Consider the following 288,358-nt stretch of genomic DNA (forward strand, 5'->3'; position numbering starts at 1 on the left):
TCGTAGCGATGTTAATTTTTAAAGCTAGCCTCGAGTTATTTGTAATAGTTTTAGAAATAAAGTATTCTATGGCCTTTTGTGTGAGGTTTAATTAAAATTTATGATGTGCTGTATGGTAGTCCACGATGCAGCCGAGGGTAGACAATAGATGGCTCAAGATAGTTTCGCTCCAATTACAAATTTTGATATCAGTCAAACTTACATACTTACTTACTTACTTACATAACTTTATACGTGAAGCAAACACTTTTACTCATTTTTACGAAAATTAGCAGACGGAGAAGTATGAAATTTTCCACGCTTATAGTTAATTTTTTTTTTAAATATGCGTAAATATACATAAAATCAATAAAAAAGTACATACACTATCATGTATTTGACACAACACATATTATTGTCAATCTTTTGTTATTGCTTAAAGTCTGTGATCAAATTGAGAATAGATTAAATAAGTTATAAGCGAATTTCGATTACCAGGCGATCACTAGTATACATTAATGTACATTAGCCGGCTTGTTGCTTAAGGCACTCTCTACCAGACAATCAAGAATGATGTAGAAAATAACATGGTAGGTGTATTGGTTGAATAATTCGTATTTTGCGATGCACCCGTGTTCGAATCCCGCCGTCAGGTACCATTTTTTCTAATGAAATATAATACGTACTTAATAAATGTTCACGATTGACTTCCACGGTGAAGGAAGAACATCGTGTACTAAAAATCAAACCCGAAAAATAATAATTTGCGTAATTAAGTACCTACTGGTGGTAGGACGTCTTGTGAGCTCGCACGGGTAGGTACCACCATCCTTCCTATTTCTGCCGTGAAGCAGTAATGCGTTTCGGTTTGAAGGATGGAACAACCATTGCACTGTAAAAATTAAGACCTTAGAACTCATATCTCAAGATAGGTGGCGACATTTACATTGTAGATATATATGGGCTCCGGTGACTACTTAAAATCAGTTGGGCCGTGAGCTCCATTGTTGGGCCGGAGTAGAGTTCATCCATACTACCTGGAGCCACTGCGGTCATCCACAGTGTGTTTCCAGAGGTTTTTTGCCACGTACCATCCGGCTATGGAATGAGCTCCCCTCCACGGTGTTTCGACAGTATTAAGCGGTAGGCAGCGGCTTGGCTCTGCCCCTGGAATTGCTGAAGTCCATGGGCGACGGTAACCACTCACCATCAGGTGGGCCGTATGCTCGTCTGCCTACAAGGGCAAAGGGCAATAAAAAAAAAGCTCGTCCATCTACTTTAGCAATAAAAAATAGTTTTCGGATCAAGCAGCGTAATTTTTACTGTTACCAAAGTATGGTTTTTATATCGAACCGGAATTATTTATTAGAACAATATCCATTAGGCGATGCAATATCCGTCAGGTTTTTGCCTACATCATTGTCTCAGTCGATAAAGCTCCCTTACGCCTAAACTTTTTTTAATTCTCTAAGTAGACTTGCTTGGTCGTTATTAGTATATCCGTCGTCTTCTATCGTACAGCATTTAATGCTAGTGTAAGCAAGACAGTTATATGTGCAAAGATTAAAATTGATCGTGTGGACATTGCCCCTTATCAGAGGACGTCTTGATTGATTCTTCATCAATCTTGGTTTGCGAACTTTTGTTTTTCGTGGAATCATGTACCTACTTTATTATTTAGAACTCTTAACTTGTTTTTAAATATATAGTTTTCGATATAGATCGTTATCGATAATTAGATTATGGTATAAAATATTATGTAGAATATAGTTAATAAATTATTCGCAGTCAGCAGCTTGCTCTTTTTTATTGCTTAGATGTGTGGACAAGCTAACATTCCACCTGGTGTTGAGTAGTTGCTGGAGCCCATAGACATCTACAACGTAAAGGTCGCCACCCAATTCGAAACATGATTCCTAAGGTCTCAATATAATTACAGCGGCTACCCCACCCATCAAACCGAAACGCATTACGGTTTCAGGGCAGAAGTAGGCAGTATTGTGGTACCTACCCGTGTGAACTCACAAGGTGTCCTACCCCCAGTAAAATATAATAACCCGTTAAAGTCCACTTATTTATGAAAAAAAAAAGTTGTGATGGATTTAGGTCTACTGGTGCTATCGCGTAGCATGAGCTTGACAAGGTACCTACTATTGTCCTTTCTATTTCTGCCACGAAGCATCCATGCGTACAGGGGAGGAACTGTTGTTACTGAACATCAATTTTAATTTCGACCTCTTGCCTCAAGATGGATGCATTTGCGTCTTGTTTATAAACTTACGATAACGTAAAAGTCAGCTTGTTCATCCAATTAGGGCAATTAAAAAGAGGGACAAACTTAGGTATAAGTCGATATTTTAATAAGTGTATTGGTGGTAGGACCACTTGTGGTTCCTAGCGAGTAGGTGCCACCGCCCGCCTATTCCTGCCGTGAAGCAATAATGCGTTTCAGTTTGAAGGGTGAGGTAGCCGTTATAGCTATACTGAGACCTTAGAACTTGTAGCTTAAGGTGGGTGGCGCATTTACGTTATAGATGTCTATGGGCTCCAGTAGCCACTTAATACCAGGTGGGTTGTGAGCTCGTCCACCCATCTCAGCAATAAAAAAATAATAAAAAAATGCACTACAAATTTCCACCATAAACATAAAAATGCTCAGTGTTCCTAAGTTTAAAATTAATACAAATAAATCTCCAAAAAAAGGAAATGTTCTACAAACGACATTTACAAGACACGACAAATCGTTACAAGACAAAAATAATCTATGACATGCTTGGTGTCGTGTCGTATGTAAATACATGTTGTACACAGCTTAGATTAAGAGAGAGATGACGATCTTCACATTATTTTTAAATGTGAAAGTTCGACTACGTATTTTTTTATTTCAAGTAAGTTCATTATCCAGAATGTTTAGACGGGTTTACACGGCAACGACGGTACGTAGTAGGGACGTATTACTTTATTATTGAAATAATTGAATCCAGGTATAATGGCATCCCAAAGATAAAGATACATACCATCCAAAGATAAAGTCGATATATCGACGTCTTATTCATCAGGCCTTCTTAAAATAAAAAAAATAAAAACAATCCATCGAATTGGCAGAGCCCCTCGCGTTGTTTACGTTTCTAAGTCTTGCCTTTTATAAATATACTGTTGATAATAAAAAAAAATGTGTGCGTGTACTAGTGTACACACGTAAGAAGTGAAACTTCTTTATGGCCTTATTTTTCGAAAAATGATCTACATGCAACTTTCTAGAAATTGGTTAAATAAAGTTAAATTAGATAAAGTTTAAACAAAAGGATTTTATTATCATAGACATGAATACAAAAAAGTTAAATTAGATAAAGTTTAAACAAAAGGATTTTATTATCATAGACATGAATACAAAAAAGATGGCGCGTAACGGAAAAATGTGACGCGTAACCGAAAAATGTGACGGTAAATTTTTTTCCAACGCCGATAAGGAAGTTTCACTTCAAAAACATATTAGTGAACGTAAAATGACTTTAGAAAAACCTAATAATATACATATCGGATATTCTAATTATAATATAACCTTGAAATTTAGCACATCTATAAAATTATTTGATTGAAAAGTCACTATGATTTTTGAAATGAATTTAAGTGATCATACTAATTCAGTCGCAACTGTGGCGATTGCCCAAACAAACGGAAGGTGTTATGCATGTTTCATTATAACCAACCAAGTGTAGCACATTCAAATGAATATCGTCACATTATTTTAAATTTCTCATACATATTTTAACGGTGCAATGAGAAAGTCACGTTTTTAATATACATTCTATTTGGTCGCTCAGTATTTATTTACATTTTATTCGACCTGTCCGCTCTTTGAAACTGTTCTAGAAAAAAGAGTTACACAATAAATAAAATCCATCGGACACTTTAAATTGATAACAGATAACAGGACGGAGTGAATGGAATCGTTACCAAATCTCATAATTATTTAATTTAGCCTTTGATTCTTCAAAGATAATCCGCGTATCTCATTATTTTTTATATATCTTATATTTTAATAAACCTTACTTCGAATTTTAGGATCACAGCTCTTCATCATGAGCTCCTTTATATTTATTGCCCGTGTAGGCAAACGAGCATACGACTCACCTGATGGTAAGCGGTTACCGTCGCTCATTGTACCGCAACTATTTGTACCGTATGTTCCATGGGGAGTGCTCTGAGGAATTGTTTGAGATGATATCGTCATCTAGTTTTTACCATCGCACCGCCCGCCACCGGAGTAGAGTTAATCCATACTACCTGGAGCCACTGCGGTCATCCAAAGTGTGTTTCCAGAGGTATTTTATGCCACGTACCATCCAGCTATGGAATGAGCTTCCCTTTACGGTTTTTCTCGAGCGCTATGACATGTCCTTCTTCAAACGCGGCTTGTGGAGAGTATTAAGTGGTAGGTAGCGGCTTGGCTCTGCCCCTGGCATTGCTGAAATCCATGGGCGACGGTACCCCCTCACCATCAGGTGGACCGTGTGCTCGTCTGCCTACAAGAGTATTAAAAAAAATGTACGTCAGGAATGCCAGGGGCAGAGCCAAGCCATATATTATTCCCAACATCTTCACGTCTTCCTTAGGACACTGGAGCGCTGGTAATAAAATGTATTGTGAGCTCGCAAAGGCTGTTACAGGTTTGTCTCCAGGCAATCAGGCGTTCAGTTTCAAGAACAGAGTAGTCATTTTCATTTACATTCGAAATTTAATCGAAGAATTTATATTAAGTGGTCTTAGGATTCAGAAATCACATAATCCCATATAAACTATGAGGGATTCAGATTTAGAAAAAAAAAAAACTTTTCGACAGTTAGATTAATACGTTAATCTAAAATCAATTACAGTTTAACCAATTCGTATCTAGATATCGTTAAGTTTTGTATTTTTTTTTTTGTGTAAGCGGCTTACGTTTGTTCGTATGATGTAAAATTTTATGGACTCGAGGTAGCGGTTTTGGTACTCAAGAGAAAGCGTGTTTAATAATTTTAGGTGGGAGCGTTAAAAGAAATAATCAGATTTTTTTTATGTGATTATTGTTTGTTCAAATTGTGCGTGATATGAGTGATTTTGTTAGCGGACCTTATATTAGTTTGACGTTCGAATCGGTATATGACAATTTGCTCATCAGACCACATGTCAAATTTGCTTCCATGACATAATTAGTGGAAGGACGGGTTTTTCATGACAATAATTTGTTTCGAAGATCACAAAATCGACTTAAAATTAGTAGGTACATACTTAGTAATGAGAATTCCCCTGCTGGCTGAGCCTTTGCTCGCCCACTTGTCCTGGTGAAACTGGAAAGGCCTCCGGGCCACCAGTAATCCTTCAATCATAAAAAAACCAACTATGAGGTGCTTTGTTGCGGCCCTGGCTATTGGGGTCGTGGGTTCGATTCCCACATCGGGCAAATATTATGTGGTGAACAGGTTTGGTTTCTCTTTGTTTATGTTTTTATTATCTAAGTAGCCGGGCCATAAATACTGTTACATAAAAACTTTTCGTTTTTTCAACTTCATAATTATTTTGCATTTGAAACATGTATACTATTTTAAAAATTTCTTTCGATTTTACGCCATTTCACATATTTTTGCGTGTTCATTATCAAATTATAATATGGAAGAGAAGATACAATATCAAATCCATCTTGTGTTTTTTTAATACCTGCTCTCAAAGTCTCGATTCTCAAGTGTAATTGTTATTCCATCCTTCCCATAAGTGCTTCCCGGAAGAGTTAGGCACGACACTGGCTCCAACCTGATTTATAAAATACTCTGAATATAACCAATTTATGAATATAACTCGCTCCCGTTAAAGCGCAAACACAATGATAGCAACCTATACAGTTACTACTAAATTGGGTTGAATATTACATTCGTCACGGGTAATAATTCTTATTATTTAACGCTTTAAGCTCATTATGCCGTGACGGCACCCAGCTTTTGTCGAAGCACATCAAACGAAAAGAGCCTAAAATCTTAGATTCAATATATCCATTTCTATGAAGTATTAATCATTGAAATATAAGCTGTATTCGTATCGCAAAAAGTGTCCACATTTGATTGGTAAAGAAATGTTAGTTAAGACTGTTTTCGTAATATCAAAGGCTACCGATAAATGACCACTTTTGAAATTGTTCCTTTTTCGGTTCGACTTTAACACGCCCGTTTCTACATTGTTTCTGGGTGGGTTTTAGCAATACTTATTTTTTTTCTTGCCTGCTTTATTAAATTGTAATTATCTTTGGATATTTAAGGTTTTAATTATGAAAGCTATAATTAATAAAGTGGAAAAGAAATTTTGTATTTTCGTTGTAGTTTATATGTAATTTAGTTGTTTTGTTTTATTTATCTCATACGTAGATTGTGTTTGAACCAACACGAAGGGGTTACTGTGGCTTAGGGTCATCAGTAATGTCAGGGGTGCAGGCCGCCTCCTACCTAATCGATCTGCTATTAAAACACGTGAATTTCACATTGATGCGAGTGCTCGAATAATAATTACATTACGGCCTAGACAGGAACGTATGATTTCTTCCATAATTCTTGTCTTAACTGGGCTGTTATCTTCTATAGCGTCAGCGCGCTGAGTTTCTTGTAGTAGATGCTCTAGCAAAGCACTTTCGCTTGAGCTGTTAGACATTTTTTTTTTATAGATTGGTGGGCGAGCTCACAGCCCACCTGGTGTTAAGTGGTTACCGGAGCCCATAGACATCTACAACGTAAAGGCGCCACCTACCTTGAGATATAAGTTCTAAAGTTTCAGTATAGTCTTTTCTTCCGAGGGCGCTCCCTTATCACCTCCCGTTTCCCTTATGGCTGAACTTTGGATTTCGTACATCAGTCTAAGGAGCAAGCACCGCGATTGGTCCTTTCTAAAAAATAAAGCATGTGCATAGCATGCCTGTATCATATAACAATAGTTCAATTCTGTAGACGTCACGACCTTTTGATGTAAAGTAATAACAAGAGTCTATAGACAAGGAGATTGCCACTCTTGAGACATAAAAAATTGGTTATTCGATTATTATTTGGATGTAATTATTTATTATTTGGATGTATTATTATTTGGATTAGCAATGAATTTACAATCTAACAGGCTTATTCTAGACTCAAATTTCTCTATTCCAGCCTTAACGAAACACATTTTTTTTTTTCACTTCGTGGAATCTCTTCAATCTATGACCAGTCGTGAATCTGTGACCTATCATGCAGACAGACAGGTGTAATTAATACCTTTAATAAACAACGTGATAAGATCTCTCGCTGTGTTTGGCATAAAACTTTACAGTTGCAATTACTCAACAATGCCGTAAATGGCATCATAACAATAACTTCCACGCACTGAATGTCGTTTAAGCGGAACGAAATGCTTGAATTTGTGTTAAGAGATAAATCTCGTGTTAGAAATTGGCCAACGAATGTCGGTGTCAAGTTTTCCTTTGAAATACGTGATCATTAAAATATTTAGTCTTTATACCTTCTCTTTATCACGGATCGTTTGGAACCTCTGGGTCTGCGGAGGGACTTCGGTTCCCTCTGTATTTTATACCGTATGTTCCATGGGGAGGGCTCTGAGGAATTATTCGAGATGATGCCATCATCTCGTTTTTACCATCGCGCCGCTCGCCACCGGAGTAGAGCTCATCCATACTGCATGGAGCCACTGCGTTCATAGACAGTGCGTTTCCAGAGGTCTTTTTTGCCACGTACCATCCGGCTATGGAATGAGCTCCCCTCCACGGTGTTTCCCGAGCGCTATGACATGTCCTTCTTCAAACGAGGCTTGTGGAGAGTATTAAACGGTAGGCAGCGGCTTGGCTCTGCCCCTGGCATTGCTGAAGTCCATGGGCGACGGTAACCACTCACCATCAGGTGGGCCGTATGCTTGTCTGCCTACAAGGGCAATAAAAAAAAACCTAATTAAAAAAATGTATATTAATGTGGTCACTGATCAAGAGAAAACTTTGAACTCGTACAAAAATATTAAATTACATAAAAATAACGGTCAACGGTATCGTTACTAGAAGATTTTTGAACGCAGTAGTTAGCGGCTCTGACGCTGCGCTAAGGGTCGTGGGTTCGATTCCCACATCGCGCATACATTCGTGTGATGAACAGGTATGTAAAAACATATAAGTATGTAATGCGTTTCGGTTTGAAGGGTGGGACCGACGTTGTAACTATACAGAAAGCTTTGAATTTATATCTCAAGGTGGGTGGCGCATTTATGTTTTAGATGTCTATAGGCTTCGGTAACCACTTAACACCAGGTGGACTGTGAGGTCACCAAATATATAAGCAATAAATAAATAAAAAAATAAATAGTTTTCCATTTCTATGAACGTTTAATTAAAGCACTAATTAATATTTGAAGTAATACATTGTTTACATCACACACAACGCCGCCGGCGACCCGACGTCCGGAACGGAGGTCTTTCCACACAAACTCGGTGTGGTCCTTCCGCCCATAGCGATAGCGGTCGTGTGAGGTCACTGTATAATCTTTGTGTACTTGTTATATTCAATTTTATTAACAATAAATCTGTTAGCCGTCGCAAAATAGTCAGATTTCATCTTCAAAACTAAATATCTTCTTCTTCTTCTTCTCCATCTTATCCCACTAGCAGGGGTCGGCACAGCTATTTTTTCTCTTCCATTCTCTTTTATCAGCCCTTATCTCAAGATTAACTTCTCTCTCTCTCTCATATGGTCATTCACACACTCCATCCATGTCTTCTTCGGTCCACTTCTTCCCCCATCTACCTTGCACTACCATTTCCAAACATTGAAATTGACATTGAAACTGAGTGATAACCGACTGGCAACTAAGTCAGCTATCGCCGATCAAACTATTGGACTCCTGATACTGATTGAACCGGACTACTAATTAAAATTTAGGCATTAGGCGCTTGAACTTCGAGCAACATTTAAGCAAAGAACTGCGATTAAATAAATGTATAGTCGAAGTACCTAAATGTGGCCCTTATGATTGAAGCCTGACACAAGGAGCATAAGTGAATCCTAATTGAAATCAATAACAGTCTAACATGTCAAAGCCAAACGAACATTACGAATTTTATTAGTAGGTACATATTTTCATGATCCTGTAGTCTACAGTAAGGAAATATTTTGTTGGAATACAGCTCTTGGATTTATTAAGCTCTTAATCATTGATTCTTCTATCGATTTCTTATAAAAATAACGAAGAAACTGACAACTTCCGTGTATTCAGACATTGCCCATATTGATACAAATACCATAAGTAGCTCACAACTTAAGCCCCAATCCATGCTGTTAAATAATCTAATGTATATATGTACACAGTTTCTAGCTAAATTCCGAAATCAGACATTAACTGTCATCCAAAAATTACCATTTAAATCCTTAGGTATATAATGTAAGTTAGATTTGCATTGGGTAACTTACACTTCCTTCAAAGCGCCTGTATGGCCTTTAGCTACATAAAAGTTGCAATAGTAGTAATCAGTGATGACACGAATGACGAGAAAAATCAGTGGCTTACCTGAGCGTCAACCGAAAAGGATTAAATACTCCGATGTAATTATTATTTCGTTACATAACTAAACTTGAGACCTTAGAACTTATATTTCAAGGTGGGTGGCGCATTTACGTTGTGGATGTCTATGGGCTCCAGTAACCACTTAACATCAGGTGGTCTGTGAGCTCGTCCACCCATCTAAGCAATAAAAAAAAAACATTGATTGCCGTGCAAGAATTAATAATATTAATATAATCTGTCTTGGTTTTCGACAACGGCACCCATCACTTCCATACATCACTAGGCCAACAACCCTCAAGACTAGAACAAACATTGGAGATCGGTTCCAAGCAATTAATCCTATGCAACATTACTTAACTAAGTTCGTAACGCAAATACTGCTTGTGAAACTGGACCAACATTGGTGAACTCAAACAGCACAATCCAAATCAAATCAAATCAAAATCAAAAAAAATTTTATTCAACATAAATGAAAGTACATACTTGTTGAACGTCAAAAGAACTACCGCCAATTCACAAGAACTAGCCTCCGTCCTGAGAAGAATTGGCAAGAAACTCAGCGGGCATGTCTTTTTTTTTACATATAAAATTATTATTTATTTATTTTTAATATTATTATTTTTTTAAATATGAATTTTTTACACTGAGTATTATAACGTAACAATTACTACAATATTGAAATGCCTGGAGCGAGCAACTCATTCCCACTTTGTGCAATCTTCTAGATAATCATTGACTTTATAGTAAGCTTTATTGCACAGATGTTCTTTAATAGTTTTCTTAAACCTATGTATATGTAGGTTCTGAACATCATGTGGGATTTTGTTGTACAGGCGCACAGACAAACACCCGAATGAATTTCGTATCTTATGTAACCTACTCATCGGCACAACAAGCTTGTGTTTGTTCCTAGTATTTCTATTATGTATGTCCGACTGTTTAGGAAACTCCTCAATATGTTTACGAACATACATCAAATTTTCAAAAATGTACTGGGATGGCATAGTGAGAACTTTAATTTCTTTAAATTTCTCCCTCAGGGATTCCCTTGAGTGCATGTTATAAATAGCACGTATAGCTCTTTTCTGCAGAATAAATATCATTTCTACATCGGCCGCATTGCCCCATAGCAAAATGCCATAGGACATGACACTGTGGAAGTAACTAAAGTAAACTAAACGAGCCGTGTCCGCGTTTGTTAACATTCTAATTTTTTTTACTGCGTACGCTGCAGAGCTGAGCTTACTCGCCAATTTATGAATATGAGGTCCCCACTGCAGTTTGGAGTCCACTGTTATACCAAGAAATACGGTTGACTCAACAAGCTCCAATGATTCCTCAGAAACAATTACATCACTATCCACTTGTCTCACATTTAAAGATGGTTTAATACATTTTAAAGTAAATTTAATACATTTAGTTTTCTTACTATTCAATAATAGGTTATTGATACGGAACCAATGAACCACACACGAAATCGCATCATTCACTTCGTCATAGACTTGTAGTTGTCGTTTAATTTTAAATAATAAAGATGTATCATCTGCGAATAATACGACCTCGTGTCGGGACTCAATAAAACTAGGTAAATCGTTTATATATATTAGAAATAAAAAAGGACCCAAAATGGAACCCTGAGGTACACCCATTTTCAACAAGGTGCCTGAAGATCTATTACCTTTCACATCTACTGTTTGTATCCGTCCTGATAAATAGGAAGTAATAAGTTCCAATGCACCATCCCTAATACCATAGTGATGTAGTTTCCTCACCAATGTTTCATGTTCAACACAGTCAAATGCTTTGGATAAGTCACAGAAAATTCCAAGACAATCATGCGATTCCTCCCAAGATTTAAAAATATTTTTGACTAGATAAGCACCTGCATCAGTTGTAGAGCGACCCCTGGTAAACCCGAATTGTTTATTATGAAGCAGGTTATTTGAATTAAAATGTTCTAAAAGTTGGGTCAAAATAATTTTTTCAAAAATTTTACTCAACGTAGGGAGTACTGAAATAGGTCTATAGTTAGAGGGGTCATCAGTACTACCAGATTTAAAAAGAGGAATCACTTTACTATGTTTCATTAAGTCAGGAAATACACCACACCTAATACAGTCATTAAAAATACTAACAAGATGAGGAGCAATAATGTCTATTACAGACTTCAAAATCTTTACTGATATTCCCCACAAGTCAGCTGTATTTTTTACATTAAGGCTATTAAAACTTTTTATTATACTGCTTGAATTAATTTCCTTAAATTTAAAAATTTCATTACATTTGTTGACATGTTTATGCAATAATATTTCAGCTGCTGTGGGGGATGAATTTAGAGAAGTGGTAGTTGAAACTGGAATGTCAGAGAAAAACTTTTCAAAAGCATTAGCCACATCTTCATGACTAGTTACCAATTTATCATCTATTTTTAATGAGAATTCTTGGTGGCTATTTCTGACTTTTCCACTTTCTCTACCAATGATGTTCCAAGTCATCTTTATCTTGTCAGGGGCATTTTTTATTAAATCACTTAAATGTAAAGATTTTGCCGCTAAACAAACTTTTCTAAATAGTTTTGAATAGTTCCTGACATATTGATGAAATGTTTCATCATTATTATAAGCTTTTTCAGAGTACAGATCATATAACTTTTTTCTACTCTTGTACACTCCGGTGGTGGCCCACTCGCTGAACACGGTTTTGTTTTTTAATGTTACAGTTTTAGGAATAAATATATCAGTAAAGACCAAATTAATTCTCTGAAACATATTCTGGTATGACAAATTTGGGTTTTTGTTATAAATAATTTCTGAATGTTCTTGCTTAATATTATTTCTAAACTTCTCAATTCGTTTTTTATTAATAGGAACAATCACAAGAGTATTTTTATCTTTAGGATTCATATTAGATTCAAAAGACAGAAATTGTCCACTATGGTCTGATGTTAACTGATTAATAATTTTTTTGTTAGTCGGTGTTACATTTGTAAATATGTTATCTAAACATGTTGCCGATGTGGTCGTTGTCCTAGTAGGCTCTAAAAATAAGTTTGGGAGGTTATATGACTTTAACAGTGTTCTGAATCTAATAGTGGTATTTGTGTTTTCTAAAAGATTAATATTAAAATCACCACATACCAAAATTTGTTTATTAGAGACAGAAAGCTTTAGCAATACATTTTCCAAAATATTTTCAAAAGAATCATATAACGCATCAGGAGGTCTGTAGACGCAGACAACGATGAGGTGCTCAAGCTCAACACAGGAAATTTCAATAATTCTCTCAACAGAGAGGGCCACTACATCCTTTCGTTCCTTACATTTCAAACATTTACTAACGAGAATCAGTGAGCCACCGCGAATAGCGTTCTCTCTGCAGAAGGAACTTGACAACTGGTGATCATTAAAATTAAACAATAATTCATAGTTTCTAAACCAGTGCTCAGTGACACAGAATACATTAATATTATGCATATTTAAAAACATTTCAATTTCTAGCTCTTTACCCATCATCCCTTGTAAATTTTGATGCACCAAATTGAATATGTTAATAATTGAAACGTTAACGTCTTTTGATGGGTATAATCTAGTTGGTGTATTAATTGATTTGTAATTGCAAGAGTGTGACTCCTTTGTCTTACTAATTAATTTAAATTGGAAGCAGATTCCAAAGTCTTATAACATGTCATATCTTTTTCCTGCTCAATAGAAGCAGGTATTTTTTTAGCTAAATTTATAGCTAGGAAATTGTGTATAAAATAGTGTAGCGATGTTGCTACTTGTCTAAAAAACATTCGATTCTAATCGCGACAACAATCATCGTCTTGATCGTTCTCTTTGTCAATATTTGAATGGATTTAACAACCGAAATTAAGTCTATACAAATAGAAGATAATGACATATTACATATCATATGGATATGTGTGTATGTTTTCAATAGACTCTAAAACGGCAGGATCAATTTCGATGAAATTTTTAAGAAATCTTCAGACTGACCTGGCGGGTGACCCTACATATAATACGGTATTGGTCGAATTAAAGTCAAATCACTACGTGCCCGTGTTTGATTAGTATACTATATTTAATTTTATGGGTACAACTTTGTTAATTGCATGGCGCGAATTGAATCATTAATAAAAAATAAACATGCTGTGTAAGGAATATCGATTATTCTGAGGTTATTTTATGGAACCGCATTTAAATACGGGTATGCTCTAGAATGTACTTGTCTAAATATATGAAAATCAATTATTGCGTGTTAATCTTTGAATATACTTGAGAATAGCTGAATTCATTTGAATATTTTTTGGGTTGTCTACTTTAATAAGGTTGAGAAATATTTTAATTTAGGATAACCACAAGGGGTAAATGGCATTTGTAGCGTTTCATTTAACAGTGACGACTGGCATAACTGATGTTCATTTCGCGTTTTTTATAAAATACAAGCGGCCCGCTCCGGCTCCGCTCGGATCTTTAACAAAAATTTCAACGATATTTAACGTTGTTTTATTTAAAAAAATAAAAGAGCACTTATTCCGGAATAACTATAGTAGTTAGACATATGCTGTTGCGACACTTTTTGTAACTAATAATGTGTTCCATAAAGTCGTAGTATGTGATTTTATTCTACGAGTATCATCAATAGTTTTCACAGGGCACGCGATGTAAAGATTAGTTTAAGTAATTTTTTTACACCTTGGGTTACATTATTGGAGTTTTAGTAAGGATCCCAATTTTTTTCAAAAAAGATTATAGCCTATGTCACTCGGGAATAGTGTAGCTTCCAAACAGTAAAATAAATTTTCAAATCGGTTCAGTAGTTTCGGAGCCTATTCAATACAAACAAACAAATATTTCCCCTTTATGTTATTAGTATAGATACAATTATTTTATTGTAAACACAGCGTTTTCTATTGTTCTCTCTACGTATTTGATAATATCTGAGAATATATTTTATAATCGATCTCAAATGGTACGAGTTAAACATAGCACATTACCATTAGCATTTACATTATCGAAATAAAAATCCTGAAAAACTACGCAATTTTAGTGGTAGCCCTGGCATCCTTGAAGTAACGACAATTAACACATTGAACACACATTAAGGTGTGTGGCTTTAGGACAGGACCGTCCTCTGCAAATGTTGGTATAATATACTGCGCACCCTTCGCGAAATATTGTGTTAGGACACCTGCTCTATTCAACAATTAGAATTTGAGTTCTGATGGTTAATGGAGTTTAAATGGGACAGTCTCTTTGTTGTTTGTTAACATGTTTTGTTTTATTTTTAGAATACTCTCTAGTTTATATTCCACTCATTTAACTAGCGTACCACCAATAGGTCTATACTGAGTATTTATCGGATTCAGTTTTAGGCCACGGTCATAATCATGTCATAATTTTTTTGTGAATACTCGACATTCAAATGAAATTGAACTAATTTTAATTTTAACCTACCCATTCGCCGGTATCTTAAGAGGCTATTTCAGCTACGCCTCGACAAGTAGGTGAGCTCACGAGCTAAACCTGAGAGGATTTGCTAACACTAGCCCTAGCAAGAGCAGTGCTTCGCACCACCACCGGAATCTACCACCAGATCTGAATCGCGACCCATTGAGAAAATCCGGCGAGAAACTGAGTGAGCTGTGTCTATGGGCTAGGGCCGAATTAATTATAATTTGTATAACTCATCTTCAGCATCGACTTTGCGCTCTTTCACTATCTTTAGGGCTGTGTTCATCACAGCTGCATCCTAACTGATTAAATTGCCAAAACACAAGGTAACAGTTCTATAGTACGATTTTAATAATTACATTATTAGTATTTCTTTGTGTAAAGTAATTAAACTGTTTGTCATAAGCGACAATCCAACGAAACGACTGGTCGCTTCCGTCACGTCTGACACGACTGAGGTGGCCCCACTCAAAGAACAAAAATGTAGAGTGGTAAATAAAATTACAAATAATTGCTCAGCACAAATTGGTTTACGGCAATAATTCAGAAAATTGCCTTAGTTTTTATATTTTTAATATGTAGATGGGTTTTCAAGGTCCCTTCTCAACTGATCTTAAGTGATTATCGGAGCTGATGTTACCATCTATCCCTGAGCGATTAGAAATCGTGAATGTGGCTGTGCAGCTTTATTTGAAGCATAAAGCGCGGTTTTTGATTGCATTTAATTAGATGTTTAAATGTTTTTGTTTAGATAAATTATTCATTGGAAGCTTATAATATGAAGGTTCAAGGTTTCTCAGGTCATAACTAATTAGCACACTATATTTTACAGTACCTTGACCGCTTTGTATTATCCAATTATTTGCTTTCTATAAGTGGTTGATATGCTCATGTCCTTATTAGTAGATAACGATTTGTACCTATGGTACTTAGTACTATTGGTACTTCACTAAATGAAGGAAACCAACAAACAAGCTCAGAGAATTATGGCATGCGTCCGGACTAAATTAGTCAGAAGTATAAGACGGTATATGAAAAAATATATACGTGAAGCAAAAACTTTGTACCCCTTTTTACGAAAATTGTGCGATGGAGAAGTATGAAATTTCCCACACTTATAGAGAATATAGAGAAGGAGTGCAGAATGTTAATTTTTTGTTAAGTATGCATAAAAAATACATTAAATCAATAAAATAAAACATTACCATGTATTTGACGTGTGTGTCGCCTGCATACTATTTGTTTATTGTCAAACTTTTCTTATTGCTTATAATCTGTGGTCAAATTGAGAATAGATTCAATATTGTTTGTCTTTATTAATATTTGTTTACAGTGTAGTCTTCGCGAAATCTGGGATTATAGAAGTATATTGACAATAGAATCTTAATAGTATACAAACTTATAATTTCGGTTCATTATAGTCGAATTTCGACTACCGGGGGACCACTAGTACATATAGTTGTGGTAAAGCACGGCAAATATCACTATAGTGTCTAACAAAATTAGGAGACGAAGAAAATGACTGTCTATTGTCAACACGTTTTGTCTAAAGTACCAGCTATCGCTTGTCGGGTTTCTAGGGGTATAAATCTGTCATCTGATATAAAACGTCACATCTACTGATAGCATACTCTATCCAAACACCCGCCTTCTCGCCGCCAGTGCTGAATGTCGGCGCATTTGATGTGAACGCGGCGCGTGCGCACGGAAACCTATTACAAAACGTCAACTTTACGATTTATTAGAATTTCGAATGCGTGGTTCTTTTTTATAAACACTCGACAACAATAGCAGTAAAGTTATTGGTTTTGAAATTCGAACTGGTCACTTCTTAATCCCTAGCGCCTCCGTTATTATTTAGTTCTCTCTTTAAGATTGCTTTGCTTGTGTGAAACCTCTCATAAAGTCTAAGTAGGCCAGTGGTCCAACTTCTCTAAACGAGGTAATTTTCCAATTCGAGGCACCTTGACTGCGAATTGGAATTAAATTTTGACTCTAATGCGGTCGCTTTGGAACACAAAATTAGCGTTAGCGCTTTCAAATAATAATTACAGGGTAGGTGTTTTGGACATAAAGGAGACGGAAAATCTTGGGCCAAAAATGTAATAACTTGGAATGTAGTCTAAAAAATTTGTCATATTTTTTTATCTAAGAATATAAAAAATCACCTCAATCCTCTTTCTGGGACCGGAGAAAAATGAGAAAGTTAGTTTTTGTCGGTATAACGGTGTGATCGATTTAATTAATCGATTACAGGATTATAAAAAGAAAAACATTGCACTAGGTAATTAATGAAAAGTAATTAAATAAGCGATTTATACTTGTTGTATACAAGTGCGGTATACGCCGGATTTAATTGCGATTATATACATAAATGAAGAAAAAGTCTATTATTACTTAGCAAAGTAATATGATTATCGATTTCAAATCGATTAAAATCGATTGTATTTTTGATAACAGCTTTGACAGTAAGCTGACATGACGTTTGTTCATAGATTATACAATTATTTTTTGGCGCTTGTTGGTTTTTTCTGCTCTACTCGTTTTGTATCTTTGACGCATTTTGAGTGTGCATCTATCGGGCTGTTTTTATATTTTCAACGATCACTGCTTTATTATTACGGATTCCAACTCTGCCAGCCTTGTATAATTGCTTCTACACACTACACTGGACACCGAAGATCGCTCACACGGTTGACTTGAAATTGTTGCATTGGATACTGTTGGAATTATGGATCGCTGTGTGAATTGTGGGATAGCAATTCCATATTCCATACCTGATATATATCATTGATATTCATTCATAATATGACATTTAAAAGATTATCCAATGGATATAATAAACATTTACTTATGCTTAAATAAGTTATTATTCAGCTCTTTTAAAGAGATTGTAACATAACCTAACTTTTACTAAATCTTTACTAACTCGGCTCTCAGATTGAGAAAACTTTTATAATTTTCAGCAAGGTACTGATAAATCTGAATCTATTAATTCATATTAGTTTCATCACGTTACATTCGGGCCCAAAAATGTATGTAATCGTTTCAGTCTCCTTTCATCCCAAACTACAAATCTTGCCGCGTAAACTCCAACATTATCTACATAGTCTTACTTCATCATTCATATTCACTCCAAAAACTAGACTAATAGTTGTTCCAACATAAATAGAGCTGAACATATCAATTCTCAGGAATATGCATTACGCCCTACTGAATTAGATTGGGCAACTTCATTCACTTAATTGACAAACAGCGCTAATGGCCGATGACAATAGTAATTGCGCATGCACGCCCCCATGCGGGCCAGATATATTGGGTGAGAACATAATTAAGAATTTTTTAAAGCTGCTTAGAGTTCTTTTGACGTAGTGGTAATCAGAAAATTGAAACCAAAAAGAAGATAATGTTTTGAGTTTTTCTGAGGAAAGTAAAGTTTTTACAAACCAACTCCTCTTGTTAATGATTCATATTAACTAGCTATAGTTCAATACATTTTTTGGCCTGTCTAGTCGCTAATAGCCAAAGGGGATACTCCAGCTTAGCGTAGACGGGTACATGAGCTCACGGGCTCAACCTGAGAGAATTTGCTAACACTAGCCCTAGCAAGAGCAGTGCTTCGCAGAATCTACATTCGGATTGGAATCGCGACCTGAGAAAAAGGTCTACCGAAAAACTTGGTCGACTGTGTCAATGAGTTAGTTTTCTAGCCGAACTCTTCGTCATAATCGACGAGTACGAGGAAATTGGTTGGTTTGGTAGCGGTGTTTTTTTTTTTTTTCGGGTTGAGGGCCGAACCTCCTACGAGGTCCCCGCGCAAGAGGGCGCGCGGGGTATGTGAGATAGAGTCCACGATTGGAACTTTCTCTCCCAGTTTGAGATGTCACATCAAATTTTCAATTGAATTTATTTTCCTTTATTAGATTTCTTTTCTGGCTAAATCCTAGTACGATGACGGTCTCTTTACTAATGTTATTCCAAAATATACATTTCTCGAAATAAAATCCCGAAAGAAAAATCTGTGACGGTTTTATAGGCTCATTACGCACACGCGGGGTATATCATTTACCATTTACACAATAACAGCCACTCGATTACTGTCATTGTCATTTTGACGTCCATGCGTATTTTTTATTATCAGACGATTTAAAGCAATCCTCTAGAATCACGCTGATGTGATTGATCGATCGGGTGACATTGCAAAGATGAATAATGGTATTGAAGTGGCCGATTTGTGTTTTAAACTTTATTACCAACGAGCTTCTGACTATAATTTCATAAAAGCAAATAAACAAAATCTACCTTGCATTTTTGTAATAAGTAGTGGTCGCCCGGTAGTCGAAATTTGACTAGAATTAATTGAAATTAGAAGTTTGTACACTATTGAGATTCTATTTTCAAATACTATTATACTTCTATAATCACAAATTTCGCCAAGACTACACTATAGAAAAATATTAATAAAAACAAACAATATTTAATCAATTTTCAATTTGACTACAGACGTCAAGAACAAAAGTTTGACAATAAATAAATAGTATGAATGAGTGTGTGCGTCAAATACATGGTAGTGTGTGTAATGTTTTCATTACTGATTTAATGTATTATTAATGCATTTTTTTTTTGTCAGGAGGAAATCGCCGGACTTCCGCCCTCCACTGGGGATAGAGGGCGGAGCATGTCAGAGTCGAACTGACTAAAACCTCCTGTCGCTCAACAACCAACGTCCAAACCTCGCATGAGACAGAACTCATGAAGAGGCAAAGGGGGGAAAGTGAAGTGTTTAGTGCGGAGCACATCTCTCCCATCACCCTCCCCCTCGGGACGCCGGACCGGCGGACGTCGGCGCCACGACCACCAGCCCTCTCGGTCGGCAGGCTATCCGAAACCCGCCTAGACGGCGCCGGTTAGAGTGAGCTATCCTACGGAATACCCCGCTGGACCAGAGCGTGGGTCGAGGACAGCCGGCCTTCCATCACCCGGATGCTCTTGCGTAAAACGCGTGCAGAGCAGCTTGCACGTCGTCTTCTTAGGCCCCCCTCGCCGGTCCGCAGACCGACATGTGAGGGGGGACCCGAAACACTTAGAGGGCCAGGGCTTGGCCGAGATCCGCCTCCCTGGCCCCCGCTCGACGGTGGCGGGATTGTGCGTCTCTCACGCGCCCCGCCGCCTCCTTCTGCGAGATGGTGCACACGCAGAAGTCGAGCATCGCCTTCCACGACTCGTCGTCGCCGAGCATCGATGCCACAACACTCGGCAACGACAAGTCGTTTCCTACTTTTGCGACGAGGACACGGCGCCACCCCTCCCATGCGGGGCAGGCGACGAGCGTATGCTCTGCCGTGTCCAAGTCGCAATCAAAATGGTATTATTAATGCATAACTTAAAAAAAATATTAGCATTGTGCACTTCTTCTCTATATTCTTTAAAAGTGTGGAAAATTTCATATTACTCCTTCGTCTGCGCAATTTTCGTAAAAAGGGATACAAAGTTTTTGCTTCACGTATTAATATATAGATGGACAATGTTTCTGTCTCGTGTATCCAATAGTCGGCAAATAAATAATATTATTGTCTATTAAGGTATCATAGTCAAATGAATGTAGTACCCTTAACCCAAAAATATGTAATTTAATCTTTGCTTCATTGATCTGTTCGAATATCACAGTATTTTATTGTGGAGACTAGTTGTCGCTAGAAAGACAAAACGCATAAAGTTTTATAATGGAGCAAGTCCGTAGCAAATACACAAAAATAATAGAACTGTATTGTAGCTGAAGGGAGCAGGTTAAAAAAGTTCTACTACACCAAACCTGTAGGGTAATTTTTTTACCACTTCTTCTTTGTCTCCACCTTATCCCACTAGGTGGGGTCGGCATTACGATTTTTTCTATTCCATTGCCTTCTATCAGCCGCCATCTCAACATTCACTCCTCTCTCTCCTAACGTCATTCACACCTTCCATCCATTTCTTCTTCAGTCGACCTCTTCCCCTACCCACCCACCTTGGTTTGTTACCACTATAAGCGATTACGCAACCATGATTATGCAACCTGCCTGGTGATGGCTGCTCACTGTCACTTAGCCGCTCTTTTTTTTTTCTACCTAATCTGAGGGTCTAGAGGCCATGTCAGCGTCGCCGGGCTAGTACGTGACCTAACGGGGCCCAAGCCTGATGAACCCTAGCAAGAGCAGTACTTCGCAGAATCTACCACCGGATCGGAAACGCGACCCACTGAGAAGATCCGGCGAGAAACTCAGTGGGCTGTGTCTATGAGTGTTAATTTACTCGCCGAGCGCTTGCGAGCAACGGGTTCGACGAGAACGATGACCGGTAGTCCCTCAGCAATGTCTGGAGTATAGCTAAACCACTGTCTAACACCAAGTATCCTCAGATATCTTCACAATTGATATAAAGGTTTCCCGCTTGGTTTTTATTTGAGTGAATAGTGACGTGACGCATTAGTGTGACTTGATTTTAAATTAAAATAAAATTAAAAAAAAAAATTATTCATTTAGAAAATTATCTGCGGAGACAGTAGCAGCGTAATAATTACTATTCGAATATTACTGGTGATTTGACTTATGTAACAATTTTATCTTTTGTGGCACCACCTTCGATCAACAATAGTAGCTTGTTCTATAGTATAGTAAATAGTTACTATTGTTAATTGAAGGGCATCACCAAAGAAGCCATTGAATGCATTAAAGAGGTACCTTTTAAGTTTTGAGCGCATTAATGTCTGTTTGTCTGTTTAGTCTTGTAGTTAATTCTTATTTATTGATGTTAGAATAAACTAGACAATAACTAAGAGTGCTTAGCGAGGCTAAACAAAGTACATCGCTAAGCCATCGTGCCCGCCCTCATAAACTATAAGCTGGACAAAAACAAATCATCGCGCGACAGATACAAGATAACCGATTTCGAATGCATCGTAAATCTGAGCGTGTTACAATTAAACGAATGTCACGTTAAGGACGAGAAGCACCAGGAATTTAATTCAATTGGCCGCTATTTATGGTCATGCTTTATTAACTGTTTAGCAATCTGTGAAAGTGCACAGATGAGAGTACATGAAATAAGCGCTAAGCGGACTAAGCTTCTCGTGCCTTTCAAAATGTCCACTGAAAAAGTAAGTAAACAACCACCATTTTACTAAGAAAATCAACCATCCAATCGCATCTAGTTTCATTTCATTTCATTCTAATCCATTAGTCTTTAATTAATCAGTTTCATGTCGTTTTACTTCATTTGATTTTCCATATCAGAATGTAAGAAGGAAATATAAGGCTTAAAGGTCTCGTTGCCAGGTCTCGATTTAAAAAAAATCATTTTATCTAAAACGAGGGCACATTGTATTGATGTAGTTCATCTGAATCTGTAAGATTTACGTAGAATATTTGTCAGATAATTACTAGGTCGTTTCGGTTTGTTATTATAATAAGAAAAATATCCTTATATGCGAGGGGGGGGTAGAATTCCAAAAGCATCATTACATAGCGAATAAATTTCACGAATATCCAAAACGGCATCTGAATTCAAACGACGAAAACAATAACACGTTTGATTGATTGCACGATATATTTTAAACAGATTCATAATAATATTCTCTTTGTTCGGTTCAAAAAGAAAGCAAGCTGTAAAAATAAGATCAAAAGTGACGCGAATAAACATTGTCGCCGATGCTAATAATTCTTATCCGTGTTTCCTGTCTTAATCATCATCTTGAGAACAGAAACAGTATATTTGTTTGAAGTTTTCTTTTTCTGCGAATTTTTTATCGCCAGAATTCGCTTTGATAAATAATGGGCTTCAACTAAATCATTTCTGATAATTGGAATGTAATTCGAAATACAGTTTTATTGGGACACTATATCAAATTTAAAAACAACCAGAGACTATCTTATTTGCTTAGAGTTCTATTGAACCGGTTCGGATTGTGTGTGGTTAGTTCTAAGTTGTGAGTTTACCTGGTATCCGAAACAAAATAAAATTTTAGTTTAGAGAAAGTGGAACTTATGTTAAAGAAAACTGTTGTCATGTATTGTCATGTTCAGTTTTGATAATAGAATGACACGTTCTATTTTTAAGAGAGTTGAATTACCAAGAAGGCAAGCTCTCAATTGCGGAATCCATAGACTAGCCTAGGCCATCGTAGACTATAAACAAAATGTCGCCACCTACTTATGACATTTAATTGGAATCACAATTGTATTTTACCTTAAGGATCTCGCTATCAAACCAGAAATATGTGATTAAAAATGAAACACTACATTGGTATCAACTTTTGAGAATTCAGAATAAGTTACACCATCAATAATTACTCCAACTCCTCAATTCTTATAGGTTTCATGTTCGTTCCAACACATTCGATACCAACAGTTATCTTATTATTACTATAATAATTTATATTGTCCTTAAATTAACACCTTGGTATCAATAGATAAAGTATTCACAAAATAAACAGAAAAAGCAGAACTCGCTGTGCTTATTTTAAGTCTGAATTGCGTTTTACATTTATCAATCAAACTAGACATTTACTAAATATTATTACTAGTGGTCCTGCAGTAGTCGAAATTCGACTATAATTAATTGAAATTATAAGTTTGAGCATTACTATGATTCTATTGTCAAAATCTATAATCACAGGAAAATATTAATAACGAAAAACAATATTTAATCTATTTTCAATTTGACCACAGACTATATAAGCAATAAGAAAAGTTTGACAATAAACAAACAGTATGCATGGTAGTGTGTGTAATGTTTTCTTTACTGATTTAATATATTATTAATGCATAATTTTAAAAAAGTATTAGCATTGTGTCAAAATTAAATACATGGTAGTGTGTGTTATGTTTTTTTTATTGATTTACTGTATTTTTATGCATTAATTTATTATGCAAAAAAAATATGAGCAATCTGCACTTCTTCTCTATATTCTCTATAAGTGTGAGAAATTCCATACTGCTCCGTCCGCGCAATTTTCGTAAAAAAGGGTCCAAAGTTTTTGCTTCACGTATTAATATATAGATATAGTTCCAAACTTACATTACTATATAAAAATTAAAGTATATAGTACATACAAGCTAATGATTAAATAACGTACTATTTAAAAATCGATTCTTCCGTGCGAGTACAGTGAGACCTTAACAGAATCGATAGACTTTACGAGTTGTTCAATGTAATTGGAACGTCAGTCGATATTGATCGATTTAAATCGATTGTACCAATATTATCGATATGTATCCAGTTACTGTACTCGGGTACAAGCATCGGCTTTACATATTAATTCATTTCGTTTGACGTTTTACAAGTTTATTTGTTGAGTTAGGTTTCTTGTGCACGTTTGTTTTGACGTCATAAAATTTAGAGATGAAGTGTTCACGATTAACGAAAAAGATCGTGTCGTGTGATGTAAAAAGTACGCCAAAATTTTTACTAGTTATTAGTCTCGACGTGGATAGTGGCGCTCAATTTGTGATATCTACGGATAATAATGTAGCCTTTGATACCAGATTAACTACGGGACTACGCGTTAAAAAAAAGAGAGACAAAGTCTAAGAAAGAAATAAAAAGCCAAGAATTCATACTTCAATCACAGCACCTTTAGATATTTTTTTACAAATCGTGACGCTGTTCACCCTCACTGGTTTTTGTAAAACTATTATATTTATATCGGATTCAACCTATTCATTGACAAGTATGCTTGCAGACAAAAAAAAAAATCAATTTTATCTTCTTCTTTTTGGAACGAAGTGCCTTAGGGGACGATGCGGAGGGGTACCCTACCAGGAAAAAACGTCCGTAACGTAAGATTTTCACTAGTAATGCACACAGTGTACGACTTAACTTTCTAATAACGTACAAATTAGTAATGCACACTGTGTACGACTTAACTTTGTAATAACGTACAAAAAATAACATAATAATATTTTTATATCATTCATTGACCACGATCTCAGAGCAATACACTAACTCTTATGCAAACAACCATGAATGAAGTGTACCACAATAAGTTCGCACGTTACCGAATGACCGTGGGTTGTTGCGAAATCTCCAGTTTTATTTTATTTATATCTCGAATAGAACTTAAAATTCATACTTTTATAATAAGGAACTTCGTTCCTATCCGGTGTCCCACGACACCACACATTTTTTTTATGACAATTAATTCGGACGCGACCATGCATTTTATTCCCAGGTTAACCCAATATTTATTTCAATCAAACAGATTTTGAGAAAATGTTGGCCGCTCCCCACTGATGTCTACTCCGCTTAACATCGACTGCACTATTATTAAAGTTTTAGAAGTAAACTTGAAGTTGGGCGGTGAACAGATAGCTTTAAGGGCTTCACTTAACTTTTTATCCAACTGCGCAACTACACGTTTTTCGGACTGATTCTGTGGCTTCAATATAATGCTCACTAAGTTACAATGGTACCGCATTTTTTGCATACAATGAAAGTCACGATTCCAACTGACAACAACGACAGACCAATAGATATTCAGATAGTTTCGATGAAAAAAGAAACAAACAAATATCGGAATAGAAATGTGGCCTCAAAAATTTCAATCTGTGACATGGTAATCGTCTTTTCATCTATCTATCAATGTCACTTATTCACTCAATAAATATTCCAAGGACTTTGTTCAATGTCTGTGAAGACACTTCGGTTCTCTACTTCCGATCTATATATCTATCTATCTATACATCGAATGCCTAGATGAGACGTTAAGTTTTTAAAATGGTCAAGTCTTACTACTTTCTTGTTTTTTCTTCATCTAATCCTAACTAACACTGTCATTAGACGCCTTCAGCTCTAGCACTAGGAGCAAGCTTAGGGACCCCGGTAACTGTACTCGTCGAACTCAGCAAAAAGCTCGACGCGAAACCTAATAGATCAGCCCGCTGAGTTTTTCGCTCGAAATTAGGAATACTTTTTGAGATTACTACCAAGCTAATGACAAAACTAACATTTGAATCTCACATAGAGTATTTAAAAATATCGTCTAAAGTAACTCTTTGAATAAAAGCTCTTATTTTATTGGAGTCCTGCGACGTTACTGCCTGTGGCGTTAGTTAAAAGTGTTTATTTTATTATTACAAACAGACAATCCAATTTTATTTATTTGTATAGATTAAGGCTTCCGAGTTCCGCTTAATATACAAAAGGGTCTGTTTTAAAGTGCAAAGGAAAAGTTACCTTTTTGCTGGTCACAAATTTACTAATATTTTCTTTTTAATCTCCGATGATTTTTCTCGTCAAACAACCAACGATCAACTTTTGAAGTCGTCGTGGCCTAAAGGATAAGACGTCCGGTGCATTCGTATGTAGCGATGCACCGATGTTCGAATTCCGCAGGCGGGTACCAATTTTTCTAATGAAATACGTACTCAACAAATGTTCACGATTGACTTCCGCGGTGAAGGAATAACATCGTATAGTAAAAATCAAACCCGCAAAATTATAATTTGCGTAATCACTGGTACATTGTAGATGTCTATGGGCTCCAGTAACCACTTAGCACCAGGTGGGCTGTGAGCTCGTCCACCCATTTAAGCAATTTTTTTTTTTACGTAAAATGCACCGAAATGATCTTACTCTAAAAGCGATTGCTTAAAAACCCCGTTATCTCCGTCTGCTATCAGCCTGCACGGGCTATCAGTACTTTAATACTGGCGCGGAGTAATTAAGCAATCTAGTTTGAATCATAGTGCAGTTTTTTCGTTTTTTTTGTGACGCCTCATGATATCTTGTAAGTCTTATTGCAATGTAGTTAAGGCTATTCCACGCTCAAGCTGAAAAGCGAGATTACTTTTTGACGGACATATATTAAATGCGCACTACCGACACTCATGACAATAATTAACGGGATAGATATTATTAATAATAAAAAATAAATTTATTATAAAATAAATTAAATTGTCTGCAGACAGCTACAGCGTCAACTGTTAATGTCCAAACTGCAAATTAAGGAAGCGTCAAAATTTCAAGTTGCAGCCGCGCTGGTATGAAGCACATTGAACTGGACCAGAAATATTGTATGTGTATCATCTTCAAGTATGTTTAATGATGTTCATGGAAATCAGTGCAATGCGAGTAGCTCTCTACCAATATTGGTACTCATGGAACACCATAATAATAATAAAGCCCGTTTATTTCCAATCCATAATAATAATCGTTATTACACGCGATTTTATATATACTAGGTAATTTCTTTCATTTTCTTTTACTCGCTATCGTTACTTTCTTCAGTACGATTAATCGGAACCCCTTCTTGGGTAAAGGCCTCCTCCAGCCAGAACCCTCCACAAATACCACAATCCTCCTGGAACACCACAGAAAGGAGTAAAGTCAGAACCAGTGACAATAATGATGCTTCATAGCGCACCATGTGTATATGAGCACAGTAGCTTCACTTAGCAAGTATGGCTTCTCATGGCTTATATAGCATATTGAATAGTTTCCGCTTGACATAACTCCACAACTAAATACGCTAGAAGGTAACATTTCCAAGAGCACTTTATACATCTGTTGACAAAAAAAAAAAACAATTTCCCTCAAAAGGTACAATTTTATTTTATTTTTACACGCCATTCGAACCCTTCTTTGAGAACTGGCAACAACTGGCATCCTACGGGAGCACAGGACTCTTTTGAAAGCGTCGGAGCATTAAATAAGTAGGAGAAAGCGAGCTATTCATGCAGCGATTAAGTATGAAGTTACTTAAGAGTACTTTAGCTAGACTCTTCTGGATAGGGATGTCAAGATATTTAATACTAAGAGCCATTTTCAGTTACAAACAAACTAATTTAATGGTTTAGTCTTCTTTTATTATTGGTTAGGTGGGGATTGAGCTTACGACCCAACCGGTATTTAGTGGTTACCGGAGCCCTTAGATATCTACAACGTAAATGCCGGCACCCACCTTAAAGCATGAGTTCTAAGGTCTTAGTTTTTACAGTACAACGGCTGCGTCACCATTCCTAACCGAAACGCATTACTGCTTCACGGCAGAAATAGGCAGGGTGGTACCTACCTGTGCCGGCTCACAAGACGGCCTACCACCAGTAATTACGCAAATTATAATTTTGCGGATTTGATTTTCATTACACGATACTATTTCTTCACCATTGAAAGAATTTGTGAACATATTATTATGCTTAGTACGTATCATATTAGAAAAAATTGCATTTGCCTGCGGGATTCGACCACCGTTGTATCGCTTGATACGAATGCACCGAACATCTTATCCTTTAAACTATAACGACTTAGTCTTATGATTATTATTTCATTTGTGGACGTTTACCTTTTGGTTTGACAGTTGCTCGACTGGGAACTTCATCTTCGTGTACTATAAGGCGGCAAACATTTCGTTTCTTCATCATCTCTTACTCTTCTCGATCTTCTATAAAACTTCTTTATCGCACTTTGAATGGGACACTTTATTGTCCAAGAGCTGGTCTATTCACCTCTGACATCAGTGTTTATTTCTACGCTTAGATGAATGAAAGAGAATAAAAGTCTTTAGAAGACAGTAGCTGCATGGAATGCGCGAAGTGTCTATACATTATACACAGACGCTGTAGAAGAGCGTATTTAAGGTTGAACGAATTAATTGTTTTTTTTTTAAATATGACATGCCAGTCCAGTAGTAGTTTGAATTCCGCTTATGAGAGGGCGAGTTCATGATTGTCACTTAACATAGGGGAATATATATTTTCACAATAAAGGTTTATCTATGTGTAAATAAAACGAGCCTATTTTTTGCAATCAATGGCAGGACACTCTGTAAGCTCGCGCCGTGATTGATTTTTTTGGTTATATAGATGGGTGAGCTCGCGGCCAATCTAGTGTTAAGTGGTTATCGGAGCCCATAGAAAGAAGAGTTCTAAGATCTAAGGTCTAGTACTAAGTTATGCGCACTATTTTTACTAGGTCCAGTATTGGTAAAAACAGTGCGTACTCACTGTGTTTGAAAAAAACAGTTGATACTACATGTCTATATTGTGGGGACGAGTGATTTAGTTCTAGCGATGACACTCAAAAAATTACTAGAAGGACGAAAGACAGAATTGTCTGATTCTATGGTCCTAACCGCAGTCTTCAGTCTACCGGTGATCCTTATAGCCCTTGCAACAATCCTAAATATTGGGAATTCAAAGATAGATATCGTATTAAGAAGCAATTAGACAGTAGCGTAGTACAAATTAACACTGATGACTAATACATTTCTCGAGGTTTGTTGTAGTGTTAATTGCACTTCTTTCTTCAATCTTCACACTGCCAGAGTCTCTGACCTTGGATGAAGATCAAATTTTTTATATATATTTTATTGGTTATATGGGTGGACGAGCTCACAGCCCACCTGGTGTGAAGTGGTTACTGGAGCCTATAGACATCCACAACGTAAATGCGTCACCGACCTTAAGATATAAGTTCTAAGGTCTCAAGTATAGTTACAACGGCTGCCCCACCCTTCAAACCGAAACGCATTACTGCTTCACGGCAGAAATAGGCAGGGTGGTGGTAACCACCCACGCGGACTCACACGAGGTCCTACTACCAGTAAAATGTCGGATGAGACAGCTCCAACGGAGTCATTGATGGGCAGAGTCCAAAAAAACAGCTATGGGCTTGCAATCTGCTCCCAGCATCAGCGCCTCTTAAGCGGGAAAACCTCGCATAAGGCTTCCAGCCCTCCTCGCACCCATAAAAAAATCGCTGTCCACTAGACCTTAAGAGTGAAAGTAGGAATCGAGCGCATGAAATTTCTTGATTGCAATTAAATTGATCTTCATGGAATTTTGGCAGAACTGTGATACGGTGCGTGTGGCGGGTAGCCATCATACAACACAAGATATTTGACGGATGCCTGAATCTCGCTTACGATATTTTCAAGGTAAGCTTGCTTAAATACTAGTTCCGATCAACAACATTTGGTACAAGAGTTCGACGTGCAACCTAACCCATGAATCAGCTCGCTGAGTTTCTCGCCGGATCTTCTCAGCGGGTCGCGTTTCCGGTCCGGTAGTGGATTCATTCGTGAAGCAGCTTGAGTTGTTGGATCTACTTCGGAGGTGCCGGGTAACTGTCCCACCCCTCCTGTCTGGCCTTTGTTCACTCACCTGTCCTGGTGAAATTGGAAAGGCCTCCGGGCCACCGGTAATCCATCAATTCAAAAAAATAAACAAAAAAATACATTAGGACCGTCGGTCTACCGAGCAATATCACCCGCTCGGTAGAAGATCTTCCTTTCGTCATAAACCACAGCGCGGACTCATAGTGCCTTACCACGAATTCTTATAGGACACGTCTATACACTAACCCAGTCCTTGACGAGCGCCCGCTAACAATACCCGTGACCTCACGAGCAAATACTTACTAGCGTTGTTTTACTTGCGCGCGTGTTCGATTCAACTGGTATAAAAGAGACGGCTTTATAGCTAGTGTATTATTCTGTGCTGTGTTTTCCAAATGAAGTTTTGTAAGTGTTTTTTTAATTTCCTTTTCATTTGTATTTTAAAAGGACAATCCTTGCAAGTACATAGCGTAGATTAAAATATCCATCACAAGCGGAGGCTTAAATATGTAAATCCATATATATAAAAATAAATTGCTGTCCGTTAGTCTCGCTAAAAATCGAGAACGGCTGGACCGATTTGGTTAATTTTGGTATTGAATTATTTGTATAAGTCCAGAGATGGTTTTAAAGGTAGATAAATATGAAAATTCTCGGAATTAAATAAAAATAATAATTTTGTTTTTCCTTTGATGTGTCCCCCGTCGGACGGATTCCTTTTCTTTGTTTTAAGTTTATTTTATTCAAAAGTTTAGGTCTTTTATTTATCGCTTTATCGAGTCTGCCGGCTCAACTAGTAATATATAAAAAAGGTGTTCTGATTTATTTACCAAAGAGTTACAGGGCTCCGTGCGCTGTCTTCGTGATATTACAATAAGCATTTTTTCTCCTTATCACATTAAGCAATTAATCAACGTAAAAACTAACCATATCTATCGACGTGATAAAAAAAAATGTTAATTACATCTCGTAATCTTTGTGCGCAGAATATGCAAGTCACACAGATTTGATTGTTCCGTAATTTATCTGATGCCTTCAAAAGACGTGAAGGTATTTTAAAGATTAATTACGAATATGTATTGGCCCATTGTGTTTTGGAGTTTTTTTTTGTGCTTGGATTTTACGGTAAAGGTCATCTAAGATAGTTTAGAAACGTACATAAGTTCATTAGGGGTTTGCGAAGGGGCGTATTGACAGTCTTAGCGAAGAGATTTTGGCTGGTGAAGTGTTGTGAACCAGCCTGGTCATGGTATTTAGCTGCGATTCCACGTATTTCTGCCACGAAGTTGTGCGTTTTACGGCTTGAAGTATCGAAAACCGGAAAATAACTATATAAAAACTGGTAACAAATCACCCACGATCACCTGCTCCAAATTAAGATTCCCTGTGTTATGGATACCAGATACAGACATACAAATCTATATACGTTTAAATATATACATATATAGATAATACATACCCAGACAAAGAGCAAACAAACCTGTTCATCACGCGAATGTTTACCCGATATGGGAATCGAAACCACGACCCTCAGTGCTAAAATCATGGCCGCTAATTACTGCACCACCACATTTGGGATCTTGACGTCACATCTGCTAGTGTGTCACATTCACGCTCCTCTGTAAATAGCTCGTCTGCTATAAAAGAAACCATCGTCCTCTGAACCTTTAGTTCTCATTGAACACAACTGGATATCTTCGTGAGAAATATAAAAATCTACGAAGCACAACACTATTTTGTTCCCCAGCTGGTGGTAGGACGTCTTGAGAGTCCGCACGGGTAAGTACCACCACCCAGTCTATATCTGCCGTGAAGCAGTAATGCGTTTCGGTTTGAAGGCTGGGGCAGCCGTTGTAACTATATTGAGATGTTAGAACTCATATCTCAAGGTGGGTGGTGACATTTACGTTGTAGATGTCTATGAGCTCAGGTAACCACTTAACACCAGGTGGGTCGTGAGCCCGTCCACCCATATAAGCAATAAAAAAAAGTGTGTGTGTCCGCTCCGACGCACGACTGGAGTTTACTGGATATAAAAAATTAAACGAAACAATACGAGAAATTATAATTGTCGATGTTACAATTAATTGACTTAATAAAGATCGTAGTAAAATCCGGCAAGCAATTTTGAATTAAACAAAATTATGTTCTATTAACATCGTTACGTGTAACTCGATATTGAATCTAAATTTTGGGTTCCAATTAATATCAGAATAATCGGCTGATCATTTAATACAAGGAAACTATAACGATTGAATTTGATGAGTGCTTCTCATAAAGTAAGATTTACTTTTAGTGTGGTTTCGTGCTTTAAGGTTTTTTTTGGAGTTTACTCCTTTAGAATCGATTTACATATATAGGCCCGGGGTATGAAAATTATGGGGACCAAAATCGTACTAGCATGTCACACGAAATGCGTTATGCGCCTGATTGGCTCCTGATTGCGTGATGCGTGCGCGCGCCAATCAGGAGCCAACGCGCGGCCGCGTTATCGCAGGTGACGCCGGGCTGCTGCGCCGGCAGTCCGCCACAAAGCCTCGTACTGATCGCGCGTTTCTCTCATTATTGTATTTTCATATATTTGTTAGTCGTTTGTTTTGTGTCTCGTTAATTTGTTAATAATCTGTAGTGTATCGTGTTGTCGTAATATAGAACTATTTCTCGTATTGTTTCGTTTAATTTTTTATATCCAGTAAACTCCAGTCGTGCGTCGGAGCGGACACACACACTTTTTTATTTAATTCCGAGCATTTTCCGAGACTTCCACAAATAATTCAAGACCAAATTTAGCCAAATCGTTCCAGCCGTTTTCGAGTTTTAGCGAGACTAACGAACAGCAATTCATTTTTATATATATAGATAGATGGTAAGAGGATATTTTATGTACTCTGTATAATTGCTTTGTAACTCCATTTTGTAAACGTGATAAGGACTGCTTGCTGCAATATTCGGTATCACCTCCATCTCTATGTATCTCTGCTCTATCTGTCTCTGCAGGGTTGAACACATCAAGTGTACTCGTATCGATTCCATTATGTAGACGTTTGCAGCCCGTAAGTGTAAGTACCGATTTTTGCAATCCTTCCTATCAGCCCATGGACGTCCACTGCTCGACATAGGCCTCCCCAAAGCCTCGCCACAAAGACCGGTCCTGCGCTGCCTGCATCCAGCGGATCCCCGCGAACCTCAATAGGTCGTCGGCCCACCTTGTGGGAGGCCTAACCACGCTACGATTTTTGCAATACTTCACACATATTCACAATAAACCGTTAACATCGTCCAATAAAACCAAAAGAAAAGCAAAAATTATAATATATCTAATAACTGGTAGTAAGTCAACTTATAAGCCTGTAATAACCGTGGCGGTTAGGCCCAGCCTATATGAAGGTCTTGTCTATCACGGTACCATACAATTAAAATTGCGACGGATTCAAGATGGATGGGTAACCACTTTGCATTAGGTAGGCCGTGAGCTGGTAACACCCGATTCTACAGCGAATTAATTTTACACTTCGATTTGAATACTGCTAGAGTCAATATACTACCAACGCATTAGAGATTTGAATCTTGCCTCCCAAGGTACTTACCGCCATTCGCGATGCAGTATCAATGGGATTTAATAGTCGCTTAATATCAGATGGGCTTTGTGATTGTCTGCCGATAAAAACCAGCGATCACAAGATTGTAATGAAACAATATTACATAGGGCCTTCATATTTCCAAGCAGTACGTATATAGGTTACTTTGCATAGTAATTAACACGGTCGTGTGGCCTTCCATATCCCATTGTGTTAACCGCGTTAATTGTATCACGGAGTCGAAGCTCGGGTTCATATGCAATGATCGTAAACAATTTAATAATGAAACTATTAATGGTAAGTTCCTTCGTGACTTGGTATTGTTTAATATTACTAGCTTTGCACGGGCGATTTTGTCCGCTAGATAATACATTATCTACAAAGTACTTTGAGATGTTTCCATTGTGATTAAGCCATTTTTGAGACGAAATTTCTTATGGGACGATACGAAGGGCTACCCTAACCAGGAAAAACGTCCGTAACGTAATATTTTTATTAGTAATGCACACAGTGTATGACTTAACTTAGTAATAACGTACAAAAAATAAGATATTTTTTTATCATTCATTGACCACGATCTCAGAGCGTTCGTTTGCGCAATACACTAACTCTTATGCAAACAACCGTGAATGAAGTGTACCACAATAAGTTCGCACGTTACCGAATGACTGTGGGTTGTTGCGAAACCTCCAGTTTTATTTTCTATATACCTCGAATAGAACTTAAAATTAATATTTTTATAATAAGGAACTTCGTTCTTATCCGGTGTCCCACGACACCACACATTAAGTTTTTTTTATATTTACAAGAGATAATTAGAGTATAGCTTCTTCGTTACCTGCTCTTTATAATAGTGATCTAAGCCGGTGTGTGATTTAGATGAAACAGGCGGCAAAACCGAGAGAGCTAGATTATATTAAATACATGGCATTTAAAGGTTGGGTTATTTTGTCCCTGTTCTACTTATGACGTTATTGTTCTAATAACGACGACAGACTATTAATTGCAAACTATATAATTGATATTATATCTAAATCTATAAGGCGGCATCGTGGCTTTTTTAATTTAATTTCGATAAATTAGCTTAAAAAAAGGTTGAACACTAAAAAAATAGCTTTTCTTCAAAACAACATGACAACATTACCCGTGTGCGGGTAATGTGGAAGCAACCGAAGGAGGACCAGATTGCATTGTCATGACTTTTGATCAACAACTTTTTTATAACATAAAAAAAATACTTTTATTTCGAGACATCATATTCTCATACTGTGTTAGTACTACAAATAACTTACGGAGTATGTTATTATTTAAGTAAATCTAGATACATGCAACTTGATGAACCTACCCAGGGTCGTTTCATCCAGCCATTCTATCTACTATCAATATACACATTTGTTATGTCCATACATATTCTAGAATCATGATATCTTTCAGTTTTTCGGTTGTAAGCTTCGTAAAAGGTTATTTAGACCAACGCCGGTGGCCTAGCCCAAATATTTTTACATCAGATAAAAAAGGTCAAGTAGTGTATAAATCATTCGAAACTGTAATTCAATTATAATAAATTGAACAATTTATAGAACGACCAATAAAGATAATATCTCTCGTAGCCCTATCATTAAGCTATCGACGTTAAACACAGCAGCAAAAAGTCAGCAAATCGTTACAGTATCGAAAAATATAGTTATTATATTTAGCGTACATAAATAAAAAGGATACTATTTTTTTATGAATTTCAAAGAACGTTTACGAAACCGTGTTTAATTAATTTGACTTTTAATTCGATTGTTTTAATTTAATAATTACTGGAGTGTGTAGGCATAACAACGCCAAAGCTACCACCCACGTTAAGACAATTCCAAATGGCCCAATTCCAATTGAAGTTACAATTCTAAGTGATATTAAAATAACGCCTATTACGAACTTATTTCTGAAAACCAACTAGGCTTTAAATTATGCAGACAGATGTAGCTCATTGCTTATCTGGTGTTAAGTAATTACGCAAAACACAATTATTGCGCATTTGATTTTTTATTACACGTTGTTAATCCTTAATCGTGGAAGCCAATCGTGAACATAAGTTTACATTCGTATTTTAGCTATTTTTATGTATAAGAAAAAATTGTACTTACATGCGAAATTTCAACAATATTGTCGCGTCATTTCATGCACCGGACGTTTTATTTTTTAGGGTACGATGACTGCCAATTTCTACTGCTTGCAGCAAAAGAATATCTACCAAGTCAGTTCCACGTGACATAATCGCCCCCCTAATTTCAGCTGTGCACTAATTATGCATTTTAAGGTTTTATTGTGTGAGACTTTACTGATGGTAGGATCTCTTGTGAGTCCGCATAGATAGGTACTACCATCCTGCCTGTTTCTGCCGTGAAACAGTAATGCGTTTCGGTTTGAAAGGTGGAGCAGTCGTTGTAACTATACTCGCGACCTTAGAACTTATATCTCAGAGTTGGTGACGCATTTACGTTGTAGATGTCTATGGGCTCCAGTAACTTCTTAACACCAGGTGGGCTGTGAGCTCGTTCATCCATCTAAGCAATAAAAAAAAATTAAAAACCTTTGACCTCGCATGTCAAGGTGGGTGGCGATATTCATGACCTGGAATAAGACGACGGCTAGAGTGCCATCTTTGTTTTACTGCAGAAAAGGGCTGAATGATGCTACGAATTCCTTACTTGGATATCTTCATGTTACTTACTCTGCCAATAGTAATCCTTATAAGTCAAACAAAAGAGGCTTTATGAAATCGTTTCACGGCAACTAAGTGGCAATAGCTAATATAAATAAACTTAAGTTCCGTACATTGTTAGTTTGTAATAATTTTGATCACTGACTGAAGCCATTGTTGGAAAGTAATGAGAAAGGTGCAAGGGATAGCAATACTGTAATAAAGCCACCACAAGCCACCAATGTCAATATAGCCACCAATGTCAATATAGCCACCAATGTCAATATAGCCACCGATGTCAATATAGCCACCAATGTCAATATAGCCACCAATGTCAATATAGCCACCAATGTCAATATAGCCACAAATGTCAATATAGCCACCAATGTCAATATAGCCACCAATGTCAATATAGCCACCAATGTCAATATAGCCACCAATGTCAATATAGCCACCAATGTTCAATATAGCCACCAATGTCAATATAGCCACCAATGTTCAATATAGCCACCAATGTCAATATAGCCACCAATGTCAATATAGCCACCGATGTCAATATAGCCACCGATGTCAATATAGCCACCGATGTCAATATAGCCACCAATGTCAAGGCAGCCTCGAGAAAGCAAGAAACTTAACGGATACTCGCAGCAATGAATCCGGAATTAATTGTGATTTTTAGCTTTGATGGGCAATTGTTCTTTATAACCGATAAATAGCACTGACACAGACGGAGACTTAGGACTCATATCACAAAGTGCGTGACGGAATTTGCGTGCGTTGTCGATGTCCATGGACTCCGATAGCTAATTAACACCGAGTGGGCTGTTAACTCGTCCACCTATCTAAGTAATAAATAAAAAAAGATGGATTAAGTAAATCATGATATTTGTGGTTTTCTCACTCCCATCATTTATTACCTTGCCAAGTTTTTAACATAGTAATTCTGAAAAATTATCCCAAAAAATTTATGGCAAATCCCGCCATTAACGAGTTATTCCTGGACATAAACAAATTCATGTACCTAAGGTGTCAATTATTGGTATGAAAATATTTTCTTTTATTTCATAAAATGATTAGCTTATTAATTAATAGCACTTAACCTATTTACTTACCTATTTAATTCAATGAATGATTTTACTAAATTCAAATAAAAGACATTTACAGAAAATAAAACCTAACTGACTACAAAACATAAATAGACTTTCAAAACTATATCACGTCCGTCAAATACTTCATATGAGTGAACAATATTCCTACCCTAATTTATTCCCCTCACGGAGCATTCGCCCTTGGACCACTGAACCCTAAAACAGTTGGCATGCAGACCACATGCAGACATTGAACTCTGATCAATCGTTACTGAATTACATTGTACTTTTTCTATATAATTATATCGATTTTATTAATCGAGTGAGCTAATTTTTACCTTAAACTTAGTCCAACACAATACAAATCTACTTAAGCGCGGTGAATGTTCGAGCACGCTAATTAATATATCCAATTCATTTCACATCTAGATAAAATATAAATTTATTTTTTTATTGCTTAGTAGGGTGGACGAGCTCACAGCCCACCTGGTGTTAAGTGGTTACTGAAGTATAAACATCTACAACGTGCCACCCATCCTGAGATATCAGTTCTAAGATCTCAGTATATTTATTACGGCTGCCCCGCCCTTCAAACCGAAACGCATTATTGCTTCACGGTAGAAATAAGCAGGGTGGTGGTACCTACCCGCCCTGACTCACAATAGGTCCTATTATCAGTAAACATGAGTGTTATGAGGACTATAAGCCTGACACGAAGGTACTAGGCTTCGAGCATGACCCCCTATATTAAAGTCGTCACCACTGATCGCTGAATTAGGCAGCCAAAATTTAGATCAGAGATTCAATGAAACGTGTGATTGAAAAGGTGTATTTTGTATTGCAAACATAATTATTGCATTAAGATTTGTTTTTTTATCAGAATACGGTGCTTCCTATTTCTGGCGTAAAGCAGTCAGCGTTTAGGTTTAAATGATGATGTGGCTGGTATTTATCTCAACTGAGACTTCCACTTCTCTCGAGATGAGTGGCGGGTTTTACTGTATGATATCTGAGGCTTTCGATAACCAGGTGTACCGTGAATTTCTTTCAACATAAACAAATCCTCATCATCGTGAATATCATCGTTACAAAGAATTTAATTACTACAGAATACATTGATAACATAAACTTTTAATTCAATAAGCTAATTTTTTAAAGCTTTACTGGTGGTAGGACCTCTTGTGAGTCCTCACGGGTGGGTACCACCGCCCCGCCTATTTCTGCCGTGAAGTATTAATGTGTTTCGGTTTGAAGGGTGGGGTAGCCGTTCTCGAAGTGGGTGGGGCATTTACGTTGTAGATGTCTATGGGCTCCAGTAACCACTTAACACCAGGTGTGCTGTGAGCTCGTCCATCATCATCATCATCATCATTTCAGCCTGTCTGCTGTCCACTGCTGAACATAGGCCTCTCCAACTGATGTCCAGTGCGGCCGGTCCGTTGCCACCTGCATCCAACGTGACCCAGCAATTTTCACCAGGTCGTCGGTCCATCTGGTAGGTGGCCGTCCCACACTGCGTTTGCCAGTACGTGGTCTCCACTCGAGGATCTTTCTGCCCCATCGGCCGTCCGATCTTCGCGCTATGTGGCCAGCCCACTGCCACTTCAGCTTGCTAATCCTACGGGCTATGTCAGCAACTTTGGTTCTTCTACGGATCTCCTCATTTCTGATTCGATCTCGTAGAGAAATACCAAGCATAGCCCTCTCCATAGCTCGCTGCGCGACACTAAGCTTCCTGAAAAGATCCCTTGTGAAGCACCACGTCTCGGAACCGTAAGTCATCACTGGCAACACACATTGGTTGTACACCTTTGTTTTTAGGCACTGAGGGATTTTGGACGAGAACACATTTCTTAATTTACCGAACGCTGCCCAGCCGAGTTGGATCCGCCTACTGACCTCTCTCTCAAAGTTGGACTTACCTAATCGGACTACCTGTCCCAGGTATATATAGTCGTCTACAACTTCAAGAGTAGAGTTCCCAACGGTAACTGCGGTGGGCTTAATATGGACATTGAACATGATTTTCGTTTTATCCATATTCATTTTAAGGCCCACTCGTTGAGAAACTCTATTGAGGTCTCCGAGCATCTGTCCCAAATCTTCCAGCGACTCAGCCATGACTACTATATCGTCAGCAAATCGAAGGTGTGTGATGTATTCGCCGTTTATATTGATGCCAAATCCTTGCCATTCCAGAAGCTTGAAGGAATCCTCTAAGGCAGCGGTAAACAGTTTCGGGGATATGACATCTCCCTGTCTAACTCCTCTTTTAAGCGTGATTTCCTTCGTGCAATGCTCCTGTACTCGGACTGACATTGTGGCGTTATTATACAAGTACTTCAACACCTCGACATACCGATAGTCAATACGGCATCGCTGGAGAGATCTAAAGACCGCCCAAGTTTCGACAGAATCAAAGGCCTTTTCATAGTCCACAAACGCCAAGCATATGGGCCGATTATACTCTTCGGTCTTTTGTATAATCTGCCGCAGCGTATGTATGTGGTTTATGGTGCTAAAGCCTTTTCGGAAACCGGCTTGTTCGATAGGCTGAAAGTCATCGAGCCTGCGTTCGAGACGGTTCGTGATGACTCTCGAGAACAGCTTATAGACATGGCTCAGCAGTGTTATGGGCCTGTAGTTCTTCAATAAGGATTTGTCGCCTTTTTTGAAAAACAAAACCACAACACCCCTGTTCCATGCCTCCGGCGTTTTCCCTTTGAGCAAGGAGGAATTAAATAGCTTCTGAAGGACTTTCAGTACCGGCGTCCCGCCCGCTTTCAAAAGCTCTGTGGTGATTCCATCCTCGCCCGGCGCCTTGTTGTTCTTGAGCTGTTTGAGGGCCATCCTAATCTCGTACAGGCTGATGTCCGGGATATCCTCGGTATAGTGTCGGGTTAACTTGGCTCTAGGGTCTGTAACCGAGCTTGCAGGCTCATTGGATATCGAGGTGTATAACTGCCCATAAAATCTTTCTATCTCCCGTAGTACCTCGGCCTCATTCGACGTTACACGTCCATCTTCGGTTTTCAAATTTGTCAAGTGGCTCTGCCCAATAGACACGTCTCTTGCAAAGACTCTGGAGCCTTGGTTCCGCTCAATAGTTTCCTTAATACGTTGTGTATTAAAGGAGCGTAGGTCGTGTCGCATGGACTTCGTGATTTGTCTATTGAGCTGCCTATATGACTCAGCTTCCTCAGAAGTTTGGAGTGTCATAGAACGTCGGCTAGCCATGAGGTTCCGGGTGTAGTCAGATAATTTTTGAGGTCTATTTTTGCGGTGGGCTTTAAAATTCTTAGACCCTACCATATGGACAGTTTCCACCAGCCTGCTGTAGATATCATCCACTGATAACTTGCTGTCTAGTCCTTCGAAGCGATTAGATACTTCGAGTTGAAAACTCTCGGGGTTTTGAATATGTGCATTTGGTGGTCGGAGCGTGGACTTCATCAGACGCGATCTTTCCAATCTGACATTAATACTCAATATGGCCCTTACAATTCGGTGATCGCTTCCGGTTTTTACTCTATGGATCACAGAGACATCGTTGAATATCTGTCTACTGGTGCTCATGATGAAATCGATCTCATTTTTGGTTACACCGTCGGGACTCATCCAGGTCCATTTCCTGTGAGGCGGCTTCTGGAAGAAAGAATTCATCATATAGAGTCCTTCTTTCTCCAGAAAGTCGGCCAACCTCTGTCCTCTGGAGTTCCGCTGCCCATATCCAAACTGACCCACTTTCAACTCATCATTGCTTCTACAACCCAGCTTTGCATTAAAGTCTCCCATAACAACAGTAAAATGTGTTTTGGAGCTATGTATGGCCCTACTGACGTCCTCATACAAAGCTTCTACCTCATCGTCTGGGTGTGTCTGAGTAGGAGCGTAAACCTGTATGACCTTCAATGAATATCGTTTCGATATTCTGAGTATCAGGCACGCTACCCTATTCGAGACGCTCCCGACGGATACAATGTTGTTCACGAGAGACTTGTGGACGATAAAACCAACACCACCTTGGGACTTCTGCTCTCCCTCTCGGTAAAAGAACAAGTGGCCGGACTGCAAGGTTATCGTATCCTCTCCCTGTCTTCGGATTTCTGATAAACCAATGACGTCCCAGCGCAACTTGTCCATCTCTTCTTCCAACTCGACAAGCTTCTCGTCCAGCCTCAGAGTGCGCACGTTGTGTGTTACCAGGGCCAGTGGTCGTCGTTTTTGGGGGTGGTAGCCGTGTCTCTGCCGGGGATTCTTAGCACCCCCTACCCCGCCGTTACCGTGACCGCTACCGTAGACAGGAATAGCGGGGCCGCCGGGGACTAGGGGCCTGGTTTCTCTGTTACTATTCATGGAGGTATTTAGCCTACTGTACCACGCTGGCTAGACGGGTTGGTACAGGGTTTAATTTCGAGTTTTCCTTCTCTTGCACTGATGTCTTGTGCATATTCCCATAGTCGGTTCTTACGACTCCCTAGGATAGTATAGGGGTGGTGACACATTGTATTCTTACTCCGTCACCACACGGATCCTCCACGGAGCTCGTCCATCCATCTATGCAATAAAAAAAAATAAAGAAATAAGTCCAGTATTTGTAAAAACAGTGCGTTCTCAATGTATTTGAAAAAAGCCGGCAGCCGTTGTAATTATACTGAGACCTTAGAACTTATATCTCAAGGTGGGTGGCGTATTTACGTTGTAGATGTCTATGGGCTCCAGTAACCACTTAATATCAGGTGGGCTGTGAGCTCGTCCACCCATCTAAGCAATAAAAAAAAATCTATTACAAATTAAAACACGTGAATTGAAACTACACAGTTGATATAATAAATAATAATAAATAAATAAATATTTACTAACAATCACGCCACGTTAACTGGTCCCGTGGTAAGTTCGTAAAGAACTTGTGTTACAGGTACCAGATAACGGAAATAAATGTAAGATTTTTTATTATACACATACATATATTTAATATACATCCATAACCCTGGAAAAGACATTTATATTTATCATACAAATATCTTCCCTTGGCGGGATTCAAACCCGCGACCCCCTTGTGTAGTGACCATGTCACTTACTACTACACCAGACGGCCGTTGTTATTAATAACAACGAGTCAACGCCCTGCTACCGATATCTGAGCTATGTTAATCTTGTCACCACTTTATTCGCATTCCATCTCGATTTATTGAACATTGCCACTGTTTAGGTGCAGTTTAAGAACAACAATTTATTGTATTTAATAAATACTCATTTATTATTAAGGCGTTGACGAAGCTGTATTATGCGATTCTTTCTTTCTTAGATTTCGCAAGTTTAATTTGTAATTTAGGACGAGACGGGGAAATTAGATAAATTTGGTAGGCAGTGGCTTGGCTGGTAGGCAGCGGCTTGGCTCTGCCCCTAGCATTGCTGACGTCCATGAGCGACGGTGACCACTTACCATCAGGTGGGCCGTATGCTCGTCTGCCTACTTTTTTCTTTCTTCTCTCTTTTCGTAAGGGAAAACACACGCCTCAAAAAGGGTCGAATACTCCAATAAACTCTTCGTTTTTTTGAAGCCTGACGAACGAACACAGGGCCCTCCTGTTGGTGAGCGGTCAACGGTGCTTACAACATTCATATTGTATACTCATTAATTAATATATTCGATAGGTACAACGAGACACGAACATTACTTGTTACTCGTCTTCTAAATTACTGCCAAGACAAAAGAAGAATATTCTGTAATAAAAATCAAAATTAATGATATTAATTATAATGGGTACAATTACCAGTTGTAGGTAGGCTTATTTGCCACGTACCACGTACCTTCAAACGAGACTTGTGGAGAGCATTAAGCGGTAGGCAGCGGCTTGGCTCTGCCCTTGACATTGCTGAAGTTCATGGGCGACGGTAACCACTCACCATCAGGTGGGCCGTATGCTCGTCTGCCTACAAGGGCAATAAAAAAAAGGTTATATAGTAAACACAAATGAACAGGCACCTCATCTTCCTCCTTGCGTCATATTCCTCAATGCAGGGTCGTAAACACCCTTCTATATCAATTTCTCTCGCACGATTTTTCTCCATTTACTTCTATTTCTGGCGACGTGAAGCGCGTGGTGTAATCTGGAATCAAGAGCAGTGCGGATCTGGTCTGACCAACGTATTGGGTCGCACCCTCGAGGCCTTTTCCAATCTAATTTACCAGTATCACGGCTTTTTCTGTCACGAAGCAGTCACGTGTTCTTACTGGTGGTAAGACCTCTTATGAGTCCACACGGGTAGGTACCACCGCCCTGCCTATTTCAGCCGTGACGCAGTAATGCGTTTCGGTTTGAAGGGTGGGGCAGCCGTTGTAACTGTACTGAAACCTTAGAACTCATATCTCAAGGTGGGTGGCGGAATTTACGTTGTAGATGTCTATGGGTTCCAGTACCCACTTAACATCCGGTGGGCTGTGAGCTCGTCCACCCATCTATGGAATAAAAATAAAAAAGACGTATCCCATTTTGTAGTAGGGGACACTACAAATAAGATTTTTTTTTTTTTTTAATTTTTTTATTGCTTAGATGGGTGGACGAGCTCACAGCCCACCTGGTGTTAAGTGGTTACTGGAGCCCATAGACATCTACAACGTAGACGCGCCACCCACCTTGAGATACAAGTTCTAAAGTCTCAGTATAGTTACAACGGCTGCCCCGCCCTTCAAACCGAAACGCATTACTGCTTCACGGCAGAAATAGGCAGGGCGGTGGTACCTACCCGCGCGGACTCACAAGTGGTCCTACCACCAGTAATTTAGACATGAAAGTGGATTGTGATGTTCATTGTAACATGAATGTCTCAAAATGATTTACATTTTTACCCTGGGGATACCGTAACCACTTAAAACAAGATTAATAACACGCAATATAAAGAACAGTATTCTTCATTTGATTATTAAAGAACAAAAATACTTATTTACCGCACATTTCCAAACGCGTTCCCGACTCCATTAATATTGCCCAACAACAACGTTACGCCTCTACCGATACCCGCTTTATCTTCACACGTTCGACATTTGACTCCTGTTATCCAACTAGAAGTGTCAGACACGTCATTATTCTTATATCTTAATGTAGAAGTCGCAATTAATGCCAGGTTGTTTGTCAAGAATGTGTGAATTTAATAGCGTCGGAACATTCGTCCGAATGTATCACGTGCATCTTTTTCCAATCGTTTCTTGTTTGACGAGCATACCTTGTTTTTAGGTCATCACTTTAAATTTATATCGGTAGCTATTAGAGATAGAGAGTTAGAGATAGAGAGAGAGGGAGAATTCTTTATTGTACACCAAAAAAATAAATAAACAATGCGATACAAAAAAAGTACAATTGGCGGTCTTATCGCTAAGAGCTTATATATTATCGGTATCAATAACATTTCCAGGGCTTGTTTTTAGGCAAGTTTTGAGCAAAACCTTTCGGAATTCTGGTCTACCGAGCAATAATACCTGCTTGGTAGAAGATATCTTCCTTTTGTCGTTTCCTTGTGCGTAAATCGCTTCTTATTCAATCCCCATTATTGATGTAGTATTTGTTTCGGTTTTCGCGAGTTCTAGATATAATTAAAACATCACTTACGATTTTACGACGCGTCCTTTTTTGAAATTGTCATTTTTAAAATTTCTGTTGCTTAGAATACCTTTTAATTTACATGATCACGGAGATTAGGCCGCAAAAGTACTTCATAGGGACGTCTTATGTTACTTGCCAATTTTAGAATTAGGAGGTAAATATAGATAGATCTTTTTGGGCGTATTATTTCTAGTATTTTTGGTCCTCAACCTCCCATTAAGTTTCTCACCGGATCTTCTCAATGGGTCACAATTTCCATCCGGTGGTAGGGTCTGCGAAGCACTACTCTTTCAAGGGCTAGTGTTAGCAAATTCTGTCAGGATGAGCCCGTATCCCAGGACTATTCCATGGATCCATGCAATGGAATAGCCCCTTAGGTTATCAACGAATAGATAGGAAAAAAATCATCAACGTTAATAGTTATTAGAAATATCAGAGGCACAGCCAAACTACCGCCGATCACTACTTTGCCACTGGTCATTAATTAATTAGACACATTCCTACAAGGAAACAACTTTATCAATATTCTACGCACAATTCTACAATCGCAATGGTTACATTTGCACTACAACATTTCCACATAATTAACTAATTAATCCTTTAAATAGACACTTCACAGCTGCCGATGATGTCAACAAATCATTATGTAGCTTGGTAAGTGAAATGGCGCCAATACATTTCTATTGAATCAATAATTCATAATTCTAGATTGATTTTTGTTCCCTTTCTGTCAGCGCTAATTAAATGAGCGTCGCGTTTATTCGACTTTGATTTAATGTGATTTTGAAATGTCTTTTGTAAAGGATCTGTTTAGCGTGTTCAAGATTTATTATTTGATAAAGGTCAACTTTTTTCCTTGAAGCAAGAATTATCAAAGCAAAGTTTTATTTTTATTCTCTTGCCTGGACGTCTAGCAAGTCTATTTAGAGAACTTAAAAAAGTTGCGGCGTAAGAGGCCTTATCGATGAAGACAATGGTGTAGGAAAAAACCTGATGGATGGATATTGCATCGCTTAATGGCTATTGTTCTAATAAATAATTTCGGTTCGATATAAAAAGTACGCTTTGGTAACTGTAAAAAATTAAACGGTTTGATCGGGATTAAGCCTTTTGTGGTCCATAGCTGAGCGAACGAGCTAATGTCCTATCTGGTATTAAGTGGTTACCGGAGTTCATGGACATCTGGTGGTAGGACCTCTTGGGAGTCCGCACGGGTAGGTACCACCACCCCGCCTATTTCCGCCGTGAAGCAGTAATGCGTTTCGGTTCGAGGGGTAGCCGTTGTAACTATACTGAGATCTTAGAACTTATATCTAGAGGTGGGTGACGCATTTACATTGCAGATGTCTATGGGCTCCAGTAACTACTTAACACCAGGTGGGCTGTGAGCTCGTCCATCCACCTAAGCAATAAAAAAAAAAAATAGAAAACATCATAAAGCTATTGCCGTCAACCACCTTGATAATGTATAAGATCGGTAGGTACTTCAATAAAAAAAAAATCTGCCAGACTGCAGGATTTGAACACTGGCATATCAATACGAGTACCCAGACGTCTTATCTCTTAGGCCACGAGATACGTCGTCCAGCTGTCGTGCAGCTGGATGGGAAGGGTTGCTCCGTATTGTGAAATTTGTTACTAAAAGCATGACGGCCACGATTACTCTGCCAAGAGTGTAGCGACGAAGAAGAAGAAGGTATACTTAAGGTGAGATAAGATCATAGTGCGACACTTGAATGTATGTCGTCACTTGCTGATATGTCCCCATGGCTTGGGGCCATCATCTTGTTGCGAAGAAATCGTTTAATAAACTATAACTCTTTTCCCGAGGGCTGTGACAGAGTAACTTTTGATAATTTATCTAGATATCCCAACAAAACGACACCAAAGATATTCTAATAAAATTATTCCCCGGAAACGAATTGTTTCTTCGTAATAAGCCGAGCAATAAATTCTCAATCTTCGAGATGATCAAAACAACAGAAAGGCAAAGTTTTGTCTGACGTAAAATTGTTGTGGGCCCGTCAAACGACTGAATTGTCGACTCGGCCGGTATTGTACTAAGTTCGCTAACTTGAAAACTTGACTGGAGTTAAGTAGGGCGCTTAGCTTTCGAGCTATTTACCGAAGCTTTGAATGTTCGTACCTCGGATTAAGTCGTTATTACTTTCTGCAGGTTTGCATACAATAAACAAGATAGTCCGGCCATCTTTTCATTTTCTTAAAGTCTAATGGCCGTAAATAAACTTATTTTGTAATTAATAACATATTCTAGAGAAGAGAAACGTATATTAGAGTTTAAATTTAAATGCACCTTAAAGATAACACGCGGTTTTGGAAAGATGTAAATAGCCACTGTACAGATTTTATAAATGTATGAGATATGTTCACGAAAAAGGGTGATTAGGTAGATCTATTCATTTATACATTTTTGAGACGATTCATTCTTTTCAAAGATTTAAGTTGACAGACATTTTTTATGGCGCCTTAAGCAGATGTTTTTTTTAAGGAAATTACCAAATACAAGAGGAGTTATTGTGAAATTTACCGAAGATCTTTAAGTGGGCAAATAAGGTAAGCTGTTTTACGCATTCAAAACCAAAAGTCGTCGTGTTTTAACCAAATCAGGAACGACATACGAAAACGCTATCTCATTATGCGGACAGTGTGAGACGGCCCTTAGACAAGGCCAGTTTGTTACGTAGTTAGCCACGACGCCGAGGGAGCGCTAATCTGACAAGTAACAAAGCAAAACAAGGTACTGTCCGAATGAGATCGATTGGCTAACAAAAACATAATGCTGCAATATCACTTTGCATTCTATTTTTTTTTTATAGCTTAGATTGGTGGACGAATTCACAGCCCACCTGGTGTCACTGGTTACTGGAGCCTATAGACATCTACGACGTAAATGCGCCACCCTCCTTGAGGTTTGAGTTCTAAGGTCACAAGTGTAGTTACAACGGCTGCCCCACCGTTCAAACCGAAACGCATTACTGCTTCACGGCAGAAACAGGCAGGGTGGTGGTACCCACCCGCGCGGACTCACAAGAGGTCCTACCACTAGTAATTACGCAAATTATAATTTTGCGGGTTTTATTTTTATTGTAAGATGTTATTCCTTCACCGTGGAAGTCAATCGTGAACAATTGTTAAGTACGTATTTCATTAGAAAAATTGATACCCGCCTGAGATTCGAACACCGGTGCATCACTCAACACGAATGCGCCGGACGTCTTATCCGTTAGGCCACGACGACTTCATGAAAATAAGTCAATACAAAATCAATAGGATTCTTCATACTGATTGAAATTGCTTATATTACTTTTTTTAAACGAAGTAAAACAATTTTAGCTATCGTGGTTACATATGACACATGATGACTACAAAAGCTATAATAAAATAAAATAAACTTAGCATATTATGTAGATAATACGAAAAAAAAGTATAGTGTTGGTATAATCATTAGACAAGTTTTTTTAATGATCGACGAGCGATTTATTTGAAATTAAAGCAAAAGACCTAACTATAATTATTAATTATGTTAAAAAAAGGGTGCGTGTACTTATATACGCGCGTAAGAAGTTATACTTTATTTTTATTAAATTTATTTCTTTTTTTATTTATTTAAATTTTAATCAATTTGAAAAAAAATCGATTAAACAACATCCTCAAACACGCATATTGGACATCCCTTTTCTTGATATCGTATATTCTGTTAATTTTGTGTCACGGTGCACGCTCATCGTAAAATTTCATTCTCATCAATTTTTCATAACGCGCCTAAAGAAGTATAACTTCAAAAAGTGTTTTTAAATCAAACTAACGAGCCACGCAAAGCTACGATTATATTGCTGGTCAGCGGATGCAGAACAATTTCACACCAATGCTACAAAAATATCTGATAGCTACCTAATTAACATGACGTCTATTCTTGGGCTAGTTACACAAACGACCTCCCGTCATTTGGCCGAGTAAGTTTCAATTAGGACTTCCCTGAGCTAAGACCGCAAAGGATAAAATCTTGTGCAGTTCAAGTAACTTGGCAAATGAGACCTCGCCCTTTCCTCTGTTAATGCCTAATGGTTAATGTTGTTTACAATATTAATCGTAAATTTTTTTTTTTTTTTTTTATTGCTGAGATGTGTGGACGAGCCCACAGCCCACCTGGTGTAAATATTTAAATAATACTATTACATCATAGCCCGCGACGTAATTACTTAGGAAGTTTGTAGGAAAAAGCAATGTCCCATCTACTATATTTACGAGTAGCCAAACTAGAATTTTGTTTTAGTCTATGATTAAAAAAAGGTCTCTCGGACTCACTGGTTACCTGTGGTTTGTGTTGATGTCCGTGTGCCACTATATGTAAAGGAAAAAAAAGTACATACCTAATGAGCGGAAAGGTTTATTTTAATGATACCAAAAAAAGACCTTTGTCAACAAAGTTTATATTTATATTTTATTGACATTAAAATAAGCGATGAAAATTAGCGCAAGTGTGAACACTTCATAATATCAACTTCAAGAACATTGTTAGCATAATTTTCCCTGCATATTTGAATCTTTTTGGTGATAGTGATGTGCTCGAATCGATATGAACTTTTCAATGAGTAATATTATTGTGAAGGTCTCACTAAATTTTTAATAATTAGAGATCATTGTAATAGATCCAAATATTAATTATTAGCCTAATCCTAAAAAAATTTACAAAGATAAACTGTACGTAGACATTTCCGAAAAGCTTAAAAATATACGTAGTATGGATCCTAAAATTGAACTTGCGACCCCTTTATTAAAAAGCGTTGTTTGTAAAACCCACATGGAAGACAGCGTATCGATACTAGTTTCTATAACAATGATCGTTTACAAATTTGAATAAACCAGGGTCTCCCTAACCTTTGCTTAGATGGTTCTCCGGCCTAACATTATTTCCATGCAATACCTTTTTATTTTGTTGTTATCGCGAAGGTTCATACGCGAATAATTTCAGTTAATGTTTATGATACTGTTACCTAAATAAAAGATGTTTTCGGTCCAGTGTTATGTTTTTTTTTATTGCTTAGTTGCGTGGACGAGCTCACTACCCACCTGATGTTAAGTGGTTACCGGAGTCCATAGACATCTACAACGTAAATGCCGCCACCTACCTTTGAGATATAAGTTCTAAGGTCTCAGTTTTTAAAGTACAATGGCGGCCCCACCCTTCAAGCCGAAACGCATTAGACTTGGTCGGAATTGATAAAAGTCGTGTATATTTTTTGTTGTATAGTTCTTTTCGTTGCTTATCGTATATTTCTCTTATTTAAGTTATGAGGAATCTGTGTAGTAATTTAGAAATAATATATCTTGTAATTTTCTTATTTGCACTTTATTATATATTTAGAAAATATTCTCTGTTTATCTCCTGTGTTGAAACTGCATTCCGAATAAGAGTTCGAAGTCATAACGATTTAAAAACGCTGTGAATATGTACATACTTACTTGAACAAACAACATTGCAATTTTATAATGTACAAACTGATATAACCTAAATTATACCAATTCTTATCAAAAGAACTTCCTTCATTATTTCGAGTTATCAATTTTATAATTGCATCAAGCTCGTGAAATGGTCGAAATCAGATATTTTTGAAGTTATACTTCTTTAGGCGCATTATCAAAAATTGATGAGAGTGAAATTTTACGATGCGCGCACACCGTGACACAAAATTAACAGAATGAAGTTGCCCACTAAATCGCTCATTACAATACGATCGACGTAACTTGGTGTGTCTGAATATAGCCGCAGGTGAACTTTCGCGCATGTACACTCGTAAAAAAATGTGTTATTAGCATTCATTTTTCATAACATAATTAATGACAAAATTATTATTTAATATAATTCGTACTAAATATTATTAAATTATTAACGTTAAATATTTATTATTCATTATTAAATATTGAAAAAAAAAGAAATAAATTTAATAAAAATAAAGTATAACTTCTTACGCGCGTACATAAGATTTCAAAATAATTTTTAAATTGAAATTTCTATAAGCGGACATTTTCTACATGAGCATCTGATTTAGACTAAAAGTAACGGCTAAAACCGATCTCAAGACGATATAAAACAATAGTTAGCGAGCAGGAAGTAGTAACAGCGGAGTTATCGTAATGAAATGAAATGAGTCACACGACCCATTTAGTAGTTCGCAGAGTCGCCCACGAGTCTTGTGGCATTGTTTAATTGCTTTCAGAACTTTATCTTGTCCTGTTGTGTGTTCGTTATGAGCGAAATATGTTTCGAAATTTAATAAGTGATAGATTATTGTCTATTTACTTGATGTGAATTGCCAAAGTTATACCCTAATGTCCTATAATTTAAGATTAATGTAATTAATAGTTTAAGAGATACTGTTGCTTAATATAATTATTTGCAAAAAACCGTATCATCAATAATTAGGAAATGAATGGATTACATTTCACAAATAGCATTTATATTTTCTCAAATGTTATAATTATTAAATGTGTATTATAAACTATATTTTCAGAAACTTCATGTTAAATTATTTTGATTTGTTATATTATAAAATTAAAGTGGCAAAAAAATGACATTAAAAAAAACTATATTTTCAAAAACTTCTAATTTGATTTCTATTATAATTTCCAGATAAGACCTTCAATTTTAAGCTGTGAGAAGAAATTAAATTAAATGTTCATCTCGACTGGTCTTGTTGATAACAGAGAATAAGACTTCTTGATAAAATTGTCGGAACACTTACGCTGAATTTTAGATCCTACAAATATTTATATTGTTGAATAATACTTTTGTCCAAACATTTGTGTTTGCCGAAGACCGCTGTAGTCGTGTAGATAATCCACAGGGTCGGAAGTAACCGCTTCACCGAAAGGTGAAATATTTGACACCAAGTGAATAAAGCATCCGATAATAGAGTTTTTGAAGGCCTCTATCGAAAGCTTTCGCCACAAAACGTTATCAATGCTGTGAGACATGTTAACGGAATAGTGTGACAATTTATTTTTATATTAAAGATAGACATATTTGGTTTCTCTGGAATTTATTTTTAAAATGTCTACGTATTCTACAAAGTTTATGGTTATCATGTACATATTAATGCTTAGTGTTATGAAAAATAAATTGATTGTAATTTGACTATTTAATTCAAGTATATGTATATCGACGCTTGAAAGGCAAACGTGACTAAGCGACAATGCGTGAACTTTACAGTAGACTAATTTAAAGTTGAAATACCTGAAAATAAAATTTATTTTAACGAATCTAGCTGTAGGATTGAAATTATTTTAGTAGACAGAGAAAAATTTTTTTTTTGCGCATCGAATATGGTTATTGCCTATCATTTATGTACAAAGCTGTTATTGTCGCTTAGTCACTTTTGCCTTTCAAGCGTCGATATGGATGGAGAATATATCGAGTTGTACCAGTACTGCTAGTAGTAGTCTAAAAGTCTCAGATCCTCTTAACACTACGAAAGACGAAAACTGTATTGGCTTCATTACAGTGAGAAGAAATAAAATGCGTGAACAAAACTTTTTGACAAATAGGCAGCGTTTAGTTCAATACAAACATCGAAGTAAATAGGACAAAGAAATTAATCGCTACAAATAAATATTGTACAAGAACATTCTCGATAAATAACTCAATCATCTGTCCTCTTAACATCCCATCATGACGACAAATGATAACTGACGTTTCGGTATTAAGTTGACCAGTTTATTTAGAGTTCGGGCAATTGTTAATTTCCTTCAATGAGCTAATGGACCAAATCCTCGTCGTTGAGTTTATAATTGGTTGATTGGACGTGCATTTTGAATAATCTCGCATTCGCTTTCGCTTTGACCTACACTTAAATTACTCGGTTAAATTTAAATCGTTTAGAGTGATGACTATTTTAGTTAAAATCTGTCCAAATGTGAGGTAGTTATAAATTAGTAGGTTTCTAAAATAAACATTGTCTATAAATTCGGCCCACGGCTGGTAAAATATGATTCGTGTTTAATTCGCTGCGTTGAATTGTTCAGATCTACAAATCCAACCTTACTCCCTGACAAAAATTGAAGACAAACTTAGAATTTTTAACCTCTCCTCAGTTTCATCATGTCAATGTACTATGAAACCAGTGAAGATACTACGTTATTTGATCATTTCGTCCTGTATATAGAAAAGTGTCTACTGACAGTAAGGGCCAAATCAAACAATAACACAATATGAGGTCACGGAGGACTAGTTAATAAACTAACGTGATCATTTTAACATTATAATTGAATACTGGGCGATAATTAGTGTAATCCAATACTTAATTAGTGTATTCGTATAATAACAAAAGCTGATAATATAAAGATATAAAGTAAGCTGAGAGCTGAAAGCTGAGAGCTGAAAACTATGAAGGATTATTTTGCTTACCAACTATTTGACCTGTTTAACATTACAGAAAAAACGCATAGAAGGTGTGTTTTATTAACTGATATTATTACTACTCATAGGCATGATAATAGATCTACCTATATATTAGTGGTAGAGCCGGAAACTCTTATTACGATTACAACTAACTACTTAGGTACCTTTGTAAAAAGCAGTTGTATATGAATAGAACTAAATACGTGGTTCTTGAGCTTGAGCAAGCAGGATCAGATCAGTCCGTGTCCTTTGCTATAGATTACAGGTTCACAATTGCATTTCAGTCACAGAATACAATTTGTTTTATCTTTCAAATCGAAACTTATGACTGCCTCGCAGCCAAAACAGGCAGGATTTACCGGTGTGAGCCTTTGATGCTATGCAAAAATTAAATGTAATCACCCTCTCAGCTCTTCAAAGGTTTTTGTTTATACTACCATCCAACATTATATTGTCATACATGTTTTAAGTACATTTACATATTTTTTTAACATAGTAACAACATTCTAATCAAAGAGAATACCGATATAAAACTATTAGTAATATGGCGTCCATTACCATTTAACGGCACTGACCGACTGACCTTTAAGCACTGATATTAACAGCTTCAAAACCGGCCCTTGTACGCTTCGGAAATTCCTTTTTCTCATCAGACCTTTTACTGCCTTTTAGGGCACCGATAATGCCCCGGAACCCTCTCATTAGTCTGATGGATAACTATCGTAAATGTTTTCATTCGAAACCGATTTTAATTTATTAGTATTGCATGTCGTTTGAGAATAATTAATGACTAAACAAGTTAATATCTAAAATTTAACTGTTCTATTATTTTCTATACCAAACGCTATGAATATGTCATGCTTTCAAATCATGCCATAACTTCGGTTGTTCTCTTTCCGGGCTATTTCGTTGGTAGTATAAGGAGATATCCTAATTACGTTCAGACTGTTAGGTGAGTTTCAACCTGAAAGGACTTGCTAACATTAACTCTAGCAAGAGCAGTGCTTAGCTGAATCTACCACCGAATCGAAATCGAGACCCATTGAAAAGATCCGGCTAGAACCTCACTGAATTGTATCTATGTGCTAGATTGCATATCGAACCCTTCATCCTATAGACCAGTGCTTGGCGAGCCTAAAAGCACCTAGACTGGATCTGGAAGATTCGATTAGATGTACTTAGGAAGACGGCCGCTTTGTAATGTCCTATCGTCTGGGTCGGTCATATAAGTAGAGGCGGCCACGATAAGGTTATGGTGTTGCGCCGCTTTTTCGAAGAAGCGTTCGGACGCTGTCTCCAGATACATCGATTCTAATTGGAGGTCGTCGTGAAGATCTACATTCGTGATATACCACGGTCCTCCTACAGATAACAAGTGTATAAAATACTACTTAGGACATATACACCACTATACTTTAGGACATTCCTAAACGTAAAATGTTATATAATTGTTTTGAAATTTAAGAACACACTAATAAGTATGGCAACACAGTTAGTTGCAGTTGCACAAAAAATCTGGTCATACGTGCACGTGTACATCAAGTACATCAAGAAATAAAAATCCTTCGCTCTGAATCTAGTTTCTATTAAAGCTAGCACACGAAAATACAGTCCACACTCTAAACACCCCCAATCGTAAATTACGAGCATATTCAGTACAATACTGATGTAAATAAATAGAGCCACAACTTTAGTTCACAGCAAAACACATAAAATATATTGCTAAATCGGATATTACGTGAACAAGTCGCCTCGTCAAACGTTGCCTATATTCATGAAAGGGGTCGGGACCGGGGTCTCGTCCGTAACCCGGCCCCCTAAGAGTTTCGGGCTCCACCCGTTTTGTGCGGGAGGGAGCCTAGGCGTGGGGCGGCGTGGTAAGCCGCGTTCCCCCGACCGCTCCAGGGGAAGGTGTAGCGCGGCGCCATCAATGCGGGCTCTTGGCCCGTCGACCGAGGGAACCGGCGGTCGTGTCGCTGGTGGCCGCCGATCCGGCATCTGGGGGACGGCGGGATGTATGTAATATGCTCTGCGTAAACCCTGTCCCACCGTCTCAATAGCTCCGACTGGGTTCCCACCCGGTCCGGGGTAGGGCGCCGGCTGTGAGCGGCAGGAGTTTTTAGTGAGGTTCAACTCCCACATACCCCAACCGCCGTGCGGGTGGGGATCCGGCGATTTTCTCCTGTGGAAAAAAAAAATATTCATGAAAAGCAGCTTATTTTCTCGGTTGAAAGCGAAGGTCAATGATGGTAATAGTCAAGGTATAGCTGGAACGTATCAAATTGAATATGGGTAGAATGCTTAACTGGGAGATGGATTAACGAAGAAAATTAAATTTTAATATTTTATTTACCACATTTTTATGGAAAACAGAAAACACAATATTATAGACAGTAATACTTAACTCTATAGATACTTACAGAACAAAATCATAATAGGGATAAATTAAATATCAGTCTTGTGGCCAAATACAAAAGGTTTAAATTCGTTCTAGAGCTAAACTATAGATCAACAAGATTTATGAAAATTACGTAGTTTGATTAACATCAAACAAGTTTATACTGTACTAGATTTTATAACAAAAAAAAACGGAATTTCATACAAAAATAAACTACTTCAATTTCTAAACAATCATATGAATGCAATGAATTGAATTAGAATTGAGTGAATTTAAACAAATGAATTCTTTATATTAAAAAAAAATTTTTGTGCTATGAATACAGAAATCACATACCCATTTAAGAACAGCAAAAATATTGGCAAAGTAATGCTGATGCCTAGCAAGAGCACCAACCTTCAAACCAAGTGACCTAAAAATCATCAAACACCACAATCACAAATACCTGCCACGTTTCTCCGCAACGACAAACGTTGAATTGCCTTATATTTGCATACTGTATTTTATTCTCTTCCACAACGTACTGCAATAAAACGAGACATGAAAATCTATACTAATATTAGAAAGAGGAAAGTTTGTTTGTTCGTTTGAATCGAATAGGCTCTGAAACTAATGAACCGATTTGAAAAATTCTTTCACTGCTTGGAAGCTACACTATTCCCGGGTGACATAGGCTATAATCTTTTTTGAAAAAAATTACAAAATCCTTACTAAAACTCCAATAATGTAACCCAAGGTGTAAAAAAATAACCTAAAATATTCTTTACATCGCGTGCCTTGCGAAAGCTATTGATGATAGAATAAAATTTGTTGTTTGTTGTTTAAAATGTACTACGACTTTGTAGAACACATTATTATTTACAAAAAGTGTCGCAATATCATATGTCTAACTGTTATAGTTATGCCACAATAAGTGTTCTTTTATTTAAAAAAAAAATAATAACGTCAAAATTAAATATCGTTGAAATTTTTGTAAAAGACCCGAGCGGAGCCGGAGCGGGCCGCTAGTAAAAAAATGAAGACAAGAAACCATCTTTCGCGTTCATTTCGACGTCACGGTCTGTATGTAGGTGTACGGTATTACGTACGTGAATATTCTCTTGCCGCGAAATAAACTCGAAATTTCCATGTAAATCGCCGAGAGGATGATTCCAGTCTGTCAAAACTATGTGGACTGGTAGTCCAGGCGTAGGGTTGGCAATACTGTTATATTATGCCTCTCAAATTAATAGCTCCTAATTCAATGGCATTATGAATTTGCCGTTAATTACTTTTTTCCTTTTTTCATTTGATCATTTATTGAATTAATTTTGGTACTTAAAGGTGACTTCTGAATAGCAATTCGTAATACTATTAACGTTAATTGTACGAGGGTCCGTAAAATCTCCGATGAACTTATCCAACAGAGCACAAAAGAAACAAACAGCCTGACGATTTGAATTCATTGAAACATTTTGTTATTAAATTACAATTGAAGAAATCGTAGCTTTTATAATGAAAACAAGCATGAGACATGAAACGTTAAAACAGGCCATAAAAACTGGTCTGTGGAAGGCCTAGCCAAGATAAAGTTAGATATTTTTCTACTCGAAAGTTATAGTGATTTTCGGTCAAGGTTGATTAACTTCAGACCTCAGGAAGAAATGAAACGGATAATTCAAGACATATACATATAGAAAAATACATTAGTACCCAACTGAAACATATTAATTAGGCTTCAGTGACCACTGACTCTCTAAACTACTCTAAAATATTCGAAACATTAAAAAAGTCAATAAAATGTGAGATGAAACCTGAAAATCGATTTTAATTAGTCGCAGACGACTCGCAGAATCTGAAGGATATAGTAAAAATATGATGTTAAATTATAAATCAAAATATTTGGCTTGGGTGTTATCGTTTTCAGGTTTTCAGTGAAAGCCCTCGGGCCTGAGTGAGTTTCGGCAGCCCTGTGGCATGCATGGCGAGACACAATTGCCTTCTCACATATTCAGCGACCTCCGAACGTAAGGTCCTATGTATTATGCATGCCAACTGTATATTTGAATCAATCTATATCCGGTATGATACTATCCAAAAAACTACTTGCATAATAAGGGTCATGGATGTTACGCCCTTCGTTGATCGTTTGAAACTCAGTTCTTTTTACACGCTTTATATTAGCTTCACTTGTATGAATGTTTGTATGTTTGTAACTTAGAAGTTTGTAACTGACTCCTTTAGACGCGGTTTTGACCCACTTTAAACGGCCAGATTTCATTCAAACACTGTAAATTTATCGAGGATCGACGACAATACAATATTAAAAAAATAATTGTAAAAAAAATAATTGAAAAAAAATATTGAAAAAATTAAGATTCAACAAAAAGAGATAATTAAAATTAAATAATAGTTTAAAAAACATAAAAAAAGCTTTATATAAAATTCAACTAAAAATGGAAAATAAATTTTCATAAATTTAGTTATTTAGTTTAATAAAAATAGTGTAAAAAAAATATATTTTATTGTAAAAAAGCGCTCTATTTTTTAGTTGTATTTTATATAAAGCGTGTTTTTTAGTTTTTTTAAACTATTATTTATTAAAGGATCAACATGTATTCCTTTTAGCAGGTTAGCTAAATATTAGGTTGAATTACTTGAATTGTTTTTTATTTCTTTTTAAATAGTGTCTCCATTGAGAGTCATTCAAAACAAATTATTCCAGCACTTCTATTCTGTAATTTCCATTAACTGGAGAAATTTGATACATTTTAGCTAATCTATGATTATGTTAATAATGCGGGTTATGAGGGTAACAAGTATCATTTCCTAAATCATGTTTTGGGGATGCTTAAAAGACAAAGGGAAAATCTTCCACCGAGCGGGGTGATAATGCTCGGTAGACCGACAGTCCGAATGTTGTTGTTCGGAACTTGTATATATGCAAGCTTATCTTGAAAATGTCATAAGTGAGATTCAGGCATCTGTCAAATATCTTGTGTTCTGTGATGGCTACCGCCACAATGTTGTAATCAACGAAAAAAATGATGATGACGTCACACTTTTTGAACGTCACCTAGGTAACCCTCTGAGATTCGTCCTTAGAAATGTCCAATTACAAATTGTCTATTGATGACATCGTTACAACGTTACATAACAATAAAGCACGATGCCAATACTCTTGAGCATCAGTCAATATACTGTACCGTAATATAAAATAGGGTCCTACCAAGAAAATCCTGTTTAAGCCACGTATGGTAAATTATGTTTAATCTGGCCCTCCCTCCGGATCCGCCATAAAACCCTTGTCCTATAATCGTGCTATCATCTAGAGGGAGTAAAGCGAGTCGGCGATTAACAAATGCTTGCTAGAGCGTACATAAGCGGCAGATAAAATGGCGATAAGAGTATGTTTCCATTGCTTGTGCTAAAAAAAATTTTGAAATAATTTCGTAACTGAAAAGATTCAAGTTTGGGCAATGATTTTGATGGTTAACATGAGACGGTCGCAGAAAATGCAATCTATCCAACTAAAATCGGCTAAAAGTTAGTGCAAATTTTCATACAAACCTAAAAGTTTTTCGTGTAATAAAAAACAAACCAGCAAAATTATAATTTGCGTAATTACTGGTGGCAGGACCTCTTGTGAGTCCGCGCGGGTAGGTACCACCACCCCGCCTATTTCTGCCGTGAAGCAGTAATGCGTTTCGGTTTGAAGGGTGGGGCAGCCGTTGTAACTATACTGAGACCTTAGAACTTATATCTCAAAGTGGGTGGCGCATTTACGTTGTAGATGTCTATGGGCTCCAGTAACCACTTAATATCAGGTGGCCTGTGAGCTCGTCCACCCATCTAAGCAATAAATATATATATATATATATATATATATATATAGATTCTCACGGTTAAACAGCAGCGTATATAAAAATAAAACATAATGCATCCGGTGTACTCGACTGCGTTAACGTTGTGATATTCGCGAATATCACCTAATAAAATGCTAAATAAACGGATACAATAAGAAAACAGCCGTAGAATATCGTTACCATCCTCGTCCGCTGTGTATACGGGAATATGAATTCAAAAACAAGTTTCGAATATAAAATTGTAATATAACCGACCGTGTGCATGTTCCATTTACATTCAACGACTTTTTAATATCATTTCGTTCTCAGCAAAACTAGTTGGAGACTCATTGCGAATTCACAATTTATATGCAAAACTTAAACGGTAATTATTATTTATTAAGCTGCCCTGAAGTTCAAACAATCAAAGGTTGGTAAAGGTTTCTGGAACGTATTTGATGCTGACCGCTACCATTAACTACCAAACCTGACTCAGCTATGCCTGTGGTATTTTTGATGTCCATAAGCATTGATCATCACTCACCTTCCGTGGCATAGACAGGCAAGCGTCTATTAAGGTACCATAATAACTAAATGTTCAGGGTTTTTTATTTATTGCGTAGACTATACTGAGATCTTAGAACTTATATCTCAAGGTGGGTGGCGCATTTACGTTGTAGATGTCCATGGGCTCCAGTAACCACTTAACACCAGGTGGGCTGTGAGCTTGTCCACCCAACCAAGCAATAAAAATAATAATTAGGTATAGTCAATAAGTCACGATTCCTATGATAAGTACCGACAAATTTGCGCAATCTTGTTAAAATACCTAATATTATTGTATACATATTTACAAAAATTGGATGATATTGGTCTGCGAAATGAAAGTACATATTTTTACGACATGTGAAACCGCACATAATCACTTTAGCACTTTTCAAATATCGCACACAAATAATAAGAATTATCGTTTAAGTTTCCGTGAACAAGTGAAACCAGATAGCTTGTTGGCCCTTAAAGTATTTGTTTGGACAACGATGCAACTGTTCGATGTATAATCGTTGGCGCTAAAACAAATTTCGTATGCAGCTGTGTTGTTATTAAGTAAAAGCAACTAAATCAATGCAATAAATTAAATCACTACATAGTATAAAACAAAGTCGCTTTCTCTGTCCCTTTATCCCTATGTATGCTGAAATCTTTAAAACTACGCAGCGGATTTTGATGCGGTTTTTTTAATAGATAGAGTGATTGAAGATAAAGGTTTATATGTATACTAACATCCATTAAATAGTGGAGAAAACAATAATAAATTACAGTTTCCGAAGCGAAGCGAGGGCGGGTCGCTAGTTAAAAATATAATAGAATTCATTTTGCGTTTTATTTGGTAGATGAGTCGACAGTCTGGTTGTAAGTGGTTTCATGTTAACGGCAGTGGCATATGTGATATTTTAGAACAAGCTATGGCCCGTAGACAGCTTGTGACAACCGAGTTTACCGGTGGTAGGACGTCTTATGAGTCCGCACGGGTAGGTACCACCGCCCTGCCTATTTCTGCTGTGAAGCAGTAACGCGTTTCGGTTTGAAGGGTGGGGCAGCCGTTGTAGCTATACTGAGACCTTATTATTCATCTCAAGGTGGATCGTCCACCCATCAATGCAATAAAAAAAAAGTTTAAGGCATGAGCTAAAAATTTTAATTGTAGAGTAATACGCTTACAGCTACCATTTGAAATTAATAAGTAAGTAAGAAGTTTATTTATCCCTTAACAGGCATATAATTTTTATTTGAGTTTAGCCAAATTCATTTATATTAGGTTTCCAGTAATTTTAGACATATCAACTTTGGATCTAGTCATAAAAATTTGAGTCCACAATGAGCTGAAACATTTTACACATCCGACCAATGAAAATAAAATCTTTGGAAAACCTACATTCACACAAACTTCTATTCGAATTGAAAAACAACAAATTGCCAATGGCGATACCAATTGTTATTAACTGTAACGACTCGCAATTGTACAATCGATCGTCGCAGTTATAATTTATGTAATAACCATTAATGTTCCGAGACATGTTTGTAAACGTTGTGCAAGTTTCTTATTGAGGCTTACATATTTATGATACGACTGTTATCTGTTTATGTGCGTTGTATTACAATTACGTACTATTATCTATGTAGAATAGGGATCGGAGCGCATAATATAAAACTTTCACTGTTCCAAAATCTTATGTAATAATAATTAAAAATTAATTAGCACTTTTATTACGCCTATCTCATTTTTTAACCGTCTTCGCCATCTTCTTTCTTCTGTCATTCTGTTTGTCATTCTCTTTTCCCATCTTTTCCCGTTCCACCCACCTGGTGTTTAGTGGTTACTGGAACCCATATACATCTACAATGTAAATGTGCCACCCACCTTGAGATATAAGCTCTGAGGTCTCAAATAGAGTTACATCGACTGCCTCACCCTTCAGACCAAAACGCATTACTGCTTCACGGCAGAAATAAGCAGGGCGGTGGTACCTACCCGCGCGGACTCACAAGAGGTCCTACCACCAGTAATTACGCAAATTATAATTTTGCGGGTTTGATTTTTATTACACGATGTTATTCCTTCACCGTGGAAGTCAATCGTGAACATTTGGTAAGTACATATTTCATTAGAAAAATTGGTACCCGCCTGCGAGATTCAAGCACCAGACGTCTTATCCTTTAGGCCACGACGACTCATATCTGGATCTGTTTCAAAACCTGTAAGACGATTATTTATCCAACACCACTTAACCTCAGGAAGCTGTGAGCTTGCTCACCTACCTAATAAAAAAAAAAAGAAAAAAAACAAACAGTTTGTGTTTCACTAACAAAATGACAGTCATCACATCTTTTTTTTTTTTTTTTTTTTTTTTTTTTATTGCCCTTGTAGGCAGACGAGCATACGGCCCACCTGATGGTGAGTGGTTACCGTCGCCCATGGACTTCAGCAATGCCAGGGGCAGAGCCAAGCCGCTGCCTACCGTTTAATACTCTCCACAAGCCTCGTTTGAAGAAGGACATGTCATAGCGCTCGGGAAACACCGTGGAGGGGAGCTCATTCCATAGCCGGATGGTACGTGGCAAAAAAGACCTCTGGAAACGCACTGTGGATGACCGCAGTGGCTCCAGGTAGTATGGATGAACTCTACTCCGGTGGCGGGCGGTGCGATGGTAAAAACGAGATGCCGGTATCATCTCGAACAATTCCTCAGAGCACTCCCCATGGAACATACGGTACAAAATGCAGAGGGAACCGAAGTCCCTCCGCAGACCCAGAGGCTCCAAACGATCCGTGAGAATGGGATTATCGACAATCCGAACGGCCCTCCTCTGTATGGAGTCAAATGGAAGAAGCTGGTATTTGGGAGCCCCGGCCCAGAGATGGGAGCAGTACTCCACGCGAGGCCGGACTTGTGCTTTATAAAGCAAAAGCCTTTGTCCAGGCGTGAAGTACCGCTTCGCTCTGTTGAGGACTCCCAGCATTTTGGACGCCAACTTGGCTTTGCCTTCCAGATGACTCCGAAACTGGACATCGCTCGAAATCTCGACCCCAAGTATCCCAATACTCTCGGAAGGTTGCAGGGATACTCCTTGGAATTGCGGCGCCATGACAAAGGGGTCCTTCTTCGCAGTGAACGCGCAAACTTGTGTCTTTATCGGGTTGAATTGAACCAAGTTCAATTCACCCCATTCGGAGACTCGCCTCAGAGAGTTCTCCACTTCAGACACAAGTTTAGATCGTCTCTCTTGCACCGCGCTCCGAGAGAGACTCTGATGGCCGATATATCGCGCATCCCCCGTGCTGTCATCCGCATAGCAATGCATGCCATCAATAGACAGCATGTCATTGATATACAGGATGAAAAGCGTGGGGGAGAGCACCGAACCTTGTGGAACGCCAGCGTTAATGGTCATGGTATCAGAGCAGTCACCGTCTACAACGACCATGATGCTCCGCCCATCCAAAAAGCTAGCGATCCACTTGCAGAGACCCTCGGGGATTCCGTAAGATGGTAGCTTCGACAGAAGTGCCCTATGCCAGACCATGTCGAAGGCCTTCGCGATATCAAGGCTCACAGCAAGAGCCTCGCCCTTGCTCTCCAAGGCTTCAGCCCACCTGTGAGTAAGGTATACGAGAAGATCGCCAGCTGAGCGACCGTGACGGAAACCGTACTGTCGGTCACTGATCAGCTGGCGATCTTCAAGATACTTCAGGAGTTGTATATTTATTATTCGCTCCATCACCTTGGAAAGCAAGGAAGTTATCGCGATAGGCCTATAGCTCGATGGGTCCGACCGGTCACCCTTCTTGGGGATAGGGTGGACGTGGGCGGTCTTCCATGAAGACGGAACCCTGTTAGCGCAATAAGAGAGGCGATACAGACGCGTTAGCGCAGGCGTCAGCTCAGGGGCGCACGTTTTCAGAACCACTGCGGGGATGCCGTCTGGCCCACTCGACTTATGGACGTCCAGGAGTCGGAGTTCCCGCCTGACTGCACACTGTGTAAAGCAGATCTCCGGCAGGGAACTATCACACCGGGGGATGTTCGGTGGTGTGGCACCCCCGTCGTCCACGGTCGAGTTCGAGGCGAAGAGTTTGACCAGAAGGTCAGCCTTCTCTTTCGCACTATGGGCCAGACTGTCATCGGACTTTCGCAGTGGTGGGAGACTAGACCTGCAAAAGTTTCCTTCTGCGGCTTTGGCGAGCGACCAAAAAGCACGGCTCCCAGAGGGATAGCTCTTTAGTCGCTCGCCAACTCTAGCAACGTGCTCCGACTTCGCCTTGGCAATAGCCTTCTTGTAGGACCTGGAAGCGGCGTTATATTTCCGCCTTTCCTCTGAGATGTTAGGGTCCTGACGTCTCCTGGCATTATCCCATGCCACGTATGCGGACCGCTTGAGGTGTGCAGCATCCCTGCTGGCATTGTTATACCAGGGTCTGCTGCGACCCCCAACGGGCACTTCAGAGGAGGGAATAAACAATTCCATCCCCTGGAGCACCACGTCTTTAAGACGGTCCGCACAGACGTCAGGATCAGCAGAGGAAAAGCAGAACCGCCCCCATGGGTAGGATGCGTAAAATTCACGCAATCCATCCCAATCTGCTGACAAATACTGCCAAACTCTTCGATACCTGGTCGTCGTTCGACGACTAGGACGAGAGAGTGGTGTGGCAGCACGGATAAGGCAGTGATCAGACGATCCAAGCGGAGCGTCGACCACTACACTGTATCCGGCTGGATCGGTGGTCAGCAGAAGGTCCAACAGAGAAGGCTCGTGCCCCTCAATATCTGGGACACGGGTGGGCTGTGTCACCAGCTGGGAGAGGCCGTAGGCCAGGGCGAAATCGTAAGCAGCCCGACCCGGTAGGTCAGTGGTTCTGGACCCCAACCACTCTTGGTGGTGAGCGTTAAAATCTCCAAGAACCACCACCTCCGCAGATGGGTACTGCTCAAGCACGCGGCTAGTCCCCTCTTGCACATGCTCTATCAGAGCTGAACCTGCATCACTGCTCTGGGACCTGTACAGGCACGCGTAGACTCGGGTACAACCCCCATGGTCTACGCGCAGCCACAAGAGGGACAGGTCCCGTTGTTCGAGGCCTCGTAGACGGCGACAACAGACATCAGCCCGGACGAATACACACACCCCGGCTTTACGCAGGAAGTTGTGCTCCAATACGTAGCCGGGGTATTCAAGGTACGAAGTATCATCCGGAGCAGATATCTGCGTCTCCGTCAGAAAAAGGAGGGCAGGCTGCGCCGTCTCAAGATGGTGGTGTACGGCGTCGAGGTTGCTGTGTAGGCCCCTTACATTGCTGAAATCCACATTAAATGTGGAATGGGGCATCGCCGACAAAACCCTTTTCCTTTTTTGTACTGTCATGTTTGATTTTTTTTTGTTTGGAGAGTGGGAATGGGTGGGGTAGGAAGTTCGAAGCGAAATCATGACGATACCTGAATAAAGCGCGGAACACAGTACGTGCTCGACCACGGGTTGCGTGAGAGACTGACGCAGGGCATGGAAGGGCCCCCAGTCCACCCTGCGTGCGATCGCCGGGATCCACTCCGGTCTCCGACTCCGGCACGACGACCGCACGGCAGGATTTTACACCGGTTGGCGGGACAGCTTCCCGGGGCGGAGTTTAGTAGAGACACCCGGGTTCAGGTCCCCAACTGACCGGCGGGCGGCGGCGAACACCGTTTCACTGGGTCTCCCTATACCCCCGTCAAACAATCACGTCCCGCGAGCTCGCACGCACGTCTGCTCCGCATGTTCCAGGCATCATCAAGATTCACCCCGAACAAGGAAGAGGAAAGGGAAGGAATAAATAATTGGTTGGCATTACACCCTGGGAGTATAACTTTTGCGGTATAAGAGTGCTGTGTGACCCATTTAGTATTAAGTGGTGCAAATTTTCATTGCAATTCGATTAGCTTTGGAAATCATAGAGGATAAAACGCATAATTATTATTTTTATTTAAACATACAGAATTCTTAATGGCGTGATTACCTGGACTCAAACCACCACTTCTTCTTCTTGCTTCGGTTTCCTCAATACTGAGGGTCGTGACCACCTCCTTGCAACAAGAGTTTATTCCCGATAATTCCAAGCCATTTACTTCTATCTGCCGCCGAAACCACCACAAATCACCACAACGTAAATCAATTCAAATATAAGTTTAAAACCTCATTTGTTGTTTAAACCCACCCTTTAAACTATAACTCATGGTCACTTCATGACAACATAGGTATGGTGGCGGTACCTAGTCGAGCAAGCTGACAATTACAAATCGAATACGAACCTAAATATTATAATATATTCTTAGAGAAATGAGTGAACACCTTCACACCACATTTGTCTACATGTACCTACTATTTTTGTTTCATGTTTTAGCCGGGAAGTAGTCGTGCATTTGTTTTTTTATCAGAGGAATTGAGAAAGTAGCCCCGGTAATCAACAAATTAAAGAGCGGGCCGTTAGCGTGGTATCGACATGTGATGCGTAGAGAGAAGATACATGTGACTAGGAGTGTATGGAAAGGGTGGTGCCAGGTAGAGGGGGAAAAGGTCGACCGAAGAAGATATGGATGGAGTTTGTGAATGACGATGAGAGGAGTGAGTGTTGAGATAACGACTGATAGAAGAGAATGAAAGGGAAAAATTAGCTTTACCGACCCCGCCTGGTGGGATAAGGTGGAGAAAAAGAAGAACAGGATTGAGAGATTACTGGTGGCCCGAAGGCCTTTCCAATTTCACCACGACAGGTGAGTGAGCACGGGCTCAGTCAGGTGAGTTGGGATTTGCTAACAGCAGCCCAAGCGTCGTCGAAGGGACTTAACAACTCTAGAGCAGCTGCTTCGTGAATGAATCTACTACCGGATCGGAATCATGATCCCCTGAGAAGATCCCGCGAGAAACTCAGCGGGCTCTTGCGTTTGTCTAAAATGCTCAGCACTTGAGACCTCCACCTGAGTTTCGTGAGCACCGGAAGTCGCTGTATGTTGTTTATAAGACACCTTTTCTCACTAGGTGGAATGTTAGCTCATCTAATCATCTATTGCAATGTATAATAAAAATAGTATATAAAATCCATTAGCTTTCATCCACTTAAGCACACTTAGTGATGCTCTGGAAGTGTGTTTATAAATAATAAAACACTACGAACGTGTGTTAATACCTTTATTTTTTTTTTTAAGCTAAGTACATATACCTTTGTTAGAGCGAATAGCAGCAATATCCAATTTTGTGTTTGAGACAAACAGTAAGATATGGCGTTTTGTATTTTACTTAGAGTCTTATTAACCTTTTCCTGGTAGAAACAGTAAATAGGTGCATTTATTAATTTTTTATTTATTTTCTTTAGACTTCTCAAAGTCCTCATCTTAGAATGATCGGTGGATTGTAAACAAAGAAGTACATAAACATTCAATTCGTAGTGACGGTTGTTTACCGACTTTAGAATATTGAGGTTAATGTCGTCTAATTTTGTTGGAAAAATGTTTATTGGCTTTTATTCAGTCAGAAAGTTTAAGTCTTATCTATTTCAATTTAATATGCGTACATTTAAATTTATGTCACATTTTTTTGTGTACCTTTTAATTTTCTGTATCTTTCTATGATATTCTTCTTTAAAGAATAAGTAAAGATAAGAATAAGTATTATATGTATGTATGTATGTATGTATGTGTGTATGTATGTATGTATATGTGCTTGTGTATATATGTATGTATATACTTTTTTGTGTATGTATTTGTAACTTAATATAAATTTCATTGCACCTACCACTATTCGCTCTGCACTACCTTTGGTTGACTGGTAGAGAAAGCCTTAGGCATTAAGTCCGCCAATGTAAATCTTACATGAAGTGTAATAAATAAAAAATAAAATAAAGAGATGATGTTGCCAATTTCTACAAAACGTTTCGTCATGAAACTTATCACTTACCATCAGGTGACCCGTCTGGCTCGTTTGCCACTCGTTGCTATAAAAAAAAAAATGTTTAAACTATTGAGCAGCTGCTATGGTAAACAGTAAAATAGCAAATACACAAAATTCGGTATCAAGGATTAAAATCTGCCATACTTGAACTCCAAATACCTCACCTTTATTACATATTATGAACTATATTTTTGTATTAAGCTCAATCTCTTATTACTTGGATCGCGTTAGGTGTATTGTTTGCGATACTCATTGTTATCGATTCAATGAACGTAGTTTTTTTCATCGAATTCTTTTTCAAGTGTTGAGTATGAATGATTTATTTTTATCATATCCCTATTTGTTGTTTGTTGAGAGTCTAAAGTTGTGTTGTATTTAAGTCTTTGACTTCATCTTTATAATCGTCGATTGACATGTCAGATCAGTGGCTATACATTAAAAAAATATTTTTTAATTAAGTGAATTAAATGCTTACGAATGCTTAAAGTGGCTATTAGAACTTTATTTTTATACTAGTGACCCGTCCTCGCTTCGCTTAGGAAACATTAAACTTTTTCTCCTACCTACGCCGAAAGTTCGATTTTCCTCCCGCTGTACAGGAAAGAAAGTGTGACTTTTCCTCCTGGGTACTGACAAGTGCGCATGCGCGTTATTGTCTACGTCTGCTCTCACGCACCTAAATTTCTCCCTTGATGCACAATATACTATTACTAGAGGACCCGCAGTAGTCGAAATTCGACTATAATTAATTGGAATTGTAAGTTTGTACACTATTATGATTGTATTTTATACTTCTATAATCACAAATTTCGCCAAGACTACACTATAGAAAAATATTAATAAAGACAAACAATATTTAATCTATTCTCAATTTGACAACAGACGTCAAGAACAAAAGTTTGACAATAAATAGTATGCATGCGTGTGTGCGTCAAATACACGGTATGTAGTGTGTGTAATGTTTTCTTTATTGATTTAATGTATCTTTTATGCATTATTTTAAAAAAATATTAGCATTGTGCACTTCTTCTCTATATTCTCTATAAGTGTGGAAAATTTCATACTCCTCCGTCCGCGCAATTTTCGTAAAAAGGGATACAAAGTTTTTGCTTCACGTATTAGGTAATATATAGATTATTGATAGCAGAGTCCCGCGACTAGCCGCTAGTTCATTTCTATTTATTTAAACTTTCACTAAGCAAAAGTCAGTACGTCAAAATGTATTCAGATGTTATTAATGTGCATTTGATCACAAATATATTTACGGTTTAAGGGACCGAATAAATCTAGATTTGTCATGTCACGTCTCATTGTATGAACGATTGGTCGTGTTTGCTATAATTTCATTGCGCTGATTATTTCTTGGGTTTTAGATTAAATATTAGTTTCTATTGTTGTATATGAGCAGACCACTCAGTAGTGAGACATTAGGTCGAGCTGTCTTTTTTATATGAATATATCGTCTTTTCGCATTAAAAGTGCACAATTCCCAAAAATATTCGAAACTGAGTGCGGAATAATTTGGTATCACCAGTATTTTTCTCATAAATACTGTCAAAAGAGCGTTGTTTAGTTTTAGTTTTTTTTTAAGTATATTATTTTATATTTTTAGTATATAGTATATTTATATATTTTTAGTATTTAGTATAGTATTTTTAGTATATATATTTTGACTACTATTAACAAAATTTATACATAATTTTATCTTACTTTAAAAGACAGATAATGTAATTGGTAAAAAATAAAAAAAATGTTGCGAAGATATATATTTTTGTTATTGTTTAGGTTTGTGGACGAGCTCACGGCCCACCTGATGTTAAGTGGTTACTGGAGCCCATAGACATGAACAACATTTATGCCGCTACCCACCTTGGCATATGAGTTCCAAGGTCTCGTATAGTTATAACGGCTGCTCCACCCTTTCAACCGAAACGCATTACTGCTTCACGGCAGAAATAGGCAGGGCGGTGGTACTAACCCGTACTAAGCAATAAGCTTCGATCATTCTTATTAATCGAACAAGATAAACGTAGACAATGCGAAAAGCTCAGATGTACATCACAATTACAGAACTGTCTACCCTAAAGCAATAGCTATTATCGCGCTACTAATCGATTTGAACCCCTCCGATAGTACGAGATCGGTTGATCGTCCGTTTTATTTTATTGTTGTAACCCACACGACTCGATTTGACCCCATCTTTAACACTATAACGACAATTTTAAATATTCACTCGTACGATCCTTATTGACAGGCGACAGATGCGTTTTTCGCGAGAAACTTGCTAGTTAACTTAGCATGTTTTCTGAAAAGGGGTTAGTTCGTGTCATGTTTGTTAATTTTGAGAAACGACTACATTGATGTTAGTGTTGTGTAATAAAATTTATTTTATTAAAACGATTTCGTATTATTATTTAATAAAAAACCTTATATATGTATTTATGTTTTTAATTCGAAATACGTTAGTCGGGTAAACGTAAGTAAACTCATTTAAGAATTACGCTGCTTCATTAAATGCTCATTTAAAATTGAATATTTCATCTAAAGCTATATGATTTTAATTTTCTCTGATTTTGTATAGTAAAAAAGCTTCAATCCTAATTCATACTGCAGCTTTTAAGTCTAAGCTGCTTGCAATTTTTTTTCCTTAGATGGGTTGACGAGCTCACAGCCCACCTGGTGTTAAGTGGTTACTGGAGCCCCTAGACATCTAGAACGTAAATGCGCCACCCATCTTGAGATATAAGTTCTAAGGTCTCAAGTTACAACGGCTGCCCTACCCTTCAAACCGTAACACATTACCTACTGCTTCACGGCAGAAATAAGCAGGGTGGTGGTACCTACCCGCGCGGACTCACAAGTGGTCCTACCACCTGTAATTTTTTTGGAATTTAGCTATACATATTTCGCAAAACAAACCGCAATACTGCGAAAAAAACCAGCAATTATGCAGAGCCATTCACTGCAATGACAACGGCATCCCACTGAAAGCGCGATACTACATCAAAGCGAAATTCATTCTATTAACTTTATTTCAATGAAGCCACGTCACGGTCGCGCGTAAAAAACCACCAATAATAAAATTATCGGCGAACCACCGGGCTATTAAACGCAGGCCGCCCGTGAAATATACGTGCTGCTCCCGACTAGTTACGTAGTGCTCCGAAAGCTGCTATATTACACAAGAATAGCGGACGCTGAAGCGATTTGCAACAAAATTAAGAAAATTAAAATTTTCGGGCAATGAGTTTTGTGAGCTCCAACACTGCAGTATTTATCATCAGATTCTTCATACTACTTACGTAAACTTAAACTTAGAAACGGGTTTATTTCGGTAGCTCCACTTTTTTTTTCTACCTATGCTGATAGCTTTGAAAGGCTATTTCAGCTAGAATCTAACACCGGATCGGAAACGCGACCCACTGAGAAAATCTGGCGAGAAACTCAGTGGGCTGTGTCTGTTGGTTAATGCTCTCGCCAACCCCTTCGTCGCAAGCAACGGGTTCGACGACGACGGTGACCAGTGCTTGTGGTACCTAAAAGCACCGTTAGTGAATCGGGAGGATCCGTAATGACGTGTTTTGGGCGACATCAACTGTTTACCATTCGGTCTACAGGGTCGGGTATGTAATTTCCAGCGGCCACGACAAGAGGTTCTCAAGTCGTGCCGCCTTCTCAAAGTGATAGATAGCTCCACGACGGCACATCTTTGTTTTATTTAGCATTTGGAGTCCTGTCTCCCGAGCTCATGCATGAAAGTCTCGCCTGAAGCAGCATGAACATAGCCAATTTTGAGGTATCATTTACAAGCAAGAACGTTATAAACTATAGTACCTTATTTAAAAGAAATGTATAATTCATTTGGAAATTTATCAAAACGTTTCTCGAATTTTGATAAAAAAGTCATTTTATTCTATTCATTTTATTCCTAATACCAGAACCTGATCCTTCAATCGTTACACTGCAGCTTTTTTTATTGCCCTTGTTGACGAGCATACGGCCCATCTGATGGTGAGTAGTTACCGTCGCCCATGGACTTCAGCAATGCCACTGCCTAGCGTTGCCAAGTTGCTGTTTCAACTTATTCAATACGACAGCTACCTTATCGATAGAGCTCTTGATATTTATGCTTACTTTATGCATAGTGCCTGCGGAACATTCTCAGCCACGGCGACCACCAAGCTTAATTCATTTAGTATGTAAAAATGTTTGGGCCACGTACGTATCTACGTTCAAATTAAATTTACATCTAGTTTGTTTGTTTCAGGTATAAAATAATTTTAGATTAATGAACGTAATACAATATTTCGGCTACCGTTTTCAAGTAAAAACAAATTTCGGGGTCTGCAATTATTTAACATTGTGGTTTCGTCGGTCAAAAGTAGGTTCACTGTAACAAATTAATATTTTTCGGTAGCTCGTACCGTTAGGACGGTTAGCGTGGTACGGACGTGTGATGCGTAGAGAGAAGATGCAGGTGACTAGGAGATGTATGGAAATGGGAATGCAAGGTAGAGGGGGAAGAGGTCCACCAAAAAAGACATGGATGGAGTGTGTGAATGACGATATGAGAGAGAGAGAGAGGAGTGACTGTTGAGATGACGGCTGATAGAAGAGAATGGAAGAGAAAAACTCGCTGTGCAGACCCCACCTAGTGGGATAAGATGGAGAAAAAGGAGAGGAGTTCGTACCTCTATTTTTTTATAAAAATAGAAGCACTAATATTGTTTGTTTTCAATTAATTGGCGTATAAGTTTGAACCCGTCACGAATTTTCTTTTTTTTGGGGGTCAGCGTTGGTTATCACGCAACGGAAAGAGCCTGGTTAAAATATCTGACACGCGCTAACGATATTTCTAGAAGTTTACATACATTATATGTATTCAAATTCCCAAAAAACGATATTCGGAGAGTCTCGCCGATTTGTTTTTTTTTTGTTCCTTAGATGGGTTGATGAGCTCACAGCCCACCTGATGTTAAGTGGTAAGAGTAACGTGAATACCATTTACCTTGAGATTTCAAGTTATTCTTCGTGACAGGATGGACATAGCAAAACTTACAAACGAAATTCGCAATTTAACTTTTATATAACCTATTAATATTCCAAATTAATTTCAAACAAACACCCACGTACACACTCGAACAAAAAAAATACTCCCAATTAAAAAAGCATTTAGCACTTGGCGCACGCGACAAACAATTAAAACTATGAGCTCAAATAAAACATAAAAATCCACGTACGTACAGGGAGTCGCCCCTTCCCCCCGCGGCGGGGCACGCTTCGTTCAATCGACAAATGAAAAGTCGCCTTCAATTAATTAGCGACGGAACCCTTGCATTCGACCGTGAGAAACCCGTTCGGCCTGGTCCAAATGAAAATTGGTTGATCATTGCAAAATACACAGGACTTTAACAATCAAGGGGTCTAAAAACTGATGACTTTGACTACAGCATAAGCGAATGATTATCGAAGGACCGATATTGATGACTTTTGATCTCAAATCCAGTCACCTGGGCGGTAAATTGTCCACGTGTCGGAATCAAAAATCTTAGAAAATCTGGTTACTGTTTCTCTACCTCAAATATCTCCCATTTTTGTCTTAGAACAGCCCAATTTTGTTGTATAGAATTGTGAGGCTCTTGTGTTATTTCCTTGTTGATTCCTTGAGGTCTATCTAATTATTCTAGTCTTGTAAGGGCATGGGAGGCACACGACAGAAGAATATCCGGAGCTGTCATCGACCTTCGCTATTAATCCTCGTCTGTCAATGTAAACGTATTTACTATAAAATGTAAAAAGAGATCAGATAAAAATACAATTTCATGGTATCAATTTAATGAATGATTTAGTACGCTAGTGTGTTAGCGTGTAATATTGGCGTGGTCACTTTAAGTCAAAAGAGGAGATAATTGTTCGGGCTTTAGGAGACAAAATATTATTATAAAAAATACATCATGCACTGGTCCAAGGTTTCCGGTAGCCACAAAAACCTACGCTCCTTAAGTGTTATTACATACTTCGTACCTTGAAGCATGAGCCCAATTTCAATTGCATCATTTAATTGCTCATCCACTCATCCAACTAGAAAGCCTGATTCTTTTGAGATAAAAATCTGCTCTCTCAAAACACTCAACCCATCTAACCCATCTAAAAGTATAAAAATAAAAAGCTCTTTCGTTGACCGCTATATTTTATGACTTACAACACACCGTATTATCGACTTTACCAACTTTATAATGAGTTCGTCAAGCCTTTAAGAGACGCGTTGAAAAGATAGTAACGAACACAAGAACGTTATTGATTTAACTTGAAACAGGATAATTGTGTGAATTCAATTTGCTGAACTTACTTTTTGTTAAGTTTAATAATGGTGACGTCACTTCAGATGAACATGCAGATAATGTGCCTTAACCAAAATATGATTTTGAAGCTTATAACTTTTTCAACCCATCAGTTGAAGTTAAGTTTTAGTCAGCCCGCGATGCTAATAAAGTTGAAGTCATTGTGTAGCCCAATGAATAAAAAGGGTATGTTGTGAGATAGCACAAGCAGGTACCACTCTATCCGGCTTGTTTCTACTGCGGAGCGGAGAGAATCAATTCGAATTTGACGGATGATACAGCCGCTATCTAATAAAATAGAAACTTTGTGCTTTTGTTTTAAGGTAGATTTTTGCAATCATCTTCTGTCACCACCAACTCCACCTGATGCCAGATTTTGGGCTCGATGATTATTTATGTTGGTAATTTAAAAAAAACCGGTTGACTATTACGTTAATGAGGCCAGATTAAAAAGATAAATCATACATCATCAAACCAGTCTAAGATTCTCTTGGACTATTCGCCATGCAGATCGTGCAAGAGAAAGCGATACAGAAGATTGGCCACGACCTTCAGCATTGAGGAATACGATTCAAGGAAGAGACTGCGCATAAAATAAACTTACGAGCCGAACAGAGACTTGAATATAGTTTTCTAATATCACTTGTACCCTATATTGAGATGCCAGTTTGATTTATTCCTGAGTACATAATCTTTCTACAAACCGCAGCGTTATTAACATATACTCGTAGAAGGGCCATAAGTGTAATATGGCTCGTGGACGTTAAAGTACTGAATTATAAATAATGTATTTTTTTTAATAAATTGAAAATGAGTCATTTGGTGAAATAGACTTGGAGATCACTACAGTTTTTTTTTAATCTCTTGTTTCAATAAGATAAAGCATGACAATGGAATGGTTTCTGCATAAATCCCGGTAAATGAAAAAAATTATCTACAAGCAAGCTATTGTAACTAGAACTTATATTAAATTATTCCACTGAATATGAAAAAATATGCGAACCACTTCATATTCAGGTTATCGACATATTTTGAACACGAGCCCAAAAATTATTAATACTTAACGACAACAGTAGCGAACGGATTATCTAATACTTTCGCATGTGTTCCTAACTGATATCTGATATCAGGAGTGGTAATTTATCGATACGGCTGATATTACATTTGTACAGTGATATCGAATGCAGATACAGGCTTAATTGAATTTCGACCAAATTACCGAGGGAAGGGGAAATTGCAAAGTACATTCAATTTGGTTATAAGCAACTACTTGATTCTCGAAATTAAAGCAAACAGAACGAAATACCCGGTAAAATATATTACACAAATAACTTTAAACGTAGCATTTACACATAAAGTAGGAAGATTAGACATCAAGAGAACATTCGAAGAGAGAACGTCCCCCCCCTTTCAAACTGGAATGCGGCATTTCGCGGCAGAAATAGTCAGGGTATGATACCTATTTTTTATTGCTTTGGCGTGTCGATGAGCTCACAGCCTACCTGGTGTTAAGTGATTACTGAAGCCTATAGACAAAACGCATTACTGCTTCACGACAGAAATAGGCAGGGTGGTGGTACCTACCCGTGCGGACTCACAAGAGGTCAGACCACTAGTAATTACGCAAACTATAATTTTGCGGGTTTGATTTTTATTACACGATTTTATTCCTTCACCGTAGAAGTCAATCGTGAACATTGATTGGGTATGTACGTATTTCATTATTACGCATTAGTAATCTGGGATTTCAACACCGGTGCATCGCTCAACACAAATGCACCGGACGTCTTATCCACTTAGTCCACGACGACTTCAAGTCGTGTGAGCTTTCAATGTATTCTTCCACCAGTTATTCTGAAAAATTAGCTTTTTTTCCAGATAAATTTTTATAACGCGTTGTTATTGTGGAGTTCGTTTGTGAAGATGTGGTAAAGAAGTAAGGGAGAATCGACATTCCCAAGATGAGTTTACATACATTTATATACAAGTTCAGTTATAACAACAATGAACAATACCACGATGGACCGTCGGTCCACAGACCAATATCACCCGCCCAGTGGGTGAATTTCTTTTTGTCGCTACCTCTGAAAACTAAACATTTTAAACCATTTGAAATTTGGATAGATAATCTTCAGAGGAATCGAAATTAATTTGATCCTTCCTCCAAACAAGATTATCTCTTTTGTGAGACAAAGAAAGTATATTCCATGAAACTGAATTATCATTCCGAGCACTCGCGAGCTAGTTACAGATATGACGTGTTGGTAATCAACAAGCTGTCACGTAACAGTACACGTCACGTCATGCGAGCAACAGCAATTTGCGGCAGCAATATGAAGCATTTTCGTTTTTCCTAATTGAAATATTTTAACTTGTATCTTGTAAAGCTTATCACCGCTTGAACGTTACTAAATTAATCACTCGTTACGTTGTGTCACTATTGGGTCTTTCATGCGGTGAGACACAAATAATCTAGGTCGTTGTTTACGATAATCTCATCTCCTTTTACTATCGCACCGTCCACAATCCGAGCAGAGCTTACCCATACTACATAGTATGGATGCTCTAACTCTGCTACTACTCCTTCATCCCGATGTGTTTCCAGAGATATTTTTGTCAGGTATCATCCACTCTCCAATTGTGTAATCTAAACGCTAAGATATGTCTTTCTTCAAACAAGCCTTAAGAAGAGCCCTCAAAAAAAAAATTCAGTGGTTTGACTGTGTCCCTGACTGACCGTCAGATAGGTCGTATGCTAGTTTTCCTATCGATTTCGATCGATCCGATAGTAGACTCATTCTCCTTTAGAGGCACCCGGGCCGCTGTTAGCAAATCCCACCTCTCCTGGCTAAGCCTTTGCTCGCCCACCTGTCCTGGTGAAACTGGAAAGACCTCTGGGGAACGAGTAATCCCTCATTAATAAAAAAGTTTGCCTGTATGTGTATAACAGTAATAACATTTTATAACAATTAAAAAAACTTTCTAGTTATTAGGAAACTACTAACAAGCTAAATCTATCACATGTGTAATGTCACCTCGTCGTTAGGGCGAACGAGTAATTTTCTTCAATTAAAACACATCACTGAAAAAATAACTTTTTTTTCTGAAGTTGTTGTAATTCTACGTAAATAATACATTAAATATTATTTAATCTTACTGTTTTGCATCGAACAGTAAAATTCAGAAGCATTAACAATGGGCTATCACGCGTCATGTAACGCCATGTCACGTCATTTCATTTAGGCGGAAATTTGCGGTAAACTTCCTCATGCTTTTTCTGATATTGAATCATAACGTGCACTGACATCTTGGCTGTGCAGTTGACAAGTACCTTAGAAACCCTTTCTGACACGCCGTGAAAATGGAGCGTGAATAATCCTATTAGATGAGGTGGATATTCTTCGTTTACCTTTCAATTTAGTAAGGGTTTTGGGACTAATGTAAGCACCCAAAATTCTTATTTAGTTTTTTTTACTGATACTTCTTAATTAGATTATTTAATTGCTTCCAACCTTAAAATATTTATAAACTTTAATGGCTACGTTCTTTTTATCGACCCTATTATTGAGCCTCGGCTTGGCATAAAATTTGTGGTAGAACGACAGTTTTTTTTTCCTACCTATGCTGATAGCCTTGAGAGGTTATGTCAGCGTGTAGGTGAGCTCTCAGGGCTCAAACCGGAGGTGTCGCTAAAACTGTCCCTAGAAAAAGCAGTGCTTCGCAGTATCTACCATCGAAACGCGACGCACTAGGAAGATCTGGCGAGAAGCTTAGTGGGCTGTGTCTGTGGGTTAATTTTCTCGCCAAGCCCTTTGTCGCAAGTGATGGGTTCGGCGAGGACGGTGACCGGTGCTTGAGGTACCTAGCCAACGACCTAACATAAAATACAGTCCGCTATACCCGACAACTAGGGGTGCGCCATACCCGACAACGCAGGGTGCGCCATACCCGACAACTCAGGGTCTACCATACCCGGGTGCTCAGAGTGCGCCATACCCAGTTGCTCAGAGTGCGCCATATCCCGTTGCTCAGAGTGCGCCATACCCGACAACGCAGGGTCACTACCCGAAACATTCACGGTTTAAAAGTTCGAAAAACAAAATCTTGTTCTCGCTAAAACTAATCTTCAGAGTACAAAATCGAACGCTACGTAACTACGTGACGCCGGTACGTAACGTAAACGTAAATTGCGTTGTCACGCGTATCGGAGTGACGTGAGTTTTGATACCGCGACATGCCGGTTAAGCTCGACGCGGTTCTAATACACTTCCGAATATGTTGGCCGGTTCCGTGTTACGGACGCGGAATTCCGGTTGATGGCTCGTCATATGCATCGGTTGAAATTAATCGAGTTGACTAATGTTTTGGAATCGCAGTTGGAGTGTCAATTAATTGGATAATTGGCAGTTTATCATTAGTTAAAAGCTTAGATTTAATAGACACGACAAAATAGTTTTCGTATAATTGTTTATCTATAATATGATCTACCAATTTTTTTTAATCCTTTATTTGGAGCGTGTAGCGGAATAAAATTATTGTTTATTTTTTATCTCGAAATATAGACTAACTATACACACATCAGGTCTCCCATAGATACAACACAGTGAGTTTGTCTCAGGATCTTCTCAGTGGGTCGCGGTTTTGATCCAGTGGTAGATTCTGCAAAACACTGCTCATGCTAAGGCTGGTGTTAGCAAGTTCTCTCTGGTTGAGTTAAATGAGTTCACCTATCCACGCGCGCGTAGTTGGAATAGAAGAAGTTGGAAGCTTAGAAGAAGCTATCAACGATTAGGTACTGAAAAAAAACTAAAACGACTTTTCTGCTACCTTCTTTGCCTTTGATTTGTGCATAACAAAATGCTAGCATTATTTTCCGCCGAAGAATATCAATATGTTTCATTTTCGATTCTGAATAGTAACTATGTGTTCCCATGAATATACACATCCAATTCAGACGACAGCAACACCCGTCCACTGGCCATGATTAAAAATGAAATGTAATTTACCACCCTCACCGTGGCCGGACATAAATCAGCGCGAATGTATGCCAAGATTCGGGCTACCAAAACAAACACATAAAAAAACGGAGGGGGGGGGAATGCAATTTGCATATGGAAACGGCAACATATGTGACTCGCGTCTATAGACGTAGCGTGCCGGCCATACCTATGTCAGTATAAACACGTGTTTTATTAGTGCACCGAACATGACACCGCACAAAAAGTTGTTCAGTGATAAAAACTTGATTTTCGCGTTCGTTTAGAAGTCAGACGTTGACGACCATACTGTCTGCTTGATAGTAAATGGTTACCGACAAATACCTAATTTGAATAATAAAATACCACAGCGTTAAGCAAAAATCGAAGGGAGAAGTTCATTTCATAGAAATTTGAAGAAAATAGAAATTTTAATAGAAATTTTAAAAATTTTAAGAAGGTGTTTCCCGAGCGCTATAACATGTCTTTCTTCAAACGAGGCTTGTGGAGAGTATTAAGCCGTAGGCAGTGGCTTGGCTCTGTCCTTGGCATTGCTGAAGTCCATGGGCGACGGTAACCACTCACCATCAGGTGGACCGTATGTTCATTGCGTGATTGTTAGTAAATATTTATTTATTTATTTATCTCCCTACAAGGGCAATAAAAAAAAATCTAATATATCGTAAAGTAATTGTTATGAATGCTTTCACATATTTCATGGCTCAGTCAAGGAAAGCTACTAATTCTTTTAAGCTATTCATAATACATATATGATTGCTACACCACGTAAGACATCAACGATGAAGGAAAAATATCTTGTCCGTAAAGTAAGATAATAACGACAAAATTGAAACATCGACCTCCATTTTTTATTTATTATTGCATAGATGAGTGAACTCACGGCCAACTTGATGTTAAAGAATTACATTACAATGCGAATGCCGCTACCTACTACCGCTAATAATTTTAATAATTTATTATTTATTAATATTTAAATGCAGCGGCTAGCTTCCTATAAATCAAAACTTGATGATAAAGAAGAAATTTGTCTTGATATAATTATATATCAATACTTCATAATTATATTATATTTTCCTACCAAACCTATAATAACAGTCGTGGGATGTAAACAAATAAACCCAACATCCTATTACATCAAATCGAAACATGCAATTTCTAGAATAATAATATATTGTATAATCACTAAAAACTATGCACAATTCGTTATACCGAAGTCAAATTCATCTGGGGTCGGAATAAAAGCAACACTTCATATTTGTTATTACGAGTGTGGCTCGCGGGAGGGAGCCATTCATATTCAAATCACTTTCAAATCTACAACTATTATTATGCCAGGCCCATTGTACCGGTCCTTAGGGACCTATATCATTATTCCTTAGCGTCCTTCGAATCACTCCCAAAGTATTGTGCGCCGCGGCTGGACGCAGCGCGTGGGCCAAATCGTCACGAGGGTGATTCGAAATCGCTTTGTATCAATTTACAAGGCATTCCCCATTCACACTGTCACAATTTAAGTATATTTTACGGTATTACAAAGCACTTAAAATTATAGTTTGATTTACGTTTGAGCGGAATACGTTTACAGCGAAGTCGTATCGTTGTGTTACGAAATAAAAAAAAGAGTTATAGAAATCTGAAGGTCCACGAGTAATAAAATTCGTAGTGGATAAACGTGAATTCATCGGCTCCTTTATGCTGTTATTTATGTGATGCTAAAACATTTTAATGTTTCGTTAATGTTTTGGATTCGATGCTGGTATCGGACGGTCTAATGCGTGAGGCGCCTAGATACCGGAGTGCCGCCATCCGTCCCCGGCCATAAACTTGGCCCGGACAAACACCCTCCCCCATGCAGTTTTTTTGTTTTTTTAAATAACCTTGCTCTGTTTTGTCAGGATTCGGGGTTTTATGTTTCAAAATATTGACACGATCCGTGTTATTTGCGGACGCGATGTTTATATTACCGAAACGCGTTGAGGCGGAATTGTCATCGAGGTCGTCCAATTGATGGTTGGGTCTATTATGGTTGACACGTGTTATTGACATGGACAGTCGAAGGTATGGCTGTCTGATGTTAAGCGGTTTTAGAAATCCATGTAAAGCATGCTAATGTTGCCGCTTGTCTTGAGAAGTGACCAATTGATGAACCAACCGGCTTTTTACACGTCTTTATAAAACTTATTGAAAAATATATTAGTATATAGTTCAGGTGAATGCTACTTTATCTACATACGAAATAAAAGGACTCGATGTTCAAATCCCGAAAATATTTTTCAATATTTGTAAGGAGATATATATGATCGACTTCCACTATGAAGGAATATAATCGTTTAATAAATATCTAAGCTCTAAAATATAATTTTGTCAAAGGTTCCCTGATAGGGCGTCAGCATGGGTATCACTATTACTGCCGCGAATCATGTCAATCAAGATTTCCGTTTTGAAGAGTGAGGTCAGTTTTTGGACAATACAAATGAGGCTTCGATCTCATGCCAAAATTTTTATTAATATTTGTGGTAACGACTTATCAAACGGTTGGTCGTTAGCTTGTTCTTCTATCTATGTAATAAATAAATTTTAATAAATTTGATTTAAAAATATTGTAAGAAAAATGATTTTATTGTAAAAAATGCGTGGGGTGCATGGTATCAGTGGTTATAAATATTTTATGAACAGATATAGGTAGAAGGGTTATTTTGATAATATCCTCAAAAGCACCCCACGCCTTTTTACAATAAAATATATTTTTCTAACAAATTTAATACAAATTTATTAAAGTTTATTTTCTATCTTTTAGTTGGATTTTCTATAACAGCGTATTTTTTTAGTTTTTTTAAACGATATATTATTTATTTCTCATTTTTAGTTGAATTTCAATTTTTTAAATTTTTTTTAAATATTGAATTTTCATCGATCTTTAATAAGTATGCCAAATTTCGAGTTAATCCGACGTTTTGAAGGGGGTCAAAATCATGTTCAAAGATTCCGTTACATACTAACATACATCTGAAGCTAATAAAAGCGTATTAAAAATTATGAAATCGTGCACAATTTCGAGTTATATTTTTGTTGCCTTGGTATACGAACGAGATACGCACCTGATGGTCACCGTCGCTCAGCCATACCAGAGACATAGGCAAGCCGCTGCCTACCACTCAGGACTCTCCTCAGATTCGATTGAAGAAGAGTATGTCGTAGCGCTCAGAAAATACCACGAAGGAAAGTTCAACCCAAAACCAGATGTAAATTAGCCAAAAAAAAAATTATCTCTGGAACTCACTTTGCTTGAATGCAGTAGTTCTGGGTAGTGTGGATGAACTTCGCTTTGGTGTCTAGTGCTGTTATAAAAATTAATAGTTGATTGGATCATGTCAAATATTTCAATCAGAGTACTAATAACTGTACAACGTTTTTAAGTACCTCATTTTATTGGAACAAATGCGCGAATATAATCCACATTATTTCGATATTCATTGCACTTCGGATATATAAATCAAGCAAAAGTGACGCTTATAAAGAAGAATGTTTAACTAAACAAAACAAAATATTTCAAAGAACGATTGATCTTTAGCAATGCGCATCACGTGTAACTGGCACTACATAGCTGATACCAACATTTATAGTTCTAAAAGCCCATGATTCTACATTATAAACGCATATCGCTCTTCCGTTTATGGTGTTAGAATGATAAATCCAGGATATGACAATGCCAAGACCATTGTCTCCGAACTAACAATGATGAGACGAAACAAAAAAGAGAAACGGCTGAGGGGAATAAATCTAAATCGCATTTGGCCCGCGTTCTTTTTGTACATGTAGCTTTTTGTTTGTGAATTCGTTCACAGAACTGGTTTGAAGATTACGGTCGTGCAGGGTGTTGGAAACGCTGTGAGACTGGTAATTTCTAACACCATAATAGTTATGATTTAGGTACTGATGAGATATGGTGGATATTGTAAGCCCGATCAGTTGAACGTTACCATCCCGCCTATTTCGGAAACAATTTTTACAGCAAGGCTAGGATAAGCATAATCTTCAATTCAATTGAGACGTCGACCTCATATCTCAAGGTGGGTGGGGTCAATCACGTAATGACGTTCATTCCATTATTTACCATCAGGTGAGTAGAGAGCTCGTTCGCTCTACCTTGCAACAAAAAAAAACCTTTTTGAATGTTTAACTCGGTTAATGTTTTTGGGAATCACAAAAAATCTCATAAACAACGAAAGGTTAATGTCGCCAGCCGCCTAAGCCCTAAGCTGGGAGCCTTGAGAAGCTATGCCAGCGTAACCGAGCAAGTAGTAAATAAAGCCTAATTTATGGATTAACAAGTTTTCTTTAGTATTAAACTACATGTTATGAAAGCTGAGCTGAGTTGAAACTGAGAATGATCTGAATATCAAAAAGTGGTGAGGATTGTCACAATCATATATGTATTAGTATTTATGCAAATCTTGAATGTTGATTTTGACTGAATAGGTTTGTACGTATAGAATTGTGCAACCACAAAAAAAAAAAAAAAAAAAAAAAAAAAAAAAAAAAAAAAAAAAAAAAAAAAAAAAAAAAAAAAAAAAAAAAAACAATATGAATGATGTAATTAAGTTTCAATTTAGTTTGCGTACTATCCGTAAAGAAAAACTGTGTGTGGTTGCAACGACATTTATTGTGCGACTGACTTCACTTTTGACAAGTAAAAATATAGTAATTAGCAAAGAGTATAAGGTTAGTAACAACATACCGCCCACCAAAGGACTACTAAGTTCTTTCTAAATCTATTGCACTAATTACAACGTCAAGGTGACTTCAAAACAATATTCTACAAAACGAAATAAAGGTTGCTTAAATACTAGACATCATAATACAATATGCTTAACTTGCGACTTAGTATAATATTGCTACAGTGACATTGGTAGAGAATCTTGACAAAATTACAAGATGACTTTTCACCGAGTGGAATCCACCGGCAAACGACATAATTTTGTTATTGATCTTGCCCTTAAGATCCAATATTTTGATCTGAGATAACATAGCATTAACTGAATCCCTCCATGTAGTGTCTTGATATGGGCGTCAGCAACGATCAAGTGTACTAGGGTGTTGTCATTTCCAAGAATAATTAGGTGTTTTCGGTCATCAGGTAAGTTAGTATGTTTAAGGCGACCGCCCACCCTGATGATATGATTCTCATCCAGGTATGGGTTTAGCGATCGTAATTTACTTTTTCTTCTAACTTGTTTCTTATCTCTTATCCAATATATTTCTTCTTTGAATTCTTGTTGTACTAACTTAATGCATGTGATAAGCGCCTCTTCAAATTCTTGTGTAGTTATTTCCTTGCTCGTACTTAAATTACTTTTGTATCTTAGAAATCTTTTACAGTAAATAATAGTTTTTAGTAATTCTGGTAACGTATCAAAATCTTCAAGCTGAGCGGTTAAAGGTTTTAATTCTTCTGCATTGTGGTAAATATTTAATTTTATTGGTTTCATTTCTAATTCTGTTTCCGTTATTCCTGGCTTACTGTATATTATTTCTTTTTTGAATAACCACTTGGGCCCTGTCCACCACAACTCTCTCTGTTTCAAGTTCACCAGCAGCATGCCTCGCGACCCGATGTCTGCAGGATTCTCTTCGGAAGCTACATGGAACCATCGATGTGTGTTTACATTCTCTACAATTTCTACGACCCGGTTCGCCACGAATGTCTTCCATCTATGAGGATCACCAGATAGCCATGCAAGAACAATTGATGAGTCTGTCCATGCATAGATGTTAGAAGTGGGTATACGCATTGCATTTTCTATTTGCTTAAGTAACTTTGCTAATAACAGCGCCCCACATAACTCCAGGCGTGGTAGAGACACGGTACGGAGTGGTGCCACTCTAGTACGGGCAGCTAATAGATTGGTGAATACTGAACCATCTTCCCTCTTCACACGAATGTAAGCTACCGCAGCATAGGCTTTCATGGAAGCATCGCTGAAACCATGAACCTCGATGTTTTCCATCTGTGTGCTTACTGTGTTTAGCCATCTTGGAATACCTATCTCTTTTACATGTTCAAAGTCTTCTCTAATTGTCAACCAATCGTGTAACAGCGATTGGTTAATCTCGTCATCCCAGCCAATCGGTTCTAGCCATAGCCTTTGTATGAGTATCTTAGCCAAAATTAAGCTAGGGGCGATCCATCCCAGTGGGTCAAAAAGTCTTTGAATATCAGATAGTATGCCTCTCTTTGTAATACTGCTTGACCTTGCTGGTAAGTTAACTTTGTACTGAAACTGATCTGTGCCCAGGTTCCAGATCAAACCTAGGGCTTGTACATTTCCATCCAATTTAAAATCCAATTGTGCTCGAGATGTACGGTTGTTTGGTTCTATAGATTTCAAAAATTCAGCAGAATTGGATGACCATTTTGATAATACAAATCCACCTTTCTGTAGAATATTATCTACTTCTTGTGCTCTCTTTATGGCTTCAGGAGCACTGCTCTCCCCCGACATTAGATCGTCCATGTAAAAATCTTCTTTAATAATTCGAACAGCCATTGGATGATTTCGACCCTCATCGTCAGCTACCTGGTGAAGCGTTCTTACAGCCAGGTGAGGAGCCGCCGCTGTACCAAATGTAACACGAAGCATACGATATTCTTTAATAGGGTCTGTATCATTCTCTCTCCACAAAAGGCGTTGATATCGATCGGCGTCTTCTTCATAAAGTAATATTTGCAGGTACATCTTTTGTATATCACTTGCATAGCAAACACGATGTAATCTCGATCTCATAAGTATGTTCCTTAAGTCCTCTTGCAGTTGCGGACCTACAAGCAATTCATCGTTTAGAGAAACGCAGTTAGAGCCCTTCGCTGAAGCATCAAATACTACGCGTGTCTTAGAAGTTTCTCTGTCTGCGTGTACCACGGCGTGATGAGGTAAGTATACTGATTTTCTCTCATTTATTTCATTCTTAGGTATTTCTTCCATGTAGTTAGCTTTTATGTATTCTTGCATGACCTTTGTATAATCTTCTTTCAGTTTAATTTCTTTCTTAAATCTTCTTTCTAGATGAAGTAACCTCTTTCTAGCTATTTCTTTCGTATTTCCTTCAGTCGAAATTGGATTCTTTGTATTAAATGGCAGCCTTACTAGATATCTTCCTTCACTATTTCTCGTATGTGTGCTTTCATATATTGTTTCACATAGCTTTTCTTCCTTTGTTAATATTCTCTTTTTATCATTGTCAATTTCCCAGAGGGATTTCAACATATGATCTATATGGACTTGATGATGAAGGACCAGAAATGATTCATTTTCACGGTTATTATCGATTTCTCCGAAGAGGATCCACCCCAGGTTGGTTTCTTGGGCACATGGAGAACCTGGAGGGCCCTTAATAAGTGTTGGTTGCACAATCTGTGCATACTCTTTAACACCAAGAAGTAAGTCTATCGAACCTGGTTGGAAGTAGTCTGGATCTGCCAGGTTGAGTCCTTCTAGATGTGTCCAATGTGTGACTGTTACAGCTTTGGAGGGGATCTTCGTGGTCAACTGCTTACTCATAACATATGCTTTTATATTGATTTCGAAACTTGGATTCCAGCGGGAGCCAATCTTAAGTTGAACCACGGGATCAACATTAGTCCTAGTAGATCCTACCCCGATGATACTTCCTCTCGCTGATTGCCTGGTAAGTTTGAGCATTTGAGCCGCCTTCTCGCTTAAAAATGAAGCCTGCGAACCTTGGTCTACTAGCGCACGAAGAACAACGGTTTGGTTATGTTCGTTCCTCGCTAAAACCATCGCTGTGGCTAGTAGTGCTGTGCTTTGTTTAGTACAGTGATGTGACGCCACCATGCTATTTATAACCTCTTCTTTCTCTTCTACCCCGTGGTGAGATGCACTCGGTTGATTTCTTTCCTCAGTTTGTGCCGAGTCTTGATGGCGGTGGAGAAGAGTGTGATGCCGTCTTCTACATAAGCGACAGGACATTTGTAACTTACACTGGTAAGCAGAATGCCCAGGCACCAAACAGTTAAAACACAGATTGTTGGTCTTGACATAATCAGATCTTTCTTTAGGTTGCAGTTTGGTAAAATTCTTACAATGACATAATGTATGTTTTTCTTTACAGAGCACGCAAGTTCTTTCATTTGGCTGTGACGTGGTAGCTGTGGCAGTGACTAAATGTGAACGTTCTCTTACAGGTTTGTCACGGCTGCTACAAGTCCCTGACACGGACAATACAAGTTCTAAGGTACGGTATCTTGACTGCAGGAAATCTTTTAAATTCTCCCAAGTTGGTAGTTCGTCCTCTGATTTTGAATAAGCTGTCTGCTCCCATTCTTTGTGGGACTCCGGGTCCAACTTCTGTATCACAAGGAATATAATTATAGGATCCCAGGAGGTCGTAGCTATATTTAAATTTTCTAAATTATTCAAACAATCTGTCGTGACGTCTAATAAATTTTTTAATTGATTTGCAGACTGAGAACTAATTTTCTTCTGATTAAATAATTTCTTCAAAACTGAGTTAATTATTAATCTTTTATTTCCATACCTTGACTTCAAAATATTCCATGCTTTTTTATAATTGTTTTCCGTGACTTGAACAGGTTTCAATAATGTTTCTGCCTCGCAGCTGACTGTACTCTTAAGATAATGTAACTTTTGTACGTCACTTAAAGCCGGGTTCTTATCCACTAAGGAAGTAAATAGGTCTTGAAACGTAGGCCAATCTTCATAGTTTCCAGTGAATTTAGGTAATTCGATTCTCGGTAACCGAACAACGTTTTCGGTATCCGCAATAATCTTAGAATTATTTGATGAGGACGTTAAAGTACTCGGCGCGGCTGCTTGTGTGAAAGATTGCAAAAGATCTTTTAAATCGGCTAACAAGACGAGATACAAATCTTCGAACACAAGGTAATCTTCATTTTGAAAATATGGTAACTTTTGTCTTTGTTCTTTCGGTGTTATTTTTACCAATTGTAGATGCGTTTGCTTAAATGTAGTCCAATATTCTTCGATACATTTGATTCTTGCTTCTACATAACCTCTTGTCAATCTAGCCTTTGGACATTTCTTTAAATTAATTTGAGTTTTGTTTAAGAGCGCAGCGGTATCTTCTAAAACATTCAAAAGTTCATCCATAGTACCGTCCAACCAGAAAACGGAATAAAATTGTAATATTTATAAATTATGTATAAATTATTTGTCTTTAAATCACTGGAATGTGGTTTACGGCTTACTGGAAAACAATATTTTCACTGACCGGCGTCCATTTTCGATAGCTTGTATGTTCAAAAAAATCCGCTCGAATTTGACCAATATGAATGATGTAATTAAGTTTCAATTTAGTTTGCGTACTATCCGTAAAGAAAAACTGTGTGTGGTTGCAACGACATTTATTGTGCGACTGACTTCACTTTTGACAAGTAAAAATATAGTAATTAGCAAAGAGTATAAGGTTAGTAACAACACACGGGGCTTTAACCTGAGGACGTTGCTAACACTAGCCCTAGCAAAAGCTTCGTAGAATCTATCACCGGATCGGAAACGCTACCCATTGAGAAGATCCTGCGAGAAACTCAGTGGACTGTGTTTGTCGGTTAGTTTACTCGCCGAACCTTTCATCGCAAGCGACGGGAGTGACGAGAACGTTGATCGGTGCTTGAGGTACGGAGGTTAGTGAATCGGGAAGATCCGAAATGATGAGTTTAGGACGACGCCGACTGCTTACAATTCGGTCCGCAGGATCGGTTATAATTAGGTTGAAATCTCATGTGTTAATAAGAGGCTGACTTGTCCTTAAAATTGTAACCCATGTTTGCTGCGTGGCATAAATAAGCCGGGTAGTTGTACCCACACGTATGGACTTACACTACGTCCCACCACCAGTTAAAATTCTAACCCGGTAACGCTGACATGGTATCTCTGAACTATCAGCCAAAGTAGAAAAAAAAAGTTAATTTTTTTTTGATAAAAATATCGTACTTCTTTCTTTAATTGAAATTGATTGCACTGTTCGTATGTGTTACTTTAGCAAATGTTTATTTATCGACGTTTTATATAAACTGTTATATAAAATACCTAGATACGGAAGAGCGATATGTAAATGAAAATTTAATTAAAACTAGCGGACCCGAAAGACGTTGTCCTGCAAAAACTTATTCAAGCGGCCGTTTAGTTTTAGTATAGATAAATAACCTAGATGCCAACTGCAGCGCTATCTGCCGGGATGATTTGTGAATCTAAGCCATCCAGAGTACCACTCAAACGAATACAAAAAAAATCATTCAAATCGGTCCAGCCGTTTAGGAGGAGTTCAGTGACAAACACACAAACAGAAGAAATTTATATATGTATTAGCTGATCCGGCAGACTTCGTAGTGCCTCAATCGATAAATAAAAGACCTAAACTTTCGTATAAAATAAACATAAAACAAACAAAAGGAATCCGTCCGACGGGGGACACATCAAAGGAAAAACAAAATTGTTATTTTTGTTTAATTCCGAGCATTTTCATATTTATTTAACTTTTAAACCTTCTCTGGACTTCTACGAATAATTCAAGACCAAAATTAGCCAAATCGGTCCAGCCGTTCTCGAGTTTTAGCGAGACTAACGAACAGCAATTCATTTTTATATAGATAAAAAGATACCCCAAGTTCAAGATAGAGTAAGATTGCTTAATAATATAAAATATTAATACAGTGACTTCGAAGCATGAGATAAAAGTATTTAATTTCAATTAAGTTTCGCTGTCGTGTTTATTTCACCGCCCTGTTAGCGAGGTACGTTATCAGAGGAAATGTCAAGAGTGACAGTATCTGAAAGGCGGTATGCCGTGATTACCCCCATTATGAGGCATCACGCGTCAAATATTGCCGCCATGGTATATATTTATTTTCTTAATTCCGAAGAAAATTTGAAATTCAATAAATTACGATGAAGTTTTATTATAACATATTTTTTGGCTTATTACAATATGCAAAAAATCTTTGCATAATATTATTATGATGAAAGATATTTTTTTAAATACACTCTCCACACTACACGTGTTAAAGCCATTCAAAATTATAATGGATAACTGAAATAAAATAAAATGCGTTTATTTCAGGCAACTTAAGCCTACGAATAAATAATAAGTATTCGTAGACTTAAGCCCATAATTTCACATACAATTACATAATATTTAAATCAAAATACAATAAAATAAAAATTACAATTTATCAGATTGATTAAAAATTAAAATAAACAAAAATGAAATCAAATCAAATGATACCGAATCAAATTTATTAAAATTAAAAATTTCAACTACTAATATAAAATTAAAAATTAAATTAATTAATTAAATAAAATTAAAACCGTACGCAGAAATATCTAGAGGAAGTATTTTACTCGTATCTTCTGAAAAACAGACGCATATATCGTCATGTACAATCCTCTAAACAAAATATGAATTGTAGCTCCGAAGATACCACGAATAGTTACTTAAACTATAAAAAAACAGACAAACAAATCGTCCAGATATATCAAAAGATATGTATCGTAATTATTTATAAGGGGACCACCCATGGATTAGAGAGAATCGTCTCCGACGGACGTAAAAGCCCTGATAAATTATTTATGTTAGTGTTCTTCATTAAATTCATCTAAATTCTACTATTCACAAATAAGATTATGTTAAATTTACTTACACGTACTATTTAGTTACAAATAAACATCCTAGAAGATCTTTTACTTCGATTATTATCGCTTGATATAAACTAATCTTACTGTTTAATATGATGTCATTTTACAATTTTGCCAATGCTCATTTTACAATTTTCGAAGATAGAAATGTCTGAAGCTTTGGTGGTTTGTTGGCTTGGAGCCTGTTCCATCTCAGCGACTTTGTTTCCCTCACGCTTTTACTACCTTGGTCTGCTCTTAATGTCTATGTTGGTGATGGTGCTCACCATTCAGCACTGAGTGAACCAAGAGCTATGTAGTAGTTATAATCCAATTAGTACAATTGGTGTTTTTTTAGGTCACAGTATGAACTGTCTTCGTAATCGGGGACGATTCTTATTTAAATAAACTAGATAGAAGATTAACAAAATTTCATATCAGAAACCTTACCAATTTCCATATCAGACAATGAACGAAATCACTATATAGCTATAGAGCCATCTAATGTTAAATGGTTATCCGTAGATAAATCATGACGTAAGCGCTGTTACCCACCAAGACATGAGGTGGTTATTACTGACGGTAGAACCTCTTGTGAGTCCGCGCGGGTAGGTACCACTACCCTGCTTATTTCTGCCGTGAAGCAGTAGGTAATGCGTTTCGGTTTGATCGGTGGGGCAGCCGTCGTAACTACACTTGAGGCCTGAGAGATTGATATCTCAAGGTGGGTGACGCATTTACGTTATAGAAGTCTATGGGCTCCAGTAACCACTTCACTCCAGATGGGCTGTGAGCTACAAAACTAAGCAATAAAAAAAAACGGTCGAAGTTGCAATTGTATTAAACCACCCACCACCTTTCAAACCGCATGACTAATCCGCAGCAGAATTAGTTTTAACAAGCACCCACGAGATATTGCGAAATGCATCTAAATAAAGGTTTTCCGAAAATACAGTCAAAAGCGTGACTTTATAATTACTCATTTTTTTCATATTTGTGAAACAAGGGAAACCAAAGCTATCTTCAAAACAGATTTCCCTTTGCGCGTTTTATAACTCATTTCCTGATGACATCGCCGCTAAAATTTTATGATTCATTCGACCTGACCTACTTTCTTCACTTGTACTACAACCGGGTCATTAAATGTGTATCACAACAGAGCGACAATGTTTTCGAAAATTATATTTTTAAAAATTAAAACAAAAAGGCCAAAAATCAGTATCAGTATAGATGTTATAATCGTAGAGTAAAACAGAATTGAAAGCCCTAAATGACAAATTTCACATTGAAACTCTGTTCTGATATTCACTCATTGAGAGGTCGTATTCGATGTCTGTAGACATTTCATATGTTTGATTAGGGTTACCTTCGTAGGAAGTGTACCAGGAGGAATATTGACAATAAATTGACCGAAATTGCTTTGGGGCTCTACTTTTTTTGGTTTTGTACGGAAAGACACACAATATAATGCATACTAATCTTATGTTTTTTAGATCTAGTAATAAAACATTTAATAACAATCTTAGTGGCTCACAGAACTCAACAAAAAGCCAAAAATTGATAACCTAACAATGAATGTTTTTAATTAAAACCTAATGGCTCTACGAATAAAAAACATATTTCCCAAATATTGAATTCATTTAATTATGTACCAAATCTCTATCAAATGTAAAAAAACATATTGATGTTGGGTAGATAGGATTAAAAATATTAAAAGGAGCGGCGCCCACTGCGATCTATGATAAGAAAATTATAGGATTGTCTACCAAATTCATTGTTGGAGTTTCATGCTCACGTATTGTGATGTCAGTGCTTCCTTAATTTTGTTTGTTATTTTTTTAGGTGCCTTTTTTATTCACGAACAAATCAGTTCACGGCAAGTTAGATGCTAAGTAGTACCCAGAATCTTTTTTAGGTGTTTTTTTTTATACAGACTATCCTATGCAGTAATCGAAGTATTTAACCATAGCAACGCGAATTCTGCTGCCCTCCATGAGATAAGCGATCGAAATTGATTCTAGGGGAATGACGGCTCTTGGACATAATTGCTTTAAAAACTTGGTACAAACTTCTGCGAGCTTTAAGTAGTTCTATAGATCAGCACGAAGCCATCGCACCATTCATGACTTTTGTTATAAAATTAACGTTTTTACATCAAGTATATGATTGGCAGAAATCAAATGTTTATACCATTAAAATGGAAGTAAAAATGTGGCGTTGGTAATAATATTTTTAACTCGCTAACAATTTTTCGCTCACTCCCCTCTTACACACATCGTCTTTCACGCAATCCATTCATTTCAGGTCTGCCTCTTCTTCTATATCCTTCCACATTCATAGTTAGCACTCTCTTACCAACCTCATTTTCATTTCCTCTCATCATATGTCTATACCATCCCAAACGCGCATTTCTCTGTCACAGGTGCCACTTTCAGACTTCCTCTAACATATTCATTTCGTACTCTGGTAGCTGTAGCCATCATCAAATAAAATAAATACGGCAAAAAACCTCAAGATGCTATCATCTACATCTATCCATGAAGATTTATTATAAGGCTTACCATCGCCAGTTTGCGATTGCACTACGCTGGTATAATACTTAGAGAATCCTGCTACACATTCTCCGGTATATCTCTAATCGGCTTTTATGTAACTCAAGGTGTGGTGGTTCTATTCTAGAAATCACACAGCTACAATATCATTACAGAGTTTATTTCGTTTCAAGTAACAGTAGTTTGGATATTTTTATAATACTCTTGGTATTTTAGTCAAAAAACATACAAGGCATGAAAGCATCAATATAATGATGCCTCGAAATCTTTCATTGTCGTTTTCGTCTGAATTCTCAAATTTAAAAGTATAATCCAAAAACTCCATCCGTATATGGACAGTGAGGTTCACGGTGATCCGAATTTATACGTCTAATGAAATCGAAGTTCGTGCCCATCTTTTTTATCGAAATTCCGTGTACCTAAACAGGTATCGGCGGGAGACAATAAAAATGGGGTATGGTTATGAATATTCATGTCTGGGCTCTGCAGGCTTGCGGTGTTCGGTTTCTCATCTATTTCTGTTTTTTTTTCCAAATACAATCTTTACAGAAACAATAGTACATTTGCACACTACCTTGTTTAATAAATTTGGTTAATTAAGATTACCTGGCAGCTAATCAATTTATTGTACAAAAATTTTTGAAAGGAAAAAATAAAAGAATTTCGAAATTTATTCTTAAAGAGATTTTTAGGGATATGTCCCTTCATGAAGAATATTCTAGATTGTTTTATTGCTATTTAAAGTAGACTATTATATGGCCAGCCTGATGATGAGCGGCTACTGTCGCTCAAGGACGTTAACAATGCCAATGCCATGCCAGGAGGCCGCTGACTACTGTTAATTTAAGCTTTAGATCAATATAACAGAAACTTTATCGATTGATGAACAAACATTCTCAAACCGACGTAAACATTTATTCCCGTCATTTTTTCTCTATATCGCTTACAAAACCCTTAAAAGATATGGAAGTTAGAAATATGGGGGTTGTCAAGGGGAGGGGCAATCATAATTTTCACTGAGAGCTCCTGACCGAGGAAATTCGTATAAATTTCACTCGAGGCTGATGTATTCGTCGGTGAATGAATTAGATGTACGCAGGATAAATTATATGCAAAATTTCACTCCCGTATTTTATCTCTTTGTGATGCTTCGTATATTTTCATGGGGGTTGTTTGCAAAATGAAATGTTTTCTTAAATTACTGAAGCAATGCTTTTACTGCACTAATACCGACCATCGAATTATAACTATAAAAGTATTAATGTTTTTCTGATTTCCGTTTTGTGTTCTAAGATATAAAATTTTACCAAAATTACGCACGATTTATTTTAAAATGTACTTATTTGCTTTTACCACGATACTACGGTGTAGTAAACGCTCTCATAGATGATTACCAATCCAGCAATAGTATCAGTATGGATAACATACAGATTAAATATTTTACATCAGGTAAATCATCAGCGAAATCCTGTCAATCTCTGGGTATTTTTCGTTACATGACTTCTAAGTCTCAGTTACAACGGCTTTATCAGTCAAACAGAAACGCATTACTGCTTCACGGTAGAAATAGATAGGACTGTAGTCCACACTAGTATGGACTCACAAGAAGCCCTACCATCATGGAGTAGCTATAAATATATACCCTGACACAGCTTAACCAGGCATCTTAAAATCAAGCTACGTACTGTATGGTTTTAAAACACGGTCCATTGGGTACAAAAATCGTAAAGTAATCGTAAAGGGCTCATGATAGTTAAAGCTAAAAAGAACGTTATACTTTTAAAGGCCCCAGCAAGGATTATCTTCTTTGTCGTAGATGCTGAAAAATCTACGAACCAAGTACCTCGAATACCAAATACATTCCATAAAGCAATGAAGCACAGTCAAGGCGACTGTTCACGCAAATAATATACTTACGCTATTGATAGTCTAATGTCACTCGATTTTCTGACATTTATGACAGAAAGAAAAAGAAAGCACAGAGGTCGCATAGAGGGCAAGCGCGCTGTGGGCAGAACACCAGTCAGATGGTCAGATCTGGTTTTGGAATTAGTGGTAGTCTATACCATGCGGTCCATGCCACCCATGACCGAACACTGTGGAGGAAAGTCACATGTAGTCGTGATGCAAAGCAGTGAGGAAACGATGATGAAGAAGAAGAAAGCACAGCCATTCACTTCATATAATCAAAAGTAAGTTTTTTACTACGATCATAGATTGGTGTCCCGCATATGATTTTTTTTTTCTCAGCATGAGCATTAGTTTCCATTTCCCTCTCTGTACACGCCACTTTTGGATTTCCAAGGTAGGAAATACTTTTTAAAGGTTTGGGCAGTAATTATAAAAGCCTCGAAAGCAACGAAATTTTGATTTAGGATTATTAATTAAACGAAAACCACAAAATTGAAAACAGAAACTTACAAACTTAAGCTCTCTACAATTCCAAGTTCGGGTGGAACAAAAAATAAATAAACGCCAAAGTTTTTTTTCGATTCCCGAACTTAACGTGGGTCGCGTTTGCCGCCCTTTTTTATTTTTAGGGACATTGATTGATTGAACCTTATGGCACTATGAGAAACTCAGTATTGTTTTTTGTAATATAACCGTATTTTTTGTTTTGGTTTTTCTAAAATCGTATCTTAGTTTATTGTATCTTCATTTAGATATTTTTTGGGTTTTGGCTGAGTTGGGTCGTGGTTTGATTGACTTTTAATTTTATTGTTATTTAGCGTATTTTTCTGGTATTTTTAATTATCTTTATCGTTGGTGCAACTGATTATATTATTATGTTTTTACTTGCTGTGGGTGAGCAAAGTAATTCAGGAATAAAAAATTAAATCTGATATAGTAAAGGTGCGATAGTACCTAAAAATGAGATGACGTAATCATCTTTAGTATTTTTTACTGAGTATTCCATATTGATATTTTTTTTATTGCTCAGAGCTCACAGCCCACCTGGTGTTAAGTGATTACCGGAGCCTATAGACATCTACAACGCAAGTGCTGCCACCCACCTTAAGACATGAGTTCTACGTGGTCTCAGTATAGTTGTAACGGCTGCCCCGCCCTTCAAACCGAAACTCATTACTGCGTCACGGCAGAAATAGGCAGGGTGGTGGTACCTACCCGTGCGGATTCACTAGACGTAATTATTATCGTTATAACGAACACAATACATAAATTATCTTAATTATTTTAATTTATGTATTGTGTTCGTCGAAGTAACGACTAAGGATGTCCGGATCTTTAAATATACATATTCCAATATCAGTAAAGTAATACCAATAAAGTAACACTAGTAAAGTAGATATTCTAAATAATTTCTCTATGGTATTTTGATTTACTATAATCTCAATTTTCATTTTTCTGTTTTACGAGTAATTCAGAGCTTCAAAGCTTTTGTAGATTTTAAAACGATTTTTATTGATGTATGGTTAAAGAAAATTTAAACGGGAGACCAATGTATTTAGTGCCATTTTTCTTAATATTACTTCTGAGTTATAGCCGAATGAACTTAAAGTATTGAAATACAGTATGCTGAAAAGAATTAAAAAAAACTGTATATATTTTAATTATGTTCAGGCTCTATGATTATAAGCTGTCAAATATCTGTCCGGATAGTCAGTAGCGGTTACAGGTGCGTGACCCTCGCAACTGAAATAACTGTGACTTCTTTATCCTATTTTCAGTACTACCGTCTTCTTGATAATCATCTCCGTTTCTACTGGTCTTCTCTTAAACGGATGATATGGTAAGCTAGATCAAACGGTTAGTACCTATTTACTAGTTTTAGCAATACCGATTTTGATATTTTCATTACCGTTCAGTCCTCATGTCTCAAGCTGGGTGGGATATTCATGTTGCGATAATGGACTTGGCACGAGTTGGACCTCTCCTGCTTATTCATAAATAAAAGTTAATAAAAATGTCTCAAATCTGAGAAACTATTTCTAAAACTCACCCAACCGACCCGAAAGAGCAACCCCTTGGAGACTTAACACGCTGTGATGAAGACAGTTACGACCAAAAAATAAATTATAAGGACGCGGTTTTATTTTAACAATCACATTCCTTCATCGCGGGAGTCATTAATAAAAAAAACCATGTAGTGTTGAAATTTAAGTAAAATCCTAGTTTTCACCGTTGGTAGCTATTTAAGTGTAATTTTTTTTTAAATAACCTAGCCAGTTATCGTGTTGTCGATAAGTGTTGTTTGGTGATCATGGGTTGTAGGATAAGACGCTCGGTCTACTGTTATTGAGTGATACTAATTTGACAGTATTCAAATTTCTTAGGCTGACACAGATTTTCTTATAAAATATTCATTATTTCAAACACGAACGACTTCCACGATGAAAGAATAACGTCATGTGATAAAAATGCAACTGGAAAAATATATAAATTCTATAAAATTAATACATTTCATAAACGTTATTACTTAACGGATCGTTACGGATGTTTTTAGCCTTTATGTACCTACACTTATAGTTCAAATACGCTTCGATAACGTAATGTTTAATACTAAATCTAATATTGTGTACCTTGAAAAGCTGTCGATACCGTAAGTGTGTATTGTCAGTGCGAATCACCATGTTACAGCCGAACACCAAAAACAGCCAAGACAAGAGTCGACAGACGTCAAGAGACAGATTTAATCAGGAAAGTTTTTGATGTGAACCATCTATAGCCGCATGTAAAACCGATTTCTGGCGTGGCGACGCATGCTGTGGCGACGCGTCGCCACGCTATATTATGGTATATAATAATATATACAGTCTATATGCAGTAGTGTGTACGATGTGGCAACGCGTCGCCATGCGCAATCGACTGTGCGATTCTCTCCTACTCGATCCGGCGTTAAGCCATCTCTCTCGCTACACTGAGCTCGGATACCTATAGTGTATACTCCGTAGTGTATACAGTGTTGTTTACTACAGTACACATAACCTGTGTTTTACTTGAAAACAAATTATTTTTTCGTAATATTTTATTTTATCATTATGACATATGTATTTAGTTCCTATCACAATCTGTTCTTTTCTGCATATTACTTTTACAAAATAATGTCGATGTTTCACATCTGCCAAGCGTCCCGTGACGGCACATTTTTTTTAAAATATTACTTTATTATACTGTAAAAATGGGTATGTACTATAAACCTGCATATTTTTGTCGCAAATCAGATGCGTTTCGATTTGAATTGCCAGTAATTGTGATGCTCGTATTCTCCGGTAATCACATAAAATCAAACGGGCCGTGATCTCGTTCATCCAACTACACGCTTAAAAAGTGTCCGATACTGACCAACTAATTAAAATTTAAAACGTCCCATTAATAAACATTACAAGCTTACCCATGAGAATTGTCTTAATTAAGTGACTCTAGTTATTTGATTGCCACCCAAAGTCATTTGATAGAAATACGGAAAGTTGGTCAAGTTAAAAAAAGTAATTAACTCGGGTTTTTTTTAAAGAAGATTTACTGTGTGATTAGAATGATTTTGTAAATTATTACTTGATTTCTTTAAAGTTAAAATGTGTTAATTTTAGTCATTACCATTATGCTAGAGGATAGTGGGAAGCATTCTGAGATACCACCATCGTGCCTGTGTCTACTGCGAACCCATCAAACGTTCCGATTTCAACAACCAGAATACCATTGTACAAGACTCTTGAGATGGAGCTCACGCGATGTACCTGGACTTCAGTAACCACTGGTGGTAGGACGTCTTGTGAGGCTGCACGGGTAGGTACCACCACAATGCCTATTTCCATCGTGAAGCAGAAATGCGTTCCGGTGTGAGACCTTGGAACTCATGTTTCGAGACGTGTGGCGGCATTTACATTGTAGATGTCTATGGGCTCTGGTAACTACTTAACACCAAGCGGGCCGTGAGTTTTTCCACCCATCTAATGAAATTAAAAAAAAAAGTCGTGGTTCTACCCTCAATTCCAAATAAAAAATACTTGAACACAAACGTAAATATAACAAGGGCATGAAGCATATCACACCTTTTCAACTTTTCGCGCGGCCCGGGGGCAACAAGACCGAATACACGTAAAACAATATTACCTGCTTCTTAAAAAATTCAGAGAAAGCTACAAAAAACAAATCATTCTTGCCCTGGGCCACTCGTAAACACGACCCTCACCATCCAGGGGGTACGTTAGATATGTTTGTCGTTTCTATTGCCACACTTTGAATAATAATGCGCCGTGTATTAGCGTTGTTTTCGAACACAGGTGACCCTTAACACGACAAACTCAAGAGTTATTCTCGAAAAAGCCGGTATAGCCACAACGAAGTGCCCTAATTCTCAAGAGTTAGCATTTAATTACAAATTGGTGTTTGAACATAATTTTAATCAGCTTTTATTTTTGATCGCAGTTAAGTGTTTTTTCTATACCATATATGAACTGTAAGGATGTCTCAAAGCGCGTGACTCTGTTTTAGGGTAACAGGAGCCGCGTCTACCTGGAAGCGACTGGTTATATTGAGAGTTACGAGTACTTAATTAACAGGCTAGGCAGCGGCTTGGCTTAGGCAATGGCTTGGCTCTATTGGCATTGCTGACGTCCATGAATTTACTGGTGCTAGGACTTCTTGTGAGTCCGCACGGGAAGGTACCACCGCTCTGCTTATTTCTGCCGTGCAGCAGTAATGCATTTCGGTTTGAAGGGTGGGGCAGCCGTTTTAACTATACTTGAGATCTTAGAACTTAAATCTCAAGGTGGGTAGCGCATTTACGATGTAGATGTCTATGGGCTCCAGTAAGCACTAAACACCAGGTGGGCTGTGAGCTCGTCCAACCATCTAGGCAATAAAAAATATATAAAAAAATGAATGACGGTAACCACTCACCATCAGGTGGGTCATGTGCTTGTCTGCCTACAAGGGCAAAATAAATAAATAAAGTTGGTAGAGTACCTATACCCCATATTGAATTGTGTACCAGCATGGTTAGCAACTATCACTCTGCCTATTCCAGTCGAAGCAATAATACTTTAAGGGCTTGAAATTTAAGAGCCTTATCAAAACTGAAGTTTCCACCTCACGTTTCATGGTGAATGACGGTATGTACATTCACGTTGTAATGTCTAGGAACTTCCCTCATTACTTAACACCAGGTTCGCCGTCAGCTCATTTATTCATGTAATTCAAGACAGAGAGAACGATTCCTTAACCAAGGCTTACAAGTATTATTGTCCATAATGATGAATGTGTTATCGAGGTCAGAGAGGTCAAGTTTTGCTTCAAATAAAAATTTATTGACATTACTGATGTCTCTTACCACTTTATTTACTACTAGCGACCCGCCCTCGCTTCGCTTCGGAAACATTAAAACACAAAAGAAACGAAAAAAATAAATAAAAAAAATACAATTTCAAATCGGTCCAGTAGTTTCAGAGCCTATTCGAAACAAACAAACAAACAAATCTTTCCTCTTTATAATATTAGTATAGATTAATTTCATCATCAAAGTGAACCTCTCACCAATTACACTGACCCTCTCCGTGATACAGCACGATGAATAAAAAACAACTTTAAACACCAAGGTACGAAAAACATTCTCATGTCATTCAATTCCGAGTAACATTTTGTTTATATCTAAGTGATATTTCGAATGGAGATGTTACGATTTGACCTCGAAAGTTCAGAGCTTTTTGATGGAAAGCTCGATAGCGACGAAATAGCTGTTGTGTTAAGGCTGCGAGTACATGGAATTACTCTGCAACAATTGCTATTATTTTACTTCGTATTCAATAGTTAGATTAATTAGGCAATTTAATGTTTCCCGTTTTTATATAGACAGACAGTTTTTAACAGGTATTTTTAGTATTATATTAGTATTAGTATTATAGATACTAAAGTAAATTTAATGAGTTTCACAAATAGTATTCAGAAATATTAAATAAAATTAATTAACTAAAAAAAAAACAGGTCTTGCGATGTTATCTTGGTAAAAGTTTTGTTACCCACTTAGTTAAAACATCCAATAATCTTTAACGCCATATATTATTTTCATTACAAATACTGTACACAATGGCCAAGCTACTTTTTGATACAACACTACTACACACATGGCGGACTAATGTTAAAGGTTAATTTATTTATTATAAAAAAAAGAACACAATAATCCTAACCTAAAAGTACATGTTATTATCCGCAAAGTGTAACAATATATCGACTGTAAATGTTTTAAAGAGTAAATTCTCAACAGAGAATAATATTGAAGTTCCGCTGTGTACACAGTCCGTATACAACGGGCGCGTTCCAAACATCAAATGTGACAACATCGTTATGGGCGCCCGTATGAGGTCAACTGTACAGTCATTCCGTTTCCTAGAAACATATCTAAGAAACAATGCGCTTTGAGGTCTCAATATTTCATCGAAAAATGTTCTGAGGGAAAAAAATAATCGGCAGGATGATCTTTTTATTTTTATTGCTTAGATGGGTGGACGAGCTCATATCCCAGCTGGTGTTAAGTGGTTACTGGAGCCCATAGATATCTATGACGTAAATATGCCACCCACCTTGAGATATAAATTCTAAGGTCTCAGTATAGTTACAACGGCTACTCCACCCTTCAAACCGAAACGCATTACTGCTTCACGACAGAAATAGGCAGGGTAGTGGTACCTACCCGCGCGGACTCACAGGAGGTCCTACCACCAGTGACCATCTAAGCTCTAGTAGTGATTTGCTGAAGCTAGCAGAGAATGACATTCACGACCCACTCAGTAAATTCGACTTGAAACTCGGTGGGCTGTGTCTATGGCAGCCATCAGGGCTCACAATATGCCCAAATCAGTTATTGTGCACTTATAAATTTTGTGTATTGAGTATCGCTACATACAAAGTAAAATCATAATATATATCATATATATGTATATATCATATAGCGGCTTGGCTCTGCCCCTGGCATTGTTGAAGTCCACGGGCGACGGTAACCACTCACCATCAGGTGGGCTGTATGCTCGTCTGCCTACAAGGGCAATAAAAAAAATTATAACATATTATTATAATATTTTTAACATTTAACATTATAAATTATTTTAATTTATTTTATTAAAAGAGGTAAAATTTTGTCAGTAAAAAAAAAACATCTTATATAAATTCATACCTATAAATTTGACTCCTTCAGTTGGGTCTCAGCACTTGTCTTGTATCTATAGAGAAGTTACTTAAGATAATTTCTGATATGGAGCATATCTAGAGCAAAACATATATATCGATCTTTGACTAATTTTACCTTATATAACCACATATTCCTTGCTACGACTCTATATTGCTTCAACAAATAAGGCATTAAATCATTTTATCTCTAAATCGTAGTGTACTTCTAGCACTGAGTTCCCTAAAGCCATAAATCCATTACAAGACCTGTTTACAAAACCAACTTTTGTACAGAATCGAATAAATAACAGCTTTTACGTCCAATGTTCGAGTTATCGGTAGCTTTAGCAATCCGAGCTTTTGACATTTAAGCTGTTAGTAACGAAACGTGCTAAAGCTCTGTGTTTTCTGGTATTTTCAAGCAAAGGATTTTTTTAAGATAAAGCCTCAAAATTTTTGAAAAATTATTTTGGAATAATATAATTTAATTTGAAAATTATTTAACTTTTGTGCATTTCATAATACTCGTAATTATTAGCTTAATAATAAATATTAATAATTATTATTAATAATAGCCTATTATATATTAACTTTCTTTTTAATTGGTAATTCATGGTAGTAGGTCTAACAATTGTATGTTATCCACAGATATACATTTTACTTATTTTATTGTTGTCAAAGTCAGTCGATTGGACGGCCCACTTGTAACAAAACAAGTAAACTGTAAATCACTATTGATAAGTTTTATTTGAAGGTTGTTGATTTCATTGAACGTACTATTGGAAATCTGCGTCTAAGGGTTTTTAAGTACAGGATAGAGCTGAGCTATGGAAATTTAGGATTAAGAGTTCAAAATCAAAAGTCATCCTCTATTTCCAATGTTTCGAATATTTTACTATTCTATCTTTCGACATTTGAATATTGTGATATTTACCGTATATTTTTCAATAAAAAGTATTTCTAGACTTTTAGGTTTCATTTCACGTAGAAGGAACTAATAACATCTTGACGTGTAGCAGAATATCTTGAGTTTTGATCTTCACCAAAATAGGTCTCCATGTGTTAGATAAGCGCCATGCATCTTCACTATTAAAGTAAGTGGTTCTTTTTTATTTCAATGGCCTCTTGGACCATACATAGAATTGGTTTGTTTTCTTAGAGGTCATTTGGATTTTGTCAAATCTTATAAAATGGTCGACATGATTGCTTAACGCATTTTGCACAAACTGCAACGTATGCTCTCGAGTATTCTCCGGAAATGAGATAATGGCAATAAAAAACGCAAGATTAAGCCGTATAGTATTGTTTTCATTTAACTTACCGCTAACGGAAACCGAAAAAAGATTTGAATGCAAGGGCTTTTAAGTCTTGTTGGCTTTAGCACTGTGGGCAACTAGTGCTTTCAGATGACTACCGACCCTTTTCAGCATCAAGCTTTAACAGCTTAACCATTAACTCCATTACTAGTTTATCCATTATAACCAAAAAAAAATATTTCTAGAGGCGAATTGAAATGAATCAACACAAAAACCGTCCAACAAACAAGCGAAAGCCGACAAATCCGCTAGTTTGTGTAAAAAATCACAACTGTCGGTACAAAAAATTGGGGCATAACGGTGTCCTACGTGACTGAGCGAGCCCTTGGGCCAGCGAGGCTTGCCCTTTCACGGAGTAATGGGATATTCTGTCATGATGCGCTTCAGCACGCTTGATATACGAGTATGGTATGATATTGTTTTATTAGAGATATAAAGTCTTTCGACTAACGGCTAAGCTTAAAGATATTAATTAGCAGAAAAATAACTCTAATACCTTAAATTAGTTAGTGTTTTTTATTCCAGTAATATGAAATATTGGAATTCCAGACACGATTTTTAGCACCACCTGACTCTGAAATAAAATGCCTGCATGGTATTTTCTGAGCCTATGAGAAATATTATTTTAATAGAAGTCAGAATGATAGGCAGTGGTTTAACTATATACACCCAGCATAGCTGATATTTATCAACCACAGTGACTATTGGCCATCAAGTGAACCGTATATTAATCTGCCTTCGGAGGCAAGTCATCAAAGTTACAAAACCTATTGACGACGTGTATGTGAATGCTCAAACATGAATCGCAGTCTCAATTGAACCTTTCTTCGTAGGAACAACATTTGGTTCTATTATAGCAACAAAAATGTTATATTAATAAAATTGAAACAGCTCAAACGTGCGAATTTTTAAAATTAAATTGGTAACTTTTGCTGTGCCAAAATTTTCATCAAAATTCTTGGCGAGTCCCTCCATTGTTGTTATTTATTTGTCTCTATATGTCAATTCACCGTCATTATAGATTTAGAACTATATGCATCTTATGTTTAAAGTGAATTTCATGACTTTTAATTATTCAAAAGTTTTTAAGCCCGTTCCAAATAACTCATGACCGACATGAATCGCTGCGATGAAGCTAAGTCGAATCCTTTTAACCCAGACCGCGGCAACGTTTACGTAAGGATCAACAATTCAAAACATGTTACAGTTCAGAAAACACCACTAACGTTATTGTATGAAAAATGAACGCTCACCTGTCAAATAAGGCATCGCTCTCAATCCCCTCGGACTGGTGGCGCTTGGCAAACATTATGATTTATTTACATGAAAGTCTTTTGTGGAGAGATAATACGAACTCGCGTTAATTTTCACGGGCTATTTACGTTTACTAGTTTGAATTTTATAAGTCTATACACCTTAAATACTTAACGAAAGGATTTCAGATTTTGGAAAATGTGAGGGAAATTAAAGTTATTTGCTCAGGTCGACCGCTATATATTTGTAAATGGTTAGGCTGGGTTCACACGGCATTATCCTGCACGTTTTCTGTGTATACGCTATTTTAACATACGATCACCCGGTTGTTCATACGGTAGATATTCATTAGTGTAAAAATGAATCGCCGTAGTCTTCACACAGTTGTCACACATGAGACATTTTGTTTTTTTCCTACCTATGCTGATAGCCTTGAGAGGTTATTTCAGCTTCGCCCTAACGTGTAGGTGAGCTCACGGGACGCAAACCGGAGTGTTGCTAACACTGGCCCTAGCAAGAGCAGTGCTTCGCAGAATCTACCACCGGATCGGAAACGCGACTCAATGAGAAGATCCGGCGAGAAACTCAGTGGGCTGTATCTGTGGGTTAATATAAGACAGAGCTATACTATGCGCCATTGTAAGCCGAATACGTTGAAAGGTCATTCGATTTGCTTGGCAAGTCTGTTAAGTATCCGTTTAAGCGCATAAGCGATATACGATTTTTTGCAGTACAACCGACATGTGAATGGACAATGTATGTGCCACTATTCATTCGTTAAGACGTATATTGCAAATAAACGTGCAAGATAAAACCGTGTGACCTAGCCTTACTGTCATGGAATCAACAGGAGTATAGCCAATCCGCTTCCTACACAAACATATTGTCACGACGTATACAGATTTTCATATAACCACTGCTATGACGGAAGAGGTGATGTGTTTAAATAATCTATTTCAATAACAGTCTTACATGACCGGGTGCTTTAATTAGCAATGTAATTTTAATGCGTACATTGCACAGTATAATTATTATTTATATAAATAAAATTTGATGTCTGTATGTACGTACGTACCTTATAGACTGTTGATGAAAGTTTTAAAAGATATATTTAGTTCGTTTTATTTTATTTGCCCTGGTAGGCAGACGAGTGTACGGTCCCAACTGATGGTGAGTGTTTACCATCGCCCATGGAAGTCAGCAATGCCAGGGGCAGAGCCAAGCCGCTGCCTACCGTACCGTTTGTCCAGGTTTGTGATCATTAATGTTTGATAGCGACTAGATCAAAGATCGGCCAGCAAAGCGAGTCTGGATTCAATTAAAGTTTTTTTAACATCTTCCATACCGTTGTCGTCACTCACCAAAACTGACAGAATTTATCTCTCTGGTCTATCATAGGCTACTGAGGGATCAGATGTTTTTTTATATAAAATATACTAGCTAAGTCCCGGGATGTTAGTCTAAAAAAGCCTAAGTTACTCCTTGCGTCATCAGATACCTATCAGTGAAAATCTCGTCAAAACCGGTCTAGCCATTCCAGGGATTAGCCGGAACAAACAGACAGACAAAAAAATAGATTTCTAGTTTTATTTATTTCCAATTTTATTTATTTGTATAGATAAATAATGAGATTGATTCGAGCCATCTTCTTTCCAAGATTTAATTGAAATGTAGTCGTATTTCCGCGCGTTCTAAACAGACCTTCCACATGTCCACGGCTAGAACGAAATATGCTTCTAACTCTTTTGTCCGTAGAACTTTTAGGTTGTATGATACTAAGTTCTCTAATGCTGACATGTTTTGTTTTCCACTTGTACCATATACAAAGACTATTTTGGAATATTTATAAGGTGATTTAATCCGATGAGTATTATTAAGTTTTATAGTCTAAGTTGATATACATAACGTATTGTGTTGCTTTTGTTTTTTTTTTTGTGTAAACTTAAATTTCCATCTTTTTTTCGTTTGTTCACTCTCTGCTTATATGTGATTTTTTTTTTTTTTTTTTTTTTTTTTTTTTTTTTTTTTTTTTTTTTTTTTTTTTTTTTTTTTTTCGGGGGGAAATCCTCATGGACTACCTCCGCCTGGGGAAAAGCGAAGGGGCGTGCCGGACTCCTACCGGCTAAAACCACCCCGGTGTCCACCCACACAAGCGCGCAGGGCCGCGGGAATCCACATTCTTCCGCAGCCCCACACCAGTGCTGGCCCGGTCTATCCAGGCCTCGTCTCCTGCACGGAGTAGTGAGGCGTTCAGCTACTCCGTGCATCGCCTCAGAGGCACGCGCCGACACCCGCATGCACCTCCGTCTCAGGTCCATCGAATAGGGGGCGAGGGCTTTCCCAAGTCCCTCGCCCCTGGACCCATTCATGGGGGGCGGAAAAGGGCGTTGTCCGCCCTTGTCCTGCGCCCGGTGCGCCTTCTGCGGCCGGGAAAGGGAGTCGAGATCTCCCTCTCCCGTTCTGCAGTTTCCTTCTGCGACATCACGTCCTCGCAGAAGGACACCACCGCGTCCCACGACTCTGCGCTGCCGACCATCCTCCGCACTACGGCCGGCAGCGACAGATCGCTTCCTACTTCATTTGTGAGGACACGGCGCTGCTCCTCCCAAGCTACACACTCGGCGAGCGTGTGTTGCGCCGTGTCCTCCCCGCAGTGGACGCAGTGGTGGCACCGAGCGTCCGGCTCCCTGTCTATGCGGCACAGGTACTTGCCGAAGCAACCGTGCCCCGACAGCACCTGTGTCACCCTAAACGACAGGGATCCGTGCCTTCTCCCGAGCCAGTCGTCGAGTACTGGCCGGATCGCCTCGACGGTTGCGAGGCCGGCGGTAGGGCGCAGAAGCCTTTGCCGCCATTCCGCCACCAAGGCCAGACGGAGCTCCTCTCGGCGCAGCGTGATCTGCCGCTGCACCAGCCTCGAGCCCCGTGCCCGCTCTTCCTCGCGCCATCGATATAATGACGCGAGTACTTTCGCCTCTAGGTCCCAGGGCGGGGATCCGGCCAGGACGCAAGCCGCCTCGTAGGAAATCGTGCGGTACCCGCGGATGACTCTGACGGCCATCACCCTCTGCGGCTTACGCAGAATGGCGAGTGTGCTGGCCGTCATGTCCATCGCCCACACAGGGGCCCCATACAGGGCCATGGACCGCACGATTACCACGTACAACCGCCTACAGGCGGCGCTCGGGCCCCCCAAATTGGGAAGCAACGTTGAAAGCGCGCCCGCTGCACCCATCAGCTTGGGCACCAGCCGCCGGAAGTGGGGCCCGAATTCCCATCGGCTGTCGAGCACCAATCCCAGATACTTCATGGTGGACTCGACAGCTATCCGGGTCCCACTTACCACGATGTGTGATCCCGGCGCTGGCGCACGTCGGGGGCCATGAAACACCATAGCCTCCGACTTGTTTAGGGCCACCTCCAGGCCCAGACGCCGGATGCGGTTCACCACCAGTGACACCGCAGCCGCGGCTATCAACGTCGCTTCCCTGTGCGAGCTCCCCCGGGCAGTGACAAGCGTGTCGTCCGCATAACACGTCAAGTTGGCGCCCGACGGGAGCTCGCCTCTCAGCACCCAGTCGTAGCCGATGTTCCACAGGAGCGGTCCCAAGACCGATCCCTGTGGAACACCGCACGACATGAGGTGCCGACCGGCACCGTCACGTCCCCGATAAGTGACGCATCTACCCTCCAGATAAGCCCCTACCGTGCGGCGGAGGTAGGGAGGCACGCGATGGTATTTCAGAGCCTCCCGAATACAACTCCAGGGTAGGGTGTTGAAAGCGTTGGAGATGTCTAAAGACACCGCCAGTACCACCCCACCCCGGGACACCGTCTCCTCCGCCAGGGCTCTCACGCGCATGATGGCGTCTATGGTGGAGCGCCCCCGACGAAAACCAAATTGGTTGTCATCCAGGTTCGGCCCCTCCCTGCACAAGTGACTGACGAGGCGATCTGCGATAATGCGCTCAAAAAGTTTGCCCGCCTCATCGAGCAGCACTATGGGCCGATACGCGGACGGCGAGTCCGCGGGGCGCCCCTCCTTCTTGAGCAGGACCAGCTTCCCCTCCTTCCATACACTAGGAAACTGACCCTGCTCGAGACATGCCGTGAAGAGCCCCCTCAGCTGGGGCTCTAGCTCCTTCAGAGCCAGGACGAGTGCTCGACCAGGAACTCCGTCGGGTCCCGGGGCCGTGTTCTTAGACCGGAGTCGCGACACGGCCGCTCTCATCTCTGCTTGCGTCACCTCGGGGACATCGGTGCTTTCCTCTTCTCGAGAGTCTGTGGCTGAGGGTGAAGCCATCGCCGGGGAAACGTATTCCGCTCGCTCAGGGAAGAGGGCCGATACAACCGCTTCTAGCAACTGGGGTTGCATGCTTTGCGCCAGTGGAGGCGCCCAGGCACGCAACTTGCCCCGTACCCAACGGTAGGGGCGCCCCCACGGATCCCGATCTAGGGACCCCAGCAGCTCCTCCCTGGCACGCGACTTAGAGTCGCCGATGGCCAGCCACAGAGTCTCCTTAGACGCGCGGTACGCCTCATACAGCGCGTCTTCCTCGACGGAATCCCGTCGACGTCGTCTCCGGTATCGCGTGTACCGGCGGCGAGCCGCGACGCACTCAACGCGCAGCCGCGCGATCTCGTCGGTCCACCAGTACACCTGGCGCCTTGCGGACTGTTGGTGGACACGGGGCATGGACGCGTCGCAGATCTGCGTCATCGCCCCTCGAAACCACAGCGCCACCGCTTCGACGTCGACGGGACCGTTCATTGTCGACTCCCAAATCCAGGACTGGACTAAGGCAGCTTCCTCGAGTAGCTCCTTGTCGATGCGCTTAAGTGCCCAGCGTGGGCCGTCGTTAATCGGGGCTGTTGGCTGGCGGCCGCTCGCGGTCTGGGCAGAGACGTCGAACCGGATATACCGATGGTCCGACAGCGTCTCCACCTCCACGGCGACACGCCAGTCGCGGACTCGGCTGGCGACAGAGGGGCTAGCAAACGAGACGTCCACTATTGAGCCGCCCCGCTGCCGCACGCACGTGTATTCCGAACCCCGATTCAGGACGACCAGACCAGTTGTCACCGCCCACTCTTCTAGCACCTCGCCCCGATGGTCAGTGACCGGAGATCCCCACGCCGATGACTTGGCGTTGAGATCCCCGAGCACCAGAACGGGACGAGGGTGATAGCGGCCTACGACGGCGCCCAACTCGACGAGGAACCCCTCAAAGTCGGCGAGACTCTTGTTGGGAGAAAAATACGCCCCTACAATGCCGATACCGTCCGAGACCGCAGCAACCCAGCCGCGGCCCCGAGACGGGTTGATTAGAGTCTGGCCGATAATGGCCACCAAGCCGTCAATGCTCCCCAGCCAGTTGTCACGGGCGGGGACAAAGTACGGTTCGGCGACCACAGCCACGTGGATCGACCACTCTGCCATGCTCTGGAGTAAAATATCCTGAGCTCTGGCACAGTGATTGATATTGCCCTGGAGGAAATGGAATTGTGCCATTATTGACATTCCATTCCCTCGGCAACGGTCCTGGGCCGGGAGTCGGCTACGGAGCTACTAGCCTGCGGGGGTGGCGAGGTTTCCCCGGCAGGTTTTGAGTTCCTCTTCTTCTTCTTGGCCTTGCTGGCTGGTGCGCCACAGGCTCCTCCACCCAGCCTGTGTCCCGCTGGCTTCCCTGCAGCTGAACACAAGCTGCAGTTGAGCGCCGCGGAACACTGAGCCGCCTTGTGGCCGGGCTGACCGCAGCGATAACAAAGGTCACTGCGGTCAACTTCAGCGGTGCACTTTGCCCGGACGTGCCCCTTATCCAGGCACCGGAAACACCGCAAAGCCCGGGGCTGCAGAAGTTTCACCCTCGCTGCAACCCAGCCAACCAGCAATCTGCCGCTTAAGGCGATCTTTTTCGCCGACGCTACAGGGCACCGAACCCAGACCACGCCGAGTCCGGTGGCGTCGGTGCGTATATCGCCGGCCCGCACCTTGTCCGATGGACACTCTCCACTTCGGGCAACGGCCGCTACCACCTCCTCAGAGGTCACGGAGTCATCCAGGCCAGCAATCCGCACCTCTGCGGTTTTCATTGGCCTGGAGACCCGGACGTCCTCGGGGCTGAGGACCTCCCTCATCTTGGCGGCCAGAGCGTCCGCCTTTTCGGCACTGCCACTCGTAGTACCAGCCACCTCGAACAACCGTGCACCCGTGGCAGCCTGCCTGTGGGTGACGGCCTGGAGACCAAGATCTGATAATTTGATCTTGGCCTTTGCTTCGGCGATGACCGACTGGTACGTTACGCCGCGCTCCGCAGCTCCGGGCTGTAGCGTGAGCGTCACAGCTTCGGAACGCGGAGCACGTATCGCCGGTCCTTTGCGACCGCCTTTGGCAGCCCGCCGCGCAGGCTGCGCAACCGCCTTTGCGGTTTGGCCGGGGGCATGCGTTGCTGCTGAGGCCGCCTTGGCGACCCTGCGTGCCTTCTTGCGGCCCACGACTGTAACCCAGGTCTCACCCTTAGACCCAGCAGTCATGGGCTGATCGCTCGATGGGGCTCCCTCGACGGGCTTTTTAACACCCTCGGCGGGCTTCCCCTCCCTAGGCTTAGGTCTCGGCGGCTCCTCAGCCCTCCGCCGTGTATCGGCCGCTAGTGGCGGACGGAGGATTTCCGCAGGGAGGCGCCGAGAAATTGCCTCCATACGAGCATTGACCATGCTCCCGCACTGGAGCATACAGAGCCGGACAATGCGCTCGACCTCGTCGTCGGTATGAGTGCTTGTCGGTCTCGGTGCGGGAGCCGGGGCCACTACCGATGCGGCATCAGTGGACGTACGCCGCTGCTGCTGCTCGCTCAACGCAGTGACTCGTCGACGGAGGTCCTCCATATCATTTCGGAGACGGCTGTTTTCCTCCTGCAACTTCGCAACCTCGTCAGAGGCCGTTCTGTTGAGGAGGATGCCAATCGCCTCCTTAATGTCCGCGGCAGCTTCTTTCAGACCGCGGGTAAACGTGCCCTTCAGGCTGCCGGATTTGGTGGCAACCTTCAGGACTAAGTCCACCCCGTCCAAGGCAAGCTGACTTAGGGCCACCGCAGATGGTTCCCCCCCTTCCGCCGCTAGAGTAGCGCGTCGCTCGCGTGCGCGTCGGGCCATTTCCGACACTTCGTCGGCCGCGACAGCTTTGCGCTGCTCTCTTCGGGCGGTGTTGATCTCCGCCTTTGAGCTCCCTAGCGAGGCACAGCTCTCGCCACCAGGGTCCTCGGTAGTGACCCCCATGTCACTATCTGCTTTGCTGGCAGCCGGAGTATTGGAGCACACGAACCTACCCTGTGCGTTCCTCCGCGGCCGTGAAGCACTCACTCCTCTCGAAGCCTGCCGACCTCTCCTCGTGGTCGGTAATTTCTTGGGGGGCAGCAAGCCTTCCTCATCTGAGGACAGATCCACCGACCCATCTCCCACTGGAGCATTGTCGCGTGAGCGTTTTCTAACGGAAGACGACCCACGCGGTCCTCCGTCAATATTTTCAAAATAACTGCTTCCAGTAATATTATCAGCAACAGGGGCCTGGTCGCCTACTCCTGCGCGTCCATCGGTAACCAATTTATCACTCGCAGGCCCGGGTACCTGCGAGCGCCGGGCGTCAGCCGGGTCGCATGACAAATCTCTCTCATAGTTAGCCATTTTCATATTAAAGAAGTGGGTGGTACGCACATAACTTCCCCAAGGCGATGTGGCCGCTCTTTTTGGGAGGGTGTTTGATCCTCCCGAGGCCCGCAGATGCCTCCGGTGCAGGATATACCGCCCGCTGGTCGGTATCTACAAGCAAATATGATCTAGCTAAACTAAACGACACTAAACTAACTTAAACTAGCCACCACCCGGCACCGTGGTTTAAACACCTCGCCACGGATGCCCCTAGGCCGCAGGTTGAGGAGCAACCCACGGTCTTCTCCACCTCGATCACCGCGACGTACACGTAGCGGAGACCCCTAGGCCACGAACTGTAAAACAGCCCGTGGTCTACCCCTCCTTGCTCCCTAGTCGTGTACTCTGCAGCTGCAGAGCGCAGATAGAGAGCCCTCGGGAGCGACTCCTCCGCCCCGGCAGAAATTCGCCGTGGGCAACAATCTCCTCTTTCTCACCCCTCACGAGGAGATTGTTGCCCACGCCCAGGGTGCACCGGCCCAGCGCCTGCTCGTCCTCTCAAGAAAACAAAAGGACCAGCAGCCACTGAACACTCGGGGAGGTTTTCTGCCAGGCACCCCTAGTTACAACGGCTGCCCCAACCTTCAAACCGAAACGCATTACTGCTTCACGGCAGAAATAGGCAGGACGGTGGTACCTACCCGTGGGGACTTACAAGTGGTCCTACCACCAGTAATTACGCAAATTATATTTTTGCGGGTTTGTTTTTTATTACACGATGTTATTCCTTCACCGTGGAAGTCAATCGTGAACATTTTGTTGAGTACGTATTTCATTAGAAAAATTGGTACCCGCCTGCGGGATTCGAACACCGGTGCATCGCTTCAACACGAATGCACCGGACGACTTATCCTTTAGGCCACGACGACTTCAAATAAATAAATAATTAATACTATAGAACATTTTTATATTTAGATAAAATGCAAATAACATTCATATGCGACGTCATAGCGTTCGTTTTAGCGCTACGAAGTTAAAGCTAAATAAATTATCATAGAAAAGACAGGAAATGACCGAGACATCCATTACGCTTGTAAATTACAAATCGAAATACTCACTTTCTTTAAAATTATGAATAAAAAATGAGTCATAATAAATGAATATATTATTACACAATTATTTTACTATATATTATATATATTTACTATAATTACGTTATAATACTCATAGTAAAAATGAATATTAAAAAAATATATATATATAAAAAATCTTATACTTAAATAAAAATAAAAAAAAGTCATGCCCGCTGAGTTTCTTGCCAGTTCTTCTCAAGACGGAGGCTAGTTTTTGTGAAATGGCGGTAGTTCTTTTGACGTTCAGCAAGTATGTACTTTCATTTATGTTGAATTTTTTTTTTGATTTGATTAGATTTGATTTGATTTAAACAGATATTAAGAAATAAAAAAATTAGATCGCTTAAATTTTAACCTTTTAAAATGTAGAAAGATACCACAAGAATATGCATTTATTAAAGAAATTCGAAATATAATTTATCTCAGTTAATTTCTTCTCAAAATTACCATTAACTAGTGGTCCCGCAGTAGTCGAGATTCGACTATAATTAATTGGAATTGTAAGTTTGTACACTATTATGATTCTATTTTATACTTCTATACTCACAAATTTTGCCAAGGCTACACTATAAAAAAATATTAATAAAGACAAACAATATTTAATCTATTCTCAATTTAGCCACAGACGTCAAGAACAAAAGTTTGACAATAAATAGTATGCATGCGTGTGTGCGTCAAATACATGGTATGTAGTGTGTGTAGTGTTTTCTTTATTGATTTAAAGTTTCTATTATGCATTATTTAAAATAAAAAAAATGAACATTGTGCACTTCTCTATATTCTCTATAAGTGTGGAAAATTTCATACTCCTCCGTCCGCGCAATTTTCTTAAAAAGGGATACAAAGTTTTTGCTTCACATATTAGTATATAGATTACGACATTGACCTACAAATCAATCAAGACTTACCTTAAAAAAGCAGTATACTGCAGACAGCTTCATTCTATACTTCATAATGCTACATGAAATATAATACAATCCGTAATTTTATTTATGTTAATACATTCATTTCGTGTCCATGATTCCTTGTAGCATATTGCAGTCGTCGACTTGTGTTTTATTGTTCGTTTATTACAATTTATAGTTACATTATCGATTCTTAATGTACATAGTTCTAAAACAATGGCTGCATGCAAACTCATCTCATCGTTTAGTGAAAGGACTTGAGTTTGAATCTTAACTAAAATAGAACCAGGCAGTTTGCATCAACAAAAGCGGTTCTAACTTTGTGATTTCAGAATCAAGGATTGTTCATCTTCTTTATGTTTGGACTAAAGCAAATTCCTTATGCTTAGGTGGAAAAACGTTTAGTCCGTGCATGGTTTGGGCTGGTTGCCTATTCTTGTCAATTAAAGTTTGGAATGAAGCAATTCCGCTATACTTATCGTATCGTATCGTATGTCGTATCACTCTTGTCAGTGATATTATTTATTATATTATATTTATTATATTATTTATTCTACGATATAGTCTTCTACTATATTCTATGATATAAGTATAGATTTATATCGTAGAATAAAAATGAGTGCGTGCAAGGTGTGTTTGGGCTGGTTGCCTATTCATGTCCGTGGTGAGTTTGAACTAAATCAATTCCGTTGTACTTACGTCATAGAATATAATTTAGTTCGTGCATCGTGTATTTGGGCTGGTTGCCTATTCTTATCGGTGGTGAAATTTTATTCTGAACCAGTAATAGTTAAAAACAAATCGAAACCAAATTGACTTAATGAACTAATATTAAAATCACATTTAAATCTATGGTATACAAAACTAAATGTAAATTTAATACATTTATTTAAATTTAATTCAAATTGAAAACAGTTATGATTTCAATAGTTGACTGTGAATATTGATCCAGTTGTTTATTCTAAACAAAAAATTATGAACATTGTTACATCAAGTTTACCAATATCTATCTATCGAATTGATTTGTCTTGTTAGCAACTTAAAAACATAATAGGCCGCAAAATACAATATAAAGGGAAAGGTAATCAAATGCTGAAGATAGTTTTAGAACAATAGCTCGGAAGCGGAGGCGTGATCCGCCGATGCAAATTGCACGGACGGAGCCCGCGGGCCTAGAGGAATGGATTCGCGAGCCACCGGTAGCACATTTAGCCTCGAGCTTTACGCGGTAGGACTAGAACCAGAAATAGTCATGTTTAAATTAAAAACTAATAACAATGAATTAGAAGATCGTTTTGAGATTTTTTTAAGTAAAAATAAATGTTACGGCTTACTAGCCGTATTGTAGATAATTTAACAAGTTAGTAATTAGTAACTAGTTAGTGACTAACTTTAACAGATTTCACTTTGAATAAATATAGCCCTCACTATTTGCCTGTTACTAGTAAATTTCATACGTAATGCGTGATGTGTAGTCAAGACACATATAAAGATTATGAAAAAATCTTTTTTTTTAAGTCTTCATAATAATTTAAAAATTTAATAATTAAACATCATCATTTCCATTGAAACGTTTTTACGACTAGATGCATTGTGAGTTCATTTTACATAAAAAATGAGCGAATCTCTAATATCTCTTCACTAAAGACATAAAAGTAAACTAGTTTCAGCATAAGAAATTTAAGCCTTGTTTAAGCATATAATCGCATTCTGTTACAAATAATATGTAACAAACTTTTTTTTTGTAAATGTATAATAATATTTTGATTTTTTTTTTCCGTAGTCTTCATGTGTCTTGACTACACATCACGCATTACGTATGAAATTTACTAGTAATAGGCGAATAATAACGGCTATTTTTATTCAAAGTTTTTTTTAAATTGCTTAGATGGATGGACGAGCTCACAGCCCACCTGATGTTAAGTGGTTACTGGAACCCATAGACATCTACAACGTAAATGCGCCAGCCCCCATGAAATATATTAACTAAAAGCTAGTCACTGACTAGTTACTAGTTACTAACTTCTTACAAACATATCTACATGACATCATTGTAATCATTTAAAAAGAAACCCAATGAGTCAGATCATCTCAAAACAAAACAAAACTTAAAACATCTAAAATCATTTTCATTGTGCAAGACATTTCCATTACAAAATCCAATGCAAAAATTAAATTATTAAAGGAATCATGTACCTAATGTTACATGCAAATTGTGCAAGCCGCAAGACAAATTACATCGTGAGCCAGCCCCAACGGTAGCTCACGATCTTAACAACCGAGCTTATAATTCAAAGCTCCGTCTTGAAGCTCAGGAGATTTTATTAGCAACAACAAAAGCTTGTTCCTTGACGGTTTTGTTTCTAGAACGTCACTAATTTAATCATATTTGTAAGCTTTGTGTGTTTCTTATTTTTTTGTGTATTCCAAATGTTTTTAGGAAAATCAAATTTTAACCCCTAACTCGAATAAGTAACCTCTTTTTTTAAATTCCATTACGTTGTTTCAAAATTAATTGATAGTAGTATCTTTTTTCTTTCAATGTGTATAATTTAATTGTATTTTGTGACAATTGTATTTTTATTTGCTCACATATATAAGTATAAGCTCACAGTCTAAGATTGATCTTGATGATTTAGTCTTTAAAGAAGCCTATAGATATGACAACGTAAATACGGCCCGGCCACCCATCTTAAAACATAAGATCAAGTCGCAATCAAGCCGGAACGTATTACTGCTTCACGGCAGAAATAGGCAGGGTGGTGGAACCTACCCGTACGGACTCACAAGAGGTCTTACCACCAGTAAAAAGTTTCAAATTATGTACTGAACGATCAAAGAGCCAAGACGTATTAAACATATTATTATAAATTCATAGCGTTGATCTAGTAATTAATCACCCTGACTATTCTATCATGATTGAAGTTTTACTTCTCGTTCGATCTCGGTATATGGGTCGTTGAACCTGGTATGGTCGAATAAAAAGTCACGCTTCTCATTATCTTAAAAAATTCAGATATATTCACGATATTTTGCATAACAGAATCAATCTCTCTCGCCGACCCGTAATCAGGGAGGAAACTTGGAAAAGCGTGACCGTCTCGAACGATTTCATCTCAACAATAGAACAAGGCACACGACAGTCTATAAAAACGTAAAAAGCTAATGGAATCCACAGATAAAGTACTGTGGTACAGTCACGTAGTATATTAGCCCTTTTATTCGAGATATCGTTGTAAACAAAATATCGATGTTGGAAATCGTATAATCGATAACGATGGTAACCCTTTAGGCTTTCTAAATAGCTATTTGTTGTGCTTTTTGAGCTATTGCATAGCTTATATCACGGGCTTAGAGCGCGGCGAGCGAATCTAGAAATTCCGTAACGAAAATAAAACCTAACACCCCAATCTGCCTACCATGTAGCTCGCGTTCAACACATTCACATGTTGCGCTTGTGTAGTGTTTGTGAATAAGCGCACGGCGTGACGTCGCACTGTATGCGCATCATGAAAAGTCTACCCATCTCTCTCGCGCGGTCTAGTTTATGTATGTGAAGGGAACAGTTAATGTTTTGCTGTTGTTAATGTTTATAAATATAGCATGGTCTTATTTTATTATTGTTCTAATATTCAATTATTATTGTCTTATTATAATTGCATAAGTTGATAAAAAATGCTATGCAATAGCCATACCGCGGCAGTCCCCGAGTGCCACACATGTTTTCTTTTTCAGTTTCTATACATCTTATACGTTGATCGGTTTATTTTGTTCAATGAGTAATATATTAGTGGATACTTGATTACCTGATGGGGAATGCAATCGATGGTTGGTTTCAAATTTAAAACTAGTAAGTTTGCAATACTTTTCTATATTTATTGTTAACAAGTCTACTCATTCCTTAGAGAGAGAGAGAGAGAATACACTTTATTGCACATCAACACAATTTACATTTTTAAAAAAACAAACAGTCAAAAAGCACATATGTACAATAGGCGGTCTTATCGCTAAAAGCGATCTCTTCCAGACAACCGTTTAATTTACAGAAATTCTGTAAAATATAAAAAATATAGCAGGTTTCTTCATTCCTTATTAAGTAATTCCGGAATTCCATAATGACTATCATGTGAATACCCTTTGCATTTCACTATACTTTTCCACTACGTCACAGATATAGCTTCGAAACCCGGTCGGAATCAATATTTTACTAAAGATATTTGATTTTCAGAATCTCGGTGTTCATACAATTTTTTTTATTATAAACAATGGTTTGGATACCTATGACTAAGTGACTAACGTTAGAGGTTGTTGCATGTGAAGTTTTTGTTACTTTAGAAGAAGAAAAAATACTTAAAATTGACGGAGGCCCGGTGGATTATAATTTGTTTTCGTTTTTGAGACTTTAATTATAATTAACAAAATCATTCGCCAATTAAAAAAATACACGCGGTTTTTCAAAGGCATAATCACATAGTTACAAGCTCACCTTGCAACTTGCACGTTGGACCGTTTGGTCACATTTAAATACCGTAAGCAAATCAATATTTGAACGAGTCAACTAGATTGCCAAGCGAGAATCCGGGGAACAATCAAAAACTGAACGATCGACTTTAAGCCTCATCACTAACCCGTAATTCGAAATGAGCGAAACGAGAAAAACAAACAGAACTTTAAGCTAACGAAGTGAACAGGGGATTAATTTACTGTATGTTTGTGTTTCGTGATGAACGATGGACTAGCCGCGGGGGAGTCGAAACTGTCTTGCTTTACTGTTTGTCTTGACTATATTGCTTTATAATTTTTGGTGTATTTATTCGTTAAGGTAAAGTAAACGCAAGAATAATTGAGCTTTAGCTTCGTTTACACAAAGTCTTGTTTACTGCGTTCAAAACACAAATTTAATTGTTAAGTAAGAACATCGGTCACCCCTTTTACGAAAATTTCATTACCATGACACATAGGTATTCTCCAATTCCTTCCAATCTTATTTTATACTAGGTTTTGCCCGCGACTCCATACGCGTGGAATAGTTACTTTGACATAACGCTAAATATTACTCCCCACTTCATTTACGTAGAAAGTGACAATATTTTTGAATTGTAGAATGTTAAGGAGCTATTTAAACCCTTATTTTGAAACATTCTTCATTGGTTCTCCACTTGTATATTAGTCTTAGCGTGATGTTATAGCCTATAGCCTTCCTCAATAAATGGGCTATCTAACACTGAAAGATTTTTTTAAATCGGACCAGTAGTTTCTGAGATTAGCGCGTTCAAACAAACAAACTCTTCAGCTTTATAATATTAATATAGATACAACACCCAGATTACATCTCCGACTTTAAATTTTTTAGATTTGACTTGTGTCCGTCCTTTTCTTTTTCCGTGTCATGGCCCATCACTGTGTTGTAAGTTTTATTTTCCATTTTTCTTTTCATGTGAATTTTCTAATTACATTTGGTTTACTTGATATGGTAAATCTTAATCCACTGTTACTTGCTTTATTTTCCCAACGCAGCGAACAACTCACACTCCTTTTCGTTTCTCTTGGACATGCTTAGAGTTTTATATTTCTTATAGCTATTTACTTCTTTTTTCGATTCTGTTACCTTATCGTTACAATAGGTCTGTCTGTCTTCGTTATTGCGCATGTTTCTATTAAATCCGAGATTAATTCGTTCGAAATGTTATCTTAAAACTAATTTTTATTTTGACTAACTTAAGCACATTTTAATTTAAAAAAATCGGCTTAAAAACTAGAAAAATAAAAAATAAACCCGGTTCAGCCCTGAAACGAAAACCGCAAATAAAAACAAATCGCTCCATTCTTCACCAGTGAATAATTAACATTGATAATTAAGAATCTCCGTTGATTACGATTCCTTCCCTACTGATTAATCTTTACAAATAGCTGAAGGGCCCGACCGCATTTGATTGCAAGTCGCTACATACAGCTTTATTATTCTAAGATCGTCGCTACGTACTGTTTTCTAAGAGATGGAGTATATAAATAACATTATTATTTCGTCCACGATAGCAGAATAGGAATTTTTATTATATACCCCTTCCTACTCTTCAAGCCGATTCGCTTTACGGCAGAAATAGGCAGGATAATAATAACAACCGGTGCCATATTATAGCTTGTTAAGGCATCTACATATTATCTATCTCATATTCTGATGACTTACTTATTATATGGCTCCTATATAAAATAGGTTTTCGGAATCAAGCTTAAGCTAGAAAAATAGATGGCGATACTACAGACAGAAGATAATAGTATCTTATAATAGTTATAATCTGACACCAGTGTCTTCCGATTAATAGCAGGATAGGCTTATTTTAGTGAAGAAAACTATGGCTCATGGCAGCTTACCTTTATAGTGGAGAGATCAGATGAATAGGCACCCCACTACATCAATATACTAAAACCAATGTAAAACGAGGGAGATGGTACGGCACGCCATATCTGCCGATAGCAATGCATTATGGTAACAACGATGATTTATTCAAAAGTAAAACAAGAAAGAATTATAATTTAAGATTTTCTATCCCGCTTCTTACGAATTTTAATTCCCATGGAATTCAACTCATTCAAGAATTTTAAGATACTTAATTCTTCTTTAAGTTAATGTAAATAAATTGCGTTCTATGAAATGGGAGCATCGAGAATCTAGATATAAAACGTCAAAGCCGCTGCTTTGATCATTGTTAGTCATTAACTATGCAGTAAGTGTTATTGAGTGGCAAAGTTATAAATAGCACAAAGGAACCGCTTTAGTACATGTCCAAGTCGACAGCGATACTGTGGTAGCTAGCAATTTCCCGATTAATATTTATTGAACGATTTTCTGTATATTTGACTTTTGTGGCTTCAATAATTTCTCTGAGAAGCAGAATACCGTAACGTCATTCGGATGCCCAGAGCAAACTGTACGCCACATTGTCATGGAATGCCCACTAACGAAATTCGCAGGCCAAGTGGAAGATCTCAAAAATGTAACAAAAGAAGCTATCGATTATTTCACAAACTGTAAATTTAAATTATAACCAGGCAGTGTAAACGAATACCTTACGATAAATAAATAAATAAAAGTCTGGCCTAGTCTTAAAAATCTCACTTACATCATAATCTACGAAACACTAAATACTTAAGTGTCATCTTTTCGTCGTTCAATAATCTTTCGAGCTTTTAAGGACACATCCTTTTCGTATTTCACACTTTTTCTAGACACTTGAGTCTCTCGAGTGAACATTAGAGCCATTACAGGAGAGACGCGATGCGCGACGACAGAGGACGGCTGAACTGCGGGGCGTTTTGACTGATATAACCATATCTTTGAAGTCGCGCTGGACAAAAAATATAATGCAACTATAGACACTCCGATTGTACGAATATTTTTGGATTTGGGAAAAAAAATTCAAATTCAAAAATAATTGTTTGTACCAAAAAAAAATTTCAAACTAACAGCAATTCATAAATTCAACTCCCTATTTTTCAAGCAAAGAATCCACGACTAATGAATTGCAATGTTTGCCCGACTTAGCTATTATCTGAACAATACTTACTTTTTGTAAATGCATTATTATTTTTAACTAGCTGACCCAGCAGAATTCGTAGTGCCTCAATTGATAAATAAAAGACCTAAACTTTTGTGTAAAATAAACTTAAAACAAACAAAAGGAATTCGTCCGACGGGGGACACATCAAAGGAATAACAAAATTGTTATTTTTATTTAATTCCGAGGATTTTCATATCTATCTACCTTTTAAACCTTTTTTGGACTTCCACAAATAATTTAAGACCAAAATTAACCAAATCGGTCCAGCCGTTCTCGAGTTTTAGCGAGACTAACGAACAGCAATTCATTTTTATATAAGTATAGATAGAAGATAGATTTTATAAACTGAATATCAGTAGCGCATAACATGAGCTAGATTCAGTTGAGCTGTTTTACTCTTCAGACTTTGACCTTCATCATCACAAAGAGCAACCCACATGCCACTGAGGGTCCTTCGATGGTACGTTTCGTTTTTTTTTTAAGTGAAATGTTTCTTAGCAGCTTTGTGATTCGAAAGGCGATGAAACGAAAAAGCGACAGTAAAAAGAGACAAACGCATAAATTCACAAGGTTTAACGTACGAGAAAATGAGATAGGAAGCAATAGACAGTGTTTCTTATATTCGTGATTCTCTTTGTGATCTGCATCGTACCTAATATTCTTACTTAATATGTTCTGAATAAAGCTATGTAATATATACGAATAAAATATAAGATAATTATCAAACTTTGTATCACTATGATCATTACTAAAACCCACAATTATCCTCTTCCCGAAATTTTACATTCGTCTCATTATCTTGAAGCCAAATATTTTGAGGTTTCACATATGAATTGCACATGTGTTTTTTGTACGCCAAATACACATTTACGTTTGAGATTATTTTTATTATTAGTACCAAATTGAAATAATTACGATGGTCACAAGACTGTTGAGTAATGATCACACCCTCATCAGTCAACAGCAGAATAACTCGTATGGAATGGTTCCTTATATTTTGTGGCTCTATAACAATACTATTTACGTTACTATTTATAATTATATATTTCGCTATATTTAAGCGAGAATTAGTTTGAAAGATTGTCTTTGTCCAAACCTAACAGGGTTTCGGTTTTCTCAGTGATTTGTACTGTATGTTCTAAGTGGGTATCCTGGTGAAAAGTCTGCTGTTTACTATCACACCACCCGTACCAAGCACGCATCAGGTTAACTATGTGGAACCACTATAATATGTTCATCTACATTGCGTCTCCAAGGATATTTTTGTCCTGAACCATCCTTATTGATGTGCTCTGAGCGCCGTGTTCTTCCCCAAACGATGCTTAACAATTCAGAGAATGTATAACTAGCATTTGATATACTCTATTATCTCTTTAAAGTAAATTTCACTGGCACTTTAGAATTATAAATTTAGATTTTTTTATTTTTTTACCCAAAATTAAGATCTGTTAGGCTTCAAATTAATTAAGGTCATATTAGTTTAATTATTATTACTACCCTTCTAATGTAACTAGCTAACAGTTATATTACATAATTATTTGAAACAATTGCCAAAGTCAATCATGCTGCAAATTTAGAGTACAATTTCAGATAATATTAGTCATGAAAATTTTAGTGATTTTAGAACAAACAGTAAGGCTTAATTGTTGTCATAATCAATTGAAAGTTAGAGTTAAATCGAATTATTAAATATCAAACAATTATAACACGATCATAACTTATACCTACTAAGTACTCAAAACAATTTGATCATAAGCAATATAATGTCAAATAGCTCAATATTTAAAGTCGTAGTTCGTAATTAGTAAGTAATTCGTAGTTCATAGTAAAATTCAACGTTCAGATTTTGTTTAATTTTTTAGGATTTCACAGAGAGCTACCATGGTCACAATACTGTTGAATAATGATCGTTCGTCCATTACTCATTACCAGCAGTGACTCGTGTGTAAAGAGCTTTATCCCAACGTGCTACCGTCGCGTCTCTCGGTGGATGATTTATGTGCCATCTTGTTTTCGATGTGCAACGTTTTTGTTGTTACAAAGATGTCTCTGTCAAAGGTCTTGTTATTTTATTGTCGTGTGTGTGTGTGTGTTTTTTAATGTTTTTGCACAAACAATTTATTATAAGATTGAAAAGGTTTTAACACGTTTACAGCCGTGTAAGTTACCAGTGCCCTATACGTGGCGCACTGAAGTAATTATTTCGCTTTTTGTTACAAAGGCGTCTGGATTGCTTTTTTTTTTTTTTTTTCGGTAGAGGCCCGAACCTCCTACGAGGTCCCCGCGCAAAAGGGGCGCGCGGGGTATGTGAGACTCAACGATCTGCATGGTGTTGTGAGCAGACCGCGGGCCCAAGGCGTCTGGATTGCCTAGCTTTGCCTTCTTTTGTTTTCAATGTTTAAGTTTTTTAGATCTGTTAGATATACGGCCGTCTGGTGTAGTGGTAAGTGACATGGTCACTACACAAGGGGGTCGCGGGTTCGAATCCCGCCAAGCGAAGATATTTGTATGATAAATATAAATGTCTTTTCCAGGGTTATGGATGTATATTAAATGTATGTATGTGTATAATAAAAATCTTATATTTATTTACGTTATCTGGTACCTGTAACACCTGATCCATCAGATCCAATAACCTTTGCACTAGACGCCTTCAGCTCTAGGAGCAGGCTTAGGGACCTCGGTAACCGTACTCGTCGAACTCGACAAAGAGTTCGCCGTGCAACCTAACCCATGAATCAGCTCGCTGAGTTTCTCGCTGGATCTTCTCAGCGGGTCGCGATTCCGATCCGGTAGTAGATTCATTCGCGAAGCAGCTACTCTTGAGTTGTTAGGTCTCCTTCGGAGGCGCTCGGGCAGCTGTTAGCAAATCCCACCCCTCCTGGCTGAGTCTTTGCTCGCCCACTTGTCCTGGTGAAAATGGAAAGGCCTCCGGGCCACCAGTAATCCTTCAATCATAAAAAAAAAAAAAAAAAAATGGAATCATTCTCAGTATCTTAGGATTCCGGTGCCTTAGTACGAAGATCGAAGAGAGAAATCGACATAATCACTTCTGTGCGCCGCGTAGGACACCGGTGACCTACACGGCAATCAACGTGTTAATGTATTTAACCTATCATTCCCGATCCTGCGGACAGAATGGAAAGCAGTCGACGTCGCCCAAAACACGTCATCTCGGATCCTCCCGATCCACTAACGGTGCTTTTAGGTACTTCAAGCACCGGTTACCGTTCTCGTCGAACCCGACGCTTGCGTCGAAGGGCTCGACGAGTAAATTAACTCTCAGACACAGCCCACTGAGTTTCTCGCCGGATCTTCTCAGTGGGTCGCGTTTCCGATCCGGTGGTAGATTCTGCGAAGCACGGCTCTTGCTAGGGTTCGTGTTAGCAACATCGTCAGGTTTGAGCTCACCTACTAAAGTTAGGGTTACGCTGACATAGCCTCTCAAGGCTATCAGCTTAGGTAGGAAAAAAAAAAAAAAAAAGTATTTAACCAAGATAAATATGTCGGGAGTTTTAATGTTAATCACTTAAAATTTACTTCACATATTTGCGTTCTAATAATGATTTTTTATTAATCAAAATCTAATTTACAATTGCGTACCTACAAAACGGTAGGTTTTAACGGTAGGCAGCGGCTTGGCTCTGCCCCTGGCATTGCTGAAGTCCATGGGCGACGGTAACCACTCACCATCAGGTGGGCCGTATGCTCGTCTGCCTACAAGGGCAATAAAAAAAAAAAAAAAAAACTGATTTAATCGCTCTAAAAATATTTTTAATTAGGTTCCCACAAACCTTGTAGCGAATGGCTTAGTTTTCAAATTATATTAATATTGAATATTTGACTTTGAATATAGAAGAGTAAATTCAAAATTAATAATCCTGAACTATACGAAAACTATTTATATCGTCAATAATAAGGGAAGTGCCTAATAATTCAATCACATATGGTATACAGCTGATTTATGTCTCTTTGAGTTGTAATCACATCAATACACTATCGGATTTAGCATGTATCGTGAGATCATCATACCGTATTGTCGTGTAAGTAAGAGCCTTAAAATTCACAAACACAGGTCGTAACGGAAGGAAGCTAACCTAATATAATATTTTTTTGGCATGGGAACCGCAACATTGAGAGCCTAAGGATCAACGATTTGCATTACCCAAATCCATTGTAATGTTTCCTGTTCGGATTCCATTTATAAATACCACTCGAAAAATTGCTTTACAAATAAATTATTTGTACGCTACCCGGCACGCCTTGCAAACATCTGTTCTCCGTTGATCCAATCTCGAAGTGATTCTCAATGGCTCTCGTATTGCTCGAAAAGTGAGAGAAATCATAGACCAGATAAACGATAGTCGATAAGGTAATAACAGAAGCCGATCCTGGCTATTGTGCTCTTTTGTTACACGACATATACAATGGCGTTGTAAATTTTTGGGTTCTTAACTCCACAATGTTCCCGTCCATTAATCTAACGTTCGTAACATGAAACGGGGTTGGGATCTTTTGTACCTGCTTCGTCCTCGGGCTTTTGTGCTCAGACATATGCAGCGACAAAAAGCTCCTTGCGCAATATCGCTAACCCCGCTACGTCTCATCTGATGTGAAAATGACAACCATCAGCTATATTAACCGTCGCACTTTTGACATGACCTGTAACATTTCCGAATCGATATGAAAGTATTTTCTATATTTAAAAATGTCACCCGCAATCACGCCCTTAATTTTTTTTTCTCAGGCAAACTGTTTCCAGCGAGCCCTTGACATGCATTAACACTTAACTGCACTTTTTCTTACCGATCCCCAGATGTGACTGCATCATTAAAATCTTCTATGGCACCAAAAAGATCAAAAGTTATCTCCTCGCCTGGAGAGCCCTTCCCCTGCGCCCCTGCCCCCGGTCGCTATTCCCCTTTTGAAGCGAACAGCGGCAGTTGAACTCCGAAGTTCGTAAGTTGCGGACGTGACGCTTAAAGCTCCGTGTTGACAACACGAGACCGCGTATCTTTGAAACTGTTTTTCTGGAAGCAATTTGCATGCATGGAGTGAAAGCTTTTCTCTTTATTGTGTTGGTGTATTGTGGCAGATTTTCCGAATTTATGAAGTAAAAGCCCTCAATGGATGTTTTGGAATATCTTACCGATTTTTAGTGCGGCTTTTGGATTGTGCTTTTATGTTGTAAGTTCATTTTAAGTTCTACTCGAAATGACAAGGATTACTAAAGGTATTTCTTGTTAGCCGTAGAGTTTTATGGGTTTCGTAATAAAATAAAGTACCGTACACATAGGGAACATTTATAAAATTGGTAGTGAAGCTAAACCGATACCAGGTTTCGTTTGTCGGTTGTTCAGAAAATGTAATCCGATTTAAAACATTCATTTTTATTATTACATACGTAATCTGAGATTCAAATATGACAAGTTAATTATTGAAATACGTATTGGTATTAGCTTATCAAGGTTCAAATTATTTGAAATATTTTCTTATTTTCCACATGCGGTAATATTACGAAATATAAATGAAGGAGCATATTACTAATTAGTAGATTACAACTAATTTATTGAATTCACTTAAACAAGCTATTCAATTTTTTTATTATTCATGGTAGACTGTTTATTAACTGAACCTCACCACTAAGCCACTCTTTTCGGATTCGATTAGATTCAGTGATCAAGCTACATTTTCCTCTGCTTTATGTGTATCCGGAAATACAGATAAGACAAAAACAAATGCACTCAATTCTGACCAAACATGTCTCGCGAATACAAAATGTTATTTAAGGTCTATTAAACATTTAATAAACAAGGTGGTCATAGAACAAAGATTTTCAAAACGGCATACACAATTGCATCGCGGCAAAAATCAACAGGAGGACAATAGATACTGGGGTTTAAAATAACCCTTTCCATGAAGAAGAACTACCTACTACTTTTCTACCTACTACCTAAGCTTTTACGATTCACTTACCCGATTTTCGAGTTAATTGTTTCTTTATTATTGTGATCGTCAATCCCAAATGAAACCATTGTGGAATTGTGCTAATTACCAAAATATTTTCAATAACCTATCAATTTATAATGGCTCTAAATACAAGAAGTTAAAATTTGAAGAAGGCTGATTTTACTTTAATTCTTACAGTCCCTATCCCAAGCAACGTAGCTTTTTATCGTGCGCTCCGTTGTTTTTTTTTTCAAAATCGATACGCTCCAATGATTGATGCGTTATTAGTGATATCCTTAGATTTATTGCTTCGCTCGGATGTTACTGATAGCAAACATTTCTTTGTTTACATGAAGAAGTGGGCTATATGTAACATCAAAGTGAAGTTAAGTTTTTAACAACAGATAATTTTCAAACTAAACAGCATATTCTCAAACCATTTGCGTATTTGTTATATTTGGTGGAAGACGGCTTGAGTTGAGATGGGCTCACGATTTTTTCGGTGCTAAGGGAGGACTACAGATCATGGACATACGTGAAGGCCTCCACCGCTTGAGACATGAGGTCGAAATTTTAATTATACTACCAATCGTTACCCAGTAGTTTCAATAGGCAAGCTAGCATACGGCCCGTCTGATGGCGTATTAAGTAAAGAAGGCAATGTCATAGTGCTCAGCATGGACCTTTTCTAATGTTTTTGCACAAACAATTTATTATAAGATTGAAAAGGTTTTAACACATCGACTGCCATGTAAGTCACCAGAGCCCTATACGTGGCGCACTGAAGTAATTATTTCAGTTTTTGTTATTAAGGGGTCTGGATTGCCCAACTTTGCCTTCTTTTGTTTTCAATGTATGTTTAAGTGTTTTAGATCTCTTAGATATAAGATCATTCTCAGTATCTTAGGATTCGTCTTTCTCAAACTTGGTCTTGGACCGTAGAGGAGAGTTCTATCCTGAGCCGAACAGCACAATATACATCAGGAAAAGAAATGTGGATTAACGTAGGGTGCTCTGCTCCAAAGGAGATCGGTAGTTAAAGTAGCTATCACGGGAGCTTATAGGTATTTTTTTTATTGCTTAGAGGGGTGGACGAGCTCACAGTCCATCCGGTGTTAAGTGGTTACTGGAGCCCATAGACATCCACAACGTAGATGCGCCACCCATCTTGAGATATAAGTTCTAAGGTCTCAAGTAAAGTTACAACGGCTGCCCCACCCTTCAAACCGAAACGCGGTGGTACCCATCCGCGCGGACTCACAAGAAGTCCTACCACCAGTAAGTATGCCTATGGAAATGACAAAAACTTGAAACAAGGTTCAATTATGTCTTATATCGCGCGTTCAATCCTTCAAATCGGAACCTACAACTGATTCAGCGTTAAAATAAGATGATGGTTCCTATCCGTACAGACTTACAACCTTTATATTTATTTGTGCTACGAATGATATGATCAAACGTTTCTTAAATTTATATTAGCATATAATTTTACTACCTTACTAATTTTAGTTTAGCTTGACTGTCCGAATTGTATGCCAAGTCTTTGAATTGTGAATTGCTTGCGCCGGTAAAAGAGCAAGCGACTTAAATGTAACTCATGGTAATACTCGTAACCAAGTCAATTACTAACAGCCGTCAAATATAACACACGGGTTAATTGAATTTAAATTTGCCTTACGAAACTTTTAAGCGTATTTTAGAGTCTCATAGCTGGTTGATATTAGTATTTAATTGGTATATAGTATTTAATTGTACTGGTCCCGGTCATCGTTCTCGTCGAACCCGTCGCTGGCGACGAAGGGCTCGACGAGTAAATTAACCCACAGACACAGCCCACGGAGTTTCTCGCCAGATCGTCTCAGTGGGTCGCGTTTCCGATCCGGTGGTAGATTCTGCGAAGCACAGCTCTTGCTAGGGTTCATGCTAGCAACGTCATCAGGTTTGAACCCCGTGAGCTCACCTACTAGTTAAGGTTACGCTAGCCCAAGGCTATCAGCTTAGGTAAGAAAAAAAAGTACTGGTAATAGCACGTTACGTATTCATGTGTTCGGCACACACTTCTCGATTTTGTGCCCAAACGCAATCGCTTCGAGTTTTCGTAGTAGAATTGCCGTTCTCCTAAATCCAATTGGGTAGTTTCGATTGCATTACGATGTAAATGGGTTTTCGTTTTTTTGTGTTGCGGGTGATGGAACTCGCGGCTCAGCTGATGTTAAGTGGCTACCGGAGCCCATTGATATTACTATTTTAGGGCCACTATTCGCTGTCAAACTCTTTAGCCAGAAAGAAGGCCTTACTGTTTCGCGATGGTGTCTGGCAAGCCGCCGTCTGGGGTTAATAACCAACGGCAGCAAATTTAGAACTAATAAAAATTTTAGTCCAACTTTGAAATAGTAGTTGGTGGACCTATGTATCTTACCTATTTTTGTCCCAATAAGTTCATGATTTAAAATGTGTGATAGCCGCTATTCGACACAATTCAGACTTCGACTTAACGTTTAGGGGGGATGATAAATACTAACAATGTAAAATGTATGTATTCCGGTTACTACTTAAATCTAGGTAGGTTTTTACTGGTGGTAGGACCTCTTGTGAGTCCGCACGGGTAGGTACCACCATCCTGCCTATTTCTGCCGTGAAGCAGTAATGCGTTTCGGTTTCAAAGGTGAGGCAGCTGTTGTAACTATACTTGAGACCTAAGAACTTATATCTCAAGATGGGTGGCGCATTTACGTTGTAAATGTCTATGGGCTCCATTAACACCAGGGGGGCTGTGAGCTCGTCCACTCATCTAAGCAATAAAAAAAATGTAAAATGTATGGGTTCTCATTACTATTTAAATCTAGGTGGTCTATCACTTAACAACAACAAAAATCTAACCATAATCACTATCAAGTAAATATCTTACAATGAACATCTTTCAAAAAAGCATTTGAATAAACTAGAGTCACAGTTTCACCCAAGATTAAACCATTTCGTCCGACATAGGCTCCATCAGATAAGAAGCGGGCACATAAATAGGTTAATGTCGATTCCCATTACAATACACTGTCACGTTTGAGATGTCACAGATTGGAGAGACGAAAGCAAGATGGCCGCCCAGATATACTTAATTGAGGAACTTTAAAAAGCTCGGATGTACTTTTATGATAATAGCTGTAGATGGTATTGGGCTATTTTTTTGGAAGACTAAGCATTGGTATAAATGACCATGTCATTAACAGTGCTAACGCGTGATAGATACCAGGAGTATATTCTTCTTATTTCACTTTCTTACTTTTATTCAATGTCTACTTGTAAGAAGCTGTTACTTTCATTACTGTCCTAAACTTAAGTTCGATTTGAATTTTAAAATATCCTTTCAATGAGATTGAGCTTTTAAATTCATATTTACATTCATCTTTCAACTCCTTGTCAGCAGCTGATGATTTCCGCGGCTCTTAGCAATATCTGAACATCTCGATATCCCGATCCATAGATAATATTGTCTTTTTAAAGACAACGATGCTTACTATGAAAAATGCCCTCTGAATTTCTCGCTGGATCTTCTCAGTGGGTCGCGTTTTCGATCCGGTGGTAGGTTCTGCGAAGCACTGCTCTTACTAGGGCCAGTGCTACCAACACTCCGGTTTGAGCCCCGTGAGCTCAGCTTACACGTCAAGGAGAAACTGAAATACCCTCTCAAGGCTATCAGCATAGGTATAAAAACAATGAAAAATTTAGCTATAAAACTTTAGGAAATTACTAAAACAAACACACGACACGAAAGCGTTATTCTAGTTTTAATCATGGCTAATAATTCAATTTATTTACACGGCAGACGGTCTCAGGATCAGTCGATTGTAAATTGTATCGGATTGAGATTAGGTCAAAAACTCATTTACGTAAATCGAGACGCAGATAAAACTAGACAAAAAAACGGCGCCCAGAGCCCGTTTTTTTTTTTTTTTTTTTTTTTTATGATTGAAAGTTTACTGGTGGCCCGAAGGCCTTTCCAGTTTCACCAGGACAGGTGGGCGAGCAAAGGCTCAGCCAAGAGGGGTGGGATTTGCTAACAACTGCCCGAGCGCCTCCGAAGGAGACCTAACAACTCAAGAGCAATTGTTTCGCGAATGAATCTACTACCGGATCGGAATCGCGACCCGCTGAGAAGATCCGGCGAGAAACTCAGCGGGCTGATGCATGGGTTAGGTTGCACGTCGACCTCTTTGTCGAGTTCGACGAGTACGGTTACCGGGGTCCCTAAGCCTGCCCCTAGTATTAGAGCTGAAGGCATCTAATGCAAAGGTTATTGGATCTGATGGATCCGTAAGGACGTGTCTAGGGCGTCGACGGTGACTGGCTCCTGCATGATCAGGATTCGGGGAGTAGTCAGCGGCGGCAACGATAAGGCGATTATCATGACGCATAGCCTTATCGAAGTATCGTTCCGACGCTGACTTCATGTATTTCCGAATTGATTCGAGGCCCAGGTCGTCGTGTAGGTCAACGTTCCTCACGAACCACGGAGCCCCGACAGCTAACCTGCAAAAGCGGGATTGTAGGGATTGGAGGGTGTCTATGTGTGTGCGGGCCGCGTGAGCGAACACCACACTCGCGTAAGTCATGACGGGCCTTATGCAAGTTTTGTAAAGTGTCACCTTGTTCCGAAGGGACATTTTACTCCGCTTACAGATCATGGGGTAGAGTCTACCGAGAATAAACGCGGCACGGTCACGGACTGATTTTATATGCGGGCGGAATGTCATCGATGCATCCAGGGTAACGCCCAGGTACTTGACCTTCCTGGCCCAGGGTATGGGTTGTCTAAAGAGAGTAATCGGGGGTGTGAGATTCCTCCTCCTAATACGGGAGGAAATCCGTGTGGAGCTTCCCCTCTGAAATAGCACCGCAGTACTTTTCGCTGGGTTGATGTCTATGCGCCATTTTCGGAACCACTGTCCTAGGGCTAGGGCTGCGCTCTGAAGCTTCTTCGCGATTAGGGACTTATTTCTACTAGAATAGTAAACAGTCGTGTCGTCGGCGAATAAAGCTAAATAGGTCGGCGGCGACCGGGGAATATCGTTGACGAATAAGCTAAATAGGAGGGGTGAGAGGACAGAGCCTTGCGGGACTCCAGCTGTGAGAGGTCGTGGGGAGGAGCGGGTTCCCTCGACTCGATATCGAAAAGAGCGGTTCGACAAGAAGTCCCGTATGATGAGCACGAGACTATCCGGCACGCCCATGTTGAATAGTTTGAAAATCAAACCATTGTGCCAGACTTTGTCGAACGCTTTTGCGACGTCGAAGAAGAGAGCTCCCGTGTATAACGGTTTTGGTCGATTAAGCCCCACAAGAATGTGCTCCGTGAGGCGGTGCACCTGTTGAACGCATGAGTGATTTGTACGGAATCCGAATTGTTCATCGATAAGAATGCCCTTGGATGAGACGAAGTCTCTGAGGCGTTTGTAGAGCAGACGCTCATACAGTTTGCCTAGAGACATGAGGAGGCTAATCGGGCGGTAGCTCGTCGGATGATTTTTTGGTTTACCGGGTTTATGTATGCCGATAACGTCCGCTTCTTTCCACACCGCGGGAAAGATACAGTTCGCCATAGCGGCATTGAAAATAGATGCCAACATCACGATGAGTTGGACGGGTAGAAGTTTAATAACGCGGTTGGATATACCGTCGGAACCGGGAGCCTTGCGAGGACGTAGGTCTTTGATCAAGTCTTTAACTTCCATCGGGGTGACGGGTGGTAACGCATCAGAGGGTGACAAGGAGGCTCTGCGTTCTACCTCACTGTCTACTAATTCTACATGAACAGGGTCCACGGATTGAGTGCTGGGCGTACACTGGGTTTGCAATGTATCGGCCAGCAGCTCTGCTTTTTCGTCATCATCGAACGCCGCGAGTCGGCCTGAGGGGCCTACGAGGGGGGGCATAGTTACTACCGTATCCGATTTGAGAGTACGAGCTAAGCGGTAGTAAGACCTTTGAGAGGGCGCGAGTCCTTCTAAGAAATCAGACCATCTGGCATCTCGGACTTCGGTGATGCGAGACTTTACGTCGCGTTGTAGGGCACGCATTCGAATACGATTTTCCGCGGTAGGATACCTATCGTACGCACGGATCGAGGCGTTCTTAGCTCTAAGGAGTTCCCTAATATCGTCGGGCAATTTGAAGCGGTGAAGGAAGTCCTCCGCTACAACTTGCTTCGATGACCTATCTAATGTCGAGGTGATGTGTGACGTTACGATGTCTATGGCTTCAGCGGTATCCTGAGGAGACGGGATAGAGTCCGGACTAAACGGAAGCGATGGTGGATCAGATTCAGCCAGGCTGATGCCCAGCGTGTGCCAATCCACCACAGTCCTCGTGACGGGAACGGAATCGGGAGCGCGACCGAGCTTCATAACGACGGGACGGTGGTCTGAATCTAACTCTGAAACTACTTCGATCGAGTGTAAGCGCAGAATTACGTTTTTTAATAACGCTATGTCGAGTATATCCGGGCGATGCGCGATATTTAGCGGGTAGTGAGTCGGGGTTAGCGGAGCGACGATATCGAAGGCGAGATCATCGACTAACGCGTCAAGCCGCCTGCCATTCGGGGTTGTGGTGTGTGAGTTCCACCTGATGTGTTTACAATTTAGGTCGCCCGCCAGAATGACAGAGCTCCCCATACCGAGCAGCGCCTCGATATCACTGCTTAGAACGATCTTATCCGGTGGAAGATAAACGGACGCGATAACGATCGGCGCGTGTCCCGTCAGTGAGATTCGGCACACTGATGCTTCGATATTAGCGAGCGCGGGAGGATCGAGTGGGACGCAATGCAGGGCTCTTCTATAGTAAATGACGGTACCACCACCACGGGCAGAGAGCCTGTCGTTCCTGACCATGTTATAGTTCGCGATTTTAGGGTCACGGCGCGCGGGCTTAAGTAGGGTCTCCTGCACTAAAAAGATATCAATTTGGTGGTCACGCAAAAAGTCAGAAACCTGATCACGTTGATTTGCGAGACCGTAAGCGTTAAAAAATCCTATCGTTACGGATAGGGGCTTTATTCTACTTATATACGCCATTGATTACCGGCGGAGTGAGGGGAGGACGTACGTATTTAATGACGCGTATACGTCGGCGTATTCCTGCACAACGGCGATAAAATGTTGTGCAGTGGAGGCAGCGCGAATGGCGTCGCCCAAAGCGTTAACGCGCTCAAAGTTGATCGACTGAAAGAAGTCGATCGCTAAAGCGAGATTGTCGGACGCGGTCGGAGGGCAAGTCGCGGGAGAGGGACGAGTCGCGGGGGCGGGACGAATCGTGGAGGAGGGAGTTGTAGCCGTGTTCGTGTACGGCAGCGGTTTTGCCCAGGCCGAGACACTGGGCACCGCCGCCGGAACGAACGCTGGCTTAGCCTGCGACGCAGAGGGTGCCGAGGCTTTGATGTCTGGGCCGGAAGCTCGGAGGCGGTTTTGGCGGGCGACGCGGCGATTTATTTTAGGGGCTCGGGGGCAACCACGGTAATTCGCGGGGTGACCCTGTGTTCGACACAGGACGCAGCTAGGCGGTTCCGTCGCGGTTTTTTGGTCGCGAGCGCAGAGGGCCGTGGCGTGATCGCCCAAACACTTAACACATCGGGGGCGCGCGTGACAGTTACGGGAAGAGTGCCCGTACAATTGACAGTTATGGCACTGGCTAGGAGTGCCTTTTTTATGGGGGGCTTCGACAGCGATACCAGAGAGCCTACAGACGGTCTGTGTGTTAAAGATTTTCTTACCCTCGGGGGTAGGCTGGAGAGCGACTAGAACCATATTATATGGCTCCCTACCGCGACCGGTGTGCATACGGTGCACAGAATTCACTGGTAGGCCTTGTTCTAACAGGTCGGCTTTTACGAGCTCTACATCTAACTCTTTAGGGATTCCGCGTATTACAACGCGGAGTTCGCGCTCCTCCTGGAGCGTATACGTATGGAAACTTATACGCTCCTTACGGAGGTAAGAAGAGAGGGCCCTATGGTCGTCGGGTGTTTGAACCTTAATTTGAATGCCGTTCGCGAGGTTACGGGCATTCGTGAAATTTATATTTTTGGCCTTAAGGGCCAGGCAAACTCGATCCCAAGCTGCCTTCTCCTGAAGGATAACCGGGGGAGGGGTCTGGGTTTTATTTTGTGCCACCGGACGCGGCGACGGAGTGGCACGGGCTGGGGGCGCAACGGGAGTCTGAGGGCGGGGCCCAGAGCCCGTGTCGACTCGACTCACTATAATGGAGAAAACTAGAAGAAGACACGCATGAAACTCAGACATTTCTGGAAATTTCTGAGTTCTACGCTCAAAAATTTTTAGAAGTGGCACACGTACCTCTATTATAAGTTTCTTGTGAAAAAATAGTAGGATATTTTACTAAGATCACGAAATATCTTAGACTAAACCTTCATCTCGCTTCATCTCGCTCGTGTAGATACACTCAAAGTCCACATTAAGAATTCACTAAAAGAACGCTCACTTACTTATACAAAGTACCTTGGCCAAGTTTGTAAGGGACTATTGTACTAACAATTAATGTTATTAAGTAACTAAGTTATCCGAAGGCTGTATGTCGGAGTGTAACTTTTTATTGGAGTCCGCGATAGGGCTGCCGGATCGTTTCAATCGAGCCCTTCTGATTTCGTACTTTTTTACGCAATAGATTGATGTTCACTGGCCGCCTGATGCGAATGGGTTACCGCAGTCTTTGTTTGTAAGCGGCGGCTTAGATCTACCCCTGGCATTGCTGAAGTCCATGGGCGACGGTAACCACTTACCATCAGGTGGGCCGTCAGCCCGTCTGCCTACAAGGGCAATAAAAAAAAACATGCCTTTGGAAATAACAACAATAATACCTTAAGGCATTTGGGCGAAGTCTGAATTTGTTTAGTGTGAAAATAGCATTGATTATATTTTTATATTAATCGATGTTAGCAGCCCTATTAGATTACGAAATGTTATTAAGCTCATATTACAAAAAGGTTTTTTTTTATTCAACAATATAAATTGATTGATCTCACAAATAAATCCTGTTAATTAATATCATTTGTTATTGTATTTTATTGTTTTTTGCTGCAACAAAACTCTTTCCGGCTTTGCTTGGATTTGATAGATGATTAAAATGAGATTTATATCTTAATTAAATACACGCAGCTTATAAGCATGAACGATTAATATAATGGTGACGAACAATTTTCACGGTTTTTAAAATCAAATCTCTAAAATATAAATAATGATATCTTATTGCAATGCTGAAGTCTATAGGCGACGGTAATCACTCACCATCAGGTGGGCCGTATGCTCGTCTGTCTACCAGGGCAAAAAAAAAAGTAGTTTTATTCAAAATTAGGTAGAATATTCATTTTACACTTAAGAATTCGACTTTCTTTAATTAAAGATCTTAGGTTAAAATAAATTCTTATGTATTTGGTATTTAGAAACTATTAGAGCACATAAGTGCTTGATGTCGTCGTGACCTAAAGGATAAGACGTTCGGTGCATTTGTATCTAGCGATGCACCGGTGCTCGAATCCTGCAGGCGGGTACCAATTTTTTTTTATGAAATACGTACTTAACAAATGTTCACGATTGACTTCCACGATGAAGGAATAACATCCTGAAATAAAAATCAAACCCGCAAAAATTATAAATTGCGTAATTATTGGTGGTAGGACCTCTTGTGAGCTCGCACGGGTTGGTACCACCACCCTTTTTTTTTTATTGCCTACTTCTGCCGTGAAGCAGTAATGCGTTTCGGTTTGAAGGGTGGGGCAGCCTTTGTAACTATACTTAGACCTTAGAACTTATATCTCGAGGTGGGTGGTGCATTTACGTTGTAGATGTCTATGGGCTCCAGTAACCACTGAACACCCGATGGGCTGTAAACTCGTCCACCCATTTCTTCTTCTTCTTCTTAGTCGAATACTTAATTGCTGAAGGTCGTGTCCTTGAAAGCCCTTCGTGGCTCTTTGTACCCTCAGCTTCTATTTGCTTCGGTTTTCGGTTTCTCTCAGGGCGTTCGTAACAGAGAGTCCAGTGAGCGCAGCTATCTGATCCGACCAACGGTTTGATGGCCGGCACCCATTTAAGCAATAAAAAAACACAGCAATAAACAAACACCCCGTAAGGTCCAACATCCTCTTCGAGACACTAAATATCTAATAATTAATCGCAGAAATATGCGAATTAGTTGATACCTACTACCTACCTAAACCTACCCTTCACTATACCTCCTATAGTCATTAAAAGTAAAATTCAATCAAAAATGTTAACATTGTTTACTTGTTAATGAAACACGAATCGTATGGTAAACACGCGACGGCTTTCGCCCGATGTTTACTGTAGCGATAACAGTTATCGGTGACGAAACAAATTGCCGAGCTTAACCGGGCCAAATAAGGCTTTCCGTATAAATGCGATTTTGTTTACGCGCTTCATAAATTTGATACTTGAAAATATAAAAAAAAATACCGCTTTTATGGGCCACTGTATTTGTTTAGTAATTTATTAATAATATTTTGATAGATTTTAATGAAGAGCATACGTTCTATTTATTGTTAAATGGGAAACAACGACCGAGCAGAAACAGAAAGGGTATTATTATCATTGACATTGACAATCTGAAAAGAAAGTGACTGAAGCAAACACGAACCACGAGCACTTTGAAACTACTAAACAGACCTGTTTGCTTAGTGCGAGTTACTTAACGCTCTCGATAGCGACAAAGTTAAGTCAAACTACTATGCAGTTAGAACAGCGCCCCTAGCGGCAAACGTAGGCAAACGTTCCAACCGTATACAAATTTGAATTAACTTTTACGCTATCGAGAACGTTATAAAACTCGCACAAAGCACACTGGACATTGATATTACGATACACCGATAAACCGCTACAAAATTATCTATTAAGATCTATAGCATGTGTGTAACGAGCTTTACTGCCAAGCACTTCCGTATGTTGAGCTTCACAAGGAATACTGTCATACGACTTTTTAATTTTTTTATTGCTTAGGTGGGTGGGCGAGCTCATGACCCACCTGGTGTTAAGTGGTCACTGAAGTCCATAGACATCTACAAAATGCCGCCACCCACCTTGAGACATGAGTTCCAAGGTCTCAATTTTTACCGTACAACGGCTGCCCCACCCTGCAAACCAAAACACATTACTGCTTCACGGCAGTAATAGGCAGGGCGGTGACACCTACCCGTGCAGACTCACAAGACGTCCTACTGCCAGTAAACTAAGTTTATATTTGCGACTCTTAATTTATGTATTGTGTTCGTCGATGTAACGATTAAAGATGTCCGATCATTAATATCGATATTTCAATATTAATGTGAAATTGCATTTGATAGGTGAACCAGCTCACGGCCAATCTAGGGTTGAGAGATTATTGGAACTCATATATCTGAATACATGAAAACCGCCGATCACTTGGACTTCTATATATAGAGGTATATATCTCTCCTACCTATTCGATGGTATCCTGTGAAGCTATACCGGCTTCACGCGGACGGGTATGTGAGCTCACGGGCTCAACTTAAAAGAATTTGCTAACACTAGCCCTAGCAAGAATAATTCTACGCAGAATCTACCACCGGATCGGAAACGGGACCCACTGAGAAGATCCAGCGAGAAACTCAGTGGGCATTTATCATAGTATAGATGATAGTAAGCATCGTTGTCTTTAAGAAGACAATATTATCCATATCCATTCGGAAATCAAGATGTTCAGGTATTGGGTAAGAGCGGAGGAAATCATCAGCTGCTGGCAAGGAGTTGAGAGATGAATATAAAATATGAATTTAAAAGCTTAATCTCATTGACAGGATATTTTAAAATACAAATCGAACATAAGTTTATGTCAGTGGGCTGTGTCGATGGGATTTAAATATGATGTTGTATGAGATCTGTCCCAGCCTACAAACCAGAAGTGTTTCGCGGCGGAAATAGGCAGGAAATTGTGCATACTCAAGTAAACGTGCAAAATGCGCTACTACCAGCAATTACTTAATTTTAACATACCTTGTTTTTCCTGTATCGGTCGCTCGTAAACAGCTATTATGTACATACTTGTTTTCCTATCGGTATCTGCCTGCGGGATATGAACACCGCCATTGTCGCGTAGCTTGTTGAGAGTACACTAGGTATATAAAAATTTACGACTCAACGACTTAATATTCAGAAATTTGAATTTAAACGATTATTGTGAAAATTTAAAGATTTTAATTAGGCTCTATCGATAAATTTTACACATCCCTTAACTTAGAAAATTTAATATTCAGGCTAAATAATTTTACATGAATCGGCATTTGACCAACTATTTATCAATTAAATAGTGCGATTTCACTATTATAATAGTACATTACATGTTAATAATGAATTAAACAAATACATTTTCTAACTTAATGACTTATGCCCGGTTCCAAAAAATAACGAATCGTCATTGTATAATAACAACTAATCGTAATCATGCTACCAATACGTAGGCGTATATTAGCGTTCCACAACTATTTTACTTGCCGCGTTACCTACGAGCATCCGTCGGCGCGCTGCTTACTAACGAATCCCTCTGCGTTTCGTTAATGCAAATGATTGTGTCACAAAGATCCTTTAGAAATAAAACTCTTTTCAAAATACATAAGTTTTTATTAGTATTTTTACATAAATATTTTAAAATAATATAAATTAATTGTAATTCATCACATATGCAATTTTATTTGAACATTCACAATTTAAAAACAGTTACAGTTAGTTTTAACTGTAAAGTGAACAAAACGCCATGAAGAGACAAAGGAAACGCCAGATGTCGGCCGGAGCCGGACCGCGCCAAAATACCAAAAAAATTGTGTTAGCGTCGTACTTTGTTGTTCGTTTATTTCATTACAAACTGATAAATTGTAATGTAAGGGAGATATTCCATGATTCCTAGAATTAAAATAAACTAGTAAATACTATTTTCATGTAATCACGTGTGAAATACTTAACTACTTCATAAAATACCAATTAACAGCTGGCATTAAAAATACGAATCTGGTTCCTTTTACCTTTAAAAAAGGATAAATTTCACCTAACAGTAATTGCACAGACTGCTTGTCGAGCCGAAATCTTAGTTGAAACTCCTGATTATCGAGCTCTGAATAATAATTGATTCTTGTTTTATACACTCTATTACTTCGCGTATCTAAATAAATAATAATATATAATAAAAATATAATAAAAATAATAAAATAAAAATAAATAAAAATAATAAAAAATATTATAATAAATAATAAAATAAAAAGGTCACAGGCGGGCGCATCACGATGCTCAGCAATGAGCGATCGACTGAAGGAGGAGGAGGACTTCGCGTATCATCACTTGAATCGTCGCTTGAATTCAGTAACATTAAAACTTCGTTATCACTTTCTGAACTCGACATTTTAAAAGAAAAAACACTAACACAAAAATTCCAAAGCACAACCGAACAAAATCGGTAGGTTAAAAAATGCTCTACGCCTGGTAGTTTTGACAGCTCACTGACATTTCTAAAATAATATAGGAACACTACAGACAACAGTCTCCATACAAAACGCAGTACGAACCGTTATGTTAGCCCTCCCATCCGTTAGTAGCAAGTCGTCAGTAATTTTAAAAACGAGTCGTTTTTATAGGAACTATTTTGTCCTACGATTCGTAGATATTGTAACGGATCGTAATATAAAACGATTCGTTTTTTGGATATTGGAACCGGGCGTTAGTGCGCACGGCGGGAAGTCGTTGGATGCGGAAGGCGGAGGACTGCATTCTGTGGAAGGCATTGGGGAAGGCCTATGTCCAGCTGTGGGCAGATAAAGGCTGATGATGATGATGATGATAATTCTCTAATTAGTCCATCGGTTCCGTAAATACATCAATTTTGAAATGACATTTCAATTCGAGGATACTCATACAAGAATAAGTTTATCATGTGGTTCTGTACAGTTTGTTAAGTCTACTACACTACGCGTTAAGTGGTTTTCAGAGTCCAAAAACATTGAACGAATAGCCGTTATATAATTAAGGATTTGTTATTCCAATGGACGGAATCACCACAGCTATCGTGGTATGACCGGTACAGCTTAAAATTTAATGAAGTTAGTGCTCATCCTCAACTCTCTCTTACTATTTACAATTTTTAACTGTTTAATTTGCAAAGGATATTTTTGTCTCAGAAATTTCCCAATTTATAAAATAGACGCAGCTTAAATCCAAGATTTGAATATAGTGAATGAGAACTTAAAATTTTCGTGGTATAATAATCTCAGAATTCAAACAATTTAAAATATCATGAGCTTCTTTAATAATTATCAAGTTTCAAATGATTTACCAAATAGTAAGTAGTATTCCGATCCGATTTTTCGATTTTGCGAATCACAGACATAATTAAAACTACTTTTACTTCGTCATCCGTGATGACTGCACTACGTGGTGACTTTCTAGAACATTCGAAACGATGAAAATAACATAATTGTGACTAACTCGGTGGTGCTGTAGATAGGACCCCTGACTGTTGCGCCTAAGGTCGTGGGTTCGATTCCCACATCGGGCGAACATTCGTGTCATGAACAAGTTTGTTTAATCTTTGTCTGAGCGTATATTACCTACTGGCGGCCCGCTCCGGCTCCGCTCGGGTCTTTAACAAAAATTTCAACGATATTTGACGTTGTTTTATTTTTTAAAATAAAATAACACTTATTGTGTTACAACTACATATAATAGTTAGACATAAGCTGTCGCGACACTTTTTGTAAATAATGTGTTCTACAAAGTCGTAGTTCATTATTTTATTCTAACATGAATAGTTTTGGCAGGGCATGCGATGTAAAGAATATTTTAGTTAAATTTTTTACACTTTGGGTTACATTATTAGAGTTTTAATAAGGATCCCAAATTTTTTTCAGAAAATATTATAGCCTATGTCACCCGGGAATAGTGTGAAAGAATTTTTCAAATCGGTTCAGTAGTTTGGAAGCCTTTTCAATACAAACAAACAAACAAATCTTTCCTCTTTATAATATTAGTATAGATAAATGCATGTAATAATATTTAAACGCTTATTTGTCAGTGTCTAGTACCCATTACATTTGTCTATCCTAAATTGGACCGGATGATCTTGCCTGATATTTTCCCAATTATTTATTTATTTATTTACAATTAACTAGACGCGAGATTAAACCGTAAAAGTATTTTTAATTATATTTATTGAATCATTTTAATGTTACAACATTACGTGTAATCTGCTAATCTTTACACGTCTTATCTGAATCTTACCACGGGCTACAGAACTAAACTGCTACTGTGTTGTATCTTAATTGTTATCAATTGTGTAAGCGGTTTTTATTGTTGGCTTACACAGAAATGTCCAAAAAAAGTAAGCCAAGTTGCATCCAAAAAGGACATGAGACATTTTTTGGTTGCTTATTTTGGTACTCTGGTCTTTATAAACGTAACATTGAAACAATTGACAAATGCTGCAGTTATCAAAACTATGGAATGAAAACTCTAACGCAGTGTCTCCATTGCACAATCATATTATCTAGTGTCTCTGTTTACTGTATTATTTGAAATAAAGCATTGTGAGTCATTTCATTCCAAACTAGCGGCCCGCTCCGGCTCCGCTCGGGTCTTTAACAAAAATTTCAACGATATTTGACTTGTTTTATTTTTTTAAATAAAAGAACACTTATTGCGGCATAGCTATAATAGTTAGTCATATGCTGTCGTGGCACTTTTTGTAAATAATAATGTGTTCTACAAAGTCGTACTACATTATTTTATTCTATCATATTGTGATTTTTGCAGGGCACGCGATGTAAAGAATATTTTAGGTATGTTTTTTACACCTTGAGTTACATTATTGGAGTTTTAATAAGGATCTCTAATTTTTTTTCAAAAAAGATTATACCTATGTCACTCAGGAATAGTGTAGCTTCCAAACAGTGAAAGAATTTTTCTAATCGGTTCAGTAGTTTCGGAGCCTATTCAATACAAACAAACAAACAAATCTTTTCTCTTTATAATATTAGTATTAGTATAGACAACTGTTTCACGAAAAATTTTTGTCCTCCAAATATGACTATCATTCTTTGAAAATGCTTGAAGTGCAATATTGAACCTCACATTAATAAAAACGCTGGGCGTGATTTCCTAAGCGTCGGCATCCTGACACTATTCTGTGGTACCATTTATTTTTTTTCCCTCAAAACGTACCAAAACTATCCAATTAGTCACGCTGCGGTTGGGATACAAAACTATGAACTGTTGAATAACGACCGACTGAATTTTACATTCATAATGATAGGTTATATTTGAGCGTGACGAAATTTATAGTTTCTTGGCATTTTTTGTATGTATTCATCATGGGCTTCGTAAATTATTTAAAGATATATATTTTTTTCAAGTTATTGTCTATCCAAAATCAAAAGCTTAAATTTATAATTATAATAAAAATATGGCCTTCATTGCGGTATGTTTTGTAGATATATCCAATTGAGGGCTTTAATAAATTAAAGAATAAAGTGCATATTAAAAAAACAAAACTAAACATATGCCCGCTATTTTGCGTCTGGCAAAGTGGTCGTTTGATTGAAATAAACAAAGAATTGTTAGCACAAACATCACCAAACATTATAGTCAACTTAACGAAAATTCTCTCAAAAGTCTCAAAATCTATATATTAATACGTGAAGCAAAAACTTTGTATCCCTTTTTACGAAAATTGCGAGGACGGAGGAGTGTGAAATTTTCCACACTTCTCTCTAGAAGTCTCTCTCTCTTCTTGTCTAATATAGAGAAGAAGTGCACAATTCTAATATTTTTTTAAAATAATGCATAAAAGATACATTAAATCAATAAAGAAAACATTACACACACTACATACCATGTATTTGACGCACACACACACATGCATACTATTTATTGTCAAACTTTTTTTCTTGACGTCTGTGTTCAAATTGAGAATAGATTAAATATTGTTTGTCTTTGTTATTATTTTTTATTGTGTAGTCTTGGCGAAATTTGTGATTATAGAAGTATAAAATACAATCATAATAGTGTACAAACTTACAATTCCAATTAATTATAGTCGAATTTCGACTACTGCGGGACCTCTAGTGTTAAATAAATTCACGAAATGTTTCTGTAGTACGATCATCGTTCAAAGACCCCAATCGCTCTAACCACAGCAAAACATTTACTGGGTCCGAATAATTAAACAAAAGAAATACAAATTTGTATTAAAAGTTCAACGCTGTACCTCGAGTTAACACCAAGACAAATCTTACCTCAACAATTCAAATATTGGTCAGCTTTCGAATACTCAAACATTGTGTATTGTTTTAGGTGATGCGTGTATATATGTGAAGTAATGGCGGGAGGGGTTGCGCTCCTCGTGCTATGGGTGGTCGCAGTCACAGCTGATGGTAAACACGGTGAGTTCTTGACACATTTATAAAGGTTCTTCGGTGATTACTTTTAAGCGGCTTTGAGGTTAAGCTCTAATTTACTGATGGTAGGACTTCTTGTGAGCCCGCACGGGTAGGTACCGCCCCGCCTATTTCTGCAGTAATGCGTTTCGGTTTGAAGGATGGGGCAGCCGTTGTAACCATAAATGAGACCTCAGAACTTATATCTAGACGTGGGTGGTGCATTTACGTTGTAGATGTCTATGGACTCCAGTAACCACTTAAAACCAGGTTTTATTTTATTGCCTTATAGGCAGACGAGCACACGACCCACCTGATAGTGAGTAGTAACCGTCGCCTATGGACGTCAGCAATGCCAGAGGCAGAGCCAAGCCGCTGCCTACTTTTTTAACGAGCTCTCAGCCTCTGTCTGGCCTGTAAGCTCGTTCACCCATCTAAGCAATAAAAAAATGTTGCTTAAGAATTCTTCAACGGTTGAGTATCAATATTGAATGCGTTCGAATGTTTTTGGTTAATTAATTCTCTACAAGTACCTTAATTCATAATTTAGAATCCTATGTAGAAAGTACCAAATGCAAGTTTTAAATTGATTTAAACTTGAATTGATCCAAATATTGATAATAAGAATCGGTGAAATTTTGAATAAAGTTTCAAAGGAATGATTTTACGCTTAAAATCTTCATTTTACAATTTTTGATGTTGCGAATTTCTTATAGTTGCCGTATTTATGAACTTCATATCATATTATTTTATCATTCTAAAAGTTTTAGTCCCACAAACTCAAAAACAAATTTGTATGCGTGAGTGTGAGTCTTCTTTTTCTCCACCTTATCCCACTAGGTGGGGTTGGCACAGCTAATTTTTCTCTTTCATTCTCTTCTATCAGCCGTCATCTCAACAATCACTCCTCTCTCTCTCATATCGTCATTCATCATTTCGTCATTCATGCGTATGTGTGGGTAAAGTAGAGAATTGTTTATTGGAAAAGAACAAAGAAACAAGAAGTTTTAATTTGTTAGTTCTTAACTGCAACTTAAAATAAACTTGAAAATAGTATTGAAATAATTAACGACATGTTAAATACTAAACGGAATAAGTACATTAACAAACGTGACACAATTACAAATATAGGTCAAGCCATTACGCACCTAATTAAAAAGACTCCCAACTTCCATATCTCAGTAGGTAATTAACGTTCCCCGTAATTTAGAAAAGTTAAAATTTTCTCGGGAGAACATTTTTCAACATTATCTTGTCTCAAACTTAAGAGGGTGCCGAAAAAATGCAAGTAAAAATAAAACTTTAAAGTTTACAGCTAATCTCCAATCAGATAAGTACTCGCACTGACAAAAAACACTCTCTTCGGAGAAAAAAGCTCTTTGGTGGAAAAAAAGAGGCAAAAAGCTGTCACGCTTAAACGCGGTTCAACGACTGACCACTCACTACCTAAACCTGAAAATGCAATCACATTTTAAAGTTTGTATAGAATTAATTTTTAGCTCTATATAATATTATAGAAAAGTTTGTCGCAGTGTTCATGTTGTATAATTTTTAAACAAATGTAATGATCAAAGTACTTATTTTTACATTACTTTATCATAGAACTCAATTAGTTCTAGACAATAGATTGTACAAAACACACAAAATTTACAATGAAAAGTAGACTTAAGTAGAAGTAGAATTTAAAACAGAAATTCATATAACTTTATCTACCTTACACGCTTTTAACAAATAAGCATTGTAATTAAAATAAACAACAATCCATCAAATGTAAGACATTACAACTCACGAGCATGACAAACCCATTAACAGCAAAGCCAAAATCTGTATACACGAAGACAAGAAAGTGTTAGCTCACACGGTGAGGCCGCAAAGCTTCACGACCATAGATAATCCTTCAATATCACTCTGTTTGCTCTCCCGCCTAAACTAATGTGAATTACTGTTAGAGTGAGAGATAAAGATAGCTGTATTGCAGGGTACAGGTATAAATACAACACTAAACGTATACCACAAAGAGGTTGCGTTAACAACGAATCTAGGTCGATGTTTGAACGTGTGAAAATTAGTGTTCGCCGATGAAAAGTAAGAATTAAGTGGCTCGCCGGTGCGAAGTGATGATAGCATTATGACGTGATTAAAATCTATCGACAAACATAGAGGAGATATAAAATGAAGCAATGTATAATAATTATCTTATACCAATTAATTTAATAAAGATTCATAAGATTATAATAATAGTTAATAATAAAGCAGCTGCTAAAGAGTCATTGTAAGTTTGAAGAGTTTTCAGAACTGTGCGTTGCTTAAGAAAACCGTGTAGATTATCTCATTCCCGAATCTAGTGGTATAAAAATAATCATTGGGAATGCACTATAAATGCACACTTAGGTGAGATGAACTAATAAAAAGTACAGACGGTACGATCGACTATATTTTGAAAGATAAAAACTGGGATTCCCCCTTTTAAATTCAAGGACAAACGGGGGGGCTATATATTTAAGAAATAACTAACTGCTTCAAATACCTATGCAGTCATAATGCCTTACACAATACCATGAAATCACCATAAGCAAAATCAAAATTTAATAAAGCTAATGCCACTAAAATCCCGAGACAGTATTCGCTAATGCAAAAACCGTATATCCATTAACGTGGAAATCGGAAACCGACACTCGAACACACCTCGCAGCTGCCAGCGCGAATGAAACAGAAAATAATAGCAAAAGACTCCCCTGAGACGCCATTATAACTCGAATAACAAAGGGATTATCTTGTTTGGGAACCTCTTGACTGGTACTCGAAAGCTTTTTGAATGTATCGAGTTAGCTTACGAGTTTTTGTAGGTGTTCCACACTAACTAGTGTGAGAATAGGGGTTTTTGTAGAATCCAATAGTTTTGCACCTTGTTGAAGTATTGTATACATTCTGAACGAGTGTCCAGTGGATTATGCGAACCCATAATATTTTTGGGTTTTTAACAAAATATCTGAAATATATAAATAATGTATAAATTTGTAATTTATTTTATTTTATATTTTATTGCTTAGATGGGTCGACGAGGTCACAGCCCACCTGGTGTTAAGTGGTTACCGGAGTCCATAGACATCTACAACATAAATGCCGCCACCCACATTGAGATATGAGTTCTAAGGTCTCAGTGTAGTTACAGCGGCTACCCAACACTCCAAACCGAAATGCATTACTGTTCCACGGCAGAAATAAGCAGGGCGGTGGTACCTACCCGAGCAGACTCATAAGAGGTCCTACCACGAATTGAAAGTTATTGAAAAGCTGTAAATGTAGCAGTAATTATAAGTTATGTTTCAAATTGTTTAAATTTACAACTGTCCTGAACAAATATTATAGATTATTTTACTGATTGTGCAATACGAAAATTAAGCAAGACATTCATAATTCCAAACCATTTGATGAGGTACAGAAATTACTGACCACTTCAAACGATGCGAGTCATCGGATTTTTTGCAAGACCCCTCCCCATTTATTTTCATGCAAATAGACTAATCAAATGTGACTCATACATATACAAACCAAGTATACATTTGAGGCGCGGGTAGTTTGAAATGACCCCTCCCACGAACACATTAAATAGATCGAATGCTTTCCTCTTTGCTTTAAGTGCATTTACGAGTAAAGTCCATCGATTGGTGAGACGTTTGTGGTTTAGGGTTGTCTTCAACTTGTGCCTATTTTTTTCTTGGAAGGCAACTTATTACATTACTCCGTAACATTTTAATTAGAACTGTTCGTTTCGAGATTACTCGAAAAAATCAAATCCCGTAATAAGCAATACCCAGATTTTTGTGCCAATTTTATCTGCGTTTAGTCTATCTAAGTTATAACCATTACTTCTATTTTATACTTCCGTAATAGTAATATAATATTCAACTTATTTCCCTATCTAGCTAGCTCTCCTAGTTCTTGTAGCGAGGCGTGTTGTAAATGCATTTCATTACCAAAACGTTCTTGCCAAGTGATTTTGCTTGGCGATTATTTATTAATTCACCACCACTGAGTGCACTCACAGCTATGTTTTTAAATCAATTATCCTTTAATACAATTAATAGCTATAATAACAAAGATGAACAACGAACAAATGAATCTTCTTCTTTTTCTCCACCTTATCCCACTAAGTGGGGTCGGCACAGCCAATTTTTCTCTTCCATTCTCTTCTATCAGCCGTCATCTCAACACTCACTCTTCTCTCTCTCTCATATCGTCATTCACATATCCATCCATGTCTTCTTCGGTCGACCTCTTCCCCCTCTACCTTGCACTAACTACCATTTCCATACATATATTTTCTTTTTCTTCTTCTTCTTCTTCTTCTTTGTCGCTTTCTTATTACTGAGGGTCGTGACCACCTTGATGCAGTTTTTGTTCTATTTTAGTCTAATTAATTTCTATCATGTATCTTATTCATCCATATTCTCGTTCAACCCTTTAGTTAACGGACGCAAATGCAACGCTCATGTGTTTTATAGCATGTTCATAAATATCGGAGCATACGTTTCTTGATTTATGCCCTCACTCGTACACTTGAAAGTTTCGGTTATCTTTACACACCAAAACGGGTCGGAGTAACGCCCGATATCTACTCTTAACCGCTTCATGAGTTATACTATTAATACTATTTATTCAAAACACATGTGTTACGGCTCAATACGTTTTGTGAGTACGTTCGTCCAATTTTAAAGTAGCACTTCTCTCGAATCTAAGCTCTTTAGGTAAGTTATCGGATGTCGCACTATTGATAATTACGAAGCTTTCTCTTTTTTTATTTATTGATAGTACAGACGTTTTGAGATTAGGAATGACTTAATGCAGTCCTCGTTCAGCCAAAAAAAGTATTACACTTTTCTCTGTTTTATGTTTCCGCTTGTCATGCCATTGTTCTTTACAAAAGCGTCGCTATCGCAGTACTTATCAGTTATTTATGAAATGCATCTTGTACTTAAATTGTAAATCAAAATAAACAGCATACTTATCGAGATTGAGATTTATGACCTTTTCGAGCTGATTCATGTTATTCAATTTGTATACGGCATAAATCTCAGTCAGACTAACAAAGCTACTATCTACGATGTCTTCAATGGAAGTCGAACAGTCCAGAATAAAATAGTTCAAGTTCCAACCGCGGACGTTGATTAAGTAAAGGCCATCAATAAAGATCCTTCTCTATCTTGAATGGCATCGATCCGTGCGGTAATTATTTGAATGCCGGACAAAATGACAGGAGGCGGTCTCTTTCAAACTGTTAACGACGGGACGACGCCAATCGGATGAGTTTTCAGTTTGTTTTTAGATCTCGTTAGGAAACGCCTCGAGAATCCGAACATTCGTCAGGCCAAGCATATTTCACATCGTGTCGTGGCGATAAGGTATTTCCCCATTTACATTTGTTATTCGATTCCTGAGGCATTTTAAAACTAAGAAAACATTTCAATCTATTACGTTCCGGTATTTAAATACGACGACGAGCCAAACGGGAGATAAGTGAATTATGATCGAGAGCTCGTTTGTTAGAAAGTGAAGACTAACATTGATTGATCTCGTGAACTTTCCACGGCCGCTGCGGAGCGTTTTATATGTAATTTACAATTGAATCGTGACGCGCAATCGGCCCTTTTAGTTACGCTTCTTATAACTGTAAAGCTAAATGGAATTTCGTCACATACCGAGATAACACTTATTAAGTGACGTTGTAAGGACGACCTACATACGAACAAGATTCGAACCAGAAGTGAGCATTTCGATGCGATAACGTCTGTCAGTAAAACGAAAAAGAAACCAGCCTTAATTAAACCTGAATAAAGTTTTCGGCCTGTCAATGAATAATTATGAAATCGATGACACGGTAAGAAGTTTTTAATCAAATCGATATTCCTAAAAGCAATTAAAAGTGACAGCTACGTACAGTCGAGTGGGATGTGGGTAAACAAATTAAACAATACTTTTGTAAGACCGTCCGTTCGGTCGGATAGATCGTATAATTGACTTCAAATTCTCATCAGAATAAATGAGGATGTGACAGGGTACCAGATTGTTTATCAATCGACGTAGCCCATAATTAATTAAGTGGCGTTCGTTTTGTATTAGGCATCCTTCCTGTAGTTTCATGTCCGTTTTTAAATTAAGATTCACATTGTGTTCGAGTAATTAATTTTATTTTATACGTAATTGGTATTCGATTTTGTTGCTATCGTGTTCGGATGTGATAAATCTTTGTTGTCTAAATAATAATGTTTACTTAGCGTTTATAAAATAGTTTCAAACTACAGCGGACATTTACGAGCCCCTGCTTTGTACTAACAGTAATAACTTTTACATGGCTATTAGAAAACAAAAAAGAGACGCTTTATTAGTATTAGTACTCAAGGACAGTAAGTTGAAGAATTTCGAACAAATTGAAAAATATGCGTAATAGTTTTCAGTAAATCGTTGATCAAAATACATATTATTATATTTAATATCCCCGAGCTAAGCATTCCCTTCAAACGAATTTCAATTATAATAAATAACACGTAAAGTGCCGTCACCTGTGTATTCTGTCTAAATTGGAATTTTAATGATTTCAATAAAACGTCCTCGGTTGCGGTGAGGCGGAAAAACGGCACGAAACAAAATCCTATTAAGGAAAAATATATCCGAGAACCGAACCGTCTGTGCTCCGCGAAAACGGAAATAGAAATAATTCGAAAGGAAGTGAAACTAATTAACTTATCCACGGCTCACTTTACTTGAGGGCTATTTTCGTTAAATTATCCCCACTTCATACAATAACGATTCCAGTAACACTGTCAACATAGCTGTGAGCATACGCTGATGTGCTGATAGTCGAGCGAAATTTTGTTGAGGGATCTTTACATTTGACTACAGGGAAGTTTTGTCTTTAAGTCCCGCAGGAATTAAGGAATGTTTTGGCTTGAACCGTCGTGATTCATAAAGTAGGGTGTACGGTATCCTAATATCTATGTTTTGCGTGTAAATAGGCGCGAGTGAGGCGTCATACCAGGTGCTGACTCCGAGTAAAATCGATGGCGAAACTTGGAGGGTACATGTTATTATGACAGATGCTATTTATTTGGAACGACGCAGAAATAAATTTCAGCCGACGTAATAAGAACAAGTTGAGATGGAAGCTAAGGATGCTATTAGTCTTATTAATGTTTGGATCACGTTTCATAAAGTTTCAGTTGGTTTTGAGATCACTTGGCATGTTTATTGCAGTACATACAGTTTAATCTAATTATGCTTTACGCGTATACGTATTTTCGACGTTGGATTTGATTACTATCCGAATTCACTGTTTCCAATTAGACGTTAATTGAAGTACTGAGAATAACTGTGATTTCGAATTTACGTTTGATGATTTACGGAATCTGAAGGTTATTGCGGAATTTGATTTAAAGGAAAACAATTTAAGAAATATTCATCAAATCATTAAAATTGCTGTTTTATTATTAAAGAAAAGATTTCTTAATAATGAAAATTTTAATATAAAGTTTGATCAGAATGATAGGATTTATTCATTAATTGTAACAGCTTTATGAATAATAATATTTGATAGTTAAGATGAAAAGTAAGCGATATCATTAAAATATATTGGTATAAAGTATCATATTTTTTGTTACAGACGTGTCAAACTCAACTGAAGCCGCAACGACAGCGTTTCCCACAGCACCCATACCACTGCGACCAGAATATGCTCATCCGGCTGGAGTAGAAGCATTAGACCCTTACAACTCAGAGAAGAACAACCCGCCAATTCATCACAAAGACTATTTAGAAGAAGACTACGACCATGAATCTCACAAAGAAGACGACCACGACAACAGAGACGATACAGAAGAATTACCTTCGCTATCAGGAGACCATTTGCTCCAAAGCGCGACGGATAATCTGCCAATGTTTCTATTAGAGCCACAACACGCGTTTGTTGTGAGAAATAAACCGGCCACGTTAAGATGTCGGGCGGCTAATGCACTCCAAGTGTATTTTAAGTGCAACGAAGTTCGATCGGTTGCGAGCACACAGTTCGAGTTCGTGGATCCCCAAAGCGGAGTTAGGATCGTTGAAGCCGAATGTAACGTGACGCGGGATCAGTTAGATGAATATTTCGGTGAGGACAGATTTACGTGCACTTGCTACGCTTGGAGCAGCAGAGGAGACATCCGAAGCCAGCCGGCTGTCGTGGAACTTGCCTGTGAGTATTTAATCATTGTTTGGAATTTACTAATCATGTTGGGTAGGATGAAAGAAAAAATCGGTACATCTTGTTTGTGTCGACTAACTGATCGCCACTCTATGTTTTTTTTTTTCCCTATGTGTTCAGCATTTATCATTTCCACGGATGATTAAATTTAGTATTGTAGTTGGCCCTGTATTGAAGCAGTTATAGGAAACAGATGTACTTAACTTAATGGGTTCTAGCGCACGCCAGCTAAAAGATGGATAAAGTCTCCCTATAGCGTTTTGCGGAAAAATTTGACTAAATATTTAGTTTGGCATTTATAAATAAATCGGTTTCTCTCTTCTTCTCTTCTCTAGTAACCCTTCTCAGATTAATGATGCTAGAAATAACTCTGCTTGAAATAAATTGTCAACGTCCTACCTAATTCTACCCCAAAGCAACGTTCTTTCTAATGTACCTAAGTCCTCGATCCAGCGTCTTATGATATGTGCCAATAATCATCATTTGCCATCAATGCCGATTCCATCAATTTGTCTCCACAAGCTCCGGTTAATACCAATCGGGTCAAAGCAAAAGATTGTCAAAAAGGACTTGCATGATTCTTAAACATGGAAAAATAATATTGAAATTTAATTCAAGTTTTTTTTTAATTCTCACTATAAACAATTTCTTATAAATAATCTGTGAAGTATTAAAAATGTCGGAAATTAAAGTCGATTAAGAATGAGATGAAATTGCAACCTTTCCATAAACATCTCATTGTAAATTTATTCGTATAGTTAATCTTGATCGGTGCCCTGTGATCTGTAACGATTTTAAAGGGAAATGTTAATTTCGTAAATTTGAAGTCGCTTAACAATCAATAAAGCAGATACGGATCTAAGAATCTGGAATAAATTTTAACGTAACAGAACACGCCGTTTAGATTCGACGAATCGGAAAAGATATTCTCGTAAAATCCACTGGACGTTTTTTTTTTTTATTGACAATCCAACGTGTTTCTTCAAAAAGCCTTCCGGGAACTTCATTAATATTAAATGCCCCTATAAATGCATTCTCAATAAATAGTCATAAAAAACGCATAGCTTCCGGTTGCAGCAGAACGCGGTGCAGTATTTCATCAAAACTCATAATTCGACGGTTTCCGTGGGCTATTTTGGGCTAACCTAGTTTGTTCGCCGTGGATCGTCTATAACCAGAGAGGCATCCTTAATGACCATCGACTCGGGATTTGTAGAAAATCAAAATTGTTGTCACTCGTTCTTGTTGAGACAAATTGTTTTATGCTGAATATTATGTTTCTTCGAAAGTACCTAACAGTACATTTCTGTTCTTCTATGTAAAACTAGCGACCCGCTCTCGCTTCGCTTCGGAAACTGTAATTTATTATTGATTTCCCCACTATTTAATGGATATTATTATACATATAAACCTTTCTCTGCAATCACTCCATCTATTAAAAAAACCGCATCAAAATCCGTTGTGTAGTTTTAAAGATTTAAGTATACATAGGGATATAGGGACAGAGAAAGCGACTTTGTTTTATACTATGTAGTGATAAATAATTAGAATAACCAGGTATTGGGCAACACGTGCTTATTTCGGCTACTTAATATTTTGGCTTAACAGAGCCTTACCATGGCCCACAGATATTGCTACCGCATTGAGATACTTATCTTGATTAAGCAATAGCTGCTTCACCCTTTACATTAAAACGTACGAAAATTTTGCTTCGGATATGTCAGAATGATAGTACTTGACAACAAATGCTCTCAATATGCTAATATAAGACCACTACAAGAATAATTGTTTCAGAAATCCCTACTAATATATAAATGTGAATGTAAGTTTGTTTGTTATGCTTTCACGCGAAAACTACTCAACCGATCATCATGAAACTTTGTACAAATATTCTTGGAAGTATTAGAAGTAACATAAGATACTTTTTACTAAGAAAAAAAAATATTTTTACGAAAAATTAAAAAAATGTTTGTCAAAAAATCTCAAAATCTAGCTTCTTCACCGCCATCTACCGGTTCAGTAATGAAGCTCCAATCCTGAGTACTGTAAATGAAGTCACAGGTAAAATTTAGCGTTATGCCAAAGTAACTATTCCACGCGGACGAAGTCGCGGGCAAAACCTAGTATTCATATAACTTGGTCCGAAAGTGGTACTAAATATAACTTTACGGATACACTAAATAGAACTAGCTATGTATATTCAACCTCTAAACTAAATTGAAAATCTGCATCGATTATTACTATAAATCTCTCGCTTATAAATCTTAAGTTGGTAAGATATTCCATGATGTTAACAAAAGTCTAAGCCAGCTAGGCTTATGTAGATTTATGACTTCCAGACTTTGCCTTCTAATAAAATACAATAAGTCTGGTTGAATTCAGAGTAATAGAACTTTTAGACACCAAAATAACAAATTTTTTTAAGTTTTTTTAATTTGTTTGATTATAATATACGTATTAGGATAGGATATAAGAGGAAACAATGAAAAATTAAGAACCTCCTTAATTAAAGGCCTCACCAGATGGCTTCTACATTCAAAAGTCAGTGCCTTATTTATTAATTCATTTATTAACTACATAATCCTCTTTATAGTTTACAAACATCAATTGAACATAAAATACAAAACAAAAGATTCGTAAAAGCCCTGAAGCGTAATAAAATCTTTCATACCTCATCCACATGGCACCTACAAGACCAAACGTACTATAAGTATCACATTCACGTAGTACCAATAAGACCGAAGCTAGTTTATCTCTTTAACGGTTAGCCAACGGTTAATAAATCTAAATGCAGACGTTTAATACTCGTGTTAGATTTACTCCCGCGCAGCATTGGATTTAATCGCGTTTGGCTTTTGAACAATAATATAGTTTGGTTTAATAGGATAATAAGTCTTTTGGATGCAATCATGAAGAGTACACTGTTATTTGGACGCACAAACTTATTAGATATGTTGAAACACAAAAATCGAATGTATTTTTATTAGGTAAAATTATAACATTTAAGAAAAAAGAAGGAAGAACAACTCTGATGCTTGAGTTATTGATTGACAATTCTCTTGCAGCAACGACTGCTGAGATAAAAAGGATTATAACTGCAAAAAAAATCGATGTCGGCTTGTAGTTATTTTAATGAGCTTGACGACAATAATTCTCCTCTTGGTCTTCTGGGTAATGGAAGCACATTAGACACACAGCATCATTTTTAATGTAACAACAATTCTATGCCTTTGGTCTATTAGGGTACGCTTTAGGTTTTCCAAAGATGAACCCTAGTTTATTGCTACACGCTGTAGCCGCAGTAGCTTTAGAAAAAATCAAGCATTTACGGATTCTGATGTTCGTAGATAAGTTAATTAACATCCCAACTCCCCCTTAACATTCCTTAATACTTCCGCTACACGCTCTAACAAAACAACACGAATGTAGGGAATGCCATTCAAACAAACTCGCACTAAATCCTGAACTTACCTGTGACACTTTTATGTGCGCTTACCCCAAGTAAAATTATTTCAAAAATAGTTACGCGCAACCTATTCCACGCGATTATTCGGCGAGTTTCTTCATAAATAAGGTGTAAGGAAGCTGTTCGTAATGGAAAGAATTCTTAAAGGCTAATTAAAATAGAAATAGTGATTGTTTAAAACGCCCTCAAAGTCCACTCTACTTGGTCGTAAAAAAATACTAAAAAGATGCACTAATATTCTTATAGTTTTGTAAAGTTTTTATTTATTTATTTATTGCTTAGATGGGTGGACGAGCTCACAGCCCACCTGGTGTTAAGTGGTTACTGGAGCCCATGGACATCTACAACGTAAATGCACCACCCACCTTGAGACATAAGTTCTAAGGTGTCAGATATAGTTACAACGGCTGCCCCACCCTTCAAACCGAAACGCATTACTGCTTTACGACAGAAATAGGCAAAAAAAAAAAGGGTGGTGGTAACCTACCCGCGCGGACTCTCAAGAGGTCCTACCACCAGTAAGAAAGTACCAGAAAGTATTTTGACTATATCATAAGTAGCTCAATAATTATAGGTACACTCAAATTTAATAGGCTAGCGAATACATAGAGCGTAAGCAAGAATAAGCATAACGGATAATGCACTAATCTGCTTTCGTAACAAAAATACACGCACTTGAGTATTATATATAAACCTCGCAAGACAATTAAAGTGTCAAGTAACAGATTTAAGATACGTTACATTAGTCTACGCGTAATAAAGGCGACGAACTCTTGTATATTTATACATTTACGAGTTCCAGTGAATTGTTTTGCTTAAAATATCACGGTTTTATTCATAAGTGTGGTGGGAACGGGTAATAGTGACACCACGGTATCTTCAATGTATAGACACTGATACTGGTGGTAGGACCTTTTGTGAGTCCGCACGGGTAGGTACCACCGCCCCGCCTATTTCTGCCGTGAAGCAGTAATGCGTTTCGGTTTGAAGGGTGGGGCAGCCGTTGTGGCTATACTGAGACCTTAGAACTATATCTCAAGGTGTGTGGCGCATTTACGTTGTAGATGTCTATGGGCTCCAGTAACCACTTAATGTCAGGTGGGCTGTGAGCTCGTCCACACATCTAAGCAATAAAAAAAAAAGACAAGCAGCATCAAAGCGAAAGTCACAAAACACGTTATCAGCTAGTATAAATTACGACGCGTTCATTAATAGCTTCTTCATCGTTCCCTCACTGCTGAGGATCACCACCACAAGGAACTTTCTTCCATGGTGTTCGGTTAGGTGTGGCAGGGACCGTATGGTATAGACTACCACCAACCGCTTTCTTAACCAGATCTGACCATCTAGCTAGTGTTCTGCCCACGCCGCGCTTGTCTTCTATGCGATCCAAAATTATGAGCTTCTCTAATTCATGTCTGGAATACCGCATGATGTGTCCGAATAAGCTCATAATACGCTCTTGGCAGATAGCAGAGAACCTTTTTTTGGATGTTTAGGTCTATTAAAATGAACTCATTAGTTCTCATCGCAGTCCATGGTATTCGAAGCATCTTCCGCCACAACCAAATTTCAAAGCATCGATCTTTTTGCTAACGCGGCTTCTCATGTACCATAAAAAGCAACATTGATAACAGTAACTAGCACGTTTGTTTATCAATGTTTGTATATATGAGTAGAACGTACATTTGCAATTACCTACTAATTACTCGGTTTTCGTAACGTTTGTTTTGCGTTAGATATGTTTGGGCTTCGCTTGCCTGATGAGAAACTCAGCTAGGGTAATTGGATTGTGAGCATTTGCTCACTGCTTAATTTCGAGCTACGTACATTTTAGGATTCATTAATTTGGATTATATCTTTAATCTGACAAATTTTGAAGTGTTTCACTTCGAAGGTTAGGATAGCCGTTCTTCCTGTGAAATAGTGCTTTAAATCACAATGGAAATTAGTTTTCTTTTAATTTATTCGATTAATTGCAAGTCGTAGATATAATTAAAATTACTTTTAGGGTTCCTCAAGTTTCGAATACTTTTACAGCTTTATCTAAATATATCAAAATCATTCTATACACTACCATTTGGAAATAATTATCCAGGACAGAAGCGAAACGCAAAATAAAATTCAAGTTTTATAATAAAACGATAGAAAATTAAATAAAAGCTTGGATCCTCTTCCAGATAATTCAATGTTAACAGCGAATAAATCTGTTTGGTTTTCATGAAGAATTAAAGTAATACTAGATATGGACACAAAAAACACAGAGCTGATCTGTGTATGGTCAATGCTCTAGAAGAATATAAATACACTAGTCTACTTTTACATAGTGCTTACGAAACTAACTTGATTGTCAGAAAATTAATGAATTGAACTCATAATTGGAAATTCGAAACGAACATTAAGTACAATAGACGTAATAAGCGACGTCAGAATCCCATGGAACTGGTGCAGACACTTATCCGATAGCAACGGGCAACGTAAAGCCGCCGTCGCCCAAAACATGTCTTGTCGGATCCCCCGGATTCACTATCGGTGCTTTTAGGACCCTCAAGCACCGGTCACCGTTCTCATCGAACTCGTCAACTACGATGAAGAGCTTGACGAGCGAACTAAATCATAGACATAGCCCACTGAGTTTCTCACCGGATCTTCGAACTGGGTCGCGATTCTGATCTGGTGGTAGATTCCGCAAAGCACTGCTCTTGCTAGGGCTACGTCACCAGGTTAGAGCTTTGTGAGTTCACCTACCCGTCAGGGCATAGGTGGTATAGCGTCTTAGGCTACCAAAGAATAGGTAGGGAAAAAAGCGGTGCAATGTAGAACCACAATGACACCATGGGTGCAAACAAACCCCAGTAATTTCGTAAATGTGCAAGCTTTGCGGACTTCATTAAAGTCGTCGTGGCCTAAATGAAGTCGTCGTGGCCTAAAGGATAAGACGTCCGTTGCATTCGTATCTAACGATTTCGGTTTGAAGGGTGGGGCAGCCATTGTAACTATACTGAGACCTTAGAACTTCTATCTTAAGGTGGGTGGCGCATTTACGTTGTAGATGTCTATGGGCTCCAGTAACCACTTAACACCGGGTGGGCTGTGAGCTTGTGCACCCATCTAAGCAATAAAAATAAAAACTTCAGTTCTTATGACGTTCTTATGCATCCTGAAAATGTTGCGCGCTTCCTTCAAAACTGCCTATGGAATTTGAGAACCGACATAGCTGCATTCTTGCCTGTTAAAGTAACTATTGCTACAGTACTTATATTAGACAAAACATGTAATGAGTACTCCATTGAGCGGTTAGTAGTGCAAGGGAAAGTCTCGAGGGCAACTGATCTCGTGGACGACCTCTAACACGATGGACCAACCTCATAAAATCTGTGACTCACTCCAACATAAATTATTGCTCTCACTCTGCGAAACATCGTGCCACGTGGCGTCGCATCGCAAGAGCATCGATATCGCAGGATCCGACTTATGTATAACCACGACCACTGTCAAGAGTGTACGAATAGGTAGAAGAATTAGACAAAACTACTTACAATTATTCTCAAAAACGTTCACATTCAGTAAACTAACTCCGTAACAGTGGCACGAATATCGTAGAGGAAATGAAACGCACTCAGTAATTTATGGGCCTACACGAACTCTCGCCGGATACAGCGAACACTTATCATTTATACCCATCTCAGCTTGGATGCTGCAAACGTTAATTTTCGTAGAAAGTATTTTATTAGATGTGTATTATTCGCGTAATTATATATAGCTGGTAATTGTAGGGCCGACAGGGGTAGGTACCTCCATACTGCCTATTTATGTCGCGAAGACATCATGGATTCCAGCCTAGACGATGAGCCAGTATTATACTTAACTGAGACTTCGCTATTGTGTCTACAGGCACTTTGTGCATGTTTGTGGAATCAAGTAATCACTTGACACTAAATAGGCCGTGAATTTTTGCATATAGTAGATGTAATACTACAAAAAATATTGTTTTTTCTTTACAATATTATTATTAACCACCGAAAATTTTCGAAAGCCTAAAAAGAACTCACAAAACAAAACAAGACAATAGATATATTGATTTTTGGTAACTAATCTACTTTTTTTTAAGTTTTTATTTTTTTTAAAATAAATATTCTATCTAACATCTATAAGCTACAGCTGTTCCTTAACAAACAGAAAGTCTAATAAAATATATTTTAATTACAATAATTTAAAATTTACAGTGAAATGAATCCGAGTCTTTTAAATAACATCAAATTGATGTTCATATTTTACTGTTTTAATTTTGGAGTACGAAATATGTTGTTAATGATAAATAAAACTAGTTTTAAATTAATACAAGTCTCAATCATATCCACATATTTCATGATAATTAAAATTGCAGTAGTAAGTATAAACTTTAGATATTAAACAAAACTCTACAAAAACTAGAGTAAAGCCACTAACACGAAAACGAGTAATGGAGCGCTCACCCAACAGATTTATGGTCTCTACAAATGCATTTGGAGTCTCTTCGTCTCTACGTAGAGTTGTGGAAAGGATTCGTTTTTCGTTTGATTAGTGAGGCTTCGTTAATTTAGCTTAAAAGGTTTTTTAGTAGACCGGAGCTGTGGTGGAAGCTGTTGGAAATATTCGGGAAAGTGATAATTTACTTATCTCAAGGAATTTGTTTATTCATTAAAAATCTTAATAAAACTATTTTAAAATTTAATGAAAAGACTTTAGACTTGCTATAGTGAGAACATTTAGTAAACAGGTTTTAAGTGAATGAATATAACTATTATGACATGTATGATAGCATTCTGTTGAACTTTTAATTAGAAATACAGTGTTAGTCTGGCAACCTCGAGTAAGTAAGTACTGCTACTTCTAAATTTCTACTCCAACCCACCATGAAACATGAGGTCAAAATCTTAATGGTACTGCACAGCTACCGTATAATTCTCCAAACTAGAAACCATGACTGCTTCACGATATAAATAGGCAGAGTTATAATGATCCCCAGTCATAGGTCTTACAATAGGTTTTGCTGACTTACCGGACTTCGTACTGCTACATAGAAAACTAACACATTCTCTGTCGTTATACAATACGGTTGAGACTTAAAGCTCATATCTCAAGATAAGTGGCAGTAATATTATATTATGGCCTCAAGCAATCACTGAACACCACATGGACCCAGATTGTTCCCCAATATATATGTAGTTCACGGAGCTTAAACTCGAAATGTTACTAACACTGGCCCTAGCAAGAGCCGTGCTTCGCAGAATCTACCACTGGATCGGAAACGCCACCCACTGAGAAGATCCGGTGAGAAACTCAGTGGGCTGTGTCTGTGGGTCTAAGATGGGTGTTTTTTAAAAGCAAATAAAACTATCTTCCATTTTTTATTACACTGCATTCATTTATCGGCGCCATATTCATTGGCGGATTTAGTGCTTAAGGTATTTTCTGCCCGTCAACCAAAGGTATAGCAGAGCATAGATTGGTTGGTGCATATCTTTTTACAGGCGTCTATATTATACATCTAGTTACTAAACGCTACAGTGATTGCTCAACACCAAATGGTCTTAAGTTCATCTCCCCACCTGAGTCAATAAAATAAGTTCTCTCCAACAAGTACTTGAATTACAGTGTGGGGCAACCCGTTTAATTCACCAACGAGCTTTATACCAAATTCACAGCCAACATCGAATTCGCTGCTCAGGAAAAAACCCAGTAATCACATCTTAACCAACTGGAAAATAGGATGGAATCGAAATCCAATTTTTCGGTTATCCATTAATTGATGGTACGCGCCGAAATAGCGTTAAATTGTGTAATGTCTTCCAATTATAGCGCTAGGACTGATGCTCTATAGCAAATTACATAATCGAATAGGCCGTTGCGTTTTTGTTATTAAGATTGACGTGAGAAGACAGGAGTTGGAGTTGGGTGTGAGATATAAGATGAAGCGAATATTTAATGATAAAATCTTTATACGATTCTCGTTAGGTTGATCCTATATTTTTATTAGATTTCTTATTAAGCCACTTTGATCTCTACAGCACTATTGTTACATTAAGCAGAGATATTATTTGTTAAAACTCCGCGGAGTTTTTTCACGTTAGCGGTCTACCTTCAAACGTTAAAAAATATAGATCCATATTATGTACGATGTTGTAGTTGTCTCATGAATAAAAAACTTCTAATCTTCATTTTTTATTATAATTCAATATAACAAATTGGCTATGTATTAACTAAGGCACTTAAAATCTAAAGCACTATTTCGTGTTAAAAATCATAAAAAAAGACTTACTATATATTTCGACCGATTTAATATCGAGCGGTGACGAATATGAGATTCCAATATAATACATAATAATATATTTTAAACGTTGCAGAATTTCAAAATTCAAACCCGCTTTTAAAATTTAATTTGATCCACAACAATTATTGCACAACATATCAAATGTCGGTCCAATTTCCTTTTTAACTGAAATAATATAATATAATTTTGGAGTTCTTTGTAGTGACGTCACATAGTAAATGAATATTGACGTTTGATTAACGAATAACAAATACAGTTTTATCATATTATTGAACGCCCGCATTAGTTAATTTTTTACCAGACATTGTCAAATGAAACCGCGAAATACAAGATAAGACAATTTAAACAAAGAATCATTCGCTAATAGAAGATTGCACAAAGTGGGAATGAGTCGCTCGCTCCGGGCATTTCAATATTGCAATAATCGTTACGTTATAATACTCATTGTAAAAATTAATATAAAAAAAAAAATAATTTAAAAAAAAGAAAAGAAAAAAGACAATATGCCCGCTGAGTTTCTTGCCAGTTCTTCTCAGGACGGAGGCTAGTTTTTGTGAATTGGCGGTAGTTCTTTTTGACGTTCAACAAGTATGTACTTTCATTTATGTTGAAGATTTTTTTTTTTATTTGATTTGAATAACATCTTAATCTATTGCTCCCAGATCTAAAGAAGCCATTCGCGGTATCGCCGTCAGCGATTTCAGTAGAGGCCGGTTCAGCCGCTTCTCTGCGCTGCTCTCCACCAATGGCTGCCCCACCTCCTCACATATCCTGGTTGAAGCACGGGGCCCCTCTGCAGCAGGATCACAACGTGCTGGTTTCTGCAGAAGGAAATCTGCTGATATCTCGTTCCACTTTGCAAGTGAGTTCATTCTTTTTATTTAAATACTGATTACGTGTTCCACATTCAACAACCCTACGCCTAGAATATAATTTATTCTGCAAGAGAGATACGAGACAAAAACCAGTTCACCCAAATATCGAATACCAAAGTTTTTACAAATATCATGACTGGAAATAGGTTTCAAAGTCACCAATCACAGGGTAATGAGGTATCAATCCTTCAGATATTTATAAAAAGTAATATGGTAACCTATAGCTTTCCTCAAACTTTGAAATGCGAGACAAGAAGCTTCTGATCTCAATCGCTACAAAGTTGTACCGAATATAAAGAAAAAGCTTCTTTGCAAATTCTTCATGTTTCCTGTTAAAATCTTCATCTTTATTTTTACTACTATATTTTTTAGTCATGATAATTCAAAATTCTGCAAAGGATTGAAAAAAAATAATATCAGTATCAAAAAATATCTTCATCTACAAGAAAAATTTGCACTTATCACCAAGCTATACTCGTGTGTATGTCTTAGCAGATATGACAAAATTGACAAGTAGGTACGAATATATCCTATAATATATAATATTTTTGTTATTTGTGTTTCTTTACATAATAATATACTTCTGCTAGTCCTATTATCAAATAGAATATTAATCACGACGTCTTTTTATGAGACGGGACGAGACTAGATCATGCCATTGTGATTACACATCTATTTGTGAAAATTCAATTTATAGTTTTAGTTTATAGTTTCAAAAAACTTTGATACTAGAGATTACAATTGAATCTTTTAAATTATTATTGTTGTAGTTGCTAGCACCACACTGGATTTCTTACATAGCTACGAAAGTCACACAACCAATCGACAATCGCCAGATGTGTTATATTATTACGAATAAAAAATATAAAAATCGCCCATAAATTATGAATTAAGTGTGGATCGTAAATTAAATAAACCACAGATATAAACAATGATTCGGTACTCATTCGTGGGCTATTAGAAAACATATGTTATTTGTTGATGTTGGGTAAAAAACTTGTAGAGAGTTCGCTTCTGTTGACTGTGGGAGGGTATCCATCGTCCTGACACATGTCTTTAAGTTTATTTTTAACAAAATAACCACGGTAGACGAGCTGGCTACTTCAACGCAACTTTGTCAATGGTAATGTCAATGCTTTGCTTTTACCGTCCAATAAAGTTGGCGTTTCATATTATGTGGTCCGATTTAAATTTTATCAAGATCAGTAGTTTTATCGAGATTTGTCATTTTATTTTGCTGAACTCAGTCCTCTTTTTTGCTAATATTTTGATTTAGTGTTGTATTGATACTCGAATACAAATGCGATGGAAAATTACCTTTCTTTGAATTCATCCTCGAATAAACCTTTCATGCAACCTTCTTCAAATTTACATCGGAATCTTGTTGTTACATTCAATAGTTCAATAATAATACAGAACAAAGCTAGCTGATTTGTTTCCTATAAACCTATATATTATTTGGGGATAGATATCAGCATTCGCTTTGTGATCCTAATGAGCCACAGTAACCACTTATTTTCAGAAGAAGCGTGCTCATTTGCCCAGCAGTAACAAAACAACTTTTTTCGAACGCGCAAGCTAAATTCAAAACAGAAAAGAACAAAGCAAAACAGAATTCGAATTCATTAATTGAATTGTATCACATGTTACATCTATAAGCAAATTCCTACCTTAGCACAATGGTCTAAAACATGTATTCCTCATATCTGTAATTTTAGCAAAATAGCTATTGAAAATTGTAAGCATATGGTTCTTCCGTTGTAGAGTAGAAACAAATGTTCGTAATGTTTAACAATTGTAAATAATATTCTCATTGAAAAGTTATTTCCTCTTTTATATTTAGGACACGTTTCAAAATCGCCAAATAATTCATGTATTTTTTTTTATTGCTTAAATGGGTGAACGAACTCACAACCCATCTGGTGTTGAGTGGTTACTGGAGCCCATAGACATATACAACTTAAATGCGCCACCCACCTTGAGATATAAGTTCTAAGGTCTCACTGCCCCACCCTTCAAACCGAAACGCATTACTGCTTTACGGCAGAAATAGGCGGGGTGGTGGTAGGACTCACAAGAGGTCGTACCACCAGCATTAATTATCTAAATGTACGAACGAGCGCACAGTCGAGTGTAAAATGGTACTGGAGCGATGAACCACTTTGAGATAATAATAATATGAGGTCAATGCCTCAATTATATTGTACACCGGTTATCCTACCCCTCAAACAGAGAAGCGTGACTGCTTCGCAAAAATAGAGAGAAGGTGTCACCTACTCGCGCGGTCTTACTTTTTTAGAAGAAGGTAAACTAGTTTATTGTGGGTAGTTACAAAGCCTTTTATTTTTTACTGGTGGTAGGACCTCTTGTGAGCCCGCACGGGTAGGTACCACCACCCCGCCTATTTCTGCCGTGAAGCAGTAATGCGTTTCGGTTTGAAGGGTGGGGTAGCCGTTGTGACTATACTGAGACCTTAGAACTTATATCTCAAGGGGGGTGGCGCATTTACGTCGTAGATGTCTATGGGCTCCAGTAACCACTTAACACCAGGTGCGCTGTGAGCTCGTCTACCCACGTAAGCAATAAAAAAAAGTATCATAGGAACAGACAGATGTATTATACCTGTGAAAAAGCGTGCCGCCAACATGCGTCCCAGAAAATTAAATTGGTAATGGTAATTTTAAAAATAATATAGCACCGAAGTCTTTGTTCGTGTTCATATCACCAGGATTACCAGTTTGGGGGTGTCGACAAAGAGGAGAACTTCTAAATTAGCGGGTGCAGTAACTCGATAGACAGGTCCGTAGTCCGAATGTTATTGTATACCATAGATTAAAGGGGAATCGGGACCCTTTCCAAATCCAACACAAAATTTCAATGGTTTTTCTTAGGGTAATACCAATAAAATTTAGATTAAAATGGTTTCGGAAGCTTACATTTTTATATACAATATGTTATTAAGTATATTTCATTACAAAATATATACAAAAACTGAAAAAACTAGCTTGACCTGATTCACCTTGGCTTTGGGATGAATCAGATTACGTATACGAGGACAATAGTTTTTCGATAAGGCTGGCACTATTTAGTTGCTAGGTAAATACATTATTTTAGGTAATTAGTTAATTTTAATATCTTTGATGAGTTACAAAACTTTGATGACTAAATTAAACTATTTAATATTTTTAAACACTAAATAAAAGTAATTTTCAGTTCAACAAAGCTAAATCTAACAAAAGTATTGTGATATCGCAGATTTGTCTCTATTCTAACTCTAGTCTCTATTCTCCCAATCTACTGTACGTAGCTTGTATATGTAAGCAAAGCTATCTTGAAAATGTCGTTAATGGGATCTGTCAAATATATAGCCGCTACATTCCCGACTTAAGTTGGTACCTTTGTTAAAGATATATCGCATCCGGGACCTGAATATTCTCATCCCATTTGAGATGCTCGGGTACACACAATATATGGCTGGACGAGGAATATTGTTTTAATATATTTAACTGAACCTACTGTCAAAATCTAGTCTGAAATATTATTCGCTGATTTTCATGATAACGACCAAAATTTAGAATGTCTAATCACATTTTCATCCTAAAACCTTATTAGCTGTAGGTCTTCATCAGAATAATTATAGCACTAGCCGGGCCCGTCACGTTGTCGCCAATAGTTTCCTAAGGTCAAGTACCGGCAGCTAATTAGTCGTAGCCGATTGACGTTTATGAATTCGAGTCGTCGTGGCCTAAAGGATAAGGCGTCCGGTTCATTCCTATCTAGCGATGCACTGGTGTTCGAATCCCGCTGGCATGTACCAACTTTTCTAATGAAATACATTCTTAACAAATGTTCACGATTGACTTCCGCGGTGAAGGAATAACATCGTGTAGTAAAAATAAAACCGGCAAAATTATAATTTGCGTAATTACTAGTGGTAGGACCTCTTGTGAGTTCGCACGGGTAGGTACCAACACCCCGCTTGTTTCTGCCGTGAAGCAGTAATGCGTTTCGGTTCGAAGGGTGGGGCAGCCGTTGTGACTATACTGAGACCTTAGAACTTATATCTCAAGGTAGGCAGTGGCCTTTACGTTGTAGATGAAAGAAAAAAAAATGAAAACTCTTGTACTTTTTTAGCTTCGGGGGCTAAGCTTCCAAAGAACTAAAAATGATGAATGCTCGATCATGGAATTTTAAAATTTCATATTATACTTGTGGTGCGTGGACCGGAAGGAGAGTGTAAAGTTACACAGCGGCTCAAACTTGAGAATAGGCACGTACTAAGCAAAAATAACATGAAGATACATACAGGGGCCAACTTCATAGAGAGCTGGCAAAAAGTGTTGTGCTTTCGTGGTCCATTTTTTTATGCACAGATGATTTAGCGACCTCAAAACCTGGTTTTAAGTTGCTATCAAAGTTCATAGATATCACTACATAAATGCCGCCTACCTCAAGATATGATATCTAAGTATAGTGTAGAATAGTATAGCGGCAGTAATAGGCAATAACTTACCCATGCTGAATCAAGATGTCCTACAATCTGTTCAAATTTAAATCATTTATATCTAATAAATATAATATTATAATTCTTCTCACTCTCAGCGTCTAGTCAAGTTGAAAGTCTACTAAATATTCTATAATAGATAATTATGTTAATATCTATACCAGTTGCTGTTTCGGTACTTGATTAGTGTTGCTAAAAAAAATTAGTTAACTGTAAAGTCGGTTTACTGACGACAGTTGAACGTGACAACGTCATAAGAAAATACTGATGGAATGGTTTCATTTTTCAAAAGAAAACTTTAATTTTATTTGTTTGATAAATATTTTGTATGGACAATTGACACCACATTCACTTTTCACTGAACTTCATACTTGACGAAAACATGTAAATCTATAACAGCCGTCCACGCGGATGGATCGCTCACTCAAGTAGGAGAGAGACAGATGTCGAACGCCGATTGTGCCTCTTTGTCTCTCGTTGCGCGCACTCGCTTGCACTTCGAGCCTTAAATGGAACGCCTTAGAGCGAGGTAACGCCGCATGAGTCATGTTTTTTCGTGCGTGCCGCCGGCTCCATCGAATTATAAGACGTTGTCACGTCAAAAATATGTGAAAATGTATTTGTCATATCTGTAAATAAAATGAATAAATTGCTCGACAATTTGGAACACCTAAACATGACTCGTCTCCCGACACATATATGTAGGTATATTCAAAACGACAAACACCGAAACATCGCATTACATCTCCCGTTTCCAGGACAGGGAGCGCGCTAATTAACCAACGCGGCCAGACATGGATTAATTGCAGCCTCCGCCGTACCATTGCGGTCGTCGTGAAACTTTACACGCAGTAGAGGCGTTGGACCTTCTTAATTAGCGCTGTTCCCGACTCGCTTTGGGTTTACGTGTGTTGTCTTTGAGGAAACTGAGAAGTTGGATTTTGAAATACGTTTTGCTTGCGCTTCGAGATTCAGAATTTACAAAATTAACTTTACCATAGCAGAGTCGTAGAGGAATATGCATGATGATCGAATTCATTTCTCTCTCTTCTTTTTTTTTATTGCTTAGATGGGTGGACAAGTTCACAGCCCACCTGGTGTTAAGTGGTTACTGGAGGCCATAGACATCTACAACGAAAATGCGCCACCCACCTTCAGATAAGTTCTAAGGTCTCAGTATAGTTAATCTCAGCTATTACGTATATTCGATTATTTAAAGTAGGTAGTTTAGTGTATAAAGTTGGATGACGATAAATTGGCACACATCTTGGCTATGTCAATGGCTGTAATAATGTCTTAAGTATACATCAAGTTTCCTTATTAAGTTATATAGAATCGCGAATCGCGAATTTCTTGTCCGGTTCGCAACACGTTTTCATAAAGTTATTATTGCCTTAGATGGTTAGACGAGTTCACCGTCCACCTAACATTAAGCCTCCGTCTATCTAGAGACATGAGACATAAGTCTCGATAGTATCGTGTTAAAGTCAAAAAACATATGATACAATTGAAAAAAAATCCAGTTATTCTCAGTCTGAAAAATGCAGCCGAGAATTCTGACGGATATTAAAAAATAATTAATCCTCAGACAGTAAACGAAGAACATATCTAAATATATACACAAAACATTAACGTATTCTCGTGGCGTTTTAAATTCAAAATTCACCTCGTATTTCATTTGCGTCCGAGTCACAGAAAGCCATTAATTTCGTCGCATGAAGCAGAAGAAGACAGCCTGTTTGTTGCCGCCACGTCAAAATGCTTGTTTTCTTGCGAAAGGGCAGACGTAATTGAAATTCATGGTTCGAATCGGGTCTGGTCTTGTAATTTTATTTTTACTCCCATAGACGGATGGATAACGTAACGGTAAATAATTGAACATTGTATTCCATCACGAAGCATAGAGTATTATCAAAAATAATTACAATTGTAAATTAATGTTATTATGGTAAGTATCGACTCAGGTCGAAAATCTGGACTTTTTTTATACATTCTTTATTAGAGCCATACCTATTAGGTTAATAGGTATTAGGTTATTAAGTATCACCTATTAGGTTAAATCGGCTAATCTTGACTTCTAGCATCTAGGTACATTATCATCACGAATCATTTTCCTCACTGAGAGAAAATCTGACTGCATCCAGCGCGATATCGCAGCCTTTTTCAAATCTATCCACCATATTGGCAGGAATCCCATTGTTGCGTTGTGGCAATTGAGCGTGGACTCTATTTATTGTTTTGAGATATTTATTATATTTCTATATGACAAATTAAGGATTTAATATAAGAGTAATATAATATTACCTATACATATAATTAACATTGATGAATTTCCCTTTGCGCGTGGATTTAAAAAGGAATTGGTGTCATGGCGGACGTCGCTCGCGGACATTTTGACATTCAGAAACTGAACACCCATACTTCGGTTGCCACGGCTGCTCAATTAATCAATTTGATGCTCTTTGTCACCAGGACATGGCAAACTACAGCTGCGTTGCTGAGAACATAGCCGGGAAGAGAATATCTGAGCCCGCTCTCCTAACTGTTTACGGTATGTATTTGTTATTTCTATTATCACAAATTTAAATAATATAATTACGATAAAGTAAGCCGAAGCTATATTGTGTGGAAATAAATTCAAGAGAAAATGACAGAACTCCGAAGGAATAGAATTGAAAATGACACAATCGCTTGAGATGAGACGCATATCTTAGATTATCTTGAATCCACGAATTGTTTTTTTTTTTTATTGCTTTGATGGATGGACGAGCTCACAGCCCACCTGGTGTTAAGTGGTTACTGGAGCCCATAGACATCTACAACGTAAATGCGCCACCCACCTCGAGATATAAGTTCTAAGGTCTCAGTATAGTTACAACGGCTACCCCACCCTTCGAACCGAAACGCATTACTGCTTCACGGCGGAAATAGGCGGGGTGGTGATACCTACCCGTGCGGACTCACAAGAGGTCCTACCACCAGTGATTACGCAAATTATAATTTTGCGGATTTGATTTTTATTACACGATGTTATTCCTTCACCGTGGAAGTCAATCGTGAACATTTGTTGAGTACATATTTCATTAGAAAAATTGGTACCCGCCTGCGGGATTCGAACACCGGTGCATCTCTACATACGAATGCACCGGCCCTCTTATCCTTTAGGCCACGACGACTTCGAAATTCGAATTCAGCGTCTGGTTTTTTTTTTGTAATTTTATGGCCTAGTTACTAGACTTTTAAGCCAACCATCCGGATTCTGAGCTCATTGTGTTGCTGAGAGGAGAATTCAGAGAATGCCTTGCGACCCTGGTGTAGGTTTAAGGGGACCCTACCAATGTGCATTGGGCTCACCTCCATTCTCCGCATTCCGCTCTGTGCCTTACGTACTTTATAGGAACCTACTAGTGCGGCTTTAGATGTTCGTTCAAGTATAGAATTTACGAAATTTCTTACCATCCCAAGATCTTTTAGTCACAAAGAGATTTTCACATCATATAAACTAGCCGCGTATCCATTTTTGGTTACCTCATTCAGGTTTTGCTTCTTTTTGATTGTGTAATATTTAAGTAACCAAACAAAAAAATAAACATATGACTCGTAAAAAGAGGAACATTGTTGTAGGAGCCACATCTGACGAAGGCGTGTCATAACGCACCGTCATGCACCTTGAAGAGTTCTGAATGGTACCTATCGAATGAACCCTAAATGTGTATATAACGAAAAGCTCAACCCTCCTCACCGCTATTTGGTTGTACCCAATCATATCTAGGATGAATGAACATCAACAGCTTATAGAAAATTAAACGTCGTCAATTTTCCATCCAGGCTCAAATAGGCTTTAATCGACGATAATCGTTTAAAATCGTAAAGACTTCCCACTAGATTATCCTTGAGAGGCGTTTTAATACTGGCAACAGGCCGCTTCATTATTTCACATACGATTTATCAGACAAGCGTGCTCGATTCATTTCTCCTTCACTAGTGCTTAATAACTATCTTTAGTTCGAGATCAAAGGGCACACGCCGTTGGCTTGCAATTATGCGCAGGCGCATGAGAGAATCATTAGGAGGGATTTTCGCCTACGCGAGGATTTCTGATTTCAATCTTCACTCATGGATTCGCACGTTCAAATACATCATATTCATCGAGATATGTCTCATGAATCATAAGGCGATGTGAAATGCTTAGTAAAGAATTGTATTTAATTGTTCTCAAGAATTTTTATTGTTATTTAATCTCTTAAAACATAAAATAACAAACCTTTTGCAGTTCATTTGTTGAACACAACAAAATATATTTAATTGAACACAAATTAATCACAAATATGACGACATTCGTAATAAAACTCTTTCCAAACTTTCTCAATCATTCAAAAGAGGTGTAAACCGAATTTCCGTTCGTTGAAGCTTTAAAACCTAGAGTTGACTTTCAATTCTAAAAGCCACACTTGCCACTACATCTCAAAACCAATTACCTTTATTAGTGGGCTTTTAAAGGGTCTTTTGTGTTGTCTATCTATGTTAGAATTGTGGCACTTACGTGTAAATTGGGCTATATATTGTCGTTATCACTCAGCGTAGGCGTGTGTCCTTTCTCATACTTTTACGGTCGCGCAATTAGATAATGATAGTTCGTATTGAATGGCTGGGATAACTCCAAGTCCCGGATTTATGGTCACCTGGTAAGTGTGACAATTTATGTATACTAACATCACTTGCATTGTATTTTCTATTAGTTGTGAAGACATTAAAACATCGTAATATGTAAGAGGTATTAAAGTATTATTAGAGATCCCGCAGTAGTCGAAATTCGACTATAATTAATTGGGGTTGTAAGTTTGTACACTATTATGATTGTATTTTATACTTCTATAATCACAAATTTTGCCAAGACGACATTATAAAAAATATTAACAAAGACAAACAATATTTAATCTACTCTCAACTTGACAACAAAAATTTGACAATAAATAGGATGCATGCGTGTGTGCGTCAAATACATGGTCTGTAGTGTGTGTAATGTTTTCTTTATTGATTTAATGTATCTTTTATGCATTATTTAAAAAAAATATTAGCGTTGTGCACTTCTTCTCTATATTCTCTATAAATGTGGAAAATTTCATACTCTTCCGTCCGCGCAATTTTCGTAAAAAGGGATACAAAGTTTTTGCATTACGTATTAATATCTACATAGATACATTATGTGCCTGCGTAATTTTGACATTACGGGTCTCACGATTTATCAATGGTAGCTGTAATAACGTTTTTTTTCTACTTATATTATTGACAGCTGCATTTAATAATTCATTAAGAGCCTACTTATATTCCCCTTCAAGCCATTTATTCTAAAACACGTGTAGATATTTTGGAGTCGTGCTCATTAAAATGAATAGGCAATTTTGTTGTATCGAAAGCTATGGATACTTCAAATGTTCTCCGTTATTTAATGGTTTGTGGCGTGCTTCTGTCACTCACATGGCGTTTTGTTAATAATATACGTTCAATTTCCTGCTGCTTTCACCGAAATAATGTTTGGAAATTTAAAATTGTTTAATTCAAAATACAGTTTTTATATCGAAGGACACAGGAGCTGGCTGTTTGCGTGGGTACGTGACTTTGCACGCGTTTAGACAAAATATTTAATTTGTCGTTCAAGTAAAACAATTGTTAACTCAAAATATCACTGTAGATTACATATCGGACCTAGCCCTGCCTGACCTAAAGTATGGTATAAAAATAAGTACTGATATTAACAGAAAATGAAAAAAAAAAAAAAAAACTGGAGAAATGTAAGTCAGACGAACGGTTTCAAAAACATATTATTATGTGTTCCATTCACAAGTGAAACCTTCAGATGTTTTCCGTCTCGTTTTCACGCCGGCAAATCTATATCTATAATATAGTCTATAATATAATATAATAATATAATCTGTAATACGTGAAGCAAAAACTTTGTATCCCTTTTTATGAAAATTGCGCGGACGGAGGAGTATGAAATTTTCCACACTTATAGAGAATATAGAAAAGAAGTGCACAATGCTAATATTTTTTTTTTAATAATTCATAAAAGGTACATTACATCAATAAAAAAAAACATAACACACACTACCATGTATTTGACTCACACACGCATGCATACTATTTATTGTCAAACTTTTGTTCTTGACGTCTGTGGTCAAATTGCGAATATATTAATAAATGTTGTTTGTCTTTATTAATATTTTTCTATTCTTGACGAAATTTGTGATTTATGAAATAGTCTTTCAGAATAGAATCATAATAGTGTAAAAGCTTACAATTTCAATTAAATATAGTCGAATTTCGACTACTGCGGGACCACTAGTTCCTATAGATGCGCGTGTTTATCTCTTTTTAGTATCGCTGCTACTTTTCTAATTTCAAACCTTGACGTCTCTAAAAAAGTTTTCATTTCAACAATAAGAAAAACATACCATACGACAGAATTTGGAGGATTGGTTAGATACAGCGGAGACTAAGCGAGAACTTGAATAAATATGTTCTGTCTCTAGATTAGTCACAATTTTATTAGCCGTAATCAAAACTCGAGCGTGGTTCAAGTCTAGACTTCGAAGAGATAGGCAGCGGCTTGGGTCTGTCCCTGGCATTGCTGAAGTCCATGGGCGACGGTAACCACTCACCATCAGGTGGGCCGTGTGCTCGTCTGCCTACAAGGGCAATAAAAAAAGAGTAATGATTAAAGGCTTTATTAATAAACATGGGAATGGTTACGCATATGCCGAGGTCATTACGCTTGATCGTTCAATCTCTTGCGAGAAATTGCCTACCCATTAAAACGATACGATATTTGATCATAAAATTATTGACAGAAAAAATGTCTTCCTATAAATAACATTCATAAGGCAAGTTTATTTGAAATTAATAATAAAAACAGTAAGGCGTCCAGAGCCTCCAAGTGAACTTGAACGAAGGAATAAAACGTTAAAGTTTATTTCCGTGACCGTTAGAATTTAACATACTCTAAGCATTAACTGTATTTTTATAGGTTAATAATATACCTTATACTTGATGGGTAATCAATTTTTTTATTGTAACTTAAGCAGTGTATTAGGAAAGGTAAGAACAGTAAGGTAACTTTAATACGTAATTCATTGAGGAAATGAGATTTATTGATATTATTTAGGTTCCTTATAGGGAAGTAATCACACCTTTTTTATTGCTTAGATGGGTAGCCATGCTCACAGCCCACCTGGTGTCAAGTGGTTACTGGAGCCCATAGACATCTACAACGTAAATGCTGCCATCCACCTTGAGATATGAGTTCTAAGGTCTCAGTATAGTTACAACGGCTGCCCCACCCTTCAAACTGAAACCCATAACTGCTTTACTTCAGAAATAGGCAGGGCGGTGGTACCTACCCATTCGGACTGACAAGAGGCCCTACCACCAGTAATTACACAAAAAATAATTTCGCGGGCTTGATTTTTATTACACGATGTTATTCCTTCACCGTGGAAGTCAATCGTGAACATTTGTTAAGTAAGTATTTCATTAGAAAAATTGGTACCCGCCTGCGGAATTCGAACACCGGTGCATTGCTAGTCACAAATGCACTGGACGTCTTATCTTTTAGGCCACGACGACTTCAACCTACTCTACTTCGCGATCCATTTGGTGATTACAGTGGCCTACTCATATAAAAAGCCGCACCGAAAAAAATCCTTAAAATGACGCTCCACGTTTGGCCACATTTTTAAAACATTATCATAATTTTACATAACATATGGCCTAACCCTTACCATAAACTTTAAGGGTAAAAATTATGGTAACATTAGGATATTTTATCGTCACGCTGCCAACTGCTGCTGGGTTGTAAGGTATTTCTTCACTCTTGTGTTGTTTTTTTTTGTTTTTTTTTGTTTCAGTAGTTAAGTAATATCCTATCCTACCTAATCTTAATCGAAGCCCACAGCATAAATCTTACCTTGAAATTTGTAGTCGAAGTCTAAATTATACTGTACAAAGGCTAAACTTCATATGGCACGAATAATAATAATAATTATTGTGCTAATCCGTACGGACTTATAACACAGCAGTGATACAACAGTTTTGGGATCCCGCCGGCAGGTACCAATTTTTCCAATGAAATACGTACTTAATAGTTGTTCACGATTGATTTCCACGGTAAAGGAATAACATCGTGTAATAAAAAGCAAAAAGCCCGCAAAAATTATAATTTGCGTAATTACTGGTGGTAGGACCTCTTGTGAGTCCGCACGGATAGGTACTACCACCCTGCGTATTTCTGCCTTGAAGCTCCGGTAACCACTTAACATCAGGAGGGCAGATAAGTACATATACCTACTACAAATATATATAGGTAGATATTCGCTCTAACCCACACACAATGCGAGGTTTTTCGAGGTGGGTGGCGCATTTACGTTGTAGATGTCTATGGGCTCCAGTCACCACTTAACACCAAGTGGGCTGTGAGCACGTCCATCCACCTAAGCAATAAAAAAAAATGCTGAAATTCCACTAAAAAAGAAAAACTTAAAGTTTCAGACGATTATTATGAAATCGTTTATTATTAACCAAATTAACTCTTCAAAGTAACTTTTTGCTTCTAGTACGAGTGTAACATTATATTTTATAGTTTTATTTATATCGTAACCTTTCGAAATCAGTTATAATAATTTTATGTACTTTCCTTTTTTTTGTACGTTACAGCGTTTTTGCTTTGTTAAAAATAAATAAATAATATAAATATTTACTAACAATCACGCCTAGATTAACTGGTCCCGTGGTAAGTTCGTAAAGAACTTGTGTTTCAGATACCAGATAACGGAAATGAATGTAACATTTGTATTATACACATATATATATTTAACATACTTCCATAGCCCTGGAAAAGACATTTTATATTTTTCATACCAATATCTTCCCTTGGCGGGATTCGAACCCGCGACCCCCTTGTGTAGTGACCATGTCACTTACCACTACACCAGACGGCCTTTAAATTCGTTTCGTTTCGCCTTTGTTAATTCGTTATGTTCATGGAATTAATTTTGTTAGACTTTGTTATTCAACTTAGAAATGAGAAGTAGTTCTAGACGACCTAGGACCCGACTTGAAATTAAAGAACGGTGTCACGATACTTCGCGTGCCGCGACTTCCTTGATTTGAAGTACAGATATAAAACCAACAAAAGGCTCCTGGATTTAATTATTCGAATCACGACTTTCCTTTGGTAGAATTCAATTTAGAGCTACTTTTGTTATATCAACTTCATGATCGGCTTCTATTGTTTTTATGTTAATTACTGTGATCGACTTCTATCTTATTTTTCAAATAGTACTAAATAGTAGTCTACCAGAAGTCGAAATTCGACTGTAATTATTAATTTAAATTATAAATTATAATAATGTTTTATTATTCTATTGTCAAAAACTTTACTTCTATAATCACTGAGACCTTAGAAGTTATATCTCAAGGTGGGTGGCGCATTTACATTGTAGATGTCTATGGGCTCCAGTAACCACTTAACACCAGGTGGGCTGTGAGCTCGTCCAACCATCTAAGCAATAAATAAAAAAAATATATATCTAATTTTGAATTAACGGCATAAGGTCGAGATCTTCAAATATAATATTATAAATTATTAATTTTCGACCTATGATCAAAATTCGAACATAACTATTGACCTCAACATTTAAATTCACTTTATAGCTCGTCAGCACTAAGATAAAAAAAAAAGTTGAGAATAAATAAAAAAAAGAGAAAATGAAAAGTGAAAATGAGAAAAAGAGAAAAAAATAACCGGTTTGTACATACTCGTAGTGCAATAAAAAAAAACGTGCTATTTACAACTAAAAAATATGAAATATAAACCGGTAATACATATTTTTAGCATATAGTAAAAGGAAAATTGTTTTTTTGTTTTACAGCTTTACAGCTTTATACAATTCTTAATTTAAGCTTAAACCTCAATTAAATACGTAATAACCGGTACGTACGCCAGTATTATCGTAATTAATTAAAGCCGAAACTAACATGACCATCGGTTAACAGTTTCATTCAATTAACAAACGCCCACGTGCTTAGGAATTCAATTAATTGAATTATCAATTACCCGGTTGAATGTAAGCTTGGAGCCGACAAGCTTATGCCGAAATATAATTCACCAGATAAAATATCGGGATGATGTTCTATGTTCAAAATCATTATTGGTTTTCAATTGAAAATTGTTTACTCGATGTTACTTGAACCAATGGATACAGTCCGCATATCGTCTTCTCGCATTAAAACTGTATAATCTCCAAACTTACTAATTTTACAGGAGAGTGTTTTAATGGTTTAACATGTGATATTTTTAATATTAATCGTCTTTGCAACATTTATTTTTTATTTTGTACCTGTTACACTATCTGTCTTTTAATGTATAAATTAATAAAAGAGATAATAATTAATAAGAGAGATAAAATTATGTATTATTAATTTTGTTAATAGTAGTCAAAAGATAGGAAAACTAAAAAAAAAACTTAAACTAAACTACGCTCTTTTAACAGTATTTATGAGAAAAATACTGGTGATACCGAATGATTCCGCATATTAACTTAATTTCGAATATTTTAGGAAATTGTACACTTTTAATGCGAAAAAACGATATGTAGTGTATGAGCGAGGGCAATATTAGGAAACCATAGACACGATAACCCCAAAGCCGCGCTCTACCAGACACAAGTCGAAGATTCAATTACATCAAAACAGATTAGATACTGAGAGAAATAGACATTGTAGTTGGAAATATTCACCAGTAATCCATTTCCAGTGGAAGTTACTATTGAATAGAATATTGTAATGTTGTACTTTGGGAGGTGTTAAAGGAAAACGTCTTCTTGCGTGTATTCCATGTTTAATTATCATCTTAATCCTAGTTTACAATTATGAAGAAGCCTATGTTTCTGGATGGTCCGCCTTATTAGGGGGACATACGAGATTACACCTATTAATTATGTTATATACTAAATACTATGCTAATACTATGCAATGCTATAATATAATATATAAGTATACACATCATCATCATCATCAGCCTGTGTCTCTCCACTGCTGGATGTAGGCCTCTCCCATAGTCCGCCACAATGAACGATCCTCCGCCTTCCGCATCCAATCTCTCCCAGCATATCGCCGCAAGTCATCGGTCCAACGGGCAGGGGGACGCCCAACGCTGCGTTTACCGGTACGCGGTATACACACTTAAATTTAATGAGTGAATAATGTTTCCACGTCTCATTTGTAAAGCGAAAAAATCATTTCAAAAAGGTCTTCAGAACGCTTACTTTTTCTAAATAGGTCCTAAACCGTAATTTTGTCGACAGTGAACGGAGGGTGGAGTGCCTGGGGTCCCTGGACTCAGTGTCGTTGCAACGGCCGAATCTCGAGCGGGCAGCGTCGCACGAGGACCTGCACCGAACCTCATCCTCTCAACGGAGGAGCTCCGTGTCAAGGTCAGGCCGTGCAGAGGACCGCGGACTGCCTTCCGTGTCAAAGTGGTGAGTTTGAGAAGAAACATAATGCAATCCTCATATATTACGAGGCAGCGGATTGGCTCTGCCCCGGGCATTGCTGAAGTCCATGGGCGACGGTAACCACTCACCATCAGGTGGGCCGTGTGCTCGTCTGCCTACATGTGGGTAATAAAAAAAAAATTGTACATGTTGTTTGTATATTTGTATTTTCTTCGGTTTCCGCGAGTCCTAGACATTATCAAAACAACTTTTACGGTTTAACCTCTACAGGGGCATTGGCATATACATATACCTATACGTTTGGTATTTTATTTTAATTATTTATATATTTAAGGCTAAATAGGCACCTATGTGGATATTTAAAAAAAAATTTACGAAATAAGCGAAATTCATGTTTTTTTATGAACTAAAAAAATGGTGCCTAAAGAGGTTAGTTAGGCTTGCGTTTTTTATTGTCATCGTGTTATATCCGACGCTTCGAATACTTTTCCTGGTCACGAGCGACTGTAAATTAAGACAATCAACTGTAGATTGACCTCTAAAAATAAATTAAATCAATCAACCTCTAAAATTCACTCCTAAAAGTAGTTCTAATTTTTTCTACGATATGTAAAAATCGAACAAAATACTAAAAATAATTTAGTTATTATGTTCAATAAAATTGTTGGCATATTATAGCATGAAATGGTTCAATACAATCACAACGATACTCAATTCTTTTGTAATACAGTTAACCTAAATGAAATGAGTATTTAAATAATTAATGAATATGCCAATCGGTAATCATGACCGAATTTCATTCAATGATAATCAATTACACATTTCGTTCGATGAATACAAAGCTATTCTACTTACTGCCATAGAGTTTTTTTTTTTTTCATTATGTTCTTTTAAAAACAAAGAAAGTTCAAAGTTATTATGTATAAATGTTTTTTTTTTGAGTTGAATATTTACGTAAAGGGCAATTGAGGCTTGGATATTATGCTTTTTACCTAGGCACATGGGCAGTAGCTTCCCAATGCTTATTATGGGATTCTGTGACGCCTTTTGTACTCCGTGCCAAATAAAAAAGTACATTTAAACTTGGAACACACGAAGACAATTTTTAAAATTAGCACAGTGACAGTATTAAATTAAGTATTGATCAGTACATCGTATTGCAGACTTGATTATTCTGCTCATAGTCATTAGTATAAACTGATTTTAAAAGATATGTAGGAATGTACATCATTACATTTGAAGAAGATCTATCTTAGAGTTTCTGTCTAGTTTCGGTAAATGAATGCTTGAATATTTTAAAAGCGTCCATGAACATCTACTCCACAGAAAACTTGTTGGATTCTCATTATTCTCTTAATAATATAACAAATAGCGTAGTGTAATGAGATTTTTTTTTTCCAAACTCTTTACGATAAGACAGCACGCATATAATCTCACATCGCTCTTATTAACAAAAGCGTAACGTATAATATTAAACGTTTTAATGTTTTTGGACATATTATTATAACTTGTTCAACTATAAATGATTTAGTGTGATGAAGATTTTGCGTGACCAAATTTTATGAAAGCTAACCTGTTTTTTTGTTAACGCTGCTAAAGAGGGATACATGGATCTTCATAATACACAACAATTATTAATCGGTAAGTATTACAAGTGTTGGTTGAAGCATTGAAAGTGTCACGTGTCTATTTCAAAATAGACAAAACAGCCTAAGTCTCCTAAGATCTTGTCTATTAATATAAGCTCTTGTAAACAGGTACATAAGTTATGACTGTGTATTAAAATGGTAAAATTTATGAATACCTAATATGGTCGTTGTAGTCTTGGTTTCTGTAAAAACCGCAGCTTGCACTCACAATACTGAAACTACTGAAAGTGTACCCTAATTTGATTTTGATTTTGATTGAGTGGAAGGAGGAGGCATATCCTATATCCGGAAAAATAGGCACAACGATCCTGGCAATGTTTTCTTTGAATTAGTTGTTCTAAGATTGAAAGGATTAAATTCTATTCTTTAATTGTAGCCTGTATTCATAGTATCCTTAAGTATTGTAAATGCGAAAGTGAGATTTTTTTGTACAATTTTACATTTCAACTGCTGAACCGGTTATGATGAAATTTTGCACATCCTCAGAGGTATAGAGAAGGAGGTTTTAATAAATATTTTGCCTTTCCACACTGACGTAACTAAAGGCGCACTTAAAAGTTAGCACAGTATAATTGAGATCTCATACCTTAAGGCCTGCGCGAGCCACTTAACACCAGGTCAGTCTTCAGCCTTTTCTCCTACTTAGTTCTATTAAAAAATTAAATACAGACACACTACCAGCACTATCATCCAGTTCACATAATAATACCACAGCTCAGGCAATAACAACTGAAGTGCGCCGATAAAATAAAATAGTAAGCACAAAGAGCACGTGGACTGAAATCTTACATACAATAATTTCAAGGCGTATTTTAGTCGTAAAAATCCCGCCTTTTAATTCTGAATGGTCGTAAACTAGACACATCAAAGATTATAAGGAACGTAATTTATTCGTGACACACAGCTGTAACGTTTGTATGGCTTACTGATGAAAATTTCATTGGTGGTATTATAATATGGAGATAGGTTCATTGTGATACTTAGTATTAGAAAAAGAAGAGATTAAAAAGAATATTGGGAAGAACATATTAAGGCTTAAAATGAAATTTGCTACTTTTTGCTCTCTAAAATAAAAGTAGCAGAATTAGCTAAAATACCTAATATTTTATAGTAATATGTTTACATCTTTCTTATATGGTTTTTTTTCCCTACCTATGCTGATAGCCTTGAGAGGCTATTTCAGCTATTTCACCCTAATATGTAGGTAAGCTCACGGGGCTCAAACCGGAGTGTTGCTAACACTGACCCTAGCAAGAGCAGTGCTTCGCAGAATCTACCACCGGATCGGAAGCGTGACCCACTGAGAAGATCCCCCGAGAAACTCAGTGGACTGTGTCTATGGGTTAATATATTGTCGCTTAAATAGCTAAACGAGCAACAAGACAATGTGTATCGTGCCGTATTAAAGAGACCAACCTAGTAGACAATAAACTCCAATCAAGAGGCAGTTTCAAGCCGTTGTGTACACTAATTGAAAACACATGTCGGCCTGCTTCTAACTTGACAAAATTCAGGATATTAATATTAATTGAAAGTGAGATTTTTGTGATTTTGCGTTTTGTACTCCTTAAGACAAAAAACGCGTAGTTAAGGTCTACTTTTTGCAGCAAACGCTTTTATTTTTGTCTATTCTTGTCTTTCTCTTTGGATCCCGACATCCTAAAAACGGTCGCACGTATAACATTCAATTAGGAAATCATGGATTTACAACTTGATTTCTCTAATGTCCAGTTTTCAACTTTGTACCGATTTAATCTGATGTGTGCTTGAAATATACTGCGTGGGTCGACTGGTTTTTTGCGTAGATGGTCAGATAATTTACACAATATAACTTATAAGTCGTCGCCTATCTTGTGTGGGTTGACGTTGAAGTTGTAACGTGAAATAGCTCTCTCTGGCCATAGAGAAAAGGCCAAAAATCGTGAATGCTCGTGCCAAACAGAAATACTACTGTATTTTCAGAATTAACCCATGCAGGTACTAAGCTGCCTATAGATTCTTAATGTAGAAACCAGTGACCACTTAACAGTTTGTTTAAATTCAAACGAAAAGCTAGCAAATCATTTTATAAAGAACGAAACCATAAATAACTATAACCACAACCGCCTCATTATATTTTATTACGGTAATAAACACAAAACGACCATTTTGGGAGAATTTTTGGAAAGCTTCGGCAACACTTACCGAAGGCACGCTACGCTACGCAAGCGAAATTCATTCAAATTCTTCACATTTTTAAACAACGTTGTTTGAGACTAAAAACATAGGTATTTTTCGTGGGTTACCAGATGCTTGAAATTATTCAAAGTATTTGGTTCGTCGAATGTTACGTCGGAATGCTACTAATTTTTAAAGGAATTTGCGATCTATGTTTACAAAAACGTTAATGGCATTGCACTGTCAAATACGTATAACACACGACTAAATTAACTTTGGTCTTAATAGGTTAAAAAATCATCATCTAACTTATCTCATTTGAAGCCACCAATACATTGAGGTATCTTAACCCTTTGAAATCTCGCATCGGAACAAACAAAAACTATATGTGCTCAAACAAGTGTTGCCATAATCTGAACAAAATTTATACCATAGTAAATTCACGCGATAAAAGTAATTGATTGCTCACACGACATTATGTAAACATAGTTAAGTTAAAGTTATCAAACAGCCAATATTTGCTTGGAGGCTGGCAGCCCCGGCGCATCTCCTCTAACGAACCTCGACTGATTTATGCGTGTGCGCATTAATTAATAAGAAATGTTGCACACTGTCGTAGTTTAATATGCGTACTACACCCACACATGTGTATGAAGGGAGAGTTATTGTACGGCCCAAGTATGGACGATTATAATTTTGTTTTTAAATAAACATAAATGTATCTCTTTCAAATTCTTCTTCTTTTTTATCAAATTTTGCTGGTTTACAAGCAAGATTGCGCGCATCAATCTTGCCACACTGACATTTTAATACAGTATTTTTTTTTTTTACTTTTGGCATTGAACTCTTTTACAATAAATATTTCTCAGTGTGACGCAGCTCGAGAACTAGTACTTTACATTTGACGATTATAACGATCATTATTCACCGTGTCTTTAGCTTGTAGAATAATTTTCAATATTTAATTCAAAATACATAATTAGAATTTTTGAAGTTATACTTCTTTAGGCGCGTTATGAAAAATTGATGAGAATGAAATTTTACGATGCGCGCGCACCATGACACAAAATTAACAGAATGAAGTTTCCCACTAAATCGCTCATTACAATACGACCGGCGTAACTTGGCGAGTCTGAATATAGCCGCAGGTGAACTTTCCGAACCTTACCGAGAATTACCAAATTTATACGATATCAAGAAAAGGGATGTCCAAAATGCTTTTTGAGGATGTTGTTTAATCGTTTTTTTTTTTCAAATTGATTAAAATTTAAATAAAAAAAGAAATAAATTTAATAAAAATAAAGTATAACTTCTTACGCAGGTACATAAGTACACGCACCCTTTTTTTTGTTCTATTTTGTTTTAGTTTGAGTATATACTCATTTTCTTTGTCCTTAAAAACCGTTTCGGAATAATTGTGAATATTTTGAAAAAATTTAGTAATACCGGTGTAATTAAATGTTCTCAAGCGTTGGGTTTACCAACAAATAGCGTTTAATCATACTTTCATAGATTTTCACTATCATAAGAATATTATAAAAAAATATTGTTGTCACGATTATTGTCACGATCCTTAGTTTTCAATTTATAAATTTCAAACCACTATTTTCCCACCTATTCGCTGGTAACCTGGCCCTAAGAGGCTATTCCAGCTACGATCTAGCTGGTAGGTTAACGCAACCTAAGATAATTTGCTAACACTGGCCCTAGCGAGAGCAGTGCCTTCGCAGAATCTACTACCGGATCGGAAATCGCTAAAACCGCTAATTCTCGTGCTTTAGACTCGACGACATCCGAGCACAAACACCGGGACTCTATTATTTCTTTTGTAAAAAACATGTGATTTATGATTCGCTCGCATGTTAGGGCTGTTACGGTCAACGCGGTCATATATTTTAATTTCAATTTATAGAAGCTTGTTAATTTATAATTAGATGTGCGATTAATAATCGGAAACGGTGCGGGCATATTTAAATGTTGAAACGCCCTATTCGTTTCTACTTAAGAAAATGGAAACTTGTCTGTTTGCGTGTTCGTTTGTCTTGTGAGCTTTTTCACGTTGCAAGTATTTCCACGAAGATTTTTAGACTGAGTCGATACTTTAGATTAACTTGTTTGATTTTCAGGTAAGCTTAATGGGATATATAAGTTTTTTTTTTATTGCTTAGATGGTTGGACGAGCTCACAGCCCACCTGGTGTTAAGTGGTTACTGAAGCCCATAGACATCTACAACGTAAATGCGCCACCCTCCTTGAGATATAAGTTCTAAGGTATCAGTATAGCTACAACGGTTGCCCTACCCTTCAGACCGAAACGCATTACTGCTTCACGGCAGAAATAGGCAGGGTGGTGGTACCTACCCGCGCGAACTCATAAGAGGTCCTACCACCAGTAACTGGTGGCAATAACATTACCTACATAATACATAATCATAGTGAGTGAATACTATCGGCGAATTGAAATAATAATATTACAATACAATAGTCGCAGCAAAGCAAGAAAATAATTTACAAGCTAATTTAATAATAAAAAAAAATTGTATATTATGCACTGTATTAATGGTATTTGTATGAAAATAATTAATGTGCCATTAATGTACCACTATTTTTGGTATCTCGATCAAACTATTCTAATTTAGTAATTTAAAATAAGGGATTTAATGAAACGCATATGAAAATAAAACTACCAATCAGAAAATAACAAAAAAATTCGGGACTTTGTTTCGATATAATTAAAATCTAAAACTTTGAACAAACTTATACATCTAATTTAAGTAGCGGTTAGTTCCATCAATATTTAAAGGCTTTGACTAAAATATATATCAAATAACGGCATTTACAAAAATACATATTTACTTAAGTGTCTCCAAGTAAAATTTAAAAAAAAAAATACTTTAGCTTTTATGTTCAATGTTTTTTGCACGAGTATGATCAAGACTTTTTGAAGTCAGCGATGTTCGAAGCCTTAACGTGTCATTCCGAATCGAGCGTGTGCGACTCGTCATCATTATTGCTTCAAAGATTGATTGATAGAAAATTCTTTATTGCACAAAAATATTCGACAAAGGCGAACTTAACGCCATGCAGGCATTCTCTTCGAGTTAACCCTCGTTGATGAAGTGAAAGACTCAAGAAGTACGTAGCTGTGATAAAGTTAATACATGGCGATAATTTAAAAAATTATAGCAGACTTCAGTGAAAATAAACAATAGGTTATAATTATTCAGATATATAGATAATTTTAATATTATATAACCTATCGAAATTTGTTATAGTAGATAGCTTTTATGCTTGTTATCGATTATGTCAACGTTTTTTTAAATTGATTATATGAGTGGACGAGCTCATGGCCCATCTGGGGCTAAGTAGTTACCAGATCCCGTGGCCACTTACGTAAATGCCGCCATCAACTTTGAGACATGAGGTCTAAGGTCTCAGTTTTTACAGTACAACGGCTGCCCCACTCTTCAAACCGAAACACACTACTGCTTCACTACAGAAATATGCAAGGTGGTGGTATCTACCCGTGCAGGCTCACAAGACATCTTACCACTAGTTGCCATCCTCAATATCACTAATTGCCATCAAAGTCCTTTCACGAGCACAGAAATGTTCACTTTCTTTTTGCATTAGAATCACGCATCTCAGTTTGAATTATTTCCATTGAATTGATCTTATGATAGGCGGTGGTATCCATTTTAGCAGGCAAATTGCTCCAATGGTTTGAAGTACTTCTGAAACCTTCGCTTATAAAAATCTCGCCAACCTTAATGATTAGATGTTTTGTTTGCACGATATTATATTTAGACCGTAGATACGCTAAATAGAGAAGGAAAATGTCAAAAGATTTCAAATTTAAAATGAAATACAGTTAAAACAATCCTAAATCGCGTTCGCATATCTGCAAATGTCATCTTAAAATAATAATCTTACGACGACATGTGACAATCATAAAGAAGAGCTCTTTGTATGCAAATCGTTTGTCAATAACACAAGCAGCACTTTTCAAAAGCTTAACGCTTAAGTGGTTAAGTAAAAGTGCTTTGAAAGTTTTATATTTGATGTGAAGTAATTTTATTTAGATAGCTTAAAGATGGATAAACTGAAATACCACAAGCTCATAGTCAATAAAAGTCATAGTGTCCATAGTCAAGTTAAAGTTAAAACAGGAAATTTTGCGCATATACCTAAGCGGAGATTTGGTTCTCTCTGCGAGTTGAATTGCTTGTGTTATATTTTACATAAATTTATCGTATTCTAATCGCGATGAGGTGTAAATCAATCATTTTGCATCATCCATACGACGGATCTACTTATTTAGCTATTAGAGATGACAGCAAGATTTAAAGATATTAAAAACTGAACAAAACGACTAGGAGACTTTGATGCCTATTTTTAAGTTTCGAATAGAATTTTCAATATAATATTTCTTTCAGCACTCTCTGGACGATGGGGGGCTTGGTCGGAGTGGTCAGTGTGCGGTGCAGACTGCCGGCAGATCCGACGAAGATCTTGTACCGGCGATACGCCTTGTTCCGGGGCACACGCGCAACACGCCGATTGCGTTGGAGACTACTGTGGAGTTCATGGAGGTAGGTACTTGCATTAATATCACTACATAGTATAAAACAAAGTCGCTTTCTCTGTCCCTATATCTGTCTGTCCCTATTTATGCTTAAATCTTTAAAACTACGCAACGGATTTTGATGCGGTTTTAATAGATAGAGTGATTGAAGATAAAAGTTTATATGTATAATAACATCCATTAAATAGTGGATAAATCAACAATAAATTACAGTTTCCGAAGCGAAGCGAGGGCGGGTCGCTAGTAAAACTATAAATTTACTCAGAAATCACACTATTAAAAAATAACTTACTTTGCAGTCTCATACTAACAATACTCAGCATGATCATCATCATCAAACCAGTTGTCTATTGCTGGACATAAGCCGCTCTCAATCTCCCCACTAAGCCCCATCAATTTCTTGCCGTCTGCCCTTCGAAGGTCTACTACGAAGGTCTACTAGCCGAACCCTTCCTACGTTGCATTTGCGTGGTATCCACTCAAGAACGCATTGGCTTCAGCGATCGTCGGTTCTACGGTATATACGCCCAGATAGCTGCTACTTCAACTTGCCGATTCTTTGAGCTGTGTCAGTGATTTTAATACTTGATTTTAATATTTTAAAACCTGAGCTGACGGACCAGCCTATAATTATTATAAATCTGTGTAAAACACAAAAAAATGTGTGGCGTCGTAGGACACTGGATAGGAACGAAGTTCTTTATTATATAAGGTAGATAAGATAAGAGGTATAAAGAAAATAAAACTGGAGGTTTCGCAACAACCCACGGTTATTCGGTAACGTCCGGACTTATTGTGGTACACTTCATTCACGGTTGTTTGCATAAGAGTTAGTGTATTGCGCAAACGAACGCTCTGAGATCGTAGTCAATCTATACTAATATTATAAAGAGGAAAGATTTGTTTGTTTGTTTGTTTCGAATAGGCTCCGAAACTACTGGACCGATTTGAAAAATTCTTTTTCCATTAGAAGCCGACATTGTCCCTGATGAACATAGGCTACTTTTTTTTATTTTTTTTATTTTTTTTTTTTTGTTTCATGTGTGTTTTAATGTTTCCGAAGCGAAGCGAGGGCGGGTCGCTAGTGAATTATAAAAAATATGCTATTTTTTGTACATTATTACAAAGTTAAGTAGTACACTGTGTGCATTAATAATTAGTACGTTATTACAAAGTTAAGTCGTACACTGTGTGTATTACTAATACAAATCTTACCTTACGGACGCTTTTTCTCGGTTAGGGTACCCCTCCGCATCGTTCCAAAAATTAAGATCATAAGAGATCATATTGTGACTTCTAAAAGTCTATTAATGCTCATCATAATTACCTTTATTTTAACCTCATCTATATCTGTTATTTCAAAGTGTCAACTTTCTAACGTCTCGGTGACAGTATACAGAAATAATCTCACTAATAATCATGACACTCTCCATAATATTCAACCATTTCCGTTGGCTACATTTATAATCCTTAATTGACACTATATTTCATCTGTATAACACTAACGCGACCCAGATACAAGACAAACTTAAACGAAGTTTCAGCTAAAGCTTCACGAGGGAATTACAAATTATGAAAATGTCCTCTGTAAGGGACATGTTAATTAACTGTGATTCTATGAAACGAGTTTCAGACCAGATGCGGTACCGACTAAATATATACTTCCTTTTCCTCGCTCGTCCATAGCTATGAAACGAAACATGGACTGGTCGCTTCATAACAAGCTATCGGTTGTGAGCCTTGACTAAATTATCTTGACCTCCACAAGCGTTAAGGACCTGGAAGTAGGGCAGAGGTGAAATGGAGACCAGAATTAGGTGGTCGCGTTAAAAAGATTCGAAATACTAAAATCGAGAACCGTGACCATCTGGGTCGTATCATATCGTCTAAATATATACGAGGGACTAAAATTTTACGGGGATCGTAAGAAGTTTTGAGGTAAAATTTAATGGATTATAAAAGGGATTTAGGTAATTTCAATTTAATTGTTCGATTGTATCGGTTAAGTTCTCTGTAAATGATCAAATTGCAGAACCATAGTCAGTATTTTGAAAAGGATCTATTTTGACCAAAAAACCCAATTAAAGATTAATTCAACACCTTAACCTAAATCTGCATTAGCTATTTGACTGGCCTCTTAAAGTTATTTTTGAAACTAAAATTATCTTTTAATGTGGATATTACAGTGGCAACAAGTTAACTAATTACCTTATTAACGGACACTTAAATGTATCCGATCCCATCCTAACAAGGTGCGTATATTTGTTTCCATAATTACATAAACATTTTCTTGCCACAGCGAGATTCATAAACAAATACGATCTAACTTATACACAAACAGATCATTTGTACCATGACAACCCATTAAGTATGATGGTGGACGATAGAAACGCGTATATAATACCATCGGCCATACATTTTCAAGCTTGTAACTCCCCTGGCGGTCTAAAACCAATCTCCGAATTGAAAATGATTTAGTTCATATTTTGTTTATAGTGCTAATAAATCATTTTCCGTCGTACTCATTCGGTTTCAATTTTCAATTCCTGTTTATCGAACATTTGATGTATGGCTATAGATATTTTGAGTTATTTAATTTGTTCCAAGGTTTCTAAGTAACATATTCTGTCGATATCAACGCCAAATTAATTCTCAATCGAGAAACACAATCGTCTGTGTGATGTATTTTTTATAAATTGCTTTTGTTTATATTCAATTGCAGATTTATTTTTATTTATTGTTAAAGTCAGTTTTATTCGGCAAATTCCAAAGATGGAGAGTATTCGATATATTAGGATAATATACTAATAAAATGAATATGAACAAGCTAACTTTTCTATTTCGAAGTTACGATATTTCATTAATAATCGACTGAATCTTGAAAATATTTAAATATGTACATGCAAATGTAATTTTATTTAATTTATTCGTGACGCATAAGTTCTATTGATGGCTCAAAACGATCTGTTGGCGCTGATTTGCTTTAAAGCCTTCTATAGGTATCACTATATTACAAAAAAAAAAACTAGTGAAATTAAAATCAACAAAAACCTACTACAATTTTATCAACATGTTAAAACTACACTTTTTAACCCAAAAATTTATTAAAAGAAAAAAACAGCGAGCGAACAATTTTGCTTAATCACTAACTTCAAATCTGATTGATTTTTCTTAATTTCTATCCATCCTCCTTTTACGGTTATTAATAAAAAGAGTTGTAAGTCCATATTACTAGTTGAATTAATTAGAAAAGTATTCATAGTCTGAGTACACTAAGAATTTGTTTATCTCGGCTTTACACGTGAACCAGTAGAAGAAACTGGATCATCAGTAAATTACCCACATGAAAGGTGAGGTCTGAATGCTAAGAACTTCTGTAGGACCATTCATTCGCGCCGCCCGCTGGTACCACTTCATTAGCCTAATTGCCAACTCACAAAGGGGAAACGGTGAAATTTTATAGCGCCTTTTCACCTTTTGTTGAGTTCCGAACGTCGAAATGTGCTACTCGAAAAATTTTAGTGATATTAGACTTTTGAATTTACGGATTAATCTTAAAATGGGAAATGGATTTGCGATTCCTTAAAAGAAGGAAAAAGTCTTTTTTTTTTTCATTGCTTAGATGGTAGACGAGCTCACAGCCCACCTGGTGTTAAGTGGTTACTGGAGCATATGACATCTACAATGTAAATGCGCCACCCACCTTGAGATTTAAGTTCTAAGGTCTCAGTATAATTACAACGGCTACCCCACCCTTCAAACCGAAACGCATTACTGCTTCACGGCAGAAATAGGCGGGGTGGTGGTATCTACCCGTGCGGACTCACAAGAGGTCCTACCACCAGTACAATTTAAGCAAAAAAACAAGTTTATTAATGTTCATTCTGTGTTCGTAACTTTAGTGGTAGTGCTTAGTGTAAGCTCGCAGGGACTTTAGCATTATGCCTAGAAGCAATCATGTGGTTCGAAAGATGGGTTTTTTATAAAATAATATTGAGATTTGGACTCCATGCGTCAAGCTACAGCTTTGGAATATCTACGGACTTCAGTAATTACCTAATACCGAATGGGCAATGATCTACTGATCTAGTGCAATAGAAAAATGCTTACTGCTTACTTTACGAACAATATTATATTTTTCTTCAAATAATACTAATAATAATAATAATTTCTTTATTTACTATATAAACTCTTAAATCATGACCTAGAATACTATTTACATATTTAACAAACAGAGATTACGCAGATGGCATCAGCAATATAAAATTACCCAATGATCCTCAGACTAGGCATAGCCTGTATCGTGAGGACCAAAATGCGATTTACTATGTATATAATTGACCTCAAAACAACATCACTATTATTAATAATTAAGATAAAGATAAAGATAAAGAAGCCTTTATTAACAACCTTAATTCATATTTAGGTACATTTTTCTTTTCATTTGACATCGGCTAAGATTGTTTTGCTTTCGCATAGGCCTAGGCCTATTAATAATTAATTGACCTCAAAACAACATCACTATTATTAATAATTATTACGCTCAAAAACATGCGTTACAAGATTTAACATATAATATATAAAAAAAATGCAATCATTATTTTTCTTCTTACCTCATGGCGTTAGCTCTGATTATCGATCTATTTAAAATTTAACGTACATTCGTCGAATGTTTTAGTATGTTAATCCAGCACGTAATCTTCGTGAGAATCATTACGAATCGATTACGGACATAAATTTTCATTAGTTAAATGAATTTCGTGACGCATGCAACGTTTTTAAAGAAACTTTCTCGTACCCAAAATACATTTACATTTGCATCAAAATCTCCATCTTTGTATTCCATAATAGATTATTACGACACGATTTTTAAATGATAAATTCTAAATCGTTTTTTTTATTTATTGTGAGAATCGGATACAAACATTTAATTTCCCGTTGGCAATTTTAGTCACAATATGAATGATTGCGATACCTTAATTGAATTCTTTCGTATAAATAATTTATAAACAAACACAAGTGAAGCCATATTTGTATGCAATGCGCCCGTCATTACTGGAGGTGGGTTCCGTAAATGATTTGTTGTGATTTTGTTGAGTGAACGCAGCGGGTGATCGCGAACTGCATTCGCATGTTCTAGAATTACATCTACAGAAATGCTGTCTTTATGAATAGGGCGTAGAGTTGATTTTGCATTAGCAAAGGCTTTCGGAGAATTTAATTCCGCAAGGCCTCCTACCAAGTTTCTGATGCGACAAGAGTGCGTGAATCACAATCGAATATCCTATCTGTGATCGCGATAATTTCGTGCTGACAAATACAAATGTTTTTTTTATTTTTATTGCTCAGTTGGGTGGACGAGCTCACGTCCCACCTGATGTTAAGTGGTTACTGGAGCACATAGACATCTACAACGTAAATGCGCCACCCACCTTGAGATATAAGTTCTAAGGTCTCAGTATAGTTACAACGGCTGCCCCACCCAAGCCGAAACGCATTACTGCTTCAGGGCAGAAATAGGCAGGGTGGTGGTACCTACGCGCGCGGACTCACAAGAGGTCCTACCACCAGTAAACACTATACTGATAAGATTTCCTAATTTATTTATTTTTTATATTATGTATAAAACAACTCAATGTGGAACTTACGTGGTTTTCATTTTCATGTGACCAGAGTACCTTAAGTCTGATCTGAGTAGTATATGAGATACTATCATTTCTTTTAAGTTTCACAAAAGGTCGTTCCGTTGTCAATGACCTTAAAATAGTAATATAGTAGTTTATATAGTAGAAATCGTAATATAGGAGAAGTAGTATAGTACCTTAAAATAGTAGATTTATGTATCACTAACGATAAATATCTAACACACAGATGTTGATTCGAACTTCGACTGTGGTACCGTAGCACCCCATACTGATAATATAAATTATAATGATACTAAATGCTTTTTACTAAGAATGTGTTTTTACGAACAAATGTGCCTCTTTATGTGCAAACTGGTAACTAATCTATAAGCTACCAAACTAAGAATATATTTTAGGTTATTTATTAAATATCTTACACCCAGATGTTGATTCGAACTTCGATTGTGGTACCGTAGCACCCCATACTGATAGTATAAATTATAATGATACTATTTAGTATCAACATCTGGGTGTAAGATATTTAATAACTAACCTTAAAACTAAGCATTTGCTTATAACTAAGAATGTGTTTTTACGAACAAATATGCCTCTTTATGTGCCACCTGGTTAAAGTTACCAAACTAAGAATATATTTTAGGTTAGTTATTTTGTGTAGTAATTAAATTAAAAAATATTTCTCAATAATTCACTATCCTGCGAGCAGTTTCAGTTCTTATGTATCTTTTGCTACGGTAGTAAACAGTAGTTTAGTAATTGATTTCGCCATTTTCACTTTAAGTTCAGATTAGATATTTCGAATTTATGAGGATTTTCCGATCAATCACATCAACAACAAGGATATTTAAAAAAATTACGACCATGCTGTAAGACCTGTAAGGGTTTTTGCGGTTTCTGGATTGCATGGAAACCGCATAAGTAGTACGCAGCGAAGTAGCGGACGTCAGATGATTTATTGAATTTGAAACATATCGTCATAAACATTGCGGTGGTTAGAAGCTTGTTTATTTATCGAGTTTTATTGATGTGAAGTGCGTTTTACTGCGGTGTTGCGCCATTGCCTGTGAGTTGATAGACTGCTTCTCGGCTTTGCTCATTGAAAGTTGCATCGACGTATTTGTAATCATACAAATGACTACTGGTTACTGGGAATATTAGAAATAATGCTTTTGTTGGCGAATCGTCGAAGATCGAATTTCAAAGTCGTCGTGCCCTAACGAATAAGACGTTTGGTGCATTCGTGTTGAGCGATGCACCAGTATTCGAATCTCAGGCGGGTACCAATTTTTCTAATGAAATACGTACTCAACAAATGTTCACGATTGATTTCCACGGTGAAAGAATAACGTCGTGTAATAAAAATGAAACCCGCAAAATTATAATTTGCGTAATTACTGGTGGTAGGACCTCTTGTGAGTCCGCGCGGGTGGGTACCACCACCCTGCCTATTTCTGCCGTGAAGCAGTAATGCGCTTCGGTTTGAAGGGTGGGGCAGCCGTTGTAACTATACGTGAGACCTTAGAACTTATATCTCAAGGAGGGTGGCGCATTTACGTTGGGGATATCTATGGGCTCCAGTAACCACTTAACACCAGGTGGGCTGTGAGCTCGTCCACACATCTAAGCAATAAAAAAAAAAAATTTTCATTGGGTTGATCCCATGTCATGGTTATTCAGATAAAGAACTAAAATCATCGAAATAGCTCAAAGAGTCAGCAAGCTGAAGTGGTAGTGGCCTGGTCATATATGCTGGAGTATACAGGCTTTCGAGTGCAGACGTAACGTTGGTCACCTTCTGACTAGGTAGTGCGATGACTTCTGAACAGTGGCCGGCGGGAGGTGGATGAAAAGAGCTGACGACCGGGCTTAGTTGTGTGGATTGGGAGAGGCCCTTGTCCAGCAGTGGACGACTGTGAACTGATGATAATGATGATCTCATTCAAAACTAGAACTTGATATTGACGGAAACCTAGAAATGCTCATTTCGATTTGTTTATTGCATCGACGGGTGGATGAGGCCACAAATGACCTGGTGTTGACATAAGAATTTTATTTCGAACTTCGTTTTGGCACGAGCAAGGAAAATATAAAACAGGATTGTACGTTTTTACAAGTGCCATTGTTAACTTAAAGAAACCTATTGACGGAACGTTATCTCATTTTAATATAAATATGAGGGATTTTATGACCTGGTAACTAAGACCTTTAGGTCATGTCTTATTTTAATTTATATTCTTATTTTTATGAAAAATGATATTACTATGGAGTGAAATGAATTGAAATGAAATGAAGATGATTAATTTGAGACCGCAATCAACTGGGATGAAATTAAATGAGATGATATGGGATGACATATAATCTCAGTAAAATAGAGGTCATTTACTGAGATTTGTTCAGTGAACTTTTTGGAGGATCCCGAGAAGTTACGTCCAGCGGCTTTGTTTCATTTTCTCACCTTTGTGCACTTTCACAGATATTAAACAGTTAATAAACCACCGTTATTACACATTTAAACCTGAAGAAACACTAAATAGACAAAATAAAACACAACTTCACTCCTCGCGTTCCCGCCATAAAGTCCTTTTAATACAGACTATCTAATTAATACAGACTAACGCGTCACAGGATCAGAGCAACTAATAAAGTCGGATTGCTTTTTGATTTGGACATTACTAAAGGCTTCTGAACAGACAGCCACAACTAAGGAGTAGGAAAACTGAGATCTCCTGATCGCTATGCCTCTCACTAAGATAGTTCTTGATGCTTTCCATGAGAAAGTTTAATACGGCTGAGTAACATAAAACAGATAGATAACTAAATGTCACGTAAAGTCTTGTAATAGCATCTTTACAACCTCCGCGGAACTCCATTGTGCATTTGACAAATGACTTATAAAATTAACATTGACTCCACCGAATTTAATGGTTTTCTGGAAACGTTTTGTTGAGATTTTCTTTATGGTTAGTCTTTATAGTACCATCAAAGTCCGTTCTCGTTTGATTTATAAGTAACTAGTGGCCAGCAACGCCGCGCAGTGGTCAACGCTAAATTGTACGTGGAAAAGACCCATTTATTGAATGTGTTCGCGCTCCAATTCAATAATCCATAGTCCATAAATGGTCATTTACTTAGTATTATGAAATAAATAATAATAATAAATAATAAATAAACATTTACTAACAATCACGCCACGTTAACTGGTCCCGCGATAAGTTCGTAAAGAACTTGTGTTACAGGTACTAGATAACGGAAATAAATATAAGATTTTTATTGTACACGTACATATATTTAATAAACATCCGTAACCCTGGAAAAGACATTTATATTTATCATACAAATATCTTCCCTTGGCGGGATTCGAACCCGCGACCCCCGTATGTAGTGACCATGTCACTTACCACTACACCAGCACTACCAGTTCTTTACGAACTTAGCACGGGACCAGTTAACGCGACGTGCTTGTTAATAAATATAATTATTATAAAAAAAAAAGTGAGCAAATAACATAGATATTTAAGGAAATTTCCAAAATTTGGAATTTTTACTCCGCGAAGATATTATAATATTTTATAACCGTTTTGTAATTTGTATCAAAGGAAAGCATAGTATTTTCTTCGGTTTACACAAATGGTGGACAAAAAAAAGAACATCTTCTTCTACTCTATCCTAATAAGTTCTCTTTCTTATTCAACAAGCTTCATTTTATTTATTTATTTAATACATTTTATTTTCAACATCGCTTGGCATAAATCGATGGTATCAGGGCGGAATGAATGAATTTACTAACAGGATGTGACGTGCGGACGCGAGCTAACACTGTTTTTAATTAGCTGTTCAGCTCGAGATTGTTATCTGTGTATTGGGTGCGATGACTCCATTCATTCGATCACAGATTAACACTGCACAGATAAAATATTATTTGAAAATTTGTATGTAGCTAAATGTTATTGATTAGTTATTATAAGCATTTAGATAAATAATTATATTGCAAAAATTACTAGATAATTAGATTGGTGTATAGGTTACCTTGCAGTCTTGACATATTATTATAGATTATAATTAGATCAATTAGTATAAGATTTTTTATTCTAAACGAAGCATAGATCCGATCGAATATCGATCCTATAAAAATTTACAAGCAAGTCTCGATTAAGTATTCGGAATAGATATGTATCATCACAATCGTACCTACTCAATGTAATAATCGGACTTTTTGGCGGGAACGTGAGGAGTGAAGTTGTGTGATTTGTTTTATGTTGTCTATTTAGTGTTTCTTCAGGCTTAAATGTGTAATAACGGTGGTTTATTAACTGTTTAGTATCTGTGAAAGTGCACAAATGTGGAAAAATCAAACAAAGCGGCTGAACGTGACTTCTCGGGATCCTCCACATCATCTCATCTCATTTCGTTTTATTTCATTTCACTTCATATTCTCAATTTTCATAAAAATAAGAATATAAATTAAAATAAGCCTTGACCTAAATGTCTTAGTTACCAGGTCATAAAATCCGTAAAAAAATGTGTAATAATCGACTGTTCTAAACACTACTAATTTGTCTTCCCTGAATATCTGAGGACTTGTCTTGAAGTGTACTAGCAATCTAAGAGACTTAGCTAAAATACCCTCTTTGAATTTAGTTTCAAGAAAGATATCCCACAGCCCTAAAATAAAACCATGGAGGTTCGTTATAGAGTTTGGAAGTACGAGGAATAAATCACTATGAGAAACGCACTGTGCTCGACACAGATAGTAAGGGTTAGATAGGGAGGAGACTTTAGATAGTGAACGTGTTCATTTTACATTCCGACTACCTTCCGAAATTCGAACAAAAATTTTCGATGACTTATTTTAAAATAAATAATAGTTAAAAAAAAACTAATAAACACGCTTTCTATAAAATTCAACTAAAAAATAGAAAAGAAATTTTAATAAATTTAAATTGAAAATAGTGTAAAAAATATATTTTATTTATAAAAAAGCGCGGGTTGCTGTTTAAGATATTATTGAAATAATAATTCTTCTACTCATATCTGTCAGAAAAATATGCAAAAACCATGTACCTTATGTTTTTTAGTTTTTTTAAACTGTTATTTATTTTTCATTTTTTAGTTTCATATTGAACTGTCATCGGTCCTCGATAAATTTACAAAGTTTTAATGAAATCTGGCCGTTTAAAGTGGGTCAAAATCGCGTCTAAAGGAGTCAGTTACAAACACACAAACATACATACAAGTGAAGCTAATATAAAGCGTGTAAAAATTGAAGTTTTAGATGATAAAAAAAGTGTTTTAACGTTTGATCCAATGCTCAATACAAGAGGATGGCTTAATCGAGCCCAGACGTATCAAAAGTACACGCATAGTTTAATGAAACATTACCATACACGAGCACTTAATATTTATTTAACCGCCAATAAAAAAGCGGACGCATAACACGCTATTACACGTTACAAAATAATATAAAAATACACAGATGGCCCCTAAAGTTTCCTTTAAATCCACATTTAAAACCCGCCATACATCGTCGACTGGTCGTTAAATAACGCTGCCTATTCACAACGCGATATTACACAAAAAAACGTCATTAAAACTCGGAGCGTATCGTTAAGCTGGTGATGCGATGACATAAATAATATTTAAAATTCACTCCAAGACACTCGGCTTGGTAATACGTGTTCGAATAGTGACATAGGTTAGTTAATGTTTCTAAAGGGACAAATAAAGATCACATTATAACAAAATTTTACTATTTAATTTCGTGTCTTATTCTTTCTTTATATAACGTTTTCGTGATAGTAAATCCAAGAACTTTGTGCCCTGGAACTTTCAGAAATTTTGGTTATTTTGTATGCAAAGTGACGAAATCATCAATAAACATTACTTTTTTAGACGGCAGTTAGCACATTATTCTTATGTCGACTGATAACACCTTAGTAGCATAGATAATAAATACCCTTATTGTTAACGGTTCGTGACCACGTTTAAAATAATAATACAAAAATAGGATTCGCGAAACGAACCCGTAAATTAGTTTAGTTATATATTTGGTAATTGGTAAAATAATTATATGTATAATAGATCATTGTGAAAAATGCCTTGTGTGGAGTTCAAGTAGATCGAGATGCAACCGACTAAACTATTAAAATGTACATATTACTTACTATCATTACATCGTTATTACTTCATTTGTTTACTATTATACTATAATGTATTATAATATATTATAATAGGTATAATATATCAAATTATTTTTTATGACGTCACAAACACGTCACATTTTTTCCCCTACCTATTTGTTGGTAGCCTAAGGGGCTATTCCAGCTACGCCCTGACGGGTAGGTGAGCTCACGAGGCTCTAGCCTGGTGACGTTGCTAACACTAGCCCTAGCAAGAGCAGTGCTTCGCAGAGTCTACCACAGGATCGGAATCGCGACCCACTGAGAAGATCCGTTGAGAAACTCAGTGGGCTGTGTCTATGGGTTAGTTCGCTCGTCGTAATCGACGAGTTCGACGAGGACGCTGAACTGGCGCTTGAGGGTTCTAAAAGCACCGAGAGTGAATCCGGGGAAGTCGACAAGACATGGCGACAGATGCTTTGCGTTGTCCCGCCGCGGTCGGATAAGTCTTTACGTCTCGAATATGGTACGAATGCTTGGAAACTAGAGGAGAAAGCGCTTGCTACGGATTACTAGCGGCAAGCCGACTTCCGTGTCAGGGTCCTGTGCATCTCAGTATTAGCGTACCAGGAGATTTCATAAGAGCGCGGAAGGGTCCCTCTCGGCAACCCGACCTGATCAAATTCCGGTCCAAATGATTGAGAAAATAATAGAATTGTTATAATCAACTTAGTTGAATGAATTTTATGTGTAATGTTATTAATTTGATATACTTATCAATAATCGGGTGAATTACACGATTGCAAAGAATAAGTTAAAAGATTTGAGTTACTTATAAAACACATACAATAGTGCTGAAGTTACCACAAACTGCACCGTATTAAACAAACTTTTTTTTAATAATAATAAAAATCAACGCATTCTCAATAGCAGGTGTCTGATAACTTTCGAGTTCGTTTTTTGTCTTCGAACACTCCCATAGAGCTTTAAAAGAAAAATATGAAAGCTCCGAAGCAATAAAAGCTGATGAGAGAATAAGTTTTTGCTACTTTGTTGTTTATGTGTCTTTGTGTGAATGCCCAACTTTATTACGGTTATTGTGAACGCTTTTATGGGATAGGATGAGATGGGCTTTCTTTAAAACGAAGGTTTAATTCTGAAACTTTGTAGAGAGTTCTAGCATTGTTAGTCCAAATTACGTAAATCATTTTTAATTAATTGAATTACATATGTCGATTTACCTCAGTTTGTAGCAGTCTGTTCGATTATAATCGGAAGAATGGGTTACATGGACGTTTGAGCAACTATTATAAAACAATAATCATCTGTTCATTCTATTTCTTAAAAATATATTTACTTCATTGCCAATACCGTCTTTACCATAAGGGCACACGATGCCCGTGCCCAGGGCCCCCATTCTCAGGGGGCCCCGAAGGACCGTCAATTTGGTTACCAACTGTAGTCGAGAGCGGTCATTTTCGCAGCTTAAGAGAATAAAAAATGAATTGCGTACAACAATGTTACAAGAACGGCTGAGTAATTTGTCAATTATGGGCATAGAAAGTGATATCCTTCAAAAAGTTTACTTTAAAGATGTAATGAAATATTTTGTTCAACAGAAATTCCGAAAGAAACGATTATCGTAATCGTAACCAAAAAATCAGCAGCATTCTAATATAATTAATATTACTATATCATACTGTATTTGATTACCTATAATAAATGATCATACTCTGTAACAAATGTTATTTTAATTCGCTTTTTTTACTTTCCAAAAGGGCCTCAAATTCTTGTGTGCCCAAGGGCCACGGCCTAGTTTAAGACGTCCCTGCTCATTGCCCTACCAAATCGGTAATGTAATGCGAAGTCAGATGACCAACATCTTCCGTGCTCCCTGGTTACCATTAGTGCAATATCGTCATAATCCATCAGCTGATTTCAAATTCCTTGTTACCACTTTTTAAACATCGACTAATGTCTTGTCTAATTTCAATATTTCCCCCTTTCTTGAAAGCAATGTCATTGTATTTTTTTTATTGCTAGTTGGGTAGACGAGCCCACGGCCCACCTAGTGTTAAATGGTTACTGGAGCCTATAGATACCTATGACGTTAATGCCGCCACCCACCTCGAGATATGAGTTCTTAAGTCTCAGTTTTTACAGTACAACGGCTGCCCTGCTATTCAAACCGAAACGTAATACTGTTTCACGGCAGGAATAAGCTGGGTGGTGGTACCTACCCGTGCAGACTCACAAGATGTCCTACCACCAGTAAATTTATTTAATGTATTGGGTTTATTTAATGTATTTAATGTATTGTAGATATTCGTGTGACCACATTTATGTAAATATTGTATCTGGTCGAGGCCACCTTTTTTTTAAGGTTCTTTTGAATCCTTTTGAATGTCCTCAAAGAGCTCTTCCTTCCAACAGTTGCCGCGCACAGTGACATCCCTCTGTACATCGGAATCGCCGTCGCCGTGGTCGTATTCCTGGCTGGTGCTGCCGTGGTCTACAAACTGCTGCAGAGGAAGACCCGAGACCATTCTTTGTACACTATGACTAGGACAGGTAATTGGATTTTAATTGTTTGCGCTTAACAATTTTGTTAAGCTATTGCATAGATTTTATCGCGGGTTTCGAGCGCGGCGACCGAATCAAAAAATTCCGTAACGAAAATAAAACCTAACGTCCCCACTCTGCCTACCACGTAACTCGCGTTCAACACATTCACACGTTGCGCTTGTATAGTGTTTGTGAATAAGCGCGCGGCGTGACATCGCACTGCATGCGCATCATGAAAAGTCTGCCCATTACTCTCTCGTTAATGTTTTGCCTTTGGTTAATGTTTATAAATATAGCGTGGTCTTATTTTATTATTGTTTTAATATTAAATTATTATTGTCTTATTATAATTGCATAAGTTGATAAAAAATGCTATGCAATAGCTTTACCGTGGCAGTCCCCGGGTGCCATACGTGTTTTTCTTTTTTTCCTACGTAAGCTTATGGTAGCCTTTAGAGGCTATGCCTGCGTAACCAAGCGATTAGGTGAGCTCTCGGGGCTCTAATCTGAGGACGTTGTTAACACTATCCCTAGCAAGAGCAACACTTCGCAGAATCTGCCGCCGGATCGGAAACGCTACCCACTGAGAAGATCCGGTGAGAAACTAAGTGGGCTGTGTGTATTTTTTTATTGTTCGCAAAATTTACATGATTCAATTTCGAAATAATTGGCTGGTGTAAAAATGAATATAAGTACAACCTGTATGAGTTTATTATAACACAAAGATGATTAGGTCTTTCCATTTTCTAACATAATATGTCTGTATGTCTAACTCAGCCAAGCCAATATCGAACGCACCTAAACAGTCTTCAGCAAGTTACACAATAATTGGTCAAAAGTTTTTGTAGTACTATAATTTTCTTAATTCCTCACAACAGATTTCCAACCAGAAATATACCCGACAGTGGAGAAGCAGTCCTTATCGCTAGCTCCTGATCTAATGCAGCACAGACCCCCAAGATACGAACATCCCCAACCCGAACATCACTATGATGTGCCACATCTAACGAACAGGTAAGTTTTCCACAACACATGAAAAATTTGCACTTGTAAATGATAGGCCGGTTACCAAAGGCAGCCGTCGAATTTGACACTAAAGGTCGAGATCTAAAATGCATTAAATGTCTAAATTGCTTCCATTTCAAGTAGTTAGGCAGGCATTTTCCGTAGGCAGCGGCTTGGCTCTGCCTCTGGCAATGCTGACTTCCATGGGCGACGGTAACCACTCACCATCTGGTGAGCCGGGCCGTATCTTCGTCTGCCTACAAAGACAAAAAAGGCATGCTAAATAGGCAGCCGTACTGCGAACTCACATTATGTCCAATCAACAAGAATTCCTGAGAGTTGTATCAACTGAAGTGAATAGTTCTTATTCTTCTATATCGTTCCTTCATTATTTAGCATCGCAAACGTAAGTATTTCTATGAAGATTGGTCCGCTGCGAAATGGGCCACCTTTTGGATGCACCCAACTGTCCTCTAGTAAACAGTAGTAGTAGTAAAGTGTAGCAGTAGTAAGGAAACAGTGGTAGAATATTACAGCAGACAGTGTATATGAAAGTGAAATATGCGGACGGCAACAGGACACGCACACACTTGTCTATATATATAAAAATAAATTGCCGTTCGTTAGTCTCGCTAAAACTCGAGAGCGGCTGGACCGATTTGGCTAATTTTGGTCTTGAATTATTTGTGGAAGTCCGGAGAAGGTTTAGAAGGTAGATAATTATGAAAATGCTCAGAATAAATAAAAACAACAATTTGGTTTTTCTTTTGATGTGTCCCCCGTCGGACGGACTCCTTTTGTTTGTTTTAAGTTTATTTTATACAAAAGTTTAGGTCTTTTATTTATCGATTGGGGCATTACGAAGTCTGCCGGGTCAGCTAGTTCTCTGATAAAAATATTCGGAAAAACCATCAGCACGTTTAAGCTCTTCCAACACAACAATAACTCATTACTTTCGTCGCCTTGGGATGACCCTATCACATCAAATCGAAACCTGTTTAATTTCTATTTCATTATTTGCTCACGCTGTAAATTTCGAAGAAGTCAGCGACCCGTGCCTAAGAAAATACTATTAAACGTTACAATTTGTTCTATATATACAATAATATAATAATAATATTCAATAATATAATGGCTTTTTAATACGCTTTTATTAGCTTCAGACATATGTATGTTTGTAACGGAATCTTTGAACATAATTTTGACCCCTTCGAAACGTCGAATTAACTCGAAATTTGGTATACTTATTAAGGACCGATGACAAATCAATATAAAAAAAAATCGAAAAAAAATAAGTTCAACCAAAAATGGAAAATAAGTAATCATTTAAAAAAAGTAACAAAATACGCTTTTATAGAAAATCCAACTAAAAAATAGAAAATATATTTTTTTAATTTGAATTAAAAGTAGTGTAAAAAATAATGATTTTATTGTTAAAAAAAGCGTGGGGTGCATGGTATTTTTAATTCAAATTTATTAAAATTTATTTTCGATTTTTTAGTTGGATTTTCTATAAAAGCGTATTTTGTTAGTTTTTTTAAACTTATTTATTTACCTAACACACATAATGGCGTTCTGTCACATTTTTAGATCACATTGTCTTAATTAGACTGTGAGATGTTATGTATGTGTGTGTGTGTGTATGTGTGTATCTTTATGCGTAAGTGTATGCGTATGTGTTTTAAAATAACAAATCATCTAGTACAACCTCCTTTGTTCTAGTTACGCTTCACCTGTGGACCACCAAGTGACTCCATCTGCCTCTACCAAGGGACAGAGCGACGATTATGAAAGCAAACCGTACAGCGAATCAGAACATTCAGCCTCTAGTTGTTTCACGAGCTGTGAGTAATATTAGTTACTAGCCGTAGTCGCCCGCTTCGCTGGGCATATAAAATTATCATTATTATTTATTGTCATTATTATTAGGGAGTCCAACACTCATATAATTATTAGCCTATCCATTAAGTACATGTATTTTCTTCATGGATACAAAAGTTTCAAGTCAATCGGATGCATGGTTCAGTAGTTATAACGGAACATCCGTAAAAGCCATTGTAGATTTATATATTAGTATAGATTATTTGAAACATACTCTGGTGCGATTCGTTTCTAAAATGAGTTGTTTTTTCGTGAAATGCCATTCTTTACTTGGGAATATTATGAAGTTTTAAAAACAATGTGTTTCCAATTTCATATTAATTTCAACGCAACATGATTATATTTTAATGTTTTCAATTTGTGGCTCCTTGTGACACCGTTTGAATTATTATAGAGTTACAGACGTGAAGGTAGTAGAAAGTATCAGAATAACATATGCTTATATAAAGAGATATAATATATAGCAGAGAGAGACATGGGCTTATTTTTATTGCGAAAAAAATGTAATAGTCAAGGTAATCATCTCATCGGTGACATATCACTAGGCAGTAGCTTAGTTCAGCCCCTGACATTGCTGCAGTCCAGGGGCGACAATGACCACTCACCATCAGGTGGGTCGTATGCTCATCTGTCTACAAAGGTAATAAAAAAAATGCAAAGCATTGCTATGTATAAATACAATAAAAAAATTGAATACAAAATAAGATGTCATTAAATTTGTTTAAGGGTATATATGTATGTATATAAAATTCTCGTGTCACAGTTTTCGTTGCCATACTCCTCCGAAACGGCTTGACCGATTTTGATGAAATTTTTTGTACTTATCCGGTATCTATGAGAATCAGCCAACATCTATTTTTCATCCCCCTAAATGTTAGGGGTAGTCCACCCCCAAAATTTTTTTTTTTTAATTTTTAGACAAAAATTATAATTTCTATTTTTTTATGATACAACATACAAAAATACATGCAATCCTCAATTTTCACCCTTCTACGATCAACCCTTATTTCTTAATAGCCATTTTAGTAATTTAATCATTTTTCCTCTCCGGTCGAAAACTGATCGATCGTCATTTAATTAGTTATCCCCGCCAGATGTCTACAGGTGTCACTTCTCACCCTGTAAACAGCACGAAGTAGGGATGTTACCTCTACAGTTTTCGGCTATTATTAGTGTTTATGCTTCAAGCGTAGTAGTTAAACATTTTTAGTTCATCGCCTTGCATGTCAGATGGAAAATCTACAAAAAAAAACCCTAAAGATTTCACTAACGATACAATCACAAATGTCGACGGATATCCAATATATCGTCGAAGGAATACAGATAATGGCGGACAATCATTTATTAAAAACATCAGCAACACAGACATTGATACTGACAATCGTTGGGTCGTGCCATATTCGCCCCTGCTGAGCAAAACATACAATGCTCATATTAATGTTGAGTTCTGCAGTTCTGTGAAGAGCATCAAATACATTTGCAAGTATGTCCATAAAGGCAGTGACATGGCGGTGTTTAGAGTGGAAAATATGAATGTACCATGGCACACAAACATTCGCTTGAGGCCTTGAACAGGACATTGAAAGATATTAAAAACAACGACAAACTATTTGGTGGCACTCTGTTAGTCCTTTCAGGTGACTTCAGACAAACACTTCCCGTTATTCCACGTTCAACATACGCTGATGAAATCAACGCCTGCTTAAAATCATCTACATTGTGGCGTAATGTTGAAATAGTACAGCTGAAAGTAAATATGCGCGTTCAAATGCTTCAAGATCCATCCGCTGAAACATTCTGAAAACAACTCTTAGATATCGGCGATGGAAAAGTCACTATAGCTGAAACTTGATACATAAAATTAGCGAATGATTTCTGCACTATCATTGATTCGCAAAATGCTCTCATTGAACAAATATTTCCCGATGTACACACGAATTACATAAATCTCGAGTGGCTTGCAGAAAGAGCAATGTTAGCTGCAAAAAATGTGGATGTTGACATTTTAAATCTGAAGATACAACAGTTATTGCCAGGGGACTTGGTATCATATAAATCTATTGATATAGTTTGCGATGACACTGAAGCTGTAAATTTTCCAACAGAGTTTTTGAACTCACTGGATTTGCCAGGCATGCCACCACATAACTTACAATTGAAGGTTGGATCTCCAATTATTTTGCTTCGTAATTTGAACCCGCCACGGCTATGCAACGGTACGCGATTAGTCATTAAAAATTAATGAAAAAAGTTATCGAAGGCACCATTTTAAATGGCAAGTTTCGAGGTGAAAATATATTGATAGCACGAATACCTATTATACCCACAGATGTGTCAATTCAATTTAAGCGTATTCAATTTCCGATTAGATTGCCATTTGCAATGACTATTAATAAATCCCAAGGCCAAACAATGTCTGTTTGTGGCTTAGATTTGAGCACACCATGTTTTTCACACGGACAATTATACGTTGTATGCTCTCGAGTGGGTAAAGCATCAAGTTTGTTTGTATTAGCTAAAGACGGGCTAACAAAAAATATTGTTCACGCTGCAGCATTAAGAGATTAATATTATGTAATGAATTAATTATATATATAATTATTACTTTTAATAAATTAAAACAATTAATGTTCGGTGTTTTGTTATTTTTATACAACATTCCCTCATCGTTCACAGCGCTCCAGGCCTTTTTCACTCATATTCCACATCCTTATACACTTCCAATAAGTTAGTCATTTTTTTTCTACACTAGAAATTCTCTAGAAATCTTATATATGGCAAGACAACGTTTGCCGGGTCAGCTAGTATGTATGTATTATTTATTAATTTAATACAAAAAATAATAGCTCATGGACATTGGCAATGTCAAAGGCATGATAATATATTTATGCATTTAGGCATATTTTACACTAACACCAGCTGACCATAAATTATTCTTTTTACTTTTTTTATTGCCCTTGTAGGCAGACGAGCATACAGCCCATCTGATGGTGAGTGGTTACCGTCGCCGATGGACTTCAGCAATGCCAGGGGCAGAGCCAAGCCGCTGCCTACCGTTAAACTAATAAGCTAATAAAAATAACTTTTAAACTAATTAATAAAAAAAATCAATGAATCGTACAAGTGGGTTTTTTCACCAGTCTGCATCTCTGAATGTTTTTAATTTCCATCTAGCCGGTTCGATGTACGACGCGGCCAATGAATCCGTGACACTCCAACTGGCAGAGTTCGTCTCCAATTCGCCCACGTCACAATCCATGTCGGTCTCCAGTGCCGGAGCCAGACTGGCCTTGCCCGCAGCGGGGGTGGCCCTTTCAGTTCCTGAAGGAGCCCTGGCCAGGGGTAGACGAGAGCAGATCTATGTGGCTGTCGTCAAGGATGACAGATACAGGCCGCGACTCGGAAAAGGTAAGCATTAGAAGCTCCTTCATACTAGTTGAGCAAAAAATCATTTTGGCTTTTTTTATTGCTTAGATGGGTGGACGAGCTCACAGCCCACCTGGAGCTAAGTAGTTACTGGAGCCCATAGACATCTTCAACGTAAATGCGCCACCCACCTTGAGATATAAGTTCTAAGGTTTCAAGTATAGTTACAACGGCTGCCCCACCCTTCAAAGCGAAACGCATTACTGCTTCACGGCAGAAAATAGGCGGGGCGGTGGTACCCGTGGTGACTCATAAGAGGTCCTACTACCAGTAATTACGCAAATTTTAACTTTACGGGTTTGATTTTTATTACATGATGTTATTCCTTCACCGTTGAAATCAATCGTAAACATTTGTTGAGTACGTATTTCATTAGACAAATTTGTACCCACCTGGGATTCGAACACCGACCTCTCGTGTTAAATCGGCATAGCAAATTATAAGCATCACAACGCGAGTAATGAGGTCTAATTGTCAAACCGGAAAGTAAGACTATTCCATACCCACATAACAAACTATTCGATAAAAATTTGAGAGCGAGCGTTTTAAATTAAGGCAGTTCTGTTTGCCACATTATTCATGAGCAAAATATTTTGTTGTTCAAAGATAAGAAGAGGTCGCAGGATATTGCTTATTTTACATTTTAGGTCAAACCCTTAGTAACGGAAGAGTTCGCTATGGGCAGAATATAAATTAGTTTATTTTAATAAATATAACTTCGAACATTCAAGTATTTATTAAACCCTAAATCACCAAAGCCGTCATGAATATTAATGAATTATTAAACTTTCTGTTAGGTTAATAAAAACAAATTGATTTTTGCGATGCGATACCAAGTCGTTTCGTTGTTAATTTTAAACGGTATGTAATTACGTTACGTATCGTCGACATATAATTTCTGTTATATAAAAAACGCACGTCGCCTCCGGGCGGGCTGGTCGACTTCACATATCTAAGTCCGTGTTTACAAGAGCAAATTCCGCCCCGCAGGTATCACGCAGCTGAGTCCGGTGGTTAAATGCGGCCCGCCGCGTCAGACATTAAACAAGTCCGTCGTCTTACAAATACCACATTGCGCCAGCCTCAAGCATGGCTTCTGGAACCTGTCTCTGTACGCCATAGACCACAACAGTAAGCCAGAGGGCGGCCAGTCTCAGTGGAAGAAGATCGTGGGCCTCGGTCAAGAAACCATCAACACCCCAATCTTCACACAGCTCGACAACGACAAGATATTCCTTGTGACGGACATGTTGTCCACGTTCGTATTGGTCGGTGAAAGTTTCAATGGTAAGGCCGTAAAGGCACTACAATTAGCGATCTACGCCCCGACCGTGCTCAACGAAACCAGTTCCGAATATAGCATTAGATTGTACGTGTTCGAAGACACGCCTTGTGCGGCTTACTATTGTCAGGAACAAGAGAAAAAACTCGGCGGAGTGTTGCTTGAACGACCGAAAACTTTATTGTTCCAAGACGGAGGCTCCCATCTTTGTTTGAATCTGGAGCACGTCAGTCCCGGCTGGAAAGCGAAGCCGGGCATCGGTTATCAGGAGATCCCATTCAATCACGTGTGGAGCTCGAACTACAACGCTCTGCATTGCAGCTTCACTCTCGATCGGACGCACGACTGCGACAATATTGATTTTACGATCTCAGCCTGTCAGAGAACGAATCCATCTTATAAGCAAACGTTCAGGATATGCCTCGAAGACATGCAGAGTCGGTCGCCACGGGGCAGATCGCCGCGCGAATCCCAGCGCAGTTTTAATATTACCGAGAATCTCTTGGATGGTCGTATGGGTCGAAACGACGAGGGCAGTGAGGGTAGCGTGAAAAGAAACATCACTGTTAATGAGACGGGCGTGAACGAATGCTCCGGAGAGGGCCCTTTCAAATTGAGCGGGAAGATAAAAAGGCAGCTTTGTGCCATTTTAGACCCTCCTAACGCCCGTGGAAATGATTGGCGTGCTCTGGCATCGCGGTTGGGCGTAGATCGCTATACAACTTGGTTCGCCACAAAGAGCTCACCCACTGAAGCTATATTAGAGCTGTGGGAATGCAGGGAGCGTCATCCTGGGGCCATTCCCGCTCTGGCGACCGCATTGCGACAGATGGACAGACACGACGCCGCTGATCTACTTCATATACGGCCATCTTGGTTATGAATTAAAAAAACCAATACGGATCTTAATTAATGTTGAAATAAATTTAGAATTTCTGTTGTGATGAACACTATGTGAAAGTTTAATGTTTGTAAAGTATCGAAAACCTTCTCAGAACAAAGAGTCTGTATAAAATTTTAATCAAATGTTTTAAAGTCGCCATGTCTGAGCGGAAGAGAAAATGGTTTTTTTTGGCAGAGTAGTGGCAATGTTGTGTTAGAAAAACATATAGTTTGGCAGGCCCGGTGGCCTAAGTTTATATTTAAAATCGCGTAGTATATTTTGTATAGAAACATTATTGGACGCTGTAGATAAGCGGACGTACGAATAAATTATATTATGGTAGCAATAATAGTGCCTAAATTTGTCTTTTAAAGATAAACCAACGTTAGGTTGGTTAAGTTGGTTATTTCGTTAATATTAGTAGTTTTCCTTGAGTGTTTGTTGTGACTTAAATGCATATTATTATCAATATTTCGCTTGTATGTTGTTGCGTTTGATATATCGTGCCAAACTGGTGTCATGGAGTTTGACTAATCTCAATCTGAAATCACATTGCATTTAATTACTGTTGACTGGTTATTTTGATAGAACCATTTTAAGCTCGCACTCGCTTCTTCGTAATCATGTAATTTATCCTGTAATCACGGTAATCAAAATTTAATAAACCGCTCAACCGGTGATTTTTTAAATTATTTTCTGTCAAAAAGTGTTACATACTTCATAATCACAATGATTGTATATGTATGATTAATATTGCAATTCAACGAAAACAATTTTTTAGTACATTCGATTTTTAAAATTTAAATTTTTATTCCAACTATATTAAGATAGACTTCTGAATCTACTGATGAATAAAAACATTTTAGTAATTAAAAACTGGTATACAATTTTCATTCTCATGTTTAAAATTCACGTATTAAATATTGTTTTTCCAATTATACGTACTTCGGAAGTCTGCATTTAACACAGTTTCTAGAATATTTAAAAGAACTGTCACAATGTAAATAAAGTCTAGACTTGTATATAAGTAGATTTCACAGTGAAATTTAGCTGGGACTATTATAATTAACCATTATTTTATAACTTCGCATTACAGTAGACTATATTATATTTTTGTTAACGTGATGAATATAAAATAAATGGATCTGTGATATTTAAATAATATGAAATAAATTATCTTTAACTGTGCATTGTTATTGTTTTATTTGATTTTTCTACTTTCGGTTAGATTTATACGGAATTGCTTATCGATTCGGCGCAGAGGATCAAACTATAACAGAATGACTATAAGAAAATATAGCCTAGTACGAGTATAATAATTAGTTTTTGAACCTAGACTCGGGGGATTTGTCAGATGTGTAAAGGATATCCTATATAATATATCAATGGTTAGTTATCAATCTAATGTTTGTGTTGGCTATGTGCATACTTCGTTTTTTTATTTATTTGCTTTTTTGTTTTTTATTTCCTGGAACTCGTAATTTTCTTTTTATACGATTTTTAATTCTTATTTGTAATTTGTAATTTTGTTTTCAATGGCCAGTTTGGAGGCTCGCTGGCTGTGTGCATTAATATGGATTTGCTGAGTGCACATAACATTTAGATTGCAATCCAGAATCAGATTTAGGTACTATTTGTACGATTTAGTTAATATGTAACTTTTTTTATTGCTTAGATGGGTGGATGAGCTCACAGCCCACCTGGTGTCAATTGGTTACTGGAGCCCATAGACATCTACAACGTAAATGCGCCACCCACCTTGAGATATAAGTTCTAAGGTATCAGTATAGTTACAACGGCTACCCCACCCTTCAAACCGAAACGCATTACTGCTTCACGGCAGAAATACGCGAGATGGTGGTACCTACCACCAGTCGATAATTCTTAATGCTGAGATTCGTGGTCTCCTCTAATAACATTCTCCTGGATTATTGTACTTATTTAAGTATGTGAATACAGTTATAAAAGTATTTGACAACTTTAACGATTTAAGTAAAAACATTTTTTCATGGGCACTGGTGGTAGGGCGTTTTATGTTTCCATTAGGAGATAGTATCGATAGTAATCCTACCTATTTCTGCCGCGAAGAATTATTTGTCTGCTGGGTGAAATACCCTTTATGCAATAAAATTAGGACTTCGACTGGCACTAAGGTCTCCAATGCGTCTTTTTTTTTATTGCCCTTGTAGGCAGACGAGCATACAGCCCACTTGATGGTGAGTGGTTACAGTCGCCCATGGACTTCAGCAAGGCCAGGGGCAGAGCCAAGCCGCTGGCTATCGTCTGATCGGACTCTGACATCCATATAATGAAAGGCAGCGTCCAAAGTCCAGGAGCGACAGTAACCGCTTACCATCAAGTGGGCCGTATGCTCGTCTACCTAAAAAATAAATAAAAAATCTAACTCCATAAAAAGCGGTGAAATATTTAAAATTTTACAACACAAAAGTCTTCAGTTATAAAGAAAGACAGTAATAGACAATAATGATGCAAATTAAGAGCTTAACTTCTGAATAGCATTGGTTACGGTAAAACGTAAATATGTTAATCGCGATTGTAGTGGCCGTACAAGCGTGCGCAGGTGCGAGCTTACCGCTATGCAGGTTTGTACCATTGTGTTGCGCTTTAGGGTGTATGGTGTAAGTTGCAGCGAGTTTTGATTTATAGCTCTTTTTTTTCTTCAATTTTATTTTTATTATTTTTAACGCATTTGTAAATCGATATTAAAGCTTAGACCTATTCCCGGGTAATAAATAGATCGCATAAATAAAAATGCATAGATAAGAGATGAAGATCGAATTTTTAAGTTATTTTCATGGAAGAGTGACGCATGGATCCACGGATGGAGCTTATCCTTCAAACGGAATCTTTTGCATTGAGGTAAAAACGTAGATGATCGTAATAAGTACCAATACCTATAAATATCACGCTATTTCTCTCATACGATTGCTGTTATGATTATAATTATAAATAGCTAGAAACAAATCACGCACGGTCATACGGCTCTAATATAGGATTCCCTGTGTTATAAGTACCGGAGACTGAGAATCATACTTATATATGCTTAAAGATATACATATATAGATAATAAACGCACTGAGAAAGAGGCAAAACATCCAGTTCTTCATACAACGTTTCGTTGAGAATCGAACCCACGACCCTTAGCGCAACAGTCAAGTGTGCAAACCACTGCACCAACGAGTCAGTCAGACCGTTCGAAAGTTTTTCCTTGCAGCAATCAGTTTAAATCTCCATTATACGAATCTAAGCACACTGTAGCCACGACAATTGCTTTCATTCAGTACATAAAGTAAAATTAAACTTCACGACTTTTGTTTCCTCTATTATCCCAGTTACAATTGATATCAAAAGTTAGCAATTTGTTTTGATTGCAAGTGAACCTATTTACTTGTACTAGGCAATTGCAGTTTCACATTAATATTAATAAGACCAAGTATGACTACTAAATCGTCAGTGATACAGATGAGAAAGTAAATTGATATTTTTTAAACTACTTAAAAACGCTAGTCTTCTAGCCAAACAGGCCAGTGTTTGCTAACGATCCACTGGTTTGTCTCATTGCAGTGTGCCCAATTGATATGGTATGGTGCTAGTTAAAGCGAACGTGTTGGTTTTTAACACGCCTTTATTTTAACTATACATTGTGTGCCACAAATTTTGAATTACGTGTGACGAATCGGTTTTAAATAGTTGGAGTTCACGTTCTGTTATGAATTATAATGTGTATGTTTTCCTAAATTGACGCAAAGTATCTCCAAATGTTTATATTTATTAGATATAAATAAGGACATCTTAAGAATATATCAATTTATTCGAAAAAAATCATTAAATATAATTAAATCCAAAAATACTTTTTTATATTATTATAATAATATTATTTTTGGTTCACAATAGTGGAGCCAAACCCGAATTGAAGCGCTATGTTATGATCATTTCATGAAGGGATCATAAATACCGAGGTGTTAGGTTATAAAATAGAAATTATTTACCAACTACCGGTTTTATCGGCTCTTATCGAACGAGGATCCTTTTGGAAGATAGTGTGGGAAATAGCCAATGTGTTTCCTGTTCTGGTGTTTTTATTAAACTAGAGAAATACGTTAATTTTTATGCTATTCCATAGCTTTTATCGCGGTATTTGAGCGCGGCAACCGAATCAAGAAATTCCGTAACGAAAATTAAACCTTTCAGCCCCCACTCCGCCTCGCATATAGTTCGCGTTCAACACATTCACACGTTGCGCTTGTGTAGTGTTTGTGAATAAGCGCGCGGCGTGACGTCGCACTGCATGCGCATCATGAAAAGTCTGCCCATCTCTCGCTCACGCGGTCTAGCTTATGAGTATGAAGGGGACAGTTAACGTTTTGCTTTTATAAATATAGAGTGGTCTTTTTTATTATTGTTTTAATATTAAATTATTATTGTCAAGTTATAATTGCATAAGTTGATAAAAAATGCGATGCAATACCTTTACCGCGGCAGTCCCCGAGTGCCACACGTCTTTTTTTTTGCGGTAGATTTACTAATGAACTCCTCGTCGTCTGGGGTTAAGGGTTTTGCGTAGACCGCAAAACGTTAGTCATCCATCCGCGAGTCATAAAGTTGAAATATCAATCATACCTGATTTTTCTTTTACTATTCTATCAGCCCACAGACGTCCACTACTCGACATACGCCTCCCCCAAGCCTCGCCAGAAAGATTGGTACTGCGCTGCTTGCATCCAGCGGAACCCCGTGAACCTCAATAGGTCGTCGGACAATCATGTGGGAGGCCTACTCATAGGAAGAAATACCTGATTATTGTTGATCAATAATTCAAACCGGATTGCAAGAGTGCTTCCAGACAAAAATAAGGAGAGTGGCGGTGCCAGACCTTGCAAGCAATAATCGTTGATCAAGTAACTTAATGTTATTTTGCTACGAGTAAAGTTTTGGTGCTCCTTGCAGAGTGAAAGGAAGTCATTTTACTGGTGATAGGACCTCTTGTGAGTCCATGCGGGTGGGTACCACCACCCTGCCTATTCTTACCGTGAAGCAGTAATGCGTTTCGGTTTGAAGGATGGGGCAGCCGTTGTAACGATACTTGAAACCTTAGAAATTATATCTCAAGGTGGGTGGCGCATTTACGTTGTAGATGTCTATGGGCTCCAGTAACCACTTAACAACAGGTGGGCTGTGAGTTCGTCCACCCATCTAAACAATAAAAAAAAAAAAAAATTATTACAAGCGATACTTCTTATGGATGTTACTACTTTTATATGAGCATAACTTTCTAATATACTTATAAAAAAATTGCTACCACTTTGCAAAATTACAGAAATAGGCATGAGAATTTTAAAATACGAATAAAGTATGCCAGTTCGACACTCAAGTTTTTAAAATTAAACTTTAAGTCATTGATTTAATAAAATCTTAACAATCATCCTTCGAAATATATCTACTAGTGGTTTTGACGTCTCAACTTTGCTAACGGCGAAATTTGTCAACAGAACTTATTGATAAAAATTTATCAAGACAAAGCCTTCCACTTCTAGATTGTAGTTCGATATAATGTCGTCGAGGGTTAATCCTGGCGCTGCCTAGCGCATTACCATTCTACTCAAATGTTCGAATATCGAATCGAAAACTCGTGATCGATCGAGTGATATTAACCGGAACTTACGTAACATTTCAAATACTTCCCGAGGTAATTACTCATACCACACAACATCCAGGTATTCACCTCTGCTCACCTAATTTGAAGCACACCGCAGCCCTCCCAACTATTTGTGAGGCTTCGAAGACGCCCCACGACTGAAGGGACTGAAATGTCGGCTAATCAATCGCAAAGGGCATCGTTATAGGACGGCGACAAAGGGCCTTGCAAGGGTGTCCAGCTCTCGCTGGCGACGAATTTCGGGCATGTCATTATTTTTTCACGGAACGACGGGCAAAGGGAAATGGGATGTGAATAGTGATCGTATTTCGTTTTCAAGTGTGAGAGACATTATAGGATATCTTTGATCTCGATGACAATATAATGAGCTTATGGCGGTCATGTTTTTAAATTATATTTACATTACAACTACGAAAATAGATGATAAATACTTAAGTCAATCCTTAATTCCGTTTTAAGCTTATTATATTCGATCTTACAAAGTTTGCTTGAACTTTCATCTCAAGTCTCTTTTGCTCTTGAACTGCTTAATAATAACCTGTATGGTTTTAGGACGTCTTGTGCCTATTTCTGCCGTGAAGCAGTAATGCGTTTCGGTTTGAACGGTGGGTCAGCCGTTGTATTGTAAAAACTGAGACCTTAGAACTCGTATCTCGAGGTGGCATTTACGTTGTAGATGTCTATGAGCTCCGGTACCCACTTAACACCGAGTTTAACCGGGTAAAAACATTAGTCAGAGTGAACTTATGTAACATTTATTATCGATGCTCAAGACGAACGCTTGCTTTGCTTCGGTATTACTCGGAGCCCATTGAGGAGAATGCTGATCCTGTCAAACTAAAATGCATAACTGCTTTGTATCACAAATTGACAGTTTTCTCAAAAACGAAACACGAGGAAAACATTATAAGTGATTTATCTTATACATGAAGTCGTCGTGGCCTAAAGGATAAGACGTCCGGTGCATTTGTATCGAGCGATGCAACGGTGTTCGAATCCCGCAGGCGGGTACCAATTTTTCTAATGAAAACGTACTTAACAAGTGTTCACGATTGACTTCCATGGTGAAGGAATAACATCGTGTAATAAAAATCAAACCCGCAAAATTATAATTTGCGTAATTACTGGTGGTAGGACCTCTTATGAGTCCGCACGGGTAGGTACCGCCACCCCGCCTATTTCTGCCGTGAAGCAGTAATGCGTTTCGGTTTGAAGGGTGGGGTAGCCGTTGTAACTATACTGAGACCTAAGAACTTATATCTCAAGGTGGGTGGCGCATTTACGTTGTAGATGCCTATGGGCTCCAGTAACCTCTTAACACCAGGTGGGCTGTGAGCTCATCTACCCATCTAAGTAAGCAATAAAAAAAACCATTAAAAATTACACTCGATATCAATTTAACTATCACAATCATGGTGCTCCTACATCGAAAGGCGTCAATTCATCAACCGAAGTAAGGTCACGTCGAAGGGTTCCGAACTATTGCCATTCATTTCTAAGGGTTCTTTTTGTGTGATAAATTAATGTTGTCGTCAACGTTGTATGTTTGTAGGAAATTAATGGGCGTCTTGAAGGGTGACGTCGCACGGTTGGTAGATAGAGGCTATTCTTCAAATCGATTCAGTCGGATGAAATCGATTTACTTGAATCGATTTCATTGATGATATTGCTGCAAAGGATATTCTCGACCTGTTTGCCCTGTACACATTTGAAGACGTACCGTGGAAAGCTAGATGGGGACCTTAGAACTTATATCTCAAGGTGTGTGGCGCATTTACGTAGTAGATGTCTATGGGCTCCAGTAACTACTTAACACCAGGTGGGCTGTGAGCTCGTCTAAACGCATAAGCAATAAAACAAAAAAAAAACTGGAATTATGTCAAGGAGCCAGCGCAAGATAGGGTCAAGTGGAGACTACTTGTGACGGCCCTATGTTCCAGCTAGGAAGGACTACAACAACAACAGGCGTATAACGGTTGACCATGATTTCAACGTTTTAAAAAAAACCTTCTAACGCCTGTCACCTATATAATATAAATGGGTATATATCAATTGTTCAAAAAATAAAACCAAGTGATCGTTTATACAAACAATAACTCAAAATGTCACATCGGAAAATATTGGTTATGATTTTCATAAATTTCTGGCATTGCAGGCGATGTACATAATTAAAAAGCAAAGCGAGTGGCAATATTATGAGCTTGGAAGAACGCCGGCGGAGGCTGTCAGTAATTTTTTCTATAGATTACCCTACAGAAATTACCCTATCGAAATAATTTAAATTAATACTAAACGACTGTAATGGTTTCTGTTTGTTTTTAGCTAGTAGTAATTCGGTTGTGGTTGTAGATATAATTAAATTTACTTTTCTAATTTCTTTAATGCTTAGATGAATGTACGAGCACACGGACTGAACTGGTGTTAAGTGGTCACTTTAGCCATCTACGACGTGAATGCCGCCACCCACCTTGAGACATGATTTCTAAGTCTCAGTTTTCACAGTACAATACAGTACACCCCTCAAACCAAAGCACATTACTGCTTAATGGCAGAAATAAGCGGAGCGGTGGTACCTACCCGTGCGGACTCACAAGACGCCCTACCACCAGTAAATCTCAATTTATAATTTTATAATTCTGATGTTTCAAATACGTTCCAGTTTTCTTAGTTCACGGACGACTAGCTACTAAGTAACGTCTAAAAATTGCTAAAAAAATTATATTATTTGAGTGCAGCGACCGAACCAAGAAATTCCGTAACGAAAATAAAATCTAACACCCCCCACTCCGCCTACCATGTAGCTCGCGTTCAACAGATTCACACGTTGCGCTTGTGTAGTGTTTGTGAATAAGCGCGCGGCGTGATGTCGCACTGCATGCGCATCATGAAAATTCTGCCCATCTTTTTTTATTTTTTTTTATTGCTTAGATGGGTGGACGAGCTCACAGCCCACCTGGTATTAAGTGTTACTGGAGCCCATAGACATCCACAACGTAAATGCGCCACCCACCTTGAGATATAAGTTCCAAGGTCTCAAGTATAGTTACAACGGCTGCCCAACGAAACGCATTACTGCTTCACGGCAGAAATAGGCAGGGTGGTGGTACCCACCCGCGCGGACTCACAAGAGGTCCTACCACCAGTAATCTCTCTTTCGCGCGGTCTAGGTTATTAGTGTGAAGGGGACAGTTAATGTTTTGCTTTTGTTATTGTTTATAAATATAGTGTGGTCTTATGCAATAGCTTTACCGCGGCAGTCCCCGAGTGCCACACGTGTTGTTTTTTTTAACAAGGAAGAAGTAACGGCGTCTCGAAATGTTGTAATTTACTCGAATTTTCTATTTCAACCGCCTCGTCATGCGTTTAAGAAAATTATAAGCGCGTGTTTAAACTTTAAAATTAGTTTGAAATTATCCGAAGTATAGACACTTGACATACAACATACAATGGCATATAAATTTTAGCCAATTAAAACGAAAAATAAACAGGCGCACTTTAGTTTCCGCCTCCCAACTAACACACAACACACGACTTTATGAGTCGAAATTAACTAAAATGTCCAATAGAGGTCCGACAGGTCAGCCGGGTAAAGGGAACGATGTTATCTACTCTCGCTTTTGGCTCGGTGGCGATCGTGACCTGCCTTACCTGGCTGTCACGATTCGAATTATAAGCTACAGCGGACTAGGGCGTTGCATATGACTCATGCCTTCCGAAGTCTGCGCCCTGGATTGCAAAATTATTAGCATATGTTTTGAGTTAGGACATTTTCTTTAATTTTTGATATCAAATTAAGTGATGTTTTTTTTAATTTTTATTGCCCTTGTAGGCAGACGAGCATACGGCCCACCTGATGGTGAGTGGTTACCGTCGCCCATGGACTTTAGCAATGCCAGGGGCAGAGCCAAGCCACTGCCTACCGCCAAACCTAACTTGTAGACCTAGCTTGACGTTTTTGGTCGAAGCTGGATTCTATACATGTGATTATCCTATCTTGTACCTGTTTTTAAACCAGCTTCCTCGTCGAGCTCGTCGACTCAGACGAAGATTTCGACGTGCGAACTAGTCCATAAACACAACCTACTGAGTTTCTCGCCGGATTTTCTCAGTGGGTCGCGATTCCAATCCGGTAGTAGATTCAGCGAACCACTGCACTTTCTAGGGCTAGAAATTCTATCAGGTTGAGCCCGTGAATTCACTAACCGGTCCGCACGAAGTTGGAATAGCCCCTTAGGCTACCAAGAATTTGGGAGGAAAAAGGAAAACTCTAGCTGAGCTACGTGCTCACGGCTTTCGTTTTAAACTGATACCAGAACCAATAGATTTAATGATAGAACTCACGAGGTGGGTGGCACAATTCACGCCACTTTGAAACATCAAGTGAGCCTCATGATACTTCGCGAGAGAATTAAGTAGCTTGGCGGTATCACCCCGACGCACAAATACCAATTTTTTTTAGGTTTGCCGTTTTTGTTTAGGTTTGAACGAGCTCACGGCCCACCATCAGGTGGGCCGTGAGCCAGTCCAGTAACCACTTGACAGTGGGTCCAGTAACCACTTAACATGTAACATGTATCATGATAGAAATCTATAACGTAAATTCCGCCACTTACCTTTTAATTTAATTAAAGAACACTGCTGCACGTTCTCCGGTGAATCTCTTTACCACCTTTTACGACAGCCCAAGGATAGAAATTCGGTCGTGCAATTTTCCTACACAACTGGAATATATAAATATTACTTGTTGGAACGAAGTTCCTTACCCACCTTAGCAGGCTTGGAGGGGATAGGGATTTTGCTGCGCGACCGAACTGAAAAAATGTGATAGTAAAACCGTAAGAAAAAATCCGTGGAAAAAAGTGCGTGGAATAAAACCGTTAAATGAGACGTGCGCAGGCACGACAGTCGCATACACAAGCGAGTAGTGTATAATACCTTTCTCTTTCTCCCTCTTTCTTTTCGTTCTCTCATCCATTCTCTTTCTATTATTATTTCTATTTTTCTATTTCTATGTAATTTTATGTTGTCAAACAAAAATAAAGAGACATATTTTGTTATTTTAGTTGATAATTTTAATTACGATGTTTTTTTATTTTAAGTAATTTATTATTTCCTAAAATACTGAATTTCCTAAATACTTTCTTGTACTTAAATAAAAACTAATCAGCAAAATTTAAGAGAAAAATCAAGAAAACCTACATAAAATTGAGCACGATTTTTTTGCAATTTGTGTCGATTCTACATTAGCCGAAGGAACTTCGTCCCTACCTGGTGTCCCACGACACCACATATATTTTTTTATTATTGCTTAGATGGGTGGATGAGCTCACAGCCCACCTGATGTTAAGTGGTTACTGGAGCCCATGGAAATATAAATGTAAATGCGTAAATGCGCCACCCACCTTGAAATATAAGTTCTAAGGTCTCGGTATGGTTACAACGGCTGCCCCACCCTTCGAAACCGAAACGCATTACTGACTAATGGCAGAAATAGGCAGGGTAGTGGTACCTACCCGTGCGGACTCACAAGAGGCCCTACTATCAGTAAATACACAAATTATAATTTTGCGGGTTTGATTTTTATTGCACGATGTTATTCCTTCACCGTGGAAGTCATCGTGATATTTTGTTAAGTACCTACGTATTTTATTGCAAAAATTGGTACCTACCTGCGAGATTCGAACACCGTTGCATCGCTAGTTACGAATGCACCGGATGTATTATCCTTTAGGCCACGACGACCTACTATTTTCATTACTACTTCACCATGGTATCCGATTTGAATTCTCAGTCACCATTAGTAGTACTTCGTTAAGATATTATATAAATGTATTTTTTCTCGTCGAGTACGTTTCTCAGTTACCATTACACAGGAGAATGGCCAGTGTAGTATTTTAAGGCCAATAATCTTCGCGCACAGACTTTTAAGAGTGCTTTAGAGGAGACCTACACTCCGCACTGGGTGGACACAGATTCAAGAAGAAGAAGAACACAGGAGAAGAACTTAGCTAAAAACAATTGAATGTGTGTCATAAAACTGTTTTACTGGTGGTAGGACCTCTTTACTGGTGGTAGGACCTCTTGTGAGTCCGCGCGGGTGGGTACCACCACCCTGCCTATTTCTACCGTGAAGCAGTAATGCGTTTCGGTTTGAAAGGTGGGGCAGCCGTTGTAACTATACTTGAGACCTTAGAACTTGTATCTCAAGGTGGGTGGCGCATTTACGTTGTAGATGTCTATGGGCTCCAGTAACCACTTAACACCAGGTGGGCTGTGAGCTCATCCACACATCTAAGCAATAAAAAAAAAAAAAACGCTTGTTTCGTTCGTTTAAGCCAAACCCACAAATAGCTCGTACAAAAGAGTGGGCGAAGCGGGAATGACGCGAATGCATTTACGATTGTTTTCATTTAAGAATTGCCTTTCGATTCCTCTAATGAGGACCAAGATATGGATCATGATCGGCAGCCACGGTTTGAGGTCTTATGTCAAGCGTGCGAACGGCTATTAATGTTCCCCTGGGAATCGATTGATGGTAATCACTGACCTCCCAAGGAGCCTTCGGAATTACAAATGAATGACCATTAAAGTGGTCGTGAGCAGGGTTTTTTATAACTTTTCAAAAAGTAATATAAAGAGGTAATGGAGACAGGCACACCGAATACTTTGTTAGTTGACTCTCAGTTGGAGAATCGAATTGCTTGGAGTTTTATAATGATATCACCACGGCTAGATACAAATTAAGGGGAAAAGTTTCCACCATTGTTTAACTAATCTTACAATTAGTGTATTTTTCGGTCTACCCCGAGTCATAGACATTAATTTTTAATTGCATTTAAAAGTGCTATTACGGGCTCAGTTTGGGGTATTTTACTATATTTATATTGTTATTTAGTGCAATATTAAAATTTCCCTGGATAACACGTTAGTCGTCTGTTAACCAGAAAATTACAAAGTACGTAAGTGTGTAACACTACATTACGTTACAACGACAGTAAATAATCGCGAGATGAAATCGTAAGCGTAGTTTCAATCTTTATCTGAATTGAATCTTTGAATTTATATCTGTAATATTGAATCTTACTAAGTACCTGGAACCTAATTCAAAATCTCGTATTATAAATAAGGTAGCTTAATAATAACAATACATTTTATCAAAATTTCGTTTACATTACATCTAACTAATAACGAATAAAATGCTACCTGCTAATTCTCTTCAAATTTTTCGCTTGAATAATCTAAATTATATAAAAGAAGAATAATCAATTTCGGTATCTTTATTTCAAATGCATCGAACCTTTAACAAATCTACATAGATGACATTCTTTTTTTTCTATTCAGCTCATAGCTTTATTTCGATTAATGTTGATAAAGCCACGATATTCGAAAAAAGAAATAGAATCAAGTCTGGAGCTCAGTCCTTAAATTCAGTAACACAAATCAAATTGGAGTAAAGGAAGTATCAAGATCTAATCACCCATCCACACAAGAACAAGGACCACACAGGATCTGTTTACGATCAAACAACCAACCCTTCGTCCACCGTTCAATCTTGGTCAACTTGATTCTTACCACAACCCGTGTGATCAAACAATAATTAATCAACTAATAGCCTCAGATCTGATAAGTGACCACCAACGGCGATATATGTTTGGGCTTGTTGGATATCGGACATTTTCATGATAAAAGTTAGGTCCAAGATAAGGGATTACATGCTCAATATTTAACGTGTTCGTGTACTACGTCTTTGAGGAAGATAAGTTCCCGTGATTTCAAGTTTTGATTAGATAAGTTACGTAAATGGGAGATTTATCAACGTGTCAACATTGTACGCAACTTCGAAATGGCACTAGGAAACGACATATGGACGAGTATATTGTACATATACTAGTTTCTTTGGTAAATGGACTTAATTCCAATGACTGTTAAATTAGTAAAACAGGATAAACCTAATCAGAATTAAATAGTCCGGAGTAGTCGTCATGGCCTAAAGGATAAGACGTCCGGTGCATTTGTGTGTAGCTATGCACCGGTGTTCGAATCCCGCAGGCGGGTACCAATTTTTCTAATGAAATACGTACTCAACAAAATATGTTCACGATTGACTTCCACGGTGAAGGAATAACATCGTGTAATAAAAATGAAACCCGCAAAATTATAATTTGCGTAATCACTGGTGGTAGGACCTCTTGGGAGTCCGCACGGGTAGGTACCACCACCCCGTCTATTTCCGCCGCGAAGCAGTAATGCGTTTCGGTTCGAAGGGTGGGGTAGCCGTTGTAACTATACTGAGACCTTAGAACTTATATCTCGAGGTGGGTGGCGCATTTACGTTGTAGATGTCTATGGGCTTCAGTAACCACTTAACATCAGGTGGGCTGTGAGCTAGTCCACCGACCTAAGCAATAAAAAAAAAAAAAAAAAAAGTTGATAGAATCTGAAGAGTTTTCTCAATCAATATTTATTTTAGAATTATGGTCCCCTTTCTTTGATGATACAACAAAAAAACAGAAGGCTCTTCACATATATTTTTTAATTGTAACAATTGAAGTTCACTATGATAACTATACTTGAGACCTTAGAACTTATATCTCAAGGTGGGTGGCGCATTTACATCGTAGATATCTATGGGCTCCAGTAATCACTTAACGCCAGGTGGGCTATGAGATCGTCCACCTATCTAAGCAATAAAAAAAAACACATCATGCGAGCTAGTAATTATACATTGAAGTGCTCTGCGGTTACGAATAGTAGAGACGATAGTCAAATAAGTTGAAAGATTATCGAACAATTCCTCAGTGTATGTTAATTTCCGTTTTTTTTTTACACAAAGCATAAAACTTCAAAAGCTTTATCGAGTACCTGCTCTTTAAAAAAAAAAAAACTACTATTGAATCCCAAACTCCGTTAACATAAAATCTAACAAGATGTACGACAAGCCGATTAATCGTAACATTTTAAAAGCCACGTTGGCTAGTTTATTTGTAGTTTTATTATGACGAGGGTATTCTGACCCCCGCCGCTAAAAGAGGGTTGGGCACGTAAAGGTTATCTATAAACATCAACAACATTAGAATATTATGGATTCGTTCAGGTAACGGTTTTATGCAGTTTGGCCATTAGTGATCCGCGGCACTGGCAATATAAAAAGGTTTACTAAGAGGATTTTACTCAACCTGAATGTTTTAAGCACATTAGTGTAATCCCAAACTCGCCGAGCTTATGTTATAGTCGCAACTTCCGTCCATAATGAAGCCCTAATTACCTTTAGTCCAAGTCTCTCGATAATTTCTATATTAATAACACAAAACTTCGTAGTTACTAAATCGATTCTTGATGACAATTATGTATAAATAAGACGCGGATTGTTTGTGTTGAGCATTTACCTAAATTTATTGGGAATAAAAACAAAAGGAAGTTTGGTTTTAGACAAGCACTCGTCCAGACCCCGGCCTATGAGTATCTTTTTGCTACAGATTTTGATGGCGATGACAAAATCAAACAGACGGTCTTACCAAACCTGCCAAACCAAAGGAAGAAGAGATTAAATATTCTTCTTTTATTATAAGAAGAAGAGATTAAATCTTCTTCATTTACAAGGCAGGTTTGGCAGTTTTGGCAGGCAAAAATTTCAGACCAGATAGGTACGTAAGAATTAATGGTAAACAAAAAAATATTAGACAATGTACCCGATTTACTTCTAAGATTTCAAGTTTGGTGCAGTCTGAGTAAATTATTATCATGGTACTTCACTACGTAAATAGCACTAGCTTTTTACTGATGCCGACGTAATACTAATGTTATTTTTAAATGTATTGCATTTGAAAAGAATGGGTTTTATTTTATTACGATCGAATCTTCGCCTAGGGCTTCATAACAGAATTCACATTAATTTATTGTGAATTAATCCATAGACACAGCCCACTGAGTTTCTTGCCAGATCTTCTCAGAGGGTCGCGTTTTCGATCCGGTTGTAGATTCTGCGAAGCACTGCTCTTGCTAAGGCCAGTGTTAGAAACAGTCCCGGTTAGAGCCCCGTGAGCTCACCTACACGTCAAGGATAAGCTGAAATATAATAGCTTCTCAAGGCTATCAGCATAGGTAGGTTAAGAAAAAAGTATTCACTATCAACTTTATACATTAAAATATTAATTCGTTCCGCCACCCATACAAGTACAGTTTCTTGAGATTAAAGGACAATAAAACCAAAATCATCATTATGAACAGATTATAAATATATGTAACGTGTAATTAAAACTCAATTTATGTAAATCGAAGACATTATTACGTTCATAAACAAAACGCGGCGAGCGATGGAATTGTATAATAGAAATTTAAGGACACGATGTACGAGCGATTAGCGATTTTTATAACGTTTTTTTTCGTTCGAGGTACTGATTTTTACCACCATTCTACCTCTATGTGTGGCGATAAACTATATATATTTAGGATTGAATCTAAAAGTATTGCCAAAATGTTTAATTATAGCAAATTAAGGTCCAAACTTCTAGGTAGGCAACCTTAGAAATTATGTTTTTGTTCTGCTATATGTACCAGACAGAAAACGGCTTTAGTGATGTTTCTGCTGGTAACATAAAAAACGACGGCCTGACGTATTTACCATTATTAAAATACAATATAATGAAATAGTGCCATTTAACACAAGAGGATACTTGGTACAAAAACTGAATTTACTTTATATTTAAAACGTTAACTTACTGGGATATAGTCTTGTTAGAGGCAGATAACCCATATTTGTCGCTACCCGCTTTTCACTTAAAATTAAAACAAGAGGAGTGCTTACAGATGATATATTAAATTTTATTGTTTTTAACTCTCACGATATAATTGAGTCATGAAAATCGAACGGCCATAATAACAGACGTAAATGTTTAAGAAATTATCCATAAATTATATTTTATTGAGGATATTATTACCTCGTGTTTTGAATGTACCGATCGTTCGTTGCAGTTCAATTTCATTTTTCGATTGCTTTCGTGATAAACAATAAAATTTTCTACTTTTAAATTTGTGTAGATTGTGGACTCGATAACATAATTTAAAAAAATCAGTAACGGATTCAAATCGAGTAAGCAACATTATGGTTTTTCCCAGATCTCTCAGAAAATATTTATCAGAAAGATTAGATCTCTCAGAAAATATTTATAATAAATGACCTCCTAAATACTGATTGTTATTATATGTAAATAGGTTTTGGAGTTTTTTAGCTCACCTTTTGTTAGGTGTTAGTTAAAAAAAACCGTGTCGAATTTAACCTACTAAAGCTTCTCAATAAACAACAACCTGCAACCAAAATCTCAGGGTCAAGACAGATGCAGACAGGGGAGTTTTTTTTTGTTTTTTTTTATTGCCGTGTAGGAAGACGAGCATACGGCGCACCTGATGGTGAGTGGTTACCGTCGCCCATGGACTTCAGCAATGCCAGAGGCACAGCCAAGCTGCTGCCTACCGAACTTCCGCTTTAGTGCAGAATACATCATTTTTTGGTCATGCTACCCTCTCGGGAAGTCAAACCCGGCCGTGAACATCTGACTTCATTTTACGCGTGAAAGATAATATTTTATAAAAATACTGTATAAGGTTTAGGCCGTTATCTTGACAAATAGCACGAAAATTTTTAATTCCGTTTGCAAGCTTATTTATTTAATACATAGCCAATAGTGAAAAATAAAGACAGAAAAATACTTGGATGGTGTTAGAGGATATGCGCGAGGAAGGTATCAATGCAGAGATGACGTATTAATGGAGATAGAGGACATCCCAAATGTGGGATAAGGGCAAGAAAGAGAAGACGCACACATAGGGATGACCGATGTAAGTATTTCAATATTAAAATTTAATTACGTAAACATGCCAAAAGTGACTTATCTTAACACAATACACTTTTTACACAATTACCTATCTATCTTACATCTTACACAATTACCGGCCCTTATAGACGAGCGAACGATAAGCGATGCTAAGGGCGTCGTACCGGTTGTTGCAGTATTTTCGCGAACGGCGGTGGCAACTCCTCATCATAATGAGGCCCTATACTTCTTACAAGGAAAATAGACTTGTGACTATAAATGTGTTATTATAATATTTCAACAGGATACAAGTCGCGAATTAAATAATGTTTTGTTAGCTAAATTACGCACTTAGTAATAATAAAACACTATCAAATATTTAAGTTTTGGTTTTGGTTAAGACTTCGCGACGGTTGGGTAAACAAGCTCCGGAAAAAAAATATTCTTCTAGTTTAAAAAAAAGCATCAAGCAAACCACAATTCTTTTAATCGCGATCGTAAACAAAGTAGAATGAAGTGATAAAAACCGTTCTGCACTTATCTTTATAATGCAATAAATACAAATTACTTTTAAAGGAGGCGAAGTAAATTCAACAAAACGGTTGAATTCTTTTACGTTTCGGCTCGATTAACGTTTTTACGCGACCATTAAAACACACGGTTTTCGTTTTGGTCTAATAAACAACATTTTAGCATCTAATAAAGGTTGGGTACTAAAGTATCACTATAAACCTGTACTTTGTGTGTACTTTGTATGACAGGTGGTTCGAAAAAAAACTGTGACTCTTTTGGTGATTGGGCTCGGAGGTACATTTTCTAGATAGAAGCAATTTCGAATTTTGAATGCTGATGGAAATATAGTTTCAAGAACAAGTCTGGGTGTCTTTGATGGGAAAAACATATAGATAACAAAACCTAGTTTTCTTTTATCAGTCATTGTCACTTAACCATTAAAACACACACTTTCTCCACGGAAAATTTCTAGAAGAGGGATGACCCACGTAGTACACTGATGCAGTTATTGACTGAGCATGGCTGCTTCGGGAAACACTGGATCGGAGCTGAGCCAACTTCAAAATATCAACCTTGGGAATGCGTCAAGACAGCAAAGTGGACACTTGCAGTCTGGATTATTAGGTAGAAACTAACACTTTATTTTTTTTAACACTAAGAATTAAAAAAGTTGCATCACAACTGCCTTTGTGAATAATCAGAGGAACTTCATTAATTGCAGAATGTGTTTCTTCTAGTGGTATAATGGATACGATGTATGTATGGACCACCTACACTCAATTAAGTATTTAAATTCACATTGAACTGGAATTCCTTAAATTCTATTTAGTAATTTAGTTAGAAGACAAAGAAAACCTCGTATTGCAGGCATTGCGCCTTCGTTCGAGAATGACCTAGCTAGTGTGGCCATAAAGTGCACAATAAGTTGTGACTTCAACAGATATATCTTGATGGGTGTTGTCCAGTATACCTATCCACTGCACAGCTAGATATAACTATTGGGATCGTTTAGGCTAAGACAAGCAACAATTGTATTTAATCCAATAATACAAAAAACAAATCTAACCGAATGTTTCTTTTACATTTTTTTTAATTTTACGCACTCATTGGAGCACAAATAAAATCAGAGGTCGCTCAGGACCGATGGTTCTGCTTTTTTTTCTACCTCAGCTGGGATCCTTGAGAGGCTTGAGAGACCAGCCTAACCGAGCGAGTGGATGAGCTCTGGGGGCTCTAAGCTGGGAGCGTTGCTAACACTAGCCCTAGCAAGAGCAGTGCTTCGCAAAGTCTACCACTGGATCGGAAACGCGACTCACTGAGAAGATCCGGCGAGAAACTCAATGGGCTGTGTCTATGGGTTCTAAGTTTCTTCAAAGCCATTCTAAGGGCTTTGAAGAAACTTGTGGGGCATCTAGCCTAGATTGGTAAAGCAGGTAAGTCGAAACTGTGGGACTTTTACATCAATAAATTAATAAAAACAACCGAATAATTTAGAATATTCTAGAAATACAGTGTATTTCTTTAATTAATTCGAAAACGTATCGTGTAATTGTACGTTGCGTTAATAAATATTCAAACACACCATAATCAATAGGGAAAGTTCAAAGTAATTTTGTTGACCGGTGGTAAAAATTCTCACAGGGGCTTTAAGAGTCTAAGTTAGGAAATGTGCTATGAAATAATATGTGTTGTGTATGTGTTTCCATTCCTTTAGAAATTTTAATTTAAGCAAAAATGAAAATGGAATTTCAGAAGTCGTCGTGGCCTAATGGATAAGACGTCCGGTGGATTCGTGTTGAGCGATGCACCGGTGTTCGAATCCCGCAGGCGGGCACCAATTTTCCTAATGAAATACGTACTCAACAAATGTTCACGATTGTCTCAAGGTGGGTGGCGCATTTACGTTGTGGATGTCCATGGGCTCCAGTAACCACTTAACAACAGGTGGGCTGTGAGCTCGTCCACTCATCTAAGCAATAAAAGAACACGTTTTGATTAAAATTCCAAATTTGTGGTTTCCTAAAAATTATACGGCTATTGAAAAATATAAATGAGAAATACGGATGCTTGATTAAAATGAAATTAAATACACCCACACTTGGATCTCGTGTTTACAGTAGTCAATAAGTAGATAAAAACAGTTGTAGATAGATTGAAAATGGAGTTACTTGCAGCTTCGGACGCTTGGTCAAGGAAAAGTGTCAATTTAGTTTCCCAGAGAAGAGACATGATTTTTCCCGCTAAAAGGTAGTCTAGTCACTATCCTGACCTGAAACCCGACCTGAGACTTCAGAACTCATGTCTCAAGGTGGGTGGCGGCATTTACGTTGTAGATGTCTATGGGCTCCAGTAACCACTTAACACCAGGTGGGCTGTGAGCTCGTCCACCCATTTAAACAATATAAGTTCTAAGATCTCAGTATAGTAACAACGGCTGCTCCACCCTTCAAACCGAAACGCATTACTGCTTCACGGCGGAAATAGGCAGGGCGGTGGTACCTACCCGCGCGGACTCACAAGAGGTCCTACCACCAGTAAAATAAATAACCTCTCACCGCTCGATATATATTTTGAAACAAAAGATATCGAACTCTACGTCCTGGTTGATATACTCGCACGCTCTACAATTAGATGCCGACACGTATTAATAATTCATAACTCGATCAAACATGTGATCTCACATCGGCGCACTTGAATGGCATGTACACTGGTTTAGTTGTGGACGTGATAATGTAATTCCCTTTTAATGTAAACAGATAGCTGAAGTAACAAACGAGAAAAAAAAACCTCGCCGAATTGACAACCACTTTTTCAGGACGACTAAGAACCAAGTATTTACATTTTTGAAATGAAACACACTTGTTTTGCTGTCACAAATCAACACCCTGTATTTTATTATAGATAAAGTTATACAAATAAGAAGTTTTTTTAATTGTACAAGAGAGAAAAATATACATATTTTCACGATAAAATAATCTTCAAACATATAAATTACTAGTCGAAATACTTAAAAATATAAATATATTAGGGAGAACAAATACATACCTATGTGTGTTTCCATGAGTTAAAAAGCTGTATAGACTATTTGGACGTGGATTAACGAAGACAATCGCCTCGCCTAATCATAGAATACTATTCAGTTGAAGTCAAAGACTTAATTCATTTTAGAATAACTGCTGTCTTAATTTCTTCGCGGCTTAAATAGGTAAGATAGCCAACTCATATGACTTGATCAAATGAAGTAGTGTTTTGAAGTTACCTTAACCATAGGACAGTAAATGTACCTAGCTTAGAATTCGTTGAGAGTGAAATATAATTTAATGTAAAAGGTTCTTTAGCAATCGACCGCGGAGGTTTTATTCCGTAAATTAATACCTCCTTCGCACGCATAATCGACTTTATAAATACATGGCGACTACTAACATTTCTCGATTGCATTTCGATTCGAGAACTTTTGCGCGTTATGATTAGCAGTCAACTAAGAAATTCACACAAATTCAACAGAAACAAAGTAAAAACATAAAGTAAACAATAAGATGCAACAGAAATATGTAAACAGTAAATAAGTAATATATGTAAGTATATTTATCTCCTTCTTTTATTTTAGTTGGACCTCTTTTTTTTTTTGTCACGAGGAAATCGCCGGACTTCCGCCCTCCACTGGGGATGGAGGGCAGGGCATGTCGGAGTTGAACCGACTAAAACCTCCTGTCGCTCAACAACCAGCATCCAAACTAGTTGGACACCTAGCAGATGTCATGTAAAAACCTCTATTTTTTTTTTTTTGCAATTGATATATAGAATTAGCAATAGCAATAGCAACAGAATTAGCAATTGATATATAGAATAGCAATAGAGAGATTGCTGGTGCCTAGAAGCCTCTGAGAGTGGATTAGCTATGTATATGCCGCTGAGGATCTTTTTACGTGAGTTAGATTAGGAGTATAGTTAATAGTGCTCATGATAAAGAAATTATCGTACCACGTCGCTCTTGTAAAACTGCGTTTCGACACTGACGCTTACTTCATACTTACGGATGAGTTCGTGACATAGATAGTCCTAAAGATCTACATTCCTCACGTACCTCGGTGCTCCGATTACCATCCTATAGAAGCAGGATTGCATGATTTGGAGAGTATGAAGGTGCGGACCACGTGAGCAAGCACCACGCCCACTGAAGTCACGATCTTTTCCGATTTTTTATTTTATTTATCTTCACCTTATCCCACTAGGTGTGGTTGGCACAGCTAATTTTTTACTTTCATTCTCTTCTGTCTGTCGTCATCTCAACACTCACTCCTTTCTCTCTCATATCGTCATTCACTCAATCCATCCATGTCTTCTTCGGTCGACCTCTTCCCCTCTACCTTGCACTATCATTTCCATACGTCTCATAGTCACATGCGTCTTCTCTCTACGCATCACATGTCCTTACCACGCTAGTCGTGCGATGATTGTTAGATATCGAAAAAATACACAAATAAAAAAATCATAGAATATAATCGAGAACAAAAAGTAATGGTGTATTCATTCGAATTTCAAATGCTAATAAGAATCTCAGCTTCGGAACACGTACCACACCCTCAACCTTCGTAACAAAACAATACAACAAATAACAAACAAAACACAATGGCCGATGTGATGTTATGCGTTTGATTTTTATCTATCGGAACGCCGTTCGATCTTCGCAATGGCGGTACGTGACGCGGTAAACGTTTTTTGAAAGATTTGTTTTGGATAATAATAACTTACGTTTTTCTTGAACTAATTTTATTTCAACTCTTAACTGTATTTTCATAAACAAAGTTAATTTTTAATTTGATTAACTTTTTTTTTTTTATTGCTTTGATGGGTGAACGAGCTCACAGTCCACCTGAGGTTACTGGAGCACATAGTCATCTACGACGTAAATGCGCCACCCACCTTGAGATATAAGTTCTAAGCTCTCAAGTATAGTTACAACGGCTGCCCCACCCTTCAAACCGAAATGCATTACTACTTCACGGCAGAAATAGGCAGGGAGGTGGTACCTACCCGCGCGGAATCACAAGAGGTCCTACCACCAGAAAGGTATATCGCTGGTCAAGGACTTAGAGCGACTGACTATATCTCACGGAGCCCGGTCTCGATTCTATATTCATATTATTATGTGCTTCCTACCTCCCTTGATGATGAGATCAATAGCAGGGTCGGTGCCGCTGCTGCAGCATTTGGAAAGCTATATTCCAAGGTCTTCTGCTCACACGACCTTAAGTTGGCCACTAAAATCTCAGTTTACATGGCAATTGTGCTGCCAAGCCTCCTATACTCCTCCGAGTCGTGGTGTGTGTACCGCCGCCACATTCGCACTCTGGATCGCTTCCACCTTAAATGCCTTCGTGCCATCATGAAAATCAGATGGTCTGATAGAGTGCGAAATACCGAAGTCTTGCGACGTGCCAATGTTGGTGGCATTGAGACCTATTTAATGCGTCGGCAGCTTCGATGGTGCGGTCATGTATCACGCATGACGGAGGAAAGAGTGGCGAAGCGCATCTTCTTCTCTGAATTGCAGGATGGCAAGCGAAAGCATGGCGGACAACTCCTGCGGTACAAGGATGTCGTGAAACGACACATGAAGAGATGTGATATAGAGCCCTCTCAATGGGAGCGCTTGGCAGCACAGCGGCCAGAATGGCGCAGAATGGTGAACAGCAAAGTACGCGAGTTCGAGGATCAGCGTAAAGCTGACCTTGATTACAAACGCGACCAGTTGAAGGCCCGCCCACCTGCTGCCATAACCTATAATTATGAGAACGGCGTGCTTACGTGCCCTCAATGCGCAAGGAGTTTTGCCGCAAAGATAGGCTATATAAGCCATCTTCGAGCGCACGAGCGCCAAATCGACGGATAGGAGTCAAAGTGGTCGCCATGGCCGAAATCGGTCGGATGAATCATCATCATCATCATCACCTCCCTCATAACATAGAATTATAGCTTGGGTCAGTAAGTTCGGTATATTCATTTATCTGTTGTTTTATTCGTAGATGAGTTGATGGCTTTGTTTTCAAATGGATACTGGAGCCCATAACTCTTATCCACATTGAAATATAAGATTGAAGTTTCTTAGTACAACACCAGTAGCATCCAGAATAGCCACAAAGCCCTGAGTAGCTTTCACGATACGCCTAGTTAGAGATGCATAAGTATTTGACTACTGGCTTAAATTAACAACAAAGTTCCCAGTTGAGTGCTCGGTATTGAAAGTATTTATGCAAAGTTAGTATACAGCGACTCTTCGACTAAGGTACCTATAATGAAGCTCGAAGCTTATTTTAAGCATTTGCATAAGTCTCGTCAGCTCACTGATTAAATTTCTCACGACCTCTGTGGTTTCCTGTAATTCGATATTCATAGACCGACACTTCAATAATTTTAGTATTTTTTTTTTCAATAATTTAATTAATATTCAATATTTACTTTTTATAAACTATTTATAAAGTGGAAACGACATTCACATGTGGATACTGAAGAACGAATAAAATCTCATAATTTTATCTTTTTGGTAAATGAAAATCTAAATTTTGGTGTAAATGTTTACTATAACAAAATACAGATTATAGAATATGAAAAAAAACAGATAAAGTAAAAGACCTAAATAATACACCCAAAAAAGAAACAGAAAAATTTCCTGCCATGCTATGGATATACTACTGGAGACATAACACAAGATCAACCCTTGATGTTAGGCAAACGGTCTTAGAGCTCGTGCCGAATTTCTGTGCTGTATGATAACAGGGCATGAACAGGCAAGAAGAACAAGGCCCACTCCAACGTGTTCAAATTAAAATCGACAGATGTACATACCTACAGCTCTGATGATGCGTGGCGGTAACTGGAGGCTTACACATTATACTCAAAGAAACAGCGTGTTACAGAATTACAACTGTCAGATAATATTGTCGTTATTGATCAACAAAATGTAGTACTTATGGAAATGAATTCGGTTATTGATATGACTTACCGTACGTACGTATGTGAAATGTGTTGAGTTGTTATTTGAGAACCTAGTGAAAGTCGTGTTGAGAAAAATTTGATATTCCCCGGTATATTTTTTATTGATTGGACATACGATGGATTATTTTCTTGGAGATTGGGAAATATACAAGTCAATGGCGCACCGTTAAAAGGAAAGTTTAGTAACATTACATTTAAAAGGTATATAAATCGACCAATGGTTCAACAGTCAGAGTGAGAGAAACAAAGAGCAAGAAAATGTACTACATACTACTACTACTACTACTACTACTACTACTAATACTACTGCCGTACTATCACGATACTACTGCCGTACTATCTCGTTTAGGGTGTACCCAAGAACTATTTTTCTTATCAAAATCTGTACTATAAATTCGGCAACATATTTACTATGCATAGAGTCTGTAAAATATTCTATGTTTACTTTAAACACACGATTATGAATTCAAAGTGTCAATTATTTACTTTCTTCTGCACGGAAGCTAGTTTTAATGAACTATAAAAAACTTATAGTTAGGATAAGAAGAGTTTAAAAAAACGAACTTAGATATTTTCTTCTCTGTCTTTTTAAATGTTAATATACAGAATTTATAATACACTTGAAACTTAAATCGGATCTTTTGCGGCTAAGCAAACGCAATATGCTGTGAGTTCGTCTAGCCATGTGTTTAACTAGTATGCCATTTTTAACACGTTATTTATTAAAATACAAGCATATTCTTAAGCTTTATTTTAAGCTATTGCATAGATTTTATCGCGGGCCTTGAGCGCGGCGACCGAATCATGAAATTCTGTAACGAAAAAAACCTAACACCCCTCACTCCGCCTACCATGTAGCTCGCGTTCAACACATTCACACGTTGCGCTTTTGTAGTGTTTGTGAATAAGCACGTGGCGTGACGTCACACTGCATGCGCATCATGAAAAGTCTGCCCATCTCTCTCTCGCGCGGTCTAGCTTATGAGTGTGAAGGGGACAGTTAATGTTTTGCTTTTATTAATGTTTAATATAGCGTGGTCTTGTTTTATTATTGTTTTAATATTAAATTATCATTGTCTAATTATAATTGCTTAAGTTGATAAAAAATGCTATGCAATAGCTTTACCGCGGCAGTTCCCGAGGGCCACACGTTTTTTTAATTTTAGCCTAGAAAGATAGGAACGTGGTTTGAATGAGCACTTGATTCCTGCGATTATCAATATTTCAAAAAATTATTTATAGGCTGTTTGTTAATATCCCTTTCAATATATCAATAGCATGTTGACCAGCTTTTTGACTCCGTAAAGTAGAAACACCTCTAAACAGCCTAAGAACACGCTCGTATGCAGATATATTGGCCAAAATGGGATAAACCTTGCTATGGGGAAACACAGTAACGAAGGCTCTCAAGGCAACTTATTTATATGTCAGCTTTTAAAAAAAATGCCGTTTTTAAATATACAAAAATTGTATTACGTTTAAATTTAAGTATTATTAAAATAATCAATGCAATTAAAATCAAGTTAGTAAGATATTTTTAATTGAACGACACAGTGAAACTTCTGATTACATCGAAAAACTACGAACTTTCTAGTCACTTTATTTTTATAAACGCTTTACAATGATAATCAAAACGTCTTATAGATAGCATTGGTCGAAGATAATGGAAAGAAAATGTTAATAATTGCACATGCCTGCTAAACACTATTTTACTGCTACTGCTACACACTACTTTAGGTATAAATGTGTTAAGGGTACCTGTAAGGATTTACTGGTGACCGCACGGGTAGGTACCACCACACCGCCTATTTCTGCCGTGAAGCAGCAATGCGTTTCGGTTTGAAGGGTGGGGTAGCCGTTGGAACTATACTGAGACCTTTTTTTTTTTTTTTTTTTTTTATTGCTTAGATGGATGGACGAGCTCACAGCCCACCTGGTGTTAAGTGGTTACTGGAGCCCATAGACATCTACAACGTAAATGCGCCACCCACCTCGAGATATAAGTTCTAAGGTCTCAATATAGTTACAACGGCTACCCCACCCTTCGAACCGAAACGCAATACTGCTTCACGGCGGAAATAGGCGGGGTGGTGGTACCTACCCGCGCGGACTCCCAAGAGGTCCTACCACCAGTGTTTACGCAAATTATAATTTTGCGGGTTTGGTTTTTATTACACGATGTTATTCCTTCACCGTGGAAGTCAATCGTGAACATTTGTTGAGTACGTCTTCATTAGAAAAATTGGTACCCGCCTGCGGGATTCGAACATCGGTGCATCGCTACATACGAATGCACCGGACGTCTTATCCTTTAGGCCACGACGACTTCAAAACTTATATCTCAAGGTGGGTGGCGCATTTACGTTGTAGATGTCTATGGGCTCCAGTGACCACTTAACACCAGGTGGGCTGTGAGCTCGTCCACCCATCTAATGCTCTGAGGAATTGTTTGAGATGATCCCTTCATCTCCTTTTTATCGTCGCACCTCTCGCCATGGCTATGGAATGAGCTCCCCTCCACGGTGTTTCCCGAGTGCTATGACATGTCCTTCTTCAAATGAGGCTTGTGGAGAGTATTAAACGGTAGGCAGCGGCTTGGCTCTGCCCCTGGCCTTTCTGAAGTCCATGGGCGACGGTAACCACTCACTATCAGGTGGGCCGTACGCTCGTCTGCTTACAAGGGCAATAAAAAAAAACATTAAAAAAACCCTATATTATTTACCAATACTACACTGTTATCTCAAATTACTGCTCACTTTTAAATAACCAATATACATTCACTTCTCAGATACCCTTTTACGTTGAAAATATAATAAAAATAAAAATCTTTGATATCATTTATAATCCCAAATACGGCAACGCAATTATGCATAGCCTTATAATACCAAAATTCATTATCGATATCCACCGGGGGGCGTAGCACCAATTAAACCTTAATAATTTGCCATAAAACACTACCATGTGGCAAGCATATCAACCGCGATACAAATTTAAAAATACAATCATTATCATCTATTATACTGTCGGCTTAAAGTTCATAATATCAAGCTCCAATGTCTCGTGAAGTTTGTCAAATAGCACCACATGCTATGCACTGCAATACATTGGTATTACTAAGAGCATAGAGTGTAGTTTTGTTCGATTCAATTGCTTGACGTGTATATATAAACGCAGTAACAGATGTCGATTTGAACCGAAACACTCGAAGGCCCTAGAGAATTGATTGTGTGCTGGATGGGAGCCCTTAAGCGGATTTCTTTTAATAGTGCCTTTGTAAGATGCAAGGGCCGGCGCGATATGATTGACTGCCGAAATTGATTTGATGAAATAGACTCGGCGAAATCTTATTCGAACTGCTTGTTGTGAGTTTGGGTTTAATTTGATTTTCGCTAATCCGACTTTATTTCTTAATAATAGAACTATAAAAAGTCTTAATGCGAATTAATTTACGGAAATCAGAAAGATAGCTAGAGATATCTTTAGAGAGAGATAGAGATATGTTTAGCTATTTTATAGGTTTTTCTACTAGTATACATACGTTTTTCACAATTAAACCTACTTTTTAAGTTTACTGTTTCGTTTTGAATTTTACAATTGAAAGCAAAAGCATTTTTTGGGCGTTTTCAATTTTGCGACCAAAAAGTAACGATTTAAACTTTCTCTAATTTTCCATTCTTTTGTATTTAGGCATGTTCAGAATAAAAAATGCATCAAGTCAATCACTTATTGATAATATTCATTTATATTTTCTATTTGACGCATTTGGTAACGCCAACACTGATGACAATTTAAATAAGAACTTTTTTAAAAAGCTTAGATGTTGTACTTATTTTATTTTTAATAATGTTCTAATGTCCAGTTAGTTTTCCTTTACTTTTGTACTATATACTGATTACATAAAATTGCCGAATTTCAACACACATTACTAGAAAAATACTAAACAAGTTAAAATTTGGAATTCGAACCAGTGATACGAATGAGATTTGAAGTAGTCTTTAGTAGAGTAGTATAACTCCTAATTTAACAATGTTTACGTATATATAGTTATAGGACCACGTGCCTGTTGTCATGACAACAAATTTATTGTACTTATAATTACGGTAACATTAAGCTTATGAAAATTAAATCAAATAACTCGCTTTTGGCCCCAAATTTGAAAACTACCTTTTTACTTTTTAGCATAGTTACAATTTTGGTTGTTCACATGAAAGTATAGGTATCTGAAATGTTGGTAATAATACAATGAAAATAATGTCTGAGAATAACGGGTAGGTACCAACGCCCTGCCTATTTCTGCCGTGAAGCAGTAAAGCATTTCGGTTTGAAGGGTGGGACAGCCGTTGTAGCTATACTGAGATCTTAGAACTTATATCTCAAGGTGGGTTGCGCATTTACGTCGTAGATGTCTATGGGCTCCAGTAACAACTTAACACAAAGTGGGCTGTGAGCTCGTCCACCCATCTAAGCAATTAAAAAAAAACTGAAAAGAAGACACAAATGTGTTCACAATTAGACAAAATCTAATATATAAAATTCTCGTGTCACAGTTTTCGTTGCCATACTCCACCGAAACGGCTTGACCGATTTTGATGAAATTTTTTGTGCTTATCCGGTATCTATGAGAATCGGCCAACATCTATTTTTCACCTCCCTAAATGTTAGGGGTAGTCCACCCCTAAATTTATTTTTTAAATTTTTTGACACAATTTTTAATTTCTATTTTTTTATGATACAGCATACAAAAATACATACAACCCTAAATTTTCACCCTTCTACGATCAACCCTTATTTTTTATTTGCTAATTAAAAACTTTAAATTTTTTTGCGAGAATTTTGTTTTTATTTTGTCACGACGTAGAATAAAATTTTTTATATTACTCTGAAATTTTCACCCTTCTACGATCAACCCTTATTTTTTATTTGCTAATTAAAAACTTTAAAATTTTTTGCGAGAATTTTGTTTTTATTTTGTCATGACGTAGAATAAAAAAATTCATATTACTCTGAAATTTTCACCCCTCTACGATCAACCCCTATTTTTTATTTGTTAATTATAAAATTAAATTTTTTTGGCAAGATTTTCATTTTTATTTTTATTTAGTCATGAATTAAAATAAAAAATCTGATGTTACTCTCAAATTTTCATCCCTCTATGATCAACCCCTATTTTTTATTTGTTAATTATAAACTTTAATTTTTTTGGCATGTTTTTTATTTTGTTTTGTCATGACTTAAAATAAAAAAATCATATTACTCCCAATTTTCACTCTTATACGATCAACCCTTATTTTTTATTTGCTAATTAAAAACTTTAAATTTTTTTGCGAGAATTTTGTTTTTATTTTGTCATGACGTAGAATAAAAAAATTCATATTACTCTGAAATTTTCACCCCTCTACGATCAACCCCTATTTTTTATTTGTTAATTATAAAATTTAAATTTTTTGGCAAGATTTTCATTTTTATTTTTATTTTGTCATGAATTAAAATAAAAAATCTGATGTTACTCTCAAATTTTCATCCCTCTATGATCAACCCCTATTTTTTATTTGTTAATTATAAACTTTAATTTTTTTGGCATGTTTTTTATTTTGTTTTGTCATGACTTAAAATAAAAAAATCATATTACTCTCAATTTTCACTCTTATACGATCAACCCCTATTTTTCCATCCCGATTAGTATTTTTTTTATTCTATGCACAGATCCGCAATAAGGTTGCAAGATGGCAATCAAATATTATAATTGTAGTACGATAAATTCTTATTCAGAGTTTATAATTTCAAGTTCCTTTAATTATGATTTTTTTAAAATTGAATTTGATCTCCCGCCCTCGCCGATCAACTATCAATCGATCAGCTATCCACGCCAGGTGTCACCACTCATCCAGCAAACATCACGTAGTAGGGATGAGGACGAAGCCGGTCTCCTGTCTTACTCACTCACTATACATCATAGATTATACACTTATTATATTTGAGAGCTATACAATACTATAAGTTTTTCAGCCACGTTTTTTTTTTTTTTTTTTTTTTTTGTTTTTTTTTGTGTATCAATAGTATGTTCAGTAGGTCTGAGAATCGGCTACTATCTATTTTTCATACCCCTAAGTGAAAAGGGTTGTCCACCCCAAACATTTATTTTTTATTTGAATTTTTTGGATATTTTTTTTTGTTTATAATGAGGTATTATGTGGTTAAATGAGGTTTTTTTTTCTACAGTAGAATTTCCCTAGAAATCTTATTTAAGGCAACACAACGTTTGCCGGGTCAGCTAGTATAATATAATAATATGGTATAGTTCAACTAGTAGCCCATTTAATAGAAAATTATCTCTCATTTCAAGTTTTCCCCTGACAAATACCACAGTCCTTTGTGTGGGCATTAATTGCACTCTCCCCCAGAGACACCGCTGACGGGAGCTGACATAACATTTAGCAATGATAAAATACGAAAACATTAGGTTTCCGTGCGATTCTAATATGGGGAATTTGAAAATTTTATGTTGATTTTCAATTTGTATGGAAGTGTTTTCAAAGCCGAAAATTTAGCTTCAAAATCTATTTCAAAGGAATTTTAGAGGGAGAGTTACGTTGAAAATGTACTTGGATTCTTTAAATCAAATTAAAAAATGATTTATTATCATATATATTATTTTAATTAATTATCAATGTAAATTTTGGGTTTTCAAATACCTCTCCTTCTTGCATCGATAATCCTGAATGCTGAATGAGGGTCGTGGCTTCTCTGAATATCTTCTGTCTGTGCTCAGTGGCATCGTGGCATCGTGAGTTTTTTTCTAGTTTATTTCATATACAAAAAAAAATATAAATATAAAATTTTATTATTTTTCTTTTTTAATTTCTTTCTTTTAATTTAATTTATTTATTATATATAATAATATGTATTTAGAATAAATGTTTTTATTTAAGTTTAAGCATAAAAACTATAACTTCAGTTTCTTAAAACGATTCCTATTTTAAAAACTTATACGTTTTGAAATTAATAAACACTATGGCTTTTATTTAAGAAGCACTAAGCCATTTACAATTAAAGCCCATTATCCGTTATCTGTAATCCGTGACGGTAAGTGAATGGCCCACCTGACCGACCTTTGGTCTTCGTTTTAAATGCAAATTCCACTATCGAGATTATTACGAGAATTGAAACGTTAAGGTGATGAAAGGGAAATATGTAAATTGCTTGTTTTCTTTGTGGTTCATGTTTTGGTAAAAAATTTGAACATTCGTTTTTGATGACTTTTTTATTGATTACTAACTGACTCGGCAGACTTCGTAGTGCCTTAATCGATAAATAAAAAACCTAAGGTTTTGTATAAAATAAACTTAAAACAAACAAAAGGAATCTGTCTGACGGAGGACACATCAAAGGAAAAACACAATTGTATTTTTTATTTAATTTCCAGCATTTTCATGTTTATTCACCTTTTAAACCTTCTCTGGACTTCTACAAATATTAAAGACCAAAATTAGCTAAATCGGTCCAGCCGTTCTCGAGTTCAGCAATTCATTTTTATATACATACATACATAGATTTTGGGAAAACCACTGCTTGCTATTTATTACGAATTTGTCCAAAATTATCACGCGAGTGTCGCCACACAGGACATTTTTCATCAAAATATTTGTGTTTGATCCTTTTCCAGCGCGTACCTCGAAAATTTTTACGTGGTGAATTAAATTTTTTGGAACACAAGCATTCGCCCGTATCATCGATGATACCTACACGAGGTCTAGATTTCGCCTAATTTGCCTTAAAAATAGCCTACCAGATAGTAAATTAATCATTAAATTATTAAACAAACAGCCTTGAATTCTAGATTCTACATGGAATTCTAAAATAGTCTGATTTTCGAAGCTAAATAACTACGTAAGTAAATGAATCGGCTATTAATAACATACTCAAGTAATACATTAATTATATCCTTTTCCAGGAATAAATACAAGTGATCCCGAAAAGAAACAATAAATTAATTTAATTTTTATGTTCTAACACGAGCTCAAAACTTAAGCCCTACAATTGAGTTTAAAATTAATTGTTCAAGAAATAAAATTGGATTTCATTTGAGGAAATCCTTCACTTAAATAACGCAAGGGAATCTCATCTTTGACTCTCAGGAGTTAGAGTTTATTCATCGTCAATTTCTTGTTTAATGTGTCATGATCTGTTATGTCAGGACTAACATTGTTTGTAAATAATTCAAAAGTCGCGTGTACTATTTTTGGGTTACGCCTTTTCTGTGCTTTGATGTGACGGAAGAAATTTGTGAAGTTTATTTTCATTATAATTATTTTAAAAGTTATAGTAAATGAATGTTGTACTCGTTGAGATTGCGATAGGTCCGTTGTTATTAATTCTTAATGATGTTATTTTTAGACAAATTTACTAATAGCTCTTTTAAAGGTGAGTGATAAATGTTTACGTCGCTACGAAAGTAGACAAAGCCTTTTTTTATTGTCCTTGTAGACAGACGAGCATACGGCCCACCTGATGGTGAGTGGTTACCGTCGCCCATGGACTTCAGCAATGCCAAGCCGCTGCCTACCGAATATGCCTGCGAATGACTTGATAGAAAGTGGCTACTGCTGTTGATAGATATGCAACAAGAAAGGTCATCCTTTTTTTTGTTGCCCTTGTAGACAGACAAGAATATAGCAGCAATGCCAGGAGCAAAGCCAAGCCGTTGTCTTCCAGGAGCAAGACGGAAGGTGTAACACCAAATAAACCCATAACGAATGATGCGACGGTGCTAAGGTTCAAATATATTGTTGTTATTGTTGTTCAAAAGACATCAGAAATACTGAATCAGATAATTTTATTGAGTCTATAAATAGATATCCGATACGTGCTATTTATATACTGCTTTGGATGGATAGATAATCTCATGATTCACTTGGTAACCTTCCATGTGTAATCCTGGAATAACTCCACTTCATCTCCTCCTGCAGGTATCGTAAAAGCGGTTAATTAAGGCGCTGATGAATGGACAACAGAATTCCTAAGTATTATACCAACGTACTTTGATCGCCAACTAGCATTTATAGGTAAGATTGTATCGTAAGTCCGCACGGGTAGATACGACCATCCTGCTTATTTTAAGACTTACCACTTATTTCAGAGTGCGTTACGTTCAACTCAAAGTCGTTCACAGACCGTAGTTTATAAAAAAAATTATCCACTGAGTTTCTCGCCGGATCTTCTCAGTGTATCGCGATTCCGATCCAGTGGTAGATTCAGCGAAGCACTGCCCTTACTAGAGCTAGTGTTAGCAAATTCACCAGGCTGAGCGCATACGTTCTTTGAAACTAGTATAAACCCTCGAGATTACTAGCATAGGTAAGAGAAAAAATAAATAAATAATAATAAATAATAAATAAATAAATATTTACTAACAATCACGCCACGTTAACTGGTCCCGTGATAAGTTTGTAAAGAACTTGTGTTACAGGTACCAGATAACGGAAATAAATGTAAGATTTTTATTATACACACACATACATTTTAATATACATCCATAACCCTGGAAAAAACATTTATATTTATCATACAAATATCTTCCCTTGGCGGGATTCGAACCCGCGACTCCCTTGTGTAGTGACATGTCACTTACCACTACACCAGACGGCCGTTTTAGCGCAACGTCAGCTTCTTAACCTATAAAATCGATACGTTAAAGGAAATTGAAAATGATTTAGACGTTACAAAATGTGTATTGAAAAAAAATACTCGAAAGAAAACATACGACGCTAATTCACATTTATTATCGCTGCTATTGTGAAAAGTGAAAATGAGGTAATAAAATAATTTTAAAAATTCATTATAATGATTCATTACATAAATGTGGAACTTTAAATTTTCGGTTTTTACCATAACTTTAAAATTTTATCATGCTCGATATAATACAATTTTCAACAAAACCTTGTCCAGCTAAAATCATTTGGAACCGCTCTGGGTCTACAGAAAAACGAATTTTCTCTGTGTTTTGTATTATTATTATATTCAAGGGTAGTGTTCAGAAGAATTATTTGAGGCTATCCTGTTATCGCTCTATCTGACACCAGAAATCAACCGCTTCATATATAAGCGTATGTATATACACAGTACGTTTCCGGAGACTATTTTTGTCACATACAGTCGCCTGCAAACGAGCATACATAATACAGCGAGAAAATCGTATAATCGACGCCATATAGGTAACGAAGTAGCTATTCCATATAATTTGTTAAAAATCTCTTGTGAGTCCGCGCGGGTAGGTACCACCACCCTGCCTATTTCTGCCGTGAAGCAGTAATGCGTTTCGGTTTGAAGGATGGGGCAGCCGTTGTTACTATATACACTGAGACCTTAGAACTTATATCTGAAAGTGGGTGGCGCATTTACGTTGTAGATGTCTATGGGCCCCAGTAACCACTTAACACTGTGAGGTCGTCCACCCACCTAAGCAATTAAAAAAAGTCAGGTAAACATAGAACTCTAATTTATGCCGGATTGTTCACTACTTGCCAAATAAAAATCACCAACGCCATCTAGTTTATTTCTATTAACTTAAATAATAATTTACACAGAATTAATTGTATACTAAAGGTATTTTTGCAACTCTGCATCTGCCCTAGAATCTTCCTCAAATCCTCGAGCTCTAGAAATTCATCTTCCTCCTTCAAACGAATTGCGAAAAAAGTTCTAAATAGGCATCAGCCTCACTGTGCTTATCGCATTGCTGATGTCCATGGGCAACGTCGAAAGCTCAGCATAAACATGTTTTTTTTTTTAACATATACATCTAATGTTCTTTGGACCGTTCTGGTAATTAAACGTTCCCGTATGTTTTCTAGAGAGGTGTTCCCAATAATTCGGGCGAATCCCAATTAATTCGTCGGAGAGACGTGGAGTTAATCCGCCCAGAGTTCTTAATGCGGGGGTTAATTAAGTTTTATTAATGAACCAGCCCCGGAGCGACGATTTAACGATTCGAATATGCCGATATCGATTTTTTTTTTTTAATTGATGAATTACCAGACTTCCGTTCTATAAAATTATGTTTTATATATTTTTGACGTGACAACGTCTTATAATTCGATGAATCCGGCTGCACGCACGAAAAACATGACTCATGCGGCGTTACCTCGCTCTGAGGCGTTCCATTTAAGGCTTGAAGTGCAAGCGAGAGCGCGCAACGAGCGACAAAGAGGCACAATCGGCCTCCGCGTTCGGCAGCGTTCGACATCTGTCTCTCTCCTACTTGAGTGAGCGATGCATCCGCGTGGACAGCTGCTATACAATAATACATTTACATGTTTTCCTCAAGTTTTCTTCAGGCAACGATAATTGTGATAATTGAAAAATGAAACCATTCCATCCGTATTTTCTAATGACGTTGTTACATTCAACTATCGTCAGAAAACTGACTTTACAGACAACCGATTTTTTTTTGCTGGTTAGATGCTATTGAACTCTGAATCCATAAAACGTGGATGTTGGTGCGCATTTTGCGACACGAATTAGAAATACTCAAATGAAAATTTCATCGGTGTCTTTGTAATTAGAAATGGAATGGAAATCGGGTATGACACTGGAAAATCCACACCAATATGAGACAAGCTTCAATTCAACAAGAAACAATTTAGTTTGCTTATCAGATAGACCACGACTTAAGGTTATTGTACTCAGAAATAAAAATCGATGAGTTAGATAGAGACAAAAAATCTTGATTGGGTTTGTTTGAAATAAAATACCCCTAAAGGACTCTATTCCGCTGCGTTTAAGCTCACATTTTAATGATTTAAACTTAATTTTCTTTTGAAAACGTCTGTCTGATATTTAGCGACTGCTAAGCGAACACTACTTGTTAAAGATCATCATCATTTTACTGATGGTAGGACCTCTTGTAAGTCCGCACGGGTAGGTACCACCACCCTGCCTATTTCCGCCGTGAAGAAGTAATGTGTTTCGGTTTGAAGGGTGGGGCAGCCGCTGTAACTATACTTGATACCTTAGAACTTATATCTCAAGGTGGGTGGCGCATTTACGTCGTAGATGTCTATGGCTGTAACCACGTAACACCACGTGGGCTGTGAGCTCGCACACCCATCTAAACAATAAAAATAAAAAAAAAGTACAGATCTTGCTTCATATTGGAGCCATTGAATATGAATACTGGCGGTCGTCAACTGACTTCATCTTTTATCTAATCGGAATTTTCGTTGAGATCTTCGTACGTCATGGATAGTGCGTGATTCCTTAGTCATAAAGTTGTATTTTTATGTGCGTAGTCTAAGTCACAAGCGTACTGAAGTAAAAAATGTTGATCTATAACTGTTACCATACAATAAGCAATACCTATGTATCTTTTTGCTTTCATTTCCAACTGTAATACAAGAACTAGCAGCTTCGTAAAGATTTTTAAAAGGTGTTTGACAAAAAGTTTGAAATGTTATTATCACTCATTGGAATTGTCAATACCACGGAAGTCCATAACTCATATGTTATTAAAGAAACTTATCATAAATTGATAACTAATTACATGGATGGCGACATTCACACTGTCATATCTATATGCTTTAGTCACCACTTAACAACAAGAGACCTTATTTGTCCCTCTGTGTAATAAATAAAAAAGAGCTAAAGTAACACTGACAAATAGCATCATAACACATTGCGTAATTTGATGCTGTAAAAAATATTTCTTGAAAGGTACTGTCAGCAAAAGATCCGGTTCACGTAGTTTAGGTATTTATTACAAGGAAAACCAACACCTTATTATTAACATACTGTAGTAACTAGTAAGCATATTTTATTGCTTAGACGGCTGGACGAGCTCACAGCCCACCTGGTGTTCAGTGGTTACTGGAGCCCATAGACATCTACAACGTAAACGCGCCACCCACCTTGAGATTATAGTTACGACGGCTGCCCCACCCTTCAAACCGAAACGCATTTCTGCTACACGGCAGAAATAGGCAGAGCGGTAGTATCTAGTCGTGCGGACTCAGAAGAGGTCCTACCACCAGTAAATTTAATTATTAATTAAATATTAGTTATATTAAATTATTATTAAAAACAAGACGTTAGGCTGAATGAAATTCCTTCAAGCAGTGCGGTGATTAAGCATGGATATAATTTCCAATAGATGTACATACCTTAGAGCAATATTCAAGGGACGGGGAAAGAATATAGTAAATTCTAAACAATATGACGTAAAAAACAGTTTCGCTCGTAACACAAGGCGCTTCGCAATAATTTTGATATGCGACTTCGCAATGTCAAAACACGATAACGCAGCAAGCGCGAGCTGTAATCTAAGTATTTTATTTACTGCCTACCACCGTACGCGGTAGCTTGAAGATATACAACGACAGCCCACCGATACCTAGTAGCGAATGTTACGGAGCTTGTTATGAATGAAATATAACTGTTATGTTTACGCACTCGGAGTCTAGTGGAAACACAAAGTATATTTTTGCTATACATTCGGAAAAAAGCCTATAAAAAATACAGGCACCCATAAGAGACGGCCGTAAGTAACGTGAATGCGAGCACAAACTCAGAGAAATCTCTATCGTACTGTTGGACAGCCGTCCTATTATTCGAATTGAAAAATATGAGATCTCCATTACAGAAATAGACAGAGTAGTATGCATAGAGTGGTGGCATTTATTTTTACACACACCAATTCATGTAGATCTGATTATTTTGTTCCGTAATTAATCGCTGTTAGCCTACGTGATTATTCCTGCTTCGGACTGATGAGTCACGATGAAACCACGGGCTCAACCTGAAAAGGTTTGCAAACATAGTAGTGCTTCGCTTAATCTACTGAATCACTGAGAAGATCCGGCGAGAAACTCGGTGGGCTGTGTCTATGGAGTGAGGTGCACATCGAACTCTTCGTCGTATTCGACAAGTTCCACAAAGACGTTGACCAGTGCTTGGAGAGTCTAAAAGAACCCAGAGTGGATCTGGAGAATCCAAAAGACATGTCGACGACGGCGGCATTGCATTGCCGGTCTGGAATCAAAACACGCGAGGTTTTGTAATAGAAATCAAAGCCACAAAAAAATTTAATTCGGGTAACAATCACCGTTCAGTTCAATCACAATTTCCAATTTCTGATGCTAAGTAGTAATACGCTTCGGCTTAAAGGTTGGAGCAGCTATCTGCTATACAATACAATTGTGATTTAGTCCTCATGTGTCAATATAAGATGTAAAAGTATCTATCTATCTTTAAATGGTATGTAGTTATTCTCATCGATAACCAGGTTATTGGTATTGTGTTACCTTAAATCTTTTTAGTACCATTTTACTAATTAAAATTTCTCTTTATCACAGTAAATTACTTTAGCACCATAATTAAATATACAAACTGAATAGTTCTCCTAATTTTAAATAACCGCTTTCCCAATTACCAAATAAACCGGATAAACAATACTGAAACAATTTTTTTTATTGAAATCGGCATTATTGCGTTGTATCAGGCCCCACATCAAGAGTTCCATTAAGCGTTGTCGTTGTAAATGGACGAAACGTGTACCAGTCCACGGATAATCCGGTTCATTTCATTTATAAATGAATATTATTTACTTTTTTAGTTGTATTAGATGAATGAGCGCGGTGGAGTGGTTTGTTGTTGTCGAATTAAGTAATGTTTTCAGAACCGGTCTTGAACCGGTTATTTCTGTGCTGGAGATAAAATTATCCGGCTACAAATATTGGTTAGTGGTTCCTTGGACATAGAGTTCGAAACCTTCAGAACCATAGTCATTCATTTTGAAACATGTGGTATTCAAGAAACGATGGAATTATTTTTTAAATTTGAATTTTAATATGCTTTTCTAATAGCTGGATCACAGAAGAAGATCTCAAATTGGAACCGTTAAATCTAGAAAGTCCATTTTATAACCGGAAATCTTTCCGCTATCCATATTGTCTATATATATTGTCGGACTGACCAAAAACTTCCTCAAAGATTTTTTCTAAACGCACATGGATATAGGAGTTTTCCAATACAATTTAGGTGAACCAGTTATCCAAGATCAATCAATAACTATTCAATTATGAGCCAAAGAATATTTTAAGAGCCATTGAAATTGCAATGTCTGTTATACCGGAAATATCCGCGCGGAGTCGGACGGTTGCCGGAGTTTCCGGACGCGGCGCCGGAAATAAGCGGAACAAATCCAGCCATCACTTCGCCATTGTGATACACGGCTTGATGGATAGCCGTACCTTACAAATTGTAATACCACAACGGTTTACGTTTTTATCCTCAAAAGGAAATGGTTTTTTTTTATTGCCCTTGTAGGCAGACGAGCATACAGCCCACCAGATGGTGAGTGGTTACCGTCGCCCATGGACTTCAGCAATGCCAGGGGCAGAGCCAAGCCGCTGCCTACCACTTAATACTCTCCACAAGCCTCGTTTGAAGAAGGACATGTCATAGCGCTCGGGAAACTCCGTGGAGGGGAGTTCATTCCATAGCCGGATGACTTTTCGCAAAAATTGCTTAACAAAGAAAAAATCTATTTTTATCTATATGAAATATTTATTAGTGCATTCTACTCCAGTTTTTATATTCATTTGCGTAACGCCTAAGAAGTTTTTTTCTGATTTTAACGTTTTCAAAATTTCAGATTCTATCTATTAATTTTTAAATTATCAATTAAGTGTTACGTCTTTTATAAACAGCAAACCCTAAGTCTTTTTTCATAGACTAATAGCCCGGTACGCAAACAATCCATGATACCAAGAAGTTTAAAAAATTGCATTTCGCTTCATGGCATCTTAATTGTACAAAAATATCTAACAAAAATTAGCGAGATAATAAAAAAAAACTCTATGAACTTCCAGTGTAATAATGACATTCATGTAAGAGTTTCTAAATTTAAATGTATTATTTTTAATTGTGTCAGTACTTGTGACCAGACTGTATAATAGAATCATAGCTAACTTGTATCTTCAGTATAGTAACACTATGTATTATTTACGTACAACAATGTATTGAGGCGTTCCCGTACAAAGAAACCAAACACGAAAAATTGTATTTTACCTAATAAATTTAGGATCACACGCTACATATAAAAAATAAGCTTAGTTCGTGAATGGAATTGAAGATCTCGACGAAATACGTCTTAGCCACATACGCCTTCGACAAAAACTATACTTTCATCATATTTTTACCAAAATTCCCATAGACACAGCCCAATGAATCTCTCGCCGGATCTTCTCAGTGGGTCGCGTTTCCGATCCGGTGGTAGATTCTGCGAAGCACTACTCTTGCTAGGGTCAGTGTTGACATTACTCGTATTACTCCGGCTTGAGCGCCGTGAGCTCACCTACTAGTTTGTTCCAACAAACACAGGCTTGTTGTGCCGATGAGTAGGTTACATAAGATACGAAATTCATTCGGGTGTTTGTCTGTGCGCCTGTACAACAAAATCCCACAAGATGTTCAGAACCTACATAAACATAGGTTTAAGAAAACTATTAAAGAACATCTGTGCAATAAAGCTAGAAGATTGCATAAAGTGGGAATGAGTTGCTCGCTCTGGGGATTTCAATATTGCAATAATTGTTACGTTATAATACTCATTGTAAAAATGAATATTTAAAAAAAACTCTAATATTAAAAAAAGAAAAAAGACATGCCCGCTGAGTTTCTTGCCAGTTTTTCTCAGGACGGAGGCTAGTTTTTGTGAATTGGCGGTAGTTCTTTTTGACGTTCAACAAGTATGTACTTTCATTTATGACGAATAAAAAAAAAATTTATTTTGATTTTTGATTTTAAGGTTACGCTGAAATAGCCTCTCAAGGCTACCATCAGCTTGGGTAGGAAAAAAAACAAAATTTAGCCAACAAACAGTAGTTCGCCAACTTGTACATCGAACGGAACCGCTGTGTGTACAGGCGTGTCAGCACGAACATTTTCAGGCATAGTGCAGTTCAATAACGCAGAAAATTATATCGCTCTGAGAGAACACAGCTGTGTAACGGAATGCTTAATGTTTACACACTTACAAATGATACCAATTTTGTTCAGAGAAAACAAAACCAGGGGTTAGTAGCCTTTTTCACCATGTAACAGCAACTATTATCGATAATACTTTCCCGGAGATAGATTTAGGTACTTTGATTATCCATACGTATATACATCTGATATTCTCACTGGTGGTAGGACCTCTTGTGAGTCCGCACGGGTAGGTACCACCACCCCGCCTATTTCCGCCGTGAAGCAGCAATGCGTTTCGGTCCGAAGGGTGGGGCAGCCGTTGTAACTATACTTGAGACCTTAGAACTTGTATCTCGAGGTGGGTGGCGCATTTACGTTGTAGATGTCTATGGGCTCCAGTAACCACTTAACACCAGGTGGGCTGTGAGCTCGTCCATCCATCTAAGCAATAAAAAAAAATTACTTATCTGATATTTACATCTTACTGGTGGTAGGTCCTCTTGTGAGTTCGCACGGGTAGATACCACCACCCTGCCTATTGCTACCGTGAAGCAGTAATGCGTTTCGGTTTAAAGGGTGGGGCAGCCGTTGTGATACTGAGATCTTAGAACTTATATCTCAAGGTGGGTGGCGCATTTACGTTGCAGATATTTATGGGGTCCAGTAACTACTTAACACCAGTTGGGCTGTGAGCTCGTCTACCCATTTAAGTTATAAAAAAAAACGTGGATCTAATTTTATTACATACTTTTGTTAACATGCAACTTATGTACAATACGATTATTTATCTAGGTCAAATCTTGCCAGTTAATAAGGGCTTGATACAAAAAGCGGCTAGTCTGTCAATTTATCTTAAAATAGAACTTAACTATATGTCTGAATTTTAGCTAAATTTTTAATACCTCATTATTATTATATTACATTGTGTATTAATTGTATGTATATTTACGAATATATATATGTGTATGTGCAAATATGTGTATGTTTGTGTGTATGTATATAGGTATATATCACTGGGTACACCGCGCGTAATTCGTTTTCAAAAGATTTTTGTCCACCTGATGGTTGTCTGGAAAAGATCGCTCTTAGCGATAAGACTGCCAATTGTACTTTTGTTTTGTTTTTAATATTAAAACTGCAGTGGGAGGTCCCCTAAATGAGTGCAGTAGAATGGCCTCGAGCAGGGAGAGATGGCGCGACATCGTGAGACGCATAACTACATGACGATCACGACCACTCTGTCAAGAGGGACACGATTGAGAAGAAGAACTATCGCATTGTTTATTTATTTTTTGGTGTAAAATAAAGAATGCTCTCTCTCTCTCTCTCTAAATTCAATATTTCATCAAAATTACTAGTAATCACAAATTATTAAATAAATAAACCCAGTTAAGGACCACCTAGCTCCAACATACATTTTATGCGTAAACAATATTGAACACACAATATTTCTCTATTTCCGTAGAAGTTCTAAAGTAAAGAAACGATTAGTTACGCGTCACGTGAAATAGAAATGAGGCATTCGTCACAGATAATATAATGAAGGATATGAGGCGACCTCTGAAACTGTGAACTTCCGAAGTAAGACTGACAATGTTAAATTAATAATTAAGCAAATAAATACTCACGAGCTAGTGAGTATAGAATATAAAAGTGCCCAGCATATCAATGTAACATTAGCTTCCACACTTCACATTTATACATTAAGTATATAATATTTTATTTATTAATTTTGTTATATACAGGCAATTTTGTAATTAATATTTTCTATTCATAGATTCACTGTCATAATTACATACGCGTGTAAACTGTACCACGTTTGAAAGCAGTGAAATAAAATTCAAACTAACTAATAAAACATTTTTCATGTCATGAACAAAAATTTATTCACACCAACTAGCTGCCCGGCAGACTTCGTAGTGCCTCAATCGATAAATAAAAGACCTAAACTTTTGTATAAAATAAACTTAAAACAAACAAAAGGAATCCGTCCGACGGGGGACACATCAAAGGAAAAACAAAATTATTATTTTTATTTAATTCCGAAGATTTTTATGTTTATCTACCTTTTAAACCTTCTCTGGACTTCCACAAATAATTTAAGACCAAAATTAGCCAAATCGGTCCAGCCGTTCTCGAGTTTTAGCGAGACTAACGAACAGCAATTCATTTTTATATATATAGATATAAAAGCAGATTCAATTTTACACACAAACGGCGCAAGTTCTAACGCACAGTGGTCCCAACATTAACATTAAAACACGAGTTTAACCGCTTCCTGGATTATTCTACGAATAGTTATTAGTTAGTAGTAGTCTAGCGATTCGCATTCAATACACATTCATTTTATTGGTAATGTGTTGTTTTACTTGTGTGGTTTGAAGTTCGATTCTCGTAAATATTTCATTTTAATGAAACTTTTTAGACACCCGTGGGCACAATAATGTGATGCATAAATTCGTTGAACATTTATTTAATAAAAAAAGATGTGTGGTGTCGTGGAACAGCGGATAAGAACGAAGTTCCTTATTATAAAAATATTAATTTTAAGTTCTATTCGAGGTATAAAGAAAATAAAACTGGAGGTTTCGCAACAAGCCACGGTCATTCGGTAACGTGCGAACTTATTGTGGTACACTTCATTCACGGTTGTTTGCATAAGAGTTAGTGTATTGCGCAAACGAACGCTCTGAGATAGTGGTCAATTAATGATAAAAAATATGTTATTTTTTGTACGTTATTACAAAGTTAAATCGTACACTGTGTGCATTATTAATAAAAATCTTACGTTATGGACGTTTTTTCTCGGTTAGGGTACCCCTCCGCATCGTCCCGTAAGGAACTTAGTTCCAAAAATAAAAGAGTTTTCATACATTCATACAACAGAGTTTTATATGAAACTAATAAATGTAATATTGAAATATGAATGTATTCATTGTTCAAAAGATTTTTTATTTAAGAAGCAAAGATTACTGGTGGTCCGGGAATTTTAGCTTCACCAGGACAGGTGGGCGAGCAAAGGCTCAGTCAGGAGGGAAGGGATTTGCTAACAATTGTCCCAGCGCCTGCGGAGAAGACCTAACAACACAAGGGCAGCTGCTTCGCGAATAATAAATAAATAAACTTTATGGGATATAGTTTTTTAAATAAAGTTTTAGGAGAATGCATTTTACGACAACAACTTCGTACTTTCACTTCTAACGACGTCCGTATTTAGCAGTTACAATTTCCCACCAAGCAACACTATCTTATTTCTCTAGATAAACAAATGATCTCACAGTCCATCTGGCGCTAAGTGACTACTGGATATCACCATGTTAATGCCTCCTTAAGTCAAAATAATATTAATAATGGGTTTGATTCCCTGTACTATAGAGACTTGCTTTTACATTTACTTCAATATTTATACATATATGCCATCCCATCTTTCAAGCCAAAAGCATTTAATGAATAACTGTTTCATTACCGAAATAGGGCTATATACACGCATGCGAATTTCCAATATGCTGGTTTTTACTGGTGGTAGGACATCTTGTGAGTCCGCACGGGTAGGTCCACTACCGTGAAGCATTAATGCGTTTCGGTTTGAAGGATGGGGCAGCTGTTGTAACCATACTGAGACCTTAGAACATAATCTCAGGGTGGGTGACGCATTTACGTTGTATATGTCTATGGACTCCAGCAACCACTTAACACCAGGTGAGCTGTGAGCTCGTCCACCCATCTAACCAATAAAAAAAAAGAAATGAACATTTAACTCTAAAGCGAAATGGAAAAGTCTTAAGTTAAATTAAATTATGGCTTCACTATTCGCAATGTACTGAATGCAAAACAGGTCGGGGTCGATAACCTCATATGACGCGGGAGGTGTAAGCAAGCAACAAACTACCTTCGTTAATTTACACCCAATAAATATCTATTTAGATTTAAAGATCTAAATTGTTGTAAAAACAAATAATAAAAATGATAATGCTTCGATTTCCAAATTTCAAAATGAATTAATTAATAAATCGTATTTTAACGAACCAAACTTAAACGATATTCGAATTTCAAAAATGACAGAAACGATTCTACGATTAACATACGGATATTATTAATTTAACAATCTAATAAAAAAAAAAATTGTGCATCATTTATAATCATGCAAATCAAATAAAGTTATAAAGTTACGAATCGATAACGCCACCGATTAATTATGTTTATTTACGATTTTTCCTGAACCGGTTTGCGACGTAAAGCACGCGCGCTTCGAGAAAACGCTTAGAATTTTAATGCCCCTTTCGTATTTGTTAGTAAGGTTTCCGTAATCGATATCATAGCGATTATTAGTATCGAATGACGGCGAGTTAACGAGGAAAATAATATTCGACACTGAGCGCAAGTGTCGCGTGACGGGAATCGGAAAAAATATAATTTGTAATGTATATCGTGTGTCGCAACTTAAGGTATAAGCGAATAGCGATTTTGTTGTTTTTTTTTTAAATATAATATTTTCCATATTTTTTTTACCAGTTAAAATGCAACTAATTAATCGACCTTATTTATTTAAGTTTCCATTTATGATTGACTTCTCAATTATATGTTTACTGTATAAAATGTGAAGCTATTTAACAATCGTCCCTTATTTATACTTTGTAACTTTTTAGAAAGTGTCATCCTCTTGCAGAATTTTAACCTTGGCACACGAAATACGAATGCAACGGTCATTTTCAATAACCTTGCTTAAAAAAAACAAGACTGTCGTTTTTTCAATCTTAATTATTTTTTTCGTTTTGTTACCTAACGGTAGGCCGCAAAAGAAATTCAAACGAAATTAACCATTGGGTGATGTCCACTACTGGACATCACTAATTCCAGGGTCACACCCAAGCTCCCACGTACTGAAATATAAATCTCACGAATAGTTAAAATTGTTCTACAAGACATGTTTCGCTGTAAAAGTCAAAACGTTTTGTTCATTAAGTGGGCAAGCACTTTTGAATCGTCATGAATTCACCACTGATTTAGAATCCAGTTTTATCACAGCGACGAAATATTAAAAAATTCAGAGCCTGTTTTTAACCACGTTTTCAATATATGCATCACTACAAAAAAACTAACCACATTAAAAGTACGTTTAAAACAAATTTATCCATTTTTTGACCCAATGTATTAGGCCATTAACTTTTAATTATTTTTTATGAAACTAATTGTATCTAGTAATCCACTACTTTAGAACTAATATTTTAAAACCTTTAACTCTTATGAGTTACACCGCGAACTCATTGCTTTCCTATGAAGACAGTTTTGACACGGTATCAGGTGTTTGACGAGCTCTTATGCCGAATCCGAAAAGAAACGGTGATTTTTTTTCATTCCTCTTATTTATTTTTTGTCGAGAAATTCACCAATGTATCGAATTTCTTTTAATGGATAAAATTCCAAGAATTATTTTACTGTTATAGTATAATATATTTTAAGCGGCGAATGAGTTATCAGTATGATTTGTGGGCAGATGAGATTTCGTGTAATTGAAATTCAACACGATATTGGAAAGATTCAGTACAGTCGGTGCCTTACGTAATCTCGCGAAACTGAAGAGATTTATGAAGAATCATTTTATTAAATATCAGCCATTTTAAAGAAAGATCAATTACGCTTATCTATACTTAAAAACATAAATTAGTTTATTAATATAATTATATAATATTTAGTTTATTAATATTAATATATTATAAAGTAGTTAGTAATTTACAACTGTAATCAATCAGAAAATTACGCACTGGCCTTATGCATCTATAAGTTTTTTTTTAATTGCCTAGATGAGTGGACGAGCTCACAGAACACCTGGTGTGAAGTGGTTACTGAAGCCCATAGACATCTACGACGTGACGCTACCCACCTTGAGATATAAGTTCTAAGGTCTCAAGTATAATTACAACGGCTGCCCTATCCTTCGGACTCACAAAAGGTCCTACCACCAGTAATTATGCAAATTATAATTTTGCGGATTTGAATGGTACGTGGCAAAAAAGATCTCTGGAAACGCACTCTAGATGAACGCAGTATCTCCAGGTAGTATGGATGAACTCTACTCCGGTGGCGGGCGGTGTGATGGTAAAAACGAGATGATGGAATCATCTCAAACAATTCCTCAGAGCACTCCCCATGGAACATACGGTACAAAATATGTCTAGTCATTGTATCTCGTATACCCTGTCAAAGAGGTTGCACGCTACGACAGTACCCATGACACAGGGAATCCTAATTTGGGGCCGGACGACCGTGAGTGATTTTGTCTCCATTATTTATTTACTTCAAAAATTAAACAACATACTGTTTCTTAAATCTACAAAACGAGTTGTTGAGGTGATAATGTTGATTTTTGCTTGCAACTTCAAACATTGAATAAGAGAAACTATTTAAGTGACTCTTTCTATGACTCTGCAAAATGTATATCAAGTAATTAACGTAACCTTTAAACGAGAAATTTTTGTATATATATAATCTGAATCTCGGAAACGGCTCCAACGATTTTCATAAAATTTAGTATACAGGAGATTTCGGGGGCGATAAATCGATCTAGCTACGATTTATTTTCAGAAAATGTTGTTTTATTCGTGTTTTCAATAATCAACTCTTCCCGACATCTATTGGCGAATAATAATACTATTTTTCTTAATTGAGGGCAACTAACCGCTTTAAAGACATAACAAGATGGCGTCATCAAAAAAAAAATCTCTAGTATAATGATGACACTGTCAGGTACCATCTAATAGGTATATGTATATATAAAATTTTAAGTAAAAAAAACGCAACATCAATCAGTTACACAAAAGGTTTGGGGTTGAAAGATTAAAACCGGTTAAGAGAGGCACGGGCCGGCTTCAAATCAATGACGGACACAACAATGCATGGGGTGACCACACGACATCCGTCCAAGGGCCTCGTAACGTTTATTGGAAAAGTTCCGCTTTTTAGATCCGGCGCAAGCATAAAGCGATCAGTGTATTTTGATTTTTATGTACATAATTTGCTACACTCAAACGAAGACAATTTCAAAGATAAAAATATTATTAACTAGCTGACCCGGCAGACTTCGTAGTGCCTCAACCGATAAATAAAAAACCTAAACTTTTGTATAAAATAAACTTTAAACAAACAAAAGGAATCCGTCCGACGGGGGACACATCAAAGGAAAAACAAAATTGTTCTTTTTATTTAATTTCGAGCATTTTCATATTTATCTACCTTTTAAACCTTCTCTAGACTTCCACAAATAATTCAAGACCAAAATTAACCAAATCGGTCCAGCCGTTCTCGAGCTTTAGCGAGACTAACGAACAGCAATTCCTTTTTATATACATAGATAAGCAATATATTTATTTATTATTTTAAACAGATCGTTCTTTCTTACTGTTCCCAATCGATTAGAATTTTATTTCTGTGCATTTAAAAACACCGATGATGGTTATACCGAAAGTGTTTGCTCTCTGCAATAAAAAATAAATCCAATGGTTTTCTGGTAAAATGTCAACAATTTGTCGCTTTTCACTCGTACCACACGCTACGTTGGAAAGAATGCGCCTTCCTGAGTAGAGAATGGGAATAATTTGACCGCTGATGGACGTGTTCGAAGGAAGTGTTGAGGAATGAGACGAATAGAGGTTTGTTTTATTTTGGTGGAATCGGTATGAGCTTCATTTTCAAGATAAATGAAAATACGGGGTTCTTGTTTTAATATTTTATTTTATCTCAAAAAAAATTTAAGGAAAGGTAGAAATACAAGGTTGAAAGAAATCAATTTATGATGGAGTGGCTGACTGGGCTCTTGAGATTTCTAGTGACCATGGGCTACAGTAACGGCTTACCAACAAGTGGGTAGTACAGATAGTTTCCGATACAGGTCAAAAAAAGTATGTGCATTGGTGAATTATGAACCCAAGTGTGTATTGATGGCAGTAAACTGTTCATTTAGAAGGATATCTAATAATTAACGCAAATTTCAAGACACACGTTAACTAGTTTAAATCCAACAAGATATTTAGAGTAAAGAACGTTTCAAAAAAATAGATATAAAAAGACACATTCGTGAATACATTAATAGTAAATATTAACCTATTTAATTTCTAAAAAAGCCGAGTAAATTTTTATTTGATACTAACTGACCCGCCAGACTTCGTAGTGCCTCAAACGATAAATAAGAGGCCTAAACTTTTGTATAAAATAAACTTAAAACAAATAAAAGGAATCCGTCCGACGGGGGACACATAAAAGAAAAAACAAAATTGTTATTTTTATTTAATTCCAAGCATTTTCATATTTATCTACCTTTTAAACCTTCTCTGGACTTCCACAAATAATTCAAGACTAAAATTAGCCAAATCGGTTCAGCCGTTCTCGAGTTTTAGCGTGACTAATGAACAGCAATTCATTATATATATACCTAGTCAGGTCATAAATTCTGTCACATGTTTAATGTAAAATAATTGAAACAAGTTTATTCATTATGTAACCATTCATATACCAAAATGAACTTAACAAAACATAGATTCTTATGACACTAAAGTTTATTCAAAATGACCTCCGTGATTTTGAATACAGGCCTTCAATCTGCGCGGCCAGTCGTCTATCGCAGCACGAACGAGGTCCATGTCAATATCGGCGGCTGCCTTAATCAAGGATGTCTTGAGTGACTCCAAATTGGGATGAGGCTTTGAGCACGCCTTTTCCTCCAAGTGTTGCCATATCTTGTAATCTAACGGATTCAAATCTGGACTGGAGGAGGGCCAGTCTTCGTGCCGGATGAAGTCGATATCACGCGCCGCCAGCCAGTCTTGTGTGCTCTTCGCTCTATGAGCTGGCGCCGAATCTTGTTGGAATACCCAGTGCCTGTTATTGAACATGGTATGAGAAACAGGTTCCACAAGGTTCGTCAGGACTGTATTTTGATACACAACTGCATTCGTTTTTACACCTTTCTCACAAAAATGTACCTCTGTTAAGCCCCAATAAGAAACTCCCAAGCATACCATGAGCGAGGATGGAAAATGACCTCGTTGGACACGCGGAATACGGTTGCTCGCTTCTTTACTACTGTGTGCGTACACCTTATCATTTTGTTTGTTGTAGCTCTCTTCTACGGTAAAAAATTTTTCATCCGAAAAAAGAATTTCCCGATATTTTTTTCCCGCGTACCGCTTCAAGAAAGCGCGGCATCTCTTCAGTCTCAGGTCCATTAGACGAGCATTCAAACGATGTCCTGTTTTTCTTCGATATGCCCGAAGCTAAGTCTTCATTTAACACCCTTTTCACCGTGGTTCTGCTTAACCCCATCTGAAGGGCCAACAGTTTCTGCTTACGTTTGGGATTTCTTTGAATTCGCGCCTTCACACTGCTGGAGTCCTAACAGACTGAGGGCGACCACTTCTTGACCTGTCATCTACACAAGAGTCTTCATTGTATCGTTTGATGGTACGATAAACGAATCTTTTGGTTATATTCAAATTTTTCAGTATGTTAAAAATTTGAATTGGCGCGTAACCGCAACGATGCAACGCAATAACTGCAACACGGTCTTCTTTAAGCGTCCACTCCATATTTAAAAATGAGTAAAATTCTAAAATTCTATTCATTTTTATTTTCATGAACAATTCGAAATTCGAATTCAATAAACTTTTTTGTGGCCAGCATTCTAAAAGAAAAGTTTTTACTGTGTGACAATACTTATGACCTGACTAGTTATATATAGATAATAAAACATTATATTAACAATCGAATATGAACGTTTGATTATGCAAACAAGAGCATAAAATTTCTACAAATTAATACCAGACTACGATCATAAAACTGGAATTTCTCAGAAAATTTAACGAATAAAAAAATCCAAACTGAGGAATTAAATACAACTTCTTTTCCGAGCGCGAAGTATTCTCTGAAAGAATAAAGTTAAATAATAAGAAATAATGAATTCCGAGACTTAATTAGCGCCGTTCCACAAAGCGAAAGTTTCCCCGAAAACCGGGATTTTCCGATCTGTTGGTAACTTTTTAATTACTGGCAGTGATAAGACATAGGCACACGTACTGAATTATATAACAAAGTTATTCAAGCATACTTCCGTTGGATTTTAAATGTAAGTATTGAAATCAAAAAGAAAAGGAACAATAATTATACCCGAACTCAATACATTTACAAATACATTTATTGATTATTTTATAGGCTTTTTAAGTAACTACAGAAAATTGTACAATCTTAAAAGATATACAGACAGCTTTATCTGTAATTTTTCCGAATAAAAATAAAGGTTTAAGTCTCAATTGTTTTATATAACAGTAGTTCTGTGTTTCAAATTGGAAACCGTGGTTGTTCCGTGCATAGTTTTTTTTTTTTTTTTTTTTATGATTGAAGGATTACTGGTGGCCCGGAGGCCTATCCAGTTTCACCAGGACAGGTGGGCGAGCAAAGGCTCAGCCAGGAGGGGTGAGATTTGCTAACAGCTGCCCGAGCGCCTCCGAAGGAGACCTAACAACTCAAGAGTAGCTGCTTCGCGAATGAATCTACTACCGGATCGGAATCGCGACCCGCTGAGAAGATCCGGCGAGAAATTCAGCGAGCTGATTCATGGGTTAGGTTGCACGGCGAACTCTGTCGAGTTCGACGAGCACGGTTACCGAGGTCCCTAAGCCTGCTCCTAGAGCTGAAGGCGTCTAGTGCAAAGGTTATTGGATCTGATGGATTCGTAAGGACGTGTCTAGGGCGTCGACGGTGACTGGTTCCTGCATGATCAGGATTCGGGGAGTAGTCAGCGGCGGCTACGATAAGGCGATTATCATGACGCATAGCCTTATCGAAGTACCGTTCCGACGCTGACTTCATGTATTTCTGTATAGATTCGAGGCCCAGGTCGTCGTGTAGGTCAACGTTCCTCACGAACCACGGAGCTCCGACGGCTAACCTGCAAAAGCGGGATTGTAGAGATTGAAGGGTGTCTATGTGTGTGCGGGCCGCGTGAGCGAACACCACACTCGCGTAAGTCATGACGGGCCTTATGCAAGTTTTGTAAAGTGTCACCTTGTTCCGAAGGGACATTTTACTCCGCTTACAGATCATGGGGTAGAGTCTACCGAGAATAAACGCGGCACGGTCACGGACTGATTTTATATGCGGGCGGAATGTCATCGATGCATCCAGGGTAACGCCCAGGTACTTGACCTTCCTGGCCCAGGGTATGGATTGACTAAAGAGAGTAATCGGGGGTGTGAGATTCCTCCTCCTAATACGGGAGGAAATCCGTGTGGAGCTTCCCCTCTGAAATAGCACCGCAGTACTTTTCGCTGGGTTGATGTCTATGCGCCATTTTCGGAACCACTGTCCTAGGGCTAGGGCTGCGCTCTGAAGCTTCTTCGCGATTAGGGACTTGTTTCTACTGGAATAGTAAACAGTCGTGTCGTCGGCGGCCCGTGCATAGGTATATTAGGTATAGGTATTCTGATTGATAGCACCTACCCATGCAGGATCGCAGTAATCTCTAGCATTAGCATAAAGGTTCTTTGATGTACATACGTGAACAGTGCCCGTCATACACTGAGCATTAAGTTCTGCTTTGTCTCTTTTAACCTAAATTATTATTAATACTTGGGTGTAACGAAAAAGGCAAAATCTTCCACCAAGCGGGTGAAATTACTCGGTAGACTGACGATCCAAATGTTGTATTACTGTTCGGAACTTATATAAAGTATAAGAGAGTCTATCTTGAAAATGTCGCTAGCGAGATTTCAGGCATCTGTCAAATATATTGTATAGTATGATGACTGTCCGCCACAAATACTTATGGTAAAATTAATTGTAAACTAGAAACGACATGCTTCATTATTTCTGGGAGTACAATAGTTATATTATAATACAGTTGAGTCGCATCGCAACATTTATAGTGTCATTAAAATTGCATTTTAAGATCCCAACGAAACTACAATATCAAAAACTTTAGCCTATCTATTGAAAAATAAGTGAACACTCTAATTGCATTTTTGTATGTAAACCTTTCTGACTTTTCCGACCATAAAACGGTAACATTTACCTAATGGTAATAGTAATCCATTAACACGGTAATTCATTAAAACAACGTACAGCTCTATTTGGATTGCCGCCAAATGTTCGAACGAGTGCTAACTATCACGGGGACGATATTAAAACTAGACGATAATTAAACCAGTTTGTTTGTGTGAACCAACCCACCAGTGTGAACGTCGAACATTTTTTAAATTCTTTATTTTTATTATTATTGAGCTTTATTTATATTATTTAGCTTATATATTCAAAGTGAGGCTGGTAAGTACCATGGTCTTCTCAATTCTCCTTTACGGTGCCGAATCCTGGACGATAAGACGAAGTGAGGGACCCTTTTGACATGTAGTACTGGAGGCGGATGTTGCGAATTCCATGGTCAGCACGCCAGACCAACTTATCCATTCTGAAGGATCTCGGTATTGCCACAAGGCTGTCCGCTCTCTGCTTCCACGTACTTCGGTCACATCGCTCGTAGAGGCCCCGATAACTTAGAGAAGCCTATGGTAGTTGGTCAGGTGGACGGGAGAAGATCGCGCGGACGCTGACCTACCCACTGGTCTGATTGCTGACGCTCACCGGCCTGGCAATAAATGAGGCTGTAAAGACCAAAGACCGCCGAGGACAAGAAGACGTGGGGAAGCATTGTACATCGAGTGGTCAACAACGTTTCAACCTATTAAATTAGACACGACCTTCAGCAATGAGGAGACCGACTCAGATGAAGAAGCTTTATTCTTATCTTAAATTTTATTGTCATAATCTTAATGCCTATCTTACGCCTAATCTTATGTCCATTCTAAAATTTTCAAAGCTGTAATATTAATAAATTGACTTCAATAGAAGACGCTTAGCATAAAATAAAAATTAAAGTTATTACACAATTTTGTAGTGTGCCTCCTAGACTATGAAATAGTCTGAATTAAAAAGAAACCAAACTATAAACTACACATTTTAATACGAACTAGAGGTCCCGCAGTAGTCGAAATTCGACTATAATTAATTGGAATTGTAAGTTTGTACACTATTATGATTGTATTTTATACTTCTATAATCACAAATTTCGCCAAGGCTACTCTATAAAAAAATATTATTAAAGACAAACAATATTTAATCTATTCTCAATTTGACCACAGACGTCAAGAGGACTTTTTGGCGGGAACGCGAAGAGTGAAGTTGTGTGATTTATTTTATTTTGTCTGTTTAGTGTTTCATCTGGTTTAAATGTGTAATAACGGTGGTTTATTAAGTGTTTAATATCTGTGAAAGTGCACAAATGTGGGAAAATGACTGGACGTAACTTCTCGGGATCCTCCAAAAAGTCCACTGAAAAAATCTCAGTAAGCGACCACCATTTTACAGAAATTTTATTTCATCCCATATCATCGCATCTCATTTCATTTCATTTCATCCCAGTTGATCTCAAATTAATCATCTTCATTTTATTTCATTTCATTTCAGTCCATATTATAATTTTTCATAAAAATAAGAATATAAATTAAAATAAGATATGACTTAAAGGTCTTAGTTACCAGGTAATAAAACTTTATAAGACGTCAAGAACAAAAGTTTGACAATAAATATTAAATAGTATGCATGCGTGTGTGCGTCAAATACATGATATGTAGTGTGTGTAATGTTTTCATTATTGATTTATTATATCTTTTATGCATTATTTTAAAAAAATATTAGCATTGTGCACTTCTTCTCTATATTCTCTATAAGTGTGGAAAATTTCATACTCCTCCGTCCGCGCAATTTTCGTAAAAAGGGATACAAAGTTGTCGCTTCACGTATTAATATATAGATTTCAAGCTATCAGTCGCAATGACATAGTTTGATTGTTATTTAACCTTAATTTTTTAAATAATTTGTTACGAAATTGTATTGACATATTAACATTAGGTAACTAATATCTAGTTACATTTGTGTGATTCCTAACATAAATCACACTGCCTATAGTTGAGCACTGATGGTGGAACGGAATGAAAAGCCAGTTTATGCAATGAGCTAATGTCGCCTTCATCCTAAGACCCATTAGCTAGACAAAAAAATGAGAATTTTATTCAGGTGAAAACCTTTTTTTATGATTGAAGTATTACTGGCGGCCCGGAGGCCTTTCCAGTTTGCCAGGAGAGCTGAACGAGTAAGGCTCAGCCAGGAGGGGTGAGATTTGCTAACAGCAGCTGCCCGAGAGCCTCTGAAGAAGACCTAACAACTCAAGAGTAGCTGCTTCGCGAATGAATCTACTACCGGATCGGAATTGCGACGCGCTGAAAGATCCGGCGAGAAACTCCGCGGGTTGATGCATGGGTTAGGTTGCACGTTACCGGGATGAAAATCTATATGTGTAGTAAAAGTTCGAAATCTGAAATATATTTATGCATCAGTCGATTCAAATTAGAATGAACTTAACGGAAATAGGAAGGATTAGAAACATAACATCCAATATCAATAACATGGCCTACCAACAATAGTTATTTATATATTCATCGTAGAAGTGATTAGTGAACAAATGTAGATATATAACACAGATACCTAACTAGGTGTGAGAATGATTCAAAAAAACTTGGCTACGAAGTATTTTTATAATTAAATTCCGATTAAAATCTTAATAAATTAATTTTACAATCCACAATGTGATGCGCAATTATTGAACAATATCAGTCCTTACGAAAAGGGTTTTATCGATGTAATTTGCGTAATAATAATATCGTTGAACAAGATAACAGCCTCCGGAAACTTTGGCACAGTTTCGGGATCAATTAAAAATTAATTAAGACCGCTTGTTATCGTGGCAGTTTAAAGTTTCACTGTCTATTCCTGAGAGGAGATTTCTATTTATAAAATACGCGAGCTTATTTTTTTGAAGGGCTGATGATGCTGATTTAATGAATCAAGCAATGTAACTATACTTACCTTAGACTTTAGAACTGATATCTCAAGGTGGGTGGCGCATTTAGGTCGTAGATGTCTATGGGCTCCAGTAATCACTTAACACCAGGTGGGCTGTGAGCTCGTCTACCCATCTAAGCAATAAAAAAAAATTGGAAGTTCCTTAAGGGACGATGCGGAGGGTTTCTTTTTTTTTCGGGCCGGTGGCCGAACCTCCTACGAGGTCCCGCGCCTAGAGTGTGCGTGGGGTATGTGGGACTCAACGATCTGCAGGTGTGGAGAGCAGACCGCGGGCCCAAGGAATTTTAAGGCCCATCCACATTTTCCGGGATACCCTGCTGGGCCAGAACCAGCCTGCCGGGTCGGAACGCGATACACCGCCGACCGGGGTGCTCTTCCACAGTATGTTCGGCGACGACAGCGACGACGAAAACGCGACCCGCATCGCAGTCCGCAGCCGCCGACGCGCCGTCCCGTCCTTCTGGTGCCAGCGCGCTAGTGTGACGGTAGCGTGCGGCGCAGTCTCAACCCCCTTAGGTCGCCCCGTGACCATCACCGGGAGGAGACTGCCTCCTCATAGGGGCTGGAACTGAACAAACGCCCTCCTCCGACCCCCGGCTCGGCGGCGGCGGCACGGCGCTGAGAGGAAAGAAGAGCTCTCCCTCTCCCGTTCATGCGGAGGGGTACCCTAACCGGCATAAAGCGTCCGTAACATAAGAATTATATTATTTATAATGTATAGTCTTAGTATGATGGCTATACAGTGTCTAATGTATAGTCTACGTGATGACGTGATGACGTCATATAAATAGCTGTTTCTTTGTATATTATTAGTATATATTTTTTATAAATGATCGTAAATAAAATAAAGTTGATAACTTTGTAAAGTATGTAGTTTTTTTATTTTATTTTAATCAATAAAAAAATCATAATAAAAAATGTGTACCCGAATAATTATTTTCTTTACACCTCGAATAGAACTTAATATTAATATTTTTATAATAAGGAACTTCGTTCCTATCCGGTGTCCCACGACACCACACATTTTTTTAGGCGGCTGATGCTGCGGTAGGGAATGGTTTGCCTGTGTTCCCGGTATTGCTGATGTTCAAGAGCGATGATAACCACTTACCATCAGGTGTGTCCTCGTCTGCCTGTAAAGGTAATACTAATAAAGATTCAAAAGGTAAAGAAATATGTTTAAAAGCGGTTAGAATGAAAGTGCCAAGTCAAAGTCAAGAAATTACCAAACATTGTAACCAAAAATACGTTTAGTGTTATCAAGTTGTCTCTCCACCACTGATTTTCCATTAATGAAACGGTTAACGAAAATAATATGGACATTACGGAAAATATTTCCTGCTTAAAGAGACCTAAAAGCCCATCGTTTAAACATTATTCTATGATAAAAATAGGAAATTTCTTTTTAGGTTCATTTAAAATAGTAAACAGATGGATATTTCCGAGAAACCTACTTTTTCATGAAATACAGGAACAATATACGCTTTACACTTGAGTAATAAAAAAAGGTATATCGCCGTGTTATGAGCTCGTGTCGTCGTTTTGTTGCTCCCAAGTGTACGCCGAGGTTCGAATGACAAATGAAAATGCTATTTTACTTTAAGAGCTCTTTGTATGTATGCGAGAATAATGAATAACCAAGTAACTCTGATTTGTATAACGCTCAGACACTGTGTTTTCAAACCTAATTACTCAAAAGTAAGTAGTAAAAAAATTTTTTAACAATGTTTATGAAATGATGTGAAATATTTTTTATTTTGTTTTGTCTCCCATTTTTCATTGTCTATTGAAGTTCTATTGAAGTCGTCATGGCCTAAAGGATAAGACGTCCGGTGCATTCGTATCTAGCGATGCACCGGTGTTCGAATCCCGCAGGCGGGTACCAATTTTTCTAATGAAATACGTACTTAACAAATGTTCACGATTGACTTCCACGGTGAAGGAATAACATCGTGTAATAAAAGTGAAACCCGCAAAATTATAATTTGCGCACTTACTGGTGGTAGGACCACTTGTGAGTCCGCACGGGTAGGTACCACCGCCCCGCCTATTTCTGCCGTGAAGCAGTAATGCGTTTCGGTTTGAAGGGTGGGGCAGCCATTGTAACTATACTGAGACCTTAGAACCTATATCTCAAGGTGTGTGACGCATTTACGTTGTAGATGTCTATGGGCTCCAGTAATCACTTAACACAAGGTGGGCTGTGAGCTCGTCCACATGTCCAAGAAAAAAAAAACGCTATTCAGGGTACATTTTTTAATCTTATAACAATATTTGTGTCATTTCATTCTTAATCTCCGGTAGCCTGTTGCTTATATAGTTATTCAAACTGCTATCAATAATTATTCCAAATAAATTAGGTGGCATTTAATTTTATTAGCACATCTTTCATACCCTTGATCATTTTAATTGAGTTTGTCTTAAAGCATTGTGGCATAATAAAGGGCTTATTCGTTCCAAAATCTCCTTACGTAGACATCGCTTAAGTGTTTTCAGAGCTTAAAATCACTTACAAGCTTTACGACGTACAACTTAGAGCCTAATTGAAAAGTTTTAGAACAGATTTTTGTTTGAAATCCTTCCTAAGCCTAAGTATATTTGTAACACTATCTATTTTTAAATAAAAACAACCACTTAAGTATCATTTTTTTTTTCTATTTGTTATTCAATTTATACATTTCTTTTGGTGGATATCGACGAACTAACAAATGCTAATATCAGTGTGTAGTTTTTTTTTTTTTTTGGAAAAGTCCTTTTTCATGTGCATTTTAAGGGAAATAAGGAATTGAATTGATTTGAAATTGCCCAAAACACGTCATTACGGATCCTCCCGATCCATTAACGGTGCTTTAGGCACCACAAGCACCGGTCACCGTCCTCATCGAACCCGTCGCTTGCGACGAAGTGCTCGACGAGCGAAATAACCCATAGATACAGCCCACTGAGTTTCTCGCCGGATCTTCTCAGTGGGTCGCGTTTCCGATCCGGTGGTAGATTCTGCGAAGCACTGCTCTTGCTAGGGCCAGTGTTAGCAACACTCCGGTTTGAGCTCCGTGAGCTCACCTACACGTTAGGGTGAAGCTGCAATAGCCTCTCAAGGTTATCAGAATAGGTATGAAAAGAAAAAAAAAGGAATTGAAAGAAGGAATTGAAAATGGACAACAGTCGGTATTATACTGGCAATAGGTAACTACTCTACTACTACAAACGGCATCTATGACCAGGGTAAAGTATTTAATGAGCCTCCAAAAGTGTGTAATTACCGGCATCCTTCCTATTTGGACCTCAAATTTCACGTTGATCATCCACGTTGCGTTGTCCATTGGCTCCAGAAAAACATTATAACAGAGGTCATCAACTTCTTTATCACAATAAAAAATAAGACTTAAAAAATTAGCCCATGCAATTGCGGTTTCAACTTTGACAAAAAGAAAACTTTGTAATTTCGAACACGGAACAGTCTAAAATTTTAACAAAGAAAACACTGGTATTAAATGAAGCTCGAATATTCTTAACAATGTGCTTACTTTATGCATGACGCGTTCCCGTCGCTTGACACTGTTTCGCTTTTAGGTAATAATCTTCACGTTGCGAATTCCATGGGCTTACTGCACTAAGAACATTTTCTTTGCAACACCGTTGGTTAACATAGCTTGTTCTAAATGTGGCACTGAGTTCGAAGTGGAAATAAGTCTTTTGTTTATTTCTCGAGGTTTGGTATTCCCAAAGAGGTTTTATCGTTTGAATGTAAGTACGTCGTGTGCATTATGTACTGCTCTGTTTTATTACCGCATCGAATGAATTATGCCTATTTATCGAAGCACACTCACCACTAGTCATTTGTTCTTCTCAATCGTGTAACTCTTGACAGAGTCGTCGTGATCGTCATATAGTGTTGGAGGGATTAGACTTGACGCCTCTCACGATGGCCCGCCATCTCTCCCATCTAGGCCATGCATTTTTAAATACCACTGGTTATGCATTGGTAACATTTAAAAATAAAAATCTTACGTTACGGACGTTTTTTCCCGGTTAGGGTACCTCTCCGCATCGTACCATAAGGAACTTCATTCCAAAAAAAAAAAAATGGTTGTCTAAGTTGTTGGTTGGTTGGTTTTTTTTTTTATTGCTTAGATGGGTGGACGAGCTCACAGCCCACCTGTTGTTAAGTGGTTACTGGAGTCCATAGACATCTACAACGTAAATGCGCCACCCACCTTGAGATATAAGTTGTATGCGGTGGTATGCGTAAATGGAAGGATAAGGATATATTGCGTGCCATCACGGTTTGATGTAACTATCATATATATATTTCTGCTTCGATACAAACATCATAGTAAAAAAATTCCATAGATACCTTATTTTAGACGTAATCTAAATTTTAAAAATTCTCAATTTTCTACCTCAATATTTCATATTCTCGTCGCCGCAAAAATCGTTCGCGTCGCAAATCGATCCGAGTTACCGAGAACTTTCCAACCGCACAATACTCCTGTTTGATTGATGGCGCTCACTGTAACGAAGGTGAAGAGCTGAGGGTTCATTAAGTCGCCTCTCTTGATTTATAACAGCAATGTTAAATTTAAACTTTTTATAAGTTGACTTTCACGATATTGTATTCATGCCCTTAAAGAATACAATGTCTGATGCCCTCGTATTCAACGACACGATTATATCAGATTCCGCCCAGAAATCGCATCTATCATGTGTTGCGTTATACCATTTAAGAATTTTCATAATTACTAAGTCAAATTCGGAAGCCACTATTCTGCCTATTACAGCTGCTTTCTGCCTATTCATGCGGTTCGGTTTGTGAGGTAGGACAGTTATTAAGCAATGCTACTAAGACTTCGATCTTAGGATTCAATATGGATGTCTATTAGTCAGTTAGTCAATGAGCTCGCTTACATATTTACACCAAAAAACCTGCTTAGATATACAAACGGACTCTCGGCCTATATCATTGTCGTCGTCGTGGCCTAAAGGATAAGACGTCCGGTGCATTCGAATCTAGCGATGCACTGGTGTTCGAATCCCGCAGGCGGGTACCAATTTTTCTAATGAAATACGTACTTAACAAACGTTGTTCACGATCGACTTCCAGGGTGAAGGAATAGCATCGTGTAATAAAAATCAAACCCGCAAAATTATGATTTGTGTAATTAGTGGTGGTAGGACCTCTTGTGAGTTGTGAGTCCGCACGGGTAGGTACCACCGCCCCGCCTATTTCTGCCGTGAAGCAGTAATGCGTTTCGGCTTGAAGGGTGGGGCAGCCGTTGTAACTATACTGAGACCTTAGACCTTATATCTCAATGTGGGTGGCGGCATTTACGTTATAGATGTCTATGGGCTCCAGTAACCACCTAACACCGGGTGGGCTGTGAGCTCGTCCACCCAACTAAGCAATAAAAAAAAGTTTAGGAGCATCCGCTACAACATGTTGCTAGTTTCCATACAAAAAAGTATTTGTCTTAAAGTATCGCAGTGTCAGAGCCCTACGGCCTATATCATGTTAAACGTTCACCCTGCTATCACGTTAGGCGGTCAACAAATCAAAGGCACCGCAAATTAACATCGCTACCCACATTCGCGATAAAAGACATCGTAAAAGATTATATACCTCATTTGAAGTTTCATTATGAACAATGTCGCATAACTGCAATTGAATGAGCAACGCTCCGTGCAAGCCAACTTACCACGAGCTTAATGTAGCGTGAATTGTAAATTAATATTCGGTTTATCTTAATGGTCCCGCTGTAGTCTGCGGAAGTTGGTTGCATTTCAAATTTATTTACGGTGATAATTTTGCATGTCTGTTCATTTAAGTTTGGCTTTGAAGCTTTTCAATATATAGGCGGTTTTCAAAATATTGCCTTTTAATGTCCGTATCACCTACTGCGGACAATGTCCAGTGCGCTAGTATCGGGTTATGTCAGTACACTAGGGTTGCCAACTGTTTCTTTTTATTTATCTCGGCGATTGATGTCGCAACCCTGAGGTAAATTAGTTACTGGAATATTGTCTAAGTGTAATATAAACGTATGAACGTACATGAAGTCTAAATCTAGTACAACCATTTTATTGTATTTTTAACGCGAAAGAATGAGTAGTTTGGGGCAGGAAAGGGCAGGGTGCTAGTATCTACTCGTGCGGACTCATTAGACGTCCTATCGGTGTAGGCGCAAATTTATCCGATCATTTCTCGTGGAAGTTAGCCGTGTAAGTGTTTTAAGTATGTATTTAATAAGAACTAGAGGTCCCGCAGTAGTTGAAATTCGACTATAATTAATTGGAATTGTAAGTTTGTACACTATTATGATTGTATTTTCATAGACTATTATACTTCTATAATCACAAATTTCGCCAAGACTACACTATAGAAAAATATTAATAAAGACAAACAATATTTAATCTATTCTCAATTTGACCACAGACGTTAAGAACAAAAGTTTGACAATACATAAATAGTATACATGCGTGTGTTTGTCAAATACATGGCAGTGTGTGTAATGTTTTCTTTATTGATTTACTATATCTTTTATGCATTATTTTAAAAAAATATTAGCATTGTGCACTTCTTCTCTATATTCTCTACAAGTGTCGAAATTTTCATACTCCTCCGTCCCCGCAATTTTCGTAAAAAGGGATACAAAGTTTTTGCTTCACGTATTAATATATAGATATACTGAATTGAACACCTACTTGCTTTAATTAGTAATTTAAAATAAAAAATATAAGAAAAAAATATAATTTTTTTATTGCTTTTTTGGATGGATGAGCTCACAGCCCACCTGATTTTAAGTAGATACCGAAGCCCATAGACATCTACAGCGTAAATACTGCCACCCATCTTGAGAGATGAGTTCTAAGTTCTCAATATGGTTACAACGGCTGCCCCGCCCTTCAAACTAAAACGCATTACTGCTTCACCTCAGAATTAGGCAGGGTGGTGGTACCTTCCGGTTCACACATTCACAAAAAGTTCCTACCATCAGTAATTACGCAAATAATAATTTTGCGGGTTTGATTTTTATTACACGATGTTATTCCTTCACCGTGGAAGTAAATCGTGAATAATTGATAAGTACGTATTTCATTACAAAAATTGGCACCCGCCTGCGGGATTCGAATACTGTTTCATCGCTAGATACGAATGCACTGGGCATCCTCTAGGCCACGAGGATTTCAAAAATGCCAATACAAATGTGGCGGGTAGCCATCATACAACGCAAGATAATTGACAGATGCCTGAATCTCGCTTACGACATTTTCAAAATAAAGCGAATATATACAAGTTCCGAACAACAACATTGGGACCGTCGGTGTACCTACAAATTACACCAATTGCGGTGCAAGTGCGGTGCACCAAGCGGATGATATTGCGAGCAATATCATCCGCTTGGTGTAATTTGTAGATGCTTAACGATAAAGAGAAGATCTTCCACCGAGCGGAAAATGTCATAAGCGAGATTCAGGCATCTGTCAATTATCTTGCGTTGTATGATGGCTACCCGCCACACAAATAAATAAAATACCAATTATTTACTGCCTAAGTTTAATATGCCGGTATGCCGAATTACTCATGCACACCGTACGTGTTGTATTTTGGACTACAACTTCATTACAACATACACAAACTACATAACCCTTCACGGGTCTAACTTAGCTACATAACACTACGACGAAAGTTAGTTATAATAAGAACAGATTCATGAGCGAAGTTCGCGCAAAATTTCTAGTGGCGAGGAACAATTTCCAGACAAATCATATACAGGAGCTGTTATAGCTGGGAGCATGCTAAACGTACTTCGTACATCGCATTACGGGACCCTTGCTGTTTCACGTTACAGTTTTATAGTCTAAGAGCTAGAAACGGTAAATCAAATAAATTTGAAAAAAAAAAACTAATATTATTTTGGTTGTGATTTGAAAATGCTGACTGCAAAAGTAAATGTAAAAGTCACACGTCACAAAAAAAGCTTTTGTCTCATTCTCTCGCTGGCTGATACCTAAGCATTTATAAGTTTGGCTCTTTTTTGTTTCATTTAGTTTAAAATAACAATGAAACTGGAAAAAATCAAACTCCCGCATTCCAAAGCAGGATTCTCGTATGCTATACGTACCGAAAACACTAACTCTGAATAGCAAAGACATTTCACAAAAATACTGACTGACGAGAAATATGACCATTTATGATGTTGTAGTCAGAGTCGTAAACCGATAAGTGAACAAAAAGATGAAAACTAAGTTATAGTAATAAAATAACACGTTTTAATTTGCTGTAATTAAATCACGAGGACGACGTCATCAGCCAGCGCTGATAGGTAAGGCATTCCATAACAGCGACCTTTGACAAAGCAACACGCACGAGACACGGGTACTCAGCATATTTTATTATTGTCCTTTTGTTATAATACTATACTTTAATTTGTCCTTCAAAAAGCTTTCTGCGCGACATCGACATATGGATTGATAAAGATTAGAGATGATGAGTATTAGAGTATTAGATTATGAGTCACAGATTAGTATCTGTTACTCATAAAATGTCTCTACGGACGTTTGATAGCGAAATAGGTTCGCATACCCTTATATGTGTTTACTAATAAATTCAATATTGTCATGTAAGATTCTCTGAAGGTATAACTTATGCAGGAAACTATCAATTCTTTAAAGCACTCAATGCGGAGCTATCTGAGGAATTGTTGGAGATGATTAATTCCTTCGTGTTCCTTTCAAATGATATTTAAGGAGAGTTTACAACAATAGGCAGCGGTTTGATATTGCCTTAACGAAGGTAACCAACTAACATAAAGTAGACGGTATGATTGTTACTACAATGGCAATAAAAATAAATTGAATATGTATGTATGCCCATAGACATCTACAACGTAAATGCGCCACACACTTTGAGATATAAGTTCTAAGGTCTCAGTATGGTTACAACGGCTGCCCCGCCCTTCAAACCGAAACGCATTACTGCTTCACGGCCGAAATAGACAGGGTGGTGGTACCTACCCGTGCGGACTCACAAGAGGTCCTACCACCAGTAAAGAAAATATGTATTGATATATTATTATGCATCACATGACGAAATTAAAAGAATTTCTACCTCCTAGTTCGAGCTCCTTAAACTCAAGTACGCTTCGGTCGGTCCCGCGAACTTTGCTCGTAATTCGTCTCGCTACGTCCCTCTTTAGGTCACGTACGGTGCCCTAAATTTAAAGGAAAACACTCAAATAACTCGTGAGCCAACTGCGCAAGGAAACACACTGCAATATAATATGAGAACATTTCTATTCTATATCTATGAAGGAATTAACTGAAAACTAATTGATCAATCAAATAATAGTATATTTAGCTGAAAAACGAAAAGAGCTTTTTTTAAATACCAAGCGAAACTAACAATTAACTTCGTAATGTTTTTATTCTGTTGGTCGGGATGTTAAAGCGAAATTATAAAATTATTGATAAATTAAATAAATTATTAAGACCTTAGAACTCATATCTCAAGGTGGGTACGGGATTTACGTTGTAAATGTATATGTGCTCCGGTAACCACTTAACACCAGTTAAGCTGTGAGATCGTTTACACATCTATGTAGTAAAATGTAATAAAATAAAAAGTTTTGATACAAGTTACAAGATTACATACAAACATACCACGCTAATGTACTAAAAAGCGTTCCAACTATTTTTAAGCGATATTTCGTAGATTTCGACTAGGGTTCAGTAGTCACAGTAGCCAACAAATACTCAACGTGAAAGCCAATACCCATCTTGAGATATGAGGTGGAAATCTCAATTGTAAAACGGATTTTACAGTCATCCAACCGCAATGGATCACCTCTTCACGGCTGGATAATAAATAGTATGTGCCGAGATTATGCCCAATCCTTATTCTAGCATTAATTAATTTAGGCCACAATAAATTAAATTAATTTATAATGATTCATTGTATATTCTGTCTGGTTTTCAAAGAGGAGACACGGGAACATGTTTATCGGTGAGATATCCAGTGTATCGACCAATGCCTTCATACTAGTCCTCGAATCCCAAATTAGGTCACAATTTCTAAGAAACTATTCCACCTAACACATTATGTTCATGAACTAGTTTCACTATTATGGCCTAATATCGTATCGAATAACTATCGAACTCGCAAAGTTTTGTAATTAACCGATGTAATTACCGTAAATTAAATATGTATAATGCCAAGCAACGGGCGGCGATCCGCGGCCCACACTAACTTGAAACCCCTTCAGGTTATTCAATCCCGATTTTGCAGGATATCGGTCGGAGCACCATGGTTCCTTAGGAACGTGGATCTCCATGATGACCTGAAACTTGACTCGGTCAGTAAGTATCTACAGAAGGCGGCACGACATGAGAACCCTCTTGTCGTGGCCGCTGGAAACCACATTCCCGATCCTGAAGACCGAATGGTAAACAATCAACGTCGTCCAAAACATGTCATTACGAATCCTCCCGATCCTTTAACGGTGCTTTTAGGTACCACAAGCGCCGGTTACCGTGCTCGTCGAGCCCTTCGTCACAAGCGACGGGTTTACGAATTAACTCATAGACACAACCCACTAAGTTTCTCGGCGGATCTTCCTGTGGGTCGCGTTTCCGATCCGGTGGTAGATTCTGCGCATCACTGCTCTTGCAGCATTGTTAACACCACTCCGGTTTGAGCCCCGTGAGCTCACCTACTAGTTAAGGTAACGCTGAAATAGCCCTCAAGGTTATCTCAGCTTCGGTAGGAAAAAAAAGGGCGGCGGTTAGCTAACTCGAACAAGGGCTTCAGTAGCCCAGAGGAACTAGATCGCCTCTGACGCGGGAACCTACCATTAGTAATTTTCCCAAGAAAACCTTATGAATGAGTTCTACGAGTAATATTGATGTAAGGACTTTGGACGATCCAATTAACAAACGGTGCCAGTTGGTACCCAGGCCAAGTGGTGTGAAGTACGCTAACATAGTCCAAACAAAAGTGTTCCGTAAAGGTCACGACCCTCAGCACAGGAACACGATGCAAGGAGGAGGAGTATGTAATTATTAGCTTACACGACTAGGTACCAATGGCCTGCCTATTTCTATCGTCAAGCAGACATGCATCGCGTTTTGAAAAATAAGAGGCATTATTAAAATGATGGTATGATATCGGTCCTGATAGCTGCACAGTATATTTTTTTATTACGCCTATTAGCAGACGAGCATACGGCCTGGTCTATATATTTGATGGTAAATAGTTACCGTCGCTCATGGACTTCAGCAATGCATGAAGCATAACCAAGCCGCTACCTACTACATGATATATGGATCTACGCATATGCAAAACAACCGCTTAGAATAAAATTCACACAAATCTAACACCCCGTCTTAAACATACAAACTAAATTGCGTAATATTATCAGCATCCTTTTAAGAGTCTTTCGACCGAGCTTAAATTTAAAATCTGCTTCTTAGAATACGTTTTGTCGAAAACATGTACTTAATTATTAAGTAATTTCCTGAATAGAACTTTTAAATAACATAAGTCAACATGTCCGGTCGAAGCCAGCTACCGGGAGCTTAAATCCATAGAAGAGTTTCCACCATAAAAATATGTAATAAAACCTTTTTATTTCGCCGTTAATGAGTTCCTGAGCGCGACCGCTCGCTGACTGGGGATTAAGAAGTGCTTACTACAGAAACTCGTTTTAATTCTTTTTCTCTTCTGTCTCATGAGCTATTTATCTAGAGCCGGCAGCGGTGGCAACTTTCTTCTAATTTCTGCCGTGAAATCGCTCTAAAGCGGTTAGTCATTAGACAACAATGACATTTCGACTATAGGTGTGACAATTAGAGATGATATAGATAATATAATCACATTGTTAATTGTCATATGTATTAATTTAGCTGGCTAATATCTGCCCGCGATTTAGTATGGTTTATTTTTATTATCAAACTAACATGAACTATTGAAATAAAACGATAAAAAAGGTTTTGCAGGAAAGAAAACCGGCTCGGGTGAAATGAAATAACAATATCATCATCAATCTACCGAAGTCCAATATAATCACTATTAAGGATAACACAAAACCAATAGTCAGAAGTCGTTTAGAAGTCGTCGTGGCCTAAAGGATAAAACTTCCGGTGCATTCGTGTTGAGCGATGCACCGGTGTTCGAATCTCAGGCGGGTACCAATTTTTCTAATGAAATACGTACTCAACAAATGTCACGATTGACTTTCACGGTGAAGGAATAACATCGTGTAATAAAAATCAAACCCGCAAAATTATAATTGGCGTAATTACTGGTGGTAGGACCTCTTGTGAGTCCGCGCGGGTGGGTACCACCGCCCTGCCTATTTCTGCCGTGAAGCAGTAATGCGTTCCGGTTTGAAGGGTGGGGCGGCCGTTGTAACTATACTGAGACCTTAGAACTTATATCTCAAGGTGGGTGGCGCATTTACGTTGTAGATGTCTATGGACTCCAATAACCACTTAACACCAGGTGGGCTGTGAGCTCGTCCACCCCTCTAAGCAATAAAAAAAAAAGTCAGCTATTGATAAAATGGGACTACAGGAGGAGCATCAGCTTCAAATAAAAAATAACCTTCAAAATCAGTGCATCTGCAAAAAAAAAGGATACATCCTTTAACTAAATATTCATTTAGCAAATATCATACAAACTATGTACTGCTTGTAATATAAAATTATGTAAATATGTCGGCGATTTCATCACAACCATTAATTCACTTTTACGATGATGAAGTAATTAACGTGAGAAAAATGAGTTGCACTCTCGTAGTAAGAACTCGTAAAAACTGCAACGTTGCTTGATGGTCTACGTCTTTTTGCTTTAGTCGTAAAGGTGATTTAGCGGAGAAATTAATAAGAAAACGCCTTTGAGATTGATTAGGAGCATGATTACGTGTTCTCATAATGAGTAAGTGTTTTCTCGTTCACGGTAAATGAGATAGACAAAAAGTTTGATGATTATTACGTTGTTCGAATAATAATAAAGACAGCATATCTATTTTGAAATGAAATGTAATTGACAATGAATCATTTGAAACGACGAAAAGTATAAACGCGAGATCTAAATGTAAAAAGTGTTGGGTTAATTTTATTCATGTTTTTCATTATGTTATCAAAGATCTGGTAGCCCACTGAGTTCTCGCCGGATCATCTCAGTGGGTTGCGTTTCCGATCCGGTGGTAGATTCTGCGAAGCACGGCTCTTGCTAGACTTCGTATTAGCAACGTCGTCAGGTTTGAGCCCCGTGAGCTCAACTACATGTTAGGGCTAAGCTGAAGTAGCCTCTCAAGGCTATCAGCATAGGTAGGAACAAAAAAAGATCTGGCTGTGATATACCTCAGTTTGTGAACATACGCTATGATAGGACCTAACGAAGCTACCATTGAACCTCTATATTATTAACATGATAACTATATACTAATTGTCTAGTACTGTTAAAATAACTATCGAAAGTTTAGCCTCTCGTAGAAAATTTTATGAGCTGCAAGAAAAGTACATCCAATGAATTTGAAATGGCAAACTATCTGATGTTAAGTGGTTACCGGAGCCTATAGACATTTACAAAATAAATGCCGTTAGCCATCTTGAAACATGAGTTCTAAGGACTCTGTTTTTTTTTTTTTCCACAGGAGAAAATCGCCGGATCCCCACCCGCGCGGCAGGTGCGGTATGTGGGAGTTGAACCTCACTAAAAACTCCTGCCGCTCACAACCGGCGCCCTACCTCGGACCGGGCCGGAGCCCAGTCGGGGCTATTGAAACGGCGGGACAGGGTTGACGCAGAGCACATTACATCCATCCCACCGTCCCACGGACGCCGGACCGGTGGCCGCCAGCGACACGACCACCGGTTCCCTCGTTCAGCGGGCCGAGAGCCCGCTTTGATGGCGCCGCGTTACACCTTCCCCCAGAGCGGTCGGGGGAACGCGGTCTACCATCACCCGGCAAGGACTCTGTTTTAAGTACTTTTTGTTAAAATATGAGCGTGTCAGAGAATCTACACGATCGATTAAAATAGAGCTAATTTACCAGACACACAACGAGACGAACGCCTATTGCATCCTGCAGATCTGAAGTACGCGAATAGATATGACATTAAGGTTATAGAAATACAGTATTTGGAACATATAAATAAAGCGATCCTAGCTTTTTTAATATCATGGATTTATGATTCAATGTTATTTTATTGGAAACCAAAATTTGGTGAAGCATGTGTCTGAACTTTTGAGATGTACACAAGCCATGTGGAGCCAAGTTTACTAGAGGCAGGTAGTCTTATTAGCTCGCACTGGTAGGTACCACTACTCTGCCTATTTATGCCGTGAAGCAGTTGTGAATTTCGATTTGAAGTATGGAGCATAGGTATATGTATAAGAACTCATAATGACTTTTAAGGATTGGTTGTGGAATTTTCCTTGTTGAAGCTAAGGCTCCTGTAATCAGTTATCAGAATGTAGACCGTGGTTCACGAATTACCTATAATTTAAAAATGGATTATCAAAAGAAACAAAAGATCAAAAGAAAAAAGATCATAATAGTCTCAGTTGATAAATGACTTAAATCTCAAACAAACTACCTTTCAATCTACGTTTTCATCCAAAATACACTATTTCGAACCGGAGACATATGAAACAGAGGTAGGTACAACATACAATCGTTCCTTAACATATGTCACATGTTGTTAATCAGTAACAGGGAGAAGAAAACAAAAGTCGTTTCCGTCTTTCGAATTACTGAGGTAACAATAAATAAAACCAGAACAGAATTAAAATTCGTCTTCAAAATTTCCAAGCTCGGAAATGTTCACGGGCAACTGAAAAAGTTTATTAATATGCAAAATAAAGGGAAACCGCACACCCTCGCCGCACTTACAAAAGACGAGCCGTAAAACTTATTCAAAGGGCATCGAAAACAAACGGTAACAAAGTGCGCTATAAATTGTGAACAATCCCACCTTTTGTTGTGGTGGACTACTGCCGCCTTTGATAACAAAAATAACAACTCTTGTATCTTGAGGTGCTTCAGAATCTGTTTTAATAATTGATTTATTGCTATCAAATATAATGTAAGCTTAACTCATTTAATTAGCGAATTTATGAAGCATGTCTGAGTAGATTGAAACATGATACTAAGTCATTTGAAGTTGGCCAAAATAATCCGGTGATTTAGAATTTCCGAATAAGTTACAAATTCGGAAAAGATTTAGTAATGTCAACTTTATTTATGAGTTAAGAAACAATATCAAAAACATCTTATTTAACCGTTGCGACTGAATGTAACTTAAATTTAATTGATTACCCCGGTATATAGTTTTTCTGGTTCATTTTAATAAGTGTTTATTACATTAAAATTATTTTGAATTCGCATTTTTTGTAACTTTATTTATATCCCTACAGAAAACAGTACAACGATATGTTGCATATTTGGAACTTAAATCATCTTCATTTTCACCAGCTAGAGAGGACGATATTAACTAGGAATGTATGAAATAATACTACAGATGTATGACCGTTTGGTATTGACAAATAAGTCAGGGTTACGCACGTATTTAGACTAATAAATAACTAGACAGACTTTTTTTATTAATATCCTCCGATAGTTAATTCCTTGAACATATAGACAATATGCGTTCTGAATCATAGCAGCCATAAGTCAAGCTCAATAAAAACACAATTCGAATCTTAATAATGCACATCAAACGTCAATACTAGAAGAACTTCTCACATCGGACGAACAATAAATTTGATTGCCCAATAAAATCGGGTGATAAACAGTTTAATAGCCATTTCGAACAGCACTTATATGTTTTAATAGCACATTAAGATTCGTGTTTTTCCAATCAACAGACTTGCGTCTGACACTAAATCTACTATAATTGTGAAAATAACTATTTAAGAAAAGTTCCAATTGTCATATCAAAGATCAATGAAAACATTCTTAAACTACGACATTTAGAAGTCGTGGCTGTTTGTCCGGTGCTGTACTTAAACTTATTCGAAAATAGCCAATTAAATGTTACTTTGAAAAACTGCATCTAAGACTGTGGACTCAGGAAACTGAACCCAATTTTAGCCTGGAATAAAATAGCTTCTTCTCTGCTTTGGATCATATCACTTTAGTCGCAGGATGTTAACTATTTGAAGTCATGGTATTATAACGTATTTTACTATTTAATCTAGCTTTTATTTCGCAAAGTAATACTTATAGGAAATTAGATTAGTTAGCACAATATTGATATGTCGACAAATTTTAATAATAAACGTTAGTCGTTTGTGAGACCACGAAAAATATAGTATTCAAAACGATGGAATTTATAAATGAAAAACAATAAAAGTGAAATAAAATTGTAATAGGAAAATTAAAAATTACCACACGAGAAAACCCAATATAAAGCACTATTTGAAATAATTTCAAATTTATGTATTTAACTGTGTTCTAAGTCCGTCCGCAGAACGCGGCCAAAGAAATCCAAAGCCAAAGAAAAGGGTGCTTGTTTCAAAAACCGTTTCTCAAAACAAGATGGGTCAAACATTTATTTACCTAAACAGAAAATCCATTTGCGAACACGTCCAACATTGGAATAGAATTATTTTGGGAATCCTAATAAATTGGGAGCAATTTTAGGTAAATGAGTTCCGCCCTGCGACTCCGGAATCGGAAAGGGCGGATGCCCCTCGCCTTTAATTTGGATTGAGGTTAGTTCACCATGACCAAAATATTTACTTTTCACATGGGCTACATATTTTATAGACTACATATTTTAAAGACTAGAGAATTTTTAATCAAGTATAATATGTGATTCAAAACATAGTTTCTAATCATGTTTAATAGAACCACGCTTATATAAGCCAACGAGTTTGTGTACAAAACTAGTATTTATATCGTTTATCGATCACCAATTGTCATACAAAAGAAGCAAGTAACTAAGAGAACGTAATGACCTATCTGGTGCGATCTGCAATACATGATAAGCAGTGCAGATTCTATAACCCAAGGTTAAAACCATAAAAGGCCATAAAACCAGCTTAGCTTTCAAATGTTTTCGCTAAAGCCATTGTAAACACACCTTTCACCTCTAATTTGGGCTTAATAAACGTTTGATGAGGACCCAAGATTTTTGCTCTGTCACGACAAGAATATTATCCAAAACAAATAACAGAAGAACGTAGAAGGCAAGGGGGAATGTTATAGATAATTGGTACTTGGGCCTGTTTAAACGATCTCCTTTGAATTAATTCGGCTTTGTCCGGGAAACTTATCCGATATATCGGAAATAGTATTTAGGTCAATAAGCTTTTAGGCTTCACTGAAATATTTTTATATGAACATAAAGGATTATATACGATATATGATAGATAGAACATTAACTGGAAAGTACCGTTTTAAAACTTATCAATAACACATCAACACTGGTGGTAAGAACTCTTGTGAGTTCGCGCGGATAGTTACCACCACCCTGGCTATTTCTACCGTGAAGCAGTAGTGCGTTTCGGTTTGAAGAGCGGGGCAGCCGTTGTGACTATACTGAGACCTTACAACTTATATCTCAAGGTGGGTGGCGCATTTACGTCGTAGATGTCTATGGGCTACAGTAACCATTTAACATCAGGCGGGCTGTGAGCTCGTGCACCAATCTAAGCAATAAAACAAAAAAAAACATATATATTCAATACATCGATGTGAAGATGTGTGGTACCAAATTAATACTGAAAGGTGGGTTTTAGAAACGCCCATTAAATTCTAAAATAGCACATCAAGACTTTAAAAAATTAAAGATAAGCGGAATCGTTGTTGCCTTTAACGCAAAAATGTATCGCAATTTAATAACTAGACGATACTGGTAAGATCTGAACCAATTTGTAAGTGAAACCTTTGGACTGTGTTCACGTAACAAAGAAATAAGCCTTGACAGCATTAATGCTTAAGTATGCTCGTGTAAAGGTATAAGAAAACAAGAACATTATAGCATCTGAGCAAGGAGACACGGGTCTTATTGTATCGTAATACGACTCAACTTTGGTTGATAAAGGTAAAAGCAAATGCAAATTCCTTGTAAAATTGTTTCAGGCATTTCTTCGTTATTCTACACACGGACGCAAAAAATCTTATATTATATTTTCATTTATTTAAATGAAGTTACTGCGGTAATGAGTTTCGCTTCATTGTTTATATCCACAAGTTTTGAATTTGTTTCCCGAGCTTGCTTCGAAGGTAGTATCGTGGTTAAATATTTTTGGTGTTAAAGATCTCAGATATATAGTCTATTTGGTATTATCTCAAAGATGTATTCCTGGCATCCATTATATAAGGAACAATTCTAATTTGGACTCGTCGAATGTAGTTATAACTTGTAGTTGTAGATACAATTTTAATTAAATTTTAATTTAATGGTAGACAGCGGCTTGGCTTTGCCCCTGACATTGCTGACGTCCATGGGCGACGGTAATTACTCACCATCAGGTGGGCCAAATGATCATCTGCCTACAAAAGAAAAAAAAACGCAATTCTTCATTTTTATAGTAACATGATTCGGTGTTGACAAAAGTACTATTTCACCATATTATTATCGTACACTGACAAGACAAGAAGAAAAATCGGAAATAATTAAACTCGACACAATTTCCTAAGCTAATTATTTCTCCGATGTATGACGTCACGTTTCTTTCACCTCCGCCCATTCCTACAAGTAAATCGATAAACGCATTTACGATACAATGTAACTCCTTCGTTATAGTACAATTTGTTCGTAAACAGCTAACCAATTTTATCGGTTACAGAGTAGGTTAGCCCTTGTTCTAATCTAATTGAAACTTTGACCATGAATTACTAAAGTTAAAAATGTTTTAGATGTTCTTTTAATTCATACAGCATACTAAAAATAGCTAAAGGAAAACTATCTTGTTCGACTTTCCGAGGGATGATTATGAAAATAAACTTGGATTAGAAAAACTTGTATATTCAATCAAAAATCAATAATCTAGGATACAGTGTCACTTATGACAAGGGTATCATGACAACGGATTTGCGTATTACAGCGCTCTCTAGTGACGGTTTTAGGAGTTGGAAAAAACAGGGTGAACATTCCGCCCACCATGAACTACAAAAGTTCATAGCCAACAATGAGGCCATCAAATTTTACATGTACAATTAACATCTCCATGAAACCGTAACATCTTAACCTAATAGTAATCAATAAAGAACTGCTCAACATGAACTAAATATAAACTTACACATTAAAGAAACCATAATAACGATAAAGT

The 288,358-nt window shown here is 37.7% G+C and overlaps 2 protein-coding genes across 5 annotated transcripts; one reads left to right on the plus strand and one right to left on the minus strand.

The window, feature by feature from the left end:
* Positions 1-30,334: 30,334 nt before the first annotated feature.
* LOC101743390 (netrin receptor UNC5C) lies at positions 30,335-213,342 on the plus strand. 4 transcript variants are annotated; one of them, XM_021347035.3, is made up of 13 exons: positions 30,341-30,480; positions 145,974-146,062; positions 153,714-154,283; positions 164,734-164,933; positions 171,923-172,001; positions 180,814-180,987; positions 182,563-182,604; positions 189,206-189,361; positions 203,546-203,683; positions 204,556-204,691; positions 206,405-206,526; positions 209,738-209,971; positions 210,980-213,342. In XM_021347035.3, the coding sequence occupies exons 2-13, from the start codon at positions 145,999-146,001 to the stop codon at positions 212,152-212,154; spliced, it is 3,090 nt and encodes a 1,029-aa protein (XP_021202710.1). In that variant the 5' UTR covers positions 30,341-30,480; positions 145,974-145,998; the 3' UTR covers positions 212,155-213,342. The 4 variants fall into 4 exon arrangements, with proteins under 4 accessions (XP_062530832.1, XP_021202710.1, XP_012544647.1 ...); XM_012689193.4 differs by lacking the exon at positions 30,341-30,480 and adding an exon at positions 127,586-127,836; XM_062674848.1 differs by lacking the exon at positions 182,563-182,604 and having other exon boundaries at positions 30,335-30,480.
* LOC119630227 (uncharacterized) lies at positions 78,405-88,774 on the minus strand. Its single transcript, XM_062675087.1, has 4 exons — positions 88,765-88,774; positions 84,713-87,904; positions 82,775-82,832; positions 78,405-78,558 (listed from the first exon to the last, which is right to left on the minus strand). Exons 1-4 carry the CDS (start codon positions 88,772-88,774, stop codon positions 78,405-78,407), a joined length of 3,414 nt encoding a protein of 1,137 aa, XP_062531071.1.
* Positions 213,343-288,358: the final 75,016 nt, after the last annotated feature.

The sequence above is a fragment of the Bombyx mori genome, chromosome 22, assembly GCF_030269925.1.
Source record: "Bombyx mori chromosome 22, ASM3026992v2".
Taxonomy (NCBI): Eukaryota; Metazoa; Arthropoda; class Insecta; order Lepidoptera; family Bombycidae; genus Bombyx; species Bombyx mori.

Excerpts from the sequence above, each read along its gene's own strand:
- LOC119630227 (XM_062675087.1), bottom strand. Across the intron at positions 82,833-84,712 it reads GAAACAAGTTAGAAGAAAAA|CACTAGACACCAAAGCGAAG; the intron begins GTAAATTACGAT and ends TTTTTATAACAG. Across the intron at positions 78,559-82,774 it reads AACTACTGCATTCAAGCAAA|TGACCCTGCGTTGTCGGGTA; the intron begins GTGAGTTCCAGA and ends TGTTTCGGGTAG.
- LOC101743390 (XM_021347035.3), top strand. The coding sequence starts at position 145,999 with ATGGCGGGAGGGGTTGCGCTCCTCGTGCTATGGGTGGTCGCAGTCACA. Across the intron at positions 154,284-164,733 it reads GGCTGTCGTGGAACTTGCCT|ATCTAAAGAAGCCATTCGCG; the intron begins GTGAGTATTTAA and ends TATTGCTCCCAG. Across the intron at positions 182,605-189,205 it reads TACACAACAATTATTAATCG|CACTCTCTGGACGATGGGGG; the intron begins GTAAGTATTACA and ends TATTTCTTTCAG.